Source organism: Dicentrarchus labrax, unplaced genomic scaffold, assembly GCF_905237075.1.
Source record: "Dicentrarchus labrax unplaced genomic scaffold, dlabrax2021, whole genome shotgun sequence".
Classification (NCBI taxonomy): domain Eukaryota; kingdom Metazoa; phylum Chordata; class Actinopteri; family Moronidae; genus Dicentrarchus; species Dicentrarchus labrax.
The window spans coordinates 15,476,870-15,762,566 of NW_026136721.1; the positions used below are offsets into that span (position 1 = coordinate 15,476,870).

At 40.1% G+C, this 285,697-nt stretch overlaps 17 protein-coding genes and 2 pseudogenes across 33 annotated transcripts in view; 15 read left to right on the forward strand and 4 right to left on the reverse strand.

Moving 5' to 3' along the window:
- Positions 1–2,291: 2,291 nt before the first annotated feature.
- Positions 2,292–144,329, reverse strand: LOC127354388 (myosin heavy chain, fast skeletal muscle-like). 2 transcript variants are annotated; one of them, XM_051384267.1, is made up of 40 exons: positions 144,285–144,329; positions 144,013–144,051; positions 143,699–143,920; positions 143,460–143,603; positions 143,177–143,333; positions 143,054–143,081; positions 142,859–142,970; positions 142,684–142,776; positions 142,536–142,599; positions 141,497–141,595; positions 141,302–141,405; positions 141,070–141,208; positions 140,708–140,826; positions 140,453–140,602; positions 140,197–140,367; positions 139,788–140,094; positions 139,478–139,548; positions 139,289–139,376; positions 139,083–139,200; positions 138,866–138,989; positions 131,739–131,875; positions 131,335–131,590; positions 130,863–131,105; positions 130,583–130,759; positions 130,258–130,403; positions 130,058–130,148; positions 129,564–129,953; positions 129,228–129,354; positions 128,954–129,072; positions 128,259–128,455; positions 127,979–128,162; positions 127,725–127,890; positions 127,245–127,369; positions 126,832–127,140; positions 126,422–126,751; positions 125,555–125,726; positions 125,283–125,386; positions 125,113–125,208; positions 124,881–125,012; positions 124,525–124,645 (listed from the first exon to the last, which is right to left on the reverse strand). In XM_051384267.1, the coding sequence occupies exons 3-40, from the start codon at positions 143,900–143,902 to the stop codon at positions 124,628–124,630; spliced, it is 5,811 nt and encodes a 1,936-aa protein (XP_051240227.1). In that variant the 5' UTR covers positions 143,903–143,920; positions 144,013–144,051; positions 144,285–144,329; the 3' UTR covers positions 124,525–124,627. The 2 variants fall into 2 exon arrangements, with proteins under 2 accessions (XP_051240226.1, XP_051240227.1); XM_051384266.1 differs by lacking the exons at positions 124,525–124,645; positions 124,881–125,012; positions 125,113–125,208; ... (3 more) ...; positions 144,013–144,051; positions 144,285–144,329 and adding exons at positions 2,292–2,409; positions 2,638–2,765; positions 2,866–2,965; positions 3,040–3,142; positions 3,315–3,487 and having other exon boundaries at positions 143,460–143,599.
- On the forward strand, positions 49,614–73,475 carry LOC127354412 (complement C3). The gene is made up of 42 exons (XM_051384297.1): positions 49,614–49,731; positions 50,880–51,075; positions 51,238–51,400; positions 51,661–51,755; positions 51,923–52,011; positions 52,845–52,927; positions 53,029–53,116; positions 53,321–53,423; positions 54,686–54,806; positions 55,140–55,255; positions 55,515–55,661; positions 56,031–56,130; positions 56,255–56,343; positions 56,459–56,650; positions 56,761–56,916; positions 58,649–58,775; positions 59,215–59,274; positions 59,372–59,492; positions 60,012–60,100; positions 60,490–60,629; positions 61,746–61,958; positions 63,059–63,122; positions 63,218–63,307; positions 64,570–64,776; positions 64,905–64,980; positions 65,100–65,259; positions 65,347–65,442; positions 66,543–66,694; positions 66,907–67,015; positions 67,361–67,438; positions 67,534–67,689; positions 69,170–69,232; positions 69,573–69,654; positions 69,763–69,811; positions 70,008–70,098; positions 70,572–70,661; positions 70,885–70,987; positions 71,165–71,257; positions 71,918–72,010; positions 72,153–72,236; positions 72,814–72,943; positions 73,228–73,475. The coding sequence occupies exons 1-42, from the start codon at positions 49,640–49,642 to the stop codon at positions 73,367–73,369; spliced, it is 4,788 nt and encodes a 1,595-aa protein (XP_051240257.1). The 5' UTR covers positions 49,614–49,639; the 3' UTR covers positions 73,370–73,475.
- Positions 90,601–119,435, forward strand: LOC127354391 (complement C3-like; annotated as a pseudogene).
- On the forward strand, positions 131,981–136,533 carry LOC127354395 (uncharacterized). Its single transcript, XM_051384278.1, has 3 exons — positions 131,981–132,313; positions 132,846–132,961; positions 133,833–136,533. The coding sequence occupies exons 2-3, from the start codon at positions 132,854–132,856 to the stop codon at positions 135,807–135,809; spliced, it is 2,085 nt and encodes a 694-aa protein (XP_051240238.1). The 5' UTR covers positions 131,981–132,313; positions 132,846–132,853; the 3' UTR covers positions 135,810–136,533.
- On the reverse strand, positions 136,530–138,850 carry LOC127354402 (uncharacterized). Its single transcript, XM_051384285.1, has 2 exons — positions 137,750–138,850; positions 136,530–137,272 (listed from the first exon to the last, which is right to left on the reverse strand). The coding sequence occupies exons 1-2, from the start codon at positions 138,578–138,580 to the stop codon at positions 136,946–136,948; spliced, it is 1,158 nt and encodes a 385-aa protein (XP_051240245.1). The 5' UTR covers positions 138,581–138,850; the 3' UTR covers positions 136,530–136,945.
- A 16,993-nt stretch (positions 144,330–161,322) lies between the features above and the next one.
- LOC127355081 (myosin heavy chain, fast skeletal muscle-like) lies at positions 161,323–168,267 on the reverse strand (annotated as a pseudogene).
- A 6,429-nt stretch (positions 168,268–174,696) lies between these two features.
- Positions 174,697–179,559, forward strand: asf1bb (anti-silencing function 1Bb histone chaperone). Its single transcript, XM_051384022.1, has 4 exons — positions 174,697–175,005; positions 175,904–176,019; positions 176,216–176,392; positions 178,400–179,559. Exons 1-4 carry the CDS (start codon positions 174,897–174,899, stop codon positions 178,595–178,597), a joined length of 600 nt encoding a protein of 199 aa, XP_051239982.1. The 5' UTR covers positions 174,697–174,896; the 3' UTR covers positions 178,598–179,559.
- Positions 179,560–181,188: 1,629 nt separating this feature from the next.
- On the forward strand, positions 181,189–198,229 carry prkacab (protein kinase, cAMP-dependent, catalytic, alpha, genome duplicate b). Its single transcript, XM_051384021.1, has 11 exons — positions 181,189–182,037; positions 183,904–183,965; positions 185,073–185,201; positions 186,893–186,991; positions 188,347–188,429; positions 188,636–188,762; positions 190,989–191,084; positions 191,852–191,974; positions 193,841–193,900; positions 194,028–194,132; positions 194,281–198,229. Exons 1-11 carry the CDS (start codon positions 181,992–181,994, stop codon positions 194,404–194,406), a joined length of 1,056 nt encoding a protein of 351 aa, XP_051239981.1. The 5' UTR covers positions 181,189–181,991; the 3' UTR covers positions 194,407–198,229.
- Positions 198,230–198,251: 22 nt separating this feature from the next.
- Positions 198,252–210,640, forward strand: samd1b (sterile alpha motif domain containing 1b). Of its 2 annotated transcripts, none has more exons than XM_051384019.1 (7): positions 198,252–200,069; positions 201,208–201,410; positions 201,906–202,029; positions 206,322–206,370; positions 206,479–206,596; positions 207,761–207,875; positions 208,003–210,640. In XM_051384019.1, the coding sequence occupies exons 1-7, from the start codon at positions 198,879–198,881 to the stop codon at positions 208,144–208,146; spliced, it is 1,944 nt and encodes a 647-aa protein (XP_051239979.1). In that variant the 5' UTR covers positions 198,252–198,878; the 3' UTR covers positions 208,147–210,640. The 2 variants fall into 2 exon arrangements, with proteins under 2 accessions (XP_051239979.1, XP_051239980.1); XM_051384020.1 differs by having other exon boundaries at positions 201,229–201,410.
- A 234-nt stretch (positions 210,641–210,874) lies between these two features.
- zgc:136908 (Transitional endoplasmic reticulum ATPase) lies at positions 210,875–220,315 on the forward strand. Of its 5 annotated transcripts, none has more exons than XM_051384023.1 (18): positions 210,878–211,070; positions 211,851–211,962; positions 212,123–212,295; positions 213,110–213,252; positions 213,897–214,027; positions 214,842–214,973; positions 215,079–215,181; positions 215,404–215,537; positions 215,718–215,853; positions 216,022–216,134; positions 216,936–217,100; positions 217,218–217,340; positions 217,461–217,673; positions 217,778–217,956; positions 218,060–218,189; positions 218,644–218,802; positions 219,573–219,724; positions 219,831–220,315. In XM_051384023.1, exons 1-18 carry the CDS (start codon positions 211,006–211,008, stop codon positions 219,934–219,936), a joined length of 2,469 nt encoding a protein of 822 aa, XP_051239983.1. In that variant the 5' UTR covers positions 210,878–211,005; the 3' UTR covers positions 219,937–220,315. The 5 variants fall into 5 exon arrangements, 4 of the variants coding, with proteins under 4 accessions (XP_051239983.1, XP_051239984.1, XP_051239985.1 ...); XM_051384024.1 differs by lacking the exon at positions 210,878–211,070 and adding an exon at positions 211,099–211,524; XR_007881494.1 differs by lacking the exon at positions 219,831–220,315 and having other exon boundaries at positions 210,875–211,070; positions 218,060–218,169; positions 219,573–219,713.
- A 1,530-nt stretch (positions 220,316–221,845) lies between these two features.
- Positions 221,846–224,164, forward strand: ndufb7 (NADH:ubiquinone oxidoreductase subunit B7). The gene is made up of 3 exons (XM_051384785.1): positions 221,846–222,117; positions 223,107–223,275; positions 224,002–224,164. The coding sequence occupies exons 1-3, from the start codon at positions 222,006–222,008 to the stop codon at positions 224,087–224,089; spliced, it is 369 nt and encodes a 122-aa protein (XP_051240745.1). The 5' UTR covers positions 221,846–222,005; the 3' UTR covers positions 224,090–224,164.
- Positions 224,165–224,713: 549 nt separating this feature from the next.
- tecrb (trans-2,3-enoyl-CoA reductase b) lies at positions 224,714–236,819 on the reverse strand. 3 transcript variants are annotated; one of them, XM_051384783.1, is made up of 12 exons: positions 236,722–236,819; positions 233,111–233,161; positions 228,093–228,144; positions 227,921–227,965; positions 227,709–227,812; positions 227,494–227,609; positions 226,678–226,783; positions 226,508–226,580; positions 226,366–226,409; positions 226,098–226,155; positions 225,655–225,743; positions 224,714–225,386 (listed from the first exon to the last, which is right to left on the reverse strand). In XM_051384783.1, exons 1-12 carry the CDS (start codon positions 236,734–236,736, stop codon positions 225,213–225,215), a joined length of 927 nt encoding a protein of 308 aa, XP_051240743.1. In that variant the 5' UTR covers positions 236,737–236,819; the 3' UTR covers positions 224,714–225,212. The 3 variants fall into 3 exon arrangements, with proteins under 3 accessions (XP_051240743.1, XP_051240744.1, XP_051240742.1); XM_051384784.1 differs by lacking the exon at positions 236,722–236,819 and adding an exon at positions 233,962–234,053; XM_051384782.1 differs by lacking the exon at positions 236,722–236,819 and having other exon boundaries at positions 233,111–233,872.
- Positions 236,820–239,333: 2,514 nt separating this feature from the next.
- On the forward strand, positions 239,334–243,633 carry dnajb1b (DnaJ heat shock protein family (Hsp40) member B1b). The gene is made up of 3 exons (XM_051385310.1): positions 239,334–239,740; positions 241,836–242,437; positions 242,623–243,633. The coding sequence occupies exons 1-3, from the start codon at positions 239,521–239,523 to the stop codon at positions 242,854–242,856; spliced, it is 1,056 nt and encodes a 351-aa protein (XP_051241270.1). The 5' UTR covers positions 239,334–239,520; the 3' UTR covers positions 242,857–243,633.
- A 130-nt stretch (positions 243,634–243,763) lies between these two features.
- LOC127354931 (uncharacterized) lies at positions 243,764–248,535 on the forward strand. The gene is made up of 6 exons (XM_051385311.1): positions 243,764–244,962; positions 245,871–246,215; positions 247,103–247,264; positions 247,926–248,021; positions 248,134–248,168; positions 248,301–248,535. Exons 1-6 carry the CDS (start codon positions 244,923–244,925, stop codon positions 248,442–248,444), a joined length of 822 nt encoding a protein of 273 aa, XP_051241271.1. The 5' UTR covers positions 243,764–244,922; the 3' UTR covers positions 248,445–248,535.
- Positions 248,536–250,395: 1,860 nt separating this feature from the next.
- Positions 250,396–258,402, forward strand: LOC127355106 (CMRF35-like molecule 5). 2 transcript variants are annotated; one of them, XM_051385596.1, is made up of 6 exons: positions 250,396–250,641; positions 250,720–251,040; positions 252,751–252,873; positions 252,963–253,004; positions 253,111–253,259; positions 256,896–258,402. In XM_051385596.1, the coding sequence occupies exons 1-6, from the start codon at positions 250,605–250,607 to the stop codon at positions 257,340–257,342; spliced, it is 1,119 nt and encodes a 372-aa protein (XP_051241556.1). In that variant the 5' UTR covers positions 250,396–250,604; the 3' UTR covers positions 257,343–258,402. The 2 variants fall into 2 exon arrangements, with proteins under 2 accessions (XP_051241556.1, XP_051241557.1); XM_051385597.1 differs by lacking the exons at positions 252,751–252,873; positions 252,963–253,004; positions 253,111–253,259 and having other exon boundaries at positions 256,896–257,021.
- Positions 258,403–259,733: 1,331 nt separating this feature from the next.
- LOC127355030 (CMRF35-like molecule 6) lies at positions 259,734–262,559 on the forward strand. Of its 2 annotated transcripts, XM_051385469.1 has the most exons (5): positions 259,734–259,885; positions 260,012–260,341; positions 260,777–260,821; positions 260,995–261,122; positions 261,786–262,559. In XM_051385469.1, exons 1-5 carry the CDS (start codon positions 259,819–259,821, stop codon positions 262,122–262,124), a joined length of 909 nt encoding a protein of 302 aa, XP_051241429.1. In that variant the 5' UTR covers positions 259,734–259,818; the 3' UTR covers positions 262,125–262,559. The 2 variants fall into 2 exon arrangements, with proteins under 2 accessions (XP_051241429.1, XP_051241430.1); XM_051385470.1 differs by lacking the exon at positions 260,995–261,122 and having other exon boundaries at positions 261,786–261,929.
- A 128-nt stretch (positions 262,560–262,687) lies between these two features.
- On the forward strand, positions 262,688–266,522 carry LOC127355031 (CMRF35-like molecule 7). 2 transcript variants are annotated; one of them, XM_051385473.1, is made up of 5 exons: positions 262,688–262,881; positions 263,374–263,685; positions 263,936–263,995; positions 264,102–264,209; positions 264,914–265,150. In XM_051385473.1, exons 1-5 carry the CDS (start codon positions 262,833–262,835, stop codon positions 265,003–265,005), a joined length of 621 nt encoding a protein of 206 aa, XP_051241433.1. In that variant the 5' UTR covers positions 262,688–262,832; the 3' UTR covers positions 265,006–265,150. The 2 variants fall into 2 exon arrangements, with proteins under 2 accessions (XP_051241433.1, XP_051241431.1); XM_051385471.1 differs by having other exon boundaries at positions 262,694–262,881; positions 264,918–266,522.
- Positions 266,523–267,956: 1,434 nt separating this feature from the next.
- On the forward strand, positions 267,957–271,833 carry LOC127355279 (polymeric immunoglobulin receptor-like). 2 transcript variants are annotated; one of them, XM_051385997.1, is made up of 8 exons: positions 267,957–268,190; positions 268,427–268,483; positions 268,895–269,221; positions 269,341–269,655; positions 270,278–270,460; positions 270,649–270,744; positions 270,941–270,990; positions 271,079–271,833. In XM_051385997.1, the coding sequence occupies exons 1-8, from the start codon at positions 268,115–268,117 to the stop codon at positions 271,301–271,303; spliced, it is 1,329 nt and encodes a 442-aa protein (XP_051241957.1). In that variant the 5' UTR covers positions 267,957–268,114; the 3' UTR covers positions 271,304–271,833. The 2 variants fall into 2 exon arrangements, with proteins under 2 accessions (XP_051241957.1, XP_051241958.1); XM_051385998.1 differs by having other exon boundaries at positions 268,117–268,305; positions 271,079–271,832.
- Positions 271,834–273,614: 1,781 nt separating this feature from the next.
- LOC127354314 (dynamin-2) overlaps positions 273,615–285,697 on the forward strand; it is an 18,183-nt gene continuing 6,100 nt past the window's right edge. For 2 of the 5 annotated variants that reach the window (XM_051384154.1, XM_051384153.1), the window contains exons 1-13: positions 273,615–274,070; positions 276,922–276,995; positions 277,417–277,566; positions 277,660–277,863; positions 278,780–278,878; positions 279,125–279,285; positions 279,518–279,660; positions 279,751–279,886; positions 280,219–280,286; positions 280,700–280,838; positions 283,028–283,114; positions 283,250–283,320; positions 284,220–284,274. In XM_051384154.1, coding sequence (XP_051240114.1) covers positions 273,910–274,070; positions 276,922–276,995; positions 277,417–277,566; positions 277,660–277,863; positions 278,780–278,878; positions 279,125–279,285; positions 279,518–279,660; positions 279,751–279,886; positions 280,219–280,286; positions 280,700–280,838; positions 283,028–283,114; positions 283,250–283,320; positions 284,220–284,274 — 1,548 coding nt within the window. In that variant the 5' untranslated portion in view covers positions 273,615–273,909. Of the gene's footprint in view, positions 274,071–276,921; positions 276,996–277,416; positions 277,567–277,659; positions 277,864–278,779; positions 278,879–279,124; positions 279,286–279,517; positions 279,661–279,750; positions 279,887–280,218; positions 280,287–280,699; positions 280,839–281,987; positions 282,127–283,027; positions 283,115–283,249; positions 283,321–284,219; positions 284,275–285,697 lie in introns of all 5 variants that reach the window. The other 3 variants (XM_051384152.1, XM_051384155.1, XM_051384151.1) reach the window with 2 other exon arrangements.

Sequence of the window (285,697 nt, forward strand, 5' to 3'; positions counted from 1 at the left end):
TTAAATAAGTAATCAATCCAAAATAACAAGATTACTCAAATAACCTAACACTCATCCACACAAGCACACATGGAGGCCAGGCCCCAGTTAAAACACACAGGCATGAGTCTGACAGAGCTGCTCTGGGGCACGGCGTGGGCTGCTGCGACTGCCAGATGAAGCCAAACAGAGCTGAGCAAGAGCAGCCGCGCAGCCAAGCGGCGTGGAGACCGTCTCAGACAAGCAGCGTGGAGACTAGGCAAAGCAAAGCAGCAGCGTTTGAAATAGGACAAAGCAGCAGCGACCCCAATCAGCTGATCGCACGTTACACCTAATGATAGAAAACATACCATTAGCGTCACTACGTTTAACCGTAAATACTCAGTTGATTACTATACTGACACACATACCTGTTTAGGGACCAATTCGCACCGGAGGAGGGAGGGAGAGAGAAGACCAGCCACTGCTGGCATTTACCTCTGACCACACTAACGTTAGCCCTCAGACAGCATCAGCTACAATGGCAAGAAAGGGAGGACACTTACCACGCACAAACTACGCCGCACATACGGGACACACGGAGCAGCTGCCCTACAAACAAACACAAATGCCATGAGCACACAGAAAGGACCGAGCGACCAGTGTGGTGAAACAGCGGGCAGCCATACCTGTCGGGTCAACAACCGATGACCCAAAAGTGACACACCAGTGACGACAGAGGCGCAAAAGGAATACCCAATGAAGGGTGGTGGCTTTTATACTGGCCCACCTCATAACGGCCACCTGTGGCGCTAAATACACAACAGCAGCACTGAATGACAGATAGCACATGTATGCTGCTACACTCACATAGCCCTATAGTCAGCATTTATGACCAGCCTCACAAATAATGAATATGAAACAACTTACCAGTGATGTTATCATCCAGCAGCTGTCAGTTTAAATCCAAACCAGCAAAAGTGACATAAATCCACTGTAGCCTGAATGAAATGTCTAAACAGTCCAACACGTTTATACACGTCAAACACAACATATTCCACCACCATCATCGTCATTATCACAGTTGCTTTCAGGTACCTGCTGAGCTGCTGCTCTTTTTCACATTTTCACCAGTTTCGCTGGTAGAGCTAACAGCAGGACTCGGTTGGTTGAGGCTTTTTTATCCACATTTTTATAGTTAGTAAAAACAGAGAGACAGCAGACAGGCTGTGAGCCTTTAAAACTCCTGGTGTTGTTCCTGTGCATATCCAAATAGACTGGCGGGGGGCTATTAAGGGGGTACTAAGGGGGTGGAATCAGCAACAATACAGCAGGCCACAGCCGCTTGTGCTGGCTACTGCGTATTGTTGAGAACCCCTTGGCAGCGATCAGGGCTCGTCTCTGCTCTGCAGCAGGCAGACTGGTCTGAGTCTGACTTTTTGCCACAATCAAGACACACAAGCAAACATTTAAAATATTCAACTAAACAACAAAAAAATGCATATTCAGTCAGGCAGTTTGGGCCAAAGGTGGGCTCCTAGAGAACCGTGGGTCACAAGTTGGTAAGTGAATGCACTCAAGTTGTGTAATTAAAGAAAGTCTATCATATTTTAACGTCTGCTTTTAATGTGTTTATCTATGACAGTCCTGGCTGGCCCTATATGTTCGCATTGCAAGCTGCATAGGGCACCGCTAATTACGTAAGGGCACCACCTCCCTTTCGTGTCAGTGTTCTGAGATTTAAAGCCAGCCTATAGGCTTATGGACAAAGCTAATTATATTATGAGGACTAGACTACTTACCAGGCAGCAGAGCCAGAGCCTATTGTTATATTTTATATTTAATTATTTTCTTCATTTTATATTTAATACAATTTATTATTTATCTTGTTAATATTCACTTATCTTAATATTCAATAGAAAATATTCTACTCAATAAATATTGTTTGTTTATACCTAATTTTATTCTGTATTGCTCTACTTATTCTTAGACCGACGGAGCAAACTTTTTAAGGAGGAGGGAGCACTGGGGTGTCAGGTGTGACTGTGTGGCAAAGGCAAATAGTTTACAGGTTAGGTAGGAGAGCCCCTTTAGAGAACCCCGGGGAGGTCAGGACTGGCTCTGCTCTATGCACATGTATACAAGGTATTTTTTGTGTGATTGTATAGTTAAACTTTTGGGGTGATGTTCAGTTAAGTAGGAGTAGGATTAATGAAGTGATTCTTCTTTAAAAGCAAATATGCTGTTTTCTTTCTCAAAAATACAATATTACTGCTTACTAAAAAATGCAGTATGGATTTCACAGAACTCACTCAGACAAAATACAGAGCAAATGGTATTGAATGTATGATTTTTATTGAAATGTTACAGTGTAAAGTTAAATTTGGTTCATATTGTATGAACTCTGTAATAGGTTCATTTTGATGTGGCCTCTTATTCAGCAGACTCACTCTGGAAGAAAAATGAAACAAAAGTAATTATTTCAAGGTTTAACAAGTTATTAAGTTTTATTTAACTTTTAAGGGGTGTTTTTCTACATGTGGTTGTATGCATGTGCTTCTAGAAGTCGTTCCACAAGCTTGATTGAATTTTATGTCAATGAAACCTGAATTTATCTGCACCATATATAGAAACAAGGACAGCAATCCATTTAAAAATGATTAGTATGGAAATGATTACCTTTCCAGCATCACGGCTCTTGGCTCTCATTTTGTTGACCTGGGACTCAGCGATGTCAGCGCGCTCCTGAGCTTCCTCCAGCTCATGCTGAACCTTTCTCAGCCTGGACATGTGGCCATTGGCCTGCTCTTCCTGTGAAGGTATCAGGGTTATATAGCTTAAGTCTTAGGACAGTTGATGATGGTATTATTTATTCTAAATGAAATGATTGGTCATATAAATGTTGACTTGCAGCATCCTCAGCCTGTCTCTTGTAAGATTTGACTTTGAGCTGCAGCTTGTCAACCAGATCCTGAAGTCTGGTCACATTCTTCTTGTCCTCCTCAGTCTGTGCAGACAAAGGATTGTTAGTCAAAGAGAAAAGAGAATTCAGATAATTTGTTTTTTAGTGAAATTAGTCACCTGGTAGGTCAGCTCCTTCACTCTCCGCTCATATTTGCGGACTCCTTTAACAGCGTCAGCGCCACGTCTCTGCTCACCTTCAACTTCAGCTTCCAGCTCACGCACTTGAAATGTGATAAATAATCAAAGTTTATAAAAGAATTTCAGTTCATATATATATATATATATATATATATATATATCTATATATATAAAGCATAGAGATAAATTAGAATAGAACTGACTCAGTGTAAGTCAGATGTACATTCAGATGTATATTCCGAAATGCAGTTCATACCCTGGACTCCAGTTTCTGGAGCTGCTTCTTGCCACCCTTCATAGCGAGGTTCTCAGCCTCATCCAGACGATGCTGCAGGTCCTTGACTGTGACTTCCAGGTTCTTCTTCATCCTCTCCAGGTGAGCACTGGTGTCCTGCTCCTTCTTCAGCTCCTCAGCCATCATGGCAGCCTGAAATGATGGGCAGTTTGGAATTAGAATTTTAAGTCTTGACATTATCGGTCAAGTGTCAGGAAGAATTTGGTGAAGTAATTTTTTTTACATTAAAAAGAGGACTCACATCAGTGATAGCCTTTTGGCTTTCTCCTCAGCATTTCTTGCTTCCTGAACTGAATCCTCCACTTCACCCTGAACCTGGACAAGGTCAGACTCCAGCTTCTTCTTGGTGTTCATAAGACTGGTGTTCTGAGAGTGAAGCAGTCCAACACGCTCACTGGCATCAACCAACTCCTGCTCAGCCACTTTGCGTCCTCTCTCTGTCTGCTCCAGAGCAGCTCTCAGCTCCTCAATCTCAGCCACCATCAGGCCATTTCTGCGCTCCACCATGGCAACCTGCTCCTTCATGTCTTCCTGTCCTCTGACAGCATCATCAAGGTGCAGTTGGGCATCCTGACAAAGAAAAAAAACAAAACAATGAACTCTCCGTACTATTTTTTACTTCAATACTTTTTAACTTAAGGATCATATAAACCTCACCTTTAGCTGTCCCTGGACATTCCTCAGTTGTTTCTGGGCCTCAGCAGCCTGCCTGTTGGCATGGCTCAGCTGAATCTCCATCTCATTCAGGTCTCCTTCCATCTTCTTCTTGACTCTCAGGGCATCATTCCTGCTCCTCACCTCAGAATCAAGAGTGCTCTGCATGGAGTCAATCACCCTCTGGCTGTTCCTCTTGATCTGCTCCATCTCCTCATCCTTCTCTGCCAGCTTCCTGTCAACCTCACCTTTGATCTGGTTGAGCTCCAGCTGAACACGGAGAATCTTGGACTCCTCATGCTCCAGTGTACCCTTAAAAAAAAAAAAATCACAAACATAGCAAAAGTTACTTCTTGCAGAAACAAAATCAAAGTGAATGTATTTCATCATATAAGCGGTCCGATACTGAAATCAAGCGTTTACCTCAGCTTCCTCCAATGCCGACTGAATTTCAGACTTCTCAGTCTCCACAGTCTTTTTGGCCTTCTCCAGCTCATGGATACTCTTTCCAGTCTCACCAATCTGTTCAGTCAGATCTGAGATCTCCTCTATAGAGCAACCAAAGTTAGAATATAGTTAATAGCAACCTAAGGAAACTGTCCTGCAAGATAGTTTGGAAATTATATTTTAGTAATTAAAGTACAACATACTTTAAAAGGAATATTTATCCCTTTGATTCAGAGTAATGAGCCCAAGGGTTAAGCAAAATTCAAAAGGTATAAGTGTCTCCTCAGTATTAGAATGTTGTTTGGGCAATAATAGTTTAAGTTCATACAAGAGAGTTTTGAACACCATTCAGGTTCATAAACTACTCTTGTAAGGGTGAGAGAAGGACCCACACAAGACAAGTTACATTTTCAAATCTAGTGAGACTGACATACGTTGCAGGTTCTTGTTCTCTCTCTTCAAGGTCTCCAAATGATCCAGAGCCTCCTCATAAGAATTCTTCATCTTAAACAGTTCAGTGCTGAGAGAGCGAGCCTCCTTCTGGGCTCCTTCCAGCTCTGCCTGGCCCTCTTCATACTTCTGTTTCCATTCTGCCAGGACCTAGAATTATATAGATGAGTAACACTGATTACTTACTAAAATAGATTTTTGTTTCCATCAAATCAATGTGGTCTTGATTTCTTTTTACCTTATCAAAGTTCCTCTGCTTCTTGTCAAGGTTGGCAGCCAGACCATTAGCTCTCTCCACATCAATCATGAGGTCCTCCACCTCACCCTGCAGCCTCTGTTTGGTCTTCTCCAAAGACGCGCACTTTGAGTTCACAGCCTCAATGGATTCCTCAGCATCCTGCAGGCGCTGGGCAAGCTTTTTCCTGTAGTCAAGTATTTTTAAATTAAATTTAGCAAAAAATATGTGAAAATACTGAATTAAAAATCTATTTATGAAGTAGAAAGCTTTTACGTACTTTGCATCCTCCAGCTCCTCTGTGCGCTGGATAGCATCAGTCTCATATTTGGACCTCCATTGAGCCACCTCACTGTTGGCCTTGGACATTCCTCGCTGCAGCTCAGCCTTGGCCTCCTGCTCCTCCTCAAACTGCTCTCTGAGCAGATCACAGTCATGGCGGGCTGACTGAACAGAATGGGCTAGGGCGTTCTTGGCCTGTTAAGCACACAGTCCATGTCAGAGGTACATTGACCTAATGTATGTTACATCCAGATGTTTTGTGGATAGGTGAAGTTAAAACTCCAAAGAGCCATGTTTTGGGAGCATTGTCTCTGAGTGCATCATTTGTTACTTTATATATATATATATATACATACATACACACACACACACACACACACACGTATTTTGTTTGTTAGTAATAGAACATGTTACTAAATGGAGAAACCGATTCATACCCTTTAACAGTCTGAACATAAGAGATTAACTTTCTTACCTTCACTTCCTCCTCAATTTGCCTCTTCAACTCCTCAATCTGCTGAGTGAAGGCCTGCTTGCCCCTGGTCAACTGGGAAACAAGAGCTTCCTTCTCTTCCAGTTGGCGGGAAAACTCACCTAAATGTGAATATGTAAATGTTTTTTCTCAAAATGGTCATTACTGTTTTCCAGTAATTGTTTTTATTACAGGTGACTTACCATTCTCTGTCTGCAGTCTGGCCTTCTGTCCATTAATGTCATTCAGCTGGCGGACATTCTCATCATTTTTGGCTTTGAGTTCACTGAACTGGTCTTCAAGTGTTCTGCACATTTTTTCCAAGTTACTCTATAAACGACAAAACATTATTTATTAAAAAACGTGAAATTCAACGATGCAAACTTCTCTGTCTAGCAGTTTATTAAAGCCATTGTTACTGAATTCAATGATTGGTGATGACTTAAACACAGAGATGTTTGCTATTCTCTTATAGATAGTATTTCTTCCATAACCTATGTATTTCTGCTTTTGTATTCTTGAGATAGTAAAGAGGGAAATCCCTCACCTTAGCTTTGGCAACAGCCTCCATGTTGCTGGTAAGGTCATCAATCTCCATCTTGTACTCGCTCTTCTCTTTCTCCAGCTTCTGCTTAACACGCTGGAGGTTGTCGATTTGCTCTCCCAGCTCTGCAACACTGTCAGCCTGTTTCTTGCGGAGAGCTGCTGCAGTAGCCTCATGCTGCAGGGTTGACTCTTCAAGATCACGACGCAGCTTCTGGAACTCAGCCTCACGTTTCTTGTTCATCTCAATCTGAGCAGCTGTTGCTCCTCCAGCTTCCTCAAGCCTCTCGCTGATCTCTTCAAGCTCCCTGGAGAGATCAGCCCTCTGCTTCTCAACCTTAGCCCGGGCAGCTCTCTCAGCCTCAATCTCTTCTTCCAGCTCCTCAATACGAGCCTGGATTTGAATAAAGGAATATCAAGAAGATTTATTAACTGTAACACACTCCCAGCAAGTTCTTTTTGATTCACTGGGTTTAGTATTCACGTCAAACGTTACCTGGAGTTCCTTGATCTTCTTCTGAAGCTGAGCGCAAAGAGACTGTTCATCCTCAATCTTGCTGAGGAGCTGGCTGGTCTCAAAGTCTTTCCTTGATGAGGATACCAAGAAAGCTGTTATTGTCAGAGTTTGTACTGTCGAATTTGATATATAGATATATGTAAATGTTTGCAACAGTGTTCCATTAGTGAAGTGTTTATGTGAAAGAATCACACTTTCTTTTGGTCTCTACTTACTGCTGCCACTTGCAGTTGCAAGTCATTCTTTTCCTGCATCAGGGAAACCATCTTCTCCTCCAGTTCCTTCTTCTTGGCCAAAGCAGCAGCTAGGTCTGTTTTCATCTTATCATAGTTCTCCTTCATCTGCTGGAGCTCCTTCTCAGTTTCAGCACTCTTCAGAAGAGGCTTGATCTTGAAGTACAGTTTCAGCCACGGCCAGTTCTTCACATTCATGAATGAACGGACATTGTACTGGATGGTATAGATAGATTCCCTATAAAAAATAAGTATATTATGATGACAGTATTATTTTGTCAAACATTTTACTGTGTACATTGTTTTGAATATGTATATTGATGTTATCGTGATAGACACAGTTCAGCTTAGTGTACCGTATCAGAATCCTACCTCCTCTCCATCATCTTAACAAACTCCTTCCTCATCACATAACCTCTGGCAAGAGCTTGAGTCATGGTAACCAGCGTAGCCAGTTTCTCGTCTCTCATCTCCTCAAGAGTACCCAGCAGACCAGCTTTGAAGAACACCTATTTTGTTTCATAAAGAAAAAAAAACACACTTAAGGAAACATGCATACAACAGAACAACAAAAGTAACATAGTCAATGAGAATGTACCTTTGTGTGCCCAAATCTGTACTGAGTGTGGTCCACATCAATGGAGCCCAGCAGCTTCTCTGAAGCTTTCTTGTTGTCAATGAACTGTCCCTCAGGGATGACACTGGCATTCAATACTTTGTATCTACAAGAGAAAATGTTGTTACTTATATTTACCTCACTTCTAAGCCTGCTGTTTTACATCGTAATAACTTCAATCAATATAAAAAGTAACCTCTGCTTGAAGTCAGCATAGAGGATTCTGCTGGGGAAACCCTTTCTGCAGATTCTGATGCCCTCTAGTACACCGTTACATCTCAGCTGGTGGATGACCAAGGAGTTCTCCATAAGACCTGCACATTGCAAACTGATTGTATTAAGACATTTTCTTACACTATACTTTTACACGCAGTGCACAAAACTGGGTAATATGCTTCTTACCTGGAGTCTTTGATTCATTAGGAATCAGGCAGCGGACAAAATGAGGGTGAGTGCTCCTCAAGTTGGTCATCAGCTTGCCCAGGTTCTCCTGTGGATTAGCAACAAAAGGTAACAGGTAATCAGTATTTTAATCTGAGGTATTTTAAGATAAGGGTCTTATTTGTTATAAAAATATGTAACAATACATACCCTGAAAAGAGCAGACACAGTCTGGAAGGAACCACCCTTCTTCTTTCCACCCTTCTTGCTGGCAGCAGCCTCTGTTTTGCAAAACATTGAATTTAATTAACAGTACTAAATAAATAACACTGTAGTGTACTGTAGTTTTTTTTCCTCTGTGGAATTAACTTTTTTTATCGAAGTCACATAAATGAATATATTACTGCTGAGCAGTCATCAACATAATGTAATGAAAAATTCATGATGTTTTTTAAACCATGAATATTGGTCAGGACAATTGTATTATTAAGCTGAAGTTTGCCACTATACTGGGTAATACTGAGTTCTGGATACTCGGATTTCTTACCTTCAGCTCCAGCATGAACTGCATACAACATACACAGAAGTTTGTTGGAAGACTTCTGGTAGAGCTGAACGACTGAGTCATTCAGGGGGTCCTTGTTCTTGTCCAGCCAGCCAGTGATATTGTAGTCCACTGTACCAGCATAATGAACCAGGGAGAAGTGAGCTTCAGCCTTGCCCTTTCCAGGCTTTGGCTTTTCAAAGGCCTTGGTCTTGCCAAGATGCTGATCATGCAGCTTGTTCTTGAAGGTTGTGTCAGAGGCCTTGGGGAACATGCACTCCTCTTCGAGGATGGAGAAGATGCCCATTGGCTGAAGGGTAATTTACGTTGGTTTAGGTGTTGAAAAACCAAACTGAGAAAGTAAAGATTTACACATGCATAAAGAAAACCATGTCTAGTGGTTACTTTTTACCTTCTCAATAAGCTCAATGCAGGCAGCCAAGTCCATACCGAAGTCAATGAACTCCCATTCGATACCTTCTTTCTTGTACTCCTCTTGCTCCAGGACAAACATATGTTGGTTGAAAAACTGTTGCAGTTTCTCATTGGTGAAGTTGATGCAGAGTTGCTCCAAGCTGTTGTACTGTAATTACAAAAAGGTATTTATAATTTCATGGCAAAATAAGGTTGAACTTTAAAACTGCTCATATATTTTTCAACAACTCACATCAAAGATCTCAAATCCAGCGATATCCAACACTCCAATAAAGAACTGTCTTGCCTGCTTTGTGTCCAACATCTCATTGATACGAACGACCATCCACAAGAACATTTTCTCATAGATGGACTTGCACAGAGCACTGACAGAATTGTTGACCTAGAAATAAGGATTTTAGTGCGTAAATATTTTCATATCAAAATATTAAATGAAATATTTCCCTAATTTCAAACATCCAATTTTCTTTTTATTACCTGTGGCACGGTCTGACCTTTGGTCACCATCTCGTTTCCGACCTTGACTCTTGGATAGCACAGAGCTTTCAGCATATCAGCTGAATTCAGGCCCAAGAGGTAGGCGATTTTATCAGCCACTGATGGAGAGAAAGAGCATTAAGTACACATTAACTTGTGTCGTATTTTGCACATGAGAAAACTTGCATGCAGGGCACAAAATTAGCACCAGCCACCAGACAAATTCTGGTTCTTGCCTCACTCATCGGCCAAAATACAAAATTAATCTATTGGGTGGATGGTCAAATTTGAACATTCACTTGCCATTTGGCCAGTGGACAAAAATGTCTGGCATGTTTAGAATGTATTATATTAGCAATTACCCTCAGTGCCATCAGGTTCAGCCTGCTCCTCGCTTTGCTTCTGCTTGAATTTCATGTTGCCATGATGCATCACAGCTCCAGTCAGCTTGTAGATGCCCATCTTCTCCTCAGCAGTGAAACCCAAGATGTCAATTGCAGTCTGCATTACACAGGAAATACATTTATACAATATATATATATATCAATTGCTTGATTTTTTTTTACTTTGATTGTTTATTCTTTTTAAAAACAGTGAAGTGTGATCTTACATCTGTTGCAATGAACTCCTCCACATCATCAATGCTTTTGACAGTGATTTCACCCTGACTGATCATTGGGTAGTCATAGGGGTTGGTGGTGATCAGAAGAGCCTCTGAAAGACAAGAAACAAAGTACACAAGTCTTTTCATTGTTTCTAGTAGTCTAATTTCTAGGTTCAAATTGACTATTAACTTACCCAAGAGCTCAGGCTTGTGGCCAGTCATCAGCTGATAGAAAATATGGTAGCTCCTCTCAGCAGACAACTGGAAGGTTACACGAGACTTCTCCAGCAGATCTAAGAATAACAAATTCAATTGGAGACTGTAAAATTCTGGCATTACAACATACTGTTGATATTTAAAGCCAGTATGTCAGCAGCCCTTCTGCAGTTTCCTTCTTACTTACTTCTGAAACCTGTGATTGAAAGTATCTATCCATCCCTTGTCATTACTTTTTATAGAGTTGTAGGGAGCTGGTATAGGCTCCCACAAATAGGTAACTATATTTCACCAAATCATACACACACCCCAGCTTCACTTAATCATAGTCACTCTAATTCCTCTGTGTTATGGCAGTGCTGACAGACCAGCAGATGGTAGGCAGTCACTGTGTGGATGTATGTATCACTTTCCAGCTGCCTGCTGATATATATTACCTTGGCTGCAACCACACTATACACATTCTAAAGCTTCACCACAACATAACAAGTTGTCTTCTTAAAACTAAACTTAACTATCATATCTCTTGTATCTAAACCTAAAGATGTCTAATATTATGCTGTACCATATCTAAAATAATACTTAAACAAAGCTATTACTGAATGAACAAATCAAGTCAAGTCAGTGTTATTTGTAGAGCCCAATATCATGATTTTGCCTCAAGGGGCTTTACAATCTTTATAGGATACAGGAAGAGAGGAGGGACCCCTCATCCAGGACTACAGACATGCAACAGATGTAATGTGTACAGAACCGACTGACAAAGAAAAATTACAGCATGGACAACCAGGAGGAAAAAATTATAGATATTGCATTGTAGTTGCATTGCAACAATAAAACAAAAATAAATAATGAATAAAAGGTTCTTCCTTCAGAATAAATTGCAATCATTCTCATTCATCCTGAATGCAAATTTTCAGTTTGCCAGACTTTTACCATCTCAAGCATACATTTACCATTGATTCAACACAATGTTTTGCACAGATAACTCAATTTACACCATAGCTGAAACTTACATGTTTCAATATCAGCTGAAGCCAGCTTGCCACTAGAGCCAAAGTGGATCCTGATGAATTTACCCTGGACAACCAGAACAGTATTAGCATAACATTTCATGAGCGAGCAATTAGAAAAAGTCTCAGAAACCTGGATGTGATCACTTACAAAACGAGAGGAGTTGTCATTCCTCACAGTCTTGGCATTACCATAGGCCTCCAGCAGAGGGTTGGCCGCAACAATTTGGTCCTCAAGGGAGCCCTGCAAGAGAAGATTGTAGTTACATCAACTGAGCATCCAAAACAACTGCCCTCTCAGTTTTATCTTAAACAACCAATTTTACCTGCATTTTGCCAGGTGTTGGCTCAGCCTTCTTAGCTCCAATAGCTGCAATTGTTGCAAAGTACTGGATGACACGCTTGGTGTTGACAGTCTTTCCTGCACCAGATTCTCCACTGGGGTATGAGAGACACATTATCAAGATTCTGCTTCATTATCAACGTTTTTAAATATTTAGCAGTTTGTTTTATACTCACGTAATCAGGATTGACTGGTTCTCACGATCTGAAATACAAACATGCTTTACATGAGTTCCATGTTTAAGTTTAATTCTACTTCTTTGTATGTACACATTTTAACATTAGTAACACTGGTCTTACCAGTGAGCATGAACTGATAGCCATTGTCAGAGATGGAGAAGATGTGGGGTGGTGCCTCGATCCTCTTCTTGCCTCTGTATGCTCCCACAACTACAGTATCATACACAGGAAGCCACTTGTAGGGATTCACGACAACGCAAAACAACCCAGAGTAGGTCTGTAATAGAGAGCATGAATATTGTGTTACCATTTAGATATATACAGTCAAGCCCGAAATTATTCATGCCCCTGGCAAATTTTGACTTAAAGTTACTTTTATTCAACCAGCAAGTTTTTTCTTGATTGGAAATGACACAGGCATCTCCCAGAAGATAAGACGATGTACAAGAGGCATCATTGTGGAAAAAATATTTCTCAGCTTTTATTTACATTTGAACAAAACGTGGCATGTCCAAAATTATTCCTACCCTTCTCAATAATAAATAGAAAAGCCTTTAACCTTCAAACAAATTCAGTTTTGTTTCATCTGACCATAAAACAGAAGACCAGTAGTCTTCTTCTTTGTCCAGATGAGCATTTGCAAAGGCCAAGCGGGCTTTTGGGTGCCTTATCTGGAGAAGTGGTGTCCATCTTGGTCTGCGTCCGTGGAAGCCAGCAGTGTGCAGTGTCCGTTGGGCTGTCTGCCTTGAGACGTTGCCACCAGCAGAGCCCAGATTCACCAGGATGGCCTTGGTGGTGATCTTTGGATTCTTTTTCACCTCTCTCACTATCCTCCTGGCCAGCACAGGTGTCACTTTTGGCTTCTGACCATATCCTCTGAGATTCCCCACAGTACGGAACGTCTTGTATTTTTTAATGATACTTTGTAGCCACTGGAACTTGAAAACATTTAGATATGGCCTCATAGTCTTTCCTGACTTGTGAGCAGCCACAATGCGCAGCCACAGGTCCTCAGTGAGCTCCTTCATCTTAGCCATGACTGTCCACAAACCAACTGCAGAGAGAGCTGCTGTTTTTCACCTGATGAGTTGATTAAAACAGTTGTTCCCAATGAATCAGGGTAATTAGGATGCTTTAGAACAGCTTGGACTATTTGGAATGGTATAGAACTTTGGATTTTCCCATAGACCGTGACAGTTTCCAAAGGGTATGAATAATTTTGGACATGCCCCTTTTTTTCAAATGTAAATAAAAGCTGAGAAATATTTTTTTCCACAATGATGTCTCTTGTACATTGTCTTATTATCTTTTGGGAGAAGCCTGTTTCATTTCCGGTCCCAAAAAAAAACTTGCTGGTTGAATAAAAGTAACTTCAAGTCAAAATTTTCCAGCGGTATGAATAATTTCAGGCTTGACTGTATATCTACATATGTATATACACGTTCAATTTTTATTGTATGGTGGAAACTCACGTAGATCATCCATGATGCATAACGCTCTTTGAGGTTATACAGCACGCAAGGCTCATTGAGGTGGGTCATCATGGCCATGTCCTCAATTTTGTCAAACTTTGGAGGGTTCCTGGCATCGATTTGATCCTCTTTTACAGTGACCGTCTGAGTAGAAAATAAAGTGAGATATTGAAAGACATTTCATTGTCACATTTCATATCAAGTTGTATCAGTTAGATATTCTATAGCTATTCACCTACCTTTCCTCCCTCTGTCTCAACTTCAGCTTTGCCACCCTCTTTTTCAGAAGTTTGCCCTTGACATACATCTCATTTGGGTCAGCCACAAAGACAGCAGTTTTGGCATCAAATGGAGCAGCCTGGGCCGCTATCCTCTCCTTTTCTGGTTTTCGGAGGTAAATGGCCGCAGGGCCATACTGCTCCATCTCCGCGTCTGTGCTCATCGTGGCACTTAATGGAGACTGAAAATATGAGAGATTCAAACATGAATAATACGTTTGTCACAGAACCTGCAACTGACCAATTTCCATTGATTTTGTTTTGAAGAATTTACCTCAAATGATGCAAACTGAAAACTCTTGGTAGCCTGTATCTGTCAAGGTGCAAAAAACAAGTTTTAGTAAGAAAGTATGTAGGTTTTTGTACTTTCATCTAAAATTACAGCAATAAAATTAACATACAAAGCCAAATATAAAAAGTAGTCTAACTTAAGCAAAGTAACTTAAAAAGTTAAACACTAATTCAGCAGAATCATTAACTAACAGTGATACAGTATAATGTCACAGAAACTATGCATGCTATAGGAACAGTTTGTGCACTCACCCAACTCTAATGGCAATCAGTTGGAGCAGATTTTCAGAGCTGCTGGTTTTATACACAACGAGTGTGCCTTCTCAGCATAACTGCCCCACTCAATTTGGTCAGGAATGCTTGACACCTTGCTGCTTGATAGTGATATGTGCTGTGCAGATAATTGCATAAGAGTGTATACATGGATTAGCATGTTTCATTTTCTTCATATATAATTAACATTTTACAAATCTTTATTAAAACTGTAGTTATGTTTTTGGATCTTTATTTTACAACATAACAAATACACTATAACACCATCTAAGTATTAAGGCATGTTGGATTCCATTGAATAGTCTCATGATGTGCACCAAAATATACAAGTACAGTGTCAAATTAATTATATAATTTTTTTAATGACATTTATATCCACATTGTTGATATATAACTAAAATCCCTGTATTCTGACAACATAAACCCTAACCTATAACACAATTTGAAACTCATTATCACTGTACTCAAAAGTACTTCCACTAATAGATTACAATATTATTAGGTTGATAGATTTTGGACTTGATTGTGCTTATAAATACTAGGAGTACATAGTGATGTCCACAATATACCCAGTGGTACCCTGCAGTGTTTGTAGAGTATTTAAAACTTTACATTTATTATTTTAAAATTATTTAAAATTAAATCATTTTACACTGATACAGTTTATGGTAGGCACATATGCCCTGTTAATTTTGATATCACAGCCAGTGAAGAGAATTTTACATTTGGAGAGGCACTCAAATGTCACTGGAGTATAGTTACAGGGGATAAAAAATTCAGGCTGATGTCTTTCCATTAACGCTGGACAAGTTTTATATATCTTTTGGGAACGGATTTTAAGAAGGATTGCCAAATTAGATAAGGTAATACCAGAAATGTGTTTCTCTTTAATAACGTTCACATTTTGTGTTGAGGAATGAAAATGCAGTTTTTGAGTGGAAAGGTTTGATAGACTGACTGACTGACAAGTGATTTAATGAAGGGAGTCTGGTATCATCTCCAGGGGCAACTTTCATTTCCAAGTTTTACACAGACTTGGCTTATCATTTGCCTTCTTACTGGCAGATCACGGGGTATCACCATGGTCAAAAATAAATCCAGCTAAGGATGGAGTGATTCAGATTTGGAATAGAGAGAAGGATATATTTATAGGACACATTAAGAAATGTTAACACCATATCTGAAGTTTTAAAAGATCTGTGGATCGATGTAGATCTCACATGTATTTAACTAGAAAATAATAATGTATTAGTTGCTAAGTTAAGGCCATTGCCAGGGATTTATTAAGTGCAATAAAATCTGTCTGTTCATTGTAGTTGTCTCAGGGTCAGGTAGAATTGCCCGAAAAGTGCTGAGCTTACACAGAGGATTAAGTAGGAGTCACAACCAAAACAGGTGCTCCACTTGTTTTTATCCCTGGTATTAAAGGAGAGTATGTTACAGATAATGCAGTGTTATGATATGGTTGGTTGCCATGTGTGCAGCATCAAGTGTTGCTGTAGTTAAATTTGCTATAGACCTGAAATAATAATGACAATTAAGGTTCTGCATTGTAACCCTAGCGCTATGAGAAACAGTCCCTTAAGGACTCTCTCCCCAAAATTCAGAATTACAATGATTAAAAGCCAGTTTTGTTTGTTAAAGTCAAAGTAATATAAGTGTTTCCATCTTCCAAACTAGTTTCCTCCACGATTACAAAAATGAATTCAAGGATGTGATTGGTTGTTGGATTTCAAATCAGTAGAGGGTGACAATAAAAGTAATATTGTAACTGATTATTTTTTGGAGGAATAACTATAATTCATGCTCTTTTGTTAAGAGTAATTTTAGTTCCTACCTTCCTTGTTCATGGGAACACTTATGAGTGTTACAGACTCAGGTTAACATGTGCAACAGTTCATCCTGCTGTAAGTTTTACTGCTGTGCTGTGTCAGTGTGTTGAAGCAAGAAAAAAAGAAAAGTAAATAAAGAACTCTAGCCCATCCTTACCCACAGCCTCTGTCAAGAAACGAGGGTTACAGACTGGTGCCAGGGGTTTTTCATTGTTGACTTAATTAACCAAGACATTCAATCAGCTAACAGGAATTAGTTGAGAGTTGCTGCAGTCTACAGGTCTGGGAGTTGGTTTCATTTTATTTTATACTTCTACTACTTTATATCACATCATCCATGCAAATGTATATTGTGCATATAGTATATAGTTTTTTCACCCGGCAGTTTAAGTTTGACACTTCTTTCCAGCATGTTGCTGCAGCCATTAGTGGAAAATGTTGAGGACAAGCTGATAATGATGCAGTGAGACACAACAAAGACAGTATTTCACTACAGAGTGGAATTACTGCCATATTTCCATGGGGATGTTAAGGACAAAGAAAGTTTTTCCACTGTGAAAAACTACACTGGAGCTTGCAGTTAAAGCTTGTCAGATGGACAACAGCTAGATATTGCCACAATACTTCCCACCCGCCTTAGTGGAGATGCACTGGCATTATGGTTGTCATTATCACCAGACACAAGGCAGGGCTATGTGGAATGTGCAGCTAAGCTAAATGAAGTGTTTCGAAGGAAAGGATTTTTGCTTCACTTCCAGACTTTTGTGAATGCCAGGCAGCGCTTGCCTAAGGAACCTTTAGTAGTATATGCTGCAGAACTGACAAGGTTGGTACTGGAGACATTATCTATGGCCAGCCAGGTATTGCAATCATTATGCCAGCAGTCAGGATCACTACAGGCACTACAGCCCAGACAGGCACAGCTCTTCTGACCACTTCAATGCAAGATACGCACACCAAAATGACTCCTATAGAGACACCTCTTAGGCTTTTCTTAAGAGTCAGCTAGACCCAGGTATGATTCACATCTATACTGAGAAAAGACACCCAAAAAAAAAGGGAAAGGAGCTATTGTGAGCTTTAAAGCAGACCCCTCTGACATGGAAACAGATGGTAGCAGATGCTGTGGTCCAAGTGTCGGCTGCTACTGCTGATGAGGCCGCACAACAGGTGCTGCCCCCCTCACACAAAAAGTCTACATGCTATATAATAGCCATAATTGAGAACATTGCCACCAAAGTCTACCTAGACACAGGTTCACACATATCTCCAGTGAAGACTAATGTCTATTCCATGTCTGAGAGCAAAAGCTATGCAATGCTCTGATCTTTTTCCTACTATTTAGTCTTGGCACACTTCCTATTACCATCAGGTTTACCCACACTGTTCAGGTTGTCAGAAACGTTACACAACCATTGATTTTAGGTTCGGACTTCCTACGTGGTTTAAGGGAAGGCAGGTACTTAGACTGCTCTCCTGAGCTGCAACGCTGTCACTTTATCTCCTGTTGTAGTCCCTGCTATGTCACAGATGACTGTTTTACCCAGGGTTCAGGCCACTGTTGGTGTGCCAGATCTTGAAGCTGACTATACAGGTATCTTAGGGCCAGGTCCACTTTGTTTCCAAGGTCTTCTGGGAGCATGCCAGGACTGATGCTGGCCTCCAAGTTCCAAGTGACATTAGGCTAGGAGATTTTCATCCACTATGCAGAGAGGGTAAGGATGACAACACTATAGCAGAAGTAGACATAGCCACAGCTACCGCGACAGCAGAACCTTCTCTTAAAGAGACATTACCAGATATCGACCTCAGTCACAATAACGATAAACAGCGTCAAAAGCTTGAGCTTTACTGCTGATTCATATTGATGATTTTAGTGCTCATGACCAAGACTATGAACTAGGGTTGTGTACCGTTCACATTTGAATCGATACCAGTACCTGGAATTTGGTACTGGTACCAAACATAACCCTTTTTCAGTACTTTACTTTCACTCCGTAGCAACAAAAATGTATTTTCAGAGAGGAATAACAAATCAACAGGCTTATCTGTCATCTCCCAGCACTGCATCAAGAGTTCAGTAATAAACACAATCCCTATTTAGTAGCTTCAATAATTTATGTGATGCTTTCGAGGTTATTAAGCCACTATTGCCTCCGCACATTCATTAGTTTTAAAGTATAAAGCAAGTCTTTACTGGATTAGGTGTGAAGCACACGTAACCTATTTGCTTTCCCACAAAGCATCTCACTCTCTCTTGCAGCAGTCTGTGGGTGCAGTGCAGGCCTGCAGAGCACCGTGTCCTCTCCTCCTCTCACTCCTCCGGAACATCAACGGTTCGCAGTTTTGAGAAAATACCTTTAACAATGTCTTTCATGATGGCTTTAGAATATTTTAATTTGAAAAAAAATATATCACGTATTAGGCAACCATAGAACCTCAATTTTGTGAATCATTTAAATGTCTCAGTTTCCAGGCAGGAATGGCTCAAAAGGCCCTAGGAGCTCAGATATCAGTTGTGAAATACATTTGCAGGTTAGGGGTCCCCAGTTAGCTCAGTGGGTAGAGCTGGCCACCCATGTACCGAGACAGTGGCCCAGGGTTCAAATCCGACCTGCAGCCCTTTGATGTGCGTCATGCCCTCTCTCTGCCCCCCTTTCCTGTCTGTCTTCAGCTGTCACTATCATAAAGGCAATAACAGCCAAAAAAGAAAATATATTATTATAAATATTTTAGGTCCAGTTAATGGCAGCTATCGAAATGTATAACAGCTTTACAAAACTATACAGACAATAACTTATTTGTAACAACAGCGCCATGCAGACTGTTATGGACTCCTGGAAACCATAGGCACGGTTTGAACTTTAAGGTTGAGGCTTCACAAAAAATTTTAAAATAGAAAACATAATCTAGAGGAATCATAAGGTGTACAATAGTCCACAATATCAATTTATGCTTAAAAAAAACTTTCTGTCTGCAGCATTGTCCACTCTTATAACTTATTACTCATTACCAATGTTTGTCAACTCATAACAGAAAATACTCTGTAACTTGTCTTTCTCTGAACGTAGTGTCCACACAGGTGCACCGACTAAAGGTTCCCCTGGAAACTGAAAGTGAATTTTAATTTCTCTCTGGAATCGTTTCTTGATACTTTCTGATGGTTATATTTTAAAGATGATTTTTTCCCCCTCCACCTTTTTATATAGTGTATCCTCTTTTTTATTTGAACACTTTATATTATCTGAGTTTTAACTCAACTGTGCATTTTTGAAATATATAAAGTAGTAATCAAGTAAAAAATGCATACATTCCTAGATGCATTTTTTTGCTATAGCCTCTAAGAGATTCAGTCAGCCGCCTGAACCAACACAAACTGTGCCTGTTGCTTGAAACAGATGTAGGCCTGTATTATTGATCTATACCACGCACACAGGTCCTGATGTCTGTGATAAACAATGCCTGTGATAGGTAAATGTCAAATGGCACCGCAGCAGTCAGTGGGAGACGGTGTCCAAAATCGTGTGGCCTTTTAAAAAAATAACAAGATTACAACAAGATACAAGATTAAAAAGTGACCTGGGCCAAAGCTACCATTTTCCGTGGCATTTTCTTAACCCTGAGTTGTAAGACACAGCGCAAAATGTCAGTTATATATTATATATTTATGTATAAAATTCTTTGTAACAACATTCTTAAATTACCATGGTCATAAGGATCATAATTTAAGATGAAATGGTCCAAGAGTTAAAAGACTGACAAGCATGATAAGTACTGTACAGACTGCTAGCTGCAGTGTTTTGTGCATTTAAATCGCTGGCTTTAATTACTGGTTTAATTAAAATAGAACTTATTTTGAATCTCTACGTTTAACAAACGTAATGTGGGTATGAGACGTGCTCTGAGGGAGATATCAGATTATCAGAGGCCTGTGTTATTTATTTGATGACTGCCACCTTTTTTCCATTTAAGGGAAGGCATGATCAAAAATAGAAAGGCATCTGCAAGTCTGCCATCATGTATAAAGTCAGTCAGTAAAACGATGGCAGAGACTTCTGGAGTGGTACATAAGGAGATATATGCCTGTGTAGTTGGCTATGTAGTTTGTTTCATCAGTAATGTGTGACTTCTGTTAAACCCCAACTATATGTCCTGCCTTACTACATGACAATGATGTGTAAAGCCAATGGATACTGTATTACAGTAAGTGTTTAAAGAAGCCTTTGCATGATGTATGCACATATGTTTTGGCTTTGTTTTATTAATGTGATAACAATGAATGGACGTTTCCTATTTTTCACTTTGATAAGGGACTCTGTAAGTATTTAAGGCTGACCGCTCTGAAATGGTTTTGGTAGTATGGCATATTACTTTAAGAGACTGGTAGAAGGACATTGCTGTCAAAGTTTAAGGTATATTGTTCCTAAATTAGCTATAGACTGCGCAGTTGGTATTTTTGCTATGAGATAAACTAAACTGATTCTTTTTTTGTCAAAATTTCACCATGGTACATTGTATTAGGGATTTAGATTTACCATAATGGACAAGGACTGACTGTGTAAAAAGTTAGATATTAACTTTACTTTAATATCAGTAACAGTTAAGTTATCTCCTCACTTGGCCTACCCTGAATAGCAACTTTCAATTGGATTTTGTCTGTTTTCCTGTTTTTCTGTTTTAGCACTAACTGGATACAAGCTAGGAGTGAGAAGGCAACTATGGGGATGATTGCCCAGATATAGTGTGTGCTCATTGTTAGATTGACCCATTCAGGCTTTGTAATAAACTTCAATCTGTCCCTTTTTGACAATTTGCATTAAACATGTGTACTCCTTTATCGGAATTGTTGTTTTCTGTCATGCTATATTAATGGTGAGTAAGTGGTCAAAGTCATCCAATTGAAACATATTTAGCTTAATCTGCTGTATTTTGTAATATTAATTTTGTTTATATTCAAGTAAACTTACTGTAATATATTCTTGAAATATGTGCAGCTATGTTCTGTCCTGTTGTATATGATTGTTTTCTAGATCATAGATTCATTAAAGGTATTCTCTGTGTTAAAGTTTGGCCACACTTTGACAAATAACACATTTTGTTGATTTTTACATAAAAAATATAAAAACATCAGTGTGGCATGTGCAAAGTTTAGACAACATACACTGTAAGTACTTAGTTATCCTAAGTCTGCTAAATCTTTCTGAAGGTTTTTCGCATTCCCGTGGGGTTTTTGATTTGCCTTTCAGACCAGCATACAAGCAGTTCTCTCTGAGAGTTTTCTTGCTCTTCCAGATCTCATCTTACTCTCCACAGTTTCCCCCCGCCCCTTCATTTTTTTTTCAGAGTCTTACATAGCTGCTTAGAGGAACCTATAGGTACTGAGTGTTCCCACAAGGTTTGAAGAGTCAGAGTATTTGCAAAGGGTTGAAATCAGGCCTAATGAGCTGATGTAAAAATAATCTGCAGAACTCTTAGGTTTCTTAGGCTTCAATTAAGTTGTTATATTTTATATATTTGTTCAATTTATGAAATAAAACAAATGATCCAAAATGTGTTGTTTGTATTTTTCAAGGGGTGGCCAAACTTTTGCATAGAACTGTACTCATGCTAAAATCAGCTATGGGGATACTAAGCAGAAGTATAATATAGAGTAAATAATACAGATAAAATATGATTATTGCAGTTTATTGACATTATAATAAACATTTCAACAGTTAGTTCATATTTTATGCACTCTGTCAAAAGGCTCCAAAAGGATGTTTTCTCCTATTCAGCACTCTCAACCTGGAAAATAGAAGAAAAACAAAATTATTCAGCATGTATTACCAACATTTAAGCTTCTTAAAATTAATTTTACATTCACTATATCAAGTCTCTACACACCTTTATGCAAAGTAAATAAATAATGGTATAAAGAATACATTTAGATCATGAATTGAGTTAAACATTCACATTGAACTGAACTGCCCACGTAGTCATTTTCTGTGAATTCTGATCACACATACCTTTCCAGCATCACGGCTCTTGACTCTCAACTTGTTGACCTGGGACTCAGCGATGTCAGCACGCTCCTGAGCTTCCTCCAGCTCATGCTGAACCTTTCTCAGCCTGGACATGTGGCCGTTAGCCGATTCCTCCTGTGAAGTGTTTAGAATTAAGAGTATTTTTTAAATCATATGACTATAGTTTCTTATAGCGTCATTAATGAATTAACTTACTTATATGTAAGATCACAAAACACTTGACTTACAGCCTCCTCAGCCTGTCTCTTGTAGGCCTTGACTTTGACCTGAAGCTTGTCCACCAGATCCTGAAGTCTGGTCACATTCTTCTTGTCCTCCTCAGTCTGTACATATATATAAAGAAATTCCAATGATGTATAAATACATAATTAAGACATTAAGAACTCACAGTAGTTTTTAGTTAAATAATAAATCACCTGGTTGGTCAGCTCCTTCACTCTATGCTCATATTTGCGGACACCTTTAACAGCTTCAACTCCACGTTTCTGCTCACCTTCAACTTCACTCTCCAGCTCACGCACCTGAAATGTGATAAATAATCAAAGTTTATAAAAGAATTTCAGTTCATATATATATATATATAAATATATAAAGCATAGAGATAAATTAGAATTGAACTGACTCAGTGTAAGTCAGATGTACATTCCGAAAAAAGCCATTTATAGTATATGCAGTTCATACCCTGGACTCCAGTTTCTGGAGCTGCTTCTTGCCACCCTTCATAGCGAGGTTCTCAGCCTCATCCAGACGATGCTGGAGGTCCTTGACTGTGACTTCCATTATTGGTCAAGTGTCAGGAAGAATTTGGTGAAGTAGTTTTTTTTACATTAAAAAGAGGACTCACATCAGTGATAGCCTTTCTTGCTTCCTGAACTGAATCCTCCACTTCACCCTGAACCTGGACAAGGTCAGACTCCAGCTTCTTCTTGGTGTTCATAAGACTGGTGTTCTGAGAGTGAAGCAGTCTGACGCGCTCACTGGCATCAACCAACTCCTGCTCAGCCACTTTGCGTCCTCTCTCTGTCTGCTCCAGAGCAGCTCTCAGCTCCTCAATCTCAGCCACCATCAGGCCATTTCTGCGCTCCACCATGGCAACCTGCTCCTTCATGTCTTCCTGTCCTCTGACAGCATCATCAAGGTGCAGTTGGGCATCTCTGACAACAAAAGAAAAACAGTGAACCATCTGTACTCTTTTTATTGCTTTTTAAATAAATGATCATATAAACCTCACCTTGAGCTGTCCCTGGACATTCCTCAGTTGTTTCTGGGCCTCAGCAGCCTGCCTGTTGGAATGACTCAGCTGAATCTCCATCTCATTCAGGTCTCCTTCCATCTTCTTCTTGACTCTCAGGGCATCATTCCTGCTCCTCACCTCAGAATGAAGAGTGCTCTGCATGGAGTCAATCACCCTCTGGCTGTTCCTCTTGATCTGCTCCATCTCCTCATCCTTCTCTGCCAGCTTCCTGTCAACCTCACCTTTGATCTGGTTGAGCTCCAGCTGAACACGGAGAATCTTGGCCTCCTCATGTTCCAGTGTAGCCTTAAAAATTCACAAACACAGCAAAATTACTTCTTGCAGAAACAAAATCAAAATGAATGTATTTCATCATATAAGTGGTCCGATACTGAAATCAAGAGTTTACCTCAGCTTCCTCCAGTGCCGACTGAATTTCAGACTTCTCAGTCTCCACCGTCTTTTTGGCCTTCTCCAGCTCATGGATACTCTTTCCAGTCTCACCAATCTGTTCAGTCAGATCTGAGATCTCCTCTATAGAGCAACCAAAGTCAGAATATAGTTAATAGCGACCTACAGAAACTGTCCTGCAAGATAGTTAGGAAATTATGTTTAAGTAATTAAAGAAGAACATACTTTAAAAGGAATATTTATCCCTTTGATTCAGAGTAATGAGCCCAAGGGTTAAGCCAAATTCAAAAGGTATAAGTGTCTCCTCAGTATTAGAATGTTGTTTGGGCAATAATAGTTTAAGTTCATACAAGAGAGTTTTGAACACCATACAGGTTCATAAACTACTCTTGTAAGGGTCAGAGAAGGACCCACACAAGACTAGTTACATTTTCAAATCCAGTGAGATTGGCATACGTTGCAGGTTCTTGTTCTCTCTCTTCAAGGTCTCCAGATGATCCAGAGCCTCCTCATAAGAGTTCTTCATCTTAAACAGTTCAGTGCTGAGAGAGCGAGCCTCCTTCTGGGCTCCTTCCAGCTCTGCCTGGCCCTCTTCATACTTCTGTTTCCAATCTGCCAGGACCCAGAATTATATAGATGAGTAACACTGATTACTTACTAGAATAGATTTTTGTTTCCATCAAATAAATGTGGTCTTGATTTATTTTTACCTTATCAAAGTTCCTCTGCTTCTTGTCAAGGTTGGCAGCCAGACCATTAGCTCTCTCCACATCAATCATGAGGTCCTCCACCTCACCCTGCAGCCTCGGTTTGGTCTTCTCCAAAGAGGCGCACTTTGAGTTCACAGCCTCAATGGTTTCCCCAGCATCCTGCAGGCACTGGGCAAGCTTTTTCCCATAGTCAAGTATTTTCAAATTGAATTCAGCAAAAACATGTGAAAATACTGAATTAAAAATCTATTTATGAAAGAAATAGTAGAAAGCTTTTACGTACTTTGCATCCTCCAGCTCCTCTGTGCGCTGGATAGCATCAGTCTCATATTTGGACCTCCATTGAGCCACCTCACTGTTGGCCTTGGACATTCCTCGCTGCAGCTCAGCCTTGGCCTCCTGCTCCTCCTCAAACTGCTCTCTGAGCAGATCACAGTCATGGCGGGCTGACTGAACAGAATGGGCTAGGGCATTCTTGGCCTGTTGAACATGAAAAAACAATAGTAACTTACCTGTGAAGCCAACAAAAAGGTTGTTACTTTTTTTCTTTTCTTTATATATATTTTTGGGGGATTTTCATTGGCTAGGACAGCTGAAGAAAAACAGGAAATGGAGAGAGAAAGGGGATGATACGCAGCAAAGGGCAACAGGTCAGATTCTAACAAATGTACTTTTTTAAGTTGAAACATGATTTAGTAATTTTTGGATCATATCATATATATATATATATATTTGCTACTAAGCATCAAGTGATGTTGATCTTTCTTTTCATTATCTGACAAAATGTAGTTTTTAAAAAGATTTCACTTAGCAATAATTGCAATACATCTGTATAGATTATGTTGCACAGATTATTGCTATGTGACTAGATGATTGAGGTTTGATGCTTGAATTCTTACTGCGGTATTATGGTAGGTTTATGGTAAGTTTTTTTTAATGACTACATTTGAAAAGGAGAACTCAGTTCAGCTCTTGTAAACATCTAATAACAGGACATGTGAACTTGTCATACCTTTACTTTCTCCTCTACGTGTCTCTTCAACTCCTCAATTTGCTGAGTGTAGGCCTGCTTGCCCCTGGTCAACTGGGAAACAAGAGCTTCCTTCTCTTCCAGTTGGCGGGAAAACTCACCTAAATGTAAATATGTAAATGTTTTTTCTCAAAATGGTCATTACTGTTTTCCAGTATTTGTTTTTATTACAGGTGACTTACCATTCTCTGTCTGCAGTCTGGCCTTCTGTCCATTAATGTCATTCAGCTGGCGGACATTCTCATAATTTTTGGCTTTAAATTCACTGAACTGGTCCTCAAGAGTTCTGCACATTTTTTCCAAGTTGCCCTATAAACAACAAAACATGATGTATGTTGAGTATTTTTATTGACATATTTACTAGCTCATGTATCTGAGCATCGCATATAAACAAACCCCACACCTTAGCTTTGGCAACAGCCTCCATGTTGCTGGAGAGGTCATCAATCTCCATTTTGTACTCGCTCTTCTCTTTCTCCAGCTTCTGCTTGACACGCTGGAGGTTGTCGATCTGCTCTCCCAGCTCTGCAACACTGTCAGCCTGTTTCTTGCGGAGAGCTGCTGCAGTAGCCTCATGCTGCAGGGTTGACTCTTCAAGATCACGACGCAGCTTCTGGAACTCAGCCTCACGTTTCTTGTTCATCTCAATCTGAGCAGCTGTTGCTCCTCCAGCTTCCTCAAGCCTCTCGCTGATCTCTTCAAGCTCCCTGGAGAGATCAGCCCTCTGCTTCTCAACCTTAGCCCGGCAGCTCTCTCAGCCTTAATCTCTTCTTCCAGCTCCTCAATACGACCCTGTATTTGAATATAGTAATATCAAGAAGATTTATTAACTGTAACACACTCCCAGCAAGTTATTTTTGATTCACTGGGTTTACTATGCACCTCAAACACGTTACCTGGAGTTCCTTGATCTTCTTCTGAAGCTGAGCGCAGAGACTGTTCATCCTCAATCTTGCTGAGGAGCTGGCTAGTCTCAAAGTCTTTCCTTGATGAAGATACCAAGAAAGCTGTTATTGTTAGAGTTTGTACTGTCGAATTTGATATGTAAGATATTGAAAAGAGGACTGATAACCTTAAACAAACCAAAAATGTACTTCTTGATTTTCTCGTCAGATTGCTGTTTGTCATTCTCCAGATCCATTATGGACTCCTGGGCCAGTTTCAGATCTCCCTCAAGCTTCCTCTTGGCTCTCTCAAGGTCCATGCGGAGCTTCTTCTCTTGCTCCAGTGATCCCTCGAGCTATCAGATGACAGTAATGATAGTTGATTTGAGCCGTTCATTAGACAACATCAATATCATTTAATCAAGCTTTTAAGAAAATCATGAAATTTTTACATTATTGGTTTAATAATAATAATAATACATTTTATTTATAAGCGCTTTTATAAATACTCAAAGACACTTTACATAAAAAAAAAAAAAAAAAAAAAAAACATAGAGGATGCTGTTGCAGTAGTCGATTCTGGAGGTGATGAAGGCGTGGATGAGGGTTTCAGATGCAGAGAAGGAGAGTGATGGGCGAAGACGGGCAATGTTCTTGAGATGAAAGAAGGCAGTTCTCGTGATTTGGTTTATGTGATGTTCAAAGGAGAGGTTAGTGTCAAAGATGACTCCGAGGTTGCGACTGTGGGGGGATGGAGACAGGGTGGAGTTGTCAATGGTGAGGTGGAAACTGTCTGTGGTTTTGGTAAGGGATTTGGGGCCGATAATGATAAGGTCTGATTTGTCACAGTTGAGTTTGAGAAAGTTGGAATGCATCCAGGATTTGATGTCGGTGAGGCAGTTGGAGAGAGTAGAGTGAGTTGCCGGGGTGATGGATTTGGTAGAGATATAAAGCTGGACGTCATCGGCATAACAGTGGAAGTGGAGACCATGGTGGCGAATGATGTTGCCAATGGGGAGCAGGTAGAGTATGAAGAGGAGAGGACCAAGCACCGAACCCTGGGGGACGCCTTGGGACAGGGGAGCAGTGGAGGAGGTGCAGTTGTTGACATGGATGAATTGTTGTCGGTCTGTGAGGTAAGATTTGAGCCAGGAAAGTGCAGTGCCAGTGATGCTGAGAGAGGACTCAAGACGGGAGAGGAGAATGGTATGGTTGATGGTGTCAAAGGCTGCAGTGAGGTCCAGGAGGATAAGGATGGTGAGGTGGCCGGAGTCAGCGGAGAGGAGGATGTCGTTGGTGACTTTCAGGAGGGCTGTTTCGGTGCTGTGTTGGGAGCGGAAACCGGATTGAAATGGTTCGAACAGTTCATTTGAGCAGAGGTGGGTTTTGAGTTGTGTGGCGACAATACGTTCCAGTATTTTGGACAGAAAAGGAAGATTGGAGATGGGCCGAAAGTTAGACATGATGTCAGGGTTGAGTCCAGGTTTTTTGAGGATGGGGGTGACAGCAGCCAATTTGAGTGAGCGGGGGACTGAGCCGGACTTGAGAGAGGAGTTGATGATTTCTGTGATGAGTGTGGAGATGGCTGGTAAAGAGTCCTTGATGAGGTGAGATGGGATAGGATCCAGGACACATGTAGTGGTTTTCATGCCTGTCATGATTTTGGGCAGCTCCCCTGGTGACACGGGGCAGAACTGAGACAGAGGCTGAGAGGCGAAGGGGGGGGGAGCAGATGAAGGAGTGGGAATGCAGGCTGTGGGGGCAGGAGCGGAGGACAGATTGTTATAAATGGTGTCGATTTTTGATTGAAAGAATGAAAGAAAGGAGTTGCATTTGTCAGTGGTGAATGACTTGGAGGTATTGTCGCTGGGCTTGAGGAGTTAATTTACTGTAGAAAACAGAGCCTTGGGGTTGGTGGAGCCAGCGTGAATGAGGTGAGAGTAGTAGGTGGACAGGGTGGTGTTGAGGGCATCCTTGTACTGCAGGAGGTAGTCTGTAAAAGTTTGGAGATGAACAGTTAAACCGGTTTTCTTGTAAAGTCTTTCAAGTTGTCGTTTGCGTGTTTTCATTTTGTGCAGTTCAGGAGTGTACCAGGGGGCAGAGTGGGTGAATGAGACGGTTTTGGTTTTAATGGGGGCCAGCTGATGGAGACAGGAGGAGAGTGTTTCGTTGTAGAACTTGGTGAGGTCAGAGGGGTTGTCAGTCAGCAGTGGGGGGAGGAAGATATTTTACTTGCAAGAGAGGCAGAAAGAGCTGAAGGGGAGATGGATTTGAGGTTTCTGAAGGATATTGTCCGTTTATCCTTAATGGTGGGAATGGGGATGTCAATGTCTGTGATGATTGCCAGGTGGTCGGAGATGTTGAGGTTGAAGCTGGAGAGGTGAAGTAAGGTGAGACCAGTGGAGCAGACCAGATCCAGGATGTGACCACGGCTGTGGGTGGGAAAGTTGACGTGTTGGGTGAAGTTGAAGCAGTGTAGTAGTTCCAGGAATTCCGAGGAAGGGGGCGGAGATTAGATAGGTGCACATGTCGTTTGTTGTGATGACGTAATGAGGAAGTTGCGGTGCGTGAGCAGGACCAGATGGATGGGATAGAGTTAGGAGTTGAACAGTTGTAAATGAACATGCGACCAGAGCCTCTGTGTGGAGGACGGCGAAGTAGTCCAGTTTCACGGAGGATGTCGATGCAGTCCGGGCGCTGATGGTTGTTGAGTGAGTGGAGGACGGAGGTGGAGTACAGCGGCGGCATGATCCAGGTGTGGAGTGCTAGCACGGAGCTAGTGCTAGCTTGTGACCATGAGCCAGGTGTCTGTGGACGGAGCCGTATCGAGTACTCCAGAAGAATCCACAGGGTGATCCACAGCATAACCGCAGCAGGCGATCTGTGGTCCGATGATGAGGCGATGAGGAGAGTGGCCCCCGGCCTGCTAGCCTAGAGGACCCGGTGATAATAGGAGGTCGTCAGCTCGATGCGGTGGTGGCCAGCGGAGGAAGCCAAAGCCAAAGCCCAGTAAAGCCGACCACACCGGGATGGAAAGATCCTGGCAGGACGGGCAGGTGGGCTCGAGCTGGCAGAGAAGATGGCAGGGAAAGACCGCAGGAATGGCCACCCCTGTGGCAGGGCGATGAGGCTATGCCGAAGTCCCGGGGATCCTGTAGCTAGCAGGAGCTAGCAGGACGGTGGGAGGACTTCACAGGTACGAAGCAGATAGATAGCAGTGAATCTGTTTGCTCTCCAATTTCAGAGGACTGCCAAACCAGACTATCTGGTGTGGTGAGGCGTAGGTCAAGAGACAAAAACTTTATCATAGACTATTGTCGGAGACGGAGCGGCAGCCAAGGTGCGCCAGCATCTGCCGCCATGAGATCAAGACCTTACTATAATGAACTTGTATTATGGAAGGTCAACTTTAAAACACAAGCTACTTCACACTAAGAGCACACTATTTTTTCTTACATCGTCCACTTGCTGTTCCAGCTTTGTCTTGGCCTTGGTCAGAGTGTTGACTTTGTCTTCCTCTGCTTGGAGATCATCAAGTGTTTGCTGGTGGGACTCTTGGAGGGCTTCCTTCTCTTTAGTTAACTTGGCAATAGACTAATCTTAAGATGCCATCTCCTCTGTCAGGTTTTTCACCTAAAATTATGTGAAAAGTGCATTAGTTCCATCATGTTATGTCCACATAGTCTATATGCTTATACAAATGTATGTAGAATGTTGTATGTAAAATCATTTGAACCTTGTTTTCTGTGGCATGTTTCTCCTTCTCCACTTTAGCCAATGTGAGCTCCAAGTCATCAATGTCTTTCTTCAGTTCAGAGCATTCATCCTCCAGCTTCCTCTTCTTAGCAGTCAGCTCAGCATTGATTTCCTCTTCATCCTCCAGTCTCTCAGTTGTCTCTTTGAGTTTGGCCTCAAGCTGGATCTTGCTCTTAATGAGCCCTTCACATCTTTCCTCAGCATCACCCAGACTCTCACCTTCCTATAGTACATTTTGAAAATACAATAAGTTTGTTAGTTTATTTTCTTAGTTAAAGATTTAAATATTCATTGGTTTTAGTTAATTGTCTTTGCTAAGACACATAGATAATAAGAAGACTTCTTATCCCAACTAGATATATGTAAATGTAAGCAACAGTATTCCATTAGTAAAGTGTTTATGTGAAAGAATCACACTTTCTTTTGGTCTCTACTTACTGCTGCCACTTGCAGTTGCAGGTCATTCTTTTCCTGCATCAGGGAAACCATCTTCTCCTCCAGTTCCTTCTTCTTGGCCAAAGCAGTAGCTAGGTCTGTTTTCATCTTATCATAGTTCTCCTTCATCTGCTGGAGCTCCTTCTCAGTTTCAGCTCTCTGCAGAAGAGGCTTGATCTTGAAGTACAGTTTCAGCCACGGCCAGTTCTTCACATTCATGAATGAACGGATATTGTACTGGATGGTAAAGATAGACTCTCTGGAAAGTGAGATAGATAAACAAAGTGTAATTTGTAATTAGACCTGCTGTGGATAACAATTTAACAAAAACATATGGAAACTATATAACTGGACAGTTCAGCTTAGTGTACTGTAGGAGAATCCTACCTCCTCTCCATCACCTTAACAAACTCCTTCCTCATTACATAACCTCTGCAGAGAGCTTGAGTCATCGTCACCAGTTCAGCTAGTTTCTCATCTCTCATCTCCTCAAGAGTACCCAGCAGACCAGCTTTGAAAAATACCTATTTTGACAAGTAAAGAAAATCAGGCATCAATATATGTGGATAAAAGGATATATGCATGCCACAGTTATTGATATTGTCCTTAGAAATTTACCTTTGTGTGCCCAAACTTATACTGAGTGTGGTCCACATCAATGGAGCCCAGCAGCTTCTCTGAAGCTTTCTTGTTGTCAATGAACTGTCCCTCAGGGATGACACTGGCATTCAATACTTTGTATCTACAAGAGAAGATGTTGTTACTTATATTTACCTCACGTCTAAGCCTGCTGTTTTCCATCTTAATAACTTCAATTAATTAAAAAAAGTAACCTCTGCTTGAAGTCAGCGTAGAGGATTCTGCTGGGGAAACCCTTTCTGCAAATTCTGATGCCCTCTAGTACACCGTTACATCTCAGCTGGTGGATGACCAAGAAGTTCTCCATTAGGAATTAGGCAGCGGACAAAATGAGGGTGAGTGCTGGGGGGGGGGTTAATTGTTATCCAAAAATATGAAACAAGACATACCCTGAAAAGAGCAAACACAGTCTGGAAGGAACCACCCTTCTTCTATCCACCCTTCTTGCTCCCAGCAGCCTCTGTTTTGCAAAATAATTTAATTTCATTAATGGAATTGAATAATTAACACTGTAATAAGTGCTGTAAGTTTTCTTCTCTGTTGTCATTAGCTTCTAACTAGGCCTAGACCAAGTTAAAGTTTCTTCCCTTCACTACAAATTTACTACACTGTGACTATATAGCTAATAAATAAAGGGCAATGTTGCTCAATATTTGTAATAGCAGAAAATAGTTTAGCAGGTAAAAACATCTGTATCGTATATGCTGAGTCTCTGTATAGATTTATGTTACGCCCCTGTCTAGGGGGAAGGAGCGCCACATAAATGTGTGATGAAAAATGAACCAATAATCCTACCCCGATTCCCAAACGAAAAACTAACACAGTGTTAACAATCAAGTGATGTGATTTATTTACAAACAGGTGAAACAAAGTGCAACAAAAACTAAACAACAAACTTCGGGGTGAACCAAGGCCAAAACAACAAACAAAACAGGGCTAACTTCCTTAAACAAAAATCCTTACTAATCCCTATGCAATATAAATAAAATACAGCTACTAAACCTAACTCCCTATCCTAATGAAAAACAGGAGAAAAGTAGTACAAAGAAAATGGCAGCTCACCCTTACGATACTCACTAAACACAATCATACAAAAACACTATCTACTAAGATCGTAACAATTCACTCTATCGCAAAAACACACACTCTACAACCAAGGACAGAAGGATGCTGCTGCTGAAGGTTCTGTCGAAGAGCTTCGGTGTGGTGCGGCGTTTTGAATCCCCGGCGGATGTTGCGGCTCCCTGGGAGAACCAACCAGCAGGCGACACTCCACCAGCAGAGCCCACGGCATGGACCAGTCAGCGCTGACCTACGGGTTGCCGTCAAAGATCTACAATCGACAGGCTGCACACTCCTGCAGAGGAACAGGGACAAAAAACACCAACACACACCACAGACGGAACCAATACCATAACATAATGCTAATAATACGGCCAGGGCCGTAACACCCCCCTTCCTAAAAATCAAACATTTCCCCTAAAATTTTTGACCCTTAAGGTTAGGCAGAGACACGGGAGAGTGCATCCGCCAACACGCGTTTCGGAGACCGAAATGCATAACGGTAGGCCTATAGGCTACTGAAGGAAAACTGTCGGACGTAACGAAAACGAAAATTTCAAATGCACGGGGAGTTAAAGGGACATCATGACCGAAATATGGCTTCAACATTTAATGTGGCACACACAGGACTTTCTCCTCCGAACAACGTAGTCAGTTTCACTTAATATATTTTCCATAACATACGGACCACAGAACTTTGCCTGGAGGGCAGAAACAGAGATTGTGAGCAGTGTTAAAACTTATACACCAACTTGGAAACGGATTTCTTGTCGAATTTCTTTTTCATTTTTTTCTGGGAGGCAGCAAGAGCGCTGCGCTCGGTCTCACGGACTGAGTGCAGACGTTCTCTGAAAGAGCTCACATAATCTAACACATTTTGACCGGGACTAGTAGTGGCAGACAGGTATCTCTCTCTCAGCAACCGCAGAGGACCACGCACGGTGTGACCAAACACCAGCTCTGCAGGACTGAAACCTGTAGATTCCTGCACACTTTCTCTAACCTGACAAGTTTAGCATGAACGGCAGTATTTTGTCACATCGGCTTTCAAACCTGGCCAAAGAAGTACCGCAGGATGCGATGGTAAGTCTTTTTTATTCCTAAATGGCCAGCAATGTTATCATGGGCTAGATTCAATACCTGAGGGCGAAATTTCTGTGGGACTACCACTTGTTGAAATTAATTCCAACCTAGATCATCAGTTGAGGGAGGGTGCGAATTACGCATTAATACACCGTCATAAATGCTGTACACACTGAGCGTCTCGGCACGTGAGTCGGCAGCAGATAGACACGTAGCCAGAGTTGGGTCAGTCTGTTGTGCACGGATGAACTCTCCCCTGTCAACATCGAAACACAAGTTAGCTTCAACAGGTAACAAGTTATCAAGCACACTCTTTTCACATTTTTTCGGCACGGGGGGTCTGATTGTTCAGTACCATCTTCAGAGCACATGAATGAATCAGACAAATCCACCACATCACCAAGTTTACGCTTTTGTCGCGCGTAACAGCGCAGGCCGGAAACACAGAGGACGAGTTGACAGCAGCAGGAACAGAAACACACGAGTCGGCAACGGGATTTTCAATCACTTCGGGGGTCGGAAACACTTTTTTCCCTGCCAGATCATTTCCGAGAATCATGGCAATACCCCGCACTGGCAAACGAGTGCGCAGTCCAAAACCCATAGTGCCTGAGATGAGCGGTGAACGCAAGAAAACTGTGTGCAACGGTGCTCTTACAGTACTCATTTTCACTCCCAACACAAGTGCATCAGAACCACAAAATGAAGCAGAGGAAAAAGGCAGCACTTTTTGCAAGATGAGAGACTGATTAGCTCCCGTATCACGCAAAATTGTGATCGGAACCTGATCTTCCTCCTTTCCTGTCAGAGAGACTGAACCTTGTAAAATGAAAGGTCTGTAACGCTCATCTACCTCCTCTTTTTCTGGTTCATTACTGACAGGAGACGGAGTGGGAACAGACTGAAAAAGTCCAACACTTTTTGGTCTTGTTTCACTTTGATTATTTTCTGTACGCTGGAGCGCAGGGCAGCTGGCTATCAGGTGTCCTGCCTCGTGGCAGTAAAAACATTCACATTCAGAAGACGTAGGATTAGGTCTATGTGGATTTTTTGGTAAGATTTTATGGTTATTTCCAGTGTTTGCAATCGCAGTTTGTTCACAGCGCCCTGCCGGAGAAACAACACGGTGCGTTAAAACAAACTCATCGGCGAGCACAGCAGCTTTGGACACAGAATCTGATTTTTGTTCATTTAAGTAAATGACGATTTTCTCTGGGAGACATGTTTTAAACTCTTCTAGCAAAAATAGTTCGCGGAGTTGAACAAAATTTGTGACTTTACTCGCAGTGCACAGTTTTCTCCCTGGCAAACTCCACATATGTTTGGTTTGGCGATTTTTCACATGTGCGAAATTTTTGGCGATATGCCTCAGGAACCAACTCATAAGCACGCAACACAGCAGCTTTCACAATTTCATAATCCAGACTTTCGTTAATAGATAAACTTGCACACACCTCCTGGGCCTTGCCCACCAGTTTGCATTGCAACAGCAAACTCCACACATCTCTGGGCCATCTCAATGTCGCAGCGATGCGCTCAAAAGCATTGAAATATGAATCTACTTCACTTTCCCTAAATTGTGGTACTAAGGCAATATGCCTGCTTACATCAAATTGCTCAGAGGCAGCGGTGGGAAGACACATACTTACAGGAGTGGACGTAGTCGGAGATCCAGCTCCAGAGCCCTTATGCGGAGGTGCATAATCTCTACCTCTTTGGACTTGGTTTCGAGTTCCACCTCTTTCATGCGGAGGGCCAACTTCAGATCCTCCGTATCTACTCCAGCCTGTAGTAGAGCTACCAGATCCATGCTATAGGCCTGGGTGACAACCGGAGCCTCCGCCCCCGCACTCACCTGGCCGCCGAAGGTTTGTGTGGCTGTGGCAGCCTCCGCTCCCACTTCCTCCTCTAAAACCTCCGGTGCATGAACCCTCTCTGGCTTTGTCTGCGTAACTATGCCACTCTCCACCAGCTGTTCTGATAACCTGTGTTTCATCTCTGCCTTGCGTGCGTTCAAAGGAACAGAGATGCCAAAAAAATTTAGCAATTAATCCTAATTGTGCTTTTGTGCATCTAATTTTTCTAAAGTTGGATTTTGTGCAAACTCATCTATTTGAAAAACCATTCTCCCTCCACACACAAGAAGAATCACCAATCAAACATCAGATAGAAAAAAAAAGCCCCCAATTTATGTTAAGCCCCTGTCTAGGGGGAAGGAGCGCCACATAAATGTGTGATGAAAAATGAACCAATAATCCTACCCCGATTCCCAAACGAACAACTAACACAGTGTTAACAATCAAGTGATGTGATTTATTTACAAACAGGTGAAACAAAGTGCAACAAAGACTAAACAACAAACTTCGGGGTGAACCAAGGCCAAAACAACAAACAAAACAGGGCTAACTTCCTTAAACAAAAATCCTTACTAATCCCTATGCAATATAAATAAAATACAGTTACTAAACCTAACTCCCTATCCTAATGAAAAACAGGAGAAAAGTAGTACAAAGAAAATGGCAGCTCACCCTTACGATACTCACTAAACACAATCATACAAAAACACTATCTACTAAGATCGTAACAATTCACTCTATCGCAAAAACACACACTCTACAACCGAGGACAGAAGGATGCTGCTGCTGAAGGTTCTGTCGAAGAGCTTCGGTGTGGTGCAGCGTTTTGAATCCCCTGCGGATGTTCCCTGGGAGAACCAACCAGCAGGCGACACTCCACCAGCCGAGCCCACGGCATGGACCAGTCAGCGCTGACCTACGGGTTGCCGTCAAAGATCTACAATCGACAGGCTGCACACTCCTGCAGAGGAACAGGGACAAAAAACACCGTAACATCTTCTCTGCTCATTTCTTACCTTCAGCTCAAGCATGAACTGCATACAACATACACAGAAGTTTGTTGGAAGCCTTCTGGTAGAGCTGAACAACTGAGTCATTCAGAGGGTCCTTGTTCTTCTCCAGCCAGCCAGTGATATTGTAGTCCACTGTACCAGCATAATGAACCAGAGAGAAGTGAGCTTCAGCCTTGCCCTTTCCAGGCTTTGGCTTCTCAAAGGCCTTGGTCTTGCCAAGATGCTGGTCATGCAGCTTGTTCTTGAAAGTTGTGTCAGAGGCCTTGGGGAACATGCACTCCTCTTCAAGGATGGAGAACATGCCCATTGGCTGAGAAGAATTTACATGTCATATTAAAAGTTAAACTGAAGAAGCAATCATTTACACGTGAATAAAGAAATCACGTCTACCAGAGTGGTTACTTTTTACCTTCTCAATAAGCTCAATGCAGGCAGCCAAGTCCATACCGAAGTCAATGAACTCCCATTCGATACCTTCTTTCTTGTACTCCTCTTGCTCCAGGACAAACATATGTTGGTTGAAAAACTGTTGCAGTTTCTCATTGGTGAAGTTGATGCAAGAGTTGCTCCAAGCTGTTGTACTGTAATTACAAAAGGGTATTTATAATTTCATGGCAAAATAAGGTTGAACTTTAAAACTACTCATATATTTTTCAACAACTCACATCAAAGATCTCAAATCCAGCGATATCCAACACTCCAATAAAGAACTGTCTTGCCTGCTTTGTGTCCAACATCTCATTGATACGAACGACCATCCACAAGAAAATTTTCTCATAAATGGACTTGCACAGAGCACTGACAGAATTGTTGACCTAGAAATAAGGATTTTAGTGTTCAGATTTCTCAGACTATTTTCTTATCAAAATGAAAATGTTTCCCTAATTTTCCAAAAATTGAATTTTCTTTTTATTACCTGTGGCGCAGTCTGACCTTTGGTCACCATTTCGTTTCTGACCTTGACTCTTGGGTAGCACAGACATTTCAGCATATCAGCTGAGTTCAGGCCCAAGAGGTACGCGATTTTATCAGCCTCTTATATGTAGAAAAAATAGAAAAAGTACTAAATACACATTAAGTCTTGCAGTTTTTGACAAACAAAAAAACTTGGATTATCAGAATGTACATTTTTAGCAATTACCCTCATTGCCATCAGGTTCAGCCTGCTCCTCGCGCTGCTTCTGCTTGAATTCCATGTTGCCATGATGCATCACAGCTCCAGTCAGCTTGTAGATGCCTAACTTCTCCTCAGCAGTGAAGCCCAAGATGTCAATTGCAGTCTGCAATTTAAATGAAGAAAAGTTATTGGTAAGTAAAACATTTTGCCCAATATACTATCAATTTAAATTGTTGTCTTACATCAGTTGCATCAAACTCCTCCACATCATTAATGCTTTTGACAGTGATTTCACCCTGACTGATCATTGGGTAGTCATAGGGGTTGGTGGTGATCAGGAGACACTCTAGAAAAGGACAATAGAAAAACAGTGTTGTTTTGAGTTTTTGCTGATATTGTTTGAATTTCTCTTTTATACTTGTGTAGTAACATACCTAGGATATCAGGCTTGTGGCCAGTCATCAGCTGATAGAAAATATGGTAGCTCCTCTCAGCAGACAACTGGAAGGTGACGCGGGACTTCTCCAGCAGATCTAAGATAAACAAATTTATTTGCCAACTTCAAGATTACTTTATTACATTATCAGAGACCAGCTTTCAATCCAGATGAATCTTGACTCACACCAAAGCTGAAACTTACATGTTTCAATAGCAGCTGAAGCCGGCTTGCCAGTAGAGCCAAAGTGGATCCTGATGAATTTACCCTGGACAACCAGATTATTAAAAACATAGAATTTTGTAATTTAGCAACAGGGTTGGCTGCAACAATCTGGTCCTCAAGGGAGCCCTGCAAGAGAAAATTTTTGTTACATGAGCTATAACATCAAATTAACTTTTCTTTGACAAACACTTCTATCTCAAACAACTAATTTTACCTGCATCTTGCCAGGTATTGGCTCAGCCTTCTTAGCTCCAATAGCTGCAATTGTTGCAAAGTACTGGATGACACGCTTCGTGTTGACAGTCTTTCCTGCACTAGATTCTCCACTGGGGTATGAGAGACACATTATCAAGATTCTTACCAAGATTTTTGTTATTTCAATACGTTTTTGATTAAGGTAAATTCACCCTATGTATACATACAATCTAACATTAGTAACTTTGGTCTTACCGGTGTGCATGGCCTGATAGGCATTGTCAGAGATGGAGAAGATGTGGGGTGGTGCCTCAATCCTCTTCTTGCCTCTGTATGCTCCCACAACTACTGCATCATAAACAGGAAGCCACTTATAGGGATTCACGACAACGCAAAACAACCCAGAGTAGGTCTGTAATAGAGAGCATGAATATTGTGTTACCATTTAGATATATATATCTACATATGTATATACACATAGCATTTTTATTGTATAGTGGGAACTCACGTAGATCATCCATGATGCATAACGCTCTTTGAGATTATACAGCACGCAAGGCTCATTGAGGTGGGTCATCATGGCCATGTCCTCAATTTTGTCATACTTTGGAGGATTCCTTTGATGGATGTCATCCTCTTTTACAGTGACTGTCTGAGTATGAAATATAGTTTAACGTTTTTACTAAGAAATAATTTCAAAGAAAAAGGTTTATCAGATGGATGCCATTGTTGTTTACAGTGTCATCTTGAATAATCATCTTAAAATACAATGATAAACAAATACTTCACTAAATGTTGTACTAAGATATAGTTTTAATGATATCCTCCTATACAGAAGATGGAAATTGATTGGATAGTTTTATTAGAGAAAAATAAAATGAGTAATGTACCTTTCCAGTGTCCGTCTCCACTGTGCCTTTTACCTCCCTCTTTCTTTACCAGTTTACCCTTGAGGTACATCTCAGCGTCATCAACCACGAAGAAGGCAGTTTTGGCATTAAATGGAGCAGCTTGCGCCTCAATCCTCTCCCTCTCTGGCTTCCGGAGATATATGGCGGCTGGGCCATAGGCCTCCATCTCTGCATCTGTACTCATGGTCACACTTCAGGGGAGACTGAAAAGATAAAGAATCCACCATAGTGTTAACATATCAACATGATATAGCTGATGGTTGAGATTTCGTGTTTTTATGGCGACATCTTTTACCTCAGCTTGTTCCAAAAGAGAATGAGTGGTGCCCTGTGCGTGGCAAGATGCTATAAAAAGAAGTACAGTAACTTGTTTCAGTTTTTTTTATTTTATTATTTAAATTTTAGAGCATTAGAGGGTAAAGGTGGCTAAATGTCTTCAGACTTGAATAATATATGGTCATGACTCAGTTGAATCATTAAAGTGCAGTACTCTCCCATCTCCTCAACTGCCCCCAAACCTGTGAAATAGCCTTGATTTTAATGATCATTAAGTGTATATGTGTGATGACACAGGGTGTGTATTAGATGTCAGTACAAACTAATTAATTGTGTGTGGTTTTTATTTTATTTTATTTTTAAGAAAAAGAAACTACTTCTTAAATGTGTCAAGAGTATATCAAGAAAAATGTTTTTTAATATTATTGTCCACTCAAGACTACTACCAAGGTAACTGTCAAAGAATTGTGGACAATATGCATAAGTATGCATTTACCAACTAATCAGCAAGAATAAAAACTGAGGTCACTAAGAATATACTCACCTGTGTTGGAGCCTATCAGTTTGAACAGAAGTCCTGTGTTGCCTCTTTTATAGAGGGTGGGAGAGCATGGTCAGCAGTAGTCTCCCGCTCAATTTGGTCATGGCCTCTTTTCACCCTGTTGCTTATTTTGTGGCAGTGACGTTCAAGAAGGTAGTATGCATAATTATTTGTGACTTCAATTTAAAAAAAAAAAGTATACACTGTGATGTTGTACCAATTGATTTGATTTAATTTGATTGCAGCCTTGGATGTGACCAACACAATGTGGGTTTAAATAATGGATTAATGTTTTCACAAGCCATGTCACCTATGAACACAATCTCTCTACAGTCACAAAAGAGGAATTGCTGTACAAAACAAAGAGGTGCTAAAAGGCACTTACACAAGTTGCTTTGTTCAAACATAAAAACACTTCAGTACACCAAATAAGGCTTAAGGGTCTGCTAAATGAAGCCTCAATGTCAAATTATTTAAAGAGAAAGAAGGAGGTGCTTTTCTGCCCTACATTATCTTAGTGAGTTATTAGTGAGACCTTATTAATAGTTTACATTGCACTACTGTTTTTGTGCCATGTCACACCCATGCATAGAGCTTAGGTTTAGATATTCCCCCAAATGTTTGTTGTCTACAATTACAGGACACTGGCATATCTCATATTTCTGTAATAAAATAAAAGATGAGACACTATACATATAGTTCAATCCTCTGTTAGATAATTCCCTAAATGGACAGGAAAACAGTTGGCAACTCATTTGAGATCAGGCCCAAAATAAATTCAATTCCACACAAGGCAAACTGAACTTCATCAAGTTTCTACATTTGAAACTAAGGTGGTGACATCTGTTGAATGAATGTATGATGATGAATACCCTGGCTAATATTGAGGGCTGCCATTTTTTTGTCAAACTGATAAACTACAGAAAACATATAAACATGGAAACACATAACCCATTTTACAAAGTTGGTGAACTTGTGTTGACTTCTTTTGAGTTGGCTCTTAGGACACATGCTGATTTAAGCAGATGGTGTTAGGACTGAAAGTGTCCAAGTGATCAACACAAGTATTTCCATCACTCTTTATAGCTTCTTTGCTCTTGATCGGATTACATCAGTATATTGCAGTATAATTGATTTTTTATAAATCTAAGAATGGATGTTTTGCTATATTACTGGTGCAGTACTGCGTGTGTGTGTGTGTGTTTGTGTGTGTGTGTGTGTGTGTGTGTAAGAGAGTGAGAGAAAATTAGAGAAATCTAGGAAGTTTAGTATGTTTGTAAAAGGATTCTATATTGCCTCAAACCTGGATACTCATCAAATCTAAATATAATTTGAGTAAAAAGGTGCCTTCCAGGAGATACAATGCAAAGACTTCCATGACTTGGCAACCTTTATCTGTTTGTTGCCTGTGAATCCCAAAATAGTTTATTGCATGGATGATGGAGTTTTGACCTTAATTTAACCCCTAGTTGCTGAAAATCAGGTGACAAAACAAGGCTTGTCATCATTGTAGGCAATCTCAATGCAGAGAGATATTGAGATGAAATTCAGCAACCAGTGGCAATCCCATATCTCCACAGTCTGGGACCAAACTCTATCCTCCAAGATGACAACCTTCATCCCCACAGTCTGGGGTTTATCAGAGACTTCCTCCAGAATTTGGGAGTGGATATTGTGAGATCAGCTTGGGCGTGCTGTTCGTGCCAGAGTGACCAACATAACCACGTTGGCTGACTTGCGACAAATGCTGGTTGGAGAATGGGAGGCCATCCCACAGCAGTGTGTGACCAGGCTGGTGACCAGCATGAGGAGGAGGTGCCATGCTGTTGTGGCTGTATATGGTTCTTCCACACGCTACTGAGGCTTCTGTTTGTTAAATGAATGCAGTGTTAAATTGCCAATATGTCTTGTGACTTCAGACTTCAACCATCCAATCCACCAAACAACACCGAACAGTAAAGAAAAGCTGTTCAGCATTGGCAGAGAAGCAAATTTTTCATGGGCGCAACCCACATACTCAGCTCTGCTGCTCATCACACAAATGCATGTTCCTTACAATTGTAGCACCATTCAAAAGGATTTGTTGCCAAGAAGCAGAAATAATCTATCAAACACAAATTTCCTTACTTTTTTTGCGTAGTTTAGTTTCTTTATGTCATTACTGATTTGTGCTACCTATGTAGATTAAAAAACATTTGACTTACTCAGCCTGTCTCTTGTAAGCTTTGACTTTGAGCAGCTTGTCCCACAGATCTTAAGTCTAGTCACATTGTGCCCCGTCTATACAGATACAAGTGTATATATGATGAAGAATAGAAAAGTTTGGGTAGTCTTTTCACACCTTTAACAGCATCAACTCCATGTCTCACTTTAAAGTAATTATAAATAATACATCAATATTATGTATATGAATCCTCCACTTCACACTGAACCTGGACACGGCCAGCTTCTTCTTGGTGTTCATAAGACTGGTGTTCTAAATATTGACAAAGATAAGACATTGTTTTATAGGTATTGTGGCAGCCCCTTGACTTCCTGTTTGGGCGGTCTTTGTCTTTAAGGAAGGAAACAGGAAGTGCATCATTAATTAGCACCTGCTGCTCCTCAACTATATAAGCAGGAGGAGTCAGTCAATTTTTCCCTCTTTTCCTAGACATATGGTTTTGTTGTTTAGGTTAGATATTGTTTGACAGTCACTCACACAAACACTCCAAACACCACTGATGTACTGACTGACATACAAAAAGTCATGTGTTGTCCTCTCCTCTTTGTCCTACCCTTGAGCCTGGCTGTGTCTCTCTTTGATGGGATACACTGTAAAAAGAAATTGGCTTGTTCAACTTAAAATAACTTGTAACCTGGCAGCCTTAAAATTTTGGGCAACAATTTAAGGCTTAAATTGTTTAGTTTGGCAAACTAAGTAACTTAAGTTGTTTGAACATATATCTGAGTTTCTTAAACTTAGAATAAATAGTTGGGGTGACAAAGGTGAAGCTGTCAAATTAGTTTCATCAACTTTAGATTTTAAGTTTAATCAAGTTTTTTAGTGATACCAACAAGATATGTTAAAGTTGTACAAACCTATATCCTAGTTTAGACAACATAAAATGACCAGTAAAACCAACAAACTTGCAATGATATCTTGAGTTGTACAAACTAAGCATGTTGTACAATTAACTTAGAATTTCTTGTTGTGTAAACATAGTAATAAAACTTTACTCAACTAAGCATTTGGCTGAATTAATTTATTTTTTTAAGGCAGCCAGGTTCATTCAATAAAAATTGGACTGCATCTTTTACCCACACAACTTAAATCTATAGTACGACATAAAAACTGTTCTTCAACATAAATGACCATTCAGAATGCCATTTTATTGAATTTTAAAACTGGGTGGCCTTTTTGGTATTACTACCATGAGGCAATGCAGAATTATGACAAGTCTCACATATTTAACATGTTTAGCTGTTAACATTTACATAATAAAACTGTAAAACCTTAATATTACGGTTTACCATGCAAGAATGTTCATGGTATAAAGGTAGTTGTGTCCTGCAGGACAATGGGAATGAGGCAACAGGGTGCCTAGATGCGATGGGAGAACGCGATCGAGAGGAAGGTGACATGGGCGGAGCTGTGGAAGGCAGAGCCACAGCGGATCAAGTTTCTCATCCAGGCGGTATATGATGTGCTTCCCAGCCCATCAAACCTTCACATATGGGGCAAAGTGGAGTCACCAGCATGTCCACTGTGCTTCAGGCATGGAACCCTAGAGCACATTCTGAGCTGCTGCTAAAAGGCACTAGGAGAGGGAAGGTACAGGTGGAGGCATGACCAGGTGCTGAAGGCCATCGCTGAAGCTATTGATTCAGCAGTCGAGTGGGCCAAGCACTCCCGCCCCTCCAAGCAAGCCATCACCTTCATCAGAGCTGGAGAGCAGCCAAGACCAGCTGCAAAAACATCTGCAGACATCCTGGCCACAGCGAGGAACTGGCAGCTGTTGGTGGACCTGGAGCAGCAACTCAAGTTCCCCAACCACATTGTGACCACCACCTTAAGACCAGATGTTGTTCTCTTGTCTGAGTCCACCAAGCAAGTGGTTCTGTTAGAGCTAACAGTCCCTTGGGAAGACCGCCTGGAAGAGGCCTTTGAAAGGAAGCTCGCCAAGTACGAGGGACTGGCAAGCGAGTGCCAACAAGCCGGATGGAGAGCAAGGTGTCTCCCAATAGAGGTCGGATGCACGGGTTTTGCAGCCCAATCCCTGTTCAGAGCCTTCAGTCTGTTAGGCATTGATGGAGTGAGGAGGAGAAAAGCCATCCACAATACCACCAAAGCGGCAGAGAAAGCCTCAAGATGGCTATGGCTCAAGAGAGGAGATCCATGGGGGCAGAGTAGCTAGATTCGCCAACTGGACACAAGCTGGGGTCTGATCAGCCCCAGCTGGGTCATCTGGATGAGGGTGTATGATGTTGAAAGACCAGAAACACCCGATGATTCCAGGAACATCACTGAAGATGTGTGAGGCAATAAAGCAGACCCATCATTGTTGCGAAGGCATTAGCAACATCTCTTAGATCGTGCAGAATGATGTGCTCCTCCAGGACAACAGCAACATCAACAGCCTCTTTTGCCAGCAACTCCTGCTTGCTTCCACCTTCCTCTGAAACAATGAGAAGGCCAATGTCCACTCCTTTTGTGACCTCCTCTTCTGAACTGCCAGGCTAAAGCACATAATAAAGATAAGTCAGAAATCAAGCATATACCATCAATTTACCAATTCACTATTTCAATTTGCTAAATGTGTATAAATGTATACATTTATTTGTATAATGTATTTAGTCAAGATCATTTTAACAGAAAAAAACATGAAGTCTCAGTCTATGTCAATGTCTTAAAGGCTCACTTTAAGTCATTTTCAGGTGATTATACACTAATGAAAACCTACTTATGAATATTATAATTAATTTCTGCCATATTCTGTAAATAGAGTCCCTTAAGTCTGACATACCTTTAACATGTGTAAATATCAATGTTTGTTGTTGTTTTTCACCATAATTAGTTGAGTTTCCCATGCCAATGAAATTAATTCACACACCTCGCAGACTCAGACGAAACTGGAAGGATCCTCCTTCAGGTAGTATGGAAGTCCAAGCAAAGCAACTGCTCTTCCCTTCTGATTTGAAGTCTCATAACACAACAACAACAAAAGAAGAAAAATTGTAATCAAGCATGCACATGTCAATTCTGACAACACTGGGATTGCTGCTGTGTCACTTAGTGACTAATTAAACTGTGGTTTAGAACAGATTTACAATCTGGTACATGCAAAATGGGACATGGCTGCTCTGTCAAAATGACACTTTAAGATGTTTAACTTTTTACATGACATTGTAGCATTATAAAGCCTCATATGTCGTAACACAATGTCAGAGATGGGGACTCGAGTTTGCGACTCGGACTCAAGTTGCACACACAGAGCCTTCAGATTTGAGTTGGACTCGTGCTCAAAAGACATTATGTTTTCTTTTTTGGCGTATTAATATTGAGGAAACGTCTGACGAGCTTAATGTGATTCCTTCCTTTTTTTCATGGTAACCATGGTAACCATATTACGCATTGGGTGCGTAATAACGTTAACCCTAGAAAAATACAGTTATACTGTCGGCTTACAGGCAGGTTACAGGTTAATTGTTGACCACGTAACGTTAATGTTAGAGGTTTACCAGGTTACCATTACACTGAGTTTGAGTGAGAGGATAGAGGAATGTGTCATTAGAGACCCAGTGTAATTAAACAATATGGTTGCAGAGTGCAAACCTTTAACTTTTTTGTCCACTGGCAAAATGGCTAGACTAGTGAATGTTGAAATTTTGCCAGCTACTCAATAGATTACCATGGTTATTTTGGCTGGTGAGTGCAGCATACAGTACCAGCCATTTGCATGATTTACTAGCATCTGAATGGTGTTAATTTTGTGTCCAGCAGATGTAGCTAACTATAACTGTGATTGGATAATTAGTTATTTATGCATGACTAATAATGTTAGATTTACAAGATTACAAGATTTCTTTTTTTGTCTCAAACACTGTGAAATGTCTCCTGGTTACTCCTAAACTGGCCTTATAAATAGAATAAAGAAGATAAATATGAATAAAATCAAACTAATATGATGTAAATAATGTAATTAAATATAATCTAAATAATGTAATCAGAAATGAAAATATGTGCAAGGGTGTACTGATACTGTATGCTAATAGATAATGGAGTGATAATAATACAGTAAATGCTTTGAATTTCTTAGATATAACTGTGCAGTATTCTTAGTAGACCGGATAGCAGCAGATGACAGAAGGCTCATTACAACCAGAAGAGACATATGACTTTTATTTTTCAGAGACTTGAGACTTGACTTGGACTCGTGACCAAAGACTTCAGACTTGACTTTGACTTGCAAAAAAAGACTTGTGAACATCTCTGCACAATGTAGTAAAAATCTTTACTGTCCTTACTCGTATGTCAAGGGGCTGAAGCAGGGTACGCAGGTCTGCACTGGTGCTACCTCGCTCTGTACATTTCGAGCAGGCTCGGGACATATTTGTCCAGTCCATCAAAGAAGACCCGTGGAGTTCAGTCGAAACCAGTCGCATAAACTCTGCACTGATCTGTAAGGACAAAAACAATTATTAGTCTCATCAGTGGTTTCCTTACAACATAAAATACATTGAGAGCAAAGAGGTTCAGCTTGGGCTCTCACAGGCCAAAAACTCAAATCTAGCAAATCCTGATTAGTTTAAAAAATATTTAAAATAATATTTCACTTTCACACACTTTTCACTGGCTTATGTAGCAGGATGTGGGATGAAATCAAACAGAGTGAGACTTCATCTTTCTAGTGTATCTCATTTGTCTTTAGCACTGATACTGGACAACTGAATAAGCTTAATGATTAAGAATTGGACATACATTTTGTACTGTAAACTCATTCAACCATACCAGGCTGAAAGAAAATGTGGAAAAATTTCCTCTGGATTATTCCAGTAGCTAAACAACGGAGGTGGTGCCCCATTAACGAGTGTATTATTAATCACCAGTGATTAATTACCTTTCTTATTAAATAGTACTGTAACCCCTACACCCCTCAACAGCCCCCAGCTCACCAGTCAAGTCATCCACCATCACCCCTGTCCCCAAAAAAGCAAGGACCACAGGACTAAATGACTTCAGACCTGTTGCCCTCACCTCTGTGGTCATGAAGTCTTTTGAGCGCCTTGTGCTTTCCCACCTGAAAGCCATAACGGACCCACTCCTGGACCCCCTGCAGTTCGCCTACAGAGCCAGCAGGTCTGTAGACGGTGCAGTAAACATGGCCCTGCACTTCAACCTCCAGCATCTGGACTCCCCAGGAACCTACGCCAGGATCCTGTTTGTGGACTTCAGGTCCGGGAGTCAAATGTCTCTGACTCCCAGACCATCAGCACTGGTTATCCACAAGGCTGCGTTCTTTCTCCTCTTCTCTTCTCCCTGTACACCAACAGCTGCACCTCCAGTCACCAGTCCGTCAGGCTACTGAAGTTCGCGGATGACACCTCCCTCATTGGGCTCATCTCTGGTGGAGAGTCCACCTATAGATGGGAGATTGACCATCTGGTGACCTGGTGCAGCCAGTACAACCTGGAGCTAAACGCTCTAAAAACAGTGGAGATGGTTGTGGACTTTAGAAAGAACCCAGCCCCACCCACCCCCATCATCCTGTGTGACTCCCCAGTTGACTCTGTGGAGTCCATCCACTTCCTGGGTACCATCATCACCCAGGACCTCAAGTGGGAGCTGAACATCAGCTCCCTCACCAAGAAAGCCCAGCAGAGGATGTACTTCCTGCGGCAGCTGGGGAAGTTCAACCTGCAAAAAACGATGATGGTGCACTACTACACCGCCATCGAGTCCATCCTCACAAGGGCAGACTGCAGGACATCATTCGTTCCACTGAGAAGATGATCGGCTGCAACCTGCCATCCCTCCAGGACTTGTACGTCTCTAGGACCCTGAGGCGTGCAGGCAAGATTGTGGCTGACCCCTCCCACCCCGGCCACAAACTCTTTGAACCTCTCCCCTCTGGCAGGAGGCTACAGTCTATCAGGACCAAAACCTCTCGCCACAAAAACAGTTTCTTCCCGTCTGCAGCTGGCCTCATCAACAAGGCCGGACCCCCCACTGTCACTGACTCTTATACCCACCCTGTATATATGCATAACATTAATGCACTCCCGTCTTCTGTACAGTTTTCCTATCTTTTCTTATCTTTCTTATCTTTATTTATCTATATTTTTTCATATACTTTGTGTTGTAAAGTACTTTATTCTTGTGTGATTTTTGTGTGACTTGTATATTTTTGTGTGATTTATATATTAATCTATTTTTATTTTTTTGTGTGATTGTATATTTTAAGCACCATTGCACCAAGACAAATTCCTCATAATGTGTAAAAACCTACCTGGCAATAAATCTGATTCTGATTCTGAAGATAGAACCGCCAATGTCTGTTGAACTTGAACCGGCAACCCTCCAGTTCCCAAGCCAAGTCCCTACACACTGAGCTTCTGCCGCCCTGCACACAACAGTGCATACACCTTTATTCATACACCGTTGGTTTGTAGTCACAGTCAAGATGGCTTCAACAAAAAAAATTACAGCAGATAAACAGCCAACAAACCTCATTGCTGCTTATCACGAAGAGTACATAAGTCAACTTAATAGGACCTGCAAAACGGAAATGTATTATTTGTTCAGTTTTTCACCCTAGCGCCTTTTAGCGATGTCTAATTGTGCAGCTAACATAACTAACTAACTTCACCTCATACTTTTTTTGTCCTAATAATGTTGCAACATGATTTGTATTTATGAAATAGGAAGAAACCACTAGTGTCTTTAGTGGTAGTATTACGATTGTTCATAAAATATAAAACGTTTCTCTTCTGGCTTTATTTTGAAAGTGTAACCGGATGATGCTTATTTATTTTCCTAATTCAGTCCACCCGGACGTGGGTAAATGTGTTGTTGCTAATTTAGCCCGGTGCGTCCCATAAAGCCGCTGATGGGTACCATATGCGGCTGTTGTGACGCCAAAAGGGCAGAGACAAAGCGTCAATCTTCGACGAGTTGGGAATAAGAACGGGTTGGTCCACCAGATTCAACCATTTTCCCATTGTAGGCCGATGCCTGAGATTCTTGTATTGTGATTACCAGGGGGCCTCAAGAGCTTTGTGTGTGTGTGTGTGTGTGTGTGTGTGTGTGAGAGAGAGAGAGAGAGACAGAGAGAGAGAGAGAGAGAGAGAGAGAGTGTGAATCTGTAATCACGCACTGATCATTTCATGGCTGAAAACAAGGCCTCCTGTCTTTACTCAAAAACACCCACCGGCATCATGCCAGGGCCCACAAGATATGCAAAATATTGATGTAAGATGATTTAATAGCAGTTTGTTGTGCGTGTACATTATTGCCACAAAGGTGTCCAGAGGGCAATACATTTGATGAGGGCACAAGGGTTAAGTTTCTATGAGTTTAACTGGATGAGACAAGAGTGGGCGGATGTAAAGGTGCAGGAGCAGGGAGGTGAGTGTATAAAAGGAGAGTGTGCAGAGCTGGACTCTCCAATAACAGCAGATATGGGATCAGGAAGGTTGTTCAGGACTCAGCTGGGGCTGTTGGCCTTTCTGGTCTTTTCCTCTCTGACTTCTCTGGCTGATGGATCACCATTGTAAGTTGACCTGGCTTAGCTTTTCACACAATTCCTTGAATGTCTGTTCAAAGAGAAAGAGGAGGTTGAAGGAAAAAGACAGGACAGAGTCAGTTGGAGGAAGATGTGTATGTGCTGCATGCATGTAAAGGGTAGCTGCAACATGCAAAAAGATTTGTGTGTATTGTGCAGGAAGCACAAATACTGTTAATAATATGTCCAATACATTTTATATTTCCATTCCTAGTTCTGGTTCCCAGTTTATGTGGAGATGTATTGAGACATTGTCTTTACTGTACACTGGATCTCTTCCCAGATGTCAGCAGGGTGAACAGGCTGTGGCTGGGTCGGGTACTACTGTCTTTTAATATCCTTTGGGCTCTGCTTAGGCACCTCACCTTACCAATATCACTGATGCTGGGTAGCTGAATGCTAATGATCTTCTAGGTGGTTTTATACATTGATGTCACTGATGGTGTATATTCTTCCTGATTGAACCTGTGCCATTCTGTGCAGTTTTTACTGATGGTTTGATCCTTTTTTTAGCTGGGTATAAGTTGGCAGGAGAATCATGGAAATATGGTTTGATAAACCAAAGTCAGGGTGTGGGAGGGCTGTATAGCTGCCAGGGATATTCGTGTAGGCACAGTCCAGTGTATTAGGTCCTCTGGTGGGGATGTTGACATGCTGATGAAATCTTGGTAATTAATAAAACAAAAGTATCAAGGTTTTATGGAGCTACTTGCTGCCGCATCTACACACACAGTCATTACCATGACAATCATGACTATCATGACCAAATCTCAAGAACATCAGGCAAAGAAAACCTAAGGAACAAAAATGTCTCAGGGGAGGCACAAATTGTACATTGATGGTAAAAAAAGTAGTTTAACTCTAGTTTGAAGGTTTTCGTCACATAAATCAAGGTTAAACATTTTGAGTTTGCAGAGTGATGCATTACATCAGACACAGCAAACAGAGATGATGAAATATTTTATTGAACCAGTACAGAATCTTAGTCAAGATAATCAATAGATCACTTATTATGTATGAAGTCCATGCTAGAGCAGAAGCAAATATGTTGTTTAAACACAAACAACTGTAGAGGAAAAACTAAATAAAAACAGTAACTTCATTCTTAATCTCTCTCTCGTCTCGCTGCTCTGCAGGGAGGTGATGTCTGCCCCCAACTTGTTGCGGGTAGGAACACCAGAAAACATCTTTGTGGAGTGTCAAGACTGCACAGGAGGAGACATCAGGGTCGATATCAAAGTGATGAATCATCCAACCAAAACCAAAGAACTGGCAACCACATCTGTGACCCTCACTATAGCAAACAACTTCCAGGAGTTTGGACAATTAACGGTAAATGAAATACTGTATAATATGTACAGTATGTGTTACTGGCTTCATTTTCTATCATGACCACCAACAAGAGGTCTAGAATCCATAAATGTACATGTTATAACCTGTCAGACCCCGTTCCGCTCTACATGCACTGCCTGTGTCTCTACATGCTGGTTTCAGATCCCTGCTGGTGACTTCAGCAAAGATCCCAGCATTAAACAGTATGTGTACCTGCAAGCTCAGTTCCCTGACCGACTGCTGGAGAAAGTCGTCTTAGTGTCCTTCCAGTCTGGGTACATCTTCATCCAGACTGACAAGACCCTCTATACCCCCAACAGCGATGGTGAGTTCAATGCTCCATCAGTGCTGAAAAAAACTCTCCTACTTCTCTGAGAAGGTGTCTCAATATGTAAGAAAAGATATTACCATAGGAAATATACCACACTATCTATTTGACATGGACATTTACCATTTTTTAAAATTAATGATTGACAGTAAAATGCAGGAAAATTCACCCTTATTTTGACATAAGTTGTTTAACAGTCACATACCTCAAAATAGATCCTCCTTCACCAGCAAAATGAACCTCTTTCTCTGTGTCAGTTTATTACAGGATGTTTGCACTGTCACCCCGTATGGAGCCTGTAGAGAGGGACCCTGAGACCCAAGATGACGCTTCTATTGCCATTTATATTGTGGTATTGTATTTTATCTTTGATAAACACAAAATAAATGTCATTTTATATAATCAGCTGTAACTCGGTACATCAAACTTTCTGAATAGTAGACAGGGCTTACACAAAATGACCCATATATTGTGAGACTGGGGAATTTCAAACCCTTAATAAATATTGTTTATTTTTAGACCCCTGAAGACATAATTTTACCACTTCATCCGGTCTCTCTGAAATCAGGGATCCACTCTGGACGTTACCAACTTGGTGCAATTGTCAGGTAAGTTTTTTATATAATGTTAATTTAATTTGGTTTGTTGTTGTTTATAGAGAACATTTTAAAAAGAATAACAGGTGAATTGAATTCTAAACATTCCTCAATATTTTAAAATGCAATATGTTAAGTTTTATATTATTTCATTTTCATATTGTTAGTTTAGTGTTTTGACTACAATTAAAAAACAATTCATACAGTGTATAAAGTGTGAAGACACTGAATCCTTCGAGACTTTTCAGTTGATTCATTCCGGCCAACAGATGAATTAATGAATAAATATTGATTGAGGCTCATTTATTTAATGAGATGGTTTCCACTGTTTTCCTGTATGCATGAGCATCGTTATCTCTGACGAGAGTTAACCACGGTCACACTCAGTTGCAAGATAGCACATTCATTCACAACATGTTAAATATTGGTTAAGCAGAACTCAATGGGAAAGGACACATTCACTTGAAGGAGTTGTGAACAGTTTGTCTGACTGTATTAGTGATATAATCAAAAACAGTAGTAATATATCTTCAATTTGATTGCTGTAATTCAAAAATATAAATTTTGATAAAATTACATCTTGGTATTTCAATTTATCCTGAACTATGAGACAGCGATAGTTGAATAAAAACAGTTAAACAATACCAGTTTAATTCCCAACTTCAGTGTTTCTCTAGATAATGCTCTGTGTAGGACAGTATTAACATCAAGTTCTCTGCATCAGCTCATTATTATTATTCTGAAGATAAATTACTTCATGCTGTCTGAAGCCTGATTCCTGAGCTACCTTTAGTCTCTAAATGTTATGAATATTTAAATGTTTTGCTTCGTTCTTGTTTGTGTAGTCCCGGACTGTGGAAGGTGGTGGCGAAGTTTCAGAGCAACCCGCAGCAGAGCTACTATGCAGAATTTGAGGTCAAAGAATATGGTAAGTTCCTCATTAACTGCACTGTTAAAATCTATATAAATATTATATTCACTTACTGCTGAACTCATAGGACACACCAAAACATTTATTTAATTTTTCAGTGCTGCCCAGTTTTGAGGTGAAACTGATACCTGCGAGCTCATTCTTCTATGTGGACAGTGAAGAGCTCACAGTCAACATCAAAGCTACGTATGTGAAGGTTTTTGTTTTGTGGTTTAAGAGATTAGGATTGATTGCTACATTGATTGGAGGAAAAATGAAGGATGTTGTCAAGAGGTTGTGTTGAGGTTCTTCCTATTTTAGTCATTCCTTGTTGTTGTTACATCCTGTTTTTATTTGTCACGACTTACTTAATTGTTGGCTTAAACATTAAACCTTTTCTTGTGGTTTCAGGTATCTGTTTGGTGAAGAGGTGAATGGTATGGCCTACGTGGTATTTGGGGTTATACAAGAGGGCAAAAAGCAGAGCTTTCCAAGCTCTCTTCAGAGAGTGCAGGTGAGCACTATGTCTGTCAGTTGATTGGTCATTCTGTCTTAAACAGTATGTGTTGTACAGCTTGGCCTTTAGCAGTGCTACAAAAACACATCTCTGGAAGACTCTAAAACATGAAAAATCTAAGATTTCCTGGTATTATTATATCTGCAATTGTTTGAGTTAAATTGTTACATTCCTATCCACAGATATTAATGAATTAGTTATTATTTAGGATGTTCAGAATAAAGCCAAGTGGACATAAGAATTTTCTAGAGAGAATGTCGTTACATAGAAAACAATAAATAAATAGGGGTTTGAGTGTCCTTCCAGTCTGCCTCTATCAAAGAGGACAGGTCTGACATATACAGCTACCTCAATGAATGTCATATTTCTGACATCTGACAGTTTCTGTCATTAAGACACTTTATTTTTCTGTTTTGGTAGTTACTGTTAACTAATTATATCCCTGTGGCGAAGCAGAATCACCATTTGTGTTTATTAATCAACCTTTCACTACGAGCCGACTGAAATAGGAAACATGTCGGTTTTATTTACTTCCTACATTACTTTATGCTGTTTACAAGGTTCATAAGAAGGTAAGTCAGCTCAGTTTATGTGAATTATTAAGATTAAAATACCCTCTGCTCCAGACCGTCAGACCAAACTCCATTTCAACAGAGGGTGTTTTGTGCTAGGGCCATATTTTTTCACAGTAAAAACTTTATTTACACCATCACTAAGACTCTTTCCTGATTTACTTTAATCTGCAGTTAAAACACACAACACAAACACACGTCCTTTACTCAGTAACATCATAAACTAACCTGTGATAAAGTGTTTTCCAAAACAAACTGACTGTCTGGGTCCCACAGTTAACCCTATTTATCCTCTTTGCAGGTTCCCTTAGGTCACAGATCTTTTATGAAAAATAAAATGTAACGCAGCAGCTTGTAGGCATACAGTAATACCACTAGGCAGTTTTTTTGTTTCACCCAAAAGGGGGTGTGGTCGTTTTGGAGAGATAAAGTGACTAAGTTGACCGAGGTTCTGACTGAGGTTTGCACAACTGTTATGGACCACAAAAAGGGTGGGACTTTTCTTTTAAAAATGTCTCAGATTTGACTGTTTGCCATATATGCAGTTACAGTATTTTTGCTAAATTGGTAGATTAACAACTTTAACAACATTAATAATAGTGAGATTTATCCCAGGCTGAAATAAGAATTAACATATTCAGAAAAAGGACACAGCAACTGTTCACTGACTGTTCATTGTCACAATAGATTGAGAGTGGTAATGGAGAGGTCACACTGAGGAGACAGCACATCACGGACACTTTCAGAAACATCCAAGACCTGGTGGGGAGTTCCATATTTGTAGCTGTCAGTGTGCTGACGGAGAGCGGTAAGGAAGAGACTTTGTTTGTCAATCTAGGCTTATCCTGTGTTAATCCTGTATATATCCAATATTTCAAGGCCATCATCTAACCTTCCTGCCTTATCCTTTCTTTTGTGTTTTTGTATGTTTCGTCATACACAGTTTGTCTGACATGGACTGAAGACAGTACATTTAATGTTTTATTGTTTATTTATTTTATTTTATTTATTACTTTTTCTTGTTGGATGAATATGAAAAAAGACTTAAGATTGTGTTTTGTTTGTGACAGATTTTATTTTAAAAGGGGAAAAATTGAACTATTCTTTAAAATATGGTGTTGATGTGTATCTTTGACAACAGGTGGTGAAATGGTGGAGGCAGAGTTGAGAGGTATCCAGATTGTCACGTCACCGTACACCATCCACTTCAAGAAAACTCCCAAATACTTCAAACCAGGGATGGCCTTCAATCTTAAGGTAAAGTACTTATTTATATTTACATGTTTGTAAAATGACAGCAAAGTTAAATTCCTAAAAACAAGCTGACTTTAGCTTCAAAAGTAGTAGTACTCATTACTGACCCTTATCTCAGTCATAACTTTACTGTAATCATAAGAGCTACAGCAGTTTGCAGAATATTATTCTCTAAAAATAACATTGCTCTGAAATATGTATTAATAAGATATTTAATTTGAGGACTTCTGACAGTTCAGCTATTTGTGTCTCTGATAGCAAGGTTGAAGTTCTGAATCCTGATGACACTCCTGCACAAGGTGTTACAGTGGTGGTCAACCCTGGCCAGGTGACGGTCTTCACTGCAGCCAATGGCATGGCAAGACTTCCCATCAATACAGAGGCAAGGACTGACAGACTGACAATTACCGTAAGTTTGTTTTTGCATCCCGCTTGGCAAATGGAAGTTTATTCATTGTTGAAATCGATCCAATCAATCATCCAACTCTGCAGCTCTATGCAGATTTTTTGCTTCCTTAGCTCATTGTTATGGTTCAGCTGCATTTACTGAATGTATGTATGTATGCATACACGTGTCGAGCATCTTTAAATGTAATTGTGTGTTATATTGTGTTGTAATCTTATTTTATTCTGTGTTGATTTGTCTTTATAGGTCAATTACTTGTTGTCATAATGTAAAGGCTTAAGGCAGGCAAGGCTTGGCTAAGATAAAGCCTTTATAACTTCATATATATATAGAACCCTAACCCTATGCTGAATTGTGTGTTTTTTATTGTAGGCAAAGACCAGTGATCCTCGTTTTACGCCTGAAAGACAAGCATCAGCCACCATGGTAGCTCTCCCATATACCACCAAAAGCAACAATTACATCCACATAGGTGAGGAACATCCTAAACTAACATCAAATAGTAACGCCAGTGGTGATGGTGGTGGCAGTGCTGCGTAACTACCATGTACAGGACCCCCTAAATGTGCAGCACTAATTGTGAGATGTTATTACAGCTGTGGAGGCAGCTGAAGTCACATTGGGGGAAAACCTGAGGTTTAACTTCATCCTCAACAGCCCTATACAAAAGGACGTCACATACCTGGTAGGAGATGTTTTGTACCTGTGTATGTGTTTGCTTGCATACATGCTTGAGTGTTTGTGTTGCTTTCAGCAGTCGGTGTAGTATATACTCATACTTGATAACTACTTGTTCCCAGATCCTGAACAGAGGTCAGCTGCTGAAATATGGCCGTTATAAGACGAGAGGCCAAGTACTGATTTCCCTGGTAGCTCCTGTCACCAAAGAAATGCTGCCATCGTTCCGCATCTTAGCCTACTACCATACAAATAACAATGAAGTGGTATCAGACTCTGTGTGGGTGGATGTCAAGGACTCCTGCATGGGCTCGGTGAGACAGACAGCACTGATTGAGCAGAGTCAGAAGTTACAAATATGCCTTATTTTATTTAATTTGAACTACTTTAGAAAATACAAATCTGCTTTTCCTTCCTCTTTTAGTTGAAGCTGGAACCATCGAGACCCGCTCCATCGTATGAACCTCGCAGGATGTTTGGTCTGAAGGTCACTGGAGACTCAGAAGCCACAGTGGGTCTGGTGGTAGTTGACAAAGGGGTCTACGTCCTAAACAACAAGCACCGCCTCACACAGAAAAAGGTAATTTCTTTATACCTTCTTTCAGTTAAGATATTTTGAAAGAATATAATTTTAAGAACAACCTATGCTAATTTCCAGCTCTATATTATTTTTCTGGCATTCTAGTAGAGTAGTTTTGCATGATTCACCGTTTCAAAAGAAAACCTTATTTACTTTACTGGCCTTATATACAGCCCCTCAGTTCATCCTCTGTCTGAAACAAGTCGTTTTAGTTCCTGTCTCTTTAATACAACACTCCCTAAAAGGCCACTTTATTCTCATTGATCAACTTCCCTGAAAGCCCCTCGAGGGTCAACAGCAAATGATTGTGAGCACCGCTTCATTCCGTTGTCGGTGTGATTGACAAAGTCTAACAGCTATAACTTACCTGGACAATAGCCATGTGGCACACTTGAAAAATTTGAGGCAAATTTGAAAAAATGAGACAAGAATTAGGTTGGAAAGACATCATTACTGTACAAAAGCTTGCAACTAATCTTCATTCACTGATTTTGGTGAAACTGGATCATGTTTTATGGAGCAAATATTTTCTAGTCTCTCTGATGTCCTCTGGTTGCACTGCTTCAACTTTCAGTGATTTATGGAATATCCTAATGGACGGATAACTTCACTTGATTTTAGCAGTGAGCTACTATAGCTGATAACTGCCCTGCAGCTGCTTTTAGAGTTAGCTCAGTTAGCTGTCCAGCTATAATCTAAATGGGTGGATGGGCATGTCCCTGTACTTTGTTCATTGCGTAAATTAGAAAATTTTTTTGAAATATTGCAATCAGAGCAGACTTCAACATAAACTTAAACCTTCACATCAAAAAGGAGGACACTTTGCATACACAGGGACACGCAAGCAGATATTTGTTTGGTATGATCCGGTTTTAAATTTTAATGTTTTTCCACCAGATTACATAAAGGTGCATATACATACCACATAGCTAATAATAAATATACAAGATACAGCTCATGACAACGTGCCCTTCCAATTCAGATTACATAGGTCTAATAAACATCATACAGAAAGTGTTTTTGATGTTTTTATCTGGGGATAAAGGGTTTTGCCTATACATATGAGTATGAGCATTTTCAGAATTTCAGTCCAACAACAGACGTTAGCTCACATTATGTTCTCTGTCGCTGAGAGCTTGATTGACAGCCTGGTGGTAGCAACTGCAGTGATCAGTGGCGAATCAACACATGGCTCATTTTAATATTAAAATGAGCCACGTGTTGATAGGTCAGGACACGAAAATGTAACCAATGAAATTACTTATTTTGTCACACATTTTTAGCCAATAAGTATTAAACTGCGCCTGCAGCTGGACAGGGCATTTAAAAGCCGGACTGTCCAGCCTAAAGCCACCCTATTCAGAGCAGACATAAACCTAGACATTTTCCTCACAGCGTTTACTTTTACATACATTTACCAAATGATTTGAAACTTTGGTCACGTTTAATATGAACATCCGACATTAATCTGTCCCCTTTGAACCCACACATTGTGTTGACTTAGGTGACAATGTTGTTTTAGCCCACTGGTTGGATGGGGCCTTTCTGTGTGCAGCGGAGCCCTGCTTAATCCCACTCCCACTGGATTTCTCACCATTACAGCCCGCTTCTGGAAATTTGTGTGTTCCAGACCATTTACTCCCAGAAGATTTTGCAACATCAATGAACATGCTCTGGTTTAGTCAAGTTCAAGTTTGTCTTTCTGTGTGTGTATGACCTCTACTTTGCTCAGGTGTGGGACATTGTACAGAAGTACGACACAGGCTGCACACCAGGTGGAGGGAAGGACAGCATGAGTGTGTTCTATGATGCTGGGCTGTTGTTCGAGTCCAGTGCTTCTGGGACTCCCATCAGACAAGGTGACACTCTCCAGTTTACTGCTCATCATTATCTATAAATGGTAAATGGTAAATGGACCTGTACTTGTATAGCCCCTTTCTAGTCTTCCAACCACTGAAAGTGCTTTTACACTACGTGCCACATTCGCCCTTTTACACACATTCACGTCAAACCATTGAGCAAAAACTAATGCATTTCTACATATTCACACATCGACGCACAGCATCAGGAGCAATTTGGGGTTCAGTATCTTGCTCAAGGATACTTCGACATGTGGCCGTTAAAATTGGTGGAATGACAACAGTGTTGTCACATCTCTACACACAACACTTTGGACCATGCCTGACTAGTGTCATGACATTACTGTGTCTACTGTGTTAGATGACTTCTCCATTATTTTAAGTATCACAGAAACCATTCGGTTTAGGAACTAGTCTTTTGTTTTTGTTTTCATTCCAGAATTGAAGTGTCCATCCCCGAGCAGGAGAAAACGAGCCGGCACTATAAGGAATGTCAGAAGTAAGAATCATAGCTCAAATGACCTGATAACGACATGTTCACTGAACCTCTGCATTACAGTACAGGACATAAAAAATGTTTTGTTATGACACTTTAGGTGAGGAGGATGACAACAGTTACATGGACAGCAATGAAATAGTTTCTCGCACCAACTTCCCTGAAAGTTGGCTGTGGAGAGATATCAAACTGCCTGCTTGCCCTCGACAAACACCGAACTGGTGAGTCAACAGAAATTGATTCATAGTAGTGATGCGCAGGTCGGGGTTTTTTCCAACCCGCGGGTCCCGCATTTATTTAATAATTTAACCCGCTCCATCCTGCCCCGCACAACCGTGTCTATTTTCACAACCCGCCCCACCCCGCCCCGCCGCTATCAAATACACGTTAAATATGTCATTGATTAGGGCTTTTATTTGGTCTGACAAATGTGCTTTAAAACAGCCCTTCGAGTGGCACTGGAAACTGGCAACAACAAATTCAAATCTTAATAAAAATAAATATATATATAGGCGCTTTGGTGACGTCAGGTCGCAGGTGGGTTTACCCAACAGTGTTAGGTAGGCTAAGTAGGCTGTATTGAACATATTTAATACTTAATGACCCGCCCCGCCAATAAAGTGAACATTTCTTGACCCGCGGGTTACGGGTCGGCCCGCGCATCACTAATTCATAGTACCACTAAAATTTCTCACAAGTTCTTCTATCACTGAAAGTGATCACACGTTTCTTTGTTTCAGTGACACCACATCATTTGTGAAAAATTTTCCTTTGCAAGACTCAATCACAACCTGGCAGATCATTGGCATTAGTCTGTCAAGAACTCACGGTGAGGATTCTGTTTCTCTGCACGACTTTACTTTTTCTTTACATTAATTGTGGTTATAAGGGATTTCTTGGAGAAGATAACTGCAATGTTTTTGGTTTGATTCTGTCCCAGTCTTGTGTTGTATATATTATGGTGATGAAATGCAGCTGCAGGCAAACACACACACACAAATACACACTCCAACAGTGACATCAGGTTTGAAGGGGAACAGAAGATAATGTCCCAGGGGCAGAGGTAACATCTCCAATTTGTCAGGTTCTGGAGGAGGATTTTGATATCTGGAGATTTTGTCAGTTAATAAAGATTCAGATTTTAAACTTTTACCTTCCTCTTCCCCTCATTCTTATCCTTTAGTTTCTGTCATGTTTATTTTTCCTCCTGACTTTAAGGTATCTGTGTGGCCGATCCATTAGAGGTCATTGTCCGGAAGGATTTCTTCATTGATCTCAAACTGCCGTACTCTGCTGTTCGTGGAGAGCAGCTGGAAATTAAGGCTATCCTCCACAACTACAGCCCAGATCCTATCACTGTGAGTCTGGGTAATTTAGCTCTTGTGTTTAAGGACAGATGGTTTATAATGAAAATAGTACTTTGCAAATGTGCAGTGCAGTTTTAATTTGAATAATGCCTGGTTAACTGACCAATGCAAACTGTGTGACATTCAAAAATTAAATCAGAATCATCATCAGCCTCATACTCACAATCTTCCCATGAGAGGTATAATTCAATCTTTTGGAAAATATCCTTATTTGTATTGTTTCCAAAAGTATGTGAAGAACAGAAATGTCAGTGTCATATCTGTGTGTGAAGCTAAAGTCAGGAAATAGTTAGCCTAGCTTAGCAAAAGAGTTGGAGGACTCAGAGGGAAACGGCTAGCTTTGTTCTGTTCAAATTACCACCAAAACCTGTGCTCATCAACCATATCTGACAACCTTCACTATACAGTAGCTGGAGACACTGTGCAAAGGTGCTGAACAGATGGATTAAATAAACAGATTATTTACAGAAAGAATTTAGCAGCCTAAAGTTTTAAAGTAACTATCGCTCACCTTTAATTTTCAGTGACTGATCTGCAGCAACACATGTGACTGAATAGAAATGTCACCGATTGACAATTAAAAGGTCTTTATTACTGAAAAACAAGAGGCAACAAAGACAACCTAAAACCTCTAAGTAAGTCTAAAAACTCTACTACTCATATTCTCTTAAACTTTTAGCCAAAATTACAAAAATCTCAATGAATGATGAGACACAAGAACAGAAAGTTGTTTCTTTTGTTAGTACAGTGCGGTTCTCTGCAACTTGTGATGCTGGAACACTGCACCTACATCATCACTGGATGCATTAGTGTGTCACATAGGTTCAGATTTGGCTATTCATTCTCCTCATAGGAGCACCCACTTGGAGGGCAAAACAAGGCTTTCTTCTGCTGCTCGCCAGTTAACTTAATGGTAGTGATTTTGATACACACCATGTTTGCGTCCATTCAAAATCTCCATACTTGTTCAATTGGGTTGACCCCCTATGTACCCTGGAAACATCTGCATTGGATAATTTCCCTCACCCTTATATATTCATATGTTTACTTTATTTGTCAATATCTAAATGTCAATCTCTTTATTTTTCCCTCTTTACCTGTTGCAAGGTGCGTGTGGATCTGATTGAGGAGGAACATGTGTGCAGCTCAGCATCCAAACGTGGCAAGTATCGTCAGGAGGTTAAAGTTGGGGCCCTAACTACACGATCTGTACCCTTCATCATTATTCCCATAAAGGAAGGACAATATCATATTGAGGTTAAAGCAGCTGTTAAGGACTCATCGCTCAATTATGGAATCCTGAAGGTGCTGCGGGTGTTGGTAAGAGAAACACAGTAGTGTGTTTAGAGCTTTTTATACCATATTAGAATGTTTCTTATTGCAGTAAAATGCTCAAGTACTTTTCTACCTCAGACCTTTAATTGTCTGATGGACATGCATCCACTGGGCTCTATCTTGCACTCAGCGCAATTGACTTTGTACACTGGCGCTTGTATAATTCCTATTTTGCACTCGACGCACATTGGAATTTTCCCTCCACCGACGCACGTCCTTAAATTAGGGAATGAACTTGCGTCCCGGGGGGGCGGTTCAGTGAAAAGACGAGGCGTGTTCCGGCGCAAACGTTCCCTGGTGCTATTTTGCTGTTTCAGAAAACAATTCCACCGCAGACCAGGAAAAACCTAGTCTAAAGTCAGTGGCGCTTATTCAGATGCTATTTTAAGGGCGCAGACTTGAGGAGATGCGCCTGAGAGGCAGCAGCAACATCGCCACCCGGTCAAGACGGGCATTAATACTTTGCCGCATCCGCATCGGTTTGCTGCAGGAACGGGTGGTCCTCCGGCGTGTAGTGGGTCTGGATCCTCTGCTCCCTCCTCAGCTGGCCCATGCGCACTGCTCCCGAGGCCAGGGTCTTCTTCCTGCGAAGCTGCGTTACATTGTTTTGATTTATTGTATGGCTGTGTTACATTTATTTCATGTCAATAATGACACTTCTCGGTATTTTACGGCCCTGACGAGAACGTCGGTCTCCTCGGCTGTGAACCGCTCCTGGTGTGCACCTGGCCAATCCGCCATTATAATAGCAATCCGCCATGGAACAAGCGTGCCTGCTTTTAAAGGGAATGTGAGATGATGCTCTGATTGGTTTATTGCACGTTACGCCCAAACCACACCTATGACTAATGTAGCTACTTCAGACCAACCCATTTTAGATTTGAGCCGGGCGCAAGAGTCATTTATCCCGCCGGCATAATAGCAACAGCGCCCGAGATCCGCCCACAAAGCTACTTGCGTTTTGCGTTTGATACTTGTGTTTCAGATCGGCAAGATAGGGCCCACTATCTCAAAACATCAAAGTTTATTGATGCTTGTCTGTTTTTTGTGGATATCATTTTTATTAATTTTTTCTGTATTTCCAGCCTGAAGGCATACTGACAAGATCCTCAAAGATTATAACACTAAACCCAGCTCAGAATGGTGTAGGTAAGTTTACTAGTGAAGTGTCTTAAACGAGCAAAAAAAAAAATAATTACTGTTTTTTCTAAAACCCCTAACTTGCCAACGGTCTCTTCCTCTAGATGGTATACAAGAGGAAATTATCAACAATGAAATTCCTCTGAAAGATTTGTTTCCAAACACACCTGCAAGCACACTGATCTCTGTGACAGGTGAGTTCAAAGAACATACTTTCCTGGAACAGAAACTCTAACCTCATCTTGTAGCTAAATATTGTGGGTTGCAGTTTAAGTTAGAGGGAATTATGAGCAATATGAAATGATGATTCAGCTTTAGTTTAGCTGACAAATATCAGCAATAAACATTACTCATTGGCCCAGATCGGATAGTCTATGTTCACTGTTGGTGTATAATTCAGATCTCCGTAAGATTAGCTCCTGCATATACATATATCATGCCAGCATTTGTTGTCAGTGGTAGACAGGGTGCAAATTACACAGTGGCTTGCGGGGTAGCACTATTTTATGGTGTGCACTGCTAATATACATGTCACATGCAGCGCAGTCAATTCTGCAAAACACATTCTACTGTACTCTACTGTCTATAGACAGTTAATACTGTCATAGTCTAAGTAACAAAATGCAGCTACTGTTTCAAAATTAAAGAATACAATTATTAATAAATCAATGATGAAATCAGCAGGGGTACCAAGGCAACATTTTCTGGTTTTCATGCACACCTTTCCCAGGATTAGACATGTCATGGTAAAACAATAAAGCTAAACATTTTTTAAACATTGCTAAATAAACTTGTGTTATTTAACTAGAGATTTCTTGCACTAAAGCTTTAAGGCTTTTACAGAGCCTGGTATCAGTTATCAACATTTTCATTTGATCTTTGTGAATGTAAACTAATGCAAAGAGTTCTTGAATCAAAATTAACTCACTGAGACATTTGTCTTTACATGGGAGGACTTTATGTAAAGTATCATAGGCACATAGAAACAGCTGTTTGCAGCTTGCCGCTCTCTCTTTCTCCCTCTCTCTTTGACTGTCCCTTCACTTCCCTGTTTGTTTCCCTTCTGGCTGTGGATTGCTACAGTGGAGGGGAAATGGAATTGGGCCCAAAAGTTATATTTCCAACAATAAAAAGAAAGCAGGATGATAAAGAAAGTGGTGTGTTCTGTCTGTCAATCTCTTCCACTGTTTCAGAACCTTAGACAGCGTGACTGCCACAGTGGCACACACCACAAGCAACATTGACATATTTTTACTATTCATTTAAGGAAGCTTAATGTGCATCACATAAAATGCTGGCATGATAATAGGAGCCATTATGTTATATTTGGGCATATAATGTTATTGATTGCCTGTAAATTCTCCTGTTACAGTGTTAATTGTTGTTGTTGTCAAAGATGTCTTTGCCACTTTATTGCAAATGACCACCTTATGGGGACATTTCTGTGTCCACACAGGAAGAGAGCAGTTAAGTGGACCAGTGGAGAACGCCATTAGTGGGAACTCCATGGGTTCTCTGATCTACCAGCCCTCAGGCGATGGAGAGGCTAACATGATCCACATGACCCTGCCTGTCATTGCAACCATATATTTGGACAAAACCAACCAGTGGGAATCTGTGGGCTTTGAGAAACGTACCGAAGCCCTCCAATACATCAGAACTGGTAGGCTGCATTTGTTAGTACAGGCACCAGAATGTAACAGGTCTCCTAAAACTGGCATCCAATGGACAAGATTAAGTAGAGTTGAGTGCCAGTCCGTAAAAAGGTTGTGTTTCTTTGTTTGTGTCCAGGCTATAGCAACGAGCTTGCCTTCCGTAAAACTGATGGGTCTTTTGCTGTGTTTACCAGTCGCCCAAGCAGCACCTGGTGAGGCAAACGTCTATGAACTTGAACAAAATATGTTTAACGTTATTGGTTGTTTAAATGTTGGATGTTCAAATAAATAAAATACATGTGAAACTGTTTCACCATTTCTCCTCTCTAAGGCTGACAGCTTATGTTGCCAAGGTGTTTGCCATGGCCAAAGATCTGGTGACAATGCAAAACCACGTCATCTGTGATGCTGTCAAGTTTCTGATTCTCAATGCACAGCAATCTGACGGCATGTTTAGAGAAGTTGGAAATGTGTTACATGGAGAGATGATGGTGTGTGAACTTATTTCAGTAACAGTTCTGCTGCTACACAAAAACAATAAAAAAGACACACTTCCATATGTTTTTGTCCGTGTACAGGGAGATGTGCGCGGCTTAGATTCAGATGCCTCCCTGACGGCCTTCTGCCTCATTGCCATGCAGGAGTCACGCACGATTTGTGCTGCCAGTATTACTGTGAGTAACTGACCTGCATACATTGTTTTCTTTTCTGCCCTCTCTTTATTCCATCCTTTACTCAGTCCTGCCACTTGCTTTTGAACATTTTTTAATATCATTTTGATCAGCCAGTGCTTGGGATGTAATTGGAAATTCATTTGTTTCTTTACAGCATTGAAAAATGATATTTTAACACGAACATCTCTTCCTGAAACACAGTCTGTTACTCTGCATAATCCACAGCCTTTTTGTCTTTTAGACAGCTTTTGTTGTTTTTACCTTCAACCATAACATGCTCCTGAAAATATGTACTCAAATAGAAGTACTGTTACATTACTGAAATATTACTCAACTTACAAGTTAAGTCAATATTAGTAAAAGTTCAAAGTATTCTACTGTTACTATAACTAGAGTATTACTTTTTAACTAAATTACATAAAAAAATGTTGGCATCTGCCATCAAAAAACCCATATCAGTCGAGGACATTTCTCTGATCAATTCATACCTTTTATCGGTTATCAAACTAATATACAGACAAAGCAGAAATGTTGTCTGTTAAAAACCACTTAAAAAGCTTTTGAACCTGCATAGAACTCAAGGGCCTTATCTGTCACTATTTGGTTTCTGTTTATCTCAATCAAGTCCCTAAATTACACCAGGGCTGTTCTGGTCAGTGTGGTCACCTCTCCGAACCTTTTTTTCATGGTTTTCATTGGCCTACAGTATGTTTTCATGCTGGAAAAACAGAACAGATGGCAAACGATTGCTGCCGATCACAGCATCTACAAAAATGCAGATGAAAGGTTTGGATACACATCAAACTTGTAGTAGTAGTACCCAAAAACCAACTAAATTACAATAACGTGAGGAGTTGTAATTGTTTTTTTCTAACACTGGTCAGCAGTGATGTTCAGAAGACTGCCAGCCTGCCTGCCTGCCTGTACTGATATGGGTACAAAAGACAGCATTTACCTCGGTGATGGGAGACTCAGCTGGATGGACACATCATTCAGGAATGCGAACATCAGAGCTGAATCTTTACTCTGTCTCTCTGCCACTCTTCAAGCCTCTGGATATGGTTCTCCCTCCTCATTAGCTGCCTTTTCCCTCTGTCCAGAGTCTGCAAGGCAGTATAGACAGAGCAGTGGCCTACCTGGAGACGCATCTACCCCGCCTCACCAACCCATATGCTGTTGCCATGACATCATATGTCCTGGCCAATGAAAACAAACTGAACCGGGAGATCTTGAACAACTTTGCTATCTCCAGGTGTCCTCACACAGCAATATTCCTAAACATGATCAGATGTGTTGTGTGTGTGTGTGTGTGTGTGTGTGTGTGTGTGTGTGTGTGTGTGCGTGTTTGTGTACTTTTTTTACAAATCACCTTACAGAGATAGACACACAGGAACATTTAGAGGGGATTTGGGGACTTGGGTCTTCAATGAAGAATGTCAGCAAATACGGTATAGTAAGAATAAGTTGTGTGTCTGTGTCTTCTTCAGAGTTGTCCCACTGGCCAATACCTAAAGGACGTGTTTATACACTGGAGGCCACAGCTTATGCTCTACTAGCTCTAGTCAAAGCTGAGGTGAGCACATCCCACTTATGTGATTTTGTGTGTTTAACCACGCAAAAAAAAAACATACTCAATGTTACTGCATTAAAGGTCCAGTGTGTAACATTTAGGAGGTTCGACTTCAACCTGTGGTCCTTTGCTGCGTTCAATGATTTAATGATAATTCACCCAGTAATCTTAAAGCTTATTCACTCTGAAGCACGTATGTAAACCTCTGTTTGTTGCTACTGGTAAAGTTCGGAGGTCACCAAAGTCATTGGGGTTCATCGTGTGGTGGCCATGAATGTGTGGCTTAAATTTCATAGAAAGTAACCATGCACTTGAATGGTTAATAAATCAGAACTTCTGTTAATAAAGGCCTTTGAAGAAGCCAGACCTCTTGTCAGATGGTTCAACCAACAGCAGAAAGTGGGCGGAGGCTATGGATCAACTCAGGTAACACAGAACTTTCTCTGTCTGGAAGCATTTATGTGTCTAAATTAACATTCTTTTGTGCTGTTTTCCATGCTATTGTTTATGTCTCTCTCCAGGCTACCATGATGGTGTACCAGGCTGTCGCTGAGTACTGGGTCAATGCCAAAGAACCAGAGTATGATCTGGATGTGCACATCTTGTTGCCAGGAAGGTCAAAACCTGACATTTACAGATTCAACAGGGAAAACCACCACACCACGAGAACATCTAGAGTAAGTACACACACACACACACACACACACACACACACACACAGACTCACACACACATAGATCTTCAGTATGGGCTATAAATTCAGTCTTGCTCAAAAACGCTCCCCACGTTTTTGTAACAAACCTGGTTTCTATATTCACTGAACATTTTATGTGTCTATGTCTATATGAGTTATTATACATCATATTATTTCTGGTCCAACCAGTACTACCCCCCACAAAGTCATTGCATCTCAGGCTTAAAGTGTAACTACACCCTTATGTTGTGCTAGTTCCCTCCCTCTCAGCAAATGTAAAAAATATACATCAGAGACTTAGAAAGGACAGTGACTTTAGGGGCTTGGCCCCATCATCGACTGGAGTGATTGACAGACTGACCAAAGTAGTGAGAAAGCGAGCTGATGAGCGATTGAAATAAGAAACATGTCGGTTCTCTCTCCACAGTCTACATTATTTTATGCTGTTTACAAGGTTCATTAGTAGGTAAGTCAGCTCAGTTTATGTGAATTATTAAGATTAAAATACCCTCTGCTCCAGACCATCAGACCAAACTCCATTTCAGCAGTGAGTGTTTTATGGTAGGGCCATATTTTCTCACAGTAAAAACTTTATTTACACCATCACTAAGACTCTGTACTGATTCACTTCAATCTACAGTTAAAACACACAAACATACGGCCTTTACTCAGTAACATCATTAACTAACCTGTGATGAACTATTTGCCAAAGATGGACACATATCAACTGTCCAGGTCCCACAGGTTTACATTTTTACCCTTTTATTGTCAACTGTTTTTTTTTAATCCTTTGACGTGCAAAATGCTAAATCCATAGTACCACTAGGCACTTTTACAGCACTTGTTTCACTCAAAAGCGGGCGTTGGTGTTCTGAAGACAAGAAAGTAATGGCTGCTGTCATCTATAAGATATTATTTATAACAGTAGAGGGTGTGTTCAGAAATTTTTAACCCACAAAATACAGATTTTAATACATTTGTTAAGGTCAATTTTGAGTCATATAATTTAGTTTATAGTAAAATACACTTTTTAAGGTGTAGTACCTCTTTAAAGTTTCAACATACAAGAGCAGAGAAACAGTTCCGGTTTGGTGTCCAACAACAGAAACAGAAAAATATTTATTTATTTTAAATAAAAAAATAATATATATAAAATATATATATATTTATATATATATATATATATATATATATATATAAAGTACTGTGGTAGGCAGATGTACAGTGATGGACATTAATAAACTAATTTAGACAGCTAAGAACAATATGTTAGACAAGCAGTTCCTAATGAATACTGTATATATTCTATAAAATATATGTATAAAATCGCTTTAAAGGCAATTTGCCTGGGTTTTGTGTTTTTTTGTTCCTAAAGATCTTGTAATCTTATGTATCCCTAATAATTGTTTTGCTTTTGTATATGTATGTATGTGTTTGTGTACATATATTTTAAATCTCAACAGACCAACAATATAAACAGTGATGTAAATGTGACAGCCAGGGGGCATGGAGAAGCAACGTTGACCGTAAGTTTGACATTAAAAAAAAAAAAATACTGTATAACAAAACTATTTTTTTAACCAGTTCAAATTTTTCATCAAAGTTGAGTCATGAAAATAACCAAGAATAGAGCAGAGAGAGTAGAATAGGTGTACAATATCTATGGGTGGGAGTTAACCATTTGCAGTGTTGTTGGGAAGGTACATTTTTCCTTAGAAATATTGTACAATGAATGTTTTTAGGATATAAATACAGTATGCATTAAGTAAATTATCTTTTAAAATTTGATTTTGAATTTATCTTAGGCCCTCTTTGAGGTCCTGATAGTTGTCACTGTTTTAAGAAGTACTTTCATCTATATGACAGATGGTGTCGATGTATTACGCTCTGCCTAAAGAAAGGGACAGTGACTGTCAGAAGTTTAACTTGTCAGTGCAGCTCATCCCAGGTAATTTGGTGTCCTCTGTCTCTTATGGTTTGTTTGTCTGTTGTTTTTTTTATTGCCACGTATTTTTCTTGTGTGAGAAAGTGTTCATCAAATGTTTTGCTCCTGCAGAGAAAATGGATGAAGATCAGATGATATATAAGTTGAGAATAGAGGTTATGTAAGTACAATGAATGAGTTTTAACAGGAATATGGATTTATACAGCCAACACTTTCATTATTTAACTTCTCCCCACTCTATTTTCAATTCATACCCTTGTGCCCCAGTATTGTTGCATTTTGCTGCTCTCTCCTTCCATAAAGGGTTTGACTTTGCTTTCTTCTTCTCACCCATATTCTCTCCATTTTCTGTACAGGTTTAAGGACAATGAGCGCGATTCAACCATGTCAGTTTTGGATATTGGCTTGTTAACTGGCTTCACCATTAACACAAATGACCTGGACTTAGTAAGAGCTTATATACACACAAACATACCCAACAGGGTCAGACTGTTACAGCTCAGGGAATACAGGATTGGACTGAAATGAAGACAAAGCAGATTGACTTAAAAGATTTATTTCAGAAATAGCTTACAGTAGGCAGACAAAACTTTGATGGGCAGACAGAGGAATAAAGGCAGTGGATTGGTATATGTAAGGAGTGGCTGATCAGGGAATGAGGTGCAGGTGGGGAAGTGGGCAGGGAAGCTCAGTTGATTGCAAGGAAAATGGAAGTGGCAGGATCTAGAATGGATGGAGAAAAGTCTGGGAGCATCTGGTGGACAGGTAAAGAATGACACTGAGGGGTCCTTGGGAAGTGGAGATAGAGAGGGACAGAAAGGTGGACACTGTGATATAGACAGGCTTCGTCGTGTTTGTACTAATCAGTAACACTGTTTGTGTGTGTGTGTGTGTGTGTGTGTGTGTGTGTGTGGGTGTAGTTGTCCAGAGGACGTGCCCGCACCATTGCAAAATATGAGATGAACACTGTCCTGTCAGAAAGAGGCTCACTCATCATCTACCTGGACAAGGTAAGGCTTTCTTCGCTCCGTCCCCTTTTTCTCTCAGGTTATATATCAACTTTATTCAATTAATTAAAGTTTTATTGACAAGCACATTCAAAGATGAATTCTTAATGCTGATATTTCAAGGTCTGCTATTGTGTATGTCATAGCAAAAAAAACCCAGCTGAAATGAAATTGTGTTTCTCTCTCACACACACGCAATGTATCCTGGTTGGACATCTCTCCACAGGTTTCTCACACTCAACCAGAGGAGATCACTTTTAGGATCCATCAGCAGATGAGAGTGGGTGTCTTACAACCAGCTGCTGTGTCTGTCTATGAATACTATGACCGTGAGTCTGAGAGAAGCTTAGCAACATACAGTAGTTCCAGATTTTTTTCTTTGCTGCCAATAGATGTCAAAGTAGATAACACAATTCATCATTAGCTTTTCAAAGTATTTAATGTACATTATCTGATGGACTGGAATCATTTAAAAAAATTTCTTTTGAATTTCTTTCTTGTTGCAGCAACACCTTGCGTGAAGTTCTACCATCCAGAGAGGAGAGCTGGACAGCTACTGCAGCTCAGTAGAAATGATGTATACAGAGAATGTGCTGAAGGTAAACAGGATGATTTCTAACTGATGACCTCATCTGTCTATTTTAAACACACATTTGTTACATCTGAAACAATATTGTGCTTAATAGAGGTCATCGACCTGCTGGTTGTGCTAGAGGAAAATTCAGGACATCAAAGTAATTAAAATTCATGTTAACTCTAGCATATATCATGAAAATCAATCAAATTGTTTTTTCAGCTTTTTCAGTTGGTTCAAATAGCATGGCTAAAAATGATGGTAAAACCATGCATCACCAGAATTACTCTCTCTGGCTTTATAAATCTCCCTTCAGAGCTACTGAGAAAAATATACCACCATAGTCTCAGGGTAATTAGTAGTCTATTCCTTGTTGCAGGTAAACTAATCTTACCACCGGTAAAGTGTCTATTTAAAATCTGGTGAAGGAGATGGTCGGGGAATTAGTTCTACAGTAAATCAGCAGATTGTAACATAAACATCAGAACTTTCTGTCAGCGGCAACAAGCCCGGCAGGATCCTGTACAATCAGAGCAACAATCAGAGTCACTAACATACTTACATTGTGACTTAGATACACCTGCTCTCATCCATCAACTAATCCATGCACACTGATGCATCCACATGAGCTTATTTTTAATCATGTCATCAGTTGTATATTACTGTTTCTATTGTGTACTTCCAGAGAACTGCAGTATGCAGAAGAAGGGCAACATCGACAACGATGATCGCACAGCTAAGGCCTGCGAGAGTACTGAGACCACCAAAATAGATTTTAGTAAGAGACTGCAACTTGACTGCATTTATGTTGTGTTTTTATCCAGAACAATTACTGTGTATGTTTGTGAGAGTAAGAGATCGAAAGAATAAGTAGGTTATGGAGCAAGTAAGCTAACAATCTGCAAATTGACTGTCCTCAGTGTACAAAGTGGAGCTGCAGAAGTTTGAAGATGGTTTGTCCACTGACGTTTACACAATGCGAGTACTGAAAGTCATCAAAGAAGGTTGGTATTTTTTGCCTCTTTCTGACATTTTATGGGCACTTTGTATCTAAATGGTGTTTCCAGTTAGACATTAAAATCATTGCCCATTTAAAGGGGAAGTCTGACATTTTGGGAAACACCACTTACTCACTTTCTTGCAGATAGTTAGATGAGAAGATTAAAAAACCACTCACATAATTATATACTAAATATGAAGCTATGACTAGCAGCTAGCTAACTTAGCTTGCATCGTCAGGCAACCAGTGGATACTCTGGGAAGTTACTGGCCAAGAAATAGTCCAGTATGTAACCCTGCATAAAAAGGGGAAATGTTTTTACATTTAGTTTTTTCGTATGCATTAAATAAACAAGATTAGAGGTGATGGTAAGTGAATTGTATTACCTTTGGAGAGAGTCAGTCTTAAAGCTAAACTAAGTTGTCTGGCTGTAGCTCCATATTTACTGACTTGTTGAACTATTCCTTTAAGCATGACTCCACTGGGAATATGCGAGAATACAACAGTAATCTCTTATCTAGCACCTTTAACTATGCATTTAAAATACCGTCTCTCTCTCCTCCCTTAAATTTTAATTACAGGAACTACTGATGTGGGTCCTCAGGGTAAACTGCGCACATTCTTCAGTTACCTTGAATGCAGGCAGGCTTTAGATCTGAGAACAGGCAAAACCTACCTTGTCATGGGAACATCCAAAGATATTTACAAAGAGTAAGTGTGTTCTTTGAGTGAATGTGCATGTGTGTTGTGTTTGTAACCCCTCATAACATTGTCTCTATTATCTATTATTGTTTATTATCTAAACAGTTTCAAGGCTTTTTAAATCAAGTTCACTTTTCTCGTACTCTAGTTTATGCCTTACATTTGCTTTTTTGATAGAGCCATTAAATCTACAGTTTTTTGTAGGAAGGAGGGGGTTATGATTTTTCATGTTCTGTGTTACAGATAGCTGGCCACATGAAGACTCATTGTATTTCATACTTTGCTCTCCTCAGGTATCAGTATGTGCTCGGTGAGAGAACCTGGATCGAGTACTGGCCCTCAGAAGCAGAGTGTCAAACTGAGGAATATGGAAGTACCTGTAGGGGCATAGAGGAGCTGGAACAGCAGTATGGACTCTTTGGATGTCAGCAGTAGTGAAACAAGTCAAATGTTCTTTTCAAAACCTCCACTGCTATGAAATATGAGGGCTGCAAAAGTTACAATATTACACTGCATTAATTAAAATGTTATGGTCTCATTGTCTTTGTCTCATATACATATTTACTTTGGATTATCGAAGAAAGTTAGACAAAAGGTGATCACTGTTATATTGATTACTGTATACTAAGCTTTGACAAGTTCAACTTGAAGTTGAAGTTTCAACATTTGATAATGTTGAGGTCAGTGGAGTAATGCATGGTAAGTTCAGCAATGTAAAATGAAACATATTTTTAAATCAGCTGTGATTCAGAATATATGAGTCAGATGATACAGCAGTAATATAGGGTGCATTTTAAGCTGTTGTAAAACCACTGGCAAGTTATGCAAGTAAAATTCTGTGGTTTCATTAGCTAAATTGGTTTAGCAAGAACATTAAATCTAAAAAAGTAGATTGTAAATCGTGCAGAAAGATATGTTATGTAATGTCGAAGATGACTTTCAGAAATACTGTGATTATTTTAAAGGATGAGGTGGGTGAATTTCTTTCAGAAAATATAGGTTCTGTTGAAGACCCTTGCATGTTTTGGGGTGTATTAAAGGGATTCATAAGGAATACTGCAATATCTTTTTCATCACATCAGAGCAAGGTCAGATTAGGAAAAGTTAATCAACTGGAGGAAAAATTTACTGAGCTAGAGCTTAAACAACAAGTTTCTTTTACTGACAGTGTAAAATTAACAACATACAATATATTTTAGATATAATTCTGACTGCAGTTGAAAAGGGCTCCTTTCTCAATGATGTCAACATGGCTTTACTTGCTGTTTTACCAAAACCAAATAAGGTACTTAATACAAACCCTTCAGCCATGATAACAGCTAACAACATCGTATCACCCCAATTTGCATTTCTAGAGGATCTCGCCAGGGCTGCTCTCTCTCTCCTCTTCTTTTTTCTCTTATTAGAACCTGTAGCCCAAAGGATAAGGCAACATCCCCTTATTGAACCCATCACTTTTTACAATACACATCACTCTCTTTCCCTATTTGCAGACGATATATTAATGTATTTCAATATTGCCCCCTTTTCAATTCCTCATATTTTGGGTGTCTTTGCCCAGTTTAGTTTTAGTCTATGTGGTTACAAGATCAATTGGTCCAAGTCCCAACTATTGCCTCTTAATTACTCTTTAAATCCATCTATACTCCCTCCTAATATTCCAGTGGTTAAATATTTCAAGTACCTAGGCGCTGATATCCATCCCTCCTTTTTTTTTTTTTTTTTTTACCTCTGGCTCAGGTTAGCAATGCATACCTATGGGGTCTCGTTTGGTGAAGCTTTATTAATTCATTCGCTCCATTCTCTACTAGATGTGTGAGGTCATACTAGAAGCTTAGTATCCAGGATATACTTACTAACTTCTAGCAGTCCATCAAATGTGGACTAGGGATCTTGGCTGTTCTTTCAATTAAATTTGCTGGTCAACAGTTTAGGTCAGTTTAGATGGTACTTCCAAAAACCCGAACCACAAACTTTACAATACACTTTACATTTTTGCAAAGAATATATCTCACTCCTAGAAAGCTCCACTTGATAAAGTACAAATCCTCTCCTAATTGTGAGTTATGCCCTAATGGGGACATGGGGTCTTTTCTGCAAATGTACTGGAATTGCCCAGAAGTAGTGTATTTTTTGGAAAATGGTATCTATAACATTATCCAACTTAATACTAAAGTGCCATATTGTCCTAAGCTGCTCCGACTGAATGATACCTCCACTGTAAGCCTCTCATTTTATCAGACACAAACACTTTTAGCTGGTTTGACAGCGGCAAAAAAAAAAAGTTAGCCCTCTACTGACAACCTCCTCATTTTCAGACTTTTTCAAATTCATTGGCTACAGTCTTCATTGGATATAGCATATATGGAGCTGCCAGAAGCAAGAATGCACAATGCCAAATAATCAACAATCAGTGCCTGGGCTTTATTTACTGATAAAGTAAAAGATATTCTAGGAACACGCTAGGTCATAGACCCTATACAACTAACTATTTATTTTTAATCTTTCCCTTATAAATCTTTTACTTTCTCTATGTTCTGTTAAGGCCAATTACAATGTGGTTTGACATTGATAAGTCTAGTGGCTCCATCACACTGGAGAATAATAATGAAAGGAGAACCCTTGTCTAGTTCCTTGCTGAAAAATACAGTTAAATTGCATCATGTATACGTACTACATATGCATTTCTTTAATTATAGGTCCAAATCCAAACCTTAAAGTACCCTGAATAAGTACTCCATTTGGTCAAATGCCCCCTCCAGACAAAATTAAATGAATATCTACAAATTATCTACATTTATTACGTAGCCTACCTTGTTTGAGTTTAGTGATCTCTTAATGGCCTTTCAATGTACATATGGGCATGTGACTATTGTTTTAGACAGACTTAAAACCTTTCTTTTAACTGGATGAGAAAGTAGTGAGGAGAACTAAAGTTGTAGGAGGAGGGAGGTATGTGGATAAAAGGAGGGTGTTGGAGAGTGAGAGTCTACATTGACAGGGGATGTGGGATCAGGTAGGAAGATGTGTCTCACCCAGCTGTGGCTGCTGCCTTTTCTGGCCTTTTATATCCTCACAGTCAAAATGTGAAGGTCAGCTGTCGTAATCTGTTTTTACTAAGGAGGGGTGTCCGATGGAGAGGATCAAAAAATGTTTTTCCATTTCTAGATTGCTAAATTTACTTGAATTTATATGTGTATTTTAAAATTAGTATTAATTATTATTCTAATTATTATATTATATGTTATTATTATACTATGTGCTTTCTGTCAAATTTGAATAACTAATATCAAATGCATTGTCCTCATGGAGTTTAGGGGTCCAGATTAATCACTCATTACATATGAAGTCCATGCTAGGGCAGAAGATCCTTATCTGAGCAAATATGTTATTTTGTAAATTCGGTGACCCACACCTTTAACACTTGTATAACTGTTGAGAAATACAAAATAACATAAAAACATTAAATATATTTGTCAGTTTTCCTCTCTGTTTCTCAGTAAGTCAGTAAACCCTAAACAGCATGTGGTTCAGTAACTATATTTTTAAAGGAGACCCATGATGCTCTTCCTTAGTTTTCTGTCATATATATGTATATCTATTTATATATGTTTCAATTGATTGGCCACCGATCATTATGAGCCAATATTCACTCTAAACAGATTGATGGGCAGTCTCTACAAAGGGGAACAGAACAGCCATTCAGATGATGCATTAATTTTATTCCACAGGAAGTTGTACAGCCGGGTGAGGAAGCTGCCCCAAACAGATGGACTTTCATCCGAAAGACTGATGGTGGAGACTCTAGATCACCGTTCTCCCACCATAAGAACCTCAGGTAGTCTTGGTCTTCAGGCCTTACATGAAACTGACGGAACATCTTTTCCACATCACACATAATAGCAATTGGGCCCTTACGAAACCTACAAAGAACTCCCACCAAGGTGTTTGTGAGCTCTGGCCCAGTAAGAAGGTGGTCGTTCAATGATGTATCTTCGAACCTTGCTGAACAATCAAAGACAACACGGATCTTTCCAGGCTTGTGAGGATGGTATACGCCGTGGTGGGGAATATACCAAACTGGTTGATTTCCGAGTTCCTCTTCTGGGACCCTCTCTGCATCACCACGATCGATAATTTCCTTCATGAAGTTCATGTAGTCCGAGCAATATTTTTGGTCTCTCTTGAGCTTCCGTTCCAAACACATTAGACGCTGAATAGCACATGACTTATTATTAGGTAGATTTGGTCTGTCTTGTCTGAAAGGTAATGGCATTTCATGATGACCATCTTGTTTGTGTTTGATACCATTTTTCAGCTTTGTCAAGAAGTGAAGATCTTCCTGTGAGACAGCTGTTTCTTCTCCGCATCTTTCACTGGAGTCGGATTCTAACACCTTGACCATGATCATCTGGAGTAACGATTTCCTTGATCTGAGTCCTGCAAACATAGTGAACTTCACTTTTGAGCCTTGCTGTCAGTATGGGTTCAGGCGTCACTTGTCTTACAATGATACGATGACTTACTCCAATTGCATCACTGCAATACTCATTTGGATCACCATAACTCACTATGCTCCAACCTAGGTCAGTTTTCTGCGTGAAGGGTTGATTTTCCTCTCCACATACAACTTCTCTAGGCATCAGAGCCTGTGGACAGTCGTAACCGATCAGCAGACCGATTTCACAATCCTTTTGTGGAGCAATGTGTTCTGCAAGATGCTCCAAATGAGGCCACGCCTTGGCGGTCTCAGGAGTCGGGATGTGCGTTCGATTAGCAGGAATGAATTCACGAGTGTAGACTGTTGGCACTGTGATCTCCTTAGAAGAGAATATCCCTCTTATTTGTAGGCTTCTGAGTCTTTTACAGGGCACAATTGTCTTTTTGGATGACATTGTAGATAGTTTCAGCTTCACTCATTCAGTGTTAGTATCTAGAACATCTGCAACTTCCTCAAGAATGAATGAAGAGTCACTTTGTGAGTCTAGCAGGGCATAGACGAGAACTTCTTTGCTTAAGTCGCTAGGCGTTGACACATAGACAGGCACTATCATTGAAGTCTGAGTACTGTTGCCATCTTGCACAACTCTGTTGGATGTAGTTTCTTTAATGGCGTCTTGTAGCTGTGTTGTGTTTTCTTACAAAACACACTCATGACTATGTTTCTTTCACTGGTGTTGGTTGTGAAGATCTTGGCACCAACTGTTTGATTCTTGGAGGCCACTATGTTTTGGTTCCTAATCCTTGCCTTATCAGGTTCACTTTGACATAAAGCATGGAAAGACGTTATAGGGTTGCAAGCAATACTAGCTTCCATTGATAGGAATGTCACAAAATAACTGAAGTTTGGGAACCTTCTGTGTTCTAGTTGGTATTGTGTGGACTTTCGATTCCATCTGGTACTTAACCAGTCAGATAGTTTGGCAGTAAGTTTCTGGTTCTCAATTCCATCATTAAGAACGTTTAAACTCTCATTGTGAGCAATGGCAGATTCATAACTGCGTAGAAAGTCTACAAACTTTCACAACTCAGCACTCTCTCTTGAGGCTATTTTTGGCCAGGCGTATAACTTGTCTTGGAAGGCTTTGGCGATTACAAAGGACTCATCATATCGTTCATTTAGCATGTCCCATGCTGCGTAATACGAGTCTTCTGAATCAAGCAGAAAATAACCTTCTATGGCCTCTTTAGCTGCTCCTCCAACATATTTCTAAAGGAAGAAGATTTTCTCTGAAGTTGGAATATTTTCCTCTCAATCAGTGCCTGAAAGGATGACTTCCAATGATTAAACTTAAGTGGATCTCCACTAAAGATTGTTGGCTCTGGAATAGGTAGCCTGTTTGCTGATAGAGCCTCAGCCAAGACTTTTACAAGCTCTCCTGAGTCGTCTATAAGCGTTGTCCTTGGAGCCATGTCTCTGAGTGGTTGTGGATGCAAAGGCACAGAATTCACCTGATTACTTTCTGGTACAGCTGTAGGTAGTACAGAGTTCTGTGATGCACGTTCTTGGTCTGGATGGAATTCAGCTCCATCATAAACCTCAAGCTTTGCCTTGGCAGCATTCAGCTTTTTCAGCTCCTCCAGACGCTGAAACTCTCTTTTCAAGTCTTCTACAGACCTTTTTCTTGCAGCGCTCTCTTCTTCCTGTTTCTCTAAGAGAGCAGCCTCTTGTCTCTCCTTTTCTATCCTACGTTCAGTCTCTTCCTTTTCTCCTTGAAGACGGCGAGTTAATGCAGCTGCTTCTTGGTCTGCGACTATCTGCAGTTCCTCAGCTTCAAGTGTTAGCAGTTTCTCTTGGTGGCATTCTTGCTCAGCCATAATCTTTAATACAGCTCGAGTGGCTTCATACTCAGCAGCAGCTTCTTGCCTTTTAACTGAAGATACCTTAGAGTGAATGGAATTATCTTTAGAACAATTAGAGGCTGGAGGTAACACACTAGAGATTGAAGATGCAAACACAGAGTTGTCTTCAGGCCAGCACAGCTCCTCCCTTGTATCTTGAATTTGTGACTGAGCATTTTTTACAACAATCCTAGTGACTGATATACAGTTGTCCAGCTTTCGGCGCATGTCATGAGATGGGCTGTCAATCCTTCTGTATTCATCATAAACAATATTCAGTTCATCCAATTCCCTTTGAATACTGCTGATGTGCTCTTGTAGGATGTTACTCGGGTGCTGTTTTAGTACAGATTTTTTAGCCACCTTAGTTAGAGCCTTCCATCGTTCATAAATACTGTCAAAGCGAAGTAATAGTCTGCTAGTTTTTTCTTGCTGAAATTCCCTTCCCTTTTCTGTTAATCTGCGGGCTCACTCACCTCTACAAGGCTCTTCAGACTCATCTGTCTGCTCTGGCTCTGCTGCTTGTTCTGTAGAGGCTGCTACATGACGAGTCTCTTCACTTGTTTGTGACATTGTAGCTTATTTGGAAATAACCTTTAGACAATATACTTGTCTCAAATAAGTAAAGTAGTTAATAATGATCATTTCAACAAAAATACGTTTCAATCGAAAAGAAAAATTAATTTAGGTTACTGCCTTCAAAGCAACCTTTAAAATAAGCATTGACAAAGGCCCTTATGGCGACACTTCAATGAGCTTGCATAGTAAAATATACAACCATGAATAGGAAACTTCTTGCCAAATATGAGCTTAATATGAACTTAGTTACATGCACACACAAAATTTCCCTCTTCTTCAAAATAAATCAATTTCCCTTGCTCAATTAAATAATTTAAGGATCAATATATACAAAGATGCAAATAAATCAATTACATCAATGCCCTTCATATCTTACACACAGTCCCTTGTAGGTTTTCAATTCTTGTGTACCTTTTCAGTACACAAACTTAAGTGTCTGACTTATGGATGTGTTATGAAAATTGTTGAACTTATGTGTCCTCAACGCTGAACAGTGGCTTATCTGTATTTCCTGTCTTGGCGAACCGTCGGCATGAGCAGGTCGCGGAGAGTTCACGCAGGTTCGAGTTCGACTATCACTCCCTCCAGGAAATAAGCGACACTAGTTATTCATACAGATGAATTTATTGCTCTCTCAAACTCCACTTCATCGTCATCAATCCACCGTCGAACTGTTACAGGACAATATACAAATACATGCATTCATTTAACATAAAATTCACACGCCAAAGACTAATTAACATAATGAGCAACGTAAATAAACATACCTTGCTGGCTGCATACAACCCAGGGGGAATGAGTTTTCTTAAACAAAATATCTTTCAAAATCAAAAATAGGAAATACAAAGATCACCTTGAAGAGAGAGAGAGAGAGAGAGAGAGAGAGAGAGAGAGAGAGAGAGACGTTATATGGTGGACACAATGGATAATTTTTTGCAAGCACTGACCAAGAAAAACACGTTTATTTTTAATAGACGTCATAGAAGACGTCACTTGTGTTTGTGGGTGACTAAAATATATTACTGACAATTCTGTGGGAAACTGTATATTTGTAATGCTCCAATAATGAGCGTAGGCTGATATGGTTTAAGTCGTGTCCCTAAGAAGCACACTGGAATATGTTGCACATGTTGTCTTCCAATAAATAAACAGTTGCGTTTCATATTATTTTAATTTTCAGGTTAATTTTCAAGTCTTCTGTAATACTGTCAATGGTTTACATGATTCAATGTTCAAAAAACACATTATTTTTGTGATACTGGCCATTCCTGCAAATGTCAACCTATTGTGAAGTCACCCAATCAGTTTTGGGAGTACCGTTTAGAAGCCTTGAGTTGGGCATTATGGTCATCACCATGCTGCTTTGTCAAAGCCAGCGGAGTTGACGTACTGTTGGGTTGAGCTGCACTCACTGGCTGTGCAGTTTCGACTCGTCTGTAGAATCGGCACTTATATATATATATACCTTATATATGTATGTATAATATATATACATAATAATAATTGAGCTGCAAAATTCACGTATATCATGGAATTGACAATGGCCAGTCCTTTTCATTTTAATTTGATACCAAACGTGTGGCATGTGTAGCTTGGTTTAGTCTAAAAGTAAAGAATTTCAGGTTAATCTTATAACGAACATGTGATCCACAACTTTTCTCCCTGTTTGCTTCCTGAGTCATCATCAGTCTGGCAAAAAAAAAAAAAAAAAAAATGGTTCACTGGATAATGTGAGGCTCAGGAATGTTTTTGGAAAAACTGAGTTTTTATTTTCCAAAAAATGCAAAAGCAATATAAACCAACCACAAACTGTACTTAAACAGTTACTAAACAAAGTGTTAACAGATCAAACATATACAGATATATATGTAGTGTCTTGGCCAAACCAAATAACACACAGGGTAAACAAAATGGACGCCAGATATAACTAAACACAAAGCAAACTAACTAAACCCAAAATTGAAGTATCTACAATGCAATGTTTAGGACTTTATGTTGTGTGATGTTTATGTTGTTTTGATACACTGGGAATGACATTAAAATGACGAGCACTCCCGGGTGCTACAGGGCAACTAATTGTCAATGTGTATAACATACTTTTAAAACTTTGGACTTGGGGGAAGGTATCAAGTCTTCAAGTCAAAAGGCCAAGTAGAGTTGCAAGTCAAATATTTTCAGTGTTCTGGGTAGGAACTCCTTTGTGGAGTGTCAAGACTGTACTGATATCAGGGTCAAAATCCGTTTGAAGAATGGTCCAACAAAAGCCTCGTGGTGTACCATGGCCAAGACTATATATTTAGGCATGACACCCAGAAAGAGATTCTCCAGGATGCATATCCTAGAGTTCGCAGGGATAGAGTATGTTTTCACATTAACTCTTGAAAGCAGATAGAGTGCATTGCCTTTCATTAAGGCTGCTGCATGACCTAAGCGGACAGCTTTTTTTTAACAAACAGTGAGGCCCCCATTATTTTCAGGCGGAAGGTAGAGTCGCGAGCCGCTGTGAGACAGAAAGCATCGCTGGCGCAGGTCAGCTTGATTCTCAAGTCAACAAAGTTTAACAAAAGTCTCTCGCAGAAAAATATGTCCCCGTGCAGAGGACCCAGCAGATGTGCTTCTCTGGAAACTGCCGTGAAACTCTTGTTCAAACCTTCATTAGCGCCGTCATTGACGATTATGGAGTTCATAGCACCCGCTGTATCTTTGTAAAATAGACTCAATCATGGCTCTGTATGGGTGTGTGGCGCTAGATTGTGAAATTAATCTATCCCCCAGAATAACGTCGCATTGGCTGAAAATTGTATTTAGAGGGTAATTGATGGGACCCACTGTCGCGTCGTTAGCCAGGTTTGTGCCATCTGCGTTGGTGATTTTCACACGGAGATGCAAAAGGGTGTCGTTTAGATCCAGATACTTTTCACCATCTCCGGGTATGAAAAACTCTATAGGACCCCCGTCTGTGATGGCTGACACGGGGGAAATTTCTGTATAGATTTTATCGTCGATAGAAAGCTGCGTCATAGGGGCTGAAAATAAATCCAGCTCCGCCAGAGTACATTCTGGAGATTTCTGATGCAAAAGAGCCATGTTTTGTTTTTGTATTTTTGTAATGTAATATTGTATTGATCATTCAAATATATCAGAGCTCCGTCCAGGCCTCCGCTTCAACAGCCTACCGCTCAAGACTGATCTTTTCTTATTAGAGCTTGTGCGTTTATTAGAAACAGAACGTAACCCTGGGGGTCGCCTCCTCTTCCTGCGCGACAATACCATAATACCGCCTGAACCCTCTTGCGTCTGATCGTTGGACCTCCCCACAGCACGGCTAAACACATCCATAGCAATGCTGCCTGCAGCCGCCTTAAGAAGAGGTTTAGCTATAGAAAAACCTCTCTTTACCAGAGGGGCCACAAAGCGAAACAATTTGGAGAATAGAGATCCTAAGCCACGTCCGTACATAAAATCCGGGTAAAGCCCCGCCTACTTGACTCTCATAATAATTTACAAAACGGTGAGGATCCTCTCTCATGCTTACCAACGCCATTTTTTAATGTGTAATGCGTCTTATTACTTGACACCGTTGTGTCGTGTCACTGCTCGGGCGATACTGAATGATGTACGTGTAGACGCTGCCTTTTTAAGTTTTTGGTCTAAAGTGAAGCGTCACGATAGTCTTCCCATACAGAAATCTTATCGGCTTGTTTTGATCTGTTTTTAGCTCAATCTGAATGTTTTCAATGTGTTGTATGGACACCGGTAAATAATTAGCAGGGTTGAAGCGCTCTGTGATCATACTACGGTAAGACCCCTTGATATCTACCACTCTGAGGAGCGGAGCATAAGCATCACCGACCAGCTGGGGCCGTACAACATCGCTATAACAGTATATGTGGTAAAATCCCGCGTTCATATCCGATGGCAGAGGCGCCGTAAATTGATCACATTTGAACCATTCTCCAGGACGCATACCCATCAGGTAAGACACAGGTGCATCAAAGAGTAAATGTGTTTGGCCTCCGGCTTGCATTTCAAATCTCTTTTGAGATTCGTGAAAATTTAGATAGATATCAGAATTAATTTGCCTTAAATAAAGATCCATCTCTTTTTTAAACTGGTCTATGCTTCCATAATGTCCCCCTCTAAACTTTTTTCTATGTACTTTAGACTCGGTCGTGGGGCCTTTGGGATTTTCCCTCCAAAGAAAGTATGCTTCATCCGGTAGTACATTATACCACGTGTGCGGGTATGAAATCTCTGTCAGGGCAACCTCCCATTCTCCTTCTAAATCAATATGTCGTGCCAAATCCACCCTGTAACTGGCGATCGTGTTATCTTTGAAAACGTCTAAGCTAGCGTTGGAAGGCAGGGTGATGAAAAACCCCTTATCCTTCGGACAGTACATGTTGGAATAATACACAACTCTCGTGTACACCTAGGTTTTTATATATTTTTTAAAGCAGAAACCTTGACCCAGCTGTTGAATTTTTCAGGCCAGTTTTTCCAACGTACAAAAGCTTGCTCTTCATCTCTGACTGCACGTCGTTTCAATATCTCCTCTACAGTGTAGACTTTGTCTTTACACGTTTTTACTTTTTGCAACTCTGCCTCGTAAAAGGAACCTTGTATGATCTCATCATCATAATCTTTCAGTTTGTAAACAGGTGGTTCACGAGGAATGCATTTGTGTATTGTGAACACTTCGTCCGTAAAACTATTTTTTTTAAATTTTTTATCAAACACCCCTCTCACTTTTGATATTCTGACTTGATCCCCCTTTTTAAAATTAATTTTTATTTCACCTCTCTGAGTGGCTGAGGATGTACCGTACAGGTTTTGAAACACTTGGAAGGCATTCTCTGAGGTCACTTGCATAGGCTTCATTTTAATACTGCTGTGATAGCTGTGATTATAGCTTTTCAACAAGTCTTGTAAGACATCGAGGTAGCGCATGGTGTTGTTTGCCTTAAAGTATCTCCACGTTCTACTTTTTAAAGTACGATTAAATCTTTCAATCACAGAGGCCTTGAGATCACTGGCTGTGGAAAAATGTATGATACCGTGTTTTTTCATCAAAGCCTTAAAAGTCTTGTTAAAAAATTCTTTCCCCGCATCAGTTTGTAGTTTTACAGGTGTCTGACTTTCTTCGAAAATAGATTCAAAAGCCTTTACCACCTCAACGGCTGTTTTTCTCTTCAGAGCTTGTACATAAGCCTTCTTGGAAAACACATCTATGACCGTTAATAAATAATTATACCCGTCATTATATTCTGACAGAGCTTGCATGTCACACAGATCTGCTTGAAATTGGTTTAAAGGATCCATGAGAGTGCACACTACTTGTGGAGGAAAACTCCTTTCTTCTTTTTTTTGTATTTTTTCTTTGTTTTCATTTTCAAAATATTTGTTTATAAAATCACAATCCCCAACACCTGGTGACTGAATTGAGCTGCATGCGTATCGTTTTGGCACCTAAATTATCAAATATGCTGTCAGAGGGCTCATCCACATCTTTCAGATTGTGTAGAATCATCTCAGCAGCGGCCCTGACTCTAACTTCATCAGATGGAAGGTTACGCATATTCAACAGACACTGAACTGCAGGAATGAATTTAGGCTTGTAAAGCATCTTCATCAACCCTTGAAAGTTGGTGCTATAGTAGACATCATCTAACGGTTCCAAACACGGATGTTCTCTCTGGCTGGGGTGGTTGGTTTGACATCCGTAGCAGTTGGCAGTGCGGTACTTGTTGATGGTAAGGGTGAGCAGATGCAGCACGGCCGTTTTTACAGTACCGTAGAAAGCACTAGATAGCCAGCAGTCGATTTCGTCCGCCGGTTCTTCCTCATCCCACAGGGGAGATGGTGATGGTGGCGGAGTCAAAGAAACAGAGCTCAAGAGGGTTGGATACTCTGGTGCTGGCCGTGGAGGTGTGGGAGGCTGGGAATCACCCATGTCTACCCAGACGGAATCACAGGATGAGTTCTGTGGGATTGGTGGATAGCCAGGGCTCTGGACCAACCCTCCAGGATCGGAGGAATCGTGGGTTGAGACCTGCAAATCCTAGGTCCCATCTGCGTATGAACCAGGGGTGCAGCATGGCGAGTCGTACAGCGTTGGAGAGGCAAGGCCCTGGGGTTCCTCCAAAACAGTGCTGAGGTTACAGGTGGATCCATCGGCCGAGTGTCTGCGAGTTGCGCCCCGAACGGGTCCGGAGGTTGAATCTTCAGGGATGTCTGAAAAGGGGGTCCAGATAGTGGCGATCCGGTGCTGCTGGAGACGTCCGTTGATGGTGGCCATGTCTTCTTTTTTCGTTTTGGAGCGGTTTGATCAAGGATGCTGTGTTAGGTTTGTCTGTGTCACTCCTTTTTAAACCTTTGAAGATGGGGTAGTGGTCGGAGAGGGGGCGGTAGTGGACGGTCAGGGGGCGGTAGTGGGTAGTCAGGGGGCGGTAGTGGGCGGTCAGGGGTGTGGCTTAGAACGTCAGCTTTTTTCTCACTTTCAAAGTGTCATTCCAATTACGACTGCTATGGAAGAGGGTTGTGATTCTCTCTCCTATTTCATGCATCTTTTCTAGCCAAGCGGCTAAAGGGACGGCTAGCACAGGCCGAAATACACCGCAGTCCGTATTAAAATACTCTAGGACAAAATCCTCCTCAAGAGGCTTCTCCCTAGATGCTTGGATAGTGGCGCGTATGAACCATTCACTGGAACCAGATATCTTCGCCTGCCAGACAGCCCTAGAAACGACACCGGACTCTGGTACATCGGTGGAAGGATCTGTTCTCACTTGTTTTTGTATCACTAGCCCAGTCGTTGGAGGTAAGAGTCAGTACATTTTTCATCAAATTAAATTTTTCACCATCACCCAGCTGGTACAACCAGAGTTCGCCCTCTTCATACTTGAACACATACCCCCAACATCCAGACGATCCATGCTGCAGTAAAGACCATTGTTCTCCCAGAGATTCCTTTGGAGGAGCCTGTGTACGCTGTACATACACCACACTTTTCCTCGGTGCGGGAGGAGGCCCTCTCAATTGCCGGTAGATGGTGACTGGTGTCTCGCAAATCACAGACATCTCATCTTCTGGTATATTCTCTTTTTCACAATCGTAAAACTTTTCATGTAGCATTGTGAATTGGTGGTGAACTCTTTGCTGACTCTGTACTTAGACACAATCTCTGTCCTTTGTTCACACTTGAGATTTAAAGGTTCCCCGCCAGAGGGGTGGGGAGGGGGTGTGCTAATTAACTGTGTACAATCTATTGATTGTTTTATCTTAAAAATATGTTCACCATCTGGATGGGGGGGCTGAGACATCTTGAAGTGTCAGATTTTGATTGAACGATTTGACCTTTTTGACCAGGCATAAAGGTAAGCGTGGGAAAGGGGCGTGGAAAGGGGTGTGGAAAGGGGCGTGGTACCTGACACTTTAGAGTTTGAGAAGTTGTGCATAGATCCATCTCTCTTTTGTGAATTTAAACTAATGCGAATAATCAAAATTAAAAATAAATTAACTCACTGAGACATTTGTTTTATTCATGCCGATCATAGGCATGTAGAAACAGCTGTTTGTGGCTTGTGCCTCTCTTTGCTTCCTTGTTGTATCTGTAATTCATCATTTAATATTTGCAAACTGACTGAAAATATGCGTCAACATTTGTAAATAAATGCCTTTAATTTACAACTTGTATATCATTTGTAAATAAACAATGTCATATTTTTACTCAAAATACGATTTTTATTGTTGCCAAAGATTTATTTGCTTCTTGATTGCAAATGGCTACCTTTTGGGGACATTTGTGTCCCCACAGTTCACTAATGGAGAACGCCATTAGTGGGAACTCTATGGGTTCTCTGATCTATCAACTGTCAAAGCAACTAGTACAAAGCAACATCCAGTTAAGTTTCTGATTTTCAACACAACAACCTGGTGGCTTTTTTAGTGAAGATGGAAAGGTTGTACCATGGAGAGATGATGGTGTGTGCACTGATTCAGTAGCAACAGTTCTTAAACATTCTGCTACAAAAAAAGCTGTTTCCATATGTTTGTGTCCGTATGCAGGGACTCAGATGCCTCCATCATGGCCTTCTGCCTCATTCCCATGCAGGAGTCACGCATGCTATGTGCTGCCACTATTAATGTGAGTACCTCCCATAATACATTGTTTTCTTTTTTTCCCTCTCTTTATTTCATTCTGTGGTTATTTCTGCCTCTTGCTTTTGAAAAATGTACGAAAGAGAACAATCAGGACTCAGGCCAGCTACAAAGTAATCATCTGCTGGGGAATGGATAAAAAGTTAGTCCACCGTTTAGGTTTAACGCACATTTTGAAATGTACACTTGCTATTTTTTAACATTTTAGTTATACCAAGGCAAAATCTTCTCCATAAAACTTTAATTTTGTCAGTGCTTTTTCTGTTTCTTCATTTTGACGTTCCGCTAAAAACATGTTAACTACTATTGGAAGGTAGGCACACTTTCTCCAGTACCAAACAGAAAACAAAGCAGTTAGTTACTTTATAGGCTGTGAATTAACACTGTTATAAGTTGTTTAATTTGACATGAATCTTATTCACTAACCCCCTATTGGGGGTTGGTTCAGAAGTCACCTAAGCCATCTCTAACTCTCAGCTTTATGAAAGAGGAACGTCTTAAGCCTAACTCTTAAATGTGGAGAGGATGTCTGCCTCTCGAACCACAACTGGAAGCTGGTTCCACAGGAGAGGAGCTTGGTAGCTGAAGGCTCTGGCTCCTGTTCTACTTTTAGAGACTATAGGAACCCCAAGTAGCCCAGCATTCAGAGAACGTAGTGTTCTAGTGAGATAATAGGGTACTATGAGCTCTAAGTTATCATGGTGCTTGACAATGAAGAGATTTACAGTATTTTAAATTATAATAAAAAGTTTACAGGGAGCCAGAGCAGAGAAGCTAATACAGGAGAAATAATATAATTTTTCTAGTTCCTTTCTGTAGATATGCTGCAGCATTCTCAATCAACTGGAGAGACTTAAGGGACTCGTTGAGGCCACCTGATAATAAGGAATTGCAGTAATCCAGCCTAGAAGTACCAAATGCATGGACAATTCTTTCTGCATCTATTTGTGACAGGATGTGCCTGGTTTTGCAATGTAACTAAATATTGTTTCTACAGCAGCAATAGTAAAGTTTACAACAGCAAAGTCACTATACACTCAATAATATCTCACTGGAAACAAATATTCTGTCGGTAAAATAAGTAGGTTAGATATCGGTCTATGGTTGGCTTAGACCCTTGGGTTTGAGTTTTTTTAAGAGGTTAATTACAGCTACTTAGAAAGACTAATAAAGACGGGTTGATCATATCTAGTAGGAAGTGTTAACAAAGCTTAAGACTTCTTTAAGCAGTGAGGATGGTGTCTAAGAGAAAGCTTAGATGAAGGAATCACTGAAGTTAACTGGTGTAGGTCTATGGGAGGAAAGTAGTAAGTATATATCAGTATGCGGGTGGCTGTGGCTCAGAGGCAGAGTGGGTCGCTCCTTAATCGGAAGGTTGTGGGTTCCATCCCCGACTCCTGGTGCCACATGTCAAAGTATCCTTGAGCAAGATACTGAATCCCAAATTGCTCCCATCGACGTCTGAATGTGTATGACTGTTAGTTTCTGTTCGATGGACTTTGCCATCATCTGTGTGAATGTGTGGGAAAGGGTGAATGTGGCACATAGTGTAAAAGCGCTTTGAGTGGTCGGAAGACTAGAAAGGCACTATACAAGTACAGGTCCATCCATATCAGGTTTTATAGCTGTTCCTGTGTTTGAAAATAAATTGTTACCTTTAGAGGGCAGGAGGTGATGAATAAATAATAGGCTGCTTTAGTATTACAGACGGCCTTCCTATGTGTTTTAAGACTATGTTGCCATTTCCTTTTAAATTCTGGAGTAATACCAGACTAAGACTGAGAAAGAACCTTAAATGAACTATATATATATAGAGTTGTATGCAAAAGTTTTGCCACTTTTTTTTTTTTTTTTTTTAAGATGTAAACACAGCGTCTTGATGGTATAGAACATTAAACACAATATTTGCAGAAAATATTCAGGCATTGTTTTGTTTGACTTCATAAATTGAACATTGACCAAATGGAATGCATACAACTGTACACATACATGCAAGCTATAAGAACATCTAGACATGTCGCACACAATGCGGATAGTGAAAGTCATTAGAGAAGGTGGGTGTGAATCTCCTCTTTCCTTTATGGCCCTTTCCCATTCTTCCCTATGGTTCTAGGCAAATTATGTATAAATGGCAAATTATTTCTATTTATTCATGAGATTGCTAGAAACTATATAATGTTGCGCATGTAGTTTGTATGTTTAACTGCGGGAAGTTACAATGCACATCAACTGGGGATAAAGTTAGTTAGTCCCAAATGATGGACTATTGATCATGGAGCATTGATCTTTTTTTCCAATTTCAAAAAACACATTGTTTGTGCAGTGCGTCTTTAATAAGGACACAATTAACTGGACAATAAATCCAAACATCTCAATTTAACATGCTATTTATTAAGAAGATTTCATTTATTTAGAAGATTCAGTTTTTTGTGCGTGTACATTATTGCCAGGTGTCCAGAGGGTAGTACATTTGATGAGGGCACAAGGGTTAAGTTTCTTTGAATTTAACTGGATGAAACAGGAGTGGGTGGATGTAAAGGTGCAGGAGGAGGGAGGTGAGTGTATAAAAGGAGAGTGTGCAGAGCTGGAGTCTCCAATAACAGCAGATATGGGATCAGGAAGGTTGTTCAGGACTCAGCTGGGGCTGTTGGCCTTTCTGGTCTTTTCCTCTCTGACTTCTCTGGCTGATGGATCACCATTGTAAGTTGACCTGGCTTTTCACACAATTCCTTGAAGGTATGTTCAAAGAGAAAGAGGAGGTTAAAGGAAAAAGACAGGACAGAGTCAGTTGGAGGAAGATGTGTATGTGCTGCATGCATGTATGTAGAGGGTAGCTGCAACATGCAAAAAGATGTGTGTGTATTGTGCAGGAAGCACAAATATTAGATTTGAACTTGATGAAATGTTGTTACCACATAGAGAAGCATTTGCATGGCCAATGCAATTTCTATTCACATTTCTGATTCTAGTTTGCAACAGATTTTTTATCTAATAATTGGAAACAAAAAAACAAACAAAGCTGGAAAAACGTTGATGTTTTTTGTTACAGAAATCAAGGTACCTTTTAAATGATACCAGTAAACTGGCCTAAATATTGCTTTGAATTTACACAGTGATGCATGTAGACACAGCAAACAGAGTCCAGAACAATGATGAAATGTTTTATTGATCCATTACTGGACCTTAGTCAAGATAATCAATGAATCACTCATTATGTATGAAGTCCGTGTTGGAACAGAAGAGAAAACATGTTGTTTAACTAAAACTTTAACACACAAACAATTCTATTTTCTTGCTGCTCTCCAGGAAGGTGATGTCTGCCCCCAATGTGTTGCGGGTAGGAACACCAGAAAATATTTTTGTGGAGTGTCAAGACTGCACTGATGATAATGACATCAGGGTCGAAATCACCGTAATGACCTATCCAACCAAATCCAAAAGGCTGGCATCCACATCTGTTATTCTTACCAGTGCAAATCAATTCCAGGACTTTGGACAATTAAAGGTAATGTAGAATTACTGAAATATATGTTACCATTTTATTGGTTAAAATATATATAAAGCCTGAATTTGTCACCTAGTCTAATTTTAATAAAAGTATAACTATAAACAAAAAGAAACAAAAAGATTTTTAAATTTAGCATCTATGAAACTCTTATTGTCTCTACATACTGGTTTCAGATCCCTGCTATTGGCTTCAGTAAGGATCCAAACATGAACCAGTACGTGTACCTGAAAGCTCAGTTCCCTGATGTAGAACTGGAGAAACTTGTGGTAGTGTCCTTCCAGTCCGGGTACATCTACATCCAGACCGACAAGACCCTCTACACCCCCAACAGCAAAGGTGTATCCAGAGTCACTGCTTGGAAACATACATACTTAAATGAAATCACAGAAAAAGCACTGAAGTGGATAAAAAGAAATTTGAAACAGTAAATCTATACTCAAGTAAAAGTATGATTACTTGCATAAAAATGAGTTAAAGTTACATATTTTCTGGATTTTCCTCTGATGTCCTGCGGAGAAGCTGCTAATCAGTGTGGTCCCCAGAAACACTCCACTCCGGTGGCATTTTGCTCCAGTGGTGGTTTGGCTCATCGGTGATTTGATAAAAAAGTAATTAATCAAAATCAGTGCCCCATATTGCTATTGTCCAAGCTAAGTTACTGATGCTGTCATGCCATGTTGAGAGCACACCGGTAAAAGGACAGCCATTACACAGGCTTCAACAAATTTGGCCAATCAGGATAAAGTGGTCTTTTAGATGGCTTGTTTGGGACAGAAGATGAACTGAGGGGCTGCATGAAGGGCTTTTTGAAGAGTGGATCATGTAAAGCTACTCTAGCTGAGTCTCAGAATATAGAGTTGGAATTAGCAATAGGGGCACTTCTACTAATTTCATTATCATGACATCAAAGACTAAAGTCACACATAAAAAATACAGGAGCCAGCTAACTACATTTTCACTGAGTATGTACAACTTGTTTGCAAAGCAAGGGATTCATCATGTAACTGTTGTGCCTTTTTTAGATTTTGGTATAAGAAGCGAGGCCAGATGTAGCCAGGGATTGGAAGCTGCCTCTTGCTCTGGGTTTTGCTCCGTCATCGCATTGTGGTCAAAAAACAGATATTGCTGAGACTGCAGTCCCACTCACTGAACTGAAACATGGCTGAACAAGTAAATAAGTGAATTAAAAAGATAGATACCGTTTGGAAACTAAAAGAAAGTCCCCTATCATGTACAGCATGTATATTTTCACCACACGTAATTGAGAGGGAGCATACAGTCTATGAGAGGGAGGGAGAAGCGGAGACGCTGGCTGGAGCAACTCAGCGTCTGTGTATCACTCAGTGCCCACATTCACTGTGCTGTATACAGTAAGTGAACAAATCAATGCACTGTTTCCTCACAATGAAAGGATCACAACAGCCTCAGCCACATGTTTTTTCATATTTCAGGTTTCGTCGCGCATTGTATGACACACACACACAAACACATACACACACACTCCGTTCAGTGAGCATATCCCTAAATTGGTCCCCTTTTCAAAATCAAACACTCATATGACTAGAGAAGATACATCCTCATTCAACCCTTAAAGTAATGTTTGTCTTTCAGTTAATTACAGGATGTTTGGAGTGACGCCCAGCATGGAGCCTGTGGAGAGGGATAATGAAACTCAGACTGATGCTTCTATTGCCATTGAGATTGTGGTATTGTGTTTTATCTTCGAGATGTTCATAATTCAATGTCATAAGACTTAATTTGTGGATCGTTTCTATATTTTCATCTTTGTCTTCCCCATGCCTCTGAAATACCAAAACAAGACTAAATCTTCAGCCATGCTAGTAGCTCTCTGAGGCCAGCACAGTGGTGCTTTAGCTTTCAGTGTTAAGTGAGTAAGGTTATCAGGAGTTTAGCGTGTTAGTATTCTATATCATTTGCTAAGTGGAACTTGACACATTGTACCCCTGAGTCATATCAATTGTCTATATAAACTGTCATAAACCAAAATGTGTTTGGAGGGAGTTTCCCTTCAAGTTGAGTGGACGTGAGTGGAGACACTGTTAGCAGCAAAATTTCAATGAAATTTAAATTGGACCATCAACCGGTTCATGGTACATTCAGATTGATCCAGGGGTCTGCATGTGCTACATTAAAACCACATCCACTGAAGATGAGTGATGAGCTTTACTGTTAACTGTTGTTGAATTGTATCTTATTTTAGACCCCTGAAGGTATCATTTTACCACTTGATCCAGTCTCCCTAACATCAGGCATACACTCTGGACATTACAAACTCACTGAAATTGTCAGGTGAGTATTTATTCAAGTTTTATACACTTTGTTTTTGTTTGTGAATTTCCATATGTTGAATGTATGGTGAATGCACTTGTTTTACATTAACAAGATTAAAGGACCGTCCACACTAAGACCAATGATAGTGTGAGCATCCACACCGCCTAATGGAAAAATTGATAAAGTTATTGATGATCTGTTACTGGTGTACGTTGTGCAGAAAAAAAAACAAAACAAAACAATTACATTTCTTACTGAAATAAATCAGTTCAATTGGGATATTTATAGTTATTGTCATTAGTATAAATATATGTTTGCGGTGTGGATTGCCCTTAAGAGTCTACAGCTGTGGTAGTGGCTTTGTGAGGCTGAACTAAGGCTTGTGTTACTTTGCGCTAAATTCTAACATCAGCATGCTAACATGCTCACAGTGGCAATGCTAGCATGATGATGTTTAGCAGTGTGTTAACACAACATGTTAACAGCAAATACAGACGAGGCTGATGGGAATGTCATTAGTCCTGCCAGAATCTAGTCATGAAGTAAGTATTAGATAAAGTTGGACTTGAAGCTTTAGCCTGAGGAGTTGAAATCCATCCAATAGTTTTAGAGAAAATTCATTTTAAACCCACTAATATCAGCATGGTGGGGTTAGAGTTAAAGTTATGGTATCAGCAGTATCAGTAGGATTCATCCTCTGGAGAGCACGAATGTTTGTACAGAATGTCATGGCAATCGATCTGATAGTTTGGATATTTTAGTCTAGACTTGAGTTATGGGGTTAGCTAACCCTAACCCACCATCCCCATCTCTATAGGCATATACTAGCATGGCGAAAAACACATGATTCTCAAGCAAGATAGCCCATTTGATTACATAACAGTATGTATTTCTGGATGCTTTCACATTAAACCTGCAAATAATAATGGACAAACCAAACACTTTTGCACTTTTGGTTATAAAGTTTCACGATCACTGTAGTGTCTTCTTTATGCTTAGTTGAGTCAAAGGGTTTTAGCTGGTTGCACTCTGCCGTCTAGATTCCTCTAAATCTCATACACTGGTCCTTTAATGTAAAGTTTTGAGAAGTCTAAAATAATTTTCCCCACCAAACAAAAAAAATAAAAAAGTGATAAAGTTTAAAAGCCTTTACTCGCTTAACTCTTTGTTAGTGTATTTGTGTAAGACATTCTTATGTGTACATGTGTTTGTGTTTGTGTGTGTGTGTGTGTGTGTAGTATTGGACTGTGGAAGGTGGTGGCCAGGTTCCACAGCAACCCACAGCTGAGCTACTCTGCAGAGTTTGAGGTTAAAGAATATGGTGAGTCAGAGGGCCTCTTTAACTGTTAATCTTTTATCAAAACAGATACCACTTGTAATTAATGTTTACCTGATTGGACAAAATAGAAAGCATTTTACTTTTCAGTGCTGCCCAGTTTTGAGGTTAAGCTGACGCTTGAGAGCCCCTTCTTCTACGTGGACAGTCAAGAGTTCACCGTCAGCATCAAAGCTACGTATGTTTGAGGTTTTTGTTTTGTGGATTTAGAGATCTGGTTTGATTGGTAGATTGTGGTTACATTTTATCTATAATCATTTTGTAACTTCTGTTTTAGCTTACTGTGAAATAAACAAACTATTGCCTTGTGGTTTTAGATATCTGTTTGGTGAAGAGGTGGATGGTACAGCCTACGGGGTATTTGGGGTTATGCATGAAGGTCAAAAAAAGAGCCTTCCCAGCTCTCTTCAAAGAGTGCAGGTTAGTACATACACATTTCCTCCATTACTGTCTAACAGCCAGTCGATTAGTCATTCCATCTTTGATTATTCTCTCTCACAAACCTCAGCTCAAAAATATAAAAGTACATTTAGTAAGTATTTTTAATTGATGTCACATCAGATCATGAGCGGTAAAGGGGAGGTCAAACTGGAGAAGGAGCACATCATACAGACCTTCCAAAACATCTATGACCTGGAGGGGAGTTCCTTATTTGTAGCAGTCGGTGTGCTCACGGAGAGTGGTAAGAAAGAGACACAGTGTTTGTGTATTTGTGTAATATGTCGCATGGATACGTTAAATGGTAGGAAAATATGTTGCTCACAAAGGGCACCAACATTATGTAAAGTAAACATATTAATTGGTACAACAGATGAATTAGAGCAATTGCACTCAACTTCTAGTTAGTAATAATCAGTATTATACTTAGTACTAAGTAATTAAACTTGCATTAAATTCACCATGGGGCACCGCCCTTTGAAAAGTGAAAATGATTGTCAATGAATGAATTCAGTCTAAATTTGGAGGTGACATAAGTTATTGGCTCATAAACAGTGACTGTAATACTTCATACACACAAATGTATTTATTATAACTCATTTATAAATGAAAGGTTTATTCAACTACAAGCCACACAAACAGCTAATAACTACCAAATGAGCAGCCCTTGATGAAATCAAGACCATGGAATATTGGCCCTCGTACCATGGTCTGGTTGAATACTCGATTCTGATTTGTTGCTGGGTGTCCATTAATTAGTAGTTCCTGTGAAACTGTCTGTTTACCGTTATAAATTAATGCCCTGAAATGAATTAAATAAAAACAAAATTTTGCTAAATGTCTCAGAAATATATCTCACCACACTGAGTGTAGTCCCTCAGTGCTTCATCCTCTGAACACCACAGGATGGCGTCTGTGACACACAAGCCCTAGACTGCCCCTCTGAACATACCGACACTTTGCATAGGCGATCTTTCAACATCCCAGCTCACTACTTCATGCTGCGGCCATCAGTGCCCTGTCGTTTGTACAAATCTTGATATTGATTTGGGGGCTGCACCGCTGCTAGCATGTATTGTTGTTAAACACACTGTCAAATTATATTGTCTGTCTGAAAATGCATGTTCATTTTTTTTTTTTTTTATCATTTTCTGAATAATACTGACTGTGAGTACTCTGATGTGTATGACAACAATAAAAACAAATAAGGGAAAGACATCATATCTGGATGAAGTTCATAAGGTGTGGCATTAATCAGTCAAACAAGACAAAGGGGAAGAGAAGTAAAAATGCTTACACTTAATAATTATTCTTTGTGTGTGTGCATGTATATCGCACAGGAAGTGAAATGGTGGAGGCGGAGTTAAGAGGTATCCGGATTGTCAAATCGCCTTACACCATCCACTTCAAGAGAACGCCAAATATACTTCAAACCAGGAATGTCCTTTGATGTTGCGGTAAAGTGTACACTTATATGTATTTAAAATGAAAGTTATGTTAAATTCTTTAAAATATCTATTAATTGTCACTTCTGAAATTCACCAATTACAACCAATCACACAGGACTATATCTTGAAAAATTATACAGTTTTATATATAATTTTTTCTTTCTTCAATGCCACATTGAAGACATAATTTTACTGATGTGCCATTTTTCTCCTTTCAAATCATAAAAGTAAAATTTACACACTTTGTATTACTTCAATGATTATGATTATTATTACTTTTCTAATTGTACTTTGACATTGGAAACAAAACCTCAACTGAAAACAGGAAATATTGGCATTGAGATCAATTCAAACATTCATTTAAATCTTGAGAATTGTTGAGGTTTCCTTCATTTGTGATGTTGAGATATACAGAAATGTGCACAGTTAGAAAAAAAGAAATAAAAAACATGATTGCATCTATCATGGATCTTGATTATGATGCAAATTTTCCTGAGAAAGACTAGAACATAAACAGTTACTTAAGTTTCCAGACAGATTTTCTTCTATTTCCATTGTGCTACTTTCATTAGATAGTTGAATGTTTTTGACTATTTAGCTACCTTCCTATATTCCTTTGATGGCAGATTGAAGTTGTAAACCCTGATGGCACTCCAGCACAAAATGTCAGAGTGGTAGTGCATCCGGGTGAGGTGCAGGGCACCACTTCAGTCAATGGCATGGCAAGGCTTTCCATCAATACAGAAGAAAATCCTGCACCAATGATAATCACAGTAAGTGCGTGGAACTGTATTTATTTATATCCTTTTTGTGGTGTTAGCAGATTGTTGTCAATTCAAGGGATAACAAAGGGACACAGTTTTACCTTAACCAAAAAAAATGTGTCTCTGTTAATGAAAGAAGGGTGTACTGTATGAAGGCTCATGACCGTCACTTTTCATTGTATTCAGTTCCACATCCTGGGCACTGCTGATGTGCCCTTGAGCAAGACACCTAACCCCCTAACTGCTCCTGGAGTGCCGCTACGTGGCAGCCCATCACTCCACCATCTTTCCACATTTGCATGTCTATAAGCCCTGTGTGTGATTGTATTTGGCCTATGTGTTACACACACATTGAGTGAAAAAACAATTTCCCGTTGAGGATTAATAAAGTTGATTTTCTTCTTCTTCTTAATTTTAGGCAAAGACCGATGTTAACGGTATTACATCTGAAAGGCAAGCATCAGCCAACATGACAGCTCTCCCATATAGCACGACAAGCAACAGTTACATCCACATAGGTACATATGATAACAGAAATACTAACAGAAGTGCAGTGTAACTACCATACAAGACTTTGCCTTCATGATGATAATTTTACATTATCATTACATAATTGTCATTACAGGTGTGGATACAGCTGAAGTGACATTAGGAGAAAACATGAAAATCAGCCTCAACCTCAACAGGCAGGGAACTACACAAAATGACATCACATACCTGGTAAGAGATTGAGTTGCACCTGTGTATATGCATGTTTGAGTGTTCATGTTGCTTTCTGTAACCTGTGTAGTACAGTATGAAGGTACACGTGTCGAATACTGATGTTTAAATTTGTGTCCACAGATTTTAAGCAGAGGTAAGCTGGTGAAATATGGCCGTTACAGGACAAAAGGTCAAGTACTGATATCCATGATAGTCAGCATTACGAAAAGCATGCTGCCATCATTCCGCATCATAGCCTACTACCATCCAAATGACAATGAAGTGGTATCAGACTCTGTTTGGGTGGACGCAAAGGACTCCTGCGTGGGCTCGGTGAGACACACAACACTTATGTAAAAGAGTTTAAGTGGGCAAACAACAAAGGTATAAAGTTATTTGTATTTTCCCCCCAAAAAGTATACTTTCTCCATTAGTTGAAGCTGGAAGCATCAACACGTTCATCATCCTATGAGCCTCGCAAGATGTTTGGTCTGAAAGTCACTGGAGATCCAGAAGCCACAGTGGGTCTGGTGGCAGTTGACAAAGGGGTCTACCTCCTAAACAACAAGCACCGCCTCAACCAGAAAAAGGTAATTTTCATTTCATATTTATCTTTGAAAGTATCTAAATTGGTTTCATTGGAAAAAGCTCACAATTTTTCACTTATAAGCACAGATTATTACACTATGATATGCATATTGTGTGCAAGTTTGTGAGCTTGTGGGTTTGAATAATGTCTAGAAGAAATGTGTCCTGCACCAGATACTTTGCATATGTAAATATTAGGATATCATGCATTTATATAATGCTTTTTCTGCCAAACCACTTTAAAAGATTGCCTCTCACCCATGCACGCACATACCAGTGCCAGCGGACCTATGATGCAGGTTACTGGCCATCCGGAGAAGTTTGGGTTCAGTGTTTTGCTCAGGAAAGCATCACGTGGACCACCCGGGGATTGAACTGCAAACCCTTAGATAGATGACAACATGTTTCCTTCACATGTGGCAAACCCTAAGACTTGTCTGCTTGTATATCTGTGTGTGAATGACTTCCATCCTTTGTGAGGTATGGGACATGGTGGAGACATATGACACAGGCTGCACGCCAGGTGGAGGGAAGGACAGTATGGGTGTGTTCTACGATGCTGGGCTGTTGTTTGAATCCAACACTGCTTCTGGGACTCCCTATAGACTAGGTAATACTGCTTCACTCTCCAGTCTCATTCTTTTTCCTCCTTCCAGTAACTTTGTTTTCTTAAAATGCCCTATACTGTATAAAATCCAAAGCTGGGCAAGAAATGGGAGACGGCTAAGTTGAGGCGGGGCGAAATATCACTAATTAGGAGACATTCAATTCAATTCAATTCAATTGTATTTGTATAGCGCCAATTCATAACAGAAGTTATCTCAGGACACTTCAAATAGAGCAGGTCTAGACCGAACTCCTTAAACATTTACAGACACACAACAGTACCACCATGAGCAAGCACTTGGCGACGGGGGCAAGGAAAAACTGCCTTTTAAGAGGAAGAAACCTAAGACAGATCCTTTGGCTCTAGGTGGGTGGTCGTCTGCCTCGACCAGTTGGGGTGAGAGAGAAAGAGAGAGAGACAAAGAGAGAGAGAGAGAGAGAGAAACAGACAAACAGGTGCACAGCAACAACAGTAGCAACAACTACACTAATAGTAGTGACTGATGATGATGAACATGACAACAGCAATGATGGGGAACAATGAGCAGTGACAGCAGCAACAACAACAACCGTAGCAATAATAATACTTATAATAATAATAACACAAATATCAGTGATATTGGCAATGGCAGTCAAGCAGGACCATGGCAGGAGGCTCCATCAGAATCGACAAGAACCTGCGAGACGAGAAAGCACAAGAACTCCGGGGAAGAAGTGAATTTAGTAACATGCATTAATGGGACATGAATGAGTGCAGAAAGAGAGAGGAAGGGAGGAGCTCAGTGCACCATGGGAAATCCCCTGATTGTCTAGGCCTATAGCAGCATAACTAAGGGATGGTTCAGGACTCACCCTAGCCAGCCCTAACTATAAGCTTTATCAAAGAGGAATGTCTTAAGTCTACTCTTAAATGTGGAGAGGGTGTCTGCCTCCCGAACCACAACTGGAAGCTGATTCCACAGGAGAGGAGCTTGGTAACTGAAGGCTCTGGCTCCTGTTCTACTTTTTTATACTATAGGAACCACAAGTAGCCCTGCATTCAGAGAACGTAGTGTTCTAGTGGGGTAATAGGGTACTATGAGCTCTTTAAGATATGAAGGGGCCTGACCATGAAGAGCTTTGTAGGTGAGGAGGAAGATTTTAAATTCTATTCAAAATTTTACAGGGAGCCAGTGCAGAGAGGCTAGCACAGGACAGATGTGATCTCTTTTCCTAGTTCCTGTCAGTACTCGTGCTGCAGCGTTCTGAATTAATTGGAGCATCTTAATGGATTTAAGACGCTCCAATTAATGGAGGAATTGCAGTAATCCAGCCTTGAAGTAACAAACGCATGGATTAGTTTTTCTGCATCCATCTGTGACAGGATGTGTCTAAATTTGTAATATTATGTAAATGAAAGAAGGCAGTCCTGGAGGTCTGCCTTATGTGGGAATTAAATGACATGTCCTGATCAAAGATAACTCCAAGATTCCTGACAGTGGTGCTAGAGGCCAAGGTAATGCCATCTAGAGTAACTAAAAGATACTTAAAGATAATTGATTAAATTCATCGGGCTTGATGGATAGATATAACTGCATATCATCTGCATAGCAATGAAAGTTAATGGAGTGATTCCTAGTAATGTTGCCTAAAGGGAGCATATATAAAGTAAATGGTTTTGGTCCAAGTACAAAAGCTTGTGGAACTCCATGACTAACATGTGCATAGACCTTTGGGTTTTCTTATTCATTGCTATACATTTCTGTATAGTCTTAGCAGACTGTATATAGCGTGGCTTCTTAATGTCCGCACCCAGCCTATACCTTGTCGTACCTTGTTGTATGTTGTATATACATTTTCTATTTTGAAATTAATTTTCCATTGATCAATAAATTGTTAGTAACGTTGAATATACAGAGTAACTGGAGATCATTCACAGTAATCCTGTCCCTAGATGAATGTGGGTTTTAATGTGGTTTATTTCCCTATCCTTGTATCTTTGTCAATATAGACTGTCTGAGCTGTGTTTGCCTTGGTTTCATGCTGGCCCAATCACAAAAGATAAAACTTTAATTAATTGCAGCAAAAAGTAGCCTACTGGTAGGCACAAAACATTCCATCGCCAATGTGGTGAAGATCCCAGTAAAATTTACAAGTTAAGTGAGTTGATTTAATGTTGTAACGGTTCCTGACCTCTGATCTTAAATAAAAATCATACCTGAACTCTCAAGTGGAATGTCTGAGAACTTCTGGCATATAAGGTTTGTATACTCAATATATCCACATCGTCCATGGTGTCGTTCCTGATAATGGACACCTCGAAGGGCATCATCCCGCTTATACGACAGTCACTTACCAAAGAAAAGAAAAAAAGATAATTATTTTATATTTGCATGCATTCTGCAATCAAAATCTAAAGTTATTTACAAGCCATAACTTGTTTCTCGGTAACACCTGAGGTCCTTCCTAATATTTGGAAGAATTAATACCATCCCATACAGTTCTAATGCAATGGGAACATTCACTACCCCAGTAAACAGGAAAAACCATATACACGACTTGATTTATTTTTGTCAGAGACCTGACATTATGTTAGCAAGATTTAAAGTCAATAACACTGTGTACGGTTGACAAATGGTAAATACAATTTGACTCTATGTTTAACAACAAGACTAACTAGCTATCAGTCATGTCATTTTCCCTAAATTAATAACAAGATTTTCACCAACAATAGATCATGTGTACTGATGTCCGCAGCCTGAAGTAGTGAGTTGAATAGCAGACTGGATGTCGGAGGATCGTTTATTTAAAGCATCAATAAGTTCAGAGGGGCCATCCTGTGGTTTTCAGAGGATGAGGCACTGAAGGACTCAGTGTAGTGAGATATATTTATGAGATATTCTGCTAGATTTTGTTATTAATTTAGAATGCTAAACAGACAGTTTCACTGAAACTACTTAGTAGGTGTCTTACATCAAGTATTAATGGACACCCAGAGGCCAGTCAGAATTGAATATTCACCCAGACCATGATATAAGCACTGAAAATTAAGCAACTTAGATTAATTCTATCAGTCTTGCATCTGCAAAATACCACTAGGGGTAAGTCAGATAAAATATTTTTCATAATTTGGTTAAACAGACATTTTCATGCATTTTCATTTTGGCTTCAGAAATCAACCATGGTGATTCCATGGTGATCTGTTTTATTAGGGGTGTTAAAACATCACACCATCAGTATTTTATACAATATGCTTTTGTGAAATATTATGTTTAAACAAGAAGGGTAAATGTAGATGCATTTTTCTCACACCCTGTTACTTTTTTTTAGAATTGAAATGTCCAGCCACCAGTAGGAAGAAACGAACTACTATAATGGACGTCACCACCAGCTTAGGTAAGAACCACAGGTCTGATAACCTATTTAATCATCTTATGCCATACACTTCCGACTCTTTCTTTTTTTGGTACCAAGACTTTGGTTGTTATTGAAAACATTCCTCCTGTCCTTGACGTTCATCTCACTGTGCATACTGTTGTTGTACAAAGAGTCACAAATAACATTAAGCTCATACAATCTATAAAGCTTCAACATAACTTTAAGCTACTTGCAGAAACTACAGAAAATCTGGATAAACGGTGTATTTTGCTCAATGTCAGGTCACTAGCTAACAAATGTTGATCTAATTGCTTCTTATTGACAAAGACTTGGTGGTTGTTCCTCTTGTTGAAAGGAACCCACTCGGTTTTCTTATATGAATCCATAATAACGGGCATTGGGGGTGACTTTGTGATGTTGTGTAAAAATAGCTTTAAATGTAGAGTATGTTATTTTTGCTTCTAGAGGATGTCTCACATTAAAATAATAACAAAGATGTAGTTTAATGACATTGTGAAGTAGTGTGGGATCATCAGGGTTGTCCTCAGGGTTAAACAACGCTGGCCTCTCCTGACCTCAAGCTCTGCCCCTCAATGAACATCTCGGCTTCTTTTAAATTATTTGGTTAATACTTGGGTATTTTATATTTTAGATAATATTGCTCCTTAACCTGTTTTGTAGGGCTTACTTATTTTGTTTTTAAACTCACCTATGCATTTATTATGTTAATTTTATTCCGATTGACAAGAATCGGCAGCATGCAGTTGTGATGTTCATACTATATACTATTAGAGTAATGTGCTCTGGCTGCAGGGATGAAAAAATATGTATATTTTATGTTTAAAAAAAGATGACATTTTATTTTGTGTTTACTAGCCGTATGACTACTCCGTGTGTGTATTGCAAATTTTGGCAATGTTGGTTTATTTGTTGATGTGTGTAGAAATATGCAAGATGCATATGGAGATGTGTGCCTTCAGCTCTAACAACACCCTTTGTGACTGCAGGGCTGAATATATGTGTATGTTTTATGTTAAAAAAAAGTCATGATGGCATTGTACATGTGTATAAGTATATATATTAAGAATTGCACACAGTTGTTACACAGTTAAATGGGAAAAATTAAGAATGATGAAGTAATGCCATGTTTTATCCAAAAGGTCAAAGGTCAGTTTCACTGTGACATTATAAGGCCCTAGAAAAACACTTTTCTGGCCAGTATTCAACACCATAACTCAGGAACAAGAGGAGAGATTGTGACCATGTTTCACAGTTGGTCACAAACTGGTGACACTTTTGACTATAAGGTCAGAGGTTGTTCACTTCAAAATTGTTTTTCAGCCCTAATTTAAGCATGAATTTGCTGATTCCAGATTTCACACTCGTTGACTTGACACAATGAATCAAATATAACTAGCACAGTACTTACTGTCTCATTCTGAACTTCAAGCATCATCAGAATCACATGAAGGCAGACATCGTAATTTGCTTGCGCGAATCATGATCCTGTGAGTGAATGAGTTTTACCTGCAGCTCATAGAGAGGCTATGGTATCCAACCTGCCTCTAGTGGTATGTGGAGGAATCTCTGATATAGTATTTTCAATTAAATAAAAACATATAATACTATTAAAATACTACAAAATATCAAATGAAAATACTTTAACTAGATCGCTGAAATGTAATGTAAGACTTGTTTTTTTCTTACTTTTTACTGTGCATAGCGTGTAGCGTTAGTGTAGTTAGTTACGAGCTAAAATGTGATGGCAAGATAGTAAGTGGAGGGAATGGTTCAAAACCACTGCAATCGTGAAACATTCCAATGACTATTCTGACATAGGTCTGTGATTAGATTTGTAAAAACGTATGTCTATTCATATGTGTGACAATGTTTAACATTTCATCTAACATTTAACATTTTCTCTTCGTCTTTGTGACTTATATCATAAATGTACAGTTCCTGTTGATTTAAGTTTGCCCAATTCAAAACAGTATACAACCTTATTTTAAATGATTATTAAAAATGTAGCTACTTTTAGCACTTAAGCAGGTTTTAGCTTCTGATTGAGCTACTCATTTTCAGTCCAGTCTGGCAACATTGCTTGTACTCCATACCTTTTCACATCTGTCTCTCCTCTGTAACCCTCTAGCAAGTCAATATGAAGACCAACTGCAACGTGACTGTTGCCTGGATGGCATTAGGAACATTCCGGTTTCATACACCTGTGAGAGGCGCAGCGAGTACATCACAGACGGTGCAGCTTGTGTCGAGGCTTTCCTGCATTGTTGTAAGGAGATGGAAAGCCAGCGAGCTGAGAGGAAGGAGGACAACCTCCAACTTGCTCGCAGTAAGAGATAGGGACATGAAATAGAGCGATACTGGTAGTTAGAAATTAATGAAAATTACCATAGTAACTATTCTATGACATTTTAGGTGAGGAGGATGACAGTTACATGGACACCAATGAAATAGTTTCTCGCACCAAGTTTCCTGAAAGTTGGCTGTGGACAGATATCAAACTGCCTGCTTGCCCTCGACAAACACCAAACTGGTGAGTCAATTGAAACCTATACACACAAATAAATACAGTTATAACCTTAAATTTTGCCTTTTGCCTCTTTTCTTTGTTTCAGTGACACCACATCAGTTGTGAAAAATGTTCCTTTGCAAGATTCAATCACAACCTGGCAATTCACTGCCATTAGTCTGTCAAGAACTCACGGTGAGTATTCAATGATTAAACTCAGTCTTACTTAGTTACCCCTTTTTTTCCTTTTTTATCTTTCAAGCCTTGTTTGTTGCTTACTTGTTTCCTTTAAGGTATCTGTGTGGCTGAACCATTAGAGATAATAGTCCGGAAGGATTTTTTCATTGAGCTAAAGCTGCCCTACACTGCTGTCCGTGGAGAGCAGCTGGAAGTTAAAGCAGTACTCTGCAACTACAGCCCTGATCCTGCTATTGTAAGTCTGGGTCATTCAAGCAAGCGGACACAACATTAGACATAAATAGCATTATTGTTATTCTCTGGGTAATAATACAGAGTACTTAGATTAGATAGATTAGATAGACTTTATTAATCCCCGAAGGGAAATTGGGTCGTCATAGCAGCCAGGTACATTCAAATACAATAAAATACAACAATAGAATAAAATACAACAAAAGAATAAAGCACTGAGGTAGAAAAGATAAAAAAATAGATAATGTGCAAATAAGTTGTAGTTGCAAGATGGTGGTAACAGTACTGATGATATGAAGGTAGGAAGGTAGTGTTATTGTTAATAACAGTATATAATAATAATAATAATAATAATAATAATACTATTATTAATAATAATAATAATAATAATTTGTATATATATATACATATATACATTAGATATGATGATATATAGCATATGTATAATAGATACTTGACTATACAAAAAATATATACATAAAAATATACATTATATATTGTAATATTACAACAACATTATTATTATTAATATAATAATAATATATTGTATAAATGTGATACATAATATCAACATGATGATTTAGGACCTGATCCTCCTCAGGAAGTAAAGCCGGCTCAGGCCCTTCTTGTAGATGGCCTGTGAGTTTGTGGACAAGTCCAGTTTACTGTTCAGTGTGACACCCAGGTACTTGTAGTTTGTTACTATGTCCACATCTGTCCCATCGATGCTGACAGGAGAGGGCAGGGGCTTGTTCCTCCTGAAGTCCACCACCATCTCCTTTGTCTTTGCCACATTCAGCAGCAGGTGGATCTCCCCACACCACTTCACAAAGCGGTCAACCAGGTCCCTTCCCTCAGACTCCCTCCCACCCTCAACACACCCCACGATAGCCATGTCATCAGAGTATTTCTGCAGATGGCACAACTCAGTGCAATACTTAAAGTCTGCAGTGTAGGTGGTGAAGAGGAAGTAGTTTCCTGGGGGGCCCGATGTTACTAATCAGACGGTCAGACACACAATTCTTTAATCTCACAAACTGTGGTCTGCCCGTCAGATAGTCATCTGAAATATATATATTGTGTGTGTCTATGTTAAATAATGATTCACTTTATGCAGGGTTTTTTACTTTGATCAACAACATATACCTCTTTTTATCTTTGTCTTATTTTTAAGGTGCGTGTGGATCTGATTGAGGAGGCACATGTGTGCAGTGCAGCTTCTAAGCGTGCATTATACAGACAGGAGGTTAAAGTTGGGTCCAGAACGACACGATCTGTCCCCTTCATCATTATTCCCACAAGGGAAGGACAATATCGCATTCAGGTCAAAGCAGCTGTTAAAGACTCAATGCTCAATGATGGAATCATGAAGATGCTGCAAGTGGTGGTAAGAGAAATATGCTCCATGTAGTGGGTTCAGAGCTTTTCTTCTGTTGTCCACAGCTAGATGATAATGTATTTAGGCCTTCTCTATCTGTACAATAAGTGTCGGCAGTCACCTAAAACCAGCAGGACAGACATCTCTGTCCTGATTATCTCCATATTCACTTAGCCACGCCCACTTTTGAGCAATCCAGTCAAATCTCTTGATGTGTGTTTTTTAACCCCGACCAGCTATTCTGGTTCACTCCACTTCAAGGCCAGTAGTGTTTGTGAGGGAAGGACTAATGCTAGCTCGTTTAGGTTTATACAGCAAACAAGATGCGGTGACGGTCAGGACACAGGAATGAGGACAGGATATGTCTTCTTTGCCGGCAGATCTGATGACTGCGGTGATTTATTGAACACTCAGTGTTGTCACAGTTCTGGAAATAATGATAATAATAAATCACATTATCACCATCATAAGCAGAAAAATAGTGTTTACATAAGCAGAAAAATATACACAACTCTCCTGTACATGTGCAACAATAATAGTGACATATTAACATATTAATATGTATCATAATACATATTAACCATAATAATAGGTTAACTGGTCCAATAGCTCCATCTACTGGCTAAACTGGGTATTACATAAACAATGGCACATGGCGCACATGTCGGCCCCCTGCTGAGCAATTAACCACCCCAACTATGTCAAGTTACCAACTTCTAGCTCATTGGACCCTCAAACCACTCACAAACATCAGCATTCACATTATACTCATAAACAATGTTAAACAACGGACATCTGTTACCTATCGGCGGGAAAACACACATGAGAGTTAACGAGGTGCGTCATAATTAGCACAACATAGAAACAATACTTACTTCTTGCATCCACTTAACAGTCGGAGTAGCACAATAAAACACACTCCAAACAAAACAACCATAGTTGAAGGCGAAATATACTAAAAGTCCCTACAAGTGTGTCAAAGTGTAAAAGGCAGAAAAGGAAAAAAGTCCGTCGACTCGGCTCACAGTTCCACAGCTAAACGCACCTTCAAAATAAAAGCCTTTTATACAAGTAGCTTAAAGGTGCCATGTAAGATTTTCTTGTAAACAAACTACTACATTAACATTTACTGTTTCTCACCAAAATGCATTGTCCTTGAAGTCTGTCAAGTCTGGCACTCGTGATATAAATGTATTTACTTCCTTGTGAAACACTGACACACAATGACACAACAGAGATTTAAATATATATACAATATATAAATGAATGCAGTGTTTACATGCATGTTTGCTTGTTTTTTTCTTCCTTATCTTTCTTTGCAGCATTGCTACACTTCTTCATGTGTTACTACCAGTGTCTGTTTATCAGCATCAGAATAATGTGAAATTAGTGTCAGGAATGTGTGTATCAAATTCCCACATCCTTGAGCAGGTGCATGTGCATCCGCATTCATGTACACGCTACAAAAAGACTCACTTGTAAAAAAGTATTGCTCCATAGCGCCACTACGGGTCAAAAACATTACATGGTACCTTTAACTGCTAGTTAGGTTTCATTCACAATTCAGGGAACTAAAAAGTTTTTTAGAAAAAAGGTTTGAAGTACAGTCAAAAAAGTTTACTCAAAAATAGTTGTGATCCCTCATGTTTGTCCTAACTGTTTTTTTTTTTTTTTCAGCCAGAAGGCATACTGGTTAAATTTCCTCAGACTGTAACTCTTCACCCTTCAAAAATAAGTGAAGGTGAGTTTCCTCATTAAGCAGCTGCTGTAGAGAAAAAACAGTCATTATAGTATCTGTTGTAACATTTTCATTTACAGGCCATTAACTACATAATAGTATTAACCAAAGTTGTAAAATTGCAATTACTCAATGAATACTGAATAGAAGCAACCTGTTACTTATACTATTTGTTATTGTTATTTGTATATTATTATTGGCCTGTTAATTAAAATGTTACCTGTTTATTTTTTGTGAATTAATCCCAACTAATGTTCTACCCTTTAGATGGCAAACAAGTAGAAATTATCAACAGTAGAATTCCTATAAAGGATTTTGTTCCAAACACACCGACTAGCACACAGATCTCTGTGACAGGTGAGATTTGTTTATGGCATGCCTTGTGGTAACGCGCCTGTGGTATTACTTCTGCATAAATGTGAATGGTTTTTGTCACAAATTATGACCTCACTTGTGGAAATGTTTGCAGGAAGAGATCAATCAAATAAGCTTGAGAATGAAATTAAAGGGAAATTAATGGGTAGTCTGATCTACCAGCCCTCAGGCTGTGGAGAGGAGAACATGATCCACATGACCCTGCCTGTCATTGCAACCACATATTTGGACAAAACCAACCTGTGGGAACCTGTGGACATTGAGAAACGTAAAGAAGCCCTCCAACACATCAGCACCGGTGGGCTCACACAAATGCATTCATGAGCACAGATGCTAGAGATATTTGTTTAAGGCCCTTATTTGTAACATATAAAGCTTAGATACTTTGGTAGACAGCAGTACAAGCAACCTCATTTAAAAGTGCTACTCAAACTGGCTTTTAGTACAGATTCAATAGAGTTGAATTGCAGTCGGTAAATGGTTTTGTGTTTGCTTTATGTAGGTTACCAGAATCAGCTTGCCTACCGTAAAAATGACGGGTCTTTTGCTGCTTATCAAAATCAGCACAGTAGCACCTGGTGAGGCCTGTCAACACGAATGAACTCATACATAAATGCTTGCACATCCTCCCATAACGTAGATTCTGTCTATGTGGGGATTAATTTATTTCATAAAAGTATACTATTACACCTCCTCTCCTCTTCTCTCCAAGGCTGACAGCTTATGTTGCCAAAGTGTTTGCCATGGCCAAAAATCTGGTGGCCGTGCAAAGCAGCGTGATCTGTGATGCTGTCAGGTTTCTGATTCTCAATGCACAGCAATCTAACGGCTTGTTTAGAGAAGATGGAACGGTGTACCACAGAGAGATGATTGTGCGTGCCCTGATTTCATCAGTCTCGAACTTGGCACAAAACAGAAGACCATATTAAAAAACATTACATGTCACTGTCATCTGAATAAACTGATTTTTGATATTGATTTACCCACGTTTGTGTTTTGTATGTGCGCTTGTAGGGTGACGTGCAAGGCATAGATTCAGACGCCTCCATGACTGCCTTCTGCCTCATTGCCATGCAGGAGTCACGCACGATTTGTACTGCCACTATTAATGTGAGTACCTCACCTGCATAAAATGTTTCCATTTTCACTCGCCTGGTTTTTTTCTTCATTTACCGACCCTACACCACAAGAGTAACTGTAACTAATGAAGTTCAGTATAACTGGAGGTGAGAGAAGGTTTAAGCTTTTCCTAGGGTCTATTGTGGCTTCAAATTAAAAGAATAGCCACTGCCTATTCCATCGGGGGGAGCTGTAGTTTCGGACTCACTTTGATTTGTTTCCACACAATTTCTGAGATTCTGGTTACGTTAAATCACATAATATTTATTTTGCCATCCAGATGTGCTGTGTAAAAACATTAATCAACATACATTCTTGTGGTCAAAACACTATACCCCTGTCTAACCATCCATTAATGGAAAAACATGAATGAATGACTGGAGAAATATGACAAATGCAGATGTTTTCATACAGGACACAAGGGGTCATTGAATGGTTTCATGAGAATCAAAATGGTGTGAATTAGTTGAACACGAAGGGGAGAATGGAGAGGGTTTCAGAGATTGGGAGGTTTGTGTGATGTCTTCCCTTAAATTGTCACCTATCTGTACATAAGTGGTGTATTTTCCTGCCCCACCACACCCACTGTGGATATTAAAGACAAGCAGGGGAAGACACTTAACTCTCAAATCAATCAAAATGTAATCAGACAATCAAACAATAGTAATTTAATGAAAGTGAAAATGGCTCTAACATACCAGTCCTTAATTGTTTATTATATTGCAATTACCAAATAATAACCCAGTGTTAATATATGTGTTAGTCCTGTGATAGACTGGTGACCTGTCAATTTTGTCCTGTGCCTTTCTACCAGTATCCCTGCTATCTCTCTGTTCTACCTTGATTCTCCTTTGTTTGTCCTTTCTATTTCTACTGTCCAGAGTCTGCCAGGCAGTATAGACAAAGCAGTGGCCTACCTGGAGAAGCGTCTGCCCAGCCTCACCAACCCATATGCTGTTGCCATGACATCCTACGCCCTGGCCAATGAAAACAAACTGAACCTGGATATCCTCTACAAGTTTGCTTCCCCAGGTTTCCTCATACAACAATATGCACATATTCAGAAACAGTGTATAGAAGAGATAATGATATTAAGTAAAAAAGTTTAGTAAAGAAACACTCTTGCTATTTTGTTGTTAAATGTACTGTCCACTGCATTAGGCTACATATCCTGGCTTGTCAGTATACTAATATAAACATTCATCTGTTTATCTTTTAGAGTTGTCCCATTGGCAGGTACCTATGGGACGTGTGTTCACACTGGAGGCCACAGCTTACGCTCTTCTGGCTCTGGTCAAGGCCGAGGTGAGCATGCCTCAGTTACCTGTATCCTACCTGTGTCATCGGTATGTCATGCCATAAAACCTTCAGTAGAGTCATCTTTCATGGTACCACACTAAAGGGCAGGAGGTTTGTGAAGACAGGCTTTTTCCTGACTCAAAAGACCCTATGACATCACTGCTGGTCATTTTCCAAAGAACATAATGATACACAGTATAGATAAATAAAGTTGAGCTGCGCTTATTGGCTGCACTTGGTTTCGACTCTTCCAAAACAGGAAACAATGGGGACTTGCCTGGTCACACACTTTCTCGTATTACAGATAAATAGGGTGCTAAAATATGTTTCTGAAAACATTTTAGGCAAGAAATAGGCAATTCAGTAAGAAAACATTGACACCCAAAAGCATACATAATGCTATTATCTATTTCACTCTAAATGGGGCCATGATTTACTAAATAAACATAATGCTGTATGGAAGAAGACTTAAAACTAGCAATTGTGACCACAAATCACATTTGGGAAAAATGAAGGTTTAAGGTACATGCGCTTTGGCCTCACATCTCAGACCCAGAAGCTCTGTCAACTAATTATATACTGTCAATATTCCCTCCTAAGCAGCCATTTTATTTATTTTACTATAGAGGCAAAATCCACTTGCAACTTGTTACAATCTAGTAATCAATCTAAGAGAAAATGTCTTGTTGTGTATTTTTTGCTAAAATAAGGCACATAGAGTAAAAATTGGCCCAGAAATCCAAAGTGTAGAAACTGCCATTGACTATAACCATATATGATGGTAATGATATTTCTGTTATATAAAAGCTATAACAATGTATTCTCTGTTTTCACTATCATCATTTTTAAAAATGTAATGCAGTCAAACTCAAATATTCCAACCTTGTCCTCTGTTAATAAAGGCCTTTGAAGAAGCCAGACCTGTTGTCAGATGGTTCAACAAACAAGGGAGAGTGAATGGAGGCTATGAATCAACTCAGGTAACGCAGACCTCTCATTCTCTATCTCTATCAATGTTATGTTTCTGTAGCACTATTTGACTTGTCTTTGTGGTACTCCAGGCCACCATAATGGTGTACGAGGCTATTGCTGAGTACTGGGCCAGTCCTAAAGAAAAAGAGTATGATCTGAATGTGGACATATTGTTGCCAGGCAGGTCAAAGACTGACAAGTACAACTTTAACATTGAAAATCACTTTACCACAAGAACATCTAAAGTGAGAACACACACACACACACACACAGTGGCTCATTAATATCCTCACTTGTTTGTTTCTTCTGCTGATCCACATGTGTGTGTTTGTGCATATTTAAATCCCGACAGATCAAGGATATAAATCAGGATGTGAAAGTGACTGCCACGGGCACAGGAGAAGCAACAGTGACAGTAAGTAGTATTTTTTTTAAGTACTTCCTACATCTGTTGTTTATTGATGTGTCCGTTTTGAATCTTAGATGAGATTTTTCTTTTTTACCTATTGTTAAGATGGTTGCCTATTACCTTATCCCATATTACATGCACTTTTGTCTGTGTGACAGATGGTGTCGCTGTATTACGCTCTGCCTAAAGAAAAGGACTGTCAGAGGTTTAATATGTCAGTGCAGCTCATTCCAGGTAAATGTCTACTTTTGCACATCCTTTCGCTATTTTATGAGAAAACATTTTATGCTCATATAATGTTTTGTTCCTGCAGAGAAAATGGATGAGGATGAGAAGATATATAAACTGAGAATAGAGGTTTTGTAAGTACAATGAAAAAGTCATTACATCAAATGGCTTTATACAGAACATTCTTTGACCAGTCCCACTCTATTGTTCTCTTCTTTCTCAATTTTCTTTGGTTCTGATTCTCAATTCACTCTGGTTCTGATTCTCAATTTGTTTTTGTTGTTCTCTTTTCAGTGCTGTAATTGTTTTTAATTGCATTGTGTCGCTGATTTCCTTGTTACCCACTCTTATTTTAATAACTTTTTTGTTTCCAATTATTTTATTTTTTCAGAAGGAAAGAGACAATAAATGTTGCCACAAAATAATGTTTTTGTCAACTTATTTAAATGTATATTATATTTATTATATTTTAATTTCAGTATATAGCTATATAGTATTCTGCCCACATTCTCTACAGGTATAAGGACAAGGACCATGACGCAACCATGACAGTGTTGGATATTGGCTTGTTAACTGGCTTCACCGTTAACACAAATGACCTGAGCTTAGTAGGACATACACACATATACATGCACACAAAGATCTCAAAGATGTGTTTTAATATTTGGACACAAACATACAAACTTGTGTTGTGTGTGTGTGTGTGTGTGTGTGTGTGTGTGTGTGTGTGTGTGTGTGTTTGTGTAGTTGTCCAAAGGACGTGCCCGTACTATTTCAAAATATAACATGAAGACTGTCCAGTCAGAAAGAGGCTCACTCATCATTTACCTGGACAAGGTAAGACAATACTCTTTCTTCCTATCCCCTTTTCTCTCTGCTTTGTTCTTAATTTCTTTATCTCTACCTCACCTTTTTTTACATTTACATTTTTTTTCCCCAGGTGTCTCACACACGACCAGAGGAGATCATGTTTAGGATGCATCAGAAGCTGAAAGTGGGTGTCTTACAACCAGCTGCTGTGTCTGTCTATGAACCCAACCATCAATACAGTACGTCTCAGAGACAGCCAGAAACATACTGTATGTTGCCCTTTTCTCTGACACACAGACAGTTTGCCACTTTTGAGCTTAATGACAAGTATGTGCTTCCAATAGATTTCAGTGAATAGGGCAGGGTTAATAATACTGCATTATTAAAATTTCGAGTTAAAACAATGTACATTTTAAAATAGCTACAATCCTGCAATTGGCATTAAATATTTTTAAAATATCTTTCTTTCTTGTTGCAGCAACACCTTGTGTAAAGTTCTACCATCCAGAGAGGAGAGCCGGACAGCTTCTGCGGCTCTGTAGAAATGATGTATGCACATGTGCTGAAGGTAAACAGGATGTTGTCGAACTGCCAACCTTAACTGTCTGTTATAAACATATATTTGTTGCATCTGAAATTCTTGCCAAAAGGAGATAAACCATATATTGCTCACTGATTTGGGGGTTGCACTCGTGATTATTTGCTTGTTTTAAGATCAGGTGAAGGAGATGGTCATTTAGGAAGATTTTTCTAGTCGACTAGTAGTCTTTAGATAACTGCATTTCTGTCAACCAACTCACGTTTGAAATGTTTATTAAAGCAGTATGGCATATTTAGATTTTGGCGACTAGGTTCCAACCTCATCACTCCCCGCAGATATGTTTACATAGAGATATTGGGGAGTGCTGCACAAATACCTTAACCCCCAGTCGGAGCTTACAGGTGGATGCTGGGGTGGTGGTGGGGCTTACAGCGCAGCAGGCAGCAATAGCTTACAGAGCAGCAGCAGCAATATGGATGCAGGGCAACAGCGGCATTGACAGAGCAGAGGGAGAGCTGGGAAACTGTGCAGTTTAAATAGATCGCCAGATTGGAAGGTTGGTTAGCTTGGTTAGTGATTATGGAATAAGGCATGTCATGTGTGTATATCAGCGCAGCTCGAGTTGACTGCCTGAACTAGCTTGCAGGCTTCGCTCCAGTCGTCACATGTTTATGATATTAATTAAATTATTTAAATATAGAGATTTTCATAGCCGTCTGTGAAATGATAACTGAAGAAGCAATAAACTTTCGGAATGTATCAAAACATCCAGCAAGGAGACTGAACATTTAGTTAGTTTAGTTTAACACAGTATAAGATCACACCACTTTCATTTTTCAAAACATGGAAAAATAACTTCCAACTTCACAAAAACAAATACTGGCAGACTTATTGATCTATAACGTCAACAGTTAATTCCAAAATAACTTGCTACAAACTCGTCCTTGTCTGAGCTGCTGTAAATCAGCTGTGTGCCCGGTTCAGTATTCGCCGCTGGGACCCCCGCTTCTACGCTGGTAGTGTTAAAACTCCCCCTTTCCTTCAAGCTCCCAGTCTAGGTACAGACAGCTAATAGGACTGCTAACTAGCTAGTGGCAGCAGCTATACAGTCAGCATATGCAGCAATGCACAGGTAAGTGACGCTCTGTGTTGAGTTTTAATGTTGTTTTTGTTCTCATTCAACAATTTTTATTGATTTTCTATTAGTTCGTACATTCATTTGCAGCATATGTTGAAAGTATTTTAAAAAAAAAGAATGGTAGCTGCATCAAGCAAGTGATTGTAATTGGGAAACTATACCCAGTTCACCCCCTCCCAGACCCTCTCACTCATCCTCACTTGTCCCCTTAGTGTTCGAATCTGCAGGAATGAGTGTCCATTGGGTTTGTTCAATTCAGGTTGCCAAAAGGATTGCAATAACAAATGCAAAATCATTCAATGATAATAAAAGTAACAACAACAAAACAAAACAAACCTCAGAATAAATAAATGAACACGCGCCTCACTCTGATTATGGTATCTCATTTAATGGTATATGTAAGTCCTCATAATAATACTCTAGGAAAGGGGTCCAAATCTCCCTAAAGGTTTGCAGGGAGCCTTTAAGGGTGTATCTGATTTTCTCCAGTGTCAGAAAGTTCATGGTATCTTTTACTCATCTTTGAAAGCTGGGAGGTGTTTTCTCCTTCCAGTGAGCGAGTTTCAGGGGTGAATCCAGTAATATCTTTTTGGAACATTTTACTGTAGGCTTTAAAGATGTTGACCAAAATGTGCTGAGTTTGGGGCAGGACCAGAACATATGTATGTGATCTGCTTGTTGGCCTTTACAGCAAGCACATAAAGGATTCACATTAGGGAAGATTTTCGCCAGTCTTGCCTTGGTCAAGTGTGCTTTCAAAACAACTTTGAGTTGTATTAAGCTGTGTTGAGCACAAGGGGAAGAGGAATGTACCAATTTAAGCACTGTCTCCCATTGATCATTTGTCATCTACTCTCCAAGGTAATTCTCCCATGATTCATGATTTCCTTACATCTTGTAGCGAGTGAGGAATGATATCACATATGTTATTGTAAAGAGTGGAAATCAGACCCTTACGATATGGAGACAATGAAAGAATATGATCGATCATATTATCCGGTGGAAGGTCTGGAAATTGCCTAAGCTGGAGATACCTAGTAATGATAAATAAATAGTTCGGAGAGTTGTGCGAATTATCCAAGTTTGCCATCCACATATAAGTTGGAGATGGATTTAATGCCCTTTGAGTGCCAAATCCTAAAGGTTGAGTCAGCGAGAGAGGATGGAAAGTTCTAATTATTCTTGATGGGAGAGTGTATAGATGTTGTCTGCAATTTGAAGTGTCTTCTAAATTGTTACCAAATCCTGATTGGGTTATAGACCACCAGGTTGGAGAGAAATTGGTTTGAGGGAGGGGGCATCGGGGCACATAGTACAGAGCTTAGGGTAAGCGGACTACAGGCTTTTTCCATTTGCACCCAGGCCTCACATCTACCACCCTGGTCTCTTTCCATCCAATGTAACATAACCTTTATATTGCATGCCCAATAGTAATGATTAAATTTAGGTAGGGCCAGGCCAGCAAACCTTTTAGGTCTTTGAAGGGCACTTCTTTTAATTCTGCGTGGTTTTCCATTCCAGATAAACGATAATATGCTACTGTGCAATGAATTAAAAAAATATTTTGAAAGATCATGTCTTTCTTAGATTTTTCAAATAAAACGCCAAAGTTCTTAGTAAAGAGGGAGGAGAAAGCGGGTGTGATCTCGACCCCTAGGTATTTAAAGCCCTTTCTAACAGTTCTAAATGGGAAATGTGATGCAGGGCTTAGGGTAGTGGGCTGGTTTAGAGGAAACATTTAGCTTTTTTCAAAATTCATTTTGTATCCTGAGCGTTGTTTTTGTTCTGAAACTATCTGACCAATGAAAAGGGCAAGACTCTTGTCAGTGACTATCATAAGCCGACTATTAGGGGGCAACCCTAGGTCATGTTGCATTATTCATTATAGTGTTGTTATTAGAACTTTCTGTCAAAGGCAACACGCATCTGCAGGTTCCTGTACAATCAGAGCAGCAGCCAGAGCTAAAAAATTACTTACTTACATACTTTAAGTGTGACTTGGATACAGGTTCTCACCCAACTCATCCACACACATACTTACATGCACATGTGCTTATTTAATCAGCTCATCGGTTGCATATTTATTTTGTGCCTATTCCAGAGAACTGCAGTATGCAAAAGAAGAACAACATCAGTAATGATGAGCGCACTGCTAAGACCTGTGAGACTCAAGTGAACAGCAAAATAGATTTTGGTAAGAGTTTGTTTGTGTACGTTTTTGAATGTGAGTGAGAATTTAAGCAAACAATCTGCAACTTGTCTGTCCACAGTGTACAAAGTGAGACTACAAGAGTTTACAGATGGTTTGTCCACTGACATTTACACAGTGCGGGTAATGGAAGTCATCAAAGAAGGTGGGTTTTTATTTCTTTTGAATTTCCCAAGTGTTTGTTTTCCCAAGATGCTTTTCCTAAAGTACCTCAAAGATGAGGTATTTCTTTCCCTGAATTTTATGAGAAAGCCCCTTATAACACCTGTCACATTCACCCATTCATATACTGATGGCAGAAGCTGCCATGCATGTTGCCAACCTGCCCATCAGGAGCGACACAGCGCTTCCTATCCAAAGCACTCATGATGATACTAATACACATACACATACACATAACACAGCAGTTAGTGACTACAATGGTATCATAACTGATACAAAAGTGTTACAAACATAAAACCCAGTTTGTAATAAACCATAGTTTTGCTTCAAGCATGTTCTGATGTTCTTCTATCGCCTATCACAGGAAATGATGATGTGGGTCCTGTGGGTAAGCTGCGCATATTCCTCAGTTATCCACACTGCAGAGAAGCTTTAGATCTAAGAAGAGGCAAAACGTACCTTATCATGGGCACATCCAGAGATATTTTCATTGACGAACAGAGTCAAACGTAAGTTTATTGTGTCTGTGTATGTCCAGTGTGTTTACCTCCCTCGTGATAATGTCAGCATTGAAACTTAATGTTTGCCTGCTTTATGTTATTAATCATATACTTGCATGTAAATCAAGTTTAGTTTAGTTTATGCAGTATTTTAAATTTTGTTTTTTGAGGGAAAAACACAACTTTGCACTTGCCTTGATTTTTATGGTCATCCCTTTTTGATTTATTTCAGTACAGATAGCTGTCCACATAAAGACCCAACGTGTTTTTCACTTTGCTCTCCTCAGGTATCAGTATGTACTTGGTGAGAGAACCTGGATTGAGTACTGGCCCACAGAGGCAGAGTGTCAAACTCAGAAACACACTGCTATCTGTTCGGGCATTAAGGACATGGCCCAGCAATACAAACTCAAAGGATGTCAGCAATAGAGAAAGGGATGGAAATTAAATGTTCTCTTTATTTTGCATTATTCTGTAACACTAATTTACAGTGTTAATATTTAGCACATATGGGGCATCAATAAAATAAATATATCATGGTCTAAGATATTGTGGTTCAGACGTCTGTGTTGTTTGAAACAAAAACACAGCAGAAGAATTTACTAGATGTGCAATTTTTATTTGATTTGGAATTTTATGTTGAAACCTTTTCTAAGCCAGACTTCGTCAAAGTTTGTTCCTTACTCCTATGCAATACAATTGTGTCATAGAGCACACAGAACTTTTTTCACAAAGGCAGTAATGTTAAGTTATTTAACAACAACTACCACTGTTTTGATGCTATTTCCAGAGGCTTCAAAGACTCTAATGGCAATCTTAATAAAAATAAATTGTGTCTGCTGCACAACATAAGATAAAATGATCAAACAAAAGTCACTCCCTGGACAGGAATATCTCAATAATAATATCAGATTTTTTCTTTTTTGTTTGTTTTTTGTCCTCAACTGGTCTTCCGTCTATGCACCTGAAGGCTGATTTTTAGATTTAAGTAGGCACTATTTTCTCTTAAGGGAAGAAGGGAAATATTGGCAAACAATTGGTTGTTTTAGTCTCATAACGTACACTAAACCATCAATATGAAATACTGATCGATAATTTAATCAATAACTAACAACCAAAATCACCACATCAATAGTTTGAGTGGAAGGACTTGGAGTTCTACATAGAAGAGGCCAGCATTTATACAAAAGCATTTATTAAAAGATAATAAAAGAAAAAACACACAATAAAAAACGTAACTAAAATGAACTAAACACAAAGGAAGTGTGCGTCTGTGAGCGTGTATGTGTGGTTGTCACCAGAAAGACTGTCTGCCTTCGTTCTGCGCACACGAAGAAACATGTGAAAGTGTAAGGTTTAAAGGTCCTTTAAGGCCAGAACGAGGTGCCTACACCAATCAGACATACCATTATGACCACCTGGTCGCCACCCATGACCCTGTCTCTGGTTCACTGATCTCCCTTTGGACCACTTTTGATAGGTACTGCCATCACAGTTTGGCCCTGGTTAAAGTCGCTCAAATCCTCACGCTGCCCATTTTCCTGCTTCTGACACATCAACTTGAGGACAAAATGTTCACTTGCTGACAGGTGCCATGATAACCAGATGATCAGTGTTATTCACTTCTCCTGTCAGTGCTCATAATGTTATGGCTGATCAATATATTTGTTTTCGTGAAGGGTAAGCTAAGAGATAGCGTTTGTTATTTGGCTTAACACCAGAACTCTTATTATCTGAAAGTCATGACAAAAGTAACTACACTTGAACTAACATCAGCTAATTAGCCCTCAGGTTTGCAGATTTTTCAGTATCATTAGTTTAAGTGCTGTGAATTAACAATCATTCAAATTGTGTTCTTTCTTTCACATTTGACTTATTTTAAGAAACAGAAACAGAATTCCTTCTTGGCCAATGAAATTGTAGTAACACATAGTAATTTGGTGGATGAATGAATGATAGGTGATGAAAGGTGTAAAAATGACTGAGCTGTGTAGACAGAAAATAAGAGAACCAAATAAAAAAATGTATAGAAGAATAATAATACTTTTGAGCACCTGTGTGCACCAGAAAGTGGCACATTACGTTCAGGTTTTCAAATGGCAATAGTAACGCATATCATTGTTAGCCTCATTGAACTTAGCGCTGGACCTTCCTGATCCTGGATGTGAGTGTTGACCTGCTCCTTTCCGTGATGTGTTGAGAGTTTTACTGATTCAGTTTACAGACAGTTAATGGTGTCATTATGAATACACTGTAACTGATCGGTCATCTTATTGTAGTTGACTTACAGCCTCCTCAGCCTGTCTCCTGTAAGCCCTGGCTTTGAGCTACAGTTTGTCCACCAGATACTGAAGTCTGAATAGAATGGAGAGAATGGTAATGGTGAGCTACATTAGCCTCGATCCAAGTGAAACAGACACACAGTTAATTACTTGTCACTACAAACTTGTTGCACCTCGCGTAACATTGTAAACTTCATTTTCTGATAAGCTGCCCAAAGCTAATTTAGAGAGCAAGTGATTTGTTCAGGAGATCCTTATCCAGCCAGTGATATTGTTGTCCACTGTACCAGCAAAGTGAACCATAGAGAAGTGAGCCATAGCCTTTGCCCTTTCAAGACTTTGGCTTCTCTCAAAGCCCTTGGTCTTTCCAAGATGCTGATCATGCAGCAAATTCTTGAAAGTTGTGTCAGAGGCCTTGGAAAACATGCACTCCAGCAAATGACATGGGCCTTCTCCAGCAGATCTAAGAATAACAAATAAAATTGGACTGTGAAGCATTACAATGAAACCTAGCACCAGTTTTACAGCCAGCCAGCTCATCTTGCTTAATACTGTGGAGAGCAGGAGTATGTTCTCACACTAAGATACTCCACAAACACACACATGAACACACTTGATAGTCAGTGTAAGATAAAATGAACTAAAATAATAAACTGTAATAGCTTCTTGTTCCCTAATCTATTTTGCAGCATAACACATATTTAAAATTTCTCCAATTCTTGTTTCAAACTGAGCTGCTGGCTGAGACAAACTATTCCCTCCACTCTCTAATACTACTTGCAGGCAGTGAATCACATCAGACATCAGAGGAGGACAGAAGACAGGGTGAATGACTGCTACTGATACTCTAAACTTCACTTAGCATTTTGATGTCAGGAATCTGATTCATTATTATTTGACGGGGGGGGTCACAGCAAAGGAGGGTAAGGCAAACTTTAGGGATCAGCCAAAGGGGCAGAAGTCCAAAAAGCAGTCAGCGGTTCATGCTGGCAAGAATCTGGCAGGCAGAGATGAGAGCTGGAAAGCACTTAAGATGATCTGATGGAGACTGAATGGGAACGGGCTGATATGCTGCAAGGCTAATGCGTAAGTAAGGAAGGAAGGAAGTTAGTAAAGCAGGTTCATGCCTTATATGTAATCAGCAAGATCTTGCTGCTGATTCAGAATTTTACAGGAAGCCAATGGAGGGACACAAAAACAGGGGTAACGTGGGACTGATGGGTGGTTCTGGTTCTGGGAATAGTTGGGCAGGTGGGTGGGGAATGGTGGGAATGCAGGGCAAGAGGGAGTGAGATGGAAAATGTAAAACTAGAATCAGGTTCCGTTCTCTCAGAAGTTTATTTTAAGTTATGCTTGTTGCTTACGCAAATTTGAATGCGACCATTGATTGAGAAAATTGTTTTGGGTGTTTACTGCATTGGATAAAGCCTTCATGGTTGCTTTCATCATGCTTACAGGTTTGCTATTATTAACTTGCGAACTGATCGACACAAGATTTTAGTTATTCCGTTGGCTGTGACATTAGGGTAGAGTTGCCTACTTGAGTTCAAAAGTCAGGTTCAAAGAATACAAAGGAAATTCTGTTTTTTATGGTGGATAAAATATGTATGAACTGCCTTTTCATATAAATGATTATTACTTTGCCCAGGTTTCCAGGCGGGTGTTAACCCAGCTTCCTGTCAATCAATGCTCTAAAAACAATGGAGCTCATTAGAAATCATGCAGACCCACCCCTATTGCTTACATTTGCGGCAATTATCAGTTGTAATATTTAGAAAAATACATGGATGACAAATTGAGTTCCAGTAACAATGTTTTACTGATGTTGAGCAGACGGTTGTTTTCTGTGCACCCCTTTTCAAGATTGTTGATTTCCTCCCGATATAAAGTCTCATGGGTGTACAGCGTGAACAGGAGGGGGCTGACCACACAGCCCTGAGGTGCTCCAGTGTTGAGTACTACAGTGGAGGAAGTGTGACCACCAATCCAAACTGTCTGGGTTCTGTTTGTGACGAAGTCCAATATCCACTTGCAGAGTGTGGTACTCAGGTCCAGAGTTCTGAGTTTACCAATCAGGCATGGGGGACATTGTATTAAACGCTGAGCTGAACATCATTCTGATGTAGGTGTTGTTTCTCTCAAGGTGACTGAGTGGAGGGCATTGATGCTTGATGCTCACATAGCCCTATAGTCAGCATTTATGACCAGCCTCACAAATAATGAATATGAAACAACTTACCAGTGATGTTATCATCCAGCAGCTGTCAGTTTAAATCCAAACCAGCAAAAGTGACATAAATCCACTGTAGCCTGAATGAAATGTCTAAACAGTCCAACACGTTTAAACACGTCAAACACAACATATGCCACCACCATCATCGTCATTATCACAGTTGCTTTCAGGTACCTGCTGAGTTGCTGCTCTTTTTCACATTTTCACCAGTTTCGCTGGTAGAGCTAACAGCAGGACTCTGTCAGACATGGAGGGTTGAGTTGTTGAGTGAGTTTGTGAAGGAACACGAGGCAACAAGATTCATCCTCTTTTCTCTGGGCTTTTTTACCCACATTTTTATAGTTAGTAAAAACAGAGAGATAAAAAGAAATACAGCAGACAGATTGTGAGCCTTTAAAACTCCTGGTGTTGTTCCTGTGCATATCCAAATAGACTGGCGGGGCCCTATTAAGGGGGTACTAAGGGGGTGGAATCAGCAACAATACCCTTTAGAGAACCCCAGGGAGGTCAGGACTGGCTCTGCTCTATGCACATGTATACAAGGTATTATTTGTGTGACTGTATAGTTAAACTTTTGGGATGATGTTCAGTTAAGTAGGAGTAGGATTAATGAAGTGATTCTTCTTCTTTAAAAGCAAATATGCTTTTTAATTTTTTTATTTAACCTTTATTTAACCAGGAAATGTCCCATTGAGTTACAGTAACTCTTCTCCCAGGGAGTCCTGGCCAAGACTGGCGACAAAAAGTTTTAAAAAAAATATACATAAAAGACAGGACAAAGGTTAACCTTTGTCCTGTCTTTTATAGTATGTATCTTACATATTACACCACAAATCTCTGTACATACACTATACGTACTAGAACACAAACAAGACATTACACTTACCTTAAGCTAATACAGACATACAACTTAAACGGCACCTAGTTAAAAACAATTACACTGTTCTGTCAGAGTTGACTTTAAAAGGTTTTTAAAAGTATTGAAAGGTGGAAGTGACATACAACTTAAAGGGCACCAAGTTAAAAACAATTTTCTTTCTCAAAAATACAATATTACTGCCTTCTAAAAAATGCAGTATGGATTTCACAGAACTCACTCAACAAAGAAAATACAGAGTAAATGGTATTGAATGTATGATTTTTATTGAAATGTTACAGTGTAAAGTTACATTTGGTTCATATTGTATGAACTCTGTGTAAACGGGTTCATTTTGATGCGGCCTCTTATTCAGCAGACTCACTCTGGAAGAAAAACGAGAAAAAAAAATGATTTAAAGGTTTATTACGTATAATTAAGTTATATGTTATATTTAACTTTTAATGGGTGTTTATAAGCTGTTTTATTCTACATGTGGTTGTATGTATGTGCTTCTAGAAGTCATTCCACAAGCTTGATTGAACTGTATGTCAATATCTGCACCATATATGGTAACCATGACAGCAAATCTATCTAAAATTTTAGTATGGAAATGATTACCTTTCCAGCATCACGGCTCTTGGCTCTCATTTTGTTGACCTGGGACTCAGCGATGTCAGCGCGCTCCTGAGCTTCCTCCAGCTCATGCTGAACCTTTCTCAGCCTGGACATGTGGCTGTTGGCCTGCTCTTCCTGTGAAGGTATCGGGGTTATATAGCCTTAGTCTTAGGACAGTTAATGACTGTATTATTTATTCTAAATGAAATGATTAGTCATATAAATGTTGACTTACAGCTTCCTCAGCCTGTCTCTTGTAAGATTTGACTTTGAGCTGCAGCTTGTCAACCAGATCCTGAAGTCTGGTCACATTCTTCTTGTCCTCCTCAGTCTGTGCAGACAAAGGATTGTAAGTCAAAGAGAAAAGAGAATTCAAATAATGTGTTTTTTAGTGAAATTAGTCACCTGGTAGGTCAGCTCCTTCACTCTCCGCTCATATTTGCGGACTCCTTTAACAGCGTCAGCGCCACGTCTCTGCTCACCTTCAACTTCAGCTTCCAGCTCACGCACCTGAAATGTGATAAATAATCAAAGTTTATAAAAGAATTTCAGTTCATATATATATATATATATATATATATATATAAAGCAAAGAGATAAATTAGAATTGAACTGACTCAGTGTAAGTCAGATGTACATTCCGAAAAAAAAGCCATTTATAGTATATGCAGTTCATTCCCTGGACTCCAGTTTCTGGAGCTGCTTCTTGCCACCCTTCATAGCGAGGTTCTCAGCCTCATCCAGACGATGCTGCAGGTCCTTGACTGTGACTTCCAGGTTCTTCTTCATCCTCTCCAGGTGAGCACTGGTGTCCTGCTCCTTCTTCAGCTCCTCAGCCATCATGGCAGCCTGAAATGATGGGCAGTTTGGAATTAGAATTTTAAGTCTAATAAAGCTTATAGTTAGGGCTGGATCAGGTGAGTCCTGAATCATCCCTTAGTTATGCTGCTATAGGCCTAGACTATCGGGGGATTTCCCATGGTGCACTGAGCTCCTCCCTTCCTCTCTCTTTCTGCACTCATTCATGTCCCATTAATGCATGTTACTAACTTCACTTCTTCCCCGGAGTTCTTGTGCTTTCTCGTCTCGCAGGTTCTTGTCGATCCTGGTGGAGCCTCCTGCCATGGTCCTGCTAGATTGCCATTGCCAATACTGTTGTTGCTGTGCACCTGTCTGTCTGTCTCTCTCTCTCTCTCTCTCTCTCTCTCTCTCTCTCTCTCTCACCCCAACTGGTCGAGACAGACGACCACCCACCTGGAGCTGGAGGATCTGTCCTAGGTTTCTGCCTTTTAACAGGCAGTTTTTCCTTGCCCTTGTCGCCAAGTGCTTGCTCATGGTAGTACTGTTGGGTCTCTGTAATTAATGCTTTAAAGAGTTCGGTCTAGACCTGCTCTATTTGAAAAGTGTCCTGAGATAACTTCTGATATAAATTGGCCCTATACAAATAAAATTGAATTGAATTGAATTGAAGTCTTGACATTATTGGTCAAGTGTCAGGAAGAATTTGGTGAAGTAGTTTTTTTTACATTAAAAAGAGGACTCACATCAGTTATAGCCTTTTTGGCTTTCTCCTCAGCATTTCTTGCTTCCTGAACTGAATCCTCCACTTCACCCTGAACCTGGACAAGGTCAGACTCCAGCTTCTTCTTGGTGTTCATAAGACTGGTGTTCTGAGAGTGAAGCAGTCCGACGCGCTCACTGGCATCAACCAACTCCTGCTCAGCCACTTTGCGTCCTCTCTCTGTCTGCTCCAGAGCAGCTCTCAGCTCCTCAATCTCAGCCACCATCAGGCCATTTCTGCGCTCCACCATGGCAACCTGCTCCTTCATGTCTTCCTGTCCTCTGACAGCATCATCAAGGTGCAGTTGGGCATCCTGACAAAGAAAAAAAAACCCCAATGAAATACTATTTTTTACTTCAATACTTTTTAACTTAAGGATCATATAAACCTCACCTTTAGCTGTCCCTGGACATTCCTCAGTTGTTTCTGGGCCTCAGCAGCCTGCCTGTTGGCATGGCTCAGCTGAATCTCCATCTCATTCAGGTCTCCTTCCATCTTCTTCTTGACTCTCAGGGCATCATTCCTGCTCCTCACCTCAGAATCAAGAGTGCTCTGCATGGAGTCAATCACCCTCTGGCTGTTCCTCTTGATCTGCTCCATCTCCTCATCCTTCTCTGCCAGCTTCCTGTCAACCTCACCTTTGATCTGGTTGAGCTCCAGCTGAACACGGAGAATCTTGGACTCCTCATGCTCCAGTGTACCCTTAAAAAATCACAAACAGAGCAAAAGTTACTTCTTGCTGAAACAAAATCAAAATTAATGTATTTCATCATATAAATGGTCCGATACTGAAATCAAGAGTTTACCTCAGCTTCCTCCAGTGCTGACTGAATTTCAGACTTCTCAGTCTCCACAGTCTTTTTGGCCTTCTCCAGCTCATGGATACTCTTTCCAGTCTCACCAATCTGTTCAGTCAGGTCTGAGATCTCCTCTATAGAGCAATCAAAGCCAAATACAGTAACTTAGACTATGCAGCATATATCTAGGAAATGGTATGTGCCAAGGCTTTTACCACCCCAAACACTACTACACCACTAGAGATCAAACACTGACACTTACAATTGCTGCAATAGTAAATATAGTAAGACTGACATATGTTGCATGTTCTTGTTCTTTCTCTTACTGTAATAAAAGTAATCAGACCAAGGGCTAAGTCAAATTCAAAAGGTACAATTCATACAAGAGAGTTTTAAACACCATACAGGTTCATAAACTACTCTTGTGAAGGTCAGAGAAGGACCTACGCAAGACAAGTTACATTTTCAAATCCAGTAAGATTGACATACGTTGCAGGTTCTTGTTCTCTCTCTTCAAGGTCTCCAGATGATCCAGAGCCTCCTCATAAGAATTCTTCATCTTAAACAGTTCAGTGCTGAGAGAGCGAGCCTCCTTCTGGGCTCCTTCCAGCTCTGCCTGGCCCTCTTCATACTTCTGTTTCCATTCTGCCAGGACCTAGAATTATATAGATGAGTAACACTGATTACTTACTAAAATAGATTTTTGTTTCCATCAAATCAATGTGGTCTTGATTTATTTTTACCTTATCAAAGTTCCTCTGCTTCTTGTCAAGGTTGGCAGCCAGACCATTAGCTCTCTCCACATCAATCATGAGGTCCTCCACCTCACCCTGCAGCCTCTGTTTGGTCTTCTCCAAAGACGCGCACTTTGAGTTCACAGCCTCAATGGATTCCTCAGCATCCTGCAGGCGTTGGGCAAGCTTTTTCCTGTCGAGTATTTTTAAATTAAATTCAGCAAAAATATGTGAAAATACCAAATTAAAAATCTATTTATGAAAGAAATAGTTGAAAGCTTTTACGTACTTTGCCTCCTCCAGCTCCTCTGTGCGCTGGATAGCATCAGTCTCATATTTGGACCTCCATTGAGCCACCTCACTGTTGGCCTTGGACATTCCTCGCTGCAGCTCAGCCTTGGCCTCCTGCTCCTCCTCAAACTGCTCTCTGAGCAGATCACAGTCATGGCGGGCCGACTGAACAGAATGGGCTAGGGCATTCTTGGCCTGTTAAGCACACAGTCCATGTCAGAGGTACATTGACCTAATGTATATTACATCCAGATGTTATGTGGATAGGTGAAGATAAAACTCCAAAGAGCCATGTTTTGGGAGCATTGTCTCTGAGTGCATCATTTTTTACTTTTTATGTTCTTTTATGAATTTAGATGTCCTCTCAAGAATTTAATTTCTCTTTGACAATATTCTCATCTCTGCTCATTCACTCTTACTCTTAATAACAGCGATCAACTGACCCTTTAATATTAGTCTTGCGATAAATTCCAAACCTTGTCTAGTTACTTTTAATTCTAAAGCAATACCGTGATTTAACTAGTTTGACATTCTCAGTATTACAAGGATAATGGATAATGTGTGTATAAAAATGTTTGCTGGTGCATATATATATACATGTATTTTGTTTGTTGGTAATAGAACATGCTACTAAATGGAGAAACCGATTCATACCCTTTAACAGTCTGAACATAGGAGACCAACTTTTCTTACCTTCACTTCCTCCTCAATTTGCCTCTTCAACTCCTCAATCTGCTGAGTGAAGGCCTGCTTGCCCCTGGTCAACTGGGAAACGAGAGCTTCTTTCTCTTCAATCTGGCGGGAAAACTCACCTGTGTGACAAAATGTTCATGTGTCATTAATTATAATTTTAATTATAGTTAATTAAGTATTTCTACAATACAGGACACAATAAAACATACATGTTGCCATTTAACGTGTTTATGTATAAAACACCTCTATTACATCTCTAATATAGTTAACTCACCATTCTCCGTCTGCAGTCTTGCCTTCTGTGTGTTGATGTCATTCAACTGGCGGACATTTTCATCATTTTTGGCTTTGAGTTCACTGAACTGGTCTTCAAGTGTTCTGCACATTTTTTCCAAGTTACCCTATAAACGACAAAACATTATGTATTAAAAAACGTGAAATTCAACGATGCAAACTTCTCTGTCTAGCAGTTTATTAAAGCCATTGTTACTGAATTCAATGATTGGTGATGATTTAAACACAGAGATGTTCGCTATTCTCTTATACATATTATTTCTTCCATAACCTATGCTTTTGTATTCTTGAGATAGTAAAGAGGGAAATCCCTCACCTTAGCTTTGGCAACAGCCTCCATATTGCTGGTAAGGTCATCAATCTCCATCTTGTACTCGCTCTTCTCTTTCTCCAGCTTCTGCTTAACACGCTGGAGGTTGTCGATCTGCTCTCCCAGCTCTGCAACACTGTCAGCCTGTTTCTTGCGGAGAGCTGCTGCAGTAGCCTCATGCTGCAGGGTTGACTCTTCAAGATCACGACGCAGCTTCTGGAACTCAGCCTCACGTTTCTTGTTCATCTCAATCTGAGCAGCTGTTGCTCCTCCAGCTTCCTCAAGCCTCTCGCTGATCTCTTCAAGCTCCCTGGAGAGATCAGCCCTCTGCTTCTCAACCTTAGCCCGGGCAGCTCTCTCAGCCTCAATCTCTTCTTCCAGCTCCTCAATACGAGCCTGGATTTGAATATAGTAATATCAAGAAGATTTATTAACTGTAACACACTCCCAGCATGTTCTTTTTGATTCACTGGGTTTACTATTCTCATCAAACACGTTACCTGGAGTTCCTTGATCTTCTTCTGAAGCTGAGCGCCAAGAGACTGTTCATCCTCAATCTTGCTGAGGAGCTGGCTGGTCTCAAAGTCTTTCCTTGATGAGGATACCAAGAAAGCTGTTATTGTCACAGTTTGTACTGTCAAATTTGATATGTGAGATATTGAAAAGAGGACTGATAACCTTAAACAAACCAAAAACGTACTTCTTGATTTTCTCGTCAGATTGCTGTTTGTCATTCTCCAGATCCATTATGGACTCCTGGGCCAGTTTCAGATCTCCCTCAAGCTTCCTCTTGGCTCTCTCAAGGTCCATGCGGAGCTTTTTCTCTTGCTCCAGTGATCCCTCAAGCTATCAGATGACAGTAATGATAGTTGATTTGAGCCGTTCAATAGACAGCATCAATATAATTTAATCAAGCTTTTAAGAAAATCATGAAATGTTTACATTATTGGTTTGAACTTGTATTATGGAAGGTCAACTTTAAAACACAAGCTACTTCACACTAAGAGCACACTATTTTTTATTACATCGTCCACTTGCTGTTCCAGCTTTGTCTTGGCCTTGGTCAGAGTGTTGACTTTGTCTTCCTCTGCCTGGAGATCATCAAGTGTTTGCTGGTGGGACTCTTGGAGGGCTTTCTTCTCCTTAGTTAACTTGGCAATAGACTCATCTTGAGATGCCATCTCCTCTGTCAGGTTTTTCACCTAAAATGATGTGAAAGGTGCATTAGTTCCATCATGTTATGTCCACATAGTCTATATGCTTATACAAATGTATGTAGAATGTTGTATGTAAAATAATTTGAACCTTGTTTTCTGTGGCATGTTTCTCCTTCTCCACTTTAGCCAAGGTGAGCTCCAAGTCATCAATGTCTTTCTTCAGCTCAGAGCATTCATCCTCCAGCTTCCTTTTCTTAGCAGTCAGCTCAGCATTGATTTCCTCTTCATCCTCCAGTCTCTCAGTTGTCTCTTTGAGTTTGGCCTCGAGCTGGATCTTACTCTTAATAAGCCCTTCACATCTTTCCTCAGCATCACCCAGACTCTCAACTTCCTATAGTACATTTTGAATATACAATAACTTTGTTAGTTTATTTTCTTTGTTAAAAAATTAAATATTCAAGGGTTTTAGTTAATTGTTATTTGATCTACAACTTTGCTAAGACACATAGACAATAAGAAGATTAATTATCCCAACTAGATATATGTAAATGTAAGCAACAGTGTTCCATTAGTAAAGTGTTTATGTGACAGAATCACACTTTCTTTTGGTCTCTACTTACTGCTGCCACTTGCAGTTGCAGGTCATTCTTTTCCTGCATCAGGGAAACCATCTTCTCCTCTAGTTCCTTCTTCTTGGCCAAAGCAGCAGCTAGGTCTGTTTTCATCTTATCATAGTTCTCCTTCATCTGCTGGAGCTCCTTCTCAGTTTCAGCACTCTTTAGAAGAGGCTTGATCTTGAAGTACAGTTTCAGCCACGGCCAGTTCTTCACATTCATGAATGAACGGACATTGTACTGGATGGTATAGATAGATTCCCTTTAAAAAATAAAAAGAAAGTATAATATTATGACAGTATTATTTTGTCAAACATTTTACTATGTACATTGTACTGCATATATATGTATATTGATGTTATCGTAATAGACACTACAGTTCAGCTTAGTGTACCGTATCAGAATCCTACCTCCTCTCCATCATCTTAACAAACTCCTTCCTCATCACATAACCTCTGCAAAGAGCCTGAGTCATGGTAACCAGTGTAGCCAGTTTCTCATCTCTCATCTCCTCAAGAGTACCCAGCAGACCAGCTTTGAAGAACACCTATTTTGTTTCATTAAAAAAAAAAAACTTAAGGAAACATGCATACAACAGACCAACAACAAAAGTAACATAGTCAATGAGAATGTACGGAAGCGTATTGCATTCACTTGAAAAAAAAAAAAACTCCGTTTTTTCTGAGTAATTTATTTTTTTGTTTGGTTTTTTTTATAATTTTTTCTGTTTTTCTGACTAATTCTTTTCCTGTTTTTCTGAGTAATTTTTCTTCCTGTTTTATGGAGTATTTTATTTCTGTTTTTCGGAGTAATTTATTCCTCCTTGTTTTTCGGAGTAATTTTTTCCTCCTTGTTTTTCGGAGTAATTTTTTTTCTGAATTATCGAGATACTTCGAACTCCCGCGAGAACCTCCAACCTGCAAGTGACTCCTGCCCGCGCATACATGCCCCATCTTCGACTGTCTACCGTACCGGGTCATTTAAGGTAAGGCATGTAATTAGTTACACACAGGGTGTGATACTCTAGTTAGTGACTAGAGTATCACTGTATCCTTCTATTGACTGTATCCTTCTATTGTAAGCCTATCGCGTTAGGATATGCTAATAGTATATGCGAACACTATAGAGACATAACATGAGTATAGTAACACAGAAGTTGTTTAACATGGGGCACGTAAGCATGCATACAAACAGAACGTGGCCAGTAGACTAGTCACTATATATTGACATCATTGACGCACCATGACGATGTTTTGAGTTGCTGAGGTTGCTGTGGTTTGCTTATGGGCTCCCTCTCCTTTGCTATTTCCTATGGAGGCAATTTAATATATGCATGCATACCTGAAACACAGTGAGGAAGAATCGTGCATGAAACATCCATTTTAAACAAAATAATTTTAAGTTTTCATATAATTCGACAATATCATGACACAATTGGTCTTGGCAGTTTTAAATGTGTTAATTGTTGGTGCAACAAATATTTATATAGATTCTGCCTTTTTCCTACATTTTTGCAGTGCCAGCAATGGCTACATCCTCAACCCCTGCCCTCCCACAAAGTGATGGTCTGTGGATATTTCTTCGCAACAGAGGTGTTTCTGAGGAGAGTATTCAGAAAATGCAGCAGGATCATGTAAGTCACAGGGAATGTGTTCCTGCAGGGCTATATTCATTTTTAAAATAATTTTCCCAACTATATTTTTTATATTTTACTGAATTTCAAACGATTCTACATGTACCTATACATTTTAGACAATCAAATGTGGTTCCAGAGGTTCAAATATTTTCATTTGTCAAGCATCCCTTCCAACAATGCAGCCTGGATGGAGAGACATCACTGTTACACAAATATACAAATAAATATACAAACTATTTTGATATGATATGTTTTAAAATTATGTTATTTGAGATTTTCAGTGTCAAATGTATGTGAAGTATTCTACACCATCAAAGTAAGATTGATTCTTAAACTTTTTTGCCAGTATGGTAATGTGCAACAAATGAATCAAATTTGATAACTTAGATGCAATGTTTACATCATGATCATACAGATGATGTACATGGTATAAGAACAGTTAGAGCAACACTGTCAATATATATCATGCTAAACTAATACATTGTAACATTTATAGTGTTGAATTATTTGTGTCATAATATGATATTAAGTATATGGAGTAGAAATGATAATTAATCCCATCTGACTGCATTTGAAAACAACTGCATGACTTTAAACTAAAACAATAGGTGAACAGGATTAGGTACCCTTTCAAGTTACTGTTGATGTATTATAAACTTAGCAGAAGAAATAAATATCTGATGTTTATATCGGCACACTACATTATTGCCAGCTTCAAAAGCTGTTTTTGTACTGTCCATTGTGTTATCATCTGCATTAGGCATTCATAATTGGTTGTCCTGGAATTTAGCACGGAACTAAATAGTCTTGGAGATAATATAGTTTAAGCTGTGTCATGTCTAATGTATACTTTTTGTTTTTATTGCAGATTGACAGCTCGATAATTGGAGAAATAGATGATGCCACTATGGCCTCCTACATTCCAGCCTATGGTGACAGGATTGCCACAAGGCGTTTCTGTATGGAAAAACAGAGAAGAGGTGGAGATGATACAAAAAGACTGTCCTTATTCCAAAAACTTAAAAAAAAAATGGGCACAATGAGCAACAAAGACAGCGATCAAAGTTTTGTGGAGGAGAATACAGTGCAACCAACAAATATGCGTCTAAAAAGTAATAAGAGAGCCTGGAAGACAACCAGAAAAATAGAATTAGCGTGGATACATGACAACAGACAAGTCAGAAAACGCAGTGGTGGAGGAACCAGAGTTCTTGATATTAACAAGAATGCCACTAAAACTGAGATTCTGGCACAAACTAAAAAACTGTTTTTCCCTAACGAAAAATCAATAATGGGAAAGTGGGAAGAGTTCAGTCACGATGTAGTTGACTTTCAGGAAGCACAAGTTGATGAGGATGTTAGTGTGGGAGACTACTACGAGACACACAAATTGGGGTTATTAAGATTTTATTTGTTCACAAAGACCCTGACCAGTGGAGATGACCCAGAGGAAGGAGCTGATATACAGACAGATGTGCAACATGAAAACACAACAGAATCTGGACAAGAGAAACACACAATGGAAGAGATCGAGCAGCTGACACAGAAAAGACATAACAGTGAAAATCAAATACACACAGTCGAAGATGATGAGCTAAGCACTGCCACAATGTCAGCTGTTGTCTCTACTGCAGCTGTTCAGATTATTGATCTTACATCTTTGTGTAATACATCAGAGGTCATTTTTGGTCCTTTGACAGGTGGGACGTTTTTAGGTGAGCTTGATGATACACTCATACATGAGCCAATCCTTGCAATAGAAGACGAACAAATAAACACCCCCACCTACACCTCAACTCCTATTGATGCTGAGACAGCTTCTGCTAGACCACCAAGTCCTGCCACTGAACTTTTGCATGTGACTGTGAAACTTCACAGAGTGACTCTCTTAGATGAACTGATTGCCCAATTCAAGGAAGAAGCCATGATGACCTACTCTGTGAAATACAGCTTCATTGATGAAATGGGGGCAGATGCTGATGGTGTGTCCAGGGATGTATACGCTGCCTTCTGGACAGAATTCCTAGACTGTGCAGCAGAAGGTGCAGATGTGAGGGTGCCATCACTCTCCTCAAAATGGCAAGAGGAGGAATGGAAGTCTGTTGGCAGGATATTGGCCAAGGGACTGAAGGACCATGGGTATTTTCCATTTCGGCTGGCACAAGCCTTTACAGCAGCAGTCATATTTGGTGAACACTCTGTTTCACCTGATTTACTGTTTGACTCCCTGATGTTGTATCTTAGTCAGTCTGAGCGTGATCTCTTGTCCACTGCTTTGCAAGAGGCTGTTGTCGGCGATGATGAGGAAGAGCTTCTTGATCTTATGGATCGCATGGGAGTAAGAACAGTACCAACGCAAGATAACTTGAGAGCCGTGCTTGTCCAGGTAGCCCACAAGCAAATGATCCAGCACCCAAAATATGCACTTGACAATATTGCAGAGGTTGCAGGACCAATACTCAGGAAGTTTTTCCCCAGTGTCCAGGATATGAAGAAGCTGTATGAGGACATTAAACCAACAACACGAAAGGTGATTAAGATGATAACAGCTTCTCCAGCTACTTCAGCAGAGAACCAAAGTTTGCGATTTTTACATCAGTACATAAGGGGATTGGATGAAATAGGTCTCCGGAAGCTGATGAGATTTCTGACTGGGTCTGATGTCCTCTGTGTAAAAGAAATTCAAGTCACATTCACCTCTTTGGAAGGGCTAGCGCGGCGGCCAGTTGCCCATACTTGTGGCCCAACTGTGGAGCTGCCATCAACTTACAACAGCTATCCTGAGCTTCGAGCTGAAATGGAGGCTATACTTTCCAGCAACACTTATGCAATGGACATTGCATAAGTGCCAGCGATGTAGGTTTAGACTGTGTGAATGTGGGATAGAGCATGTAAGGAGAAAATGTGATTAGCTCAGGTGCTGTGTGATTAGTGCAAAATGATTTTTATTACATTTCAAGATTTTATTTTTATTATATCAAGAAACAAAAACTTACACAGACTTACTTCGACATTTTTGGTTATCAGAGCATGTAAAGAGAATATGTGACTAGCTCAGGGGCTGTGTGATAAACACAGATTGATTTTTTTAATTTTGGATATTTTCTTTCTATCATATCAAGAAACAGTTAACAATTTACTTTGATTTAAGACACTTTTGTTATCAGTCTAGGATGAGAATGTTTGGACATTAGAAATACTTTTGTTATATTTTCACTGTTAAGTCATAATATCATTTGAACCTCTACCTCATGTCAGATGTTAATACTGACAGTGTTTGTGAATCTGATTGTTACATTAAAAGGTACTTTGAGGTGTTTTTTTTACAAATAGAATCACAGGTTGCTGTCTTATTTTGTACAACGTCTTCAAACAGACTGTCTTTACTGTTGAGTCATGTAGTTCAGGAGTCCTGCTCTGTGAGACATGATATGTTTCCACCCACAATCTTAAAATTGAAGATGTTCCTTTTGTTATGGGGTGCTTGTATTGTGAAATGTTAAAGTTATCAAATGTGTGTAAACTCAAGGAAAGATGCATGCCCTAATAAAAGATAATCATATGCTTCATTTGCTGAAAGTTTAATGACAACTGCATTTCAACATAAATTTGTAGAATGACATTTCATTCAAATACATAAGAAAATGATGTGTGATCTGTTTATATGTTTGAGAGATGACATGATAATCACCAACTAATTTTAGATGCATACATATTCACCAAATTTTGTTACATGTAATTGTTTTGCTGCTTTTGCTGTTTTGGACTGTAAGCACTTATTTTGATGTGTAATTTTTCCATAATTAATAGAAAGTGGATATACAAAGCACAAAGGGGAGATGTCCATAAGTAAAGAGTTCACAGTTATTTACTGTTTAAACACAATACCCTATACAGTGAAATTCATGGTCCATAAGATTTTCTACCCTTATGTGGAGGCTTACATCCAGTCATTTGATCCAGTAGAGCAGGTTGTGATCATTAAATTTGAGCTTGTATGTAAGCACGTAAGAACCTGTAAAGCTCAATAGCTTCTTCTGGAGAGATGGGTGGATGAAGACTGTTTTCTGCCATGGCAAGGCAGCAAATGTCAAACACTGTATCATCACAGGGATACGGTCCTCTCTGAAGGCATTCCTCTCTGCAGGCTTCTATCTTTTGTTGGGATACCTCTTTCAGGTACTCTCTGGCACCAAAAAGTTGGGGTAGGGTGTACATCATCACTGGGCGCCCACCTGGAGACACAGCATTTCTGCATGGGCGAATTCTGTGAGTGTTCCAGAGGTGAACAACTTCCATCAGTTCTCTCTAAATAAAAATAAAAATAGAAAGTGAGAAAATCAGGTCGCATATTTGCTATACCAACTGCAGTAGATATTATAATGCATTAAACTAGCCAGTAATGTAGTTCAAATCAGCTCCAACTTAAACATCTGCAATCGTAAACTATCATGCAATTAAAAACATCAAAACACTGACAGGGAACATTTTATACTTTTCATACTTTAAGTACTTTGAATATATACTGCTGATAATACTGTCCTTTTACATTAGTAAGGTTTTGAATAAAGCCTACATGGAGTGAGCTCTTTTCACTAATATCAGTAGGCCTATGATATTAGTAACACCACACTAAAACGAACCCACTACACAGGGTGGTACTACTGCTTTTGGTGAAGTAAAACATCTGAATACTTTAACCCCTAAGCAGGTGTCACAGTATTGTTCTGACATAATATAGCACTATAGGAAAAAAAAACAACATAAACGTATTGCAGTTCTTACCTCTATTATTTCAAGACATGTGAACTGAATGAGACTTTTGTCCAGGAAGTCACCAGAAAAGGAGTCTGAGTCTTTTAATTCTTGGAACAGGTTCATCCAGAACTGTGCGTGTTGCCTTCTTAAAAAGCCCCACCAGTTCTCTATTCTTTGGTTGTGATTGCTCGATCCATACAGATAACATCTGTGCGAAAAGTTGTCCAGATGATCGTGCCTCAAGAACATCTGCATTTGTTCAACGTAACAGTTTTCGGTTCCGAGGTCCGAACGAATTCGGGCAGCAGTTCCATTCCTTGATGACACCTCATCAATGAAGTATTGCGCGATTATCTTGGGATCACTATTAGTAGAGTAAGCATGTAGCCAAATCACCATTCGTGAAAACCCATCTATTGCACCATTGATGCAGATCCCGTACGGTTTGAGTTTATCATACGAGTCTACATGCCACAAAAAGTTTGGGCCTGGATTCTGGTACATACGCCGCCGAAGGCGATTCCGGCGCCTCAGCTGCACACCGTGCGGATCCATTATTTTCAGCAGTCTCCTGATCGTCTCTTGAGTCACCACGTAGCCAGACTGAATGCATTTCAAATGCATCATCTTGTATCCATGGAGCATGCCATATCTGTCCAGCTGATCCTGGAGAAACACTGCTATGTCTAGCAGATCTGAACGGGCTTTCCTTCGGAACAACCGCAAAGTCCTCAGGTGCCTGCGTAGAGTCGACAAACTAATGATAATACCATCTATATGACTTAAAGACAGGACTATCTCCCAGTGTCTTAAACCCAGATCAAAGTAAAACTTGATTGAACTAAACAAGTCAGTCATGTTTGTTTCCGTTGTATCGAGCTCTCAATAAAGGAATGAATGCGTCTATTGTTTCAAATGCTCTCTAAACTCAGAAAAAAATTAGTCCGAAAAACAGACCAAAAAAAAATTACTCCGAAAAACAGAAAAAAGAAAAAATAATAATATTCAGAAAATTTGAAATAAATTACTCAGAAAAACAGAAAAAAATTACTCAGAAAAACAGACAAAAAAATTAATTACTCAGAAAAACAAACCAAAAAATAAATTTTCAAGTGAATGCAATACGCTTCCGTAAGAATGTACCTTTGTGTGCCCAAATCTATACTGAGTGTGGTCCACATCAATGGAGCCCAGCAGCTTCTCTGAAGCTTTCTTGTTGTCAATGAACTGTCCCTCAGGGATGACACTGGCATTCAATACTTTGTATCTACAAGAGAAAATTATGTTGTTACTTATATTTACCTCACTTCTAAGCCTGCTGTTTTACATCATAATAACTTCAATTAATATAAAAAGTAACCTCTGCTTGAAGTCAGCGTAGAGGATTCTGCTGGGGAAACCCTTTCTGCAGATTCTGATGCCCTCTAGTACACCGTTACACCTCAGCTGGTGGATGACCAAGTAGTTCTCCATAAGACCTGCACATTGCAAACTGATTGTATAAAAACATTTCCTTACACTATACTTTTACACATAGTGCACAAAACTGGGAAATGTTCTTCTTACCTGGAGTCTTTGATTCATTAGGAATCAGGCAGCGGACAAAATGAGGGTGAGTGCTCCTCAAGTTGGTCATCAGTTTGCCCAAGTTCTCCTGTGGATTAGCAACAAAAGGTAACAGGTAATCAGTATTTTAATCTGAAGTATTTTAAGATAAGGTTTTTAATTGTTATAAAAATATGAAACAATACATACCCTGAAAAGAGCAGACACAGTCTGGAAGGAACCACCCTTCTTCTTTCCACCCTTCTTGCTGGCAGCAGCCTCTGTTTTGCAAAACATTGAATTTAATTATCAGTACTCAATAAATAACACTGTAGTTTTTCGTCTAAATGAAATGAAATGAATATATTACTGCTGAGCAGTCATCAACATAATATAATGAAAAATTCATTATGTTTTTTATACCATGGATATTGGTCGGGACAATTGTATTATTAAGCTTAAGTATGCCACTATACTGGGTAATACTGAGTTCTGGATACTCAGAGCTCGGATTTTTTACCTTCAGCTCCAGCATGAACTGCATACAACATACACAGAAGTTTGTTGGAAGACTTCTGGTAGAGCTGAACGACTGAGTCATTCAGGGGGTCCTTGTTCTTGTCCAGCCAGCCAGTGATATTGTAGTCCACTGTACCAGCATAATGAACCAGGGAGAAGTGAGCTTCAGCCTTGCCCTTTCCAGGCTTTGGCTTCTCAAAGGCCTTGGTCTTGCCAAGATGCTGATCATGCAGCTTGTTCTTGAAGGTTGTGTCAGAGGCCTTGGGGAACATGCACTCCTCTTCGAGGATGGAGAAGATGCCCATTGGCTGAAGGGTAATTTACGTTGGTTTAGGTGTTGAAAAACTAAACTGAGAAAGTAAAGATTTACACATGCATAAAGAAAACCATGTCTAGTGGTTACTTTTTACCTTCTCAATAAGCTCAATGCAGGCAGCCAAGTCCATACCGAAGTCAATGAACTCCCATTCGATACCTTCTTTCTTGTACTCCTCTTGCTCCAGGACAAACATATGTTGGTTGAAAAACTGTTGCAGTTTCTCATTGGTAAAGTTGATGCAGAGTTGCTCCAAGCTGTTGAACTGTAATTACAAAAAGGTATTTATAATTTCATGGCAAAATAAGGTTGAACTTTAAAACACTTCACATATTTTTTCAACAACTCACATCAAAGATCTCAAATCCAGCGATATCCAACACTCCAATAAAGAACTGTCTTGCCTGCTTTGTGTCCAACATCTCATTGATACGAATTACCATCCACAAGAACATTTTCTCATAGATGGACTTGCATAGAGCACTGACAGAATTGTTGACCTAGAAATAAGGATTTTAGTGCGTAAATATCTCAGAATATTTTCATATCAAAATATTAAATGAAATATGTCCCTAATTTCAAACATCAAATTTTCTTTTTATTACCTGTGGCACGGTCTGACCTTTGGTCACCATCTCGTTTCCGACCTTGACTCTTGGATAGCACAGAGCTTTCAGCATATCAGCTGAGTTCAGGCCCAAGAGGTAGGCGATTTTATCAGCCACTGATGGAGAGAAAGAGCATTAAGTACACATTAACTTGTGTCGTATTTTGCACATGAGACAACTTGCATGCAGGGCACAAAATTAGCACCAGACACCAGACAAATTCTTGTTCTTGCCTCACTCATCGGCCAAAATACAACATTAATCTATTGGGTGGATGGTCAAATTTGAACATTCACTTGCCATTTGGCCAGTGGACAAAAATGTCTGGCATGTTTGGAATGTATTATTTTAGCAATTACCCTCAGTGCCATCAGGTTCAGCCTGCTCCTCGCGCTGCTTCTGCTTGAATTTCATGTTGCCATGATGCATCACAGCTCCAGTCAGCTTGTAGATGTTTATCTTCTCCTCAGCAGTAAAGCCCAAGATGTCAATTGCAGTCTGCATTACACAGGAAATATTTAATTGCTTGAGTTTTTTTATCTTTTACTTTGATTGTTTATTCTTTTTAAAAACAGTGAAGCGTGATTTTACATCTGTTGCAATGAACTCCTCCACATCATCAATGCTTTTGACAGTGATTTCACCCTGACTGATCATTGGGTAGTCATAGGGGTTGGTGGTGATCAGAAGAGCCTCTGAAAGACAAGAAACAAAGTACTTTTACAAGTAGTCTTTTCATTGTTTCTAGAGGTCTAATTTCTAGGTTTAAATTTACTATTAACTTACCCAAGAGCTCAGCCTTGTGGCCAGTCATCAGCTGATAGAAAATATGGTAGCTCCTCTCAGCAGACAACTGGAAGGTTACACGAGACTTCTCCAGCAAATCTAAGAATAACAAATTCAATTGGAGACTGTACAATTTTGGCATTACAACATACTGTTAATATTTAAAGCCAGTATGTCAGCAGCCCTTCTGCAGTTTCCTTCTTACTGCCTTACTTCTGAAACCTATGATTGGAAGTATCTATCCATCCCTTGTCATTACTTTTTTAGTTGTAGTGAGCTGGTATAGGCTCCCACAAATAGGTAACTATATTTCACCAAATCATACACACACCCCAGCTTCACTTAATCATAGTCACTCTAATTCCTCTGTGTTATGGCAGTGCTGACAGACCAGCAGATGGTAGGCAGTCACTGTGTGGATGTATGTATCACTTTCCAGCTGCCCGCTGATATATATTACCTTGGCTGCAACCACACTATACGCATTCTAAAGCTTCACCACAACATAACAAGTTGTCTTCTTTAAACTAAACTGAACTATCATATCTCTTGTATCTAAACCTAAAGATGTCTAATATTATGCTGTACCATGTCCAAATTAATACTTAAACAAAGCTATTACTGAATGAACAAATCAAGTCAAGTCAGTGTTATTTGTAGAGCCCAATATCATGATTTTGCCTCAAGGGGCTTTACAATCTCTATAGGATACAGGAAGAGAGGAGGGACCCCTCATCCAGGACTACAGACATGTAACAGATGTAATGTGTACAGAACAGACTGACAAAGAAAAGTTACAGCATGGACAACCAGGAGGAAAAAATTATAGATATTGTATTGTAGTTGCACTGCAACAATAAAACAAAAATATATAATGAATAAAAGGTTCTTCCTTCAGAATAAATTGCAATCATTCTCATTCATCCTGAATGCAAATTTTCAGTTTGCCAGACTTTTACCATCTCAAGCATACATTTACCATTGATTCAACACAATGTTTTGCACAGATAACTCAATTTACACCATAGCTGAAACTTACATGTTTCAATATCAGCTGAAGCCAGCTTGCCACTAGAGCCAAAGTGGATCCTGATGAATTTACCCTGGACAACCAGAACAGTATTAGCATAACATTTCATGAGCGAGCAATTAGAAAAAGTCTCAGAAACCTGGATGTGATCACTTACAAAACGAGAGGAGTTGTCATTCCTCACAGTCTTGGCATTACCATAGGCCTCCAGCAGAGGGTTGGCCGCAACAATTTGGTCCTCAAGGGAGCCCTGCAAGAGAAGATTGTAGTTACATCAACTGAGCATCCAAAACAACTGTCCTCTCAGTTTTATCTTAAACAACCAATTTTACCTGCATCTTGCCAGGTGTTGGCTCAGCCTTCTTAGCTCCAATAGCTGCAATTGTTGCAAAGTACTGGATGACACGCTTGGTGTTGACAGTCTTTCCTGCACCAGATTCTCCACTGGGGTATGAGAGACAAATTATCAAGATTCTGCTTCATTATCATAGAGTTTTTAAATATTTAGCAGTTTGTTTTATACTCACGTAATCAGGATTGACTGGTTCTCACGATCTGAAATACAAACATGCTTTACATGAGTTCCATGTTTAAGTTTAATTCTACTTCTTTGTATATACACATTTTAACATTAGTATCACTGGTCTTACCAGTGAGCATGAACTGATAGCCATTGTCAGAGATGGAGAAGATGTGGGGTGGTGCCTCAATCCTCTTCTTGCCTCTGTATGCTCCCACACATACGGCATCATACACAGGAAGCCACTTGTAGGGATTCACGACAACGCAAAACAACCCAGAGTAGGTCTGTAATAGAGAGCATGAACATTGTGTTACCATTGATATATATATATATATATATATATATTATATATATATATATATACTTAAATATTTACATTACAAATACATTCAAGTAAAGTAAAAACTTACGTAGATCATCCATGATGCATAACGCTCTTTGAGGTTAAACAGCACAGATGGCTCATTGAGGTGGGTCATCATGGCCATGTCCTCCATTTTATCAAACTTTGGAGGGTTCCTGGCATGGATTTCATCCTCTTTTACAGTGACCGTCTGAGTAGAAAATAAAGTGAGATATTGAAAGACATTTCATTGTCACATTTCATATCAAGTTGTATCAGTTAGATATTCTATAGCTAGTCACCTACCTTTCCTCCCTCTGTCTCAACTTCAGCTTTGCCACCCTCTTTTTTCAGAAGTTTGCCCTTGACATACATCTCATTTGCGTCAGTCACAAAGACAGCAGTTTTGGCATCAAATGGAGCAGCCTGGGCCGCTATCCTCTCCTTTTCTGGTTTTCGGAGGTAAATGGCCGCAGGGCCATACTGCTCCATCTCCGCGTCTGTGCTCATCGTGGCACTTAATGGAGACTGAAAATATGAGAGATTCAAACATGACTAATAAGTTTGTCACAGAACCTGCAACTGACCAATTTCCATTGATTTTGTTTTGAAGAATTTACCTCAAATGATGCAAACTGAAAATTATTGGTAGCCTGTGTCTGTCAAGGTGCAAAAAACAAGTTTTAGCAAGTTAGTATGGAAGTTTCTGTAATTTCATCTAAAATTACAACAATAAAATTAACATACAAAGCCAAATATAAAAAGTAGTCTAACTTAAGCAAAGTAACTTAAAAAGTTAAACACTAATTCAGCAGAATTATTAACTAACAGTGATACAGTATAATAATGTCATAGAAACTATGAATGCTATAGGAACAGTTTGTGCACTCACCCAACTCTAATGGCAATCAGTTGGAGCAGATTTTCAGAGCTGCTGGTTTTATACACAACGAGTGTGCCTTCTCAGCATAACTGCCCCACTCAATTTGGTCAGGAATGCTTGACACCTTGCTGCTTGATAGTGATATGTGCTGTGCAGATAATTGCATAAGAGTGTATAAATGGATTAGCATGTTTCATTTTCTACATATATAATTAACATTTTACAAATCTGTATTAAAACTGTAATTATGTTTTTGGATCTTTATTTTACAACATAACAAATACACTATAACACCATCTAAGTATTTAGGCATGTTGGATTCCATTGAATAGTCTCATGATGTGCACCAAAATATACAAGTACAGTGTCAAATTAATTATATAATTTTTTAAATGACATTTATATCCACATTGTTGATATATAACTAAAATCCCTGTGTTCTGACAACATAAACCCTAACCTATAACACAATCTTGAAACTCATTATCACTGTTTAAAAAAGTACTTCCAGTAACCGATTACAATATTATTAGGTTGATAGATTTTGGACTTGACTGTGCTTATAAATAGTACACAGTGATGTCCACAATATACCTAGTGGTACCCTACAGCGTTTGTAGAGTATTTAAAACTTTACATTTATTATTTTAAAATTATTTTAAATTAAATCATTTTACACTGATACAGTTTATGGTAGGCACATATGCCCTGTTAATTCTGATATCACAGCCAGTGAAGAGAATTTTAAATTTGGAGAGGCACTCAAATGTCACTGGAGTATAGTTACAGGAGATAAAAAATTCAGGCTGATGGTCTTTCCATTAACACTGGACAAGTTTTATATATCTTTTGGGAACGGACTTTAAGAAGGATTGCCAAATTAGATAATTTAATACCAGAAATGTGTTCCTCGTTAATTACGTTCATATTTTGTGTTGAGGAATGAAAATGCAGTTTTTGAGTAGAAAGGTTTGATAGACTGACTGACTGACAAGTGATTTAATGAAGGGAGTCTGGTATCATCTCCAGGGGCCAATTGCCAAGTTTTACACAGACTTGGCTTATCATTTGCCATCTTACCGGCAGATCACGGGGTATCACCATGGTCAAAAATAAATCCAGCTAAGGATGGAGTGATTCAGATTTGGAATAGAGAGAAGGATATATTTATAGGACACATTAAGAAATGTTGTTAACACCATATCTGAAGTTTTAAGAGATCTGTTGATTTATTTATTTCTCACAAGTATTTAACTAAAAATAATATTGTATTAGTTGGTAAGTTAAGGCCATTGCCAGGGATTTATTAAGTGAAATAAAATCTGTCTGTTCATTGTAGTTGTCTCAGGGTCGGGTAGAATTGCCAGAAAAGTGCTGAGCTTACACAGAGGATTAAGTAGGAGTCACAACCAAAACAGATGCTCCACTTGTTTTTATCCCTGGTATTAAAGGAGAGTATGTTATAGATAATGCAGTGTTATGATATGGTTGGTTGCCATGTGTGCAGCATCAAGTCTTGCTGTAGTTAAATTTGCTATAGACCTGAATTAATAATGACAACTAAGGTTCTGCATTGTAACCCTAGTGCTATGAGAAACAGTCCCTTAAAGACTCTCTCTTCTTTGCAGATAAGCACCCAGACTGCTTCTTTTTTTTTTTTTAAAGACGTCAAGATTAAAAGAGAAAGAGGATCCTATTTCCCTAAAAGCATAAATGCAAGTTCAAACTACAGGGTGAAGCATATGTAATTGTTGTTACTATACAGGTTATTTAAATTACTGTACACCGTACATTTTTGGTTTATTTTAGTTTATAGTTAGTTAGAATACTTATTTACGTATCCTTTTTAGCACTTTATTATTTCCTTTATATACAGTGTTGGGCTTGTTACTCAAAAAATGTAATATATTACTTATTCATCATTACTCTTTTAAAAAGTAATGTAATTACTTTACTTATTACTCCCTGCCAACAGTAATTAGTTACACTACTAGTTATATTACTTTTCTGCTACTCCCCAGAAAATTTGTAATTGTGTCCTTTCTCCCCAAAATGAAGACTTAACATGTTCAACAGTTCATCCTGCTGTGAGTTTACTGTTGGTGTGTCGAAGAAAGAATAAAAGAAGAGTAAATAAAGAACTCTAGCCCATCCTTACCCACAGCCTCTGTCAAGAAAAGAGGGTTACAGACTGCTGGCAGCAGTGTTTTTTTCTTTGTCATTGACTTAATTAACCAAGACATTCAACTAGCTAACAGGAATTAGTGGACAGTTGCTGCAGTCTACAGGTCCAGGAGATGGTTTAATTTTCTTTTATACTTGATCACATCATCCGTGCAAATGTATGTAGTGCATATAGTATATAGTTTTTTCAAGTTTGTTCAAGGAATCATATGTGAAAATGGTTTGTTATACTGGGTGTGGTGCAAACCTAACAAACACTGTAAAGGGCAGTGATGGGAATAACAACGTTATGAATAACGGGGTTACTAACGACGTTACTTTTTTCAGTAACTTGTAATCTAATTGATTACTCTTCCCATCTTAATAACGCCGTTACCATTACTGGCAAAAAATGCAGCGCGTTACAATAATTGAAGCTGTTTTTTTCATCAGACCAACTAGATCTCTGAGCTGAGAGGCAAAGACTTTTTTTACTGTTCTTCCTTGGTTAGTGGACAGTGCACGAGACAAGCGCATAAATGCTGACGATTGGCTGAGGTTGAGTAAAATTTCATGGTAAGCCAATCAGAGGTAGAGTTGGGCGGGTGTTCGAAAGCACGCATAGTCAGACACACAACGCAAGCGAGTCAGTCAACGAGAGACAGGTATGGCGAGTTGTGTTGCATCTTATTACATTTGTGCTAAAAAGAGTGTATATATTGTTTGAATACATTTTTGGTACATTGCTTCAATTGCATAATTTAATTTAGATTTTTTTGTTGGCTGACTGCAGCCTCTTGAAGTGAGATTGTCAATGGCCAGAGAAAGAGATTTATATTTATGGAGATGTATTTTTTATTTCGTATGTATTACCTGTTTATATTTGGATTCCTTAGTTTTGCTATACATTGTACTTTTCAGTTAGATTGAAAGCACCTCATATTGTTACACTGTTCTACTTTTTCGAGGAAGAAAATACTTGAAGTACAGTATACCAATTGTCTGAAGTTTTTTTTGTTTTATTTGCACTACAAAGAGTGTATATATTTGTCATTTATTTTTGGTACAGTGCTTAACAAGCATAATTTAATTTTGCCCAGTTGAGGCCTGTTGAGGGGCAATAAATATCAAAGGTTCCAAAACATCTATTGTCTTATTTGTATCAATCCACTATATAAACATAATATCTACATACATGGCATTTGATTGGAGGCTAGTCTCACTTTGTCCCACAGCAACATTAAAATAGTTTAGATCTGTGTACATTGTTTCTGTTAATAATGTATTGTATTAAGTGTCCATTTCATTATAATATTCAGATTTATCATAAATAATTGAACATGCACATGTATTTTAAGTTCCATTAAAGAGGGGTGGAGGCGGGGTCACATTTGAGCATTTAAAAATGTACTTGAAAGTAATGCAATAGTTACTTTCTAAAGTAACTAGTTACTTTTATAATTTGTAACTGAGTAACTAATTTAGTTACTTTTTGGAAGCAGTAATTAGTAACTGTAACTAATTTCTTTTTAAAAGTAACTTGCCCAACACTGGTAAAGGGTGTGTGGAAGTCGCTGTCACATAAGCCCTGAGAGTGGAAACCTAACGGTGCTAACATAAGCTCAAAGGCTGTGACAAAATAGTCAGTTGCTTGGATGAATTCCATACAAACTGACAGGCTGTTGCTGCTACGACGTAATGTGGACGGGGTTGGGAAGACATTGGTGACTCACGCTCGTGTAGAGAGGACACTAAATAGGGAAACGTAGCTGTTTGGCTGCTCGCGCGTGAATGTGAGACTGAGACCGAAACAACTAAAGGAGATATTACTCCTCCAGGGGTTTAGTGCCTTGCATACACACCACCATTTAGGCTGACTCCCCGGCTGGAACAAGGTATTGCACCTCCAGGGCTATTGGGAGGAAGCGCATAAATAAAAAAAATAAAAAGAGGATTTAAAAGATCAGAAAAAAGGAGTACCCCAGAAGTACAAAGATTATACATGGATTGGAAACTATGGCTAAACTCATTGGGAGCCTATGGGCCACCCAGGGATCCCTGACACTGCACCTATAACTACCTGCGGACCCCTGATGAGCAGTATAAGGAAGCATGGGAGGAAAAAAAGAAGGGCCATCAAGAGACGCTTAAAGTGAAGCACACCTATGTGGGACCACACGGGTGGCAGCACACTGCATCCTCAACCCAGAACAGTCATGGTATGTTGTCTCAGAAGAAGCAGTGCCACACATAACCTTAGCTGTGGCTGTGGGCCATGAAGCTAGGTCACTTGGACCAATGGTCAAAGAAGCATTAAGCACCCAATGGCGTTCCACTGATGTGGAGGATAACACACGAGAGTACAGGTACAGGACTTCTGGAATACCAGGACCTCACCAGAGATCACGGACGTGAACTCACCAACCACCCAGACACTGTTAAATGGCTAAAGGAAGTGCCCGAAGACCTGTGGACCACCGGACCCTACGATGTGGGGTTGGTGCCCAAACATCAAGTCACTGTTACACTTAAGAGTGCACAGTCACCATGCTGGAGACCCCAGAATCAGTTGAAACCCGAACAAGTGGAAGGCATACAAGATACCATCGAAGGACTATTGCGAGCAGGAGTATTGAGTACCCACACATTCGCCATGGAACACACCCATTCTCCCTGTCCCAAAGGCTGACAACAAAGGAACGGCGGTACGTGACCTGAGAGCCATTAACGAGGCTACCGTAACTGAGAACACACCTGTGCCTGACCCCTACACAGCTCTACAGAACCTGAACCCAACTAGACCACAGAGGCAGAAGAGGCATTCACAAACACCAAACAAGCACTGGCTGTTCTCTGCAAAGGACAGTACCCCAGACAGTAGAGAGAAAGAGACCCTGATCCAGTATCACACCTGTCAAGGTTAAATAGAGAAAGATCAATACAGTCTTCAGTAACTCAACTGAATGTGGGTTGGTTGTTCACACCATAAACGGTGTGAAAGAGGGATTTGTGACAAGTTTGTTCAACAAAACTGGGTGTGGTAAAACAAACACGATACAAAGAGATAATCTGCTGACACAATTATAAATCCTTCCTGATCATCTTTATGACCTTTGTCCGCAGGATTTCTGAACAGTCTACCTGATATAAACAACACACTGAGCTTTAATCACTCACTCAATCAAATCAAAGAATCAACAGCTACTGGTGCACACACTGTAAACAAGCACACTCTTTGCCCTTTGGATCAAACTCCAAGTAGTACCTCAAGCCTGGCAAGGGACCTGTTTGTGTTTATTTTATGATAATACACAATGCAGCAAAATATAGACAATGGTCTTTAAATAATTATTTACAGAGAAACTGCCTCTGCCCAAAACAAGGTTTAATGAGAATAGTGACTCAAGTACGAATCAGAAAGGATGACACCCAGAATAAACTTATAAAAAGAGGGAGCAGACTGTGCTCCGGGTCCCTTATCCAGCGGAGCTTTCGAGTGAAGCAGATCAGACCCACAGTTGTTATTTACTTATACTCTCAAATAAATTAAGTTTAGGACAACTCTTGCTTTAATGTCCTTTCTCAAAATAACGAACACGACACAAGCTGATAATGATGCAGTGAGACACCACAAAGACAGTGGTTCACTACAGAGTGGAATTACTGCCATATTTCCATGGGAGTGGTAAGGAAAAAGACAGTTTTTCCACTGTGAAAAACTACACTGGAGCTTGCAGTTAAAGCTTGTCAGATGGACAACAGCTAGATATTGCCACAATACTTTCCACTGTGGGGTTTTTTTTGTGTGTGTGTGTGTTGTGTTTTTTTTCTCTGGTGCACTAATGTTGTTTTTCTTGTAGGCATCTGGGAGAAGTTAAAGAGACAAATCAGCAGTGGTTTCCAGTGGATCTTCGTGCCAGTTCCGGTGAGAGTTGGTACAGCAGGTTAGGTGGTGGTTTGAGTTTCATTGTAGTCATGGAGGAAGAGTTTGAGGAACTTAGAGATCTGATTACACAGTTAAAGGCTGATAATGAGCATTTACAACAGGAACAGGCTGGCTCTAGTGCCTTACCGTCTACCTCTTTTGTGCCTAACGCCCCTTCTACTTCCAGTGTCCCTGTAATAGAGAGGCTGGTGTTTGTGCCCCGTGATAGGAAGTGTCCTGTTTTTAGGGGAAGAACAGGTATGGGGTTGAGTGAGTGGAGGGAGGAAATACAGGCATGTATGAGGTCCCGGCGTTTATCCCGGTCTGACCAGCTAAAGTATCGCTCTAGCACAGAGAGAGGACCCTGATAGAGTATTGGCCCAATTTACAGGAGCTGTACGGGTGCTCAGAGTCTTATGTTGCTCTGCAGGAGGCTTTCTTCTCCGGAATGCAGCAGGAGGGAAAGGCTCTTCAGGAGTTCTCCCTCACTTTGATGGGTCTCATGGAGAAGGTGGAACAGCGTGCACCTACTGGCGTGCCAAATGCAGAAGCTCTTTTGAGAGACCAATTTGGTGAGCATGTCCTGGACAGTTCCCTGCATTGTGAGTTGAAGCAGTTAGTGCGTAGACAGCCCAATTACACCCTGCTTGCTGTTAGAGCAGAGGCAATTCAGTGGGAGCTTGAAGGTCTACCCGGCATTCAAGGTAACACGCAGGGTGTTGTCTCTTCACCCCCTGTGTCAGAGATGAGGGAGATGCTACAGTGTCAGCAAGAGCGGCTTAATAAGCTCACTGAAAGCATTGCTCTGCTGCAGGCCACAGCCCCCATCTAATCCTGGTAGGCAGTCTCGTTTTGCTTCTGGGTCGGACAACTAGTGCCCACCGAAGTGCAGAGCCACAGTTTGGGTAGGGACGCTACTGGCTCACAAGTTTTTCCAAGTAGCTTAGAGGTTTCTGAGCTGATTTTGTCGTGTCCCCATTTAGATGTGGACATGGATGGAGTGAAGGTCCCTTGTTTGGTGGATACTGGTTCCATGGTGTCTACTATCTCTGAGAGCTTTTTCCACTGGCATTTTGAGCTTTGGGGTCAGGAGTGCCTCCGATCATGTCACTGGCTACAGCTTAGAGTCGCTAACGGCCTGGCAATCCCTTATATTGGCTACTTTGTGGCAAATTGATGCCCCACTGTGGAGTGTTGGTTCTTAGAGACCCCCCTGGTGGTGTGCCGGCTCAAGTGCCTGGTGTCCTGGGGACTGCGAAATTCAGAGAGTACTTGTTGAGTAATAAGTGTGTGGTCTATAACAACAACAATCCCCTTAGCCACCTGTCCTCTGCTAAATTGACTGCTACTGAGCAGCGATGGGCAGCCCAGCTTGCCTCATTTGACTTTGAAATTATCGGTCAGGGAGGAGTAACAAAAATACTGATGCCCTCTCTTGTCAGCACTCACCTGGTCCTCAGGATGTGGAATTGATGCTCCCTAGTACTGCAATACCTCAGTCTTTGCAGCAAGCTTTGGGGTTGAGGAAGGTTGAGGACCGCCTGGTCGAGAAGGATGGAATCCTTTATCGCCAGGTGTTCTGCTCCGATGGTGCTGAGGCTGTGCTTCAGCTGTTGCTGCCTGGTGCACTGAGAAGCAAGGTTTTGACCCAAGTCCACCAGGAGCATGGGCATCAGGGAGTGGAGCGGACATTGGCGCTCCTTTGGTCTCGGTGTTACTGGCCTGGCATGTCTTCTGATGTGGCCCAATGGTGTCAGACATGTGAGAGGTGTCCAACTGCTAAAGCTCATGCTACATGGCGCATCTGTTGGCGTCGCGCCCTAACGAAGTCCTTGCTATTGATTACACCACTCTAGAGCCTGCCCAGAATGGCGGGGAAAACATCTTGGTGATGACAGATGTTTTCAGTAAGTACACAATAACTGTCCCCACCTGAGATCAACGTGCCCCCACTGTGGCTAGGGTCCTGGTGATGGAGTGGTTTTACGAGTTTGGCGGCCCTGCTCGGTTAGATTCCAACCAGGGCCGTAATTTTGAAAGGTCTCTTATCCAACAGCTTTGCAGTTTGTACGGTGTTGTAAAAACCTGCACTACCCCATACCATCCAGCTGGGAATGCTCAGTGTGAGCGGTTCAACAGAACCCTCCACAATCTGCTGCATACACTGCCTGTGTCTTGAAAGCGGGACTGGAACGCATGTTTGCCCCAGGTACTATACTGCTATAATACAACGCCCCATCAGGCTACTGGAGAGTTCCCCTTTTTCCTAAGGTTTGACCAGGATCCTAGGCTGCGAGTGGACTTCCTGTTGGGTAGAATCAAGAGTTCTGTTAGTGGAACTGTTCATGAGTGGGTTCAAGAGCACCAGGCTCGGCTGCAGGTGGCATTTGAGGGTGCAAGGGAGCGCTTGCAACATGCGGCTGACCGCAGAAAGCAAACCCATGACAGGCACGTTAAGGACCTGCCACTGAGTGAAGGTCAGTTGGTGTTCTTGTGTGACTTCAGTGCAAGGGGGCCCCATAAGACCCGGGATCGGTGAAGCTCTGTGAGGTATCGAGTGTCGAGACCACCTAGAGAAGGTGGTTCAGTGTACACCATTGTGCCAGTAGATTACCCGACCAAGGTCATGCAGGTTCAGCGCAACATGCTCGGTTGTGGAAGAGGCCCCCTCTGTGGATGAGCATTCATTTGAATATGACTTGTTTGTTCCTAGACAACCACCCTCTGTGCACCCTTCTGCTGTGCCCTCTAACAGATCAACCCTAGTGACCCCAAGTACATGCCATGTGCCAGTACCATCTGACCCAGGTTCTCCTGGGTGTAGCTCATCGATGACTCCACATGCTGGAGCATCGACACTTCTGGTGGTTCCTCCAGTTGGCTGTCCTGGCCCCAGCCATGAAGCCCCACGCTGGACTACATGGTCAACTGCTGGCCACCACTCTAATGTTCACCATTTTACAAGGCCGGTGGGAGAAGTGGCGCCTGCTAATCCTCTCACTTTTGTGTCTAATGCAGTTTTTGCTCTTTTCAGACCTTGGAGCTAAATTGTAGCGCTTGCCTTGATTCATCCATCGTCGGGGGAACGATGCAAGAAGGGGTGGTAAAATATAGCAGCATAGAAATAGGGTTGTCTTGCTGCAGTTAATTGCGCCAGCTGACCACTAGGGCGGCAGTACATAAATACAGCCCTCCTTCTCACGCACTCTCACTGATGCATTATTTCCGGGTCAGAGGTGTTTGCCCGTGCGGAGCAGCGACTGAGTGCTCTGTGCTCCATTTAGTCCCTGGTTCTCTCGCGTGGTGGTAAGTGTCCTCTCTCTCTGTGTTTCACCGAATGCTAGCCTGTAGCTAATGCTAGTGTGGTCACAGGTAGATGTCCGCTGCCGTGTGGGTCTCTCTCTCCCTCCCTCTCCCTGTGCAGGTTTGACTTTGAAAACAGGTATGCTACCTTAAATCTACCCCCCAAAAGCCTTGATAAATGTAGCTTAGCCATGCTAATTTTATGTTTATTGACAGGGAACGCTCATCAGCTGGCCGAAATCTACAGGTGGTGATTCACGTGACTCCACCACCAGCTGATTGGGGTCGCTGCTGCTTTGTCTGCTGTTTTGTCTCTGCTGTTAACTACACAGCTTTGTCTCTGCTGCTGTATATGACGTTGTCCCCTGCTTTGTCTCCGGTAGCCACTCATTCCTTGCTGCCCTGTTCTGCGGCTCTGCGCTGCTTGGTGGCGCTGCTGTTGCTTGCATAGTGGACTACAGCTACAGCCGGCTTGCAAAGTGGACTGCCGACACCACACTTAACCTGTTTATTTCTTTAATTTCAGCCGAATGATTGTGAGGAGTTAATCCCTTAGTTTTGTATTACTTGTTTTGTTTCTGTACTTGTTTTCTGTTTTGTGTACATTTTGGGTTAATTATTTCTGTTGTAACTTCCTTTTTTTCCTTATTGTGTGCTGTGCTTCCTTGGATTTGGTGATACCACAGTGTGTGACTGCCACGTGTGTCTGGGTGAACTCTTTTTCTTTAATCAATTTTTATTGAGTCCCCTTCCCCTTCACCTGCTCTTTCCCCACCAGTAGGCCTCAGCCCCCGATTAGGCTCTGTTTTTTTACGCACTAATTGCTAGCTAAGCACTGTGTTTAATTGTATTATGCACCTGAAGGAGTGCTAATGTAAATTCTAAGCCAATTGTTAATTTGGTTAAGGAACAGCTCATAGCAGGGTAAAATATTTAAGGTGCACTTATTTTGTGTTAATATTAAAATCATTCAGCTTTAAATTGTTTGCTTGTTAGCCACGGTTAGCAACCAACAAGTCTAGCGTGTAGTTGTTGTTGTTATACGTCATCTAGCTCGTGCCGGTAAACGTCTCATGCTGCATTCATGCAGGCTCGGAAATGCTGGAGCCTACAGAACAAACATTGGTTATAAAAAATCATATACCGATAATTCCCGATATTAAATTTTTTAGTGAATATCGGCCGATAATATCGGAAATCCCTAATTTTATTAAATAAAGTATTTTTGTAAACTGGGATCCATGTGTCTTGCCTGTCGAGTGGAACGAATCTGTGTTTTTGATCAATGTAAAATAATTCCTTGGGTGCAATTCCCAAGGTGGCGTTGTCAAGCAACCTAAGATTCACATTGAGAGCCTCCACGCCGCCACACAAGCTTCAAAGCAGACCCCTCTGACATGGAAACAGATGGTAGCAGATGCTGTGGTCCAAGTGTCGGCTGCTACTGCTGATGAGGCCCCACAACAGGTGCTGCCCCCCTCACTCAAAAAGTCTACATGCTATATAATAGCCAAAATTGAGAACATTGCCACCAAATCCACCTAGACACAGGTTCACACATATCTCCAGTGAAGACTAATGTATGTTCCATGTCTGAGAGCAAAAGCTCTGCAATGCTCTGATCTTTTTCCTACTATTTAGTCTTGGCACTCTTCCTATTACCATCAGGTTTACCCACACTGTTCAGGTTGTTAACGTTACACAACCATTGATTTTAGGTTCGGACTTCCTCCTTGCACATGATGCAGTTGTGGATTTAAGGGAAGGCAGGTACTTAGACTGCTCTCCTGAGCTGCAACACTGTCACTTTATCTCTATGTAGTCCCTGCTATGTCACAGATGATTGTTTTACCCAGGGTTCAGGCCACTGTTGGTGTGCCAGATCTTGAAGCTGACTACACAGGTATCTTAGGGCCAGGTCCACTTTGTTTCCAAGGTCTTTTGGCAGCATGCTTACTTGCACCTGTACCAGCAGGATTGATGTCAGGGTGATGAACCCATACGAAAACTTCAACAAAACTGCTCTGTAAATCTGAATAAACAATAAAAAATAATATATATATATATATATATATATATATATATATATATATATATATATATATATATATAGCTTTGTTTCCTTGATATGTCTAGTAACATAAAAACTAATTAATAGTCTTTTTCCTTTGTTTTTAGAGTTTTAAACCCTTTTTTGTGCAAAAAAGTGCAAAAAAAAGTGTAAAAATGGCTTGTCCCATAGTATGATTTTTCTACCTCTACTAGCTATTAAGGCCAAAAAAGTCTAACTATCATATCAAAACTTAAACTTATTTAAAGCCTCAAGTGTTGTTTCATTACTCATGGGTTTTATTATGTGTTAAATGTTGAAAAAAACAACAATTTTGTAAATTTAGATTTAATAGGGTGTGTGTGTGTGGGGGGGGGGCTCATGTGTGTTCATACATGTGAAACTGGGCATTTGAGTGTGTTACATGCATCTCCCTATATATTAATGATAATTTGATTGTCAGTACAACTGTTTGATTAATCAGCGCTTCATTGTGTTGCAGGCAACGGGATCAGGGGCGTTTAAGGTCAAAGAGGGAGAGAAAGAAGCTCCACCATGATCTGGGGAAATTGAGGCAAAGCCTGGAAAAAGAAAAGGCAAATAAGTACACAAAAAGGTACTTCCGCCTAAAGAATAAAACAACATCCCCGTCTTCTAAAGTCAAGCATCATCTTAGCACCCCAGTTGCGTGGTCACAAGCACGAAAAACCCTCAAATTCCATACTGCACTGTTGAGGGACTTAAAAAGCAAATATAAAGATTCACGTGATGAGCGAGAGAGGCAGATTATCTCCCAGTTGGTATCTGGGCAGATAGTCAAAAAGTACCGCATGCAGAAATATGGACAGAGTGCCTCTGGTCTTCCAAGAAGAAGGTGGAAGACTTTAGATAGAAATGCACTTTCTTTCACTCATAAAAAAAAGCTCCGCATCCCAACACAATTCAAATCAAGTGTTAGTGCCTTCTATGACCGAGAGGATGTCAGTCGGGTCACAACTGGAAGGAAAGAGACCATAACACGACACAAAGTTAATTTCTTGTTTGATTCATCGTTAAACCTTCACAGGAAGTTCCAATCTGAAAATCCAGACAGATCTGTGTCCTACAGTCTCTTTTGCAGACTTAGTCCCTTCTGGCTTGTACATCCGACCATTCAGGACAGAGATTCTTGCATGTGCAAAATCCATGAGAACCTCGGCTTTGTGGTTTCAAGCTAAAGAGACTAAGTGTCATGGCTCTGCTCCCCTCCTGTTCCCTTTGCTCCTCCTCATTCCCTGTGTGTGTGTCTGATGTGGGTGCGGCCTCCCTTCACCTCACCTGTGCGCTGTCTCACCTGCTCTCAGTCCATTCATCAGTCCCAGCCTTCAAGAACCCCGGTCATCCTTTCATTCCTCACCAGATTGTTGTTCAGCCAATTTAGTGGTAACGTTCGTGGCTCCTTTCAGTGTTTAGCTTTCTACTACACGTCCACTCATGATTTTTCTGCACCAGCTCCTCCGTCTAACCATTTATCTCCTTTGCTCCAGGAACCCGCGTGTGCAGTTCAATATCCAGAATCAGCTCTCCTGTGCCTCCGTGTCTTCGGTCTCTCTTGCCATTTCACCTGCCTGTTCCTGTGGCCGCCCCTCATCCCCCCCAGACCCTTAAACTGTCCATCTTGTCTGTGTGTCTGCTCCTGGGTTCAGTCAACTAGCCCTGACACTAAGTTTGCTTACCAATTCAAACCTTGAGAGGTTAACAGAGGAGGTCTCTTGCAGCACCAACAGTAAAGAGTGCATGAATGGAGAGTGTCCCACATGCAAACTGACAAGCTTCCCACTGGCTACTATTCATGATGCGTCAACGCGTTACATACACACAGTGGGTAATGGAGGAGAAAGAGAAGACTATGCCAATAGCAAATGAGGCTATGCCATTCAAAGTGACAGCCAAAAAACAAATTGAAAGCTCTCTAGAGGAGCTCATTGAGCATTTCACTTGTCTGCTGCATAAGTTTAAGAAGCATGTGTTCAACATTAAGCAGCAGTTCTCATTCTCCAGAGAACTAAGAGAAGTCTATCCTCGCACGAATGCATTATACATGTAAACATCCCATCGGTCCCAGGGACAATGTGAATACACCAGGTGGTCACCAACAGAAAAGGCCACTTGATCTCCAGGGATGTGAGCTATCTTAAAATTTGCATTTAAAACCTTTTCAAACAGTAATTGATATGTCACTAACAGGGTTGACAAAACACATAAGTATGTTGATTATATGTGGGAGAAAATAAAAAAATAAGATTGCCTGAGATGGCACGGCACATTTTTCTGAGAGGTTAGGATATACTTCATCTAAAAAGGGGTTTAAAGACTTTTAAAACAGTACTTTGAAAATCAAACATTAAGAATGGTAAATGGCACGTTTTCGTATAATGACCCTAATACTGGCCTCCAAGTTCCAAGTGACATTAGGCTAGGAGATTTTCATCCACTATGCAGAGAGGGTCAGGATGACAACACTATAGCAGAAGTAGACATAGCCACAGCTACCGTGACAGCAGAACCCTCTCTTAAAGAGACATTACCAGATATCGACCTCAGTCACAATAATGATAAACAGCGTCAAAAGCTTGAGCTTTACTGCTGATTTATATTGATGATTTAAGTGCTCATGACCAAGACTATGGACTAGGGTTGTGTACCGTTCACATTTGAATCGATACCAGTACCTGGAATTTGGTACCGGTACCAAACATAACCCTTTTTCAGTACTTTACTTTCACTCTGTAGTAACAAAAATGTAATTTCAGAAAGGAAGAACAAATCAACAGGCTTATCAGTCATCTCCCAGCACTGCATCAAGAGTTCAGTAATAAACACAATCCCTATTTAGTAGCTTCAATAATTTATGTGATGCTTTCGGGCTTATTTTGAGCCACTATTAACTCCGCACATTCATCAGTTTGAAAGTACGAAGCAAGACTTCACTGGATTAGGTGTGAAGCACACCTAATCCATCACCTATTCGCTTTCGCCTGTGAAGCGCCGTGTCCTCTCCTCCTCTCTCTTCCAGAACATCAACTGTTATCCCAGCTTTTTTGGCCCGGCCATAGGCTGGCGTTTTTCCTTCTTGTTGAACTGTTTTTTCACAGGGCTGCAAGCTCTTCGCCTTAAGCCAACACTGGCTCCACACCTGTGCTGTCCTCACTTATAACTTATTACTCATTACCAACGTAAGTCAACCCTACATTATTGATCTATTCCACGCACACAGTTCGTGATGTTTGTGCTAAACAATGCCTGTGATAGGTAAATATCAAATGGCACTGCAGCAGTCAGTGGGAGACGGTGTCAAAATGGTTTGGCCTTTTTAAAAATGACCTGGGCCGAAGCTGCCATTTTCCGTTGTATTTTCTTAACCCTGAGTTGTTATTGTAAGACACAGCGTAAAACATTTCTTTATTATATATCATATATTCATGGATGAAATTCTGTGCAAACAACTTACATTCTTAAATTACCATGGTTGTAAGGATCATAATTTAAGATGAAATGGTCCAAGAGTTAAAAGACTGACAAGCATGATAAGTACTGTACAGACTGCTAGCTACAGTGTTTTGTGCATTTAAATCGCTGGCTTTAATTACTGGTTAAATTAAAATAGAACTTAGTCAGCTTTTGAATCTCTACATTTAACAAACGTAATGTGGGTATGAGACGTGCTCTGAGGGAGATATCAGATTATCAGAGGCCTGTGTTATTTATTTGATGACTGCCAACTTTTTTCCATTTAAGGGATGGCCTGATCAAAAATAGAAAGGCATCTGCAAGTCTGCCATCATGTATAAAGTCAGTCAGTGAAACGATGGCAGAGACTTCTGGAGTGGTACATAAGGAGATACATGCCTGTGTAGTTGGCTATGTAGTTTGTTTCATCAGTAATGTGTGACTTCTGTTAAACCCCAACTATATGTCCTGCCTTACTACATGACAATGATGTGTAAAGCCAATGGATACTACAGTATCATTACAGTATATTACAGTAAGTGTTTAAAGAAGCCTTTGCATGATGTATGCACATATGTTTTGGCTTTGTTTTATTAATGTGATAACAATGAATGGACGTTTCCTATTTTTCACTTTGATAAGGGACTCTGTAAGTATTTAAGTCTGACCGCTCTGAAATTGTTTTGGTAGTATGGCATATTACTTTAAGAGACTGGTAGAAGGACATTACTGTCAAATTTTAATGTATATTGTTCCTAAATTAGCTATAGACTACGCAGTTGGTATTTTTGCTATGAGATAAACTAAACTGATTCTTTTTTTGTCAAAATTTCACCATGGTACATTGTATTAGGGATTAAGATTTACCATAATGGACAAGGACTGACTGTGTAAAAAGTTAGACATTAACTTTACTTTAATATCAGTAACAGTTAAGTTATCTCCTCACTTGGCCTACCCTGAATAGCAACTTTCAATTGGATTTTGTCTGTTTTCCTGTTTTCCTGTTTTAGCACTAACTGGATACAAGCTCCGAGTGAAAATGCAACGATGGGGAAGATCGCCCAGATATAGTGTGTGCTCATTGTTAGATTGACCCATTCAGGCTTTGTAATAAACTTCAATCTGTCCCTTTTTGACAATTTGCATTAAACATGTGTACTCCTTTATCGGAATTGTTGTTTTCTGTTATGCTATATTAATGGTGAGTAAGTGGTCAAAGTCAGCCAATTGAAACATATTTAGCTTAATCTGCTGTATGTTGTAATATTAATTTTGCTTATATTCAAGTAGACTTACTGTACATATATATTCTTGAAATATGTGCAGCTATGTTCTGTCCTGTTGTATATGTATGTATTTCTAGATCATAGATTCATTAAAGGTATTCTCTATACATGAATAAAATATTTAATTCCATGTAATGTAGAATGCTGAACATATTTTTGTAATTGCGTGAAAATTGTTAACAATGTTTATCATCTATGTGTTTATTTCTAAAGGTTATATTTTGCCTTTGAGGCTATATTCTTCTCTGTAAAATACAAAGGTGTTAAAAGGTTTTAAGGTTGAACCTGACACTGCTATGCTGTTGTATATGAAAGTTTGGCCACACTTTGACAAATAACACTTTTTGGTGGTTTTTACATAAAAAATATAAAAACATCAGTGTGGCATGTGCAAAGTTTAGGCAACATACACTGTCAGTACTTAATATCCTAAGTCTGCTTAACCTTTCGTGTGCTCTCGAGGCTTGACTGGACCTTAACCCGTGGGTACAAAACATGAATATTTCAAGAAAAAGGAAATGTTTATGTTGAGCTGAAGGAGCTCCTCATCCAGCTAACCAGATAAGCAGTCTACTGCCAAACAACTACAAACATTCCTGCCAGGTTAACTGATGCAGCTTCATGTAACTTCTTAGTTAAACACTGTGACTTTTATAGATAAAATAATTTTGAATGCTAAATATAATGTAGAATATAGAGTAAATAATAGAGATAAAATGTGATTATTGCAGTTTATTGACATTAGAAGAAGACATTTCAACAGTTAGTTCATATTTTATGCACTCTGTCAAAAGGCTCCAAAAGGATGTTTTCTCCTATTCAGCACTCTCAACCTGGAAAAAAGAAGGGAAAAAAAATATTCAGCATGTATTACCAACATTTAAGCTTCTTAAAGATCATTTTACATGTGAATTCACTATATCAAGTCTCTACACACCTCTATGCAAAGTAAATAAATAATGGTATAAAGAATACATTTAGATCATGAATTGACATAAACATTCACATTGAACTGAACTGCCCACGTAGTCATTTTCTGTAAAATCTGATCTCACATACTTTTCCAGCATCACGGCTCTTGACTCTCAACTTGTTGACCTGGGACTCAGCGATGTCAGCACGCTCCTGAGCTTCCTCCAGCTCATGCTGAACCTTTCTCAGCCTGGACATGTGGCCGTTAGCCGATTCCTCCTGTGAAGTGTTTAGAATTAAGAGCATTTTTAAATCATATGACTATAGTTTCTTATAGCGTCATTAATGAATTGTGCTACTTATATGTAAGATCACGAAACATTTGACTTATAGCCTCCTCAGCCTGTCTCTTGTAGGCCTTGACTTTGACCTGAAGCTTGTCCACCAGATCCTGAAGTCTGGTCACATTCTTCTTGTCCTCCTCCATCTATACATATATATAAAGAAATTCCAATGATGTATAAATACATAATTAAGACATTAAGAACTCACAGTAGTTTTTAGTTAAATAATAAATCACCTAGTAGGTCAGCTCCTTCACTCTACGCTCATATTTGCAGACACCTTTAACAGCATCAACTCCACGTCTCAGCTCACCTTCGACTTCACTCTCCAGCTCACGCACCTGAAATGTGATAATAAATAATCAAAGTTTATAAAAGAATTTCAGTCCATATATAAAGCATAGAGATAAATAAGAATTGAACTGAATCAGTGTAAGTCAGATGTACATTCCGAAAAAAGCCATTTATAGTATATACAGTTCATACCCTCTTCTTCTTGGTGTTCATAAGACTGGTATTCAACCTTTTCAGTCTCCACAGTCTTCTTGGCCTTTTCCAGCTCATGGATACTCTTTCCAGTCTCACCAATCTGCTCAGTCAGATCTGAGATCTCCATTATAGAGCAACCAAAGTCAGAATACAGTTAATAGCGACCTACGGAAACTGTCCTGCAAGATAGTTAGGAAATTAAGTACAACATACTTTAAAAGGAATATTTCTCCTTTAGATTCAGAGTAATCAGCCCAAGGGTTAAGCCAAATTCAAAAGGTATAAGTGTCTCCTCAATATTGGATTGTTGTTGGGGTAATAGTAGTTTAAGTTCATACAAGAGAGTTTTGAACACCATACAGGTTCATAAACTACTCTTGTGAAGGTCAGAGAAGGACCCACACAAGACAAGTTACATTTTTGATATAAGTGAGATGGAAATACGTTGCAGGTTCTTTTCTCTCTCTTCAAGGTCTCCAGATGATCCAGAGCCTCCTAATAAGAGTTCTTCATCTTAAACAGTTCAGGGCTGAGAGAGTGAGCCTCCTTCTGGGCTCCTTCCAGCTCTGCCTGGCCCTCTTCATACTTCTGTTTCCATTCTCAGTAACACTGAGTACTTACTAAGATAGATTTTTGTTTCCATCAAATCAATGTGGTCTTGATTTCTTTTTACCTTATCAAAGTTCCTGTGCTTCTTGTCAAGGTTGGCAGCCAGACCATTAGCTCTCTCCACATCAATCATGAGGTCCTCCACCTCACCCTACAGCCTCTGTTTGGTCTTCTCCAAAGAGGCGCACTTTGAGTTCACAGCTTCAATGGTTTCCTCAGCATCCTGCAGGTGCTGGGCAAGCTTTTTCCTGTAATCAAGTATTTTTGAATTGAATTCAGCAAAAATATGTGAAAATACTGAATTAAAAATCTATTTAGTTATGAAAAAGTAGAAAGCTTTTACGTACTTTGCTTCCTCCAGCTCCTCTGTGCGCTGGATAGCATCAGTCTCATATTTGGACCTCCATTGAGCCACCTCACTGTTGGCCTTGGACATTCCTCGCTGCAGCTCAGCCTTGGCCTCCTGCTCCTCCTCAAACTGCTCTCTGAGCAGATCACAGTCATGGCGGGCTGACTGAACAGAATGGGCTAGGGTGTTCTTGGCCTGTTGAACATGAAAAAACAATAGTAACTTACCTGTGAAGCCGACAAAGAAAATGTAAACAGTTACTTTCTTTCTTTTCTTTAATATATATTTTTGGGTAATTTTTATTGGCTTGGACAGCTGAAGAAAACAGGAAATGGGGAGAGAAAGGGGATGATACACAGCAAAGGGCAACAGGTCAGATTTGAATAAACAAGTACTTTTTCAAGTTTAAACACGATTTAGTAATTTAGTTTTGGATCATGTCATATTTGCTAATAAGCATCAAGTGATGTTGATCTTTCTTTTTATTATCTGACAAAAATGTAGTTCTTAAAAAGATTTCACTTAATTAATTGCAATACATCTGTATAGATTATCTTAATGAGCCCTTCACATCTTTCCTCAGCATCACCCAGACTCTCACCTTCCTATAGTACATTTTGAATATACAATAAGTTTGTTAGTTTATTTTCTTAGTTAAAGATTTAAATATTCATTGGTTTTAGTTAATTGTCCTTTTAGTTGATCTACAACTTTGCTAAGACACATAGACAATAAGAAGACTTCTTATCCCAACTAGATATATGTAAATGTAAGCAACAGTGTTCCATTAGTAAAGTGTTTATGTGAAAGAATCACACTTTCTTTCGGTCTCTACTTACTGCTGCCACTTGCAGTTGCAGGTCATTCTTTTCCTGCATCAAGGAAACCATCTTCTCCTCTAGTTCCTTATTCTTGGCCAAAACAGTAGCTAGGTCTGTTTTCATCTTATCATAGTTCTCCTTCATCTGCTGGAGCTCCTTCTCAGTTTCAGCACTCTGCAGAAGAGGCTTGATCTTGAAGTACAGTTTCAGCCACGGCCAGTTCTTCACATTCATGAATGAACGGATATTGTACTGGATGGTAAAGATAGACTCTCTGGAAAGTGAGATAGATAAACAAAGTGTAATTTGTAATTAGAACTGCTGTGGATAACAATTTAACAAAAACATATGGAAACTATATAACTGGACAGTTCAGCTTAGTGTACTGTAAGAGAATCCTACCTCCTCTCAAACATCTTAACAAACTCCTTCCTCATGACATAACTTCTGCAGAGACCTTGAGTCATCGTCACCAGTGCAGCTAGTTTCTCATCTCTCATCTCCTCCAGGGTACCCAGCAGACCAGCTTTGAAAAAGACCTATTTTGAAAGTAAAGAAAATCAGGCAATATCAATATATGTGGATAAAAGGATATATACATGCCACGGTTATTGATATTGTCCTTAGAAATTCCCTTTGTGTGCCCAAACTTATACTGAGTGTGGTCCACATCAATGGAGCCCAGCAGCTTCTCTGAAGCTTTCTTGTTGTCAATAAATTGTCCCTCAGGGACGACACTGGCATTCAATACTTTGTATCTACAAGAGAAGATGATGTTACTTATATTTACCTCACGTCTAAGCCTGCTGTTTTACATCTTAATAACTTCAATTAATTAAAAAAAGTAACCTCTGCTTGAAGTCAGCGTAGAGGATTCTGCTGGGGAAACCCTTTCTGCAGATTCTGATGCCCTCCAGTACACCGTTACAATATTGAGGGCTGCCATTTTTTAGTCAAACTGATAAACTACAGAAAACATATAAACATGGAAACACATAACCCATTTTACAAAGTTGGTGAACACATACTGATTTAAGCAGATGGTGTTAGGACTGAAAGTGTCCAAGTGATCAACACAAGTATTTCCATCACTCTTTATAGCTTCTTTGTTCGTGATCGGATTACATCAGTATATTGCAGTATAATTGATTTTTTTATCAATCTAAAAATGGATGTTCTGCTATGGAAAGAAAACTGAAAACTGAAACTGAAGACTTCATTCTGCTCCAAGAGGCCAAGTTAAGGTTTAATTTCTTCCAGGAGATACAATGCAAAGACTTCCATGACTTGGCAACCTTTATCTGTTTGTTGCCTGTAACATCCCGAATAGTTTATTGCATGGATGATGGTGTTTTGACCTCTTCAGACCAGATAAGTTAATTTAACTCAAAACATTGCTGAAACTCATTACATCAAAATCTTTAAGTACCACAAGCTCAGTTTTATTAGGTCAAAAAAGATTCCTGATTAAGCTGCTTTCACTGATAATTTTAGGTGGCACTAACTTATATTAATATTGTTGATTAGGATCTGTATCAGCATGTGGACAGTGTTGGCATGTTCGTTCTTATTTATTTTATTTTATTTTTTAATACAATATAAGCTACGCACAAAAAGTAAGGAAATTTGTGTTTGGTAGATTATTTCTTTGTTGTATCTATGCTTCTTGGCAATACATCTTATACCATTGGAAAGCCTGATTATTTTCTATATTGGTATAAATAATATTGTATATTCCTTTTTTAAATGGTGCCACAATTGTAAGGAACGTGCATTTGTGGGATGAGCAGAAGAGGTGAGTATGTGGGTTGCACCCATGAAAAATGTGCCAAATCTTCTCTGCCAATGCCAAACAGCTTTTCTTTTCTGTTGCTATTGTCTCTTGTTTTGAGCTTCTGGTACCCCTAGGTGCTGAAAATCAGGTGACAAAACAAGGCTTGTCATCATTGGAGGCAATCTCAATGCAGAGAGATATCGAGATGAAATTCAGCAACCAGTAGCAATCCCATACAGTTGAAACCAGAAGTTTACATACACTCTATTTTTTTTTCTCTCTGTCTGACATTAAATCACATTAAACTTTTCCTGTTTTAGGTCAATTAGGATTACCAAAATTATTTCTATTTGCTAAATGCCAGAATAATGAGAGAGAGAATTTTTTAGACAATGTTTTTATTACTTTCTTGAAAGTTAGAAGTTTACATACATTTCATCAGTATTTGGTACCATTGCCTTTAAACTGTATGACTTGGGTCAAACATTTTGGATATCTTTCAACAAGCTTCTCACAATAGTTGGCAGGAATTTCGGCCCATTCCTCCTGACAGAACTGGTGTAACTGAGCCAAGTTTGTAGGCCGCCTTGCTCGCACATGCCATTTCAGCTCTGCCCATAAATGCTCAATAGGATTGAGATAAGGGCTTTGTGATGGCCACTCAAAAACATTGACTTTGTTGTCCTTAAGCCACTTTGTAACCAGTTTGGCAATATGCTTCGGGTCATTGTCCATTTGGAAGACCCATTTGCGCCCAAGCTTTAACTTCCTGGCTGATGTCTTGAGATGTTGCTTCAGTATTTCCACATAATGTTCTTTCCTCATGATGCCATCTATTTTGTGAAGTGCACCAGTCCCTCCTGCAGTAAAACAACCCCACAACATCATGCTGCCACCCCTGTATTTCACAGTTGGGATGGTGTTCTCAGGCTTGCTAGCTTCCCCCTTTTTCCACCAAACGTAACGATGGTCATTATGGCCAAACAGTTCGATTTTAGTTTCATCAGACCCCAGGACATGTCTCCAAAAATGAAGGTCTTTGTCCCTGTGTCCATTTGCAAACTGTAATCTGGCTTTTTTATGTTTCTTTTGGAGTAATGGCTTCTTCCTGGCAGAGTGGCCTTTCAGCCCATGTCGGTACAGTACTTGTTTCACTGTGGATAATGACACACTTTTACCAGCTTCAGCCAGCATCTTCACAAGGTCTTTTGCTTTTGTTCTTGGGTTGATATGCACATTTCGGACCAAAGCACGTTCAACTCTGGGACACAGAACCCGTCTCCTTCCTGAGCGGTATGATGGCTGGACATTCCCATGGTGTTTATACTAGCGTATAATTGTTTGAACAGATGAACGTAGCACCATCAGGCATCTGGAAATTGCACCCACAGATGAACCAGACTTGTGCAAGTCCACAATTCTTTCTTTTGACTTTCCCATGATGTTACAAAAAGAAGCAGTGTGTTTCAGGTGTGCCTCAAAATACATCCACAGCTGCGTCTCTAATTAACTCAAATATTGTCAATAAACTAAAATAATCAGAAGCTTCCAAAGACATGACATCATCAACTGAGCTTTCCCAAATTGTTTAAAGGCATAGTAATCTTAGTGTATGTAAACTTCTGACTTTGAAGAAAGTAATAAAAAATGGTCTAAAAAAAAAATCCTTCTCTCATTATTCTGGCATTTAGGAAATAGAAATAATTTTGGTAAGCCTAACGGACCTAAAACAAGAAAAGTTCTTGTCTGATTTCATGTCAGACAGTGTGAAAAGTGTATGTGTCTTTTTATACAGTGTATGTAACCTTCTGGTTTCAACTGTATATACACCCCTCACATTTCTGCAAATATTTCATTATATCTTTTCAACACTGGAGAAATGATACTTTGATACAACGTAAAGTAGTCAGGGTAAAGCTTGTATAACAGTGTAAATTTACTGTCACCTCAAAATAACTCAACAGCCATTAATGTCTAAATCGCTGGTAACAAAAGTGAGTACACCCCTAAGTGAAAATGTCCAAATTGTGCCCGAAGTGTCAATATTTAGTGACCATTATTTTCTAGCAATGCCTTAACCCTCTTGGGCATGGAGTTTACCAGAGCTTCACAGGTTGCCACTGGAATCCTCTTCCACTCCTCCATGACAACATCACGGAGCTGGTGGATATTAGCAACCTCACGCTCCTCCACCTTCCGTTTGAGGATGCCCCACAGATGCTCAATAGGGTTTAGGTCTGGAGACATGCTTGGCCAGTCCATCGCCTTTACCTTCAGCTTCTTTAGCGAGGTAGTGGTCGTCTTGGAGGTATGTTTTGGGTCATTATAATGTTGGAATACTGGCCTGCGTCCCGGTTTCTGAAGGGAGGGGATCATGCACTGCTTCAGTATGTCACAGTACATGTTGGCATTCATGGTTCCCTCAATGAACTGTAGCTCCCAAGTGCCGGCAGCACTCATGCAGCCCCAGACCATGACACTCCCACAACCATGCTTGACTGTAGGCAAGACACACTTGTCTTTGTACTCCTCACCTGGTTGCCGCCACACACGCTCGACACCATCTGAACCAAATAAGTTTATGTTTGTCTCATCAGACCACAGGACATGGTTCTAATCCATGTCCTTAGTCTGCTTGTCTTCAGAAAAAACTGTTTGCAGGCTTTCTTGTGCATCATCTTTAGAAGAGGCTTCCTTCTGGGAGGACAGCCATGCAGACCAATTTCATGCGGTGTGTGGTGTATGGTCGGAGCACTGACAGGCTGACCCCCCCACCCTTTCAACCTCTGCAGCAATGCTGACAGCACTCATACATCTATTTTCCAAAGCCAACCTCGGGATATGACGCTGAGCACAAGCACTCAACTTCTTTGGTAGACTATGGCGAGGGATGTTCTGAGTGGAACCTGTCCTCTTAAACTACTGTATGGTCTTGGCCACCGTGCTACAGTTCCGTTTCAGGGTGTTGGCAATCTTCTTACAGCCTAGGCCATGTTTATGTAGAGCAACAATTATTTTTTTTCAGATCCTCAGAGAGTTCTTTGCCATTAGGTGCCATGTTGAACTTCCAGTGACCAGTATGAGAGAGTGTGAGAGCGATAACACCAAATTTAAAACACCTGAGACCTTGTAACACTAACGAGTCACATGACACCAGGCAGGGAAAATGGCTAATTGGGCCCAATTTGGACATTTTCACTTAGGGGTGTACTCACTTTTGTTGCCAGTGGTATATACATTAATGGCTGTGTGTTGAGTTATTTTAAGAGGACAGTACATTTACACTGTTGTACAAGCTGTACACTGACTACTTTACATTGTATCAAAGTGTCATTTCTTCAGTGTTGTCCCATGAAAAGATATAATGAAATATTTGCAGAAATGTGAGGGATGTACTCACTTTTGTGAGATACTGTATAGGTGAGATAACTGTTGAAAATAATAGCTGTCAATAGATAATGATGTTGAAATTTTTTTGTTGTTATTATTTTACAATAAAGAAAATGTCCTCTATGTGCTGTCTACTTTTTGTACCTTAATTTCTCCAAAGAAAGCAGAGAATTACACAGACTACTTACAGTCTGTTGGCTGCTTCGACAAAGCAGCTGTTGTCAGGATAAAACCTTTGTGTCCAAAAAAGGCAAATCTAACTATAAAGTAGGATTTATCTCATGCCAAGCACATACAGATGTGCCTGCCTTTTAAGCTTAAGTAAATTAATAACCATTGTTGTGTTGCAAACTGAATTATATGACTATACTGGGATGAAAGACATCAGTACTGGTGTTAAAATTGACATTATTATCAAAGCTGAAAATCTGCATTTGGTGGTGGCTGTACTTAAGACCAAAAGAACAGGCACTGCTCATTCTGAGGGTTATAACCCATCTGCAGTCATTAGTACAGGTGCAGTCAGTAATATTGTTTTTACCCATTTACCCTAGATGCGTAGCATCATCTAGTGGCAGGACTGAGGAACTACAACAACATTGGGTATTTGTTTTCCTCCAAATGTTTTTTGAAAGCCTATACACTCAAGATGTGGCTAATGATTTTCAAACTAAACACTTGGTAACAGATAGAGTAGTCTATAGATAACACCTGAGGCTGCATATGATAATAGTGTTTAGCGTAGAAGGTTGGCATTAAACCTTGGTTATTAAATACATACAACTTTAACTAAAATATTACATTCTGTTGGTTGCTTTGACTGAAGTTTTCAGACATTGCAGAGATGTTCACTTGCGTTTTGGGGAATCTAACCCAAGTGCATTGCACTTACCTAGTTTAAGGGGCTAGGAGATGAGTATTGACAATAAAATTGATTTAGGACAGCTCTGCCTGTTTAGATACTGTGAAATTTCAGCTACAGAGAAATTACTGGCATTGATAAGCAATACTTGTAAGTCCAGGCTCCTGAATTATGGCAACTTTGAGCAAAGAGTAAAATATTACTGATTGCACCTTTAAAAACATGAGACCGCTTATTCGAGTACTTTGATGATTCTGAGCCCGTCTAAAACCAGGTCTACAAGCCCTTGAAGGTCTGGTCTGTGCTGGCAGACTTAGATAGGTAGATAGGTGTAATAAAAAAATTTAATGTTTCTACTGTAATTTTACATTATTAGGACAGTGGGGGTTGTCAGAGGTTCAGTGAGGAAAATACCCATTTAAAATGGGGTGAAAGAAATCAGTGCTTGGTCAAATAGGTTTTTGTTGTCATTCTTAAAGGCAAGCAGTGTTTAATCACAGCTTATGGGATCAAGTTCAGACTGACTATGGGGCCGAGTTTCACCTGAGTCATGTCATGCTGGAGAAACTGGATAACAAAATTCAAACACTTTTAAGGTATTCAATAAAAACCATCAAAAGAAGGTGAGAAAAGTCCATTAGTCAAGTAATAGTCTGAAATGTCACGTGGCTAACGAAACTATGACAAAAATGTCTTGAAAAATCGTAAAATTTATCAAAAAATATCTGTCATTAGAAGCCCCCTGTCTCCCATATTGCTACCAGATATCTATTTGAATTTGTTTACTTGGTTTTTCTCATTGTTTTTGTGTCTTTACTTTTTTTTTTAAAAAGAGGCCATATTCTTCTTCTGGGGCTTAGGGTTAGGGTTGGATCTCCGCCTGGGCAATTAATCAGACCAATGTCAAATTTTATCAATATAATGAAAAGACCATCACGGTCAAAAGTTATCAAAATCTTGAGTTTAAAAGGACGATGCCGTGGTGCGGCGCAGGCGCAGAACATTTACCTTTCACCACAAAAGAGGAAGTTCTACAACATTAGGCTACTTTGTCCAATCTGCATCTGCAATTTTCCCTTTATTAGACAGGACAGCTAATATTTTTCTTCTCCAGAAACAATGGATGAGTATGAAAAGATAGCTCATGGTAAATGTTTTGTAAGTACAATGAAAAAGTCACACTGTTACCGTGACATGGTTTTATGCAGAATGTTCCTTCCCTTGTATTGTTGCATTTTTGTTTGCTTTTCAGCCTTCCTATTATCTATTAATTGCCTTTTACGTCACACAAGTTGCTATCTCCAATCATCAGAGAAACTGATGCAGTTGAATGTACAGTATGCAGTTTCTACCACTCTGGCATCAAAACAAAAGACCAAGTTTGATGACATTGTGAATGTGTAACATACAGTATCAGTGATGAAAACATTTGAAAACTCTTTTGGAGCTGCTAGTTACAATAATAATCCAAATAATGATTCACTATTCTTAAGTTTATCACACTTCCTTCACATATCCTTTGTCACAGCCCGGCTCGAAGGAAGAACAAAGAGGAGAGGACAACACATGACAATTTAACTAAATATTTATTAAACAAGATATATACGTGTGTGTGAAACAATGATAATATAAAGTATGTTAATTAGTACATCTGTAGTGTCAAGCGTGTTTGTGTAACAGTGAAGTGTAATGTACAAAGAAAATGAACACAGACGCAAGTCTAACCCAAACAACAAACCATATGCCCAGGAAGTGAGAGAGAAGCTTATAACTTATATAGCTGAGGAGCAGCAGGTGCTAATTAGTGATACACTTCCTGCTTCCCTACTAAAAGGGAAAGACAGCCCAAACAGGAAGTCAAGGGGCTGTCACACTTTATAAAGGTTATGTATTTGGATATTTGTTAAAGTGATGTGCTTCCCCCTTTTATTCTGTTATTTTAAGTATTTTGTTCATTTTCTGTACAGATATAAGGACAAGGAGCGTGATGCATCCATAAATCCTGTCAATCCTGGATATAGTAGTATTAATAGTTAATTGGCTTCACCATTAACATAAATGATTTGAACTTAGTAAGTCTGACACACACATATAGACATACATAAGATGTGTTTATTTGATGATGTGTGTGTCTGTGTGTTTGTGTAGTTTTTCGAAAGGACACATTCGTACCATTTCAAAATATGAGATGAACACAGTTTTGTCAGAAAGAGGCTCACTCATCATCTACTTGGACAAGGTAACCCGTTTTTCTTCCCTCTGTGTCCTCTGGCATTCTTTCTCAAATTCAAATGAGCTTTATTTAAATTAATGCTGACTTTACATACATTATTTCCATTTGACTCAAACAAACTGGTATGTATCACAGGCTTTAGAAAAAGGATAAATAAATAATAAAGCAGGGGTGTGGACCATTGTCATGAATCTGATGAGTATGATAAACTTGACAAAATCTAAAAACACTTACAACCTGAACACCAGTGACTCATGACTTTACTTGGACTTTAGCCTTTAGACTTGGAATGATTTGATATCCTTCCCAAGCGTTAAGATCCAAAATTATGCAGTAAAACATTTACAAATATGTGTGAGACCCATATAGAATATGTAATTTTTTACCACAACTGACATGTCACGTTTCATGGGGATTGAAGAATGAATTTCTGCAAGTAGAAATAGTCACATGTTACACACTGGACCTTTAATTTAAAGGTTATGAGATTCAAAACATTAATAAAGCAGCAAACAAATATTCGGTATGTAAAGCTATACATCAGGGTGTCCTGAGCATGATGTCATACTCCCTCCTATAACAGATGTTATAGCAGCCTCGCTCTGGTTTGTTTACAAAGCCAGTCTGCTCTGTGTAAAGAGTAGAGTGACCGAAACATCTCTCAAATGTAAATTGTTGAAGCATAAATATCGCAAACTCTTAAAGAACACATAAACATTCTGCCTCTAGGATTTATAGGGTGTAAAAAAATATTGTGACATAATAAACAAAAAGCCTTGTGGATTTGAAGGAAGTGTCACAATATCAGCTAAATCTGTGAAAATCATAGCGTCACGTGTCTTTCATGCTCAAGCTGCATGCATGAATATGTGCACCTTAATACATACTTTAGACCAGGTGTGCCCTTTGTTTACTTTTTACTCTAATTCTCACAATTTTCCTCAAGGCGTGCAGTGCTGATTTCAGGCAATTCAAGAACCTTCACTGAAGCCAAATTTGGACTTTAACATGAGAAGGCAAACTCACTAATTTTTATGGAAGAAGCTTTTTTTTTTCAAAAGTCCCAACTTGCAAACTTTGCCATGCGTACGCATAGCTGTTCAATTCTGAGGACAAAGTGTAACTACAAGAAAGACATACTAAAGTTCATGAGAAACCTAGAGTACTGGGGAACTCTGTGTTCATGGTTTAAGAAGAGTTCTAAGTAAGTCTAAAGTAAATGGGAGCCAGCAATGGAAAAGGGGACAGATTTTATTATTCTATCCCACAATCAGTAAAAGATAATAAAATTAAATCAGGACCAAAGTGGTCAGAGCAAATCAAGTTTTCCTTGTCACTTAAAAAGAAAAGATACTATTTAGTCTACAGAGCTTGTGCTATTACATCCCCAGTTTGTATCTCTCATGTATTACCGTTACATTCGAGTCACAAGAGGATAAGCTTTCAGTACTTTTTAATACCCAGTGATCTTTCAGATCCCAGAAGTTTGTGTTCTGAAGGTATTTCCAATGAAATGACCTTGCTCTTTTTGTAGTACAACAAGACATGAGAGGCACAAACTGAGGCCAGGCCCAACAATGGTTTCTTCTTAAACATTATAGGATAGAGCATTATTAAAAACCTCAATTATTTCCGACTTGTTTAACAAATGAAAATGGAGATAAAGACGGTGAAGAAGAATAAAGAACAAAACATCTAAGTGCAAAAGTAGAGATATGCAAACAACTTCTCGTGTACACTGTTGTATGCTATTTGGTCAAACAAACCAAACACATTATTAGTCTGTAGTGATCAGTCTCTGCTCTGTAGATGTCAAGTGCATACAGTAATTATCCTAATTAGCACTATTTTAATAATAGAAAATACTCTTACAAATAATAAAACAAGGCACCTGGTCACGCTCATTTGGGTTCCTGCTCAAATTGGCATTCTGGGTAATAAGAGAGGATGAACTCACCAAAATAGCTGTTAAAAAATAAAACATAGATGAAAGCATTATGTATGGAACTGGGAAAGAAGAAGTAATGACTATTAAGAACAGGACGCTGTTTTCAGCTTACCCTCACACAGAGCGTATTCTCTCCGCATACAAACACGCAAAGAAATTAAATAACTAAACAAAGAAATAAAATAAAAATAAATAAACATGATCATATTTTTTTTAATTTCCAAAGAGACTCGATGGATACTGTCCAGCCAGTCTTTATGAACAGTGTCAGCTATAGCTAAACTATAGGACAGGATGTATTTGTTAGTTGCAGGGAATATACATCAGAGTCTAAAGGACATGATGGAAGAAATGAAAAAAGATTCAGATGAGACAAAACTGTAAGAGTGAACTGCCTCCAGAAGATGGCAGCAACGCAACAACGCGAATGCAAGTTGCGTTAAAAGGAAAAGGAGAAGAAGAAGATAGTGACGCACTTCCTGCTGTAGCCGCCGCCGGGTCCTGTTGGTGTTCTCGGAGAATAAAAGAATCAGACTTTAACTTCCCTTCTTACAGGAGGGACAACGCCGGACCGTGTGAGCCGACCCGGGAACACCGCGGGAGCAAAGTGCCGAGTGACTCGTTCAACTTAAAGTGAATTAGTTTTCCAGGTTGCTTCAGGAGATAGCGTTATGGCAAAGGTACAAGTGCTGAATGTCGCTGTGCTGGACAACCCGAGCCCGTTTGGGAACCCGTTTCAGTTTGAAATAACGTTTGAGTGCATGGAGGATTTACCGGAAGGTGGGTAATCTTTTCAGCTAATGTGTGCGTGTTTAATCTGTTAGCTAGTGAATACTAGCGACCTCTCTGCGCGCACTCTGGGTAATTGGTTGCTTATACGTCGCATGTCGATGGGGTGCGACGTGAACCTCGCTGTTTCTGCTCGATGATATTAAGACGTTAGTTGTCGTTGGAGTTGGTTAGTGATATTTCATTTGACAAGTGGTTGAAAATTGGCGCTGGCGCGTTTGTGCTCGGCGCCCCGCCCCCTGCCTGCACTGATTGGTTCGCGGACGTTCTTCGGAGTTTTTTCCGAGAAGCTGATTGGTTGATCACCTTACGTTACTGTAGCAACAGACAAGCTCAGAGTTGCCGCGAACGGCGGGGAGAGACAACAGGGAAGCTTTAGTGGTGACATTTTGTATACAGTGAAAATATTAAGTGCCATCGACCAGTGTAACTAACTTGGGATTTTGTATATTTGTGTGCACTGATGTTTTAAGACATCAAACTGAAGTGTCTAGAGATGAATACTGTTGAAATTTGACACCTGGAATTTTTATGATCTATTTTTCTATCTATTGATGTCACTTAATATAGCGGTGCAAACAAACAAAACCCATTAAAACAAGCATTCTTGTGTTTCTTACATTTCAGTTAGACAAGTCTAAGAAGCTGTTTCATACTTGAATTTATTCATCCATTCCTGATGCGAAACCAGTTCTTGTATATCTCAAAGCACAGTGTCAAGAGATGGCCATAATGCCCATTCATCTATATTCTTACTGTCTGCTTGTTTGTTTTTTGTGCGTATTTATTGTGGCGTCAATCTTTCTAGGTTGAATGAATTACTTGTGTGTAATTCTTGCAAACAGAACTAACGTTATACCTTAAGTCTCTCTATTATGTCTGATGTCAGATCTGGAGTGGAAGATAATCTATGTGGGTTCAGCTGAGAGCGAGGAATACGACCAGGTTCTGGACTCTGTTCTAGTTGGCCCCGTACCGGCTGGCAGACACATGTTTGTGTTTCAGGTAAGTAAACTGTGGTTTTTTTCACCTCCATGCTATGTCATACTAGGACTACAAATCAAAGAACTGTAGGTTAATGTATTTGATGTCCCTGATTTGATTTGATCTTCCTTTTGCTTGGTGCTGTATTAATAGCATGATTATTGTGGTTTACTTTGATCTGATTTCTTCCTCTCTGTGTTCCTGTCTGCCCTCTCAGGCTGATGCTCCTAACACAGGGCTGATTCCAGAGAGTGATGCTGTAGGAGTGACTGTAGTCCTCATAACCTGCACCTACCGTGGACAGGAGTTCATCCGCATCGGTTACTATGTCAACAATGAATACACAGACCCTGAACTCCGGGAAAACCCACCTCTCAAACCAGACTACACTCAGGTAACACACGCACACACGCACACACGCACGCACACGCTGAAATAACTGTCCCTGATTTCTGCTATGGAGAGAAGTGCAGTGGTGCAATATCTCATCTGCAGATAACTTAAACATATGACGCAGTGCATGGGCCATGCTTTTGAAAAGGATCTATTGAAATATATACACTGTTATCTACTGCCCTCTGGTGCTCTGAAAATGAAGTTACAGGTAAGGTCAGGCCCAATGTATGTGCATTTTATAATTTTTGCAGCGGTATCAGCAAAATCTAAATCTGAATATTAATCCACAATAACGAGGCTTCCTATGTACAGCTGATCTTTACAGCCTCATCCTATTTAATTGGTCTTAATTGTTCCAGGAATCCAACATAAAAACAACTATTCACAGGATTTTTGTACCAGTTGTTGAGAAACAGTTGATCCAACGAGGCGATGACCCATAACTCTGTCCGACAACATGAATTTGTATGAAAAGTTCATAGTCAAGCTTAAACAATAATAGAACCTTTATTTTATTGCATTATGATACTGTTCTAGTCAATTAGTTAGCTGGCAGTTTTTCTAAAATATGAATTGTTTCAGCTATAAGAGAAAAAACACATTCACTTGTTCTAGATTCTCAGTTGTCTGCTTTTGTCTGTTTATGTCATTGGAAATTGATTATATTTTTTTACTGTTGGTCAGACAAAATAAACAATTTTATAAAAGATGACACTTTGTGCCCTATAAAATTATATTTAAAAAAAATATATTCTGACATTTGACAGATTGAATAAGAAAAACAAAATTTGATTAATTGATAATGAAGGATATCACCAATTGTTGCCCTATACCACAAAAGCTTCTAAAGCTAGTCCTTTTTTAGGCCTTGACCAAATACTGCATTATCAGTCTAAAAGGCTTTTCTGTTTATCTTCTAAACTAGGCTTGAGCGCTATGCCAGTTTAACAAAGTTTTTTTTTTTTTTTTTTTTAATGGCTTGTGTTATGTTTGCATTTAATAGCAATGGATACTCTTAGCCACTGAAGGCACTGTCAAAGCTGCACGGGAGCTGAAGTTTTAGTTTAGTTTTAGTTTAGTCTTCATTTTTATCTTGTAAGGTTGAGTAACAAGATCGTGTCCTAATGTTACTGTCCAGTACAGGGGTCGATACTTATTTTGATTATGATATAGACCTAAAAACTCCAGAATCTTGTTTCCTCTCCCCAATAAAATAAGAGAACTACGAGAAATAACTTGGATCATTTGAAGCCATTGGAACAGAAGCTATCAATACTGTACATAGAAAAAGTACCTTTTTGTATATATTTATTTATCCCCACAATTAAATGTGAACTCCATGTGTGTACATCCATTTTACACATCAAAATCAGTGTACTAGATAGGGGTGATCATTCAGCATAAATAAACATTTATAATGTCTCCTGTGACTGACGTTGGTGTTTACCAGGCAGGCCTAATGAAAAGATATTAGTCCATTGGAAATTGACCCATGTTTGGAGCAAAACAAGATATCTCGATCACTACTGCGTTCATTTGGACCTCTTTCTTCTTAAACCTTTATTATTTTTGTAATATGTGAAAACTTATAAACAGACAGTATTACTGCCTCTACTTACAAGTCATCCAAAAGCCTTTGACAAATGCACATAACCAGAATAACCAGAATAAACATCCAACTGCCATAGCAACACAACCAGACCGTCAGTGTCCCAGCAGCACCGAGAGTGAAAACACGGTCCCATGACCCTTTTTTAAAGTTGCCATTTTCATCACTGATTCTAGCTAATATTTGTTCATTTGATACTGTTTGTGACATTGATTCCCTCCATCTGTTAATATCTGGAGAGGATGTACTTCACAACACAATCACAAGAACATTCAGGCAGCTGTGACAACTCCTGTCTTTATCAACGCAGTGTCATATTTTGATACATACTGTCGGACCTAACCACCGATAAACCGTAATTCTGACACCACACTGATGTTGCTTTCATTCTTTCAGCTTCAGAGGAATATTTTGGCCTCCAACCCTCGTGTCACCCGCTTTCATATCAACTGGGAGGGCTCAGCGGACAAGATGGAGGACAGCGAGAACGTTGACCCGTCCCCCAACATCAGCAGTATGCTCCCTCCGTCCTGTATACCAGGGAAGATGCCACCTCTTGGATTGATGCCGGACAACTCCATGGACTGCATGTAAGAATCATCAGAATAAAATAATGGACAAGAAGCTCTTCATATCCGTACACTCAACCACATCACCAACACACATTTGGACAAGGAGCCAATGAATGTATCTTCTTAACATGCGGACATTAACAGGAAGCAGGGATCTTATTTTTATACAGTGTACACAAATGGGAAGAGGAATTGTTACAAACTGTTTTTCTTTCTTGTTCACCCTCTCTTTCAACACACAAATCTGCACAACCAACACTGCCTTATTTCACCATAATCTCTATCTTGGATGATGTTAAAGCTCAGCCAGAGGAAGTTTGAGTCATCAGGGTGGGGAGACCTAAAGACAGAACCACCATATCCTCACAGCCCTGAGTCTTGCTAGTCATATTCATACTCATGTTGACCTGTTTGGTATCCATACTCTGCTGTTCATTTTGTCCCCTTGAGCACAGATCAAAGCTATGGGCAGTGCTCCATATGTCAAAATAGATGTAGCACTAGCTGCTTATAGTAAAGCATTTTATTGTTCTGATGGTTTGTCTCGTCTGATGTAAATTTGCAGCATCTGGAGTTCCTGTGGAAGCAAATTATCGGATTGGAAAATGGCTCTTGATTAGAGGCCTGTTGTAAGAAGTAGCTTTACTTACTGTTAGCTGGATAGCTTATGCAGAGTACAACCGTGATTCACCCTCAAGTTATCCAGATAACTCTGTAAATCTCATTCTTCAAACAGGACCCGAGTCAGAATAATGTTCTTTAAAATGTTGCATAAGATGTCTGTCTGTAATTATGCACAAAACATGTGGGTAAAGGAGAAATGAATGCCATATTGCAGTCCAGTTGATTTAAGCATACTGTAAATAATGCTCTCCCAGCGCTTATTTTGTCTTCAAGATGAGACGACGTATTTTCTTTTTGTACTTACTATATATTCTCTGCCTCAGTATTTGTAACAACAGTTAATAAATTTTGTTTTGTGGACCTTGTGCTGCTTTCTGGCAATCACCACATCTTACTTCCACCTTACCTAGTGAGGAAGGAAGCACAGCAACGGCAGTGAGACTCAGCGTGTGTGCATGCATCAGCCCACACTTTCCCCTCCCCACTCCAGCTCCTTTCTTTTTTCCAATTTCATTCATAAAATGCAGCAGCATCTCTCTGCCATTTTCACTCTAGCCTCAGGTTGCTAGGCAACTGCAGTACAAAAGGGAGGGGGACTGTCTGCTCTCACCCATTTTATCTCCTCTTAGTTGAGGGGACTTACTCCGCCGTCCTTCCATCTGTTACCTGTTAAGCAATACTCAGTGGAAAACGTGGATATAGCGAGAGACCAGGTTGAAAAACATGTTCATATTTGCCATCAATATCTAAATGCAGCATCACCTGCCCTGCCCTATAATATCTGTCTGTGGTAGTAGGTGAGTAGACAGCATAGTCAGGGTTTGTGTGCCAGTTGAGAAGAGACAGCAAGTTAATTACATATTTGTGATAATTAAGTAATTTCCAAGGACAAATGGCAAACGTTTGCTGGTTAAGATTTCTCAAATGTTAGAATGTGTTGCTTTTTCGGTTTGATATCACTGTAATTTTAATATCTTTTGATTTTAGTATATTGAGTGGACAAAACAAAAACTATTTGAGAATGTCACCCTTGGTAATTGACAATGAAAACAAACTAGCTGCAGCCTGAGACTGCAGTTTTAGAATCCAGAAGGTCCAGAGAAGTAACATGATTAACCTGATCGGAAGTCCAGGTTACACCATATGTGTCAGGCAAGCACTGATGGTATTATTATTGCTCAAAGCTTCTATAATAACTAAGAATGCAGTGAGATGTCACATAAATAAAGGCCTATATATAATAAATACAGGTATAGTGGTTTGGGCCCATTTCATGTAGTAAAGAAGGTGGCTGTGGAACCATAATATGATGGTGGCAGACCTTGTAATAGCTGTAGAGATCTCCTATGTATAGCTTGGGTGATTGTTCATAAACCTGGAGTCCCTTTTAAATTCCGATTTTTACCAAACACAAGCTCAAATTATTATTGAAATCAGATATTCAGATGCAAATCTATGTGAAATTGGGCCTTTTGAGGATCCTGATAATAAGGGGGCCGTTGGGCATCTGCTGCTCTCTCCCTGTAGGCAGGCCAGGTGTGGGGAGAGGATTACAAAGGTGCTGTTGAAGGATCGTGACAGTAAAGGTCGTTGGTATACAGACAGCATGTGGCTCTGTGTGTCTTCATCCAACCAGCGACTGTAAAACAGAAACAAAACAAAGGAAGTCTTTTATTGGATTCATTTCCCTCCAGATAAACTCTTCCGTCCATACACGACCGTCTGCGATCTGTTCAGAAGTCCTGCCAGCCAGACCGCGCCGCGCGTGCGTTAAATTCTGACCAACATTTCTAAAAATAGCTCGCGGTTGACGTCACTTAGCCAAACGTGTATGAGTCGCTTGGCGGCGGTGGAGTGGGGGGGCGGGGGGGCATTCTTGTCAACCGCTGCTGACAGCCAATAGATATCTTCGCATTCACCGAGATTCCCACGGTTCGGCCGCGCCAAGCCAATGGAGGAGAGAAACCGGAGAAAGTGGGCGCGTACATGGTCGGGAGGAAAATAATCGGTGACGTTCCCCTCGCTTGCTTTTTGTAGGGCGGCGGGACTCTGCTGTTTTTGATGGATCGCCAAGAGCCAATCAGAGCTCTCCGTGGGACAGCACCGTAGAGATGTGGCCAATCCGTTGCCTAGCTACACCTTTCAATCAACCCCGGTTCTGGCGAGTGGGCGGGGCGTTCGGTCGGCTGTAGTTCCGTCATCTCGCTCGTCTCCGAGGCTACAGGGGGCCAATGTTGATTTGGGCTAATTCCCGTCGTTGTCGGACCCCGCCGATGTTTAATTTTTAAAGCTGGGTTCGGTAACGAAAAGCGGAAGGCTTTCGGTTGAGAATACCGCATCCCCGCCGTCGGTATCGCTGTTTTTTGGGCTGGGGGAGAGGTGGGGAGCCGGGGGGCCTCGCTCGGAGGGGGCTGCAAGGAGGGACAGGAGAAGACTGGATCCTCCGTGTTCAGGCCAGCTGCGCCGAGGTCGGCCTGACAGTCGAGTGAAGCCCCAGCGACCGAGATACCACAGCGACAGCTCCCCGTGGATTTAAGCTCGATATCGGTCGCCGGTTGTTGATGAGCGCGGAGTGAGTGAGTGAAGCCCGCTGCACTACCCCGTCTCGTCTCGCCGTGGCACCGCATCAGCAGCTGTCAGGCTATTAAAGATCAAGACCTCGGAGTTAACGCTTGGTAACTGTTACAACTGGATTTAGGAATCACCGTTCAGACCTAATCGAGCTTAGACCGGCTTGAGAGGGCTGCAGGGCGGCCAAGAAGCCACGGATTGCCCGTTGACAAGTTGTCATCATGGGCAACGCGCCCACGGCCAGGAAGGGCAGCGAGATGGAAAGCGGTGGGTACCATCACTCCTGAGCAGCACCTGCTCGGTCACAGCCTCATGAAACGATCAGGGACGATGCGATACAGCAGGCTATATGAGCTTTACATAACAAGCCATACACTGTCAATTAGAGGCCTTGTTCCTGCTTTCCAGTTCATTAAAATCCACTCGTACGTCCATGATAAGTCCTTGCTGCAAACGAATTAGCTTGCGCCAATTACCTAAATCTGATTAATTTCAATGAAGGAGTATTGAATGTAGATGAGAGGGAATCTCTTTACAAGTTGGGGGGGGTCAAAAGTAGGATGAAGTACTGTGTCAATAGCCAAATCTCTGTATGAGCTGCAAAACAGCCAACAGCTAAATTGTAAGCTGCAAGCGTCTTGGCATATTCACTGTACTGTAATACTGGCAATATCACAACATGTCCCAAACACTCTAGGCCTGTTGCTTCACTCCTTTTTGGAAAGAGATGCTACTGAAACTGTGTGGGTGAGCTGAATGTAATCTATGTGAGGACTGTTTTGTTTAGTGCGCCCTTAAAAGTCTGCAGGTTTGGCTGAGCTGGTCTGAGTGTGTCCCCTGTACTGGAAGTCCAGTGGAAGGATGAGAGTATGCTAATGTCCAAGGCTTCCTGGAGTAGGTATATGCCAGGGCTTTTTACCATGGCACATAAAATTACGACTGATATTTACATTTCTAGTAGCAGTGAGGAATTTAAGAAGTGTGTGTGTGTGTGTGTGTGTGTGTGTGTGTGTGTGTGTGTGTGTATCTTATACTCAAGTCAGTCCCCGGTATTGGCTGGCTCTGCTGGGTACCCTACACATCCTATGAAAAGAGTGCATGAAAATATGGTTTAAGAAGAAGAATGCCAAGTCTAGATCTTTCCTTGTGCTTTATTCCTTTGCTGAAAGTGAACTAAGTTTAAATAATTTATTTGTTTATTTTCAAGTTTAGCTTGCTCTAAGGGAATAAGAGATACTCCAATTTTGCACAGAAGCAGCGCTATTCTGACTTTTAATTCTACTGGAACCTACAATTCCCACAATGCAACTGAATAGCATTTTCCGTTAGCCCAATCTGCCATAACCCTGATGACACCATTAGGGTTATATTCAGAGTTTAGGAAGCTCCCTCCAGAACTACAGACAACATTATACAACAGTTTTTCTTTGCTTTGTGGTTCTCTCTAGGTCAAGTAAATGTAGCTTTTATTTGTGAAATAAGTGGAGTGCCCCTTTAAGATTGTTGTAGATGCAGTATATAAAGAATCAGCACATTTGGTATTATATAGGCTCCCTGTCCTGCCTCTACGAGTCTCCAGTGGACTAACTGAGCTGCATGTCCTTACAAATCTTGACACACAAGACACATAATCCATGTCTCCTTATAATCTGTGTTAGTTGTGACTAGTTGATTTTAAGATGGATTGGACACAACAAAGTTTAATCTCAGTATAGATGAGTTTGTCCTACTGGGTTAAGGTGCAATACATGCAACTACTTGTGTTTGAAAGCAGCGTGGCACCTGTTTGCAACTCATCCCTGGGTCATTCTTAAGGTTTCCTTTTATGTGCTGTCTATCTATCAAAGTCCAGAAATGATCAAACAAGAAAAGACATGCATTCATAACAAATGTAAAATGTACGATTGTATGCAATATGTAAACGGCATTAACTGGGCTATATTTCTTAAAAAAACACTGAACCTCTGCAATCGATTTCGTAAAGTGTAGGAGGTATCCTACTATTTACTACCCTGTTTCTTTCACCCTTTACACACACACACACACACACACACACACACACACACACACACACACACACACACACACACACACATATTACTGAAGCTTTTCTTGTGGTTTTGTCTTCCACAGTCAAGGAGTTCCTTGCTAAAGCCAAAGAGGACTTTCTCAAGAAGTGGGAGAACCCTGCACAGGTTAGTGTTCAGACGTTTGTTCATTGAACGCAACAGGAATGTGACATATATATTCTCTAATGTAATCAACTTTTTTTGCTTGCATGCATACGAGCATGTGCTGTAGGAGCCTGTGTGACCAAAGATACCACGTATATGTGTGACCTGCTGTCTACAATTCTTCTTGCAATTTAAAAATACCAGCCGTTGATCTTTTTTGTTCTGCCGGCTGACAGTAAATGTTACCTACATTCTTAATATATTTGGATAGTGAAATAAAGCAAGGGCCAAGTAAAATATGTAGTCTGATTATTTAGTGTTATATTTTATTGACTTAAATCATATTGTGATAATATGATCACATTGTCAAATTCGATAAGAAAGTTATTGATTTCAAGCAACTTATACCGAATTTTTTTTTTACATGTGTAAAGAGTTTTGTTGAATGTAATGAACACTGAACATTAATGTTATAGACAGTATAGACATTTTAGATAAATTGTTCTGATGATCCATATTATGTACTGATTTTAATGTTATGTGTGCTGCTACTTGATTCTGATTGACCAAAGTAGAAATTATTTTCAGATCCATTGCCCCAATATCTGATTGATACTTCTGTTTTGTATCACTGGCAAGTAAAAGGGGGACTTTTCACTTTGACCCAGAAAGTTGTGAAAAATAACACACTTGACATGTAACAGCCTGACAGCTTTTTATATATAAAAATATATATATATATATATATATAAAAAAAAAAATATATATATATATATATATATATATATAAACCATGTGTTGATAGATATATATATATATATATATATATATATATATATATAAACCATGTGTTGATAGATTTTACAGAGTTATATCAAAGTGTTAAATATGAACAGGATCCTCATATAGGGTCTATATTAATATGCTCTTCAGTGTATGTACGATATAACAAGCATGCATATATGTGTGTATTGCATACTATAAACATATACAGTACTGTTTATGCATACATACCATATGCATACACTTGACTGTACAAAAATAAAAGGACACAAGAAACACATTTCACTTCCCCCACCATCCCATTTTCACAAAAATCAACTAAGCCTTTTTGTTTTGTCTGTTCAGAACACTGCTTGCCTGGAGCAGTTTGAGAGGTTGAAAACCCTGGGCACGGGCTCATTTGGCCGTGTGATGCTGGTGAGGCACAAAGAAACAGGACAGCATTATGCCATGAAGATCCTCAACAAGCAGAAGGTCAGTCTGGTTCATGGGTCAGGAAGGTCACAGTGGGATAGAGGGTATTTAAATGTGTGTCATTTCAGGACACTGACAGGATCCTACAGGAGGGTCATTGAAAATATGGAAATGTCATTGATGTGAAAATTGTACTCTGTAGGCTCAAATACAGGTGCAAGCCTTTTTTCCCTTTGAATCTCTTTGAACCCGACTGCAGTGTCGGAGCCGAGGTCGTCTTTGTGCAGATCACATCAAGTAGAGTAATTTGGGTACCCAATTTAGTAAAAAAAAATGTTTCCTGTGTTCCCGCCCACCCCCCTCCCCTCTTAAGTCATAAAATTCATAGATAAATATTTGTATAGATAAAATACACATATGGGCATGTCTGTTTTTGTCTAATTGGTTAACCCAGTGAATTTAATACCTGAAAATCATGGTTCTTGATTTGCAACACAGTCCAAAGACATGCATGTGATAGCCACCTGGCAAACTACCTGACAAAAAGCATGCTGGAATACTCTCCAGCCCCCCACAGTGTGAAAATGATATGTAGGTATAGAAATGGAGAAATGGATAGAGCAGATTCTTTATATTTACATTTTTACCTCATGGCTTTGGAACTTGGAACATGATCCTGCTGTCCGCTGGTTAAAAGCAGCTGATGCGACTGGCTATTTTTGATGCCACCTGTTTAGACTGTATTTCTCCTACTGAATATATTCATTATGTTCAGGCCCGCATTCCAGTTTGCACCATAATTACTACATGTTTGTGTGTCTGAGTACCAAAAGTAGAAAAATATGTCTGTGACACCCATATTGACTTGATTGATTCACAAGAATGAGGTCTTTAAACACACACCTATATGTCATCTTCAGATAGTCAAGTGTCTAATGGGAAGACTTACACTTGGTATCTCAAGTTACCTGTAAAGCTGTAGAATAGGTAGTGCCAGGTAAACGTGTCCAAAAAGAGTACTTAACTGAAACATTCTTTAAAAAATATATCATTTGAATGTAGATGGCATGCAATAAATGTTATGCCTTACATTTAATACATTTCAGTACAATAAGGTGTGGAGCTTTGTGCCGAGGCTGTGAGGTTTCAGAGCTTCTGTAAACTGCTATTTTTGATACTGGTGTTAAGTGCCTCGCCACATTTTATAAAAGATTATGCAGGTGGAAAAGCATTATTAGCAAGTACTTTTTACAGAATGTTATTAGTTCATTTATTTACTTAAAAAAATAATTATTATTATTTCAATAAAAAATAATCTCTATACACATGTATACGTAATTAAATGTATGTCATTATAAAAACCAAATAGCAGATATTTTCCAAAATCTTTTTATTTTAGGTCTGATTTGAACTGTTGATTTGTACTTTTCCCCCAACATGTTTTTAGTACTGTGGCCTTTTTGACTTTCTTGGTTGGCTTTTTCTATCTAAGCCTAAACTATTTGATGCACTTTCTGAGTCTAAAGAAGTAGAACAGCAGCTTATAGCAGTGTCCCACTGTGCACATACTGGACGGAAACAGAACACATGCATGTATTATATATTTGTCGGACCAGGGGCTGTTGACTGCCAATGTAATGTAAAGATTATATTGCTTTATTTTTGTTAAAAGATTATTTAGATTTCCCATTGGTTTTTTTATACGATACAATATAAACTGTCCTCCCTTTCTCTCTTTCTTTGCCTTTCAGGTGGTGAAGCTCAAGCAGATAGAGCACACTCTGAATGAGAAGAGGATTCTTCAGGCTGTCAGCTTTCCTTTTCTGGTGCGGTTAGAGTACTCGTTCAAGGTACGGAGCATTTTAGATGGTGTGCGTGTGTATACAGGCCTGTGTGTGGTTGACAGTGAGTGACTGGATAGATTTTCCTTCCATCCCTCATGCCAGTTGTTATTTGTCTTTCTCAACATTTTTGTTGAAGGTTGGATGACACTTTCTAGCATACCTCAACCTTAACAGTCTAGGTATAGGCTTAATTGGAATAATATCTATGGACTGGCCGCTGAAGACAGTTTTTTTACTTGCATGTAACTATTTGTGTTTATTAAGTAATTTGGTAAATGTAAATAACATGACATTTTTCAAGGATGCAAACATGGATGTTGAAGTTTAAACCTTTGTTACTTTGTGTAGTGTCAAATAAAGACTGACATAGGCCATGATGTCAAAATTGGTGTTGTTTCAGCTGAAGATCTTCCAAAATGGAGAAAATACTATTAAAATGTGATGTGAGAATCAATTATTTATTTCTAGATAGGTCATAATCATAAAATCAAAAGATTACATTCTCACCTCATTACAGTATACAGTAGTTCTATATTCTGCATAGAGCAGAGATAAAATGTCATTTCAACACTCAGAATGAATCATTTAACTTTCCTCGGTTTGAATAAACATTGTACACGTTTATCTAAAAAGTGGTTTCTAAGAACCCCTTATCATCACAAAACAGGCCTATTGTTTGTTTTTATAGAAATCGACTGCTATCTCTGTAACTGTAGGTAATTCCTGATGCAATAATCAGTTTACTAAACTCATCCTTATTATCACTGCCATCATCACTGACAATAAATCTTATTAAAGGGCTGTCATCTGCATTTATAGTGTGAAATAAGCTTGATCTACCACATGCAAAATGACCATACAGACACATTCTCTCTCTTCTTCAACATTTTCACCACTCAGCTTCCTCAGTGTCTGTTTGTACCCGTACAGACTAACCCAGCGGATGGCCATACTCCAATTAAAGCCTTATGCAGGTTAAGCTGTTTAGATGCACGTTGGATGCCAGGGGACTGAATATCCTTGATGCCTCAAATAAACCTATTAACAGAATATTCCTGTCCACGTGCCTTGTCCTGCACACAGATTGAAGAGACAACAACAAGCACATATTAACTAGTTAGATGCATCCGACAGTAAGTTGTATTTGCAGGTGTCAACCAAGGAGCGGGTTAAGAATGAAATCTTCCTTTATGATAAAAGCTGCTGTTATTTAGCTTTGTTACAGGATCTAAAGAACATATTATTTTTTTCTATGTCATCCAGTTGCCCATCCTGTGGGTGTATGCGTGTCTGTAGTGCGTTAATATGTATGTGTATGTGAGTGAGCGTCACTAACAGGTCCTCTGTCTTCCCTTCCTCAGGACAACACTAACCTCTACATGGTGATGGAGTATGTACCAGGTGGAGAGATGTTCTCCCATCTACGGAGAATTGGCAGATTTAGGTTAGTGTCTGTATGCAATGGCGTCTACATGATATTTACAGCCAGAAGCACTTTGTTTTCTTCTATTCTATTCGGTTCTGCTCTATTCAGTGTTTTAGCTCGACTCGGTTTTATTTAACTTGTTCGTCTCCATCCTGTTCTGTACTGTACACCATACTAAACTGCTCTCATTCTGTCTATCTCCCTGTATGTGTGTGCGTATACAGTGAGCCTCACGCTCGGTTCTACGCTGCTCAGATTGTCCTGACCTTTGAGTACCTGCACGCTCTGGACCTGATCTACAGAGACCTGAAACCTGAAAATCTGCTCATAGACCAACAGGGCTACATACAGGTAAATAACACGTGATTCAGTAACATACAAACTTACTTACTCAAAAAGTTGTTGGCCAACTACAGTTTACTTGTTTATACGTGTACGTGTTTTTAAAAGCACACACAAGGCCTAAATGAACCATTATTCATCAGTCGGAGCTTCCAGGTGATGCTAAACAATGCCAAACTGCTAAACATGCAGACTGGCCCAGTTCTGTGTGTTTGCTGGTAATGTCCCTCAGACCCAAAGACAAGCTTACAGCCAAACTGCAGAATGTGCACTGAGTGAACATCAGTGCAGCATTTGAAAGGTGCAGGGAGGTCTGAACTGAACATCTATGCTGATGCAGTTGAATGTATCAGTTCTGCAACTATACCAGGAACCCAAGGTGATGTGTTGTTTTGCCGAAGATGCTCCATTTACAATTATGAAAGGTAAATAAAAGCTGCAAATTCTCACATTTGGGAATCTGGAACCATCAAATCACTGGCATCTTGACTTAAAAAACGACTAATAATATTATTTAATAATTATAATAATGATTATTATTATATTATTAAAATATTTGCCAACTAATTTTCTGTTGAGGAACTAACTGATTAATCGACTTATTGTTGTATGTACAGTAAGTACAGCCATGTAAGCTAGCTAGCCAGCTAATGTTTGTTGTTGATACAACAAAGCAAGATTTAGTTCACCACATCGTAGTTCACCAACATTTCATAAACACAGTGTTACTCTTTGTGCGTTGCCCTTCAAGCTGTTTATCATTTTATACAGCAATAAAATACACAGCGAGAACCCGCAGTTGCTGCTAGCTCAATCTGTGTGCACCACCCCACATAAGTAAGCTTGTACTTGGTGGTCACTTGTAACATGTGACTCGGGGTAGATATGAAATGTTGTATTAGATATGAATTGTTGTCACCATTGTTATAATAGGCTGCCACAGGTGGTGGCTAAAGGCTACGGAGCATGTGATGCAGAGGTAACACCGGCCAGTGACAGACTGACTGCCATTAAGTGTAGCCGAAGTGCAGCTGCCGGTAGTCAGAGCTATCCGAGCTAACCAGCCATGAGCAGTTGCTATCAGACTGCTGGAAACACAAAGAGTCCGCTGGAGCGTCGACAGTCACTAGAAGCACATTCACAGCCACTTGTTAAAGGTTCTGTGTGGTACCTGTGTTGTCATTTTTTGTGTGTCTGTGAGGGAGTTTCACCCTGGCTACGTAGCAGGCCACAGTCTGCAGAGTCATGGCGTTAGTTTTATAGGAGTGGGTGGCCGGGTTTTAACCAGAAGAGGGAGGTTCGCTGTGATTCTATCAACAACACTACTAACCATATAGCTGATAAAAGTGGTTTAGGGGGAACATTTAGGACTGTATTGGTGAATGTTTAGATAGATCCCAGAAATCCAATCAATTTAAAGATGCTCAGGTCCCACTCTGCAACACATGACGTCTCCATGGCGGGGAGGAGGTCGTATTCTTTACTCTGCAACATCTGTAGTTGTTTCATCATCCTCCTGGATCCACATTCGTCACATATATTTTATAACCTTTATGTTTCAGAAATTGTGTCCTCAAAATGTATAGATAATGTGATTTTGTTGGTTTGTTCTTTACACTCGACATCTATTGCATGTCGTCCTGGGAGAGGGATCCCTCCTCTGTGGCTCTTCCTGAGGTTTCTTTTTTTCAAGTGTTTGTTGAAGAGTTTTTCCTTACCTGAATGGACGGTCAAAGGACAGAAGGTGTTGAATGTTGAATGTTAAAACCTCCTGTGGCTAGCCCTTTTTGGCTGTAAATAAAATTTGACTTGACTTGAGGCGTTTGCCCCACCTGTTAATCTGTGATGTCACACAGACATGGAAGTGTGTATAAACTGTGAACAACCACCCAGAGAGTGCACAAGTCCAACTGTGATAGTGTGTGTTTGTAATTATCTGTATTTGCTGGTGTGCTGGCAGGCTGGGGGCTGCCTTGCCTTGTAGCACAGATTCTGCTGCCCTCTAGTGGAATACACTCAAACAACATGTAGTGACAAATTCCCTCGCTGCTCCAGGGATCCTTGCTCTTCTTCCTCTCTTTCACTGTCTGTCATCTGTGTCTCCTTCCTTCTGCCTTTCGTGTGCTAAACCTCAGCCAGGCACTCTGATAGTATGTCTTATTATTATTGTCTATTTGTTCGTCCTCTTACTCTCTTTCTCATTATTTGTCATGACTCTTTATTTTACTCTCTCAGGTGACAGATTTTGGCTTTGCCAAACGTGTAAAGGGCCGGACCTGGACACTGTGTGGCACCCCAGAATATCTGGCCCCAGAGATTATTCTCAGCAAGGTGAGCCACCATTGTTCTCCTTTAATATCTTGTGAATTGTCATCTGAACAAACAATGATATCAGCCTTTTGCACAAAGTTATATAATAGGATAGCTGTTAATTGAGGTGGTAGAATTGTAAGACACGGTTGCTGTTATTTATGGTCCTACCAGAACCAGGACATGGTTCTAGGGGAAACTGCTCACTTGGGTTTTTAAAACTACTCGGAGCATGTGGGTTTAAGGAGAGCGCACACAGCTCAGATGTTCCTCAAAACAAGAAGTAACATCAGTCACAATTAACTACCGCAGCTAAAAGTGGTTGTGAACAAAGCTGTCACAAATATTTCACAAAGTTTGGCTACCAGCGTCCGTACGCTGCAGCAAACAAAGATAAATCCTGTGCTTACTTTTGGTCAGAAATTGTGACAGCAATCATCATCACATCTTTATTTATATTTTGATTAATGTTATTGAGCGCTACTTTCTCTCTGTGAGATGCTCTCAATTGGTTCTCGTCTTCAAGATAATATCAAAAAAACATTTTGACTAATTCATTACTGCCACTGACATGCTGTATGCACAATCATGTCTCTCCGCTCTGAATCTCTAGATGGGATGCACAGTGTTAAGATGAGTATGGTCAATAAGATGCAGTTAAACTGGAGTATAAGATGAATGAAGTTTAATAAAGCCCGAAAAAACGAAAAACGAAAAACACTTTCTTTTCATTTTATCTTGGTAAACTGTCTATAATTGTGTCTCTTTTCTCCTCCCAATACCCCCAGGGGTATAACAAGGCAGTAGACTGGTGGGCACTGGGCGTACTCGTTTATGAGATGGCAGCAGGGTACCCTCCTTTCTTTGCTGACCAGCCCATTCAGATCTATGAAAAGATCGTATCGGGGAAGGTGAGTCTGGCTCTCTAAAAACCACTTTGTGCTATGTTCAGTATCTGTTTGTGAGTACCCAATCCTCATCCCCAGTCCCTCACAGCTGTGGTTTATATTTACATTACATATTTACTTATCAGTTTTGGGTCAAGCATGCCTCTGTACACTATGTAGGCAGGTATTTTACATGATATGATAGATAATATTGTCTCGGGGTAATCTGCTGACTGCTTTCACTTTAATTTAAGGCTAGTAAAGATACAGACATGTATTGCATTATTGCTTACATATTATTTCAGTCTTATTTTGAGTTTTGAAGAAAGGTCAGTTCACCACCTGAATACCACCAGGAGATGCATTAGTTCAGTCCTAATAGTGTGCCTTTCATTTGTGAAGACACTTTTAAATGATTCTGTTGTGGGTTGGGGATGCACACATGGGGGCAAACACAGATGCACAACTATAGATGCACAATAGGTGCCCTTCCCCCCCCCAAAATCTTTTGCTGCTCTAGGCTATTGCCTATGTTGCCTGTTCCAAGCATGACCACCTCAGTGGTCATTGCTGTGCTATTTTAATGCATATGTTCTATATGTTGTTATGTTTTTTTGGGCGGTGATTGTAGATCATTTTACAGTTTTGATGCTGTGATTTCTACTTTCATAGAACTTTCTTTTGGTAAAGTTTGAGTTTATGTTCAGCCATGTTGGATATCACTAGTCTTGTAAAATATGAGTTCTTATTGTATTTATTCCAGACCATGGGTAGGCAGCCTGTGGCTCTTTAGCCCCTCTCCAGTGGCTCCCTGTAAAATGTGCATCATACATTACGTGCTGACCTGCTGCCTTTTCCTCTTTATTTTGCTGGACCTCAATAGCGGTGGCTATGGATTCCAAAGAAAGAGAGGTTTCAGTGTAGAGAAGTTAATAGTACATGGACGGGTTTGTTTGCTGTCACCACCAGTGTTGGGCAGTAACTCATTACTAGTAATAATATTACAGCACTAATATTACTTTTCCCAGTAACTAGTGAATATTTACTAATACATTTCAGTAATAATACTACACTTACTCCTCCAAAAAATAATTAGTTACAATATTAATTTTGTTGTCCCTCTACTGATTTAAAATCCAACAATCAAATCACATCCTTGGATTTATTTTTGTAATCGTGGAGGAAACTAGTTTGGAAGATACACTTAGATTACAGGGAGTAATAAGTAAAGTAATTATATTACTTTTTAAAAGCGTAATGAGTAATATATTACATTTTTTGAGTAACTAGCCAAATACTGGTCACCACCAATTCTGCTAGTTTACTGGTATTTATTAAGGTATATACTGTATTTGCATTCTATTGTCGAATATGTTTTGCAGCTCAAGATAGGTTTCTGGGGGTTGCGTTCCAGACAAACCCTTCTGATGTCAGAGTTGTAAAATGCATCACTTCTTCAGGCCACATCATGGTGGCTTAAAGGTTAGAGAAGCAGGCTTGGACACCGGGTTTGATCCTTGGAATTGAATAGGCAGTCCTGTGTGAGTATGTTTCAACAGGGCATTGTCAGACATACTTCCCTGCTTCAATAATGGCTTTGTGCCAGAGGACAGCAGACGTGTAAAAATAGATATTTATTTGAATGTGTTTTTTTTTTTCCTGCGAGCTTTGCATTTTTTCCAACATTGTTATTCGTGATTTGTCACTCCACACAGTCACACCTGGAAACTGGAGGGGAGATGAGATAGATGAAGCATCAGTTACTTACGACATACTTTCTGTACAGATTTATTCAAATAGTGAGAAATTCAGAATGACAAACATCTGGTCACACTGCTGCATCTCCAAACTTTACTGCTGCTTCATTCTTCTTCTGGTCTTCTGTCTCAGGTGCGTTTCCCATCTCACTTCAGTTCAGACCTGAAGGACCTCCTGAGGAACCTATTACAGGTAAAAAGCAAACATCTCAGTCATACTGGTGTAAATATGTTAATAATATGTTAATAATTCATCCGGCTGCGTGTTCTGAATTTATTATAATGTAAAAGTGAGATAAATGTATTGGTGTTATCCTCAGGTGGATCTCACAAAACGTTACGGGAACCTCAAGAACGGGGTCAACGACATCAAGGGACACAAGTGGTTTGCAACCACTGACTGGATTGCCATCTACCAGAAAAAGGTATGTGTGCCTCTGTGTGTGTGTGTGTGTGTGTGTGTGTGTGTGTGTGTGTGTGTGTGTGTGTGTGTGTGTGTGTGTGTGTGTGTGTGTGTGTGACCTCCCCTTTAGTAAAGTTTCCATCTCAACTGGTGCTTTTAATTGTCTTTAGGTGGAAGCTCCCTTCGTCCCCAAGTTCAAAGGACCAGGCGACACCAGCAACTTTGACGACTACGAGGAGGAGGAGATCCGCGTCTCCTTCACTGAGAAATGTGCCAAGGAGTTTGCAGAGTTCTAGAGTTAGAGAGCGAGAGAGGAAGAAAGAAGGAAGTAGGGAGAGTCAAAGGTAGGCTGGTCAAGTGGGAGACGTAAGGAGAGAGTACTGTCTCCTGTCCAATCACAAGCACCAGCTACAAAAAGAGGGAAAATGGGATAGAGAAGGGAAAAAGAGCAAGGAGACTGATAACCAGCAGTGTTGCCTTTTCTGTTGCGTTTCTGTTGTATTTTATTTATTATTCTGTCTTATTTATGGATCCCTTTATAATGAAGGTGTGCTTCAGATTCATGGGTGTTGGGAACCCCCCCCACACACACACACACACACACACACACTTATTTAGAGTTGCCTCTGCGCATTTTCACCCAAGATCTTCCCTGCTCTTTTATTGTTTCATTCGTCATTTAGTCACTTTTGGCCCACATCATAGAGAAATCCGTTGGTCTGTTCTGAGCCGCTGCAGTCTGTTGGTCTTTACCTGCAGCCCGTTGAGGCATACAAGTTTCTGAAATCTAAACTGCTAAACCAGCTAACTTGCTCTTTCCCTGGTGAGCAAGAGGAGCATTAAAGTGAACATTTAAACAACTCACACACATATGCACTTCAATAACTTTTATGTTTTTGCCGTCACAACTTTAATTTTACTTATATATTTAAACCATAACTGTTTCATACCATAGACGGCATACTTAGAGTCACTGGCACGATTGGCCAAAAGAAAAAACGGTGCGTTGTGTGCTCAAACTAATTCCGGACCGAGACAGATACAGGGGACACTTACAGGGGGAAAAAGTCAGTTAAGTTTACTGTCTGACTCATCTATTCTTCTTATCATTGTTAGCATAGTCAGACTTTGTGCATATCTACAGCACTCAATCTTTAAACGTTACTAGATACTTAGTGGCTCCAACGATATCACGTCATGCTAACTAACAAGGAAATGTGCATAGGGAAAGGGAAATATCTCAGTTTTAACGGTGTTGTGAAAGAACACCATAACATAATGGTATCTCAGGTTTGAACATATCACACATTTTAGCATCAGGATTAGCAGGTAAAGAAAGATGTGTGAGACATTTGTTTATGATGTAGATTTGGGAATTTAACATTCTGGTTAGCACTAAGATGAACATAAGAGAATATTTAGACTTTTAGTTTTCTGCGTATTCTACAGTTTCCCCTTCGAGAAGATTTTGTTTTGCGAACAGCTCTGTTTGGTCTTAAAAGCACTCGCTGTCTATGCTCAAAGCTCACTCAATAGTCAAGTTGATTTGACGCTTTGAATCAACCGTTTGTCCCCGGCCAACTCCAACTAAAAGACATCATCCGAGGCAGACTACCTCGAACTGCCTCTGGCTGTCGGTCACCAGAGCACTCTGACCAGTCTTTGAAGGTTGCCTGGATAGTGTGCTTTAAGGTCTTTTATAGAAACCTGTGTTCATCTTCCCATTTCTCCTCCCTCTTATCACTTGCAAAGTTGGACCACACTCCATATTGACAGTCTTACGTGTGACAGCAATGCCATTCTCATCTTGTGTGTTCACATGCACAGTTTTTGTTCCGTTTAGTTTCTAATGTAAGGATGACTTGCACTGCATTGACCAAGTTCGTAACGGGTTCGAGCACCTGGAGTTGAAGATAGTGGGAATAGCACTGAGAAAAGACAACAGTGTTAGTGCTCGGTATGCTGCCTGCCTATATTAAGTACATGAGGCATAGCACTTCAGTGTTCAGAGCCTCCTTAGCTCCTGAACTGGTGGTCGTAGAGCTCAACAGTGAGGTTCTGGAAGTTAAAATCCTGTTCATATTTTAAATAGGCGATTTCAAATTTTTAGCCATTGTGTCGTCCATCCAAGCTAGTCCGTATGATATCAACCTTGTGTGAGGAAAAACAGATTCTAGAGAATCACTGCAAGTCAGTGCGGGCTTTGAGCTTTGAAGGCTGGCTAGTTAGTGAGTCTACAGGAAACTGCATGAGTCCAATGCAGTGGTCACGATTCATCTCATTGTTGGCTGGCTCGGCTCCACGCTTAAAGCTCTTTATATAAGGAGTTTAAATGGAGTAAATAAAATGGGAACTGACTTCCGGAGCCGTTCTAAAAGTGGGCGGTCACTGTTGAGCTCTGTCGTAGGATTTGGTCATTCTGAACTTATCAAGTGAAACCAGGTAACACCAGTGTCTGTTTCAAACATTCAAAGGCCTTCTTCACAGCTGTACTTCAATGGGCCATCATGGTGAAAATATTCTAAATTGGCTCATACAGACACTCTGGTTTTTCCCTGATCATTTTACAATCCTGATATTTTTGGATCACATGAGTCCTTCATGTCCGATATGAGAAGAATAACAATTGTGTGCGTCTGTGATACACACACACACACACACACAGCTATACATTACAATGGAACCAGTCATATGGACATCAAAATCACCATCAAGGAATTTTCAAGGTGGGCCAAATGCCAAGTGATGGCCAAATAGAGGGCCCCAGGCCTCTATTAACCCACGATTCCTCCCACTCTCTTTACATCATGTACAGTATCACCATGGTGGAATAATACATGGCCCCTGGTTTACTGTGTGCTAATTTGATTTCAACACAAATTAGCGCAATATCAGCTGAGTTAATGAAGGTCTAAAGGGTCACTCCAGTAATTCACTTCCATAAAACTTGAAAGAGACTTGCAGCAGGGGCCTAGATACCCTGACTATTATTCCATGTTCACGTCATATGAGATGGAGATGGGAAAGATGTTAACAACTTGTGACCGTTGACATCATCTGATAACTCAAGAAGGTTGATTGATAACTGATTTGGCTTTTCTAGAGTTTAAAATACCGTGTATTGATAACATGACATTATATCCATTCATTTTGGGTTTAATTACATTGAATGAAGGACTTTGGCTGCCATTAAGTTGTCCATGTTTGTTTTGTTTTCCGGCACTTCTGTATTATTAAGAAAAGAGTTTCTATATATATATGTGTGTGTTTGTGTGTGTGTGTGTGTGTGTGAGCGTGCACACACACACACCACAAACCAGTTGCTGCAGTGAGTCTGGGGCTTTTAGGGGGCCTTGGAGATCTGGGGCCCTGGGCAGCTTCCCTCTTTGCCCAGTTGGTAAGCCAATGTACAATAAATAGGCTTTTGATTGATTTGTTTTCTATCAAAGAAATGAGTCACATACAAGGCAACTAACTTGTGACCAAAAGGGCCCATCCCCTTCCCCCACATTACCCGACTTTTCACTACTTTTCATATTCAGTGCTCAGATTCTCTCACTGTGAGGTGAAACAGCTGAAAACATTTCATTGATCATTGGCACATAAATGCTGACAAGAGCTACATGGTGGATATCATACACCCTACTTGTAGTTATCAGCTGGTTTATTGGTTATTATTGACTAATTTACAAACCTTTTATTATTATTATTATTATTATTATTATTACATTGTTGTAAACCACTTGTTGACACTACACATTCGCTGTATTTCCTCCATGTCAAGTTTAATGTTGACTATATCATCATGGACAAAATGTTTGAAGTTATAATACAATATTATTCTGTGTCTCCTCGATGTTTTTTGCAGTGATACAACTTCCTCTCGATGCAGGCACAATGCTGGTACATACTGTCGCACTTTTTAGGGAAATGAGACCCCAATATAAACCATGTTAACCCCCGCCACACATACACACACACGTATACACCCCACACACACACACACACACACTGCAAAGGGAAGCGTCTAAAGTCACGGGAGCAGTGACAGAAAAACACGAAGTGTAATATTTTGCAACATGAGTATCATTCCAATAAAGTTTTACTTGTAAAATTCTACGGAACTTGTGTGTGATGTCTGTGTGTGTGTGTGTGTGTGTGTGTGTGTGTGTGTGTGTGTGTGTGTGTGTGTGTGTGTTTTCGCTCGTTTGGAGAAAAGAGTGAACTGCAGATGATGAGATATTTGAAATGTTGTCTGTGGTTGGATTGATGTCGCCCAGAGGTCACACATCCATCACCGCCGCCTGATGCGGAATGGAGCCGTCATCCACCCATCTGTTGACCGCCCGGCTCGGTCTGATTCGCCATAACGCTTAAAAACACAACACTAACTCAACCGCGTCCTCTCCTCGTTGTTTGGGTTGCGCACTGCTCTTTGTTTGTGTTCGAATCCGATGTTACAAACTGCGGGTTGTGCAGGACGAGGCTGCGAACAAAGAACATCGCTCCGATGCGCTGAGAAAGAAGCCAAATTCCACCTTAAATGCCATTTGCGTCTGTAGTGGAGACCTAGGCGCCATCTTCGGTCCACCTTAAGCGCACAATGTGGCCAACGAACGCAAGCGTACCAGCCAGGCTTCCGTCCTCATTCTCCAGCCGGGGATCGCACTCTGGCTTCCAGCTTTTGACACAGCAGCGTCACTTGTGAAACAACAGAGGGGAAGAAAGACGCACTCGGGCCAAACCCCATCCGCACCAGCAGCAGAAGATGTCCGAGCCCAATAAGTACCGAGAGTGGATCCTGGAAACAATCGACTCTCTCCGCTCGAGGAAAGCCCGTCCGGATCTGGAGAGGATTTGTCGAATGGTCCGGAGACGACACGGGTCCGACCCGGACAGAACCAGGACAGAACTGGAAAAACTGATTCAAGAGCAGACCGTGCTCAAAGTTAGCTACAAGGGCTCCATATCGTACCGAAACGCGGCGAAGGTGCAGAGGAAAAGCAGAAAGAAGAGTGAGTTTACGGCCGCTGGCAGCAGCAGCGGCGGCGGCAGCGCGGAGGCTGCGAGGGAGCGGACCAAACACGACCATCTGAACAACAACGGCGACAGTGCGCACAGCTTCACTGACCAGGAGGAGGGAGAGGAGGACTCGGAGCCCAGCCCAGATCCCCACACTCAAACATCAGCCAGCGCCGCCGGGAAGAAGCTCAAGTCTGCCTCCAGCCCCAGTAGCGGAAACGGGTGCCTCAGTTGTGGCGCAACAACGGGCTGCGATGTCGGGAGCGGCTGTAAAGAGGAGAAAGCAAGTGCACCGAGAGACAAGGGATTAGGACAGCAGGGAGCGGGGGACTGCCAGTCGCCCAGCCTCGGCCACGGAACAAGCGCGGACGACGACGGCGGTGATGCCAGCAGAACAACACCGAGCAAAGCCGACGCAGTTCGCGGGGGGACAGAGCCGGGTTTGTCCGGGGCTGACACCCAGAACAAAACTTGTTCTGGGAGCGTCGGCAACCTCCCTCAACAACAGAAGCAGAAGCAGACTGTGCCCCTCAAGCCCAAACTTCGAGCAGCAGGAGGAGGGGGCAACAAAACAGCGGGGAACCACGCCAACTCCGACCTGGGCGACAGATTGGTGGCTTCTGTTCGCAGCCTGTCCGAGAGGAGCCTCCGGGGGGGCTCCGCAGCCGCGACCAGAGGCCACACCAAGTCGCTCGGGCTGAAGGAGATTTTGGGCTATTTGAGCAGCCAGGAGCGGCTGTCGGAGGAGAAGCTGACCCGAGGCAAAGTCAAAGTGGTCATGGAGAGAGAGGTGGCGAGGGGCAGGCTGCGCAGGACCCGCTGCGGGAACATCACTCTTCCTCTGAGGGGGGTGGTGGTGGAGGAGCCGATGCCGAAGAATGCGTCCGCTGACAGACTTATAAAGAGCGCACTGCAGGACAAGCCCACAGTGAAAAAGGTGGGCACTGCTAACTTAATATTTCCAACACGTCCCGGTTGTACAGGGCGCGCTGAGCAGCAGCCGGCTTGATGGCTTGCTGATAAATGAATGATCGCTGGTTAAAACCGCACACACGGCACCAGACGGGACGCGCTCGGCTTCCCTCGCCAAATATTTTTTGGTCTGGTAATAAACATCGATGCTTTAAACGCACAAGTGTTTGGTGGTGGTGGTGGTGAATTGATGTTTCCGTGTAACTGTCAGCGGGATGCCACCGTGCGTGTGCTGCGTTTGTCCTCTGTAGCCTCGGTTTAATGTGTATGTGTGTGTGTGTGTGTGTGTGTGTGTGTGTGTGTGTGTGTGTGTGTGTGTGTGTGTGTGTGTGTGTGTGTGCTCGGCTTCCTGCACAAAAAGGTGCGGGTTACATACAGGAGCAGCAGACAGCTCCGGAGCGGCCCCCCCCCCCTCACCCACCAGCGCGCACCTTTAAAGAGCGTCTCTGCACGGCGCGAGCACGAGCGCTTGTCCCCGCTTCCACAGTCCGTGTTTTGGGGGTCAGTCCACCTTTCATTCAGGCTCTGAGGAACTTTAGTGTGGCGGAGCGGAGTGTCTGGGCCTGCCGCGCAGTAGGCGGTGTCTGTCTTAAAAAACTTGAGACGTGCCGCTGCCGCTCTCTCCTGTGAGCGCTGCTCTTGAGGATGGAGCTCCTCACAGCCCGAGCATCGTGTTTGTTCGTGTAGTGGATGTGACATTTTATGTGTTAACCCCGTAGGTTTTTTTCGCCCTACCTCCCCGCAATCCCCGCAATCTCTCCCGTTTGCGTGCCTCATTAAATCCTTTGTATCGTTCCAGACAGCGCACTGTCCTCCCTCTCTTGTGGGTGCAGACTTGAGTAGGCTACAGTAGGCGGCTGTCGTTATATCTGATATCTGTGTGTTTCTCCAAGTGGGAGGTGTTTTTTGATCTACTCTTTCCGCCCCGGAGAAGCGCAGCAAATCTAATATGCTGTTTCTGAGCCAAGCCCAAGTGAGAACTTACAGATCAAACTCAGGAGGTGTTCCTTCATCTCCACTTAACTCACCCTTTATTCTTTTATTTATTTATTTTTAAATAAAAAAAATGTTTTGTTTGAATCCAACTTTATATGTAATTGCAGCCGCCGTCCCCCACTCTCCAGGAAGAAGAGGAACGGGAAGAGAATGAGGAAGAGGAGGACAATCCCCGGAGTTCTGATGAGGAGGGAGGACTATCCCCGGTAGCCATGACAACCGAACCAGAGCTCATTGAGAAAACCACGGAAGATGCTGTGATCCAGACAGCATCAAAGCAGGAGAGCCCCCAGCAGCAACACGGTGGCAAAGGGTGTGTGTGTGTGTGTGTGTGTGTGTGTGTGTGTGTGTGTGTGTGTGTGTGTGTGTGCTCTAATTATCACTAATCTTCCTCTGTCATTGTTAATCAATACTATCACACTGCTCCTGCTGCACCTACAAGAAGTCCTACTTGAGTGTTTTTTGTTTGTTTTTTCTATTTTATTTTTGCCTTTTTGGAATTTTTGCATAACATTTTCACTTATATTTACTTTCACAATTATTTATCATAACTTTAACTTATATTTAACAATAATATAAACATTTAGTCTCCAATTATTAATAAAACTTATATCAATTGTGTTTTTTTTTTTACCTTGTTCCTTCTGCAAATACCTTTAATGTCAATTCACAATTACTTGATTATTTTGACTACAACTACCACTACTGCTAATAATTATTATTATTATAATAATTATAATAATAAAAAACGACCTTTAAATGTTTCTCTTCCATTATTTCATCTGGGTTTGGTTGCTGGTCTCTCAGGGATGTCTGAGATGGATCCCCTCACCAGGATCCCGTGTCAACCTGTTCAGGGAGCTTCTCTCATACGATGTAACAGTGCACACATGGAGGAGAGAGCTGATCAGCTACATATGGAGGCGCAAGTAAGTGCAACCATCTGTCTTGTTGGTTTTCACTGCTGGATGATGGTATTTCCCATGCTTTAACAAAACAAGTTGACTGAAATGCAACTTAGGGGTTAAGACGCCGACCATGAAATGAAATACGTCTGAGTCTGACTGGGGGCCTGGTTGCATCTCTCGTTCCCTAATTTCCTGCCATCTCTCTATTAGTCTTTAATAAAGGCTAAAAATTCCCAATAAATACATGCCCCACATCTCACTTCCTTTACCAGTATTGTATTACGGCAGTATTGAAATCCTTTACATTATTAAAAGTACTAGAAATGTTTCTAAGTAGAAGTACAACACTCAAAGGAAGGCTACCTCAATATTAAATGTAAAATTACCCATTATGAGCCAACAGCCATTTTCAGTGTTCTAATAATAAAATAAAAAAATATTTGGAATTAATGTATAACAACTTATTGTATAATTTTATTTGTGTAATACACGTACATGAGTGACATTTATAACTACCCTCGATATACCACTTTCTCTTAGAGACAATATTTTCAAGAATTGATGGATGTAGTGGATGTAATGGATGATAGTGTGTGTGTGTGTGTGTGTGTGTGTGTGTAGTCAGTGACAGTTTCATTCTTAAATGCTGGTTGTTGTTTTTTTGAAGCCATGTTGTCAAATGTTACCACACAACCATGATTCACACACAGTTCATGAAAGGTTTTTATGCTGTTCTGAGCCCCCGAAGGCTCTCACATTTTGTACACAGTGATGCATTTTACATCTATGGCAGCAACAGCAACAGTCTCTGTTTGGAATAAATTAGACAATCAGTAGTTATAATGAGCAGCAATATGTGGATGCAACGGCTCGACAAAGACACACAGTACTGTGTGTCTAAAATTTTAACTTTATCCAAAGGAAAAAAAAGGAAAGAGGATGAAAGAGAACATAACCGATATAATAGGTTTGATAGTTTTCCAAGCTGAGAGGTACAGCATGGTACACACATTCATTTTAAACATTTGGGATGAAAACCGCCCTTTTCACGTACAAACACATGGAGGAAATAATTTAGCTAATGTATAGTTTATGATGTGTTATGGTGGCTTTCATCATTGCTCTAAATTTGTGTCATGCTGTGAAATTTTGAGTATTTATTTATTATTTTGGCTCCTGCTGCATACAACAGGAAGACATTTTGAAAGAAATTTGACAAATGGATGTTGAGTTGTGTTTGTGGTTGGTGTGGCACTGCTAGCATACTTAACACATGAGCATCTTAACAGAGGTGAGCATTTATGAAATTATGTAATGGGGCAAGTACAGACGGTGCCTGATTGACATATTATCCTTTTATTTATTTTGTTGCACCTGGTGGACGGAGAGTCACACCTTTTATCATTTTTATTGGTTCATGTAGTTAGGTGACCTCATGTAATGTCTAGCATGGCTCCACCCACCTTCAGCCTGAGCAGAGGTCTTAATAGAAACAACTGTGTGGCTGTGCAGGCCCACACAAATAAAGCCACTTAGGGCTAACTAACTAGTAACATACTTTTTTTTTAAAAAAAAACATACGTTTTGTTTTTTTGTAGAAAATTTAAATCCTCAATTTGTTAACATCCATGCTTACTTGCTAGCAGTATTTGTCTTCCTTGCTTTTGGTGGTGCATTGTTAAATTTCTTGCCACCAGCTGATGATCAGTAGAATAGTGAAACAGACAAAAACAGTAAAATGCGTCACCCATATGTGCACCTACTAAACATAGCACTACAAGTGCTCAAAAAATTGAGAGGGTTCCTTTAAATTGAAATTAAATACCAGTAGAATAAATGCATTGTTCACTGACATGGGTTTCAAGTACATTTTTTATTCCCAGCTTGTGAAACCCACTACATTTGTGTTTTATTTCACCTTAAATGGGGAGTCTGTGTGCAGACTTTTCTCCTTTGTGCCCTGCAGTGCAGTTTTTGTCTTGCACCTGAATATTTTTAACTGGATGTTTAAATACTTTGAACTGAACATTTTTACCCGCACTTGATTCTTCTCATTAAAACTTTACTAGCCAGTACCATAGTAGACAACACTAGAGGTGAATGGGTCCCACCCACCTTTGGCCACAAAAACTTTTAAGAAGAGGATACCTGCCTGAGTCAGCCAGAGCAGGGGCTGAAGGTGACTAATCAGCAGATAATCCTGCAACTGACACAGGAACAGAACACACAATGACTTCGATGATCAGCACACCTGAGGATTCAATAGCTGCAGCAGGACACAAACTCTAGAGTTGCATATGTGGCTGGGCAAAGGTTACTTTCAACACAGGCCTGAAAATCAGGGCAAGACTGTGTGCCTGAAGAAAGGGTAACAGGGGCCTTGTACCGAGAGCTACTTTCTGAGAAGCAGGTCAAGTCAATTGACTGAAGTTCAACAGAAGGACAAATTGCAAAGTCAATGACCCCATCCAAGTGGAGGAAGAACAAGGCACACAAAAGCAAGCTTAACCCAGAACCAATGCTGAAATGCTGTTCCTGGAGTGGCCTCATGAGGCTGGCTCCACCAGCGAATCAATCTCTAAAAGCCCCCATATAAAAATGCCCAACTTTACAGCAGAAATAAACAGGTTTACACCCTGGTACAAACATTGTACTTATTATAACAACAAGTTTTTATAGACCTCACCCATTTGAATTATATTGAGGCTTATAGTTATGCATAATTCAGGGCTTGGCCGCTTTGAGGGACAGGTGGTTGACGTCACAAGTAGCTGGTTTCAGCTGCCTCAGCTCCACCCATGCTCCGCGTATTTGACCATTTTTGGAATAGCTGGTAGCTGGGGGAGTCAGGACTGCCAAGATGGGAAAAGCCAGAGCCGACCACACTGAGCTTCACACGTGCTCTTCAGAAACCTATGGGTGACGTCAGGGAGGCTTGGCCATTTTCCCTTGTACAGTCTATGGGGCTCGCACACCAGCACGGAAGAAAGCTACTCCATCATTTGAAGACGCATCCGTGTGGTGGAAGAGATACGGCGCCAGGAGGAGGCAACTAGTTACAGAAAGGAAAGACAAGGGCAGTCGACAAGATTGGTGGGATTGGAGAGAAGCTCTCCTGGAAAAGCTGTGCGAAAATGGATGGAAAATCAGTAGATCAACACCCTTGCGCCCCCTTCATCCCACTGTCCGACAACAGCATTTGTCCAGGAAGGTGAGCATCAAACCAGACGCATCAGATCAAGGCCAGATACTGGGTAGCTTGGTGGGGCACGCAATCGGAAGATGGTGGCAGACTTAGGCCAGATGCTCTGTTTCCCAGCTGTGATCAAGTCAACCAACATCAGACCAGATCTTGTGCTATGGTCAAGCTAACTCCACCTTGTTCACATTATGAAGCTTACAGTGCCCTGGGAGATCACAATGAATGAGGCCTGTGACCGCAAGAAACTGAGGTATGCTGACCTTGTAGCAAACGCTCAACAAGGTGGTTGAAAGTAAAGATCCGACCAGTTCATAGCCACATCAACATCAAGGCTGCTCTGGGGGATGGGCATTCAGGGCAAAGCCTGCTGGCAAGAAGTCAGACTTCTCCAGAGCTGTTGAAAAGGGCAGTCAGAGGAAGAGAAAGGACTCTACCTGCGAACTACAGGGGAGCTTGACTCCTCTTACTAACACATGGGATTACCTGAAAAATTTGACCTGGGTTTATGTGTAAAATTAAGCTAGGGTTAGGGTCATATCGATGTGTGATTCTGCGTGAGGGTGATTGATCCATTTAATAAAGATACCAGCATGCATGCTATTCTACACATCACCATCGAAGCGTGCTGGCGCAATATCATAAACTGACTTTAACGCAAGATCAGGAAAAAAAACTCATCAAATCAGCATTTTTCATTCATTATTAATTTCTCTGTTTCATAGTCAGCATACTCTGAGTCACAGTCAGTCCTCTCTTTGAGGCACATTCGTATCAGAAAGACAAACAAAAAAAAACCCAAACAAGAAAAGAGAGGTGGAATTGTGAGTGACTCGCTTTATCTCTCCCTCCACTTCCTGCATCAACATGCATGCATCATTTACACTCCCACAGCAGATGGTCATGTTGCAGTTTTGTCATGATGCATGTTGACACAGCCAGCTCCTTTTAATCCTTGTGTTTAGTTGGAGGTCATATCACTCTGATGCTTCCAATATGATTTTTCCTCTGGCACGTCGTGAATCTGACTTGTTCCAAGGAGCAGATATTGTCTTGTTGTCATGCTAATTTCTTTGCATCTTTGTTTGACCCTCTCTCTTCTCTCCACACACAGAATCAGATGCAGCATGACAGAATCAACCACAGCTCCACAGGCTTTAACAGTGAGCTCTGCTTTACAGATAATCTCAAATTGTGTGTTGTGTATGTTTGTGTTTGGTGGATAGTGATGATGACAGGTAATCAGGTTGTCCTTCATTTTTGCTTTGTAGGCTTGGAGTCTAAGACCGAGGTCAGCGTGTCGTCCTGCCTGCTCACACCCACTGCCTCCCCAAGAGATTCTGGCGTGTCTGAAGAACGAGGGATAAACGGTGGAGTTAGCAGTGGAGGGTGAGTACAGCAGAGATAATGAACATATCAAACAGATTCATTGGCTTTGGTGGTGTCTGCTCCTCTGTTGCTTGCTTTTTTGGATATGTTACAAAGTCCATTTTCCTTCTTGTAGTGAAAACAAAGCACGAAGTGAGGAGGCACCACTGAATAGTTTTTAACGTGAAGCAGATGCATATGTACAGAGGGGTTGGAGTTCAGTTTGCTGGAGTACAGAGCCAAAAGAAAAAATACTTTCACACCATAGTCTGTCACTGTGAGGTTAATTTTTTTCTCTCTAAATCAGCATTAGGCTTTGCATGCTTTCTTTACACTGTGCAGTCCAAGATAACCCTTTTCAAGTATTACCTTAAACCTGCAATAACAGATTATTTTGGCCATATGGGGGTATGTTTTATGTCGATGTGGAGAACTTGGAGCACATCCAGCAGTTACAGAGCAATATTATCATTCATATGGAGTCGTGTTTCTGTCCATGTGAGGAATGTTGGTCCAATATTCACTTTGTTTTTCCTCTGTTTCTGGTCTGTGTCAACCCCAGAGGGAATTGTCTGGTGCTCCACTATGTTCACCAGCTAGTCACTAACTTTGTCTTTCTGCTGTTTGGCTCTGAGAAAGTAGCACGCTGTGAGTTTTTAGAGCTTTTTTTACTCTATGAGAGCGGTGAGAATAAGAACGTTGTGTGGGAATGACAGCTAAATGATGAGCTGAAACTCACTTTCAGCTCTAGTGCGGAGGGGAGCTGCAGATTCAGGTGATAAATAATTATCTGTACATTCATCACTACCGCGACCCCATTTCACACCGTCTCATTGTTTTCACATTGTCATTTGATACATTGTTATTGAAATATTGATTGTAGTCCTTTTAAAATAAAGTGAAACAAAGGCTAACTTAATTCAATATTAATCAGAACGTATTATTTGATACTGTTACCTGTTCACACTAACAATGACACAGGGTTCAAGGTTCAATTTGTTCATGCATTAAACATGGAAATCCCAGTGCGTCCACTCTAATGACGTAACACTGATTACCAAAACATAGGAAATAAATACCAGTTAAATAAAACATAGATAAAAACAACACAAAACAGCTCTTACATAACCTTAGTTTACTGCAGGTTTTGTAATGGGCCAACCGCCCTCTTCCTCATCTCTCTAGGTTTATGAAGTCTGAGGGGGCCAGTGGGAGCCCGGTGGACTGGACAGTGTCTGATGTGGTCAGTTATTTCACAGCAGCAGGTTTCCCTGAGCAGGCTGCTGCCTTCAGGACCCAGGTGAGCCTGCAGTCTACTTCTACAGCCACTAGAGGCCACCAGAGACAGGATTAATGGCTGTACTTTAACCTCTCACAGTTGTAACCTATATATCTACCTACCCACACTGCTTTACTCTCTTCATTAGGAAATCGATGGCAAGTCTCTTCTCCTCATGCAGCGTAATGATGTTTTGACTGGCTTGTCAATCAGACTCGGCCCCGCCCTCAAGATCTATGAGCGTCATGTAAAGGTTCTGCAGAAAACGCACTTTGAGGATGACGACTGCTAACGACAGACAAGTGAAATATACACAAAGACTGTTATGTCTGTATCTACATATAGCTCAAGTTATCATATAAAAATGTATGCATGATGTACAATACACTTTTCATCTCATGTCAAACAGCGCACACACACACACACACACACACACACACACACACACACACACACACCTCTGTTTCTCTTCCTTCTGTCCCTCTACGACAGCTCTGGTCCAGAAATGACCCACAGAAATGAGACTGGATTTCCTGGACAGCTAGGCTTTTCTACCAAACAGGCCACAAATGTTGGAGGGAGAAAGTTGACATATAAAGTTTTAAGAGGTTACACAGAATCATGCAAGTTCTCTTTTTTTAATGTACAACATTCAAGCACTTTGCAGTTTAAACTGTGCAAGATGGTTTGTTTTTAAACTGTTATACTGTAACTTCATGCACGTTTTGAAAGAGGTCGTGGTTATTCTGCGTGGAAGTTTTTTGGTTTGTTTTTTGAGGCTGTGATGCAAAGTTTTCTCGCTTGTTGGTGTTTGTTTGTCATTGTACACATGCTGTACATGGTTGCGGAGGCTGACAGAGAATGTTGGTTTTAACAGCAACAAAATAGAAGTTGAACAGATTAAATGCATTCCCAGAGGCTGGAGTGTGGAGATAAAATCCGGTGCAGGGTTCACGACCTTGTGCAAACGGTCGTTGGTCAAAGCAATAAGCCCCCTAAATGTTTCAGAGGTAGAAACTCATCAGCTTGTAGATCAGCAGGTGGTTGATTTTGTGTAGCTTCATATTTCAGATGAAAATCTATTAAATAAATGCATCTGTTCTGGCCTATGCATCGCCACATCAGGGGCCAGTTTCAGAAAGATATACTTTGACTGTGGCTTAGATCAAGTCAGACTTCAGATAGATGAAAAATCATCCATCGCTTAAAGCTTTCTAATTCTCAAGTAAGAATAATTTGCAAGGAATTGTGGGTAAATTAATACTTTTTTCAAATGAAACCTTGCTGACAGGGTAACTGCATCAAAACACTCAGGTCTGTTCACTCTGGCAGAAAATGTTTTCCCTTTGAAATGATTCAAAGACATTTTACTGGGAAAATTCAGCAAAGAGTGTAACAATACAGAAATCCTCTATTAGAATAAACAGTAAACAACAATAAACAACACAGGTCAGACCTGTAGCAGAGCTCAGATGTTGTGGCTTCTTAATTTAACCTCTTCTTAATAACTTGTCAGTCACACCAGTTTAACGACTGAGCTAGCACTAACTGGCAACTGACTACTGTAAACTCTTCTATTTCTTATTAACGAGTTCCACAACATTGTTAGCATACGACAAATGATGAGCTCTGCTTTCCTCTCTTTTGTTATTTGGTGCCACTGGTCAGCAGGTGTCGCAGATTGTTAGTGTGGAAACATGGCTCAGAGTTAGCCTGGTGGTAGGATGGCCAGCTTTTAGAATAAGTTGGACTAACTTGCATTAGATTAATCTAAGAGCAACATTAAGACCGGACTAACACTACAGAGCATCTCAAATATCTTTGTGAAAAAGGCCTCAAGAGTCGGCTGCAGAAATGTTGAAGAAATGCTCCAGTTAGCTGAACTGAAATCTGCAGAACGATCGACTCTCAGCCAGACGAAATAAATCTTTTTCACAGCAGTCATTTTGACATGAGATTACCCTACTATTTCATGTCAAAATGACTGCTGTGAAAAAGATTATTTCATCTGGTAGCAAATCATGTTCAGTTCCCCTTTCCAGTGAGCCAACATGCACAATAACAACACACTGACTCTGTTTGACCTGAATGTATAAAACCTGTGTTTACCCTACTGTTTCATGCCAAGATGGCTGCTGTGAAAAAGGTCCGTAGAGTGAATATGTAAATATATTCAAGATCAGTCCATTTGATAAATCAGCCTCCATTTGTAAATTATTGATCGAAAATGATCTAACTCAAAGATGTTATCGCAGGGTAAAGCTGAGTCAATCAATCAACTAATCTCATACCACCAGCATTTTTTTAACTGTTTGTACCCGACAAACCTTAGAAACCAAATGCTGTCGAATTCTCACACATTTCATTCCCAGCTTGACATTCCTGGTTTGGCATCTCCTCTGTGTGCATGCATTATAAAAAAAAATGTCTATGTTTCTATTTAACTTTTTTTAGCATATTGGTTTGTAAATGTCTCTTTGCACATTCAAACCTCCTCTACCTCTCTCCCCTCATTATTCGCTTCACTTTCACTTTCTTTGCCACCTCCAATAACTGGTTTTCAGGTCATTACAGTTAGCAGAAAGTGTACGTTACAGTGGTTATTGCCACTGTTGGTACTGTGATCGTTTCATTCTCATTAGTTAAATCTGTAGGAGAGGACAGCTGTGTTCAAGTTCAGATTCTCACCAGGGGAATGTACAGTGTGTCTATGCTCTTGTTGCTTGTCTCAAGTTATTTGTTAAAGGACAACTTTAGTAATAAAGGTTTTAATTAAAACACCACAATGTGTCTGTTCTGAGTGTGTATGAACCCATGTTGCATTTTTGTGAAAAGTATAAACAGTGTTAGTGCACCTTTGTATTCATGTGAGTGTGTGAGTGTGTGTGTACCAGACACAAATATGCATATGTAGTATGTGTGATGGAGGGAATCCAACAAAGGTTTAGAGCTGCTGGGTTACACTAGCAGCTCCCTTCAGTCACAAGGAGTCGAAGGAGGAGAGACCATGCAGTGTTTTAGAAAAGAAAAGACTTACCCAGATGAGAAAGACTACAAGTCTGTTCTTTTGGAAAAAAAGACTCTATGCAGAATTTATTTTGACTCGTAAATATTTCACAGTAAGTCGGAAAGTGTGCACTTGTCCCTGCATATGCTGGTCAGAAGCACGGGGAGGAGGAAATATCTTGCTATATCTGTCCTGGGACACTCTCCAAGGTAAGTGCTCTCTCTCTCTCTCTCTCTCTCTCTCTCTCTCTCTCTCTGTGTGTGTGTGTGTGTGTGTGTGTGTGTGTGTGTGTGTGTGTGTGTGTGTGCGCGCACGATGGGGTTACAAATAAGACAGGGAAGCAGAAGAGCGTATTTATACCTCCACTGATAAGCAGATAGGGTGCAGCTCCCACAAACATGGTGGTTCAAGAAAACTGAAGGAAAAGAAAAGCCTGAGACTCTCTGTTGGGAACTTCTGGACCAAATCCACACCAGGGCAAATCAGAACCTGGCAGAACCAGACACCTTGGGGACTGATCACAGCAGAAATACAAGACCATACAAGATCAGCTCCTGAGTATACCACAGTATACTGCAGACAACAGTGAGGGAGCAGATATCTTGATTTCTAAAATCTGACAAGACAAAGGAGAGCAGTCATGCCAGGCTCAGGAGGAACGGAGTGAGTGAAACAGCTGCATGTGAACAGTATGTGTGTGTGTGTGTGTGTGTGTATGCTTACTCATGCATATTTGAACATACGGTACAAAATTTTATTGACAGTTAATCCAGATGTTTCATAAAGCTGGTGCTATTTATAATCTGCGCAAATTATTTTTACATTAAACCCAAAGCTTTTAGCCAAGATATTTTCATATGTTTACAGACTCATATTGTTGCTACGTGCAGAGCCAAAGACAGTCTAAATACAGCTCAGTGTCACATGAGGAAATTAGAGCTACAAGTGCAAAGCCTGAATGTGGGATGAATATGTCTCTTGTTTGGAAGCCCAAAGGGAGAAGATTACTCCACGGCCATCCTGAAGCAGAAACACAGACCTAACAGACTGGTTGTGGATGAAGCTCTCAATGAAGACAGCAGCATTGTCAGCCTGTCACAGGTCTCTCTCTCTCTCTCTCTCTCTCTGTGTGTGTGTGTGTGTGTGTGTGTGTGTGTGTGTGTGTGTGTGTGTGTGTGTGTGTGTGTGTGTGAATATATATCCTGGTCATGTGTGTTTCTTCTGAGATTTGTGTGTGTGTGTGTGTATGTTTTTTGACCAGAATAAGACAGAGGAGCTGCAGCTCTTCCGGGGGGACACAGTGGTGTTGAGAGGGAGGAAGCGTCGTCAAACAGTGTGTATCGTCCTGACTGATGACACCTGTGGGGATGAACGAATCCGCATGAATCGTGTGACGCGCAACAACCTGCGTGTCCGGCTTGGTGATGTCATCAGGTAGAGCTCACACCTGTGTCCAGTAGTGAAAGAAGCAAATACCACACTATGAAAATAAAAGTCCTGCATTAAAAACCTTACTCAAGTGAAAGTATGGAATTATTCTAAACAAAATCTACATAAAGTAAAAGTACTCTACAGAAAATTGGTCCCTGTCAGTGTTTTACTATTAAATATGATGTTTCTGGATTAATATTACTGCTGCATTAATGTGTATGTTGCATTTTACTGCTGTAGATGTTTAAGATTGAGCTCATGTTAACTACTTTGTACACTGTTGGGTAGTTTAATCTACAGTGATGCATCATATTCAAGATCATCATATGTTTGTAGCATCACTATTCTGTGAGAACTGGGTATCTTTAAAAAAGTTGATTTTTCATGAGCTCAGAAACACAGCCCAGTTTGTCAGTTTTGTGATAATACATTTTCCAGTTAATCCATTAGGGTTCTTAATTATATTTTTTGGTTTAAGAAGTTTCTCAACCCATAAAGGAACACTTAATCATTCAGTTCAAATTCAAAATCAACACATTTTGATATACATGGTTTTCACTGTATGGAGAATTGTAATCTAAAATGTACCTAGTAGCTAAAACTGTCAAATGTAGTGTTAAAAAGTACAATATCTGCATGAGATGTAGAGTAGAAGTATAATGAATAATCCATAAAATGGAAATTCTCAAGTAATTTACAAGCACCACAAACTTAGTTACATTTCACTACTGCTTGTGTCTTTGTGATACATGTGAGGTCTGAGATCATTACATGAAATGATCTGATGATTTCTGCTGGTGTGTGTGTTTCATCACAGTATTCATGCCTGCCCTGATATAAAGTATGGGAAAAAGATCCATGTTCTCCCTATAGATGAAACCATTGAGGGCCTGACCGGAAACCTCTTTGAGGTTTTCCTCAAACCATATTTTCTGGAGGCTTACCGGCCCATACACAAAGGTACAGCAACACCTCTGCCACTGATCATACCCCAGTAAAAGAGCTCTGTTCATAATATGATCTCTCCTAAGCTGTTACTACCAGGTATGACAACCTATTCTTGTTCATGTCAGTTTACATTAGCAAACATTACATCGATGGTTCTCACTTTTTTCATGAATGTACCCCTTTTGAAATACTTCAGCCAAGTACCCCCTGACCAGCGCAAAACAAAGAAAGAAAAAGTCTATATGAAGAACTACAATACAGTGTTGCACCATCAGTGCATTTATTAAGAAAAACACTTAAATGCTTTATTTAAAATGTTTAGAACCCGTCACTAAATTCAATGCAAACAAATTTTTGTCCCCGTGCAACAACAAGAAAACATTGTATTTGCAGTGAACTGCAACTTTTTGATAAGTTGGGCCTGTTTATTGCGATTGCATTAATAATAAGAATTTTGAATATAAAATGTGATTTGTGGAACTTACATTTACATTTTTATGTAAACATAGTTCAGTTATTTTTTTTTACATGTTTTAAAATAGTTTCCCCTGCAGTACCCCCATTTGAGAAACACTGAATTTGATCATATAATCAACAGCATCTAGAACACATTCAGATGCTCCTGTATGTGGTAACTTTTTTATCTGTGTTGCCAGATGACATCTTCCTGGTGAGGGGAAGCATGCGGGCGGTGGAGTTCAAAGTGGTGGAGACCGACCCCAACCCTCACTGCATCGTTGCCCCAGACACTGTCATCTACTGTGAGGGAGAGCCAATCAAGAGAGAGGTCTGTGAGAGATTTATGAGCTTCTGGACTGTTTAATGTCAATGTTGAGAGGCCAGCTGGTATCAGGAAGAGCTGCTTATGCAACAAGATGTTCACCATCACTTGTATCCCAGTTCTATACTATAATACTCGTCTAAAAGCAATATTTTGTAGTTAGCATGGAAGAAATGTGTTGCACTATTTGTAGTAACAGGAAATTATACATGAATATACCCCGCAGCAGCTTTGCATCCACTTTTTCCCAAGCATTTGGTGGGTCATTGGTCATTTTCTAAACAGTTTTTCATCTTGCTCATCCTCATCATCACCATCCATAGTATAACAACTCCATAAACAGAATACTCAGAAATGTGGGAATTTCTTTGGCTTTATAAAAGGCATTTTAGTCATTTTTCTAGTGTAAAAGTTCTACATGTACTGTATATATGCTGCAAACACTCTGGTCCAGCTCATCCCGTTGAGCTCATTTGAGTTGAGATTGGGACAATACAGGTAAACCAAAGCCTTCAGTCATGTTCCTGATTTGAAATCTTGTTTGGTTAAATATGAAGGACTTTATTCTTCTGGAGGTCTCCGTTTGACCCCTGGACAACAATACATTTTATCTGCTGTAGTTCTGAATGGGCCTATTGATGGTACAAGGAAAACACTACATACCAAGCATGGATTTGTGCTGTGTTACAAACAGGAGCTTCAGCAAGTCTGGGTGATTTAATTTAACCGTTTTGGCATCAGGATGGTTTACTTAGTATATAACACATCCACGACTGAGAATAAACTCCAGGTGTGACCCTTGCATACCTTCTTCTGACAGGACGAGGAAGAGAGCCTTAATGACATCGGCTACGATGACATCGGAGGCTGTCGGAAGCAGCTGGCCCAGATCAAAGAGATGGTGGAGCTTCCTCTCAGACACCCCGGTCTTTTCAAAGCTATAGGAGTCAAGGTGTCATACATACACACACAAACCCTGATCACATCCACTGATATTTCGGCTTCCTTTGATTCTAACATCAGGTTTCTTTTCATGTTCTCCTCTCCTCTCTCTCAGCCTCCCAGAGGGATTCTGCTTTACGGCCCTGCAGGCACAGGGAAGACCTTGGTGGCCCGGGCTGTCGCCAACGAAACTGGTGCCTTCTTCTTCCTTATCAATGGTAAGGCTCTTTTTTGTTCACAGTGACATAGGGTTGAGGAAGAGAGGAAAAAAATGGCCAACCCACTCTTTAAAAACTTTTTAAAAAAAAAAGTATACAGATTTATTAGAAACTGACTGGAAATGTTCTATCTTCTAATTCATATTTATCCCCTGGTTTTTCTTATTTGTAGATCTGAGTAGGAGAAAATGTGTTTCATATGCTCTGCATTATTCTGTGAAGGTCCTGAGATTATGAGTAAGCTGGCAGGGGAATCAGAGAGCAACCTAAGAAAGGCGTTTGAGGAGGCAGAGAAAAATGCTCCGGCCATCATCTTCATCGATGAGCTGGATGCCATCGCTCCCAAGAGAGAGAAGGTGAACAATAGAGAACAAGTGCCGAAATGTCGGCCTCTGGTGTATAAGGTCAATGTAACTGTGTGTGTGTGCGTGTGTGTGTGTGTGTGTGTGTGTGTGTGTGTGTGTGTGTGTGTGTGTGTGTGTGTGTGTGTGTGTGTGTGTGTGTGTGTGTGTGTGTGTGTGTGTGTGTGTGTGCAGACCCATGGTGAAGTGGAGAGGCGCATAGTTTCCCAGCTTCTGACCCTGATGGATGGCCTGAAACAAAGAGCTCATGTGGTGGTCATGGCAGCCACAAACCGACCAAACAGCGTGGACGCTGCTTTGAGACGCTTTGGTCAGGTCACACACACACACACACACACACACACACACACACACACACACACAAAGACACAAAGACACACACACACACACACACACACATACACACACACACACACACACACACACACACACACACACACACACACACATTTACAAGTATGGTGATGTCTCTCTCCAGGCAGGTTTGATCGGGAGATTGACATTGGAATCCCTGATTCCACCGGCAGACTGGAGATCCTACAGATTCACACCAAAAACATGAAACTGGCCGACGACATTGACCTGGAGAGGGTGGGTGAGAAGGAGCAGCAGCCAAAAGAACTCAAAATATATAGTAATTATAGCTGAAACAATTAGTTGATCAAAATATCAACTACTTTGATTATCAACTAACAACTAGCTTTTACTCATTTTTCAACATTATGTTCTTTGTCTTACGTTAAAGTAAATTGAACATCTTTGGGTTTCAAAACAAGAATCATCAAGACACAACCTTGGGTTTTGGAAATTTTATTTATTTATTTTATTTTTTCATTTTATGCACCATGAATCGATTATCCAATAATGAAAAGAGTCGTTACTTGAGGCTCCAATGGCATCCGTTCAGTGACGTGTTTGGAAATATCTTCATGTTACAGGGTGAGCATTTGGCCACAGACTCTCATTTGATGAGAATATTCCCCATGAAATGTAATGTTAATTGCTGATTTGGAATAACTGTGTATTAACTGCGAGTTAAAATAGAAATTCTTTATTTTGCAGGAGATCCCCTCAATCGCTCTTAATTTAACAGCATTACATTTACACTTACACAACTTGTACTTTATATGATTAGATAGTAAACATTATATAATTGCCACTGTAAACATTCAATTCACTCTCATGCTGTTGGTACCAATACCGTGTAACAGCACAGCTCCATCAACATCATCGCTCTGGAATTTAATCAGTGTCTAATTTCAATGTTGTTGTTGAAAAAAGGGCTTTAAATGAAATTGTTTGAACACTTCTGGTGGCATCCATCCCAATCTTGGTATGCATTTCTGCTGTTTAATAAATTAATATGTCCCTGAGCTATTTAACATATCTCAGATCGGCGCAGAGACCCACGGACATGTAGGCGCCGACTTGGCTGCTCTTTGCTCAGAAGCAGCTCTGCAAGCCATCCGCAAGAAGTTGACCCTCATTGACCTGGATGACGAGTCCATCGATGCTGACCTTCTCAACTCACTGGCTGTCACCATGGATGACTTCCAAGTACACACACACACACACACACACACACACACACACACACACACACACACACACACACACACACAGTACATACTGTATTAGTCCCTCAAAGAAACACTCTCTCCTTTCCTCCCTCAGTGGGCGCTGAGTCAGAGCAACCCATCAGCTCTGAGGGAGACCGTTGCAGAGGTGCCTCAGGTGACCTGGCAGGACATCGGAGGACTGGATGAGGTCAAGAGAGAACTGCAAGAGCTCGTCCAGGTGGAAGAAACATTCACACAATCATACCTGCACATACGTCTGCACATACGTCTGCACATACCTGCAAACACAAGCTCCCATCAGCAATCCATCTATCTTCTTCATGTCGCTCTTTCTCAGTACCCTGTCGAGTATCCGGACAAGTTCTTGAAGTTTGGTATGACTCCATCTCGTGGAGTGCTGTTCTACGGCCCTCCAGGCTGTGGGAAAACCCTACTGGCTAAAGCCATCGCCAACGAGTGCCAGGCAAACTTTATCTCCATCAAAGGACCCGAGATGCTCACCATGTGGTTTGGAGAATCGGAGGCCAATGTCAGAGACGTGTTTGATAAGGTGAGAGAAAGAAAAACTAATAAATCATGTCAGGACAGACATTTGTATAACCTTTGTTTCACACTGTAACCTTGCTGACCTCCTGGCTTCGTCTCTGCCTTCAGGCCAGACAGGCAGCCCCCTGCATCTTGTTTTTTGACGAGTTAGACTCCATCGCCAAATCCAGAGGGGGCGGAGCTGGGGATGCAGGTGGTGCAGCTGACAGAGTCATCAACCAGATACTCACAGAGATGGATGGCATGTCCGACAAAAAGAACGTTTTCATTATTGGTGCCACGAACAGGTGCAGATATGAGAATTTGTATTATGATTGTGTTTTGAGAAGTCAGTAGGCTGGAAGTCAAGATTGATTGTTCTCTCTGGTCATCTCACTTTTTTTACTCCAGACCAGACATCATAGACGCCGCCATCCTGCGGCCGGGTCGTTTAGATCAGCTCATCTACATCCCACTGCCAGACAAACCATCCCGTACAGCAATCCTAAACGCCAACCTACGCAAGTCCCCTATCGCACGAGTCAGTGATGCACACACATATAGATATCCATTTCTTTTTACAGTGTCTTCCTCATGTACATGGGAGAGAACAAAACATCAAAAGTTGGTCTGTTCCTTTATATACTGTAGATAACAGTTGTAAAATGTATAACAAGTGGTCATTGTGAGGAATGTTTGAAATCTGTCGTCTCATTAACATGCTAGAGGAAGTCTTATGCTGTAGTTGATCAAACTACTACATATACTGTTGGTTAATTTAAACTCTGACAGCGCATAGCTACAAATGTAGTAAAAACATGGAATCTCACTAACTAAATACTGAAGTAAAAGTCAAGTGCTTTTACCTAAAAACTATTACATGTTTGGTTACTAGGGTAACCCCAGTTCTCAGAGAATGACACTTACCAAATAATGTAAATTTAACAACCTCAGCGTCTCCCTCTTTCTCTTTCCTTTGCACCTCCTTCTTGTAGGATGTGGACCTGGAATATCTGTCTGGCATCACAGAGGGTTTCTCCGGAGCTGACCTGACAGAGATCTGCCAGCGGGCTTGCAAGCTTGCCATCCGTGAGGCCATCGAGGCCGAGATCAAGGCTGAGCGTCAGAGGCAGAACAGACCAGGCATCCCCATGGTCAGACTGCTGCACTGCATTGTTGCTTATTTACAGAATACTCTACTGTGATAAACAGGAAACTGATTATTGGGTCTCTCTGGCTGTATTCGAAACCACCTGCTATACTAGCAGTGCATACTGACATGGGCAAATTGTAACATGTAGTATGCAGTGTGCAAACAAAAGCAAAATCTGCGGTATGCCAAAAATACTCATATGTCTTACTGATTTGGAACCAGTTTACCTCGACTACTGTGTCCCACAATGCAAATCTCTTTAAAGGAACTGTTGGTTTGCCTTTAGCCGTACTATTGTTTATTTCCACTTTCCAAAACCAGAAACTGGCTAAGCCTGGTCTAGCATACTGAGAAATAAATCCATATAACGGCTTTGCCTACTACTATGAAAAGCAGTACTTTCATCTGTAGTATAGTAGGTGGTTCCAAATATAGCCTGTGACTTTTTCCTCTCCACACACACACGCACGCACACACATACACGCACGCGCGCACACACACACACACACACACACACACACACACACACACACACACACACACACACACACACACACACACACACACAAACTGTGCCACTCCTCAAAGCAGTATCAGGCTGTATGTGCTCGGTACAGAAAGAGACTGTGGAAGATTAATAAGTTCCCTAAAGGGCGGCTGTGTGTTTTGTAGCTTTCAGCCTTTGGACTGGGAACACACACAAACACACACACACACACACACACACACACATACACACACACACAGTCCTCATAATGTTTTTCTCTGCAGGATGAGGACTTTGATCCAGTCCCAGAGATCAGGAAGGACCACTTTGAAGAAGCGATGCGATTTGCTCGTCGCTCTGTCAGTGACAACGACATCCGCAAATATGAAATGTTTGCCCAAACTCTGCAGCAGAGCCGAGGTTTTGGAAACTTTAGGTACACATAATCCAAGTACATCATACAGTATGTGTCACTACAGACAATATAGTCTTCATCTCTTCAAGACACATTAAAGGCTCATTGTTTTTTGTTCTCCACCTAGGTTCCCTTCTGCTACTGGTGCCAGGTCTGGAGGTCAGGGGTCAGACTCTGGGTCAGGCAGGCCAAGCCAGTACAGAGAGGAAAGCAATGATGATCTCTATCAGTGACAAAAACTTCAGCAGCTGCATAAAGTTCCACTACTATGCTTGGCTTCCTTGGAGGAAAGGAAACAGAAGAATATTGGGAGTGGAAAAGACAATATATAAAGGGAAACATAACAACAATAATAGTAACAATAATTATAAGAAATCTTGACTTTTAAAAACACAGGGGAATAACATCAGATTACAAATAAAAATAAAAATATTATAATATTAATCATATTATAATATTTTGTTTCAATACACTAAGACAGAGCAACAAATAAATACAATAATAACATCAAAGCTTTGGGTTTTCACACACTTTTTGCACTATGAAAATTATGTAAGTTGTGTGTATGTGTGAGTGTAAAATGTGATAAATAAATTTATTTGTACGCCTCTATGATCCCTCTGACAAGGTTTATCTTGGAAAAATACTGAATGTTTTTGTGTTGTTAAGTTGTAAATGAAACTGGTTTCTGGTCGTCCTGGGAGCTCACCTGGTAGAGCTTGTGCCCTGTGTACTGGCATGTTTTTATTTATTTGTAAATAATACTGGTTTCTATTTGATTCAGTTTCAGGGGTTCTGGTGTTGTACATACAGGCTCACTGTGATGACTTACTGGGACTTACTAAAGCCGCCAGTAATGTTATTAGTAACAATCTGACAGAGAGCCACAAGATTGTTCCCCATGAATCACACAAAATATGTTTACCCACATACCCCTTGTTGTATCTTGCAAACAGTCTAAGTTTTATTTGCTAAAGGTTTAAGGTACAGATAAACCCCAAAACAATGAATCTAAAATGACTTTTCAGGCCCTCAAACCATCAAGGAGAGGAATATAAAAGCAAATGTCCAGGGTTCTTTTTGTTATCTAACGTAAGATAAGATAAGATAAGGTATTTCTTTATTGATCACCCGTAGGAGAAAAAGAAAGAAAGGTGGAAAATTTTCACTTTTTTTAACCTTATATATTACTAATATATATATTTTTCCCTCCCTAACTGTTTGGTCTATCTTCCAGGACCAGTGTTTATGAGACTGCATGTGTCCTTGACAGTAGCTGTCTCACTTTACTTGTCTATGGCTACCTAACTTGCTATAATGGTAAAGAAAAGACTGCCGTTTATCTTCAATGAGTCTGAGGCTTTAATCGTGTCAGTCAGTGGAAACTCCTCATATTTAATTCAAAACTGATTGTCTTGGCAGTTTATACATACCCTTCAATACATGAAATTTAAAGCATTATCATTCGGTTGGAGTAGCCTAAACATAATATTTTGGTGTTCATGTTGTTTAATTTAGGGTAGGGTCTGCGCCAGCCTAAATTAAATTAGGATTCCTAATTTAGGAAATGATTCACTGGGACTGCTCTGTAATAGCTAAATTCCTATAATAGAGATTCTTTTTTTTCCCCAAATTCAGTTAGGAAACATGTTTTTGTGATGCCATGAATCTTAAATGTCATAAGCTTCTGTAATGAGATCCCTGGTGCTGTTCCCCTCTTGGTAATGCAGCCATGCTAGAAAACAATGAATACTGAGCTAAACTGTAATGTGTGTATGGTTTACATCACTAAATATTTACAACTGAAACAGTACTATTCTCATTACCAATATTCATAAATCTTAAATTATTGGAAACAGCACACGACACCTGCCAGCAGAATCTTTGTTATTTGGGCGGAAGGACGGTGTTTCTATAAAGACAGGGGTTTTCTATTGATATGACAGATAACCAGGAACAGGTGATAGGGATAAAGCACAGAGGATAAAGTACAAGTTTGGGTGTGTGTGTGTGTGTGGTTTTTGTCTTTTTTGTTGTTTTGTGTAGTTTGGTTGTGATTCACACTCCAGAGCAGAAGGTGGCGGTAATAAGCAGGGTGCCAACCGCCGTAAAAGAAGCAGGAGAAGAAGAAGTTGCTGCGCTGTTTATTTCCGGTGAAGGGCGGAAGCAGAAACAGGGGGCTTGTGGAGGTGACCGAATGGCAGACAGTAGAGTCATTTTGGAAATATATTAGATTAACGCGCAGCAGAAGCAAAGTAAACACAGATATTTGAGGTAACGGTGCATTAAAATCGTCGGTGCCATGGGAGCTCACCTGGTCAGACGGTATGTCACCGAGACAGAAACCGAACCGGACCCATCGAGGAAGTATGAGTTCGACCCCGACTTTGGATTTCCAGAAAGGAAAGAGAGAGGTCTGTCCGCAGTTAGCAGCTCAGAGAGCCCGAATACTGCATGCCACAGTCTGTTTATAAGCATCCTAATTGAAATCGATATCCTTATCGTTAAGCGTTAGCCTGAATTAGCCTGTTGCTATGGCAGTTCATACGGTGGTTAGCTCAGCAGCTAACTGGTGTCTGAGGAGTGAAGTGTGCAGTGATCCTGTGCCCTGTGCTGGTCTGTGGCCAACTAGTTATAACTTTATGTATTAACTTTTATAAGAAACTATTCCAAAAGGTTGTAAACATTACCCATAGACATGTTACATTACAGTATCAGTGGAAACACACTCACATGCTCGTATATGTCTGCTGGAGTTTCATTTCTGACCAGCAAAGAGAGATTGTGACAGTGACATTATTTTGTAATGCAACCTTTGAGTGAACGGTCATATCAGAATACAGAGGACTTTCGTCACTCTAATGCAATATGCATTAGTGGAGGGAAACACAAGCAAACTTTGACGAGTCAATTGTAACAAGTCAGTGTTTTGCTCTGAGAAGTGACAGCCATTGTCCACAGAAAGCCATTATTAGAAATGTGTCCTTGTTGGCTCATGAATTCACTGCCTTCCCTCACACATCAACTTAATTCAGATTTATTTCTGTTTCTGTGTATGAGTGCTAAGGCCTGCAGTGTTAATGTAGACTGTGGTGAGATTTTTTTAGATTTGCACATTAATCTGATTAATAACTTTAGCTTGAGATACATGTACTGTATCATAAAGTCAGTGTCAGTGGACCCCACTTCAGTAAGGTCCCCTTTTCAAAACAAGGAATGAACCATTTACAGTCTCGCTTGAGTTTGTTACGTGGAACGGCATTTGAGTGAGTTAGTTAATGCAATCTAAATGGCAATGTGCCATGATTGATAATCTCTAATAGGGTGCAATATGACAGGTTTTTGTACAGCAGAGTAACATCCTCCTGAAAGATGACTTTAACCATTTATATCCCCTTTCCAGAGATGGTAGCAACCCAGGAGCAGATGAACCTGGCCCAGCTGCCTTTAGAGCAGCGAGACTATTGTGCCCATCACCTCCTGAAACTCATGAAGTGCAAGAGGGACAACTGGCCCAACTTCCTGGGCTGCAAGCATGAGAAACACGACTGGGACTACTGCCAACACCAGGAGTAAGTGTTAAAGTTTCCAAAGCCATTTGAAAGGTTTTCAGGACACTCACTCGCTGTCACTGTATGTAAGGCCGTTATGTGTAGAGGGGAAACTGACGCTTCATGCAGTTGCTGATTGGTTCACATTAGGGATATGTCCTAATCAGATCTCAACGATCAGTATTGGCGCCAATCAATACATCTTTTAACTAATCGGTGTTGGCTATGTTGAGCTTTATTGATTTGATCTTTTGTTTTACACCAGCTGTTTTTACTAGTTTTCATGCACGGTGCAGCCGTTGTCAACTCTCTCGCTGTGTCTTTACTCCACTCTGAGCTCTGTGTGTGTGTGAGAGCAGGGGCTGCCTGTGCTCGGGGGAGACAACAGTAGAGATCCAACACAACCACATTCAACACGCCACTGCAAGTGCATCAAAAGGCCCGTGAACAAAAAGCCAATAGGAGAAATTAATTACACACATTGCTCAGTTACAGAATTATAAATCATTTACAGGACTTCTCATCCACATTGGTTTAAAAAGATCTTCAAGTTTATGTTAATCTTTTTGGAAAAGCTCCACAAAAACTCAAGTTTCCAAATAACATTATGTCTCAAAGATTAAACAGCTGTTAAACGTACTTAAGTACATTTTAGATCCTCATTTGCAAGATTTAACAATTAAGCTTTTATCCTGTTAAAATATATCCTCGTCATTAACAATGTACGCCATGTAATTCTGTCTCCAGCTACGTGATGCGTATGAAGGAGTATGAGAGAGAGAGGAGGCTCCAGCTGAGGAAGAAGAGAATCGAGGCTCAGGCTACAGCTGCATGATCAGTGGATCCTCTGATACTTCTTCTCTGTATATATGTGCTGCTGTTCACAATAAACAATATTGTTTAAGCTCTACACCCCGCAGTCTTATTCATATCCACACATACAGTAATCCTCTGGAATACATCACCAAAAACATTAGTGTGATCTTTAGTTGACGGCGAGGTTTTATATTCATTATCTGAGCACCAAGTGATTCATTGTTATATTTGTATATTTTGGCTGAAATCTCCGTTCCATGGTCCAGGACAGCTCTATCCATATAGACAAACTATTTCCTGCTCCAGATTTTATCCATGGTCTATTTTACATATTCAGTATTTGTATGAGTCTGAAATAGTGCTTGTACTTGCAGGTGTGGCCTATCTGACAAACAGCCACAATTGTAGCCAAATCTAGATGACAAATGTACATTTCAACCATGACTGATCCTGCATTACTTGACCGTTTTCCCTATTGGTGATGCTGCATCAATATGATACATTTAAATGACCACAAGTCCCCTTCACTTTAAACTCTACACAGTACACCCAGTGTACGAAGCTCCAGTATTCTTGGACAGGAGTGGTGGTGTAGGTACAAATATACATAGTGACACATGTAACACATAACAAGGAAACAACATTTTTGTTTACCTTTTTTTAATAAATTACTTCAGAAGTCAACAAAATTAAATGCTGTCATGATTTCAAATTTAGATTATTGGATATCAAAACTGAAGAATTTAAGTAACACAGACTCTGCCCCAAAACAACTTTAAAATTACGTAAGCGTAGTAAGACATCTTAATATCTTTTACTCACAGTACTTCATTCAGTATGCACTGGGTTGTTTGAAGGCGAAGACTGCTCTGGGAACTCAAACACTCATAAGTCAATTAATCAGAATGGGTTTGTTTGTGGGAAATAAAAACAACTTCAGCAAGTGTAGTGTTACACGTGTTACATTATCACTCAACATGGCAGGGACTGCAGACAGGAAGGGAAAGAGACAATTTGGTTGGTTAAGCTCCAGTGTACATTTTGCAGGATGGAAAAAGGGTCACCCTCTCTGTTAGCGCTGGGGGGAGGAGACGTAGGGGTGTATTTGACTCCTACAATGGGTGAGGGACTGGTCAAGCCCTCTAAAGGACGAAGGGCAGGATGGGTGAGCGGAGCGGAGGGTAGTCGCGGAACTCCTTCAGGTAGCTGCGGTGCTTCCCTTTGGCCCACACAGTCATCTGGATGAAACCCACCAAGGTGAAGAAGGCCACCGGCAGGCACTGCGTCATCAGAGTGAAGCCGAGCCAGGAACCCAGCTGAGAGGAGGAGGAGGAGGAGGAGGAGGAGGAGGAGGAGGAGGAGGGATGTTATACACAGAGTAAAACCACAAGAGGGCAGCAGCTGTAGGTTTAATTAATATAACTTTCAGTGTACAATGATGCAATACAAATAGCTAGACATGAGATAGTGTAACCAGATGGACTCATCTCCCAAGGGGTTAAAACTTCCAGCTGTGCAATAAATATCAAGTATTCATTCATGTGGGGAAAACTTAGCCATCACTTGTTGAATGAAAGATGTTACCTCATAGGTGTAGTTGGGGCAGGAGACCAGCAGGAAGATCCAGGTGAAGGGGTTCTTGGTTGGATAGGGAATCTTCCTTGTCTTAGAGCCTGGATGAAGGCAGCAAAAGAAAGGGAATGTCAGAGAACATCTGCTTTTTAAAAAAACGTATCATTTCATCCTGTAAAACAAAATGTGACGCGTGCATATGTAAGCATCAACTAAAGGAATTCAACCCAAAAAATTCAAAAACAATCTCATGACATTCACCTGTCAATCAATCTTCAACTTTTAGTGACAGAGCGAAGATTCATTCACAAATCCCTCCCTAGCTGCCTGTTTTTACAGGAAATGCCTAAATATTCGGAAGCAAATAGCACGGATTTCTGTTTCACCTGGACTTTGTGTGGATGTCTGTGGATGTGTGTGAGTGTCAGATGTACAGGTGTTACAGGTGTGTGTACCTGGTGGACGGAGGTTCCGAAGAGCAACATGGATGGAAAAGTTGCCGATCTGACAGAACTACGAAAGAAAACAGTCACACAAGTGATTTAATACAGAGTGTGTAAAGCAAAAGATAATGAAAACAAAACTCATATTGTACACTTACAAGAATGACAAAGAAACTAAAACTAATGGACAAAAATACTACTTAAATGATGTTTGTTTATATTCATCGGTCAAACTAAATTAATTACAGAACAAAAGTGTCGAGGATAGAAAGATTCTCACCAAGAATACAATGAGGGCCAGTCGGATTTGTTGCTCCCCGTAGACTGCAACAAGACACAGTTAACATGAGTACTGATGAAAAGGAGTTACAATAGGTGTACGAGTGTTGAGTGTATGGATGTGTAGGTGCATGCATGCTTACTGGGCGGTGTGTACAGCGGGTGGTTGATGTAATACGCCATCCACGCTGCAAAGCCCCAGTAGTAGGTACAGTTCTGGAAAGGAGAATGTGACAGGAACATTGTCAATGAGACTCCGGTGTGGTGGTAATGTAAGGCGAGATATGACACAGTGTTGGGGAATGCATCTCACTTTAAAGATGTTGCGTAACGGCATTGTTCCATGAGAGAAGCGATGGACGAACAGCGTCTCCAGCAGCCTCTTAACGTAGTGGAAAGAGTGACACATACAGGCGAGACTGCCAAAAAGCACAAACACAAAAAGAGGATTGCAGTTACATGGCATGGTATGGTATAACATCTTGACATGTTTAATATATGACATGTTCATATGGATATAAATGACAAAGTTTACTCTATCAAATGCTTCTTCGCATCAATGCATCATCAGTATCTAATCTGTATTGGTTGAAAGCTGCATTAAGTTAGATAGTTTGGTCAATAAATGCCCTCCTTTAATAAAACCGGTCTAGTTGGGATGCATCAAAAATTTAATAACTGTTTCGAACCTGGTAACCAGAGCCATGCTATTAATTTAACATCTGCTGATTAGTGACGATGGGGGGCAATGATAACTAGATTGGTCAGCGATCTCCACTAGGTTTGAACAATAGGATGATAATAGCTGTGTTAATGCTACGTGAGAGTGAACACTACTTTAATCTTATTCAACAGTGGTGATGTGACTGACCAGAAGGGCTTAAAGAACTCTGCAGGAAAGCCAACCAAGTTCAAGAGCCTACACAGACACATACATGAGTGGTATTGATCTTCTCATCTAACTCTCTGCAAGAAAGCAAACAAGCGTATTTCACATAATGTCAAACTATTCCCTTAAAGTTGAGACACGCTCAACTTAAAGACGACACATGTGCCTGCTGTGACCAACCCGTTGGGGGACAAGAAGGCTCCACCTAACTATTTGTGAAGACGAGTTAGAGACACTCACTGTACGACCCAGTGTTTACTGGTGGTAAAGTCATATTTGGGTGCGTAGATGAAGGGTACCCTGAAGTAGAACATCAGATAGATGACCAGAGGGCCGGTATACTCTGTCAGAAAGACCTGAAAGAAAAGATAGTAGGACAGGATAAGTCAGAGCGTTGGAGACAAACACCGGGCACATGCAAGTATTCACCTCGGTTTGCTCTGTGTTGTACTCACTGTGACCCAGCTGATCTGGGCTCCCAGGTCTCTGAAGTAGAAGGTTGCCGTGGTTCCCACAGGGAGATGCTGCAGTACATCCTCATCCTTCAGAGACTTTCCCTCTGAGACACATACATTCACTTAATGAGTAAATTATGAGTAGATTGTAGAGAGAAGCAGTCCTACATTCACTTCAAGTACACTGGTAGATCACACTTTAGCTGACTTACTGGGGTCGAGGCGAATGGACTGTCTGGCTGGGTACCACTGAGGATCTGAAACAGACAGATAAATACTTCACAAACATCTTAAGATGGCGCAGAAAGTGTGTGGCTCAAAGATTTGTTTGATCTTAAATCTGATTTATGAGGCTTTAGTCGCCTGCAGAGAGATGGCACTCACGGCTCTTGTGGAACATAGACTTGATCTCCCCGATAGTGGCATTTGGCTCGACCTACAAATAACACCATAATAAATAAATGGTTGGACATGTGTACACACACGCGCACACACACAAAGGAACATATAATAATCCTGTTTTACATTCATGATGGTGATTAGTGGTAAATTTAGCTCTGGCTGTGCCCACACAGCCCATGGATGTGGGGTATTCAACAGCTGGTATTAGGATTTCAAAGACCACAAATACACACACACACGCACGCACACACGCACACACGCACACACGCACGCAGCCAAAGTACACGACCTTGTGCCAGGCTGCCAGCTATGGCCCAACTACCCCAAATATAAACACAATGACAGCAAAACAGAAACATGAAGAGCACACAGGCAGTCTGGACACACACAGTTGTTACAGGCAGTTGATTTAAAATCCTCTCCACAATCCCATAAATTAAATAGTTTGATAGATTGAATAGTTTTATCTGTTGACTCGAGGCAGCTTTAGGGCTGTGACAGTAACTGCACGACCACAGTTTGTTATAGGAGTGCCTACAGTTTGTGATATGAATAAACAATGAACACAATAATCATTGCTTAGTTATCATCATTGATATCTTCCATCCTATGTTCAATGGCTTCAGCTTGCGTGGGTGGGGGGTGGTCCATTAAACTTGAGGGATTTCTTATTAATTAAGCTATTCTGCTCATTATTTTGGGTGTGTGCTGCCCAAATAGTATAGAATGTGTGCCGCCTCATAAATTATAAAGCGCTCCAAGTACCACCATTATGACCAACGTTAAACTACAGTAGCGTAGTGGATGTCTGGATGGCTATGATAAGGTCGAGGGATCTTTACGAGATTCAGGGTTAATGCTATCAGTTAAATTCATTCAGTCACCGTGAGCCACAGTATATAAAAAAATATTCCAATGAGCTCAATATAGTGAAGTATACAGACACACATCCCTGAGTTGAGGTACTGGAACTGGTATTGGGAAAGAAAAGTTCAGTTGGTGCATCCCTAATTAGGTCAAGTTACTGCAGCACTCTGCCTGAAAAAAAAATATATTTCTGGACATTTTTTGGATGGGCACATGGAAGAGGTGGTTCAGGAAATGGTGTATTGTAAATTGTAAAAACCTTTGACCAACTTTTCATGCAACCACTGATATCAGAAGGTTATGAAAATATTGAGACTTGAAACATGCTGGAGAAAAATGAATATCATGCCTTTTATATGTCGATAAATTGTCTAATTCAGGTTTCAAGTTACTAAACTGAAATAATAATTCATCAGAAATGTCCTTATTAGTACATTAGTAATAAACTCTGCAATACTATCTGGACATTACATCATTATAGCACTTCAGACATCAGCATCAAATTTCTCTCAAAGCCTTTGACATTCATGACTTCAGTCACAAGTTTCTCCAAACATTTTAGCAGCAAGCCGATATTTCCCTGATGGCGCGGAGTAGGAGAGCCAAGATGCTTCAGTGAAATCCTATATGTGTTTTCCTTTATGCAATCACACCATTTAAGCAAACTGGTGACGCAAGAGGCTAACGAAAGAAAATGCATTTTTTTCTGTATGTGTGCTATGTGGCCAAGCTCCTTATAGATGAGCTGACCAGCTAACGTGTAGCTGTGTGAAAGCCCGGATGGCACTGAACATAATAATACAGCACATAAATGTTCAACAAGTTCAAGTCTCAAACATGGAATTGCAAATTACTACCAAGCCATTAAACCATAACCCAAAAATTTGAGCCATCAAGGACAAAGTTCACACCACATCATAGTGACAGGGTTTGGCTGTTATCCAAGACATACAGGGTCCATAATTAACTTTTTGGCTTATCTGCCAGTTTTACTGCAGGTAAACTGAGAAAATGTACCGACCACAATATTTTTTACCGGCCATAAAACTGCATCGTATTTTAGCCAGGATCTTGGGTATGCTGTGTCATTCAAACAGCACCTCTCACAAAGACTTTGTCTTCATGTCAATGTGTTGCCACATCTCTAATAACATGTAAACAGATTATTCACTGGTCATCTGGCCGGTGACTCCCAATTTATTTTCTTCCCAAACTAAACAATCACCCACATTTTGCACATGGTGGGTGTTAATTTTGGACACTGCAGACATATAATGATAATGTTATGGCTAACATGTACCGATCAGCCATAACATTATGAGCACTGACAGGTGAAGTGAATAACACTGATTATCATGGCACCTGTCAGTGGTTGGGATATATTAGGCAGCAAGTGAACATTTTGTCCTCAAGTTGATGTGTTAGAAGCAGGAAAAATGGGCAGCGTGAGAATTTGAGCGACTCTGAACCAGAGACAGGGTCATGGGCTCATTGATGCACATGGGGAGCGAAGGCTGGCCCTGGTGGTCCGGTCCAATAGATCCAGGGTGCCCAGGTGGTCATGTTGTTATGGCTGATTGGTGTATAATTAAGTACCCAGGCCAGCTCTGTTCTGTATAAACGGTGCAGTAATGCTAGATTATCTTAGTGTTTTGGAGAATATACTGAAACTCTTTCCTTTTAATAGCATTTTAGGAAGCCTGGAACTTAAAGAACTAGCATTTTCTTGACGGTTGCACGCTTAACAGCATGGATTCTTTTTGGCGATACTACAGATAAATACCTGCTTCTCATGGCCGATACCGAAAAGATGACCGATAATTTCAAATTATTGTATTTTAAAACCTGTGCATAACCTGTAGTCTATGCGCATTGGTGGCAAGAAAGAGTAGACTGTAGAGGTCTGCTGCTCTAATTGACTTAGCTTCTGTTCATGTCACCCAAAGAACCACAGGCCATTTTCAGCAGGATGACATCACTGAGAAACCACCTCTCTGTGACCGCTGCAGCCCCCCCCTTCTTTCTAGAGGTTTCATTCAGTATCAAGCTAACAGAGTCTGTCCTATAAACCCTGACTCAGACATGACACAGAACTAGAGTTTTATGTCTAACTCACTCTGTTAGTTTAGCTCGGTTAGCCTACTTTGGGAAACAAGTCCCCCACAGGACCCTCTGTCCAGATCCAGTTCTATATCTGTCATTTCTGTGAAACTGTTAAGTCTGCATGTGCTATCACCATGGAAACTCTGCTAATCCGACAACAGAGGATAATCCACCAAGGATACTCACACTTTATACTTTGTGGTCTTGAGGAGCAGCCTTTGATAAGCGGTGTCTTCCCCTACTGACAGACTAACACCACTGTAAACTTGACTAATGCAACTCTATACACCAACAGGCCTCACACCGACAACACACTGAACCCTCCTAATGCAACAGTCGATGGACTTACAGGCCTTACTAATTAAAGCAGTCTAACACAATACTAACAAAGTACAGGCCAAGTCCAAATTACTGTAAATATACCTGGTAAAACTATAGGCTTAAACATCCTACCAAAATAAACATGGCTAATACAACAGTGATACTCTATAATCCTGACTGTAAACACAACTTGAGTCTATATCACTTCAGCAAAACCTGACATGACATTCTATAATCTGTAAATTAAACAGAGCTTGTTTGTCTGGCAACAACCTGGACAAAACGTTACCGGATGACACTTGTGGGAGTTAACAATGTTTTGTGTGCAAACTACCGTTCTTTTCCCTGATTGCTGCTTTTGTCCTGCACCTGTATCCAACTGGGGTTGATTCATTGCTACACATATCAAATGTGCTCATGGTGTGAGGAGGATTTCCATTCTACAAGCCTCAGCATATTTCTGCATCAGTCTTTTGATACTTTCCACCTTAATATGTAAACTCTTGTAAACATTCTTCTGTTTTCAAATTGAGAGCTGTTAAAAAAATGAATAATCAAACCTGATAATGCCACAAAGGAACAGAGTCAAGAAAAGGCTGTAAATATATCCTCTAAAGGTGACTATTACAGTACATAGAATTTGTTCCACATATATACATACACATACAAGTTCCCTTCACCACATTTCAGAGGTATAAACCCTTCTAGATTTCTAGGAGTGTAGCAGCTGGCTTCTGGCTAACAATGCAGAGGGGGGATATCTTGAGATACTGATACCTATTCCGCACTTAGTTCAACCACCTGAAACAGAGCTGCAAGCAGGACTGGAGTAAACCAACTTCTGAAGGCCACGATGAAAACAGTAAACAGGCTCTAAAATGAGATCTAAAATAAACAATTTCACATGGACAGGTGAAGTTTATCTGTGTATTTTTGTGAAGTCTGAAAAGTGAGTCCAATTTATTTACTGTTAACATTTTTTTTTTCCTAAATAAATATTGTGAATATCCCAAAGAATACATTATGGATGGCATCATATGATGAACATTATGTAGGAGCTCATTTGATACTGTACAGATTTGTTCTCTGCATGAGATGTTCAGGGTGTGACACCTGCCGTTTTGATGCTATAGGTTTGTGTTGTAATGCTTTATAATGTAAAGTGAACAGTATCTAGTTGTATATGGACCCATACAGCAACTCTCCAAAAGAATCCCAATAAAAAGTTAACTTTGTAAACTTCTCAAAGGTTGGATTTGTTGGAAAGTGTCGTATTGGTTTACACGACCACACAGCAGTTTATGATATTTTGTCCGCCCCTTGTATGTGTGTGCCAAAAGCGCCTTCCTTATCCAGATAACTGAACCCAGCAGTGGTGTGTCACATGCATGTGTGTCTCCTTTATACTGCCAGTTACACACCTAATGACAGACAGCAAGCAGCAAGGACTACAGCTACAGCAGCTCAACTATGTTCTAGAAAATACCTGACTCACATACACAAAGATATTTCACTGTAATACAGGACCAGGCATAGTGCACCTGTTGCATTTAGTAAACAGACACACAACACAGGCACAAAGACAATGAAATGTGCACATACAGTATTTAAAATTAATTTTTGGCAGTGCTGAAGTTAGAAAAAGCATACTTAACCTTAAATAAATCAAGATGAACAAAAATACATGAGGAGAAGAAATAAGTTCTCACCTTGTCCAGGAAGCAGAGCTTGTCCTTGGTCTTGGCGTCCAGTATCTCCACCTCAAAGAAAACAACAGCCTTTTTAGCTTTTTTAGCAGGTTTGCGTTTGACAGGGGCTTGACCCGGCACAGGGGGACCCACCACTGCCCCATTAGCCGGCTTTTTACTGCTGGTGGCCTCTAGTGCGAGGGTATCCATGTCCACAGTCCTCCTCCTGCACTTGGTTTATTCCCTTCTTCTCCACAGTCTTCCCCCTTGATTCTCGTCACTATTTTCAACTGTCTAACCAAGATCCACATAGAGGAGAGGGGCAGCACTCAGCTGTGGAAATAAATCTGTCTGCCCCTCCCTCTTCTTCTTCTCCTCTGCCATTCCCTCGCTCTCCCTCCCTCTTTGCCCCTCTCTCATTCCCTCACTACGCTGCTTTATTTAACTGCCAGCCGACCCCTGGAGCGCGGACATATGCCACATGTGTGTGTGCACAGTTGCATACACAGGAATGCCCGGTATCCCCCTGGCAAACTGTCTACGGTATATCATGTGTGTCTATATCTCATGAGGGAAACTTCTAGAGCAGGGAGCAGAAGCTATATTTCACAGCTGCAGTGACTTGGTTTTGAAACATAATTCCTTCCTAAAAGAAGGACACCTGATGACCCCCGATACCTCTCAACCCCTGGATAAGTGGTCAGATGGAAGGGAGGTATTATGACCAACAGCACCCCTCCTTTCCTCGTTTGACCCCCACTCTTCCTCCTTCCAGCTAAATATAAACGTCCACTGTGAACTCTGCGTAACCAGCTCCCTCCCTACAGCCCGACCCCCCCCCACCGACCAAACTGAACCACCAGATCACTTACATGGGGAGTCTCCCTCTCCTGCCATCAAAGGGTGATAATACTCCAGACTCTGAGGGATTAAGTCAGGGCATTTCCCTTGGTGAAGCCCACCCCTCCTCCACTCTCTGATGAAGAACAGTTGGGATATGGTTCCATAATGAATGAAAGACATATAGTCACAAGTGGTAACATGGAAGATTAGGCCCGACATGTAAGCTATCCATGGACTTGGATGCATATAGTTTAATGAATATACAGTATGAAACATCTTCTATTATGTCAAAGGTCAACCTCACGTCAGTTAACTTTGCTCAAATATCAGATGTAGACAAAGGCCTGGCCCCTGTGTACCTGCCAGTGAAACTGATAAAAACTAGCATGATAACAAAAAATAAAATCAATTATAAAGGATTTAGTCTAGATAAATAAAGAGTTAAACAGGACTTTCTACTGATTTGGGTTTGAATTTTGTCTATACGTTTTTTGTTATTTGTACAAAGCAAAAAATGTTAATTTAACTTTAATCAGAGCTTTTTAAACATATTCACTGAGCTGCTTTTTTATTCAGTGAAAATTAAACAGTAGAAACTTTCATTCTTCGAATTCACGTGTGCTTAAATCAAGCAGGACACATGACACCGCAGTTGAGACTTCGGGGAAATAACCTCATCTCAGTTTTCTGTGTGCCAGGCATACCCACTGCCCCTGTACCTCCCCCACCTCATCTATATAAAGCCTCTGTCTGGCAGTCTGTCCTGGTAGTGCACTCTGGGGTGAGGGTGAAGCAGAGAGAAATAAGCTTTAATTGCTCGTGAGGGGACTTTTGCTGCGTTTTGCTGGTAATGTCTGGACCTTCTATCCCCAGGTAGGAGACCGTTTTTGAAACCTGGAAAGATAACCTGCTTAGACATATTAACAGGTAATCTGGAAGTGATTCTTTGATCCATTGTGAAGTGTTTTTGTGCACAGTGCTAGAAACTGATTGGTGTGTAAGCAAGACAGATCACTGAGAAAGTGATGCAGCTCTCTGGTGCTATCTGGTGTAAATGCAAAGAAACTATGAATAAACCGGTCTAATGAACCGAATGGAAAATACTTAGTTTGATTTATGTAACAAGTTATTATAAAATGTAACAATTACATACTTTTAGTTTGCTAGTAATTCTGTTTAACATACACATGGAAGAAATGATCTTAAAGAGCATTTGTTTGCACTGGTGTGAGTCTTTATCTTTCAAATGTGTGCACTGGTTATAGTGTCATAGTCCACACCCAGCAATTATCGCTTGTCTGTGACTTCAAATAGAATCAGAATCGGAAATACATTAATAATCCCAGGGGGAAATTACTTTCGTTACATACTCCAGATGTAATAGACATATAATATATTAATAATATATATATATTTATTAAGGTTAAAATATACAGTTTAAATATCAGTTATAGCCAACGCTACAACAATGTCTATTAACTGCCTAATCATTCAGTTTTGTTGGCTACATCATTGTATAATGGTGTAACACCATATTCTGTGACCTGATTATATGACCTGATTAACTTATATCTACTACAACTGCAAAACTTCATACCACCATAATTAACCTCCACAGGCTCATAGAAGTCACATATTTCAGTGTAATACTGGGTACACTAGTTACAATGTGGGCATATCATGAGCCTGATTGCCACACTGTGGCTTCATAAGTACTTTAAAAATGTGCATGCTAATGCTGTCAATGGCATGGCATCAGAAGGTGATGAGTGAAGATTGCCATGAAAAGGTGAGCTGATTGATTAGGGGTCAGGCCTATAACCGACACAATGGCCAGTGCAAATATATGCTGACACCAGTGCAAACATTGATATTGACTTATCATGAAAAACCCTCACAATTAAGCACATAGTATGTTCAATATGTTAAGGAGAATTATTATTATATTGGCTGTGTTTTAATTGATCTATCTTCATTATTTCAGTGTTGTTTTGTCCCTCACAGGTTGCAGAAGTCACATCTGTCAAGTGAAAGAAGGGGAACCGGAGCAGCCACTGGTTGGGTCAGTTTCTGTGAGACTACTTCAGATCCTGTCTGGTGGGTTTTTTAGTGCTCATGAAACTCTTGCTCACATCTACAGAAGCTGTTAGTGCTGCAGGAGTACAATGGTAGCAGTGAATGATAAAATAGACCAATGTGAGGAGTCAAGTCTGTATAAAGACGTACAAAAACATGCTTTCTTCTTTCTAAGTCTGGTTTTGTAAAGTTAAACCCATCCAAGCCATGAAGGTTGATTTAAAATGGGCTAATATAGCGCACTTGACTGTTCACCTGCATTATTGGCTAATAACACGATAAGAAGAGTCATTCCTGCCACAGATGGCGATGATGCCGAGCTTTTTGCCTCCACAGAGAGCTCGGTGTTCAGCTTACACAGACGTTCAGCTTTTGTCGAAGACCTAACAAACCCACACCTCCAGTATAATTCATCCTACGTGTGTCTGCAGCTCGACTTTACTGTCTGTGCATTCAGCTGCAATGTTAGCCAGTACAAACGTTAATTTCCGTGCACGAGAGGCCAAATCCCCGGTCATAGCAACCAGCCCGCGACAGGCGGCGGTGCAGCAGCATGCGACCCACTGCTCGTGCTTAAAGCTTTAAATTAGACTGTCCCGGAGGAGTTTACTCTTCAGGAAATCGCAGGGAAATTCCGAATTGGTCTAATTAATGAACTTCTGTCCCAATAACGCGCCCCATTGACGGTTTAGAGTTTCATAAACACTACTTACCTCGTAGTGCTTCATCTTGGCAGTGGTAGCCCCTTCCTTAATATCCTGGATGAGTGACAGAACCGCCGCCAATCAGCGAAGTAATATGCGACTGCTGAGGCCACCGTAGGCGGACACTACGTCCGCGCCGCAGCCAATCAAAGCCGGCGGCGTTCAGGTGACGACGCCCACACTATCAGGAAGCTAGCCAATGAGATTTGAGCAGACGGAGTGGTCGCTGCTATGCTTAACGTAATTGGATTGATACGAAGCCGTTTATGCGCATGCGTGTTGATCCAATCGGCTACAGACTGCGGACCACCAATTATTTAATAGCATTATATTTCCAGTTTCTTTCTGTTGTCCCTTTCTCTCGATGTTATGTCTACTATATTATTATTATTATTATTATTATTATATTGGTTTACAACTGCACATTAGCCTTTTTCTGTGTACATTGTGTTTTTTTTTGTGTATAAACTGTCCTACATTAATAAAGTTTGTCATTTTCCTGGTATGTTGTCACTTTATAATCTCAAATCAAAGCCAATACTCGCTCTGGGGAAATGTTCTATGAATTGCTTGTATTAGTCAGGCACATTTACCCCAAAATAATGTTTTTGTACAGTAGTAAAACAACACACAGTGAGGACAAAGTGATGATTAATAAAAGGATTTATTTCCATGCAGGTTCGGTAGAGGCAGGTCCACTGATGTCCACTACACTTAAATACAGAGGGCTAAATGAACATATGTACTTTGAATTCATACCCTAAAAATATACAAAAGCAGGGGACATTATACCTGCAATCGATGGCTCTGCTAAAGCCCTTGTTCTGAGCTCCACCTTAAAAAAACAAAAATCTTGCTGTTAGGGTGGGTCTGAGCTCTTAACATCTGCAGGGATATTTAACATTTCTCATCCCTGAAAAACAGGTTTTGCTATGCACAACTTCTTTGCAAAAACTTACCTTGCACGTGTACAGTTGGTTATACAATATGCACACCATATTTCTTACTGCATACTGCATAAAGTGTATATATTTTCATTATAGTCTTTATATTTTCCATTATATCTTTAGAATATTTTTATTTTATAATCCTTTTTATATTATTACACTTCTGTACTTTTTGCACTACATTTTCCCTGTACTGCTCTGTCAAACTCGAATTTCTCCCACAGGGGATCAATAAAGGAATATCTTATCTTATTTTATCTTATCTTTTGCTTCACTTGACAGAGAGTATCCCATACGTACGGATTAGTCAATATTTTACAAACTAAATTCAACTTTATACAGCAATTTACTGATTAATTTTGAACATCTAAAAAAACTATAATTGCTGTACACTTAACTAATGCAACTTGTCCTGACAAATCTCTGACAGACATTTCTGTGTAAGAGCAGAAGCATGTAGGCCTACATATTTGTAGCATTAAATTTGAAATGCTGCCTTCAAGTGCTACTCGTACACTCTTCCCCTGCCCTACCACACAGAGCAGTGTTACAGAATATGGAACGAAGGTGAATATTATCCAGTATAATGTCATTTATCATATTTGGACATACCCATTCGTGCAGGCAGGGGTAGCCATGAACACTGTAGCCCAAATAGTTTAAAACCAACAAAAAAATAAATGTCCCCTGCACTTTTTCAAAAGGCCGTTTTGGTACCCTGCAGTTTTTACCGTCCAAAAACAATGTTACGCTACAGTAAACAGAGACCCGTCAAGCACTAGGACCAAGCGGAAAACGGCCGCTCGGTTGGCTCTGTCGTTTCTTCTGTGATTGTGTGTGAATGTGTGCACGGACGTGTCCCCCCCCCACACCTCTGAAATCAAGATTTCGTCCTTGATGAGGATATTTATCTAAAACTTTATTAGTGTTATTAATGATATGTTAGATAAAACACCACACACTAAGTGGTAATCAGCCTGTACATGTTAAGTCTGTATGTTTAAAATTTGATACTTTCTTTCTTTTCAGTTTAGCAGTTGTGAATGAATCAGCAGCAGCTGAGCTTGCTGCACCTTTAAATATCAATTATATGGATCAAACTGTTTGTCCTGCTGTAATAGTGTAAGTTTCAGATAAAACCTATAGTAACAGTTGGAAATATGTATTTTGGAGGACCTGGCCCGCCTGAAGGTAAAGTCCCAAAATGTTATGACCTACATCTCCTTGTTGTGGGGCACACTGCCAGCCGGTGCACAGTGGATTTAGTGCTCCTAAATCTGGGCCACACCCAAGCCTAACAAAAGCTCCTGCCAGCAGTCTATCCACAGTGCCATTTTGGTATCGTGGGGTTCAGTGAGGGTACTTTGTCTTTTTTGCACCATGCTCACACAACAAGTATCTCTAGACTATTGTTTATTGTGGTTTATTCATTGTTCATGGCATTAGCTGTGAATACCCGTGATCGGGTCTACCACGCCAGTAATGTCCATAGGGAGACAGTCCCCCCCCCTTTTTAAATAAATCTATAAATAAAACTGAATGTATTACACACTTGTTTAAAAAAGACCGCCTACATGCTCTTGTTGTGGTGTTTTGGGTGACTGATATGGCATGGTATGTTGCTGTGCTTGAATATTTCCGACAGTACTTGAAGGCAGCATGACGCGACGTCGCGCTGGGCGTGTCTTAGCTGACCTGTGACAGTTGAGGTTGTTCAGGCTCGTTGTGGAAAACTCTGGAAGTTTCTGAGCGGTTTATAAGGAAAACCTTCGAGGTACAGCGCTCCGAGTTCAGACAGACGACCGACCGAGGACGTGCTACTGAAGTTCAGAGACAGTCTGTTTATTAAAGAGGCCGCTGGATGGTCAAAATGGGAAAAGACTACTACGACATTTTGGGAATTAAGAGAGGAGCGTCGGAGGACGATATAAAGAAAGCTTATCGTAAGCAGGCTCTGCGCTATCACCCCGACAAAAACAAATCACCGGGAGCCGAGGAGAAATTCAAAGAGATTGCCGAAGCTTACGACGTTTTGAGCGACCCAAAGAAAAAGGACATCTACGATCGTTATGGTGAAGAAGGTAGGTTTCACTTATGAATCTCTAAACTGTGCCGTTAATTACGCAAGCTCTTAAAGAGTTACGTTAACTTTACGCCGCAGATGTCAGGCGACGATATGAAACTTTAACTTAGCGTCAACGTTCACGGGACAGAGCAGACGTTGGTGTTATCCTGTGTGTCATGGCGCTCCCCTCTCTCCTCTGCTCTGTCCTCCACTCAGTGCTTGTCTCTGAGCCAGCAGAGGCGAGGCTCAGGAGAACTCACCTTACATGTGTCTACTAGAAGTCACAAGTCTGACTGAAAATGGGTGAATGTGAGTGGAGGAGAAGAGTTGGGGGGCGTTGTCACGGAAGGTGTTGATTGTGGTGCATGGCAACCATTGACAGTATGACGGCGACCTGACAGGTGGGGCAGTGTCACAGAAACGTGTTGAAATACTTTATCCTTATTTTTCCTAGCTGTTTAGTAACCATGGCGACTAAAGGCAAGGGCACACTGGTTTTTTAGGCATGTGGAAGAATATAAGAAATCTTTAGCGTCCTCTGTTACACTTGAGATGTTTAAGTTATTGACTGGAGACGATGTCGTCTGACGTGTTACCGTGGCAACCCGGTTTGCATCGATGTCATGTTCTGTTAATTTCCATCAAAACATTTAAAATGATTGTAATAAGGTCGATGACAACACTATAACCCACTCAGTGCATTGTGTGTGTTGTGTACATGCATCATGGTTACTTCTTAGCTAAGAATTGAAATTCCTGAGAAACTGGGAAAGAAATTAGATCACGTGTATACCTAAAACAGAATCAATAAGATCACCTTAATATCAGTGGGATACTCACATATAACATTAAAGATTGTTGCATTTCTACAGTTATTTAACAGCATTCAAGTGCACATAAACATGATGCATCAGTTCGAACACAGCAGTGTATGTGATACTTTAAAACCATTATTTATAAAAACAGATTAAAAATTTGAACATTAAATCTAATATTATATGTAGTAAATGATTAATTTTAGGACGTAAAAAATGTAATGGCACCAGGTTTCTCCCTTATGAACCACACTTACCTCTGTAACAATAAAACAGGACAATGAAGATTTGATTTACTCCTTTTTAGTGTTAAATGTTAGGGGTGTGCATCTCTCCAATAAAAGACTATTCGATGCGTATCTCGATACATGGGGTACGATACGCTTCAAGAACGATACATTTTAAAATGGAACGATTGATTCAGTTCGATTCAGAAGGATTTCGATTCGATGTGGCACAGCTCAATTCGTGAGGGTATGATGCAATGGATTTCTTGTTGAAAGTAGACAAATTGTCTACTTTGACTTCATCCTTAACTTGGTTGTACAACTCTGGTACGCACTTGTTAGTGAAATGCTGTCGAGTCAGTATGGTGTATCGGGGCTCTGATGTTTTTATCATGTCCCGAAAGCCATCATTCTCCACGACAGAGTATGGTCTCATGTCTTTAACAATGAACCGGGTTATTGAGGCCGTTATTACCTTTGTTCTCGCTGAGTTGTGGGTGAGTTTTGGCTGGAATAAGTCCTGTATTTCTGTCTGTGTCTTTGTGCTATCTGTGCTAGCCTCCTCCTCGCCTGTTTCCCCATGCTGTCTCACCAAGTGAGTGTGGAGATTTGTCGTACTACCGGAGTACTTTATCGCAGTTTTACAGTCTTTGCATATAGCGACGCTTTTATCCAGTACTCCATTCTTCAAATAAAATCCAAATTTCTTCCACATTTTAGACTTTAAACTTGCCCGAGCTTTGTGAATCCTGCCCGAGTCAGCCATTTTTTAAACTTTCCCTCACAAACTCACAGCGCTATCTGACGTAACTCGCTAGAGTTTTAAGGGAGGGAGCGAGAGACGGTCAGAGAGAGATGCAGTTTTCAGCAGCTGCTGCTGCATCAGCAGCGTAAACCGATTTATAACTTTTTAATCGGGCCATCGGCCGGTTCAAGCTACATTATGACCGATTTATTAGTCCGTGTACCGATGCACTCGCATCTTTTAAATCAAAATCGATTTTCCAATTCAAAACGGTTTTTGTTGTACCCCTATTAAATGTATTAACTGATTGTTTGTCTCACTCAGGTCTGAAAGGCGGAGGCCCCTCAGGTGGTGGTGGTGGTGGTGGTCCTGGCACCTTCAGCTACACCTTCCAGGGCGACCCCCATGCCATCTTTGAAGAGTTCTTCGGTGGACGTAATCCCTTTGGACAGTTCTTTGGTGCCCGCAATGGAGGCATGGATGAGGAGATGGACACTGATGACCCTTTTGCCCGCTTTGGTATGGGGGGCGGTGGAATGGGCGGGTTCCCTCGCTCCTTCAGCTCCGGTATGGGAGGAATGGGCCCTCACAGTAGCGTTGTAAAGAAGCAGCAGGACCCCCCTGTGGTTCATGATCTCCAGGTGAGCTTGGAGGAAGTTCTTTCAGGCTGCACAAAGAAAATGAAGATCTCGCGTAAAAGGCTGAACCCCGACGGGCGATCAATAAGGCCAGAAGATAAAATCCTAGAGGTGCAGATAAAGAAGGGGTGGAAAGAGGGCACGAAAATCACATTTCCCAAAGAGGGGGACGAGACTCCCACGAACATTCCAGCTGATGTGGTCTTTGTGTTGAAAGACAAGCCACATCCAGTATTCAAACGTGAAGGCTCTGACATCATTTACACAGCGAAAGTGTCCCTCAGAGATGTAAGTTAAGATTACACCTTATTGTCACTTACCTTTCTTAAACACCTCACATAAATGCTTGAATACAAACCCAAAGAATTGTTATCAGCTGAAAATCGTCAGTTGAAATTGAAGTTCCTGTTAGTGCCTCTTCATGATCTTAACCTGTGTTTCTCTCCCTTTTATTTTCCCTTCTGTCCCATCAGGCCTTGTGTGGCTGCACAGTCAGTGCACCCACCTTGGAAGGCAAAACGGTGACCGTCTCATCAACAGATATTGTGCAGCCAGGGATGAAGCGGCGTGTCAGTGGCGAGGGGCTGCCTTATCCCAAACGGCCAGATCGTCGAGGTGACCTAATAGTGGAGTTTGAGGTTAAGTTCCCAGAAAGGCTCAGCCAGAGCGCCCGGGACACCATCGCTCAGGTCCTCCCACGATCTTAAGCAAGTCCAACGGACCGCCAGGACTTTACAACTGTCAGACTAAGCTGCCAACTACTTTTTTTTTATCAATCATCACATGGACGTTCATGTGGAGTCACACCAGACAATAAAGGAGAGACTCATGGGATGGGATTGTCAACCATAGTGTAAAAACACCATGGGAAAATGTTGACCATGAATGACTGCAGCATTTCAGAGGCTAGAATGTAAATATGAATGACACTGTTTGGTGTTTGGTTTACTGAATAAGATTATATTTTGATGAAAATAACTGTATTATAATATATAAAAAATATGTGCACTATTCTGTGGGAACTGCTTTGTTGGTAATAAAGGTTCTCCCTAAAAAAGATGTTTTCTTTTTGTATGAAATTGTAACATAAAAACGTGCATTGAATTGTTTACATAGTTAGGATGGAACGCTTATAAAGTGTGTAGAAAGATTTCTGTATGGAGAAGTCTACACTTCACATCCAACTGAAAAGTTGCTGGCTGACTAATAACATGTCACTATCATCATTATGGAAAGAACAAGACAGACATTAAAACTAGTGCTGTAAACCTGAACCGGGGTATTGTTTGTGTTTTCCCTGTAGCCACTGCTGACACCAGAGTCAGCTCTGACAACAAGGGAAGGCTCAAGGGCTCTTGTGTCCTGTGAGTGACCTTGTATTCTTTTACATTCACAGATGCTCCTGTCATTGTATCTGGCCAATGACGGTCTGTTTGCCAAAGTCTTTCTCTGTTGCTAACCTCAATAAATGTGTACACTTCCAACTGATCTGTCCGTCGTAAGTTAAAACTGTGGATGTTTCAAGTTCACATTGCAAGTTGCACATTGGACTGTGATTGGCTTCCAAACTGGTTTTCATGTCACAAAATCAGGCTTGTAAGTACACATGTTTAGAAACTTTTGGGGAAAAAACACTTATTCATGGTCTTGCCAACAGTTAGATAATAAGATGAATACTTCTCTCATATATGCCGTTCATTATGGATCTGGAGCCAGCATCTCTTTACACTTTTTTGTGCATAATAGAATCAAGATATATATAATGTGTTAGATAGTGAGTTAAAGAGGCACATTTTATAACCTTTTGACAGAGCCAGGCTAGCTGTTTTCCCCTGCTTTCGGTCTTTATACTAAGCAAGGCTAACAGGCTTAAACTAATCCAGGCTAATGTGATGTTAGGCAGCTAACACAATCCTATTCTTCAAAATAAGCAAGGTTGGATTTGTTAATCTTGTATCTTGAAAACTCTTAATTTAACATAAACTCTTGGTCATTATTGTGTTAGAAACACACACTTGTGTGATATAAGGGGAGGGTCCAAAATGTAATAATTCTGGGCAGGGCCTTGCTTTTATATAAAACAGAAGATCCAACCCTCTTCCTCATAGCAATAATTTCCGTACAGTCCCTTATAGGAGAAAATGTTGTCTGCCCTAACCCTAACCCACCAGTGTGCAAGCCTAAAAACTAGGCGGAACAACTTCAAGCAAAATTTTCTGAAATCAGAAATCCGAGCCTGATTTGCTGAAGTAAGTAGAATTTGACCTTTAAGCCTTGCTTTATGAAACAACCCTCGGGCTGCCCTCTGATACCCGTGACACAGTCAGCAGACAGCTTGTTGAGTTTGATGCCCGCCAGCTTCATGTATTGTAGATGCACTGAGCCACACTGCTGCAAGAGCCTGAACAATAAACATAAAGACTGAAGATTGTGTCACAGTCAAGGGCTGGTCCTTCAGAGCAGAGTGACAGAGATAAGGGGGTGGAGAACTGTGTATACTGTTTATTCTTTGTTTGAAAAGATTTAACGGCCATTGTAAAAAAAAAAAAGAAGAGGAATTGTAAAACAGAATCATGCCCACATGAGCTGAAGACAAAACAGCTGCTGCAATAATTTCCTGCACAATCACATCTTTGTGGCTTTTCTGGATCATTAAGGCACGTATGCTTTATGGCACTGAATCAGATGACTAATTTGAAGCAGACTGCTGCGTTTTTTCTGATACTTCTAGACTAAAATTTTCTTCTTGGTTTGTTTTTAACCTGGATAAAGAATGAAGATTGTTCATGTCTTCATTTTTTGCTGGTTGTCAGGTGAGTTTTGATGTATTTTCCTCTTGAAAACATTCATATCAGTATGTTTTATTTGTAAAAGTGTCATTCTAATTTTATCATTAAGTTAAGTGTAAATGTAATAATGAACTGCACTGATGATATTTAATATTGTGTTTTCTTAGTTGAAAAGTAACTGAAATTGTCTCCAATAATTCCTTAATTATCTAAAATAGTTCACTCTTATGGAATCTATGTTAATGCTGTATTCAGAAATACAAACAATAAATCAATTCAGCTGAAGTGAATGAGTAAAATGGTGCTGTTTAAAACCGTATTAACTGCTTTTAATAATACAGCAGTAGTGGCTGCAGATTTGAAAGTTGTACACACCATATATTGTAACCACAAAGATCTTGGTTCAATTCTGTATATTTAAAAAAATATATATATATATTGAAACATTTAAAAAATGAACATAGGTAGATAATTATGGGAGTGATCACATACAGCTGAATGAACTGCTCATTGCGCATAAATTCTGATATATAAAATTAACTTTGATGACTTCCATTAGTCAGAAATATTGGGTGAACCCAATGGTGGAACAATTCAAACTTGCATTGTTTCTTTTTTCAAATTAATTCACAAAATATGTAGGTAAAAAAAAAACAAATTTCTCTTGTTGCATGGTATTTAATAAGTTAAGTAAAGTAGTATAAAAGTTAAAGCGCCTATAACTAGTATTTATTGTATAATTATGAGGTGAAAACAACAAAGTGAAAGAGGTCCCTCATAGCGATGAATCTGGGTGAAGAGAGTTTTCACCCAAAACCGAAGCTTCCTTCAGCTTTACATTGCAAGGTTCTGTAATTATGTGTTTGTTTGTTCGTTTTAATGAGCTTTAAGCAGCTCATTCACATTTTTATATTTTACGTTTTATACGACAGTTGTTTGTGCTGAGGCCTCAGCAGTGCTGGAGGTGAGAAGCTATCTTGGAGGAGAGGTCTCCATCCACTGCTCTGGCAGCTGGACCGCAGACAACAGCTCTGAACACTACAACATGTACTTCTGCAAAGGAGTGTGCTCCAGAGAAAACATTCTCATTCAGACCGAGAGGAAGAGCTTGGCTGTCACAAGGCGGGGGAGATACAGCATGGAGGTCAACAGAGGAGACGGGAGCTTCAATGTGACAATAAAGAGGCTGAAGAGAGCGGACGCAGGGAGATATCACTGTGGAGTGGGGGAAACATTTAATGTGTTGTACCGGGAGGTCAATCTCATTGTCCTAAATGGTAAGCTTTTAGCTAGATGCGTAAACATTCCTGTTTTGAGGTAACAGACTATTTATCTTCTGTTCGAGATAGGTGATTCTGTATGAAACAAAGCTCTGTAGGACTGAAAACTCATTGTCTTGTAAATTCTATTAGTAAGAAAATCAAACTTTAGTTATTTAGCACCTTTTTTAAGTTACAAGGTACTATACATTAACATCAATACAGAAAAAACACTGCATACAAGAAAAAAACATACAAACATAATGTACATATGAACACAGAAATCATACAGCACCAGTCACCACCCAGAGCACACCCTTAAAATCATTTTTTAAAAAACGCCCTAAAGGCTTTTTACATGTTTTTTATTAAAGCAGTCAAAAGACTCAGCTGACCTAATGCAAGCGGGACGATTGGTCCCAAGTCTGGGTGCCAGGACAGCAAAAGACCAGTCGCCTTTGGTTTTAAATGTGGCATACAGCGTGACCAACAGGCTTTGTGACCGCTCAGTGGTGTAAGAGCTTAGTAGCTTGGATATATAGGCAGGAGCCTAGCCATGTTGTGCCTTATAAGTGATCAGAGGATAAAATAGGAGTGACGTGAGAGCCAGTCCTAGCTTAACTGCTGCATTTTGTACAAGCTGAAGACGTGCTGGGGCAGCTTTACTGAGGCAAGTGAAAAGGGCATGTTAACTATTGATTTTGCAGGCTAGACTGAGTTGCATGGAGTGTCTGACGTTATTATATGTACTGTACATCTTGTGATACAATGTCCGTGGGATATACAAAGTAAGGTATATTATCACATTAGAACACACACACACACACACACACACACACACACAACACACACAAACACACACATGTTATTCCTCACCAGTCATCCTCTATCCTGTCCTCTCAAAGCTTCCACTGTTCCTTCGGGACCTCCTCCCTCCACCACCTCCCTGCAGACTGAAGCAGAAACTCTGCCCCAAGGCAGCTTTCTATCCAGCACTGCACCATCACCAGCAACCCTGCCCGCTGCAGAGGAGAAGACCAACCAGCAAGCAGCAACCAAACTCACAGGTATTTCACAGTTTAGCAGCAGTAAAGTAGTGCTAGTAATTATTATTGAGTCAGTCTAGTTAATGTTACGAATTCACAGTTAAAGTCAGTAAAGACATTCTTAAAGCTATACAGCTTACAGCTTACAGCTTGTTGCTGTGAGTTAGATCTTAAATCAGTCTGTAAAATGTGTTATTGGCTGTGGCTTATGAGTACTCGTGACAAAGATATATCACATTTCTGTCAGGAGGTGGCTAATGGCTATATTTTCCATGTAGTTAATTGTATTTGTGTTGTATATTAGAATGGGAAAAAAGGCATTTACTTTTATATTACTAAAGGTAAAACAGTTTTTCTTCAAAGACTGGAAAAAAGGTGTTTCTTTTACCCCAACCCACAGCTGAATGCCACATATGAATCACACTATCTAACTATGTAATATTATTGACTGAAATGAAAAAGTGCTACTGTGTGATGGATATGATGCAGAGTTGTGTGGAATAATCAAATTAGCATCAAAATTAGTATTTTTATGCAGAAAATCAACTGAACATGACTCAAACCTTTTCTGAATATGTGTTATGGATTATTTTGTCTTTCTTTTTTGAGGGACTTGTTTTGTTATAAAGTAAACTGTGTGTGGTCACCAGCACAGGTGTATGTCTGGATCTATTGTTTGCAGATACCACAGTGGTCATTATTGTTTCGGTGAGCCTGGCTCTTCTGGTTTGTGCCATTATACCTCTTATATTCTACGGACACTGCCGGAGTAACCCGGGTGAGCTACACACACAATATTTTGACTCCGCAGTGTGAACTCAAACCAAAACTGACCATTCACATGTGCATTTATACACAGTTTAATGCCTTTTGTTGCTTGTTTGTTTCAGAAGGTCAGAACAGTCCTGAAGCAAACAAGGGTCAGGTGAGTGGCTCTTTTGCCATTTACCAATCTTCCTTTTGATTAAAGTGTTCATCTCCAGTGACGATGTTTTAAGCATTAAAGTTTACAGCTCTGATAAAATTAGGCTTAGTGATGATTCTTGTTTATTTCCAGGCTGATTACTGCGAGGAAGATTCCACTCAGGCTCCAGTGAGGCTGCAGTCTGTAGAACCAGATGCTGATCCAGAGTCCAGTGCTCAGGCTGCTTCCCAGTACACTGCCATCTACCAGGCACTCGATCCAAAAAGTCTGGACTGAGCAGGGTTTATTCTGTTTCTGAGCTGATGGCTAATCTCACCCTCCTCTCTGTATCTGGAATCAAATAAAGGAAAAATATATATAGAATATATTTCTGCTTGAGTGCATATTCTCCCTTTGCATGTCTCATTTAGTATATAGAGTTAATTATCTGTGGCATATTACAGTTTCTTACAATGACAATCCTCAGTGACATGCTTGCTGTCCTCTTGATCTTCCAGAACAGGAGTTAGTTCACTTAACATAATGAATAAGTCTCAGTCAGACACATCGGGTGCTGCCTGATGAAAGTGAATAAGTAACGGGGGCCAGTAGATTTGCAGGATGAAGCTAATGCCGCACACAGCGGAAGATTTAAAATGCTTAATTATAACAAATTCAACTAAGTAATAAAGTGAATTACAAATCACATTGTAATGTGTGTTTCCTTTTTATGTATGCATTTACTGTCATAAGTAGAATAACATATCTAAATTGAAAATTATTTAGCATTTGTTCTTTTGTTCTTTATTGTGACATACATGTCATATTAAAATTTAATCATAACTCAAAAAACAATGTAAAGTGGTGTATTGTATTTCAGTGTTGAGCAGCAGAAAGCAGCTTAAACCTGCCAATATTAAATGCACCACTATCATTATTTGTCATGGGGTTGTGCCAGAGACTGCAATGTTTTCCTTTCATATGATACAGTAAATGCACATTAAAAAAGAAAATACATACATTGCTGAGTATTGTATTTTACTTTATTCCTTTCTTTGATTTCTAATTTAATTCAAGCCTTTTAAATCTTCCATACAAATGGGTTGCTGATATATTAGACAAAAAGGTAAGGCTATAGAGACAAGTATGTTCATGTAAATAAGATAATGGTGTGTTCCAGGGACAGAAATACAACACAATAATGCACACTGGACATAAGGCACTACTGGACTCACTACAGCCTTGTCAGAGAGTTCATTTCTGCTGCAGTTTAAGATGCTGAGTTATTCTTCATAAAATCCAAAGTACTGTTGCAGTAAGACCTGCAGAGGGTGCTACTGTGCACATGTTATGGTTCAACATGACCACTCTTACATCTCTCAATCACCTCCTGATAGCTCCATGACTGTGAATCCTTTAGAAACCTTGCAATTGTCTTAAATGTGACATTTAAACCACTAAAAAGGTTTGTTGTCATCCATTTAGTTTCTGCTCATCTCCCTCTCACATTGTTGTGAAGATCTGCAGAAACCAAATGCAGCAACAGAGGACAGAATGACATTAAACAATTGTCAAGTTTATAAGATATATATGATATTAAGAATTAATTGGTGACAATAAATATCATAATGAGTTTAAAGTATTAAGAATTAATAATAAAAATAATAATGATAATATTAATATTATTGTTCATTAATAATAATAACTATTATTATTATTATTATTATTATTATTATGCACAAGCACCAGTCTGCTGAATTGTGTTGATTGCTTAGAATGACTGTGAGTCACTAACTTTCCAGGAAGGTCAGAGAGAAGAAAGACAAATGAGAGAAATTCCATCATTGTTTTAACACACCCACCCACCAGTGCTGAAGAGACCTTTTACTTAAGTCACCACACCACTACAAACTTTGTGAAAGGTGTCTTAACCACAATGACTCACATCTGCAAGGTTGTTTTTTATTATAAAAAAATATCGACTATAGCAGCTTTAAAGCTATTCTGTATAGTGAGCTGGATGTATTTTTCAGAAGTAGATCTGAAGAGAAGCAGTAGTAGAGTGTCGTTTGGTATGTTATTCGCGGTTGGTGGTGTATGTGTTGAATTTCAGTTGGTGGGAGTACATCAGAGACACTGGTCCTCTCACTTCATCTTTGTTCACGCATGTTTCTGTTCTGTTGTGTTAATGTCTTACGTAAATGTACAGCCCTCATGTTCCACCTTTGTATAGTCAAAACCACAAGAAGATGCTAGATAACTGAAGCTGTTTCATTTGCACCAGATTGTGTAGTGGTAGGGCATGGTGTAACGTGTAATCCCTGTTAACTTGTTAGAAAGCATTTAAGATAAGAGTTTTGAGTTTTTTTTTTCTTTGTTTTTTTTTATAAATGTAAATGTACAAACCCTGGAGAAACTACCCAGAATAAGAAAAAACTACAAACCTGGCACTTCACAATGAAGACCATTTATGTCTTCTACTGTCTTCTTTATGGTAAGTGGAAATATAGCTATTGATTATTTAAACAACTCAAAGATGCTTTAACTCCTAACATTGATTTTATTTTGGCAGCTATGTGGGCAGAGGGAGAGAGCATTAGTGTAGAGGGATTCGAGAGGGGAGAAGTCTCGTTCCGGTGTTCACACAGAGTTGCGTGGCTCTACGATAAATACCTCTGCCAGGATCCGTGTGAAAACCGTCAAGATAGACTGTTGACTGTAGGATCTGGTAAAAGAGCAGAGTCGGGGAGGATAACTCTGGTGGACTTGGGGAACGGAGCCTTCACTGTGACCTTCAGTCAACTCCAGATGTCAGACTCAGGGAGGTACTGGTGTGGAGTGGACAGGCCTGGTTTTGATACATTCACTGCCGTACAGCTTACTGTAAAGGAAGGTAGGTATATGATTACTCTTACCTTGAATAAGATATATCCTTACACTGACTGACTGACTGTTTCTGCATTTGTGAATACACACTACATACTACTATATTCCATTTTACTGCACTATATTTATCTGAGAGCTAAATACAATGTGTTTTTAGAATAAATCAGTGGTTCCAATGTCTTTTGGGAGTGTATTTGTGTTTAGCTGAGGCTCTGTGTCACACGTTTCACAAGTTCCACCTAAGTTCCACCAAAGACAGATTTCCACTTCTTACATGATTTTATTAAAATAACAGTTCAACTCTGTCAATCATAACCACATATCTTAATAAAAGAAGTAAGTTAACGTAACTTAATCCTCAAAAATGTTCTAGTCACTCATTCCCTTAAATAAATCCAACTAAAAAATGAACCGTTGTTTTGAGTACACTTACATTTGTGCAGTATTCTAAGTATTGGTGATATAATTCCAGGTTGTTCAATTGACTCATTTTCTTTACTTTTCTTCTTGTGTATTGCCTCAGGGAGTCGGGCAAAGTAAGATTTTCATTGTATGTACAAACCACTGTGTTTCTTACTGTACATATGATAATAAACCTCTTGTATCCTGAATCTTTAAATTGTTTTTATGTCATTACAAAAATGTAAACCCCAAAGAATTCATTGTACATTGTTTTTATAATACGTCAGCTGTTTCAGTTATTGTAATATTTTGCTTTACTGGAAGAAAACTGAGTAAATCAATTTAAGTGGTAACATAAAGAAGATGCATTTAAGTTAGTCTTACTTTATTCAGATAAATTATGTCAACATATTTTAAATAAGTTTGGAGAAATGCTACATATTTGCATAATATACCTACTAGTTTTAAGCACAATTCACTTAATTTAAGATAAGATAAGATAAGATGTTAAGATAAGAATCCCAATATTAGAATATTAACAAAATATGATAGAAGATATATATATATATAAATGGAAAATATATACACTATATGCAATATGCAGTAAAATAGTGTGCAAAAAATTTGAGCAGTTTTTTCCTTTGAAAAACTAAACTAAACTGTACATGTACAAACTTAAAGATTAAAGATAAATAGTTTAAATAGTTTGTGCCAGAGTTTGGTTGAAGTTAAAACCAGTCTTAGTCAGCAAGGGTTGGAGGTACTGGGTGCACTGGGTGCTGTGGCGTTGTGGAGTCTGATGGCTGATGGTACAAACAAGCCGCCAAATCGCTTATCTTACCTTAACAATAAATGAGTTGCTTGTACTCAAATATTTCTTAATGCTTAAATGGTTGGAGTTAATACATTCAAACTGCTTACTGCAATTGGTTTCCTCAAACAGTTTGAGTAAAGATTAGATAAAAATGTAAAAAATAAATAGAAATGTGTTTATCGGAACTGTTTGTTCTTCTTCCCAACACCATTACCGTAATCATCTCATGAACCTCAGATTCATCTTGTGACCCTCACAAGGGGTGCCGACCCCTGGGTTGGCACTACCTAACTGTATGTGAAGTAGTTAAATGAGCTCCACCTCGAGCAGCTACAGCAGTAAAATGTGTCTTAAGTGTCACATAATAATACATCACTCACAGTACCATTTACTACAGAATTATTCCTTTTGTTTTTGATGCTTTGGGTACATTACTTAAATCATTGTACTTGCATTTCCCTTGGATTTTAAATACTTCTTCCACCACTGTTCCCCATACAGCTGCAAATGAAACAACAACTACCGTATCTGAACTTTCTCCTACATGGACATATCAGTTCATTTCCAACTCAACACAGTTGTTAATTGGAACAGTCACCAGTAGCCCTACAAACTTTTCAACAGGTATGAAGAAAATGTGATCAAATTTTCATCCTTACAAACATAAATCATAGATAAACATACAGAAAGTAATATTCCATCCAACCTTACAGCCTCAAACTGCACTGACGGAGGAGAACAGAACATCAGCACAGGTGACTCTCCATCTTGTCATTTTAAGTGTGTGGTAGGTGCATGAACATTAACTGGTGACTTGTGCATATGTACAATTGTTGAGCCAGCTTTCTTGTTTTTGGTCAGGCACTGTGCTGTACGCTACTGTCGGGGTCGTTTTCATGCTCACTATCTTGATGCTGGCAATGTGCTTCAGGAAATATAGAGGAAAGTCAAAACCTCAACAACAAGTTTGCTCCAACACCACAGACGTCTTCATTGCAGATGAAAGCGAGGTATGAGACAGAAACTGGGGCTCAACATGTCCCTTAAGTGCACAGCTAACCCTAACCTAACATGACGATAGTCTTGACAGTAAATTAAAGTAAGCTGAGGAAAATCAAGTTTCTTTTCCTGTTTCAGAGGTTAGTGTATGAACAGGGGGTAGATAGATAGATAGATAGATAGATAGATAGATAGATAGATAGATAGATAGATAGATAGATAGATAGATAGATAGATAGATAGATAGATAACTTTATTAATCCCACAATGGGGAAATTCACTTGTCACAGCAACATTTTCTGTTGGCAGAAATGAAATATAATATTCCTGACTTTTTGGTGAGCTTTAAAGGTGCTGGTAGGTGGATTTTGTTACTTTTAGACAGGCTAGCTGTTCCCCCTGCTTTCATTCATTTTGGTATGCTAAGTTATGCATCTCCTAGTTGTAGTTTCATATTTACTAAACAAACACAACTGTAGGACCTTGTCCTCGTCTTCCTCTACAAGAGACGCTTTATCAGTCTCTTGATTCAACAATCATCATATTATTTTGATTATGAGAGTTTTCAAGGCCTCCTCTTTCCCCTTTAACTTTTTGACCCAGGAGGGGAGGTGAGACTCTGGCGCCGACAGTATCCTGCACCGAGAGCCTGGTTCTTTTCAGATTCTCAGATGGGATCTCTAGGTGTCACTTTGCTTTATCCTCTTCCACAGATCAGAACGACACCCTACACCTAAAGTGGATCGTGTGTGATACTTGAGTGCCCTTTTAGTTGTAAATTCCTATGGAATAGACATGGAGTGTGTTTGCATCTCCTTTAGTCTAAAAGGTACCACCTCCAGAGAGAAACTCCTCTGGAATCCACATCTGGTATTCTGACACCCCTTCCTCTAAAGTGTAAATTACGATGTTTTCTTTTGATAGTGGACATTCCAATCTAGGAAGCCGTAACAACAGTTGCACGGATATAGATTTAGTTCTGTTATAGTATTATGTTAAAATTTCCTCTTCTCAAAATTAACAGATTGCCATCCAGCATGAGAAGATCGCAAATGTAATGTTTGTCTGATGTTTCTGTCTTCAGATTGGACTAAGTTACAAAATCATGTGTAAAATGCTTGAATGTGTGATGGAGCCACAGTGCCACCTTTTGGTAAGATTCTGGTATAGCGTAAGGTATCTTCAAAACAGATTTTGTTTTATAGTTGTGTATTATTCCAAACGGTAAATGCCTGACACACAATTTTATAACACGAATTAAGCTAACACTATATGAAATATGTACAATCCATTAGTGTTGTTTCATATACATGTTTGTGACATTTTAACTAGGTCTGGTTTTATTTTTACATCAAGTAATTTCGATTATGTTATGTTAAAACATGTAAACTATGTATTGAGTCATGGTGGGTTCTGTGAATGGTGAATTAGGATTTTGAAACTTTAAAACACGATAGAAGTGAGTTAATAAAGTTACGAATATCGAAATATCGCTAAAGGAAGTGACGCGATTAGCCTTTCCGGATACGCCTCCAAACTAAAACATATATAATATAGACTCCGATATAACTTAGCTCTCTCTTACTTTTACGCTCTCTTACTTTTACGCTCTCTCTTACTTTTACACTTCCAAACTCTCTTCTTAAATCTACATTGGATCCATTCGTTATTTACTTTCGTTCTACTTTGATTTCGTACGTTATTTTACTTCGTTTGAGACACGTGTTGAATTTTTCCTCACGTAATAATTAGCGGCGCTGAAGTACTTTTAGTACTTTTATTTTGAAGGCTCAAGACACGAACACAGTTAATTCTTTTATAAGTTTGTTTTAGTTTATATATCTTGTCAAGTATTGTCGCCTGATTCACAGAAAGTGAATTTAGTTTAATTCTTGGACTTAGTGACTACAGAAGATTCGCAAGGCCAGCGTTTCGTCCTACAGTTATTTTAGACCAGAAGTTGGATTAGTTCATAATCAAAGCCAAGGACCAACCACTCTGAGGAACTTTTCTTAAGACATTGATCACAAGCCAAAAGGACATCACCGTGGTTGACCGCTCAAGGAGACGTATAAACGTTTCAGCCGGACAAAGACATTATCCTCCAGACTACCTGCCTCCAACGCACTCAAAGCGCCAAGTCGCGCTGGGCCTTGGACTGGAGCGCTTGCCACTGGTATCGGTGACGACACGTTCTTGGACCTGTGATTCTGAACAGCAGCCGAGCAGTACCAGCCGGAGGAGAAAGATTCTGAAGTCCCTCCATCTCTACAACAAAGTAGGCTGAAACCCACATACCCTGCCGGGGTCCCACACACTTCCCAAGAGTTGGTGTCTGTCTGTGACCTTTGATTCCCATAGTTTAAGCTTAGAAGAATTTTCGATTAGGGCATCGTAGCCTTAAATTTTACTCCCGTAATATTCTAGGGTTACTGCCGTATCGCAAAATCCACCATCGCTCCTGAATCACCCAATATCAATAATTCATTTACTGTCCACATATTCTGTTATTTGTTGCTATTTGTTTACATTATCATTTCATGTTATTTACTCTTCATTAATTTAGTTAATAAACATATATAACCGTATGTCCTTGTCTGTGCAGGTTTGATTTGATGCGGGGAAATCGATGAATCGTGTAAAAGAAATCACTACTTCAGAAATATTGAGATTAAATATAGATTTTGAAATTTGATAAATTGATTTGATTAGATCTGTGGAATAATTTCCTCCGGATTATTCCAGTAGCTAAACAACGGAGGTGGTGCCCCATTTATCGAGTGTATTATTAATCACTAGTGATTAAATACTAATAATAATGAAAAAGTAGTGTATCCCCTACACAACAGTGGTATTTTGGGTACCAAAGGGGCTTTCCAATGTGGTAGGCCGCGAGTAGCCTATGAGTTGCCCACAGAGCATGTCCTGTAATCTCAATCTTCATGTTATTAATCTCATCACTAATATTTACTTACTTACTAATATTTAATACCCAAATGGCGACCAAGGCCTACTTTCTCTGAGTTTTCAATTTTCATGATCTATCAATGAATTGGTTTACCTTGACCTTAAATTGACTCTCAGTTCATATCAGTATATTTCTCGAAAGATATTTCAGTGTTAATACCAAAACCAGAACAAAAAACACTTTCACACCCGCAATACCAAATTAAATTGGTTCAACCCTGTATATGACTAAAAAATGACTAAAATACTGCTATGTTATTCTATTGAAAGCATCAATGGATGTGTGTCAACTATACTTCAGCTGCCTTTTGGTAGCCCTGACTCTCACAAAGGTTGGTGAACCCTGGTGTACGTGTGGGTGTATTACAGTTCATTAAGAGGTTTACAAATATGGATTTTACAGCAAACAGCATTAAATAATATTCTTGCAAAATCAGTGAACATTTTACTCATATGTCCAGTGTCAACATTTTGGGTACATTTATAAACAACATTTGCTCATTATGTTAATAGAAAACACAATTTGGTAGGTATTACATGTCCGTCAAAATCTACATCAGTACTTTATATGATATCTATACATATGTTTTACTGAGTAGATTCAATACAGAGGCCAATAAGCTGTAGAACATATAATACAGGCTGATTTGTTGTTGTGTTTTTTTTGCCATTTTTAACAGGTTGACCGTGTGTATGAGGAGATTGGCGAGGAAGTGCGATCTCTAAAAAGATGTGAGAGGTTCTTTAGCACACAGACCCCAAAACAGGACCCACCGACGTCTGCGTCCACAGAAGCCGAATGCAGCGCACCCCATCATATCTATGAAAACATCTGCTGCTCCAAAGTTACTGCTGATTCAAGGTGTTCAGTTGCAGGCGTCCAAGACGAGCATGGCTCTACAAGCTCTGGTGTCTACATCCAACTATTGCCATCTACAATATCTGAAAGGACTGGTGAAAGCTCTGTTGGGGAACACAAAAATAAACCTACAGCAACCAGAAAAGCGACAAGCAAAGCTACAGAGAGCAGAGAACAGAGTGGTTGTCACTCTAGATCTCGCAGTGATTCCACCGAAGAAAGGCCCAAATCACTTTGGTTTGGTTTGGATTTATCAGGAACAGTCTGAGTTACTCTCAAAGGTGTAAACTGTATGTGTTATGCTGCTTCTCCAATTATAAGTAACATTTATCTTTTACTGTTTATTGCTTTACAAAGCCATGCTGCTGAGTGCATGCATTGATTTTGGGTCTGTGTGCCTACAGCCAGCCAATCTTACTTTTTACAGTAAAGAGGAAACCTAGTTTCACAGAGTTACTTTACATACTTTTGATTATTTGTTTCGCTTTACTTGGTAGTTAGCACTTGACAGAGAATAGTGAGAGAGGACGGATGGGTCTCACATGGATCAGGCTGTAAATAGGAAGAGCTTACAATATAGTCAAATCTTATACTACAGCCATATATCAAAATGTACCTTTATGAAGTTTAAAGTGTTTTTCTGCAGTGCTATAGTTGAGGGGGTCTTTTAAGATCTGTAACATCACTGTGTTCCTGCATTTGATTGCATTCATGTATGAAAGGTGCTAAGTAAATACAGTTTATTGTTTTTGCTATTATTAATGGGATTTTATTTGAGAGCACTGCTATTGCACATTGTAAAACCTTATAAAGGGAGAGAGAGCAGTAACTACAGAAACAGTGACGTTGGGGGAAAAATGGTTTGAAGTTTAAAGGCTCTTAACCAAACTGTGTAACATAGATAAATTGTAACCGGCTTATGATTATAATTATTATTAATCATTGTCCCAGACAACCATTTAGATCCTGAACAATCTCAGTGTCGCAGGGAAATCAGGCATCTACATACAAAATAAGTTATTGTTTTATCAGCTTTCTTGTCCATTTGAACTTACAAGCTACTTTAATTAATCTTTAATAAAATACATTTAAATATGTGATTTAAAGGTATTTCAACCGTGTGAATTCCACACTACTCAGACACATATTTGATCGTGTGTTTGCAGTTAGTAAGAGTATTTGAGTATGTAGATGGAAGTTTAAAGTCCCACTCCACTCAAAAATCTGTATTTCTTCTACAGTTGGATGTTTGCAGAATGTGCAGAATAATTTATGTGCAGAGATTAAAAACAGAAGAATGTTTCCACATTCATCTGCTGAAAGTGAAAGTTTCTCTGTTCTGATTTTAAGGGGCAGGGGCTACGAGCATGATTTGTGACATCACAAATAGTTAATCCTGGTCCAGTATGCAATTTATACAAGGGTGATGAAACCTGAAGCCACCAGTGCACATACAGTGAAAAAGGACTCTACAGTGAAGAAGGAGACATTTTGTGTCCAGCAGGAAAAGTTTAGAAATGTACAAAAGTTGCATATTCACAGATTCTTGAATTTTTAATGAGGTAGAAGAAGTAGATTACTTTTTAAATATTTTAATGTCAAAATTAAACTTTTCTTTGTGGAATAAACATATCACACACTGTAGTATTGAGTAGTACGTTGTAGTAGTAATGTAGTATGTTAAAGGTTCTGACTTTGGTGACCCCTGTGGTCATATCAATAAAGACATTGTGGCAGACACCTTTATATCACATTAATATAACCCACAAAAACACAATTTCCTCCATTACTGTAAAACTGTGAAACGTCTTCTCTATCTTGTGTGTACTATGGGGCAAAGAAAATTGCGAAAATTTCAAAATAAATAGCAAAAAAAAGATGTTTAAGGTTAATTTGCTCTGATAATTATAAAAGACATAATTCCTTCTTGAATTTTGATCTGACAAAATAGTAGAGAGAAAGGATGCAAGCCAAGAGGCAATATTTAAAGAGTAATGAAAGCACGGGTTCAATTAAATATCACATCGTCATGGACTTGTCAGTAAAATGTTAAAGGCAAATATTGCAGCCTGTTGTTGTTACACAGATAAGATTTGATAATGCATGTTAATATAGATGACAAATTATAACAGTGCCACTTTTTAATAAAGTATACATTATAAAGGGTTGGTAAGCATTTTTCTTTACACTTCTTTTGGCTGTATATAAACAGCTGTCTATTTAGCAAAAGAGCAACTTTAGTATTCATTTGGTGACATGTTTCTGGCCTCCCGGTGAATGTAAGTCCAATATTCACTCTCCTTTCAACCATGTTATCTCTACCAACTCCTGAGAACTCACTCTCACTCTGTAGCTGCTAAATGCTCAGTAAAGTTTTGGGCTGTGAAAACTAAAAGATGCTAAAACACTGCACAGATCTGTTAACTGCAGAGTCTGATGATAATTTTCTGTGCGAGTGAAACCATTCACATTATACATAGTCATTTGTTGGTTTTGTAAGGTGTTATAGAGGTGTTGTATAGCTGAATTGTGACTTAAAGGTCACATTTTGAGTCACATTATGACCCACCATTATTTCACTTTCATAGGTTGAACGCTATGTGTGAACTGCTTCGTACATGAAAGAGGAAGAGGTTTAAACACATGGACAAGAAAATACCTGATTTAAGGCACAGACAGGTTGCTGTCTCATTGTGCAGCTGAGGAAGAATCTGAGTGTGTGGACTGAAGGTAAGCTGGGAGTGATGGGAGCGATCTGGATCTCATGGAGAACAACTACAACTGTCATCCTTACTATTTTACAAATCCAAGGTGGGCCGTATGTTATGTATTTAGACTTTTAAAGCTGATGTAATAGACTTTACTTAATAGTTGACTTTTTATGAAAACACTTGATTACACAATTTTGCAACTAACAAAGCTCATTCTGACTGACAGCTCTGATCAGTGTCGAAACCAAAGCTGTTACTGGTATGGAAGGTCAGAGATTTGACTTCAGATGTAACTATCAAGACGGCCAGCAGAACAACTCAAAGTACCTCTGCTATGAGAAGGACAATGTGTCCAGCAATTACCTAATATCGACAAATGAACACAACAAGTGGGTGACAAATGGACGTTTCTCTCTGTACGACAACACCATCAGCGCCTTCTTCATTGTCAGGGTGGACAATCTCACCTTAGAGGACAGCGGGATGTACTGGTGTGGGGTGGACGTCAGCCAACACCCTGATCATATCAGTGTCATACAACTGAATGTTTCCCGAGGTACAGTATGTCATGTCACAGCACAGGATCACTGTTAACTGCATATATAGATTTTTCTGTTATGCACATTTAATCTATTCGATTATATAAGCAAACAATAAATTCTGGTTGTCCAGCTGGTGTTTTGCAATCTAAAAAATGTCAGGCTGCTCATACTGTGAATGAGAACTAAGTGGTGTTACTGTCCCCCCACATGTTCCTCTTTTTCTGAACTTTCTATTTCTACAGAAATATTAGTATATAATTAAGCCATTAAATATTTTTGCAGTTTCTGCACATTTGTTAGTTTTTGTAAAGTAGTTTGCAGTTTTCTGCATTTCAACAACAACAAACCTTATACATTACAGTAAGTAAAATCTACATTACACATCAGGCAGTTTAGTGTTTCTTTTTCTTATTTTTTATATAAACACTTGTTTTATTTGTGCTTTCCAGGTACTGTATCACCCAATTTTCAAAAGAAGGACCTCACAGTGGACAGTGAGTGATATGTGTGTGTGTGTGTGTGTGTGTGTGTGTGTGTGTGTGTGTGTGTGTGTGTGTGTGTGTGTGTGTGTGTGTGTGTGTGTCCATCTGTATTCATAGTGTTCATAATTGTATGTGTGTATGAGTAAATCTTGCAGGTAAACTTCGGTGTTTGTTCTTTCCTGCAGAGCTCATTCTGCCGCTGTACCTGACTGCAGTGATGTGTGTGGCAGCGTTACTGTGTGTGTGTCTGTTTACACTTTGTCTTCTGTTGGCTCTTAAACAGCGAAGACCAGGCCCACAGCAGAATAGAGAGGTTTGTCCACAACAGAAACTTGTTGCATGACTCTAGAGATGGCCACTGCCACTATTGTCCAGAGTGACTGAAATATCTCAGCAACTGGTGATGAATTGGCATGAAACTTGGTACAGTACCCTCAGGATAACTCGTAATAGGTTTGGTGATTCTCTGACTTTTCATGTATTGCCACCATCACCATCTCCACCATCAGCCTCAGCTGTACTGTGTTTAGTGCTAATTAGCAAACTGTAAGCTGGATTTATAGTCAATGCAAGAGGTTAATGGAAGGTGGTTACATTTTTTAGGAGGTGCACATAACTTATGCCGTAGTGTATGGTGTAACCTTGGAGGCTACGCACATATCCACCAAAGGCATGCAGTCACCCCTTAACGCACACATATAAATCCAGCTTTAGTACGCTACCACACTAAACTAAGATGGTAAACCATGGTAATCATCTGTCATTGTGAGCATATCAGCATGGTATTTTTAGCATTTAGCTCAAAGCAACAATGTGCAATAAATACAGACTCAGAGCCGCTGGCTGTAGACTCTTAGTTTGGTTTGCCTACTGAAAATACCACACTGTCCAGTAGACACACACAGATTGCATACAGAGAATAATGTGAGAAGCATGCATGAAGCAGTTCACTGTCAAAAGGTTTCTCTTCCCACAGATGTCATCTGACTACGAGACAATGATGCCTGGTGTAAGAACTGAACCTGAACCCTGCTGCAGCTGTTCGTGTTCAGACTGCGCTGCTCTTTCAGCTTTAGCGCCTCCACCACCTGACCTCTGCTCCCACTTCACATCAAAGCAACGGGAGTCCACTGTGACTCTTGGCCAAGGTGATTATGTTGATGTGGACGTACCAGGGCACATCTGCCACTACCAACATCTGGATCTCAGTCGCTTAGAGGAGCACGTCTATCACTGCCTTAATGGAAACAGCAGGCCTAAAGACGGACCTCTGGGAGTCAAAGAGCAGATAATTGTTGATACTCTTAAAGGGTGATTTCAGGCTAATTACAACTGCTATTTTTGAAGCTTTGCCTATCTTTTCATTCTTTTATTATAACTAACAAAGTCCAGCAGAAAGTATGTAATGAGTTGTTATAATTAATAGGAATGATGACCAAAACTGCAACAAAAAGAATGAACTTTACTATGTATGGATGACAGAGAGCTGAGGGGGCGTTGGCCAATTCAAAGGTTATTGATTGAGATTGATTGAGTCAAGTAGTTTTAGTGTTTGTTTTTTTTTGTTATGTGCTTTGTTTTTTGTTTTGTTTTTTTACCGAATTTTGTTATTTCTGGATGAAAATGCACCACTGACACTGGCTGAAAAGAGTTATCACAGTCTGAGCAGGACTCTCAACTCAAGGTGCCAGAGTAAACAAAATCCACCAAGAATCATGTAATTAATCAAAATAAACCAAGTGCTAATCTCTGAGGGTGTCCTTGTGTTAATTATTTACTGGCTTAATTGATCTTAAACATTCACAGTGAGACAGCACGAGATGGGAGGGGTGTTGTGATGCGTTTCCCATGGTTCAAGTGGTTTTGTAGGGAGATTTAGACAGAGGAAGCTGGCTAGACATAGGAAGTGCAACAGCAAAGAGGAACCAATGACAAGTGTGAGTTGTCCTTCATTTGGAGAGAATTGCCAAGACATGAAATCCCGGTGAGATAACAAAAAGGCAAACGAAGGCACACAAATCGAATGAGTAGCATGGAGATGATTTTCCTAATGTTGGTCTGTCTACTGGGAGGTACGTTTAACAGGAGGAATTCTTTGGTCCCTCTGTCTCTCTTCCTCTCTCTGAATGTTTGGTGTCTTTGTGGTTGTGAGATTTCTCAGGTGGATGTGTTTTTTGTTTCAAATTCGCCCTTCCTGATTTCTGCAGGCTGCCACTAATTCTCACAGGCTTGCTGTTGTTTCTGAGCCTATACTGTAAACTTTGTTGATTTTCGAAACACTCTGAGTGAGTTTGAGCTTCTTTAACGACTGTTTTCATCTGTAAATGTTATCTGTTCAGGCCTGTAAAATAATTTTAATGAAGCAATAAAAACAATATAAACTGCCTACAACTAATAAACATATGTATGTAAGAAAGCAGATTAAAAAGGAACCACTGCTTTAAGGTACAGGATAAGTCTATCGGGTTGATAAGGAAGTTTGCAAAAGAAATTGGTGAGGTCAACAGCTGGTTGCAAATCAAATGAACATCTGACCTTTGTTGCTGTCTGTGTTTTTTGTGCAGGGTTATGGGAGACTGAAGCTATCACAGTGACAGGAGAGTTGGAAAAGGCAATCACAATAAAATGCTCACACGTCAACGCATTTTCCAACGTCAAATATTTCTGCAAGGGAACATGTAAAAATGAAGACATGTTGATAAGAAGCACAAAAGAGAAGGAGGCTTCGAATGACAAATACAGCATTAGAGATGACGGAAACACATTCTACGTCACCATTTCTCATCTGACAGACAATGACTCAGGAACTTACTGGTGTGGAATAGACAGATATGGTATAGACACATACAATGAAATAATCCTCACAGTAGTAGAGGGTGAGTTGATTCATTACTGTTTCTGTGTCATCTTTTTTTATTGTACTTCATCACTTACAAGATAAAGACCTTTGCTCCACTTTCTTTTCTCCTAAATATGACCAGTATTTCACAACACTTTCAGTCTCACACTGATCTTCTCTTTTTCACAGCAGACTTTGATGGAAAGAAATGCCAACACAACAGAAAATAAGTGATTGAGAGTCATGGAACAATATTAAAATAATTCTGTCTTTCTTTTTTCTTTCAGGAAACAAAAGCACCCCAGAGACACCACAAACAATTTCAAATACAAAAGCGTCCTCCTCTAGTAAGCAACTTTCTGTTTGTGTGTAGATGTGTATCTGTGTAAGAGATTAAGTCCTGAGTGATACATCATCACTGAGACATCTGAGACATCACGGTGTCTTTTTCAGAGAAGCTGGTGTACATTGGAGCAGGTCTCGGAGTGGTTGTGCTGGCTCTGGCGATGGTCCTTCTCATATTCTTCAGACATCGGAGCAGAGACATCAGTGCATCTCCTGGTATGACAACAACAGACTCATACTAACAAGTTTTGCAGCGTGTGTTTTGTTAGTATGTGCTATATATAGCCACCGTATTGGAAAAACATTTAACACTTTAAAAGTACAAAGCAACTAGCAACAGTAACAAAAGATAAAGTTTGCTGATGTTGTGAAGTGGGATTATGGGAGTTATTATGTCACCACTGCCATCATTGCAGTCAGCTTCTCCTGGAGTGTGTTTATCATTCAGGAGGTTTCTACTGTTTTTACTTGGTTATCCACAGAGATCCCTCGGTTTCCTCTTCTACGAAACAAATGATTGGCCCACTGATTTTAACTGAAACACTGAATAACACAGTTTCACCCTAATTATCAGCGTTTCTCCGACGCTATCTGTCAGACAAAGGACATCCAGGAGGCACAGTGAGCCGAGAAACAACCAAGATATAACAAGTGTATCGTAAAAATGTAGCTTAAAATTGGATAAAAAGTCAAGCTTCTGCAGTTAACCACAACTCTGAACATTGTTGGAAACATTTGGGATAATGTAACTCCACAAAATACATAATATAGGTCAAGCATTTTTTTAACATCTTAATGTGTAAAAGTTACTTGTTATATCTTGAAAGGACATGTAAAACATAATGTAATGTAAAAACTTAGTTTTCATTTCATAGGGACTTGGAACTTGATTTAAAACTCAATGTTCCATCACTCTCCATACAGGAAAGGTCCAGGACACAGTCTATGCAACACCATTCTGTCAGAAACAAGATGCTCACCACATCACTACTTCCTCTTCAACAATCAATGAGCATCAAGAAACAGATGGCAGGACAAACAACATCTGCAGCTCGTCATCTGTGCAGCACCAAGACAATGTTTTCACCAACGTGACCGTTTCATCAGCGTCTGAAATCCAACCGGACAGCCTCCTCTACTCCACTGTTAGCTTCGACAAACACACTGATTGCACTGTCACAGTTCACACAGCAGCGGTTACGTACTCCGCCATTAATTACATAACAACAGATGAATCAGCAGTCTATTGCAATGTCGGAACTCAGAGCTGATCACTTCATTATTAAGTGCAAATCTCCCTTTGTTGTAAGAGTTTGTGTTACGCTAAACATCAACACGTTTCTGTTCTGTTTCAAGTATTATCTGTGTGTTTCCATTTATGTCTGACTGTGGTGAATAAATAGCACACACACACACACACACACACACACACACACACACACACACACACACACACACACACACACACACACACACACACACACAGACAGCTTGAAGAGGGTGGAAACTGAAAAAGTGATATGAACAAAGGAAGGGGCTACTCCTACAGCTCTGACCTAGCTTACCCACACTTTATAATTAACCTCAGCAATGTTCATTGTGGGGCTCCAGTGGTGTCTTTTGAAAAAGATGAAAGCTTTAGATCGATTTTGCTGAATTGGTCTGAGAGTTGGTGAAGGGCAGAGAAATTAAAGATATTTATTGTACAATATATTGTTTATTTTTCTTGGGAAGCAGTCAGACGCCAACAATATACACCTATCAGCCCAGGAGGGGACACTGATTAAGACCCTCTCCCACTATGGACCTGGGTATATTTCTCTAAAGGTTATTATGGTAAAAGGTGGATTCTCATTCAAATCACTGGTAAAGAGCTCAAAGAAGGGAAGTATCTCTCCATCATGATACCAAACAAAGAAACCTGCATATGACCATATCCTGAACTTGAATAATAGTAGGAAATTAAACCAGTAAAAAGTTTGAGCCTTTAATCAAGCTCAAAGTCTACAAAAGTATGTCAAAATCTTTATTTGAGAGCTCCTGCAGTTCTAAAAGCTCCACTGGTCCCCCTTAAATCTTCCTATTTCACACCGTGTGTAATAGATAGAGTTCAGGAATGCCCAACAATTATATACTGATTTTCTGGTGGCTCAGTGTCAGAGAGTGCCAGCAATAGATCACTGTCGTCCACACCACCTGAACATATGCATACAGCTGACACCTCACACTCAACAACCAAAATTATTTTTTTATGAAAAAAGTCTGTCTTTGTGATTGGCAATGCAAGTTTATTTGTACATCCCCTTATAAATGCAGGAAATTAGAATGCTTCATATTAGAACTGCACTGAAACTGTTATATCACCTGTTTCCTTTTTCAGAAGTTTGTTACTGACACGTTTTAAAAAGGGGAAATGTATGCTCCAGGCTTGTGTGTTATTTAAAGATACTAAATGCATTCTACAAGTTCATTTTCATATTGAACTGAAGTAAGAATAAGCAGTCATGATAAATTAAAGAGTGCTCTGGATACCCTGCCCTCTATTGTGTTAAACAGACATCATACAGCAAGAGTGGCCTCAATTTAACGTGTGTGCCTCTGCAGCATTGATTTTTACCCACTGATTGGACCCAAATTATTCTATTCTCGGCCTTAACCAGTTATCCTGGTTACAGCTGACAGCAGAAGCTGTGCACATGATTATATTTGAGTTTACAAGGCAAAGCTTCTTTACATGGAGAATCGCAGCCAGGGTCAACTAAGAGAATTGGACCCATCACTCAACTTCACTTCATCTGACAGCATGTACGCAGCAGTAACCAGTCGCAGAAGATCAGACACCCGTACATTTGTCATCCAGTCACAGTCCAGACTCGGATGGCTAATTCTGCGTTCAACAGCTCAATCAGTTCCTGTCTGCAGGACGATGCTTCTGCATGGATGATCAATCAGCACAAGGAGAACGTTTGCAGAGTCAGCAGGCCCTCCGCCGAGGGGAAACCAACACATCAGTGAGGACATCCATCTGCTCTAGCCCACAGTCTACTGCAACACAGAGTCAGCCGCCCAGCCCAGGGGACAGATCAGATCAGCTGCTGGACCCTCTGATGGATGCCACCATCAGACACCCAAAAACATAGTCCCTGTTGGTTTTATTGTTGTTTTATACACTCACTCGTTTGTGTTTATTGGTTTGTCATTCGTCCATGTAGTTTGATGGTGGGTTTGATAAAAATGGTCAGCACCGCATTTGAGAAATACTGATCCCCCAAGTAATCTTCCATCTTTATCACTGATGACAAGTTCTGCCAGTTCTAACAATTTAGCATTATTTTATTTGTAAAAGTAAAAAATAAAATCCCATACTTCTCAGTATTAGCTGAGGTAGCATTAATAACTTAACAAAACTGGTGCTAAGAGTTTCTAAAAATATTTACCATGGAACAGGTTTTCCAAAAGGTCAATTTTCAGGGACCTAAAATGCAGTTTGCATATGGATGAAAGGCCAAAATATTTAGAAAAAGCTACTTTTTAAAACTTCCCATTTAGGTGTGGACTAGGCCTAAATGTATTTCATGTGAGTTTTTACACTAATAGATACACTCTACTGTCAGTTGTTTTATGGGACATGAAGAAGGGCTCACTATAAAAGCACTTTTTGAAAATAGAAGATTATTTCAAAGTGAATTTGTTTTTCTTTGTTTTTCCAGGTACATATGTTCATGCAGGTTTTTAATCGGCCATTAAAGCCATATTTGAATATTCCATTGTGCTGCTGTCCCTCCAGATGGAGTGACAGATATCCCATTACAGACAGGTACATCACTAGAATACCTGCTGTATATAATGGATATAAATAGCTGGTATTATAATTATTTTGATCTGAAGATAAGCAGGACATTGTGGACATTGTTCTGTGAAGTACAACCGTATTTATTTTTTCCTATGAACAGACGAAGAGATCATGAGATGCAACAGTTCAGTAATTAATCTGAATATGAGTCAACACTCTCAACTTCTCTCTCTCTCTTTCTAGCATTTCACTCTCGCTGCTTAAAAATATCTACATCCTCATTCTAAAATGCAAATCTTTATGATTATGTGCAAGAGAGGAGCTGTTGATGCAGTTTTCTTTTTGCAGAAAGACAGATGGTGTGACTGAGGGGGAAAAAAACATAGAGATCAGAGAGAAATTTGGTAAATATTTGATATAAAATAGAAATTTAAAAGTAGAATTTAAACTATAAGCTAGAAAAAAACTGGACTGCGACAATGGTAATATCACTAAAAGTCATCTTCTTCTTAATGACAGGTAATTAATTGCATTCTTCTCCGTGTTTTTGTTTGATGAGAGTGAAAATATTTTGACAAAAACCTGTTGACGATGTGATTGATGATGAAATAACCTTTTTTTTGTTTTATTTCTTTAACAGCTAGTGTGAGCGTATTGTTTGTGACAGGAAACAAAGGTGGACCTGTCAGTGTTACCTGTAAGTACAATGAAGATGTAAAGCATCATGCAAAATATTTTTGCCCAGAAACGTGCATGCCAAAATAAAACAATGTCTAGTAAAGTAAAGTTGAATAAAATGTACTTTTTACTCAGTAACATTTATCTGACAGTTAGTTACTTTGCACCTTTTCCTTTTGGTACTATATTTCTTTTGATACCTAATGTATTATGTATTTCACCATGTAAGACCTGTAATTGGTTATATTACATTATAAATTAATATTGATAATCATAGTCCAGAGAGAAGTGTGCTGTGGACAGGTTTGGGTTGGACATGATGAGCTAAATATTGGAATGTGAGACAAATATCTAAATGTATGCTGCCTTAAGGGAAAGTAAAAGGCCAGGCCTCAGTTTCATTCTCAGTCATGCTTCAACTCTTTGGCAGGTGTCAACACACCAGTGACCCAGACAGCACATCCTGGAGACTCTGTTACCATCAGCTGCAAGTATCCAGCAGAAGAAAAGCAGCAAGAAAACATCGTCAGACACTTCTGCAGAGAAGATGGAAACCCTAATTGCACAAATCTGATATCAACGTACACTGCAAATTACACAAAGCTAGACAGGTTTTCTCTAACAGACGACAAACAGCGAGGAGTCTACACTGTGACCATTTCCACAGTGACGCAGGATGATACTGGAAGATACCGGTGTGCTATAGAAAGAAAGAAATCTGTTGCATGTTTAACTGAGATCCATCTGTTTATTTTCAGTGAGTATTTTTTTACTTTTAATCATTCTGATTCAAAACTAGTTAACATAACGCAAGCTTCTATATTTAAAAAACACATTTCTCCAGAAAAGTGATGACACTGATCTCTGTTTTTTCAGACATTACATCAGTGGAAAGAACTTATGACACTGGGGACACTGTAAAAATCCACTGTAATTATCCGGACAACCATGAGAACAATGAGAAATTCCTGTGCAAGGGGGAAAGTCCTTTGAATTGCGAAGAGCTAATACATACAACACAACTGAATAGAGATGTGGTCAAAGTCAAGTTTAACATTAGGGATAACAAGAGACTGAAGTACTTCTATGTAACAATCAAGAATGTGAGCACAGCCGACTCTGGAACGTACTGGTGTGCCTCTAACAGGTCATGGCAGGATGCCGAATACATCAAAATTCTCCTTACTGTAGGTGAGTACACTGAGTCCTTTAGTGTTATAACTCAAGTAAAAAGTATTCACTCTACAGAAAATACACAAAAAGTGGGGGCTGATGTTGAGGAATAGAGGTACAGTAACTTTGTATAAATAGTTCTACAGAACTGCATAACTGTACTGGAAAAGCAGCTTGTCAGAAATTAAATTCAAACTCATGTTATTGGTATGAGTTGGAATCAAGGGTAGGAACTAGGACTCCACCATTAATGATGAAAAATACTATATAGAAAAAGGCAATTACAGAACGTAAATACCTTGAATGGCTATAGCAGAAAAAATGCAGACCATAAATAGTATCAAAAAAGGAGTCAGAGTTCATGAAAATCTTACTTAAAACTTAAAAATGCAGCTTACATGTTAATGCATAAAATAAATAAAAATAAAAAACTATATTGTATTAATGTTTTAATATACAGGGCGTTTACTTGTAAAGGAGTATTTTTATATTTAACCTTTTACAGAACCAGGAGTGGGAACTAAAAGAATGTGAAAACAGATGTGGGAGATTAGCGTCTTGCATTTAAAACATCTGCATGCATGTGTTTTTTTTTTTATGTAGTAATTTTATTTATGCCTTTTGCCACCTTCTGGTGCAGCTGAGAGAAGCATCAAAACCAAAGACAGAAAACCTGCCCCTCGCCAGGACAGGCCACACGAAGATGGTGCAAACAATGAAGAAGAAAATTACAAGAAAGATGAATATGAATATGAAGATGAAGAAGAAAATTACATGAAAGGTGGAGATAAAGATAATAAAGGTGCTCACTCATCAGACCAAGGTGATCTCATCAGTTTCATTAATGCTTACAAACAGCTGCTTTATATACCTCCATAAATATACACACACTTCCACTGCACAAACACACGCTGACACAACCTCTCATTTATACCTGAATGCTGAGGACAATGAACCTCTGCTGACAGCTTGTATCCTTTAATTGTTTCTAATGTTGTCTCTTGGTTGCAGGTATTGAGATTGGTAGTGTGGTAGGGTGTCTGGCTGTGATACTGATACTTGTGGTTGTACTACTGCTATTCAGACACAAACTCCCCTGGGCAAAAGGTGAGGAATGGAAAAACACACACTTTTTTATTTGAATTTGTAGCTTTATAAACATTCTTCTTTTCTTGAATTCTCCTTTGATTGGCAAACAGATCGTTGGTAGCTTTACTTGCACATTTTGACAGCGAGGGGTAACTTTGAATACAGACTGACACAAATATCTTGCTCCCATCTGTTCAAATGTCCTTTCCCTCAGTGTGTTGTACTGCAGGTGGATCATCAGAGCAGAGGACAAATAACACAGAGGTGTGTTTGTATATGCGTTTCTGTATTTGCCAGTTTGCATATGAGCACAACGGCTGCAGCTGTCACCACTCCCCTTCTTTCTCTGCAGGAAAATCATGGAGATCCCCACTATGAGGAGATACACATTCAGAACCAGGAGGCGAGCTCAGGAGTCGTACTGCCGTCCGTTTACGCCACTGTCAACCCTCCCGCAGATCAGCTCCACTATGCCAGTGTCGACTTCCAGAAGGACGCACATCCTAAAAATGGCTCTTCTAAAACTCCAGCAGCAGAGCAGACTCTCTACTCTACAGTCATGAAGCCTGGGGAATGAGATAAGACAGTCTATTACCTGATGACGTTAACTGTGCAGTTTGAGGGGGACATGAACACTTTAACATTTTACCTAAGGCTCTGAAACTAGGGGCTGTACTTCTCCAGAAAATGCTTTCTCAACTGGTGGGACGTGGACTCGTTCTGAATGGGACAGAGTGTGTGGTCGAAAAACAAAAATCTATTTTAAATGCTAAGCTATCTGATGTCTGACGTTATATTGACAGAAAAGCTTCCATAACTTATTGTAGGCCTTACTTATTTTGATGATGTTAATTTTATTCATAATCACAAGAATCAGCAGCACACAGTTGTTCATACTCAATTTATTATTAGAGTAATGAGTTTTGATTGCAGGGATGACAATATTTTATGTTACAAAAAGACCATGACAGCACTGTATATGTGTTTAAAAGTCTATTTGAAAAATAAATGTGCTTGGTTTGAATCGTATAAAAGTGTGTTGCAACTTAATGGCGTTGGGGAAAATGTTGGTCCCAGAGTGACACCGGGGGGCAGGGGTTACACGTGACCTGGGGTAAGAATCTGATTGTGGTGTGATGCTTGCAAGGCTATAAAAGTTTTTACTCAGGTTTGGGAGAATGACATGTACACGATAGGCTGGTTTATTAACAGCGTGTTCTTATGTCACTATTATATAATCCTAGATATTCTGGAACAACTTGATCTTTGGTAAATACTGACTATTGGCTATACATTTTAATATTATCATATTACATTACAGTAGCCAGAGAGGTTAATTCACACTGATAGATGACATAATAAAAGTGAACCAGGTAAGACACTAACTGCAGGACCAATCTGCCACTTCCATCAAAGTTCATGAGTAATGAACAGCCTGCAAACAGGATACTTATATCGAATACGATGAGAGACAAAACTTTTTCTTGTTAACATTGTTTTGTTCTGCAGCGCCCTCTTCTGGTAGAACTGGTGATCATCAGCAGGTGATTGGATGACGTGACTGCTCATACATTATGTTCAGCGTCCTCGATTACCACCACCTGATACAGAGAAACAGTGTTTGTCTTTTTGTATCCGTCTCATAGCTGTTTTATTTAGGACAAATTTAGGAATTTTAAGCTAAAAGGACAAACTTTGGAAGAAACTCACTGTATGTGTCTTATATTTGCCTCATGTTAGACACAGATAAACTTCTGAATACAAAACGAGGACTATGGGTTTTGTCCCCAAAGTATGACAGCAGGAATGATTACAGCAATCAAATCCTGTTTCAGTGTCCATATGGGCCTTGACTATTGTTATATTTGTTAATGGGTCATTGTATTATTGACACTATAGAGTAAATGAGACACAGCTTGCCCAGTTTGTTTATCAGTCACAATTGTATTAGTTAAAGGCTGGTAGCAGCACCATGATATGTCCAAATAGACACACACAGGCTCTCAGTGTCTGGCTGTAAGTTCATGAATTGATTACAAAAAATAAATAAATAAATGGAAGTTTTGGAAAAAGTTTAAAGATGATCTTATTTTTATAGCTCTGTCATATAGCAGCATTCTATTAGCTGAATAAACCTTTGAGTCACACTTTATAGGAGTGGTCAGAGTTATATATAGCACATTACCTGCAGGTTATTTCTTGTACAATTATGAAAATGTATCACATGTAATTTCTTAATTGTTCATTGTTAAGTTTGTATAATTTATATCAATAAAAAATAATGTATCTAATGTAATCTATTCATACTTTGAGCGAAATGATGCAAGGTCTGTTTAAAGTTATCTACGCAAATACACGTTGAATGCAGTAAAAGTTTTGCAGTCGATCTATTTATGTGTGTATGTGTACGCACACGCAGTTAAGGCTCAGGTGCACACACACACACACACACACACACACACACACACACACACGCTTGCAAACAATATCCCTAGAGTTGAAACTAAACTTAAGCCCTACAACCAACAGTTATTTCCATTATCGATTAATCTTCCAAATTAGCTTGGTCAATGAAAAATCCTCACAGTTTGCTCAGAGCCAACAGCCCCTAACGAGGCAAACAGGAGCTGATCCGGGAGCAAACAGGGAGGACTGTTACTTAATAGTGCAAGAATATTCTAAACTAGAAGCAAAGACCAGTTTAATGAAAGCATATTTAGAATAAAGCTCTGCCTCTGTCCTACTGTGACACTGATACCAGAGGTGAAGCTTCTTTTTTTTTTTTTACAGCAAGTCTGAGAAGCTGTATTGTAAAAATATGTCTGTGCACATTGACGGACGTCCCAGCTGACCAATGGCAGCGGGGACTGACGCTTGAGGCGGAGCCACAATCTCCGGCGGAGGCTGGGTGTCGCCTGACCGGATGATGACAGAAGTTTTCGGTCTAATGTGGCTACTTTTATCATGCAATCACCCAGTCAATAACCTTACCAGTGCTCTGACCGCTATCGGGACTCCTGACTCTAAACTGCGCAGTGTTTTTATGAAATAAACTCACAGAGACTACGACAGGCGGCAGTGCCATCTGGAAACTTTTGGTTTGCTGGAAGAGCGACCCTTTGGCTCTTATTTAACCAGGGAGGAAGACAGGACAGAGCCCTCTGGGCTGACCGAAGTGCCGCAATGGGTAACCGGGGAATGGAAGACCTCATTCCCCTCATCAACAAGCTCCAGGACGCCTTCAGCTCCATCGGCCAGACCTGCAACTTGGACCTGCCGCAGATAGCGGTCGTCGGCGGCCAGAGCGCAGGGAAGAGCTCCGTGCTGGAGAATTTTGTCGGGAGGTTGTACCGTTTATATATCTTGGGTTCATGTGACACTGTGAATGTGATTGGTACTTTGTTGACTGTTTGTTGCTGTTTATTTTAAAGACAAACTACGCTGATCTGTTGCGTAAATGTCGCCAACTAAGCACTTGGTTACGCGCTCTGTGTCTCGGTGCCTCCCAGTTTCCAACGTTTTTCTTCCAACGGATTCTTTCCATTTTGGAGCTGAGCTATTCCGGATGCAGAATTACGCATTTTACGCAAGTAAACAGCTTTTAACTGAAAGGCAAAAACTGTAGAGAAATTGGTTTAAAAGGTGTTGAAAGGTGACTTTAGTCCAGAGCTCCATGTCCTAAATACATATAGATAAACCAGTCACTGCTTCATATAAGGCCCATTCTGTCAAACATTCACAAAGGCTGTGCTTCCTTGAGACTGCTTGCACGAGATTGTAAATACACATTATAGGCCTAACATTACATAGTTCAGGTCAATGTTTTACTTTCAAGGGTGAGGCACAGAAAGGTTGTTGGCAGTGTTGAGGAGGTCATTGTCACATAGATGAATTACTGGAGAGTTACACTGACAGTACATAGGGAAACGTCTGCGCCCCGAGTATGCTGCTGACTCTGTTTGTAAGGTTGATGAATGAGTTTGAAGGAATTTGAATGAGCAGTTGTGGACCCTCTTTGATGACAAATAGCAGCAAACCAACTGCTGCATTAATGCCATATGTCAGGATCACTCTCCTCACTTTACAGTCCAAACACATGCAGTGGGAGAAATTCTATTCGTAAGGAGAGGGGAAGAAGACATGGCTGTGTTGCTGCATAATCTAGTGAAGATATCCGTATAGCAGCTTTGTGTTTTTATCTCCAAGGGAAGGTCCCCAGAAAAGGGAATGTCAAAATGATTTCACTTGTTGTCCAAGAGATAGGGAATGTTGATTAGGCAGCCACGTCTCCTTTTTTTCCTGTTGCCTTTTGTCTCCGAGTCCCAAGCAGTGGCTGGGGGAGACAGTAGGGGCATTGATGTGTTTGTGCAGGGGTCATCAGTGATGTCACCAGCTGCACTGTCATGTGTATATGACACACTGGGTACCAGATACCCACAGAAGGCTACTTAGCTGTTTTCGTGTTTGTTAATTAGCCTACTGACACACAGATTTGGATTTGTTTATTCATTTGTAGTTAGTGAGGGTTGCAGCTAACGGTTATTTTAGTAATCTATTTATTGTTTTCCAGTTGTATAGACCAGTGGTTCCCAACCCGGGGGAAGGCCACATGGGCCACACGATTATTAACTGAATAGAAAAGAAGAAAAAACATCATTGTTCATCTTTACAAACTTCAGTATTGTTCTTTTGTTTGTGAAATATTTGGTGGTTTTATCTCTTAGGGCCGCTAAAGATTATTCAAGTAAAACAAAGTTGTTTTGAAAAAAGTTGTTTTGATGGAAAAAAACACCCTTTTGCAGACACACAAGCTGTAACAAGGGGTGGCAAGAAGTCACTGCTTCATTTCAAAGGGGTCAAATTGGTTTGCAACTAACAGTCATTTAATTTTCTTATTAATCTGTCAAATAGTTTTTGATTAATTGTTCAGAACTGTCCATGACAAGTTCTGAGAGCCTAAGATGACACCTTTAAATGTCTGACCGACTGTCCAACATGAAAATTAAAAAAGAATGTTATTTGGCATTTTTGCTTGATTTAAATGACTGAACCCATTAATCAATATTTAATTGTTGCAGATACAATTTGCGTTGAATGATTGTTTCTAGTTGTGAACCACTGATTCCGACTTTAACCACACTAATATCTGACTAAAAGCCTAACACTATTTAATCTACAATGATGTAAAACACCCAAAAAATCAGCAAATCCTCCCATTTGAAGAGCTGTAATCAGCAAATGTTTGAGTGGGATGTTTATTGGATAAATTGTATAAATGTATCAATGATTTAATTGATTAACTGTCTTGTTGGTAATCGTATTATTCATGTTGTGCTTTCATAAGAGACAGGAAGAGATGAGGAAAGAGGATGGGAATCACTGTTGTGTAACATCCTGACTGCTCTGTCAGCAGTGGACAACAGGCACAGCATGTATGTGTTCAAATGTGTGTGTGTGTGTGTGTGTGTGTGTGTGTGTGTGTGTGTGTGTGTGTGTGTGTGTGTGTGTGTGTGTGTGTGTGTGTGTGTGTGTGTGTGTGTGTGTGTGGCCTGCCTACCTTACACTAAAAATCAACTCAGTTCTTGTCGCTGACCTGGCAAACACACAGAAAGACAGACTGACACAGACATATTCTCATTGCCTGGAGAGATGTGTAGTCAGTGACCTGGACATGATCACAGTTCTATTGAACAGGAGTTTCCATTCTGATGAACGTGTATGTAATGAGACGGGGAAACAGGGAGACATGCTTCTTTCTCTTTGCACTATTTATAATGGATAGGGTTGTAAGTCAATCTTTTCATTGTATCAATAATGCACACATGTACAAGCACAGGCCCTAGGGATCAGTTTAAGTGTGTGTGCTCTTATTTTGGTAGAAGCTGGCACATATACAGTTTTTAATTCAATTTCAATTCAATTCAATTTTATTTGTATAGCGCCAATTCATAACAGAAGTTATCTCAGGACACTTTTCAAATAGAGCAGGTCTAGACCGAACTCTTTATAACATTATTTACAGAGACCCAGATATTTTAAATGTTTGAAGATGAAATGCTGACGTGCTTCCTCTCCAGTTTATATTTATTTACTGAAAAAGGCATCATGTTGCATCTGGGATTAATGACAGTGCTTTCAATTTCTCTTGTTCTTATTTTAACATTTGATGTTTATTAAACATTATCTCCGTCTCAGGGACTTCTTGCCAAGAGGATCTGGCATCGTCACCCGTCGTCCTCTCATCCTCCAGCTGGTTAACAGTAAAGCAGGCAAGTAGTATACATGAGTTGGGAAAGGGAATTTCTCTTCAATCCGGGCTTCTCAAGAAATAGAGTCAGGTGTCTATTCCTTCGCAAAGAATATTGATAGAAATTAGTAAAGAATCAATTTATTCCATCTTCTAAAGGTAAAAAAATGTAAAAAATGTAAAAATAGAAAGTGAATGTTTTGGTCATAGGATGATCATCAGCACAACTTGCAGGACTTGCAGACATGCAAATGTACACATGAATATTACATATATTGCATGTTTTATGCAGCTAATTTATCCCTCAAAGTTCCTGCACTGCCCCCCTTTGCACCATCTTCCTCTTTCTGTCCCCTATCTTTAATCTTATTTGTTTCTATAGTCATCTCATATCAATCCATCACCCTCCCTCCTGTCTAATTCTCTCAATTGTCTCCATGTAGAGTATGCAGAGTTCCTGCACTGTAAGGGCCGTAAGTTTGTAGACTTTGAAGAGGTCCGTCTGGAGATTGAAGCCGAGACTGACCGGCTCACCGGATCCAACAAGGGCATCTCCCCCATTCCCATCAACCTCCGTGTCTACTCCCCTAATGGTAACACACACAGACATACAATCCCAGTCTTCTCGCTGAACATTTTCAGCCTCTCTCTGATTGTTTTCTTCCTTCCCTTTTTTCCTCTCTCAGTGCTGAACCTGACCCTGATTGACCTGCCAGGGATGACCAAAGTGGCCGTGGGAGACCAACCCCACGATATCGAGCACCAGATCAGGGACATGCTGATGCAGTTCATCACGAAGGAGAGCTGTCTGGTCCTGGCTGTCACCCCGGCCAATTCTGACCTGGCCAACTCCGATGCCCTCAAGATTGCCAAGGAAGTGGATCCTCAGGGTAAGGGGACCTTGGGAGACCGTAAGGAAAGCATGTGCTCGTGCATAGGATCATGTTCATCTGCATGTCAGATTCTCTGGATATTTCTTTAAATGTAACCATTTCTTGCCCTAATTTTGAACAAAGCTAATTACTCTTTGCTGTATCTTGCAGCCATTATTACTCCGTTTCTTCCTATTAATCTTTGCCTCGTTTAGCCGGCTCGTCAGAATAATTAACAGTTACATTATTAAAAGACTTCCTGGCAGCATAGATGTACTGAATAAGATTAGTAGAGATATAATTAAATTGAATTATCTCCACCTTTGGCCTTCTTTCTCTAACTCCAGAAGATGTTATTAACCATTGAATAACTACAAAGCCCACTGAGTGCAGACAGACAGTTCATTAGGTCTACCTTAAGGGTAAATTTGCTTATAGTTATGATCTGGTTTAAGTAAGTATTTGCTTACTTCATTTCTTGCTCTTGTTAGCTACGCTAGCAGTGGGATTGTCTCAGTTGTTATCAATTGTTATAACTTTGGTAAACCCTTAAGTTATGACCAAATACGTGTAAAACTAATGACATTCCCATCAGCCTCAGCTGCACTTTGTTTGAAGTGCTAATTAGAAACTGGTAGTACAACACACTAATCTAAGATAGTGAACCCGATGATAAATAAGATGGTGAACAACATTATACCTGCTGAACATCTGCATTGTAGCATTGCCATTGTTAGCATTGAGCTCACTGCACCGCTGTGCTAAAAGCTTAAATGTACGCATATTTGTAACAGATGCTACACCTTTTTTGAAACAACAAAAATACTGCTAACACACGGTTCCACTGTGGGCTATTTATAGCTATATTTATATTTAACTGGCTAAATGATGTTCTTAAACTATCTCTGTAAATCCGACAACTCCTGTTTAATAGGGCTGCGGACCATTGGTGTGATCACAAAGCTGGACCTGATGGACGAGGGGACAGATGCACGAGACATCTTGGAAAACAAACTACTGCCACTCCGCAGAGGTAAGACCACACACACGCACGCACGCACGCACGCACGCACGCACGCACACACACACACACACACATACAGTATAATTAATTTGACATTAACAGAATAACAGTGTAGGAATTGTAGCCCTTTATACTGTATACATACATAAGTAATTCAATATTTGGCTCCCAATATTTGGATTTGATGTCAAAAGTATTTTACTGTTGGACCATAAAAAAACAAAAACAACTCCTTTTCCCTGTGTATTCCTTTAGGGTACATCGGGGTGGTGAACCGCAGTCAAAAGGACATTGATGGGAAGAAAGACATCCGTGTTGCTTTGGCTGCTGAGAGGAAGTTCTTCCTATCTCACCCTGCATACAGACACATTGCTGAACGCATGGGCACACCACACCTGCAGAAGTTGCTCAATCAGGTGAGACATTCACACACACATGAACTGGAAGTATATTTCATGTAAAGTTGAAGCTTCATTTTGTGACTAATTATAATTCTATAAATATTTTCCCTGGTATGTTTTCATTTGTCCCTCAACTGAATTACATGGATTAGTTGAATAAATGAGTGCACATGTTTTAACTCAAACAACACCGGACCAACACCAGATTTTTCTTTAAATGTTTTTCTGACCTTTTATCTTTCTCCAGCAACTCACCAACCACATCCGTGACACATTGCCAGGGTTGCGCAGTAAGCTGCAGAGCCAGCTGTTATCACTGGAGAAGGAGGTGGAAGAGTACAAGAACTTTCGCCCTGACGACCCCACACGCAAGACGAAGGCCTTACTCCAGTCAGTGCATACACACACAGATGCAGATACACAATACACATTAGTCCCAAGATGTTAAGACATTTCCGGTACACTGTGTACGATCTGCAGGATGGTGCAGCAGTTTGGCGTGGACTTTGAGAAGTGCATTGAGGGGTCTGGTGACCAGGTAGACACCTCAAACTTGTCTGGTGGAGCAAAGATCAACCGCATCTTTCATGAGCGCTTTCCCTTCGAGCTGGTGAAGGTAACCAGTGTTATGATGTCTATTTTCATCATGATTATTATGATTATGTGCACATTTCATCATTTAATTTGGCAAGACATGCTCTGTGATATTTTACTGTTAGCAGAAAAAACAACTGTGTCAAAGCATTTTGTGAATGTATTTACAGTACTGATGCAGCAATAATTAATACTGATGTCATGCTGTGGCTGTGTTGTGGTTTGTTGTTGCAAGCTTTCATAAATCTAATACTAAGAGGGCACAAAAACCTGCAGACTCTTCCATTTGTCTGGCCTCATGTTTGTCTGTCATTAACGAGTAAAATCTAAGCTTTTTTTTGCACTTTGTCTTAGATGGAGTTTGATGAGAAGGAGCTGAGGAAAGAGATCAGCTACGCCATCAAGAACATCCACGGAGTCAGGCAAGTAGAGACGGCGTGCAAACAGCAAATCACATGTAGCAGCTTATGTACCTCACCGCCAGCTCTTTCCCTGTTTGTGTCTGTTCAGCTCTTTAAAGACCCACAGTCTTCTCTGTCTGCAGGTGTCAATGTCTGTCCTGTTTTTCATGTCTCCATTAAGCGTGCTGGCCCTTTTATCTGTCTTTGTTTTCTTTTATCTGGGTTTTTCATTTAGTCTTCCTGGCTGCTTGTTAGCCTTATGTCCGTCTTCTACTCCACTTTTTCCAGTTTTTCTTCCACTGCTCCTCATTTGTTCTTCCTTAGTGTCTGTCTGCTCATGTCTTCCTTCATCTGTGTGCCTGTCTCACACTCTTCCTGTGTCTATGTTCTCCCCGCCCCCGGCTCCATGTCTGTCTCGTCTGTATGTCCTTCAGGACAGGCCTGTTCACCCCAGACCTGGCGTTTGAGGCCATAGTGAAAAAGCAGATCATTAAGCTGAAAGAGCCATGTCTGAAATGCATCGACCTGGTCATCCAGGAGCTCATCAACACAGTCAGACAGTGCACTAATAAGGTATCACTGCATGGTCACCTGCCCGGCTGCCACACCTGTACATACACACCACAGAGACCAGCCAACTTTAGAGCTGCCAGGGGCCATTTTGATGCCAGACAGTTTTATAAAGCAGTTGATTTAGTTTTTTTAGCTCGCCATCTTGGATTGGAAAATAAAGTGGATGAATTCAAAGGAAGGGTTCAGTTTTTACCGTCCTGCTTTGAAGTTTGCCTGTATGAACATCAGTAAATATATTTAAATGTCTCGGCTGTGCTGCAGTGCACTGGAGTGGTGTCTCTGAGAGGCTGTGCGGTCAGACAGGCTGTTACTTGTTCCTGTACAGGTTAATTGCAAAACAAGCTGCAGGATTGGGTTTAAGCTACTGCACAAACAAGACTTAAGAGTCTACAGCAATGCTAGTGTCCTGTGAGGTTGTACTGTAGCTGACCTTTGAGCTAAATGCTAGCATCAGCATGCTAACATTCTTGTAATGACAATGCTAAGATGCTGATGTTTAGCTGGTGTAATGTTTATAATGGTATAATGTCTAATTAACTTTAAACACAAAGTACAACTGAGGATGGGATTGCTATTTGTTTTGCAGGTATTTATTAAGTCATATAGTTATAAACCAAATGATTGGACACATTTTGACCAGGTGGTGGCTCTGGACAAAATGTAAGAGATCACAATAAGAGATCGTCATCTGGTAACAATAAGTGTCCCAATTTCCAAAATTTCACGACACACAAGTCTAAAATTCCCAATAGTTGTTGAGGTATTTTGGTGTGGACCAAAGAGGTGGACAGACTGACACTGCCCTCCATGAAGCTGTGCTGCTAGCAGCTAAAAAAGCTATGGAATGACTCTTAACTTGGATAGGAAGCTGAAATGGCAGTGAAAACTTATGAGAACCTGCAGCTTGTTTCTGTTCTGTACATTAAGTAAAACTAACTAAATGCCTGTTTGTTTTTCTTTGTCATATTCTTCAATCTTCATCCTTCTCTTCCTTTTTGAAACCTATTCTTTTTTCCCCAAACTGTTCTATCCAACTTGAGCTTTCATTTTTCTACCACCGTTCCCTTTTTCCTCATCATGACCCATGGCTACACCTCATCCTCCTTCACCTGCCATTAAACCTCCACTTCCCATGATGCCTCACCACAGGACAGGCCTGTTCACCCCAGACCTGGCGTTTGAGGCCATAGTGAAAAAGCAGATCATTAAGCTGAAAGACCCATGTCTGAAATGTGTCGACCTCGTTGTCACCGAGCTTGTCACCCTGATCAGGAAGTGCACTGAAAAGGTAAACAGGACCGGTGGAGAGACAGATTTGAAAGGAATGAATACAGAGACTGAAAGGGGACAGAGCGCGCGGGGGGGGGCAAATGCAAGCAAAGAGGAAAAGAGCAATAGATAATCAAATAAAGGAAATTACAAAAACCACACAAATCACAAGATTATAAAGAACTAACTTGTCACTGTCTAGTGTTGTTGATCTTTACCCCTCACTGCTGCTTGTAGGCTTAACTCAGCACACGTCGCCCCACCTCACCCTGTGGTTCCCTCTGTAATGACAACACTAAAAGAGCCCATTCTGATCCTGGACCCCTACCAGCCCACTTACCTCATCAAATGACGTTTGTGATTTATGTAACAACCCCTCACCCTGCCTTACTTATCAAATCAGATCCCTACTCTCACACTACGCAATTTACCCACTAAGAAATGGCTGTTTTCACCCTGTCTTGTCATGGGAGACTATTGTGTATTTTTCCTGTGATACACCCTTTTCTTCACCAGATTATACCAATAATGCACTCACCCACAAGACTCCACCAGACCCTACCCTACCTTCCTCACTTTCTGGACTTTAACCTGATTTTTTTGAGACTCACTATCAGTTTGAGATGATATTACACTAATGCTTCAAACTTGTAACAACTTGGCTGCTATCGCAACATCTATGGCTGACAAGAAATCTCAAGCTGATATGGAAGTCGTCAGTGCATGCTTCCTCAGTGTTTACGTTTCAAACATCTTGCCTCATGTTTTTGTTTATACTGTACATTTACTGTCGTTGGTGGGGGGTAGCTTATGACGATACACAGTGTTTACAGTGTTGTGTAAGCCTGCACAGGTGTGTGTGCTGTAATCACGGTGCCTGCAGCAGTGTGCGTGCATATTTTCTGTGTGTGTGTCTACAGCTGGGATCGTACCCTCGACTGAGAGAAGAGACGGAGAGAATCGTCACCACCTATGTCAGAGAGAGAGACAGCAAGACCAAAGACCAGGTTTGTGTGTGTTTGCGTGTGTGTGTGTGTGTGTGTGTGTGTGTGACAGTAAGAGAGACAAATGCAGCCTACCTGTACATTTGTACGGTTTCTCTTCCTTGTGTATTTTAACATGTGTGATGTTTTGCCTCTCAGGTGCTGCTGTTGATTGACATTGAGCTGTCCTACATCAACACTAACCATGAGGACTTCATTGGATTTGCCAAGTAACACATAACTTAAAATACTTATTAATGAGTTTCATTAGGAGCAGAGATGGAGGTCTATTTTAACATTTTCTAGAGCTGAATTGATGTGTCGATTAATTGATGGACAGAAAAATAACTATTTTGATATTCCATGAATTTATTTTTTTATATTTGTTGGTCTCATCTTCTCAAACACTGGCACCATCTATGGGTGTGTGTTGCAAAGCAGGAAAAAAAGGTCTGGTAAATTTGTGAGCCTAATAAATTTCACTGGCGTTGGCAAACTTGACCAGAAGTTTTAAACCAATTTTTTTTACTAACACAGCTTCATTAAAGACATTGCCCCGCTCTCACCAGTGTGAGTGTGTGTTTGAGAGAGAGAGTGACGGAGAAAGGGGATGAAAATTATGAATCTTATCCCGCACATCCGAACCTGTGATATTTTGTTTTGACCTGAGCATCACTACTGCGCTCACTGCGCAGGTGTTGACAAGGATTTTCTCTATGCACAATCGTCCTTTACGGACGTTCAGTGGCGGCCAGGTCGGATCTTAGCCTGTGTGGGCGGAGTGAATAATTCATAATGTCGGCACGTGTGCTGCCAGTGGTGTTCAGTTTGTTGCAGTGTGCAACTTCACCACTAGATGCCACTAAATCATACACACTGGTTCTTTAAATCACCATCATTACAGTCCGATCAATAAAAATTGAGATTTAAAATTCATGGACCAAACAAAAACTATGGAAATAATCATTATTTGTAAACTAGTTATAATGATATTATGAATAATGTGATGTCATTTCATATCATCCTTGGATAAGATTAATTTGTTTTCCTACTGTGTGCCATGTTTTAAATAATAAATAAGTGTTGTGTCAAACACCAGAGTTAATGTTAATGAATGTCTCTCCTGCAGTGCCCAGCAACGGACTGCTGCTAACGCCACCAAGAAGAGAGTCATGCCCAATCAGGTAACCTACCTGTTTCAACAGATACACTGTCCCCCCCACCCGCCCCCATCAAGCCATCACGCCACTGTAGCATCATAGCATGTGCTTTCTCCTGCTGTTTTTGTTATTTCTTGTTCTTTCTGTCGTTGTCTCAGCCCGTCTCTCCTATCATTGTTGCCCTCTGTTGCTTCACATTTACATACTGTTGTCTGTGCCCCTCTTGTCTTTTCTCCTTTCCTCTTTCTCCTCTTTTGTTCCTCCTTTTTTACGGCCCAGGGAGGGATTCTTGTAAGTACCTTACCCCCCCTGCACCTCCTCTTGTCACTTCCTCTTTGGGTGAGTGGGGGAGTCAACAGTCATGTCGAGAAACAAGATTTGTGCTCCATGCTAAGAAAGAGGGAAGTGAAAGGGTTACACTCATGGATGTGTAATGAGAACTGGATACCATGTACAAACATGACGCCATTATTTCCAAGTTTCTCACTCAGCAAAATGCCCCAAATACGTTTTTTCTCATCCTGTTCTAAACTGTGCGGCCCACCACACATCTCTATCCTTGTTCTACTGACTTTGCACTGAGATAATATCACACAAAAACCTCTGGTCTGACTCATGCCTTCATAAACATTTAGTACCTTTACATGCACAAAATCTCAGTCTCTGTTGTGTCTTTTCCTGGTTTTATTCATGTTCAGGATCTGATATTAAGTCTTCACTTAAATAGAACTGTGGAACAACCTGATGGGTTGGGTGGATACACTTTTTTGCTAGTTTATTATAGGTGCATTGCTGCTATGCAAACCCAATCATCTAACAAATCACTATTCTATGTATTGAATAGCATACATAGGTGCGTTTTCAGCAGCTGTCAGCCCAGAAGCAAACATCTGGCCTCATAGCTCATACCACGACAGTATTAAACAAATTGCATTGACTCACCCCATATCTATGGAAATCCTTAGTTTGATTCCAGTTTCAGGGTGGAGATCTTTTATCTTTTAGCTTGACTCTTTAACTACTTAATGACTTGAGTTAAGGGTGCACTTGTACACACACATGCACCGTGTCCCAGTAATGAGTTTATGATAATGAGGTTATCTGTGTCTCTGACTCTTATGCAGTGCTGTGAATGATATTGTATGATTATAAAGGAGCTTCAGCTCTCAGTAAACTATAGAGTCAGTCTGCAGACTCCTCTCAAAATCATCTGTTTATTGCATTACCACCATTAAGTTTTTTTAACACTGAAATGTGTGCATAGGCATTAGTGGGACAGGCTTTTAAAAGTAGATCAAGATAAATTACAAAGGCACCTCTCCAGCTGGTTCTCAACCGCCTAGCTCATCTATGCTTAAAGACAGCCCTGATTATGATGCTGGTCTATAGAGAAAATGCTTTTAAGGCCCCAAGGGAATCTTTTGTTGAAGCGCCACCGGGACAAACT

Excerpts from the sequence above, each read along its gene's own strand:
- asf1bb (XM_051384022.1), top strand. The coding sequence starts at position 174,897 with ATGGCAAAGGTACAAGTGCTGAATGTCGCTGTGCTGGACAACCCGAGC. Across the intron at positions 175,006-175,903 it reads CATGGAGGATTTACCGGAAG|ATCTGGAGTGGAAGATAATC; the intron begins GTGGGTAATCTT and ends GTCTGATGTCAG. Across the intron at positions 176,020-176,215 it reads GACACATGTTTGTGTTTCAG|GCTGATGCTCCTAACACAGG; the intron begins GTAAGTAAACTG and ends CTGCCCTCTCAG.
- prkacab (XM_051384021.1), top strand. The coding sequence starts at position 181,992 with ATGGGCAACGCGCCCACGGCCAGGAAGGGCAGCGAGATGGAAAGCG. Across the intron at positions 188,763-190,988 it reads ACCAACAGGGCTACATACAG|GTGACAGATTTTGGCTTTGC; the intron begins GTAAATAACACG and ends TTACTCTCTCAG. Across the intron at positions 191,975-193,840 it reads AAAAGATCGTATCGGGGAAG|GTGCGTTTCCCATCTCACTT; the intron begins GTGAGTCTGGCT and ends CTTCTGTCTCAG.
- samd1b (XM_051384019.1), top strand. The coding sequence starts at position 198,879 with ATGTCCGAGCCCAATAAGTACCGAGAGTGGATCCTGGAAACAATCGAC. Across the intron at positions 201,411-201,905 it reads CAGCAGCAACACGGTGGCAA|AGGGATGTCTGAGATGGATC; the intron begins AGGGTGTGTGTG and ends TGCTGGTCTCTC. Across the intron at positions 206,597-207,760 it reads GGTGGAGTTAGCAGTGGAGG|GTTTATGAAGTCTGAGGGGG; the intron begins GTGAGTACAGCA and ends TCATCTCTCTAG.
- LOC127354388 (XM_051384267.1), bottom strand. The coding sequence starts at position 143,902 with ATGAGCACAGACGCGGAGATGGAGCAGTATGGCCCTGCGGCCATTTAC. Across the intron at positions 141,406-141,496 it reads CCACAAGGCTGAGCTCTTGG|AGGCTCTTCTGATCACCACC; the intron begins GTAAGTTAATAG and ends CTTGTCTTTCAG. Across the intron at positions 131,106-131,334 it reads TGCAACTGCAAGTGGCAGCA|GAAGTTGAGAGTCTGGGTGA; the intron begins GTAAGTAGAGAC and ends AATGTACTATAG.
- LOC127354931 (XM_051385311.1), top strand. The coding sequence starts at position 244,923 with ATGAAGATTGTTCATGTCTTCATTTTTTGCTGGTTGTCAG. Across the intron at positions 247,265-247,925 it reads AGCAGCAACCAAACTCACAG|ATACCACAGTGGTCATTATT; the intron begins GTATTTCACAGT and ends TATTGTTTGCAG. Across the intron at positions 248,169-248,300 it reads CTGAAGCAAACAAGGGTCAG|GCTGATTACTGCGAGGAAGA; the intron begins GTGAGTGGCTCT and ends GTTTATTTCCAG.
- LOC127355279 (XM_051385997.1), top strand. The coding sequence starts at position 268,115 with ATGCAGTTTTCTTTTTGCAGAAAGACAGATGGTGTGACTGAGGGGGAA. Across the intron at positions 268,484-268,894 it reads TGGACCTGTCAGTGTTACCT|GTGTCAACACACCAGTGACC; the intron begins GTAAGTACAATG and ends ACTCTTTGGCAG. Across the intron at positions 269,222-269,340 it reads GATCCATCTGTTTATTTTCA|ACATTACATCAGTGGAAAGA; the intron begins GTGAGTATTTTT and ends CTGTTTTTTCAG.
- ndufb7 (XM_051384785.1), top strand. The coding sequence starts at position 222,006 with ATGGGAGCTCACCTGGTCAGACGGTATGTCACCGAGACAGAAACCGAA. Across the intron at positions 222,118-223,106 it reads TCCAGAAAGGAAAGAGAGAG|AGATGGTAGCAACCCAGGAG; the intron begins GTCTGTCCGCAG and ends TCCCCTTTCCAG. Across the intron at positions 223,276-224,001 it reads GACTACTGCCAACACCAGGA|CTACGTGATGCGTATGAAGG; the intron begins GTAAGTGTTAAA and ends TTCTGTCTCCAG.
- dnajb1b (XM_051385310.1), top strand. The coding sequence starts at position 239,521 with ATGGTCAAAATGGGAAAAGACTACTACGACATTTTGGGAATTAAGAGA. Across the intron at positions 239,741-241,835 it reads CGATCGTTATGGTGAAGAAG|GTCTGAAAGGCGGAGGCCCC; the intron begins GTAGGTTTCACT and ends TGTCTCACTCAG. Across the intron at positions 242,438-242,622 it reads CGAAAGTGTCCCTCAGAGAT|GCCTTGTGTGGCTGCACAGT; the intron begins GTAAGTTAAGAT and ends CTGTCCCATCAG.
- LOC127354412 (XM_051384297.1), top strand. The coding sequence starts at position 49,640 with ATGGGATCAGGAAGGTTGTTCAGGACTCAGCTGGGGCTGTTGGCCTTT. Across the intron at positions 49,732-50,879 it reads CTGGCTGATGGATCACCATT|GGAGGTGATGTCTGCCCCCA; the intron begins GTAAGTTGACCT and ends GCTGCTCTGCAG. Across the intron at positions 53,424-54,685 it reads GCTCTCTTCAGAGAGTGCAG|ATTGAGAGTGGTAATGGAGA; the intron begins GTGAGCACTATG and ends TTGTCACAATAG.
- LOC127354395 (XM_051384278.1), top strand. The coding sequence starts at position 132,854 with ATGGCTACATCCTCAACCCCTGCCCTCCCACAAAGTGATGGTCTGTGG. Across the intron at positions 132,962-133,832 it reads AGAAAATGCAGCAGGATCAT|ATTGACAGCTCGATAATTGG; the intron begins GTAAGTCACAGG and ends TTTTTATTGCAG.
- tecrb (XM_051384782.1), bottom strand. The coding sequence starts at position 233,299 with ATGGATACCCTCGCACTAGAGGCCACCAGCAGTAAAAAGCCGGCTAAT. Across the intron at positions 228,145-233,110 it reads AGCTCTGCTTCCTGGACAAG|GTCGAGCCAAATGCCACTAT; the intron begins GTGAGAACTTAT and ends TGTTATTTGTAG. Across the intron at positions 225,744-226,097 it reads TCGGAACCTCCGTCCACCAG|GCTCTAAGACAAGGAAGATT; the intron begins GTACACACACCT and ends GCCTTCATCCAG.
- LOC127355030 (XM_051385469.1), top strand. The coding sequence starts at position 259,819 with ATGGGAGCGATCTGGATCTCATGGAGAACAACTACAACTGTCATCCTT. Across the intron at positions 259,886-260,011 it reads TACTATTTTACAAATCCAAG|CTCTGATCAGTGTCGAAACC; the intron begins GTGGGCCGTATG and ends TCTGACTGACAG. Across the intron at positions 260,822-260,994 it reads GAAGGACCTCACAGTGGACA|AGCTCATTCTGCCGCTGTAC; the intron begins GTGAGTGATATG and ends TCTTTCCTGCAG.
- LOC127354402 (XM_051384285.1), bottom strand. The coding sequence starts at position 138,580 with ATGACTGACTTGTTTAGTTCAATCAAGTTTTACTTTGATCTGGGTTTA. Across the intron at positions 137,273-137,749 it reads CATGTCTTGAAATAATAGAG|AGAGAACTGATGGAAGTTGT; the intron begins GTAAGAACTGCA and ends ATTTTTATTTAG.
- zgc:136908 (XM_051384023.1), top strand. The coding sequence starts at position 211,006 with ATGCTGGTCAGAAGCACGGGGAGGAGGAAATATCTTGCTATATCTGTC. Across the intron at positions 211,963-212,122 it reads GCATTGTCAGCCTGTCACAG|AATAAGACAGAGGAGCTGCA; the intron begins GTCTCTCTCTCT and ends TTTTTTGACCAG. Across the intron at positions 218,190-218,643 it reads GCAAGTCCCCTATCGCACGA|GATGTGGACCTGGAATATCT; the intron begins GTCAGTGATGCA and ends TCCTTCTTGTAG.
- LOC127355106 (XM_051385596.1), top strand. The coding sequence starts at position 250,605 with ATGAAGACCATTTATGTCTTCTACTGTCTTCTTTATG. Across the intron at positions 250,642-250,719 it reads CTTCTACTGTCTTCTTTATG|CTATGTGGGCAGAGGGAGAG; the intron begins GTAAGTGGAAAT and ends TTATTTTGGCAG. Across the intron at positions 253,260-256,895 it reads TCATTGCAGATGAAAGCGAG|GTTGACCGTGTGTATGAGGA; the intron begins GTATGAGACAGA and ends CATTTTTAACAG.
- LOC127355031 (XM_051385471.1), top strand. The coding sequence starts at position 262,833 with ATGAGTAGCATGGAGATGATTTTCCTAATGTTGGTCTGTCTACTGGGA. Across the intron at positions 263,686-263,935 it reads AATCCTCACAGTAGTAGAGG|GAAACAAAAGCACCCCAGAG; the intron begins GTGAGTTGATTC and ends TTTTTCTTTCAG. Across the intron at positions 263,996-264,101 it reads TACAAAAGCGTCCTCCTCTA|AGAAGCTGGTGTACATTGGA; the intron begins GTAAGCAACTTT and ends TGTCTTTTTCAG.